Source organism: Pan troglodytes, chromosome 11 (assembly GCF_028858775.2).
Source record: "Pan troglodytes isolate AG18354 chromosome 11, NHGRI_mPanTro3-v2.0_pri, whole genome shotgun sequence".
Lineage (NCBI taxonomy): Eukaryota > Metazoa > Chordata > Mammalia > Primates > Hominidae > Pan > Pan troglodytes.
Window position 1 is genome coordinate 33,486,080 of NC_072409.2, and position 288,358 is coordinate 33,774,437.

General features: G+C 40.8%; 4 protein-coding genes, 1 long non-coding RNA gene and 1 pseudogene across 8 annotated transcripts; 2 read left to right on the plus strand and 4 right to left on the minus strand.

Annotated features, from left to right (window-relative positions):
* Positions 1-21,416: 21,416 nt before the first annotated feature.
* On the plus strand, positions 21,417-168,720 carry ABCA1 (ATP binding cassette subfamily A member 1). Of its 3 annotated transcripts, none has more exons than XM_001138040.6 (50): positions 21,417-21,637; positions 45,814-45,971; positions 60,340-60,433; positions 64,980-65,121; positions 66,391-66,509; positions 87,588-87,709; positions 90,690-90,866; positions 104,061-104,153; positions 109,096-109,336; positions 112,058-112,197; positions 112,530-112,646; positions 116,866-117,063; positions 117,810-118,015; positions 118,530-118,706; positions 120,471-120,693; positions 122,440-122,661; positions 123,722-123,926; positions 125,030-125,143; positions 126,947-127,118; positions 128,108-128,239; positions 129,545-129,687; positions 129,891-130,028; positions 130,731-130,951; positions 132,214-132,286; positions 133,277-133,479; positions 135,152-135,200; positions 135,396-135,509; positions 136,905-137,053; positions 138,705-138,829; positions 140,059-140,157; positions 143,175-143,364; positions 144,893-144,987; positions 146,298-146,330; positions 147,453-147,558; positions 149,033-149,107; positions 149,629-149,798; positions 151,031-151,208; positions 153,204-153,319; positions 153,431-153,575; positions 155,120-155,243; positions 156,328-156,457; positions 156,722-156,842; positions 157,630-157,692; positions 158,607-158,713; positions 161,072-161,213; positions 161,584-161,718; positions 162,676-162,779; positions 163,351-163,443; positions 164,102-164,345; positions 165,286-168,720. In XM_001138040.6, exons 2-50 carry the CDS (start codon positions 45,906-45,908, stop codon positions 165,424-165,426), a joined length of 6,786 nt encoding a protein of 2,261 aa, XP_001138040.1. In that variant the 5' UTR covers positions 21,417-21,637; positions 45,814-45,905; the 3' UTR covers positions 165,427-168,720. The 3 variants fall into 3 exon arrangements, 2 of the variants coding, with proteins under 2 accessions (XP_001138040.1, XP_016816846.1); XM_016961357.4 differs by lacking the exon at positions 132,214-132,286 and adding an exon at positions 132,314-132,392; XR_010148603.1 differs by lacking the exons at positions 132,214-132,286; positions 162,676-162,779 and adding an exon at positions 132,314-132,392 and having other exon boundaries at positions 165,286-167,495.
* Positions 168,721-171,978: 3,258 nt separating this feature from the next.
* NIPSNAP3B (nipsnap homolog 3B) lies at positions 171,979-186,027 on the minus strand. Of its 2 annotated transcripts, XR_682355.4 has the most exons (7): positions 185,451-186,001; positions 183,220-183,430; positions 180,733-180,891; positions 178,753-178,902; positions 176,840-176,926; positions 176,572-176,751; positions 171,979-172,615 (listed from the first exon to the last, which is right to left on the minus strand). XR_682355.4 is itself a non-coding variant. In XM_003312214.5 (6 exons), exons 1-6 carry the CDS (start codon positions 185,508-185,510, stop codon positions 176,675-176,677), a joined length of 744 nt encoding a protein of 247 aa, XP_003312262.2. In that variant the 5' UTR covers positions 185,511-186,027; the 3' UTR covers positions 175,771-176,674. The 2 variants fall into 2 exon arrangements, 1 of the variants encoding a protein (XP_003312262.2); XM_003312214.5 differs by lacking the exon at positions 171,979-172,615 and having other exon boundaries at positions 175,771-176,751; positions 185,451-186,027.
* On the plus strand, positions 185,470-198,606 carry LOC134807643 (uncharacterized). The gene is made up of 4 exons (XR_010148604.1): positions 185,470-185,755; positions 193,993-194,080; positions 195,658-195,756; positions 198,520-198,606. It is a non-coding gene; the product is annotated as an uncharacterized LOC134807643 (long non-coding RNA).
* NIPSNAP3A (nipsnap homolog 3A) lies at positions 189,633-206,482 on the minus strand. Its single transcript, XM_001138149.8, has 6 exons — positions 201,884-206,482; positions 198,583-198,793; positions 196,685-196,843; positions 195,047-195,196; positions 190,580-190,666; positions 189,633-190,489 (listed from the first exon to the last, which is right to left on the minus strand). Exons 1-6 carry the CDS (start codon positions 201,941-201,943, stop codon positions 190,413-190,415), a joined length of 744 nt encoding a protein of 247 aa, XP_001138149.2. The 5' UTR covers positions 201,944-206,482; the 3' UTR covers positions 189,633-190,412.
* Positions 206,483-227,144: 20,662 nt separating this feature from the next.
* On the minus strand, positions 227,145-228,107 carry LOC100608464 (olfactory receptor 13D1-like; annotated as a pseudogene).
* Positions 228,108-254,805: 26,698 nt separating this feature from the next.
* On the minus strand, positions 254,806-255,922 carry OR13D1 (olfactory receptor family 13 subfamily D member 1). Its single transcript, XM_520161.7, has one exon. The coding sequence runs from the start codon at positions 255,841-255,843 to the stop codon at positions 254,806-254,808; it is 1,038 nt and encodes a 345-aa protein (XP_520161.2). The 5' UTR covers positions 255,844-255,922.
* Positions 255,923-288,358: the final 32,436 nt, after the last annotated feature.

Genomic DNA, 288,358 nt, shown 5'->3' on the forward strand with positions numbered 1-288,358 from the left:
CTGAACAACGTGGTGAGACCTCGTCTCTACAAAAAATAAACAAAATTATCCATGCGTGGTGGTACATACCTATAGTCCTAGCTACTCAGGAGACTGAGGTGAGGGGATTGCTTGAACTCAAGAGGATGAAGCTGCAGTGAGCTATAATTGTACCACTGCATTTCGGCCTAGGTGACCCCGCCTCAAAGAATAATAATAAAAGCTGGGCACGGTGGCTCACGCCTGTAATCCCAGCACTTTGGGAGGCCAAGGTGGGCGGATCACTTGAGGTCAGGAGTTTGAGACCAGCCTGGCTGACATGGTGAGACCCCGTTGCTACTAAATACAAAAAATTAGCCGGTCATGGTGGTGTGCGCCTGTAATCCCAGCTACTCAGGAAGCTGAGGTGGGAGAATTGCTTGAACCTGGGAGGCAGAGGTTGCAGTGAGCCAAGATAGCGCCACTGCACTCCAGCCTGAGCAAAAAACAATAATAAATAAATAAGTTTGAAAATTTTAAATGTTTATAAAGTTAAAAAGTTACAGTGAGCTAAGATTTAGTATTAAAGAATTTTTTAATAAACATGTAGTGTAACTGTACAGTGTTAATAAACTCTACAGTAGTGTACAGTGACATCCTAGGCCTTCACATTCACTCATCACTTACTGACTCACCCAGAGCAACTTCCAGTCCTGAAAGCTCCATTCATGGTAAGTTTCCTATACAGGCGTGCCATTTAAAAAATCTTTTAGGCCAGGCGCGGCGGCTCACGCCTGTAATCCCAGCACTTTGGGAGGCTGAGGCAGGCGAATCATGAGCTCAGGAGATCGAGACCATCCTGGCTAACACGGTGAAACCCCGTCTCTACTAAAAATACAAAAGATTAGCTGGGTGTGATGGTGGGCGCCTGTAGTCCCAGCTACTCGGGAGGCTGAGGCAGGAGAATGGCATGAACCCAGGAGGTGGAGCTTGCAGTGAGCTGAGATCACACCACTGCACTCCAGCCTGGGCCACAGAGCGAGACTCCATCTCAAAAAAAAAAAAAAATCTTTTATACTATATTCTTATTGTACCTTTTCTATGTTTAGATACACAAATACCACTGTATTACAATTGCCTACTGTATTCAGTACAGTAACATGCTACATGGTTACGTAGCCTGGGAACAATAGGCTATATTGTTCCTAGGTATAGGGATGTGGTATCCTATACCATCTAGGTTTGTGTAAGTTTATTTTATGATGTTTGCATGACGACAGAGTCACCTAAGGACTCATTTCTTAGAATACGTTTGTAGTTAAGCAATGCATGACTCTATTGACTCATGAATCCTTACCACAGACCTATGGGGCAGTACTATTGTTACCCTCATTTTATAAATGATAAAACTGAGGTACAGAGACAGTAAATAACTTGACCAGGGTCATTCAGCTACTCAAGAGTCAAGGCTGGGATTTAAAACCAGATCACACGGTTTCAGAGTGTTCACATTTACCTACTATACTGTCTCAAGAGCAAGGATGTTTTGGTTCACTTGACAAATGAAGATAGGGACCTCTTTCATTATAAGCCTATTTCAGGCTAAAATAGAAGGGAAGGGGACACAGTGAATCCAGGCCTTCTGGCATGGCTCCTTAGCCCTTTCTGAGCTGGCCTGGGACAGCCTTCCTACCTCACTGATGCCACTTCCTACTGAGCGACTTTCCTGGGCTCCAGACCCAGTAAGCGACTTTGCCTGCACCCACCTTATTTTGCTCTACTCCCTGTGCTTTTATGCCTTTACCCATCTGCCCTGGAAAGCTCTTCTAACCTTTGAATGGGTAAAGGCATAAATGTATGCTGGAGAAATCCTCAGCTCAGGGCCAGGCACGCTGGCTCATGCCTGTAATCCCAGCACTTTGGGAGGCCGAGGTGGGTAGATCACCTGAGGTCGGGAGTTGGAGACCAGCCTGACCAACATGGAGAAACCCCTGTCTCTACTAAAAATACAAAATTAGCTGGGCGTGGTGGCACATGCCTGTAATCCCACAGCTACTCGGGAGACTGAGGCAGGAGAATTGCTTGAACCTGGGAGGCGGAGGTTGCAGTGAGCCAAGATTGCGCCACTGCACTCCAGCCTGGGCGAGAGAGCTAGACTCTGTCTCAAAAAAAACAAAAAAAAAAAAAGAAAAAAAAGAAATCCTCGGTTGAGTTGTCAACTCCTCTTTGAAACTTTCTCAGACCTTTCAGGCTGAGTCGTCGCTCATTTGTGCTTCCTCAGTTCTTGGCTTCTACCTTCTTCATAGCTTGTTTCATGTAATGTTAATTCTTACTTGCTTTCTCCCTCTTCTAAGCTGAGAGCTACTTCAAAGCATGGGTAGGACCTAGCACGGTGTATGGGACATGGGTGGTACCCCGTAAATGTTTACTGAAAAAAAATGCCTAAAGCAATTGTTAACATCATCAGATAGATAATTATGGGCATTCAGAGATTCTGTCTTCAAGCTTATATAAAGAACTTATTTTTGCCTCTAATTATCCTGATAATTTTCTCATTACTTTCACTTATTGTGGCTTGTGGATCAATTGTTGACATTTTATAAACATTTCACTATTTGACAATGATGATACTAAAATATGAATTAAGCAACCATTCTAAAGATAGTGATGATGATAACATATACGCTGGTAACATCTTTATTTTCAGACCCTATCATGGAATCCTCTCTTTCCATTCTGCTAGGTAGGCAAGTATGCAGGTAGAACTTGTGAGAGGATATGGTTTTTGTTTCCATCTTGAATATGACAGGAACTTGGAATTTTTGACATAAATGACGAACATCCGGAATTCTTAAACAATCTTTAAAAATGGAATGCCTTAAAAGCTGGGCGCGGTGGCTCACGCTTATAATCCCAGCACTTTGGGAGGCCGAGGCAAGTGGATCACTTGAGGTCAGGAGTTCAAGACCAGCCTGGCCAACATGGTGAAACCCCATCTCTACTACAAATACAAATATTAGCCGAGCGTAGTGGCAGGCGCCTGTAATCCCAGCTACTTGGGAGCCTGAGGCAGGAGAATTGCTTGAACCCGGGAGGCCTTGGAGATTGCAGTGAGCTGAGACTGCGCCATTGCACTCCAGCCTGGGCAACAAGAGTGAAACTCCATCTCCGAAAAAAAAAAAAAAAAAGGAATGCCTTTGGGAATAATTTATTTATAATTTATGTATAACATAGAGACAAACCATTAGTTGATTTTACTAAAGAGTTACAACTAATTGGCCTGGCGTAGTGGCTCACACCTGTAATCCCAGCACTTTAGGAGGCGGAGGTGGGCGGATCACGAGGTCAGGAGATCAAGACCATCCTGGCTAACACGGTGAAACTCTGTCTCTACTAAAAAAAAAAAAAAATACAAAAAATTAGCCGGGCGTGGTGGCAGGCCCCTGTAGTCCCAGCTACTCAGGAGGCTGAGGCAGGAGAATGGCGTGAACTAAGCAGAGGCTTCCCTAAAAGTGATCTTCAGGATAAAGGCAGAGGAAGAGGCTCCATGACTGGGATTGGTGTTGAGGAGAGCCAGAGAAGCAAGCTACAGAAAAGAGAAAAAATTAATATGCAAGAGAGTAAACAGCACAAAGGAAAAGAAGCCAGTGTGCAAACACTACACGTGAGAAAGGTGTCTGTAAGGATGTTCTACAAAGCAAATGCTTGGATATTAATTCATTGCAGCAGGAGATGGTAAGCCTCATGATAAAGAAGGAGAAAAAATCAAGTCGAGGGCTCTGAGGTACTGACCCAGGTATACTTGACTATGCCAGCAACTGTTTAGGGGGAGATTTGAGCTATACTTGTAGCAAAGGCAAAATCTGTAATTAGTTGTAACTTTTTTTTTTGAGATGGTGTCTCGCTCTGTCCCCCAGGCTGGAGTGCAGTGGTGTGATCTTGGCTCACTGCAAGCTCCGCCTCCTGGGTTCAAGTGATTCTCCAGCCTCAGCCTCCCAAGTAATTGGGACTACAGGCATGCACCACCATGCGCAGCTAATTTTTGTACTTTTATTACAGACCATGTTTTCCATGTTCACCAAGCTGGTCTCAAGCTCCTGACCTCAAGTGATCCGTCCGCCTCGGCCTCCCAAAGCGCTGAGATTATAGGCCTGAACCACCACGCCTGGCCTAAAGAGATCTAATTCTTAGCAAAGTTTCACCCGGGAGTCTCTCCTCACCCCCACCCCATCCTTCCCACAAAGAATTAGAACAATGTCCCTACTACCCCTGCTGTATCTCTGACTTTTTACTTTAAATCTCAGCAGAATATTTTACTAAATGTTTTGATGTGGTTATATAAAATCATCCCTGCTGACAAGGAAACACTTTTTGAAAAAAGTTTTCATTATCAAACAGTAAGTACAGCTGACTGCCGTGACCTTTAACCCATTTCTGAGTCTCCCCTCATTGGACTTGGGTGGAGGGGACTGGTACCAATAAAGTCAAATGCTTAATAATTTATGTAAGTGCTTGAAGAAATTTGAAGTTAAATATTTCTAACATCTTGAAATGGAGAAAGAATCTGTAAACAGCAAAGTCAGATGCCCTAAAGGAAAAGATTTACAGATTAAAATAAGATTGCAATCTGGTAAAAATATTTGCAACACATGTAACAGTCAGAAAGTTGAAACACTTGGTTTAACAAGAGCTTTTAACAAATAAATAAGGAAAGAATAAACATTGGATTTTAAACACCGATAAACATGAAAAGATGTTTAATCTTTATTTTTATTTAATCCATATTATTTTTCAGTTTAATCAAAGAAAATATAAATCAAAACAATAATACATTATATATATATATATATATATATAGTGGGCGTAAGTTAAAGACTGATAAGACTGTTGAAAAGGGATGAAAAACTAGGCTTACTCATACCAATATATGTCTATTAGGATGGCTAAAGTAAAAAATACTGAAAATATCAAGTGCTCAAAAGGATATGGAGCAATTGGAACCCTCAGACATTGCTGATGAGAAAACAAAATGGTACAGCCACCCTGGAGAACAGTTTAGCTGTTTCTTGTAAAGTTAAACATGCGCTTACCATATGACTCAGCAATCTCACTCCTGGGTATTTATGCTAGGAAAAGGAAAATTTATACTTGCACACAAAAAACTTGTAAGTGAATCTTTATAGCAGCTCTATTCATAACTGCCAAAAACTGAGAGAAAATGTCCTTTAATGTGTGAATGGATAAACCAACTGTGCAACATCCATGTAATGAAATACTACTTAGCAATAATAATAATAATATTAAAAACCCCAGAACCATTGATGCATGCAACAAATATGGATAAATCTCAAAAGCATTATGCTGAGTAAAAGAAGTCAGTCTGAAGGATTTCATACTCTAGGATTCCATTTATATAACATTATTGAAACGACAAAATTATGGGGACAGAGAATAGATCAGTGGTTGCCAGGGATTTAGGTGTGTGGAGAGGGTGTGGCTATAAAGAGCATGCAAGGGAATTTTTTTGGGAGATGAAATGGATCTGTATCCTAATTATGGTCATGGTAACACAAATCTATACATGTGTTTAGATTCATAGAACTGTATACCAAAAGAAAAAAAGTCATTTTTACTCTCTTAAAATGAAAAAAGAAAAAGCCTGGGCATTCTAACACCTTGTTCGTGAGAATACACATTGATACCAAGTTTTATGGTGGGTAATTTTGCTATGTGTATAAATACGGAAAGTTTGTCTGTTCTATTATTCAGCAATCCCAGTTTTGCAAAACTATGCTAAAGAATCTTTGGGGGCCGGGCACGGTGGTTCACGCCTGTGATCTCAGCACTTTGGGAGGCTGAGGTGGACGATCACCTGAGGTCAGGAGTTTGAGAACAGCCTGGCCAACATTGGGCAACCCTGTCTCTACTGAAAATACAAAAATTAGCCGGGCATGGTGGCGCATGCCTGTAGTCCGAGCTACTCGGGAGGCTGAGGCAGGAGAATCACTTGAACCTGGGAGGCAGAGGTTGTAGTGAACTGAGATCGTGCCACCGCACTCCAGCCTGGGCAACAGAGTGAGAATCCGTCTCAAAAAAAAAAAAAAAAAACAAAACTTTGTGTACGTGTGCAAAGAGAATACAAAGATGATCATGGCTGCATTTTTTAAATGACTATAAAAAAGAGGTACAACCAGCCAGGTAAAGTGGTGTGCACCTGTAGTCCCAGCTACTCGGGAGGGTGAGGTGAGAGGAACACTTGAGTCCAGGAATTTCAGGCCAGCCTGGGCAACATAGTGAGACCCCTGTCCCAAAAACAAAACAAAACACCAAAATGTCTATCTGTAGGAATTTGTTTTCAAGTTGTGATACATAGGTACAGTGAAATATTATACATTCATTTAAAATGATGATAAAATCTGTATTTGTTTACATGAAAAACTGTCCACTATAATGTAGTGAAAATAATAGATTACAAACAATATATATGGAATAAACTTGTTTAGAAACAATTTCTAGAATAAGGTACAATGGACAGAATCATCTCTGGGAAGTGGGTTTATAATGATTCTCATTTTCTTCTTTGTATCTTTTTCATAGTCTTTCTACTTTTGTTATGTCTGGACATTTGATTATGAGCATGTATTACTGATCTATTTTAAAAATTGATTTTAATTTTTACAAAAACTCATGTAAAGCTTGAAGGTTCGCATTTTAGACCATGTTAAAATTTTCCTGGATCAAAACAGATTTATTCAAATATTTTGTACCCCGTCCTCCAAAATTGCCTGCCAAAATACACTACAAAAGAGAGCATTTAGCTGCATATTTTTTGGACTGCTGAGATCAACAATATTATTTCCATGGCTTAAATTTTTACCCTCCAGTATGTGTGGGTTACAAACACTCTTCCACATTTTTGAGGCATTGCTTTTGATATTTTAAATGTAAATTCAGCTGTTCGCGGTGGCTAACGCCTGTAATCCCAGCACTTTGGGACGCTGAGGAAAGGATCACTTGAGGTCAGGAGTTTGAGACCAGCTTAGCTAACGTGGTGAAACCCCGTCTCTTTTAAAACTACAAAAATTAACCGGGCATGGTGGCAGGCACCTGTAATCCCAGCTACTCAGGAGGCTGAGGCAGGAGAATCACTTGAACTCGGGAGACAGAGGTTGCAGTGAGCCGAGATCATGCCACTGCCCTCCAGCCTGGCCACAGAGCGACACTCCATCTCAAAAAAAAAAAAAAAAAAAAGGGCCAGGCGCAGTGGCTCACACCTGTAATCCCAGCACTTTGGGAGGCCAAGGTGGGTGGATCAACTGAGGTTGGGAGTTCACGACCAGCCTGACCAACATGCAGAAACCCCATCTCTACTAAAAACACAAAATTAGCCGGGTGTGGTGGTACATGCCTGTAATCCCAGCTACTCGGGAGGCTGAGGCAGGAGAATTGCTTGAACCCAGGATGTGAAGGTTGTGTTGAGCTGAGATCCCGCCATTGCACTCCAGCCTGGGCAACGAGCAAAACTCTGTCTCAAAAAAACCAAAAAAATTCCCCCAAAAAACCAAAAAAAAAAAACAGCAACAACAAAAAAATCAAATAATATACCTTGTTTAGCATAAAGCATAATTATAGGCATATGGTGATTGGGAGGATGAAATGGAAAGGTTATTTATTACTGACTTTAGAAATTATGTCCTGATAGATTGATGGTTGATTTAAATATAACTTCTTGTCAAGCATCTGTTTTTCGAATCAAATTACTATGACTCTGCAGTTTCCTTGAAATCTCATAGTATCACAACTCTGTTTGCCTTTGCATGGTTTTAAGAAAATGAGGAGTGTGAAACTTCAAACTTCGTTTTCACTGTATTACATTTTTGAATGACACACTGGTCATTTCCTAGAAATATAAGGTGACAAATATTTCACAGAAACATAAGGTGCTATTATCTCATTCAATCTTAGGTCACTCAAAATTCTTTCTCTCCCACACATTGAAGATTCATTTGGGAATGCTTTTCCCAAATGCTTATTGTGCACCCCCAGTGAAGGGGTGGTAAGTGTTTTTCATTTTGCTTCCTTTGTTTATCTACAGGGTTCCATTCAATAAACAAAGGGACTTGGGTCAAACTTCAGGCTCTTATGGGTTTGGATGTAATCTTTGGTCTCATTTTTAGTTACCAACAGAGAGTGTTGCTTCTGACCTCTTTGACTCTTCCCTGCTGAATTTACTATGCCTTTGATACTTGTGAAGGGTGAGATTTTCGAGGAGTACTGTTGTTTTTGTTAGAGGTTGTAATGTCTTTCTTTGCTTTGTGATTCAAGTTGTGTTCAGTTACAATCATAAGCATGTGCCTAAAAAAATCAGACGCAAACTAGCAAAAGTAGAAACTCAGGGTGACAATCTTTAAGAAAAGATGCAATTCTTGGGGCTGGGTGCGGTGGCTTATGCCTATAATCCCAGCATGTTGGGAGGCCAAGGTGGGCAGATTGCCCGAGGTCAGGAGTTCGAGACCAGCCTGGCCAATGTGGTGAAACCCTGTATTTTAGTAAAATACAAAAATTAGCCGGGCGTGCTGGTGGGTGCCTGTAATCCCAGCTACTCAGGAGGCTGAGGCAGGAGAATTGCTGGAACCTGGGAGGTGGAGGTTGCAGTGAGCCTAGATTGCGCCATTGCACTCCAGCCTGGGTGACAAGAGCGAAACTCTGTCTCAAAAAAAAAAAAAAAAAAAAAAGATGCAACTCTTATTACTGTCACAGAAATGAAAATTTAGTTACATAGTATTGTAAAAGGACTATCAGCTAGGTTTAACCTTACCAAGATTTAGGTAATTCACTCCCTGCTACACTCATATTCTCAGCCACTTCCCTCATCACATTTTCAGGGTGCAGTATATAACAGCGTCAACTCGTGTAATTCCCCCTACTCCCCATGAACTTCTAGGCCAAGGGGCCACACGGGGTGGGGCATATAGTATAAAGGAGTAAGGCAGACTGTTGGAGAAAAACAGGGATTAGGCCAGGTGCAGTGGCTCACGTGTGTAATCCCAGCACTTTAGGAGGCTGAGGCGGGCGGATCACGAGGTCAGGAGTTTGAGACCAGGCTGACCAACATGGTGAAACCCTGTCTGTATTAAAAATACAAAAATTAGCTGGGCACGGTGGCTGGTGCCTGTAATCCCAGCTACTCAGGAGGCTGAGGCAGGAGAATTGCTTGAACCTAGGAGGCGGAGGTTGCAGTGAGCCAAGATCACACCACTGCACTCCAGCCTGTGTCAAAAACAAAAACAAAAACAAAAACAAAACAAAACAAAAAACAAGGATTAGTGAGGACTTTGCAAAGTGCAAACAGCATGCTCCATCTAAAGAGAGCTTTTCAGTACTAGCTGATTGTTGTTGTGTGGAAATACGTCTTGTATGGTGAGATCTTCCACCTTTTCAACAGAAATGAGAAACACAAACATTTCTGTGTGACACTTCCAAACTTGTTGGCTATTTCTGTTTTTCTTTTTTTCTTTCTTTCTTTCTTTTTTTTTTTTTGAGGCAGAGTTTTGCTCTCGTTGCCCAGGCTGGAGTGCAATGACGTGATCTCGGCTCGCCGCAACCTCTGCCTCCTGGATTCAAGCGATTCTCCTGCCTCAGCCTCCCAAGTAGCTGAGACATGCGCCGCCATGCCTGACTCATTTTGTAGTTTTAGTAGAGATGGGGTTTCTCCATGTTGGTCAGGCTGGTCTCGAACTCCCGACCTCAGGTGATCCATCTGCCTAGGCCTCTCAAAGTGCAGGGATTATGGGTGTGAGCCACCGTGCCCAGCCCTAGTTGGTTATTTCAAACAAAATACTAATACTCTTCAGCCCAAACCATGTGTCAGAGAGCTGGGTGTGGCCAGGGGGCCCCTGGTGTGCAACCAGTCTTCAGTGATGCTACTGTATGCTAGTGACAGCACAACTGACCACTGAAAATATGGTGCACGATGGTGAACAGATTGGATTTCCCATATCTCTAGAACCCCAGGGCTTTGAGGCAATTCTGATAGATGGAGGGGGAGCGAGAGAGAGAAAGAGGAGGGAGAGGTATCACATGAAAGAGATACTGGACTTTCTGCTAATAAATGGGTGGGTATTTGGGTGAGTAGATAGGAAATTAAAAAGAAATATGAGAGATGGGCGTGGTGGCTTGTGCCTGTAATCCCAGTGACTTGGGAGGCTGAGGTGGGAGTATTGTTTGAGACCAGGAGTTTGAGATCAGTCTGGGCAGCATAGTGAGATCCCGTCTCTAAACATAAAATTTTAAAAAATCAGCTAAGCGTGGTGGTGCATACCTGTAATCCCAGCTGCTTAGGAGGCTGAGGCAGGAGGATCCCTTGAGCCCAGGAGTTAGAGGCTGCAGTGAGCTATGATTGTGCCATTTTACACTAGCCTGGGTGAGAAAGCAAGACTCCCACATCTGAGACAGAGAGAGAGGAGAGAGGCAGAACATATTTGAACTCCAGGCTGGTGAATAATTCATACTGATTAATTTAATTGAAAATATTTATTTAAAATTTGCAGATCGGAGTTTTGGAAAGGTTACATTTATTAAATTATTGTTGGACTATGAGGAACACATTGTTGCTTGGAATAATATTTAATGATGATGATGATGATGATAATAAATGACAATAATAAACAACTATCATTTATTGAGCACATACCATATACCAGGCCCAGTACCAAGCAGTTCACATATATTATACATCTAATACCCAGAGCAACTCTATAAGGCAGCTCTATGTGTTGCTTCCATTTGAAAGATGAATAAACTGAGGTACAGAGATGTGAAGTAACATGCTGATGGACACCCAGATATGATCTGCAGATAAGAAGGATAAGTCAGAAGATCAGATAAGCAGAAAGGTTTAAACACACAGGACTTTCATTTAGTAGTAAACTCTTATGATTGGTCTAAAATTCTATTTTCTTTTACAGTTTACCTACTCATCAAATCTGTCTTAACTATTTTTATCTCTCCAAATTCTCTTCTGTTCTTTGTTACTATGTACACATGCTTTTAAAATATGTTAGGATTTGCTGTTTCCATGTGTTAATTTCTCGTTTGCCTTTCTTCATTTATAAACTCTTTCCTCCTACTAATTATTGACAAACTCTATTTTTCTTTTTTTTTGAAAAACTCTATTTTTCATATCATTTTTCTAAATTTAAAAATAGCATATAAGCCTGGGCGCGGTGGCTCACACCTGTAATCCCAGCACTTTGGGAGGCTGAGGCAGGTGGATCATCTGAGGTTGGGAGTTTGAGACCAGCCTGGCCAACATGGTGAAACCCTGTCTCAACTAAAATTACAAAAAAACAAAAGTTAGCCGGGCATGGTGGTGGGCACCTGTAGTCCCAGCTACTCAGGAGATTGAGGCAGGAGAATCGCTTGAACCCCGGAGGTGGAGGTTGCAGTGAGCCGAGATGGGGCCACTGCATTCCAGCCTGGGCAACAGAGTGAGACCCTGTCTCAAAAAATAAAGTATATATATATATATATATATATATATATATATATATATAAAATATATATATTTACGTGTGTGTGTGTGTATACATATATATAGCATGTGTTTATTTTATAAATTTTGTAAAATACAGACATATATGAAAAAATTACCTATAATCTTACCATCCACAGGTGATTGCTGTTAGCACCTATCTGGGATTTTTTTTTTCTTTTTTTTTTTTTTCTTTTTGCAGTCTTTTCTAGGCACATATATTCAATGAAAAAGGTTATCAATATAGTAACAGTTATTTTTTACTGAATGTTAACCATACATATAAATATAGCTTTGCTTTTTTTTTCATTTCACATTTACCATGAGCAGTTTCCTATATCACAACTCTTTGAAAACATTATTTTCACCTTTCATGGCTATATAACATTCTATCATCTGAATTTATCAATGTGTATTTTAGAATTGTTATCAGATGATTAAGTATTTTTAAAATGTTCACTCATCAATAAAATAGTGACAACATTCTTGAACATAAGTTTTTTTTACCATACTATCGGATATTTCCTTAGTATAAATTCCTCCAAGTAAAATTAGTGGGCCAAAGGCTTTTTTGTTTTGAGGCGGAGTTTCGCTCTCGTTGCCCAGGCTGGAGTGCAATGGCGTGATCTCGGTTCACCACAACCTCCTCCTCCCAGGTTCAAGCAATTCTCCTGCCTCAGCCTCCTGAGTAGCTGGGATTACAGGCATGCACTACCATGCCTGGCTAATTTTGTAGTTTTAGTAGAGACAGGGTTTCTCCATGTTGGTCAGGCTGGTCTCAAACTCCTGACCTCAGGTGATCTGCCTGCCTCGGCCTCCCAAAGTGCTGGGATTACAGGCATGAGCCACGGGTCCTGGACCAAAGCCTCTTGATACATGTTGCTAAACTATCAGAATGTTGGGCCTCTTTGCACCCTACTAACACCCTCAGTTTTTATGAGTATGATTACATTATTTTCCCTCTTTTCCCCAACCTCCTATTCTATTTTCCTTAGATACCTTAAGACTGCACCCCCAACTTAGCTTTCTGTTCTCATTCAGGCAGTGTGTCCAGGGCTTCCAATCCCAGTGGTGAGTAGGCAGATGTGGGGGCTTCCTGTTGAACTCTGTTAGGTGATTGAGCCACTCAAGGGGAAACCAGCTTTGGGGTCAGCTCTGTGGCAAGCCCAAGACTCTATGAATGGAGCTCATTCCTCACTAATTTACACACCAGGACAAGTAGCCAGCTAAGAAATTGCTCTAATTTCACTGGACGTCAGTCACCAGAAGAATGGAGATACAGAAGGAAAATAAAAGGCCTGCTCCCACAGTGGGGTCATAGCACATCTCCACATTTAACCTTTGACAAGGCAAAAGTATTTCTTCTGTCCAGACAATTCCAGAAGTCATAAGGAATACTGGGCAAGGACGGGTCAAAACAACACAGACTATTGAGGGCAACAAAGGAAAAACCATGCACTCCTGAAGAAATCGTTCCCAAAATGCTGAAAGAGAAAGAGGATTGTCTCTCTAGAAGTCTAATAGAAAACAGTATCTGGAACATTTCCTAGGATTTTTTTTTTTTTTTTAATGACTTACTCTCTTGTTAATATGTCAGAGAAAAGAAAAGCTCCTGGCTAAGAAATAAAACAGTCCCTCATCCCAGAAATCACAGCCAGGAATATGGATTCTTAAGTGTCAAAAAAGTACTCTGAATAAGGAAAGAAACGCAGATGCACTACTTCTATTATAATAAGCGCTTGATTTCTTTTAATCCCCTGAGTCCAATTATTTTCTTGGCAAATTTAAGGGTACTGACTGCTTCTGTGAATCTATTGTTACACTTGATAATGGATCTGAGTTGGGGGTAATATTTGCCTATCAATTTGGATACTTAAAAATCTCTCTCTCTTTCTTCATATACCCTCTATCTCACAACTTTCCATTTAATGAGGGAAGTGAATTTCTTCTTTTTTCTGCCCCTCTTTCCTACTGCTTCTAGAATAAAAGCATAACAGGACGACAGGAGTGGAGATAAGAGGAAGGGTTTCCAAGCAATGGGAAAGTATGATGAGAGTCGTAAGCTGGTAGAATGGGGGTGAGTAAGGGGTGGGGTGTGGATGGATGGAAGAGGATGGAGGAGGAAGCAGGTCATATGATCAGGCTTCAAAGACCTTCCAATATCTTGTTTTCAGAGCCTTTGTAGGTCTTCTTACAGAACTTTGAGGGTATTTTTCCTTTGTGAGCAAAGGAGAACCATAGTCAATTTTGAGGGATGGGCCGGGCGCGGTGGCTCACGCCTGTAATCCCAGCACTGTGGCAGGCAGAGGCAGGTGGATCATTTGAGGTCAGGAGTTCGAGACCAGCCTGGCCAAAATGGTGAAACCCCGTCTCTACTGAAAAAACAAAAAGTTAGTTGGATGTGGTGGCATGTGCCTATATCTCCAGCTACTCGGGCAGCTGAGGCAGCAGACTTGCTGGAACCGGGGAGGCAGATGTTGCAATGAGTCGAGATTGTGCCACTGCACTCCAGTCTGGGAGACAGAGTGAGACTCCATCTCAAAAAAAAGAAATTTTTTTTTTTGGAGGGAGAAAATATATGATTAGATTGTTTTTGTGTTGGTTTGCTTGTTTGTTTTTTTCCCCAAGCAAAAAATCACTTTACTGCAATAGGGAAGACAAATAGGAAGGGGAAGAAACTAGAGACAGGAACAGCAGTTTGGAGGTTCTGCAATACAGAAGCCCAGATGTTTGGCTTGGACTTAGACACTGGGAATGAAAAATAAATGATGAATTAAAAAAATAAAATATTTGGGAGGTATACTTGACCTGACCTTGGTGCTTTTTCAAATGAGAAGAGAAAGACAGAGACAGATGAAAAAGTTAAGCAAGGATGACTATGATTTCCCATAGTGAATGTCTGGATGATGATGTCATTAAATGAAAATTTTTAAAAAGGCAGATGGTAGAAGGAGATTTGAAGGAAAGACAAGAAATTTGTTTGTTTTGGATTTACTTGTAGAATGACCTGCAAAATTTTGTCCTAATAAATGTTAACAAGTGGCTTTCCATACAAAAACCAAACCAAACAAAACCCCGATGTAAACCAAAAATAAAATTCTGAGGCCCCCCTCCACCATCTGAATGAACTTCCCCCTCTGCAAGGGCACTCTTAAAATTTAACATGAAAGACTGGTTCAGGTCATGACGGGAAGTGGGGGTCGGACAGGCCTCATTATGCCTCTCTGGCATTAACATCAACACAGACCTTAAGTCTGTTAAGAAGCATTTACAATCTATTCTCTCTGAAGCCTGCTACCTGAAGGCTTCCTCTGCACACTGAGAACTTTGGTCTCCACAGTCCTTTATCTTAAGCCAGACATTTCCTTTCTATTGATCCCAGGTCTTTAGATAAACTCAACCAATTGTCAACCAGAAAAATTTTAAATCTATCTATAACCTGGAAGCCCCCACTTCAAGTTGCCCTGCCTTTTTGAACTGAACCAATGTATTTCTTAAACTTATTTGATTGAAGTCTCATATCTCCCTAAAAACCAAGCTGCACCCCCAACCAGCTTGGGCGCATGTTCTTAGGATCTCCTGAGGGCTGTCTCCTGAGGGCCAAGATCACTCATATTTGGCTCACCATAAATCTCTAAATATTTTACAGAGTTTTACTCTTTTCATCGACACTGATTTATATTGGATTTCCAATGGTGTAATATTCATGCCGTTGGCCGATTTCAAGCTAGCTGGTAGAGATATGCAAACAAACAAACAAACAAAAAAGAGATATGCAAAAACAACTCTTGTGAGCTTGTGTGCTGGCTCCAACACACCATGCTGCTGGATATTCTACCAGACAGCATAGGGCGCACGGTGGGTGAGCCTGGCAAGGAGACAAGAGCTGGCGGTACAGGGCTTAAATGAAGCCAAGGGCGTGAATAATATTGATTAGGAGAGCAAGTAGAAATGAAAAGAGAAAACCAGTATTAGGAGATCTATAAAGAAACAATAGTCAGAAAAAGAGTGGTTAAAGAGGCAGAAGAATCAGAAGAGAACCAGATTCATGAAATAAAAGAGAGGAATCAGTTTCAGGAAGGAAAGTGTGGTCAGTAGTGTCAAATACCAGAGACTGAATAGCCTAAGGATTTAAAAGAGGTCAACAGCACTACCAATTAAGCGGTTTTTCTGAGCTTAAGATATTTTTCTTTATTTTTCTATGTTAAAAATATTTTATAAAGAAAAAGAAAAAAAGAGATCACATTTGCCCCCCCAACCCGTCCCTGGCCTCTCTCTCTCTAAGGAAGTCGTTAATGAATTTGGGCAGAATAGATTCAGAGCTGTGAGAGTGAAAATTTGACTGCAGTGGGTGAGGTGTTAATAAAAGGGAGGGGGTAGACATGAAATCTTTCCAGCAGTTTGGCTCTTAAGGGGATAGCTTGAAGGAAAGAGGGTTGGAAGGGTGGTTTTTAAAAAGAATTATCACTCACTAATCAACTAGAAATCCAGTGGAATATGCAGTATTTGTCTGTAATCCAGCAGGCTAACTTCTTTTTTTTTTTTTTTTTTTTTTGAGACGGAGTCTCGCTCTGTCACCCAGGCAGGAGTGCAGTGGCATGATCTTGGCTTACCGCAACCTCTGCCTCCCAGTTCAAGCAATTCTCTTGCCTCAGCCTCCCAAGTAGCTGGAACTACAGGCATGCACCACCATGCATGGCTAAATTTTTTTTGAATTTTTAGTAGAGATGAGTTTCACCATGTTGGTCAGGCTGGTCTCAAATTCCTGACCTCAAGTGATCACCCGCCTCGACCTCCCAAAGTGCTGGGATTACAGGCCGGAGCCACAGTGCCCAGCCAAGGCTAACCTCTTGATCCCAATGACAAACAGAACAAACATCTTACTCAAGTCCAGAAGCAATAATAATTTTGAATCTTGCTTGCATGTCAACAGGAGCCACATTAATACAGAAGAGGATCACATTGGTCCAATTAAATTGAATTGATTGAGAGCCTCTGCAATACATGGTCTACTGCACAAATAATGATGGTTCCTGGTACATTTTTATTTGACCATTGATTGCTCGATTTGTTTCTGTGTCTAACTGTGTATTGGAATTAAGCTGACTCAATTTGAACTGCAGGTCCTTTTATCCCTCTTATTTTTTATTTATTTATTTATTTTATTTTAAGGCATTTCTCACTCTCCAGAAAATCTCTAAGATTTCAGCTATTAGGTATTTGTCTTTTTTTTTTTTTTTTTTTTTTTTTTTTTTGAGACTGAGTCTTGCTGGGTCGCCCAGGCTGGAATGCAGTGTCACAATCTCGGCTCATCACAACCTCCACCTCCCTGATTCAAGTGATTCTCCTGCCTCAGACTCCCGAGTAGCTGTGACTATAGGTGCAAACCACCACGCCCAGCTAATTTTTGTATTTTTAGTAGAGACGGGTTTTCACTATGTTGGCCAAGCTGGTCTCAAACTCCTAACCTCAAGTGATCTGCCCGCGTTGGCCTCCCAAAGTGCTGGGATTATAGGCAGGAGCCACCGTGCCCCACCAGGTCTTCTTAATCATAACAAATTCATCTTAAAACATCATTTTAGAATATATTATTTTTTATTCTTCATTGACTTCCTGCATTACTCTATTTTTTCAGAGTTTCTAGCAACCAGTATCATTGGTATTTTAAACAATGTGTACATGTACATTTATGCAGATGAGTTAACATATATCAAAGCAACCCCCAAACAATGCCATTTAGGTAATCTCCAATTTAAAAGCCTCAATAGAATGATAAGATTGAGCTTTTCTGTAGTTCCATGACCTCCAGCAGAGTCTGCAAGGCCACAGCTGCCTGAAGGTTGATTCTGTAATTAGAAGATGCCAGGGTCATCTCAGAATAGAACCTCAAGCCACCCAGGCTACATTTACAGAATCAGCCTCTCCAGAAAAACAGCAACAAAGGAGGGCCTTCCTCTGTATTTGGAAGGAGTCACCTAGAGGAGGGACTTGGGGTTTTGGTGTTGGTGTGGGGGGCAGGGATGGGATGGGGAGGGGGAAGCTTATTGAAATATACTAAAAGACAAACCAATCTAAGGGCTGGAGGGAAGATAATTCACACTTGTAAGCTTCTTTTTCAAGGGGCATCTCTTAGGCTCTAGCTTTTGAGATTCAGTATATATATTTTTTTGAGTCTTGCTCTGCTGGAGTGCAGTGGTGTGATCTGGGCTCACTGCAAGTTCTGCCTCTCAGGTTCACACCATTCTTCTGCCTCAGCCTCCCGAGCAGCTGGGACTACAGGCGCCTGCCACCATGCCCAGCTAATTTTTTGTATTTTTAGTAGAGACGGGGTTTCACCCTGTTAGCCAGGATGGTCTCGATCTCCTGATCTCATGATCCGCCCGCCTCGGCCTCCCAAAATGCTGGGATTACAGGCGTGAGCCACCGCGCCCGGCCCAGTATTTTTGTTTTATGAAGATATTACATTTGTAAAGTATGAGCTTGGTGTCAGCAAACTTATATCCCTGTGTACAAACTGGCCGAATCACTTAGCCACTTTGGGCCAAATCACTTAGCTCTTCTAACAGTAAGAAATCAACAAGAAAAATAAACATTTCAAACATTACAATGTGTTCATGTATTCACTGTGGGGGATGACCAGATTCTCGAAACCACAGGTTGTTCTTAGTGAAACAAGTTTGGGTTGGGGCCATAGACTTGTGTATTTAGAATCAATGGCTGTTCTCTCTCTGGGACTTTGATTTTTTTCTTGGGCTCATCCCCTTTTTGTAGTATCTTATCTTTGTCTTATTTGTATAGGACTTAACTGTTCCCATTCCCTTATTAGAGCAATCTAAGTGATTACCTTCATACCTTTTGGAATTATATGCTTCAAAATTCCAAAAAGAATGATTTTGGGCTGGGCACAGTGGCTCACACCTATAATTCCAGCACTTTGAGAGGCTGAGGCGGATCGCCTGAGGTCAGGAGTTTGAGACCAACCTGGCCAACATAGTGAAACCCCGTCTCTACTAAAAAATATAAAAAATTAGCCGGGCATGGTGGCAGGTGCCTGTAATCTCAGCTACTCGGGAGGTGGAGGTTGCAATGAGCCCAGATCGCACCATTGCACTCCAGCCTAGGCAACAAGAGCGAAACTCCATCTCAATTAAAAAAAAAAAGAATGATTTTGGTGGTCGACTTCAAATAGGTAGGAGAAGAAGGAGAGAGGAGATAGAGGGTCAGGGAGATCTAATTACTCTCTAAAATCATGCTAGGAAAGATAACACCTTTTAATAACACTCTCTGCTTTTATAACATCATTCTGCCAAGGAGCTCAAAGGTTTCAACAAAGTTCACTTTCAGAAAACCCCTTTGAGGAAGCCAGAATATACATCTTCTCTCCATTTTAAAGATGAAGAAACAGGCCGGGCACAATGGCTAATGCCTGTAATCCCAGCACTTTGGGAGGCTGAGGCCAGAGGATCGCTTGAGCTCCAGAGTTTGAGACCAGCCTGGATAACATGGCAAAACCCTGTCTCTACAAAAGAAATACAAAAATTAGATGGGTGTGGTGGCATGCACCTGTGGTCCCAGCTACTTGGGAGGCTAAGGTGGGAGGATCGCTTGAGCCCAGGGAGTCAAGTCTACACTGAGCCATGATTGGATCACTGCACTCCAGCCTGGGTAGACAGAGCAAGACCCTGTCTCAAAAAAAAGAAATGAAAGAGAAAGAAAGAAAGAGGAGAGGAGAGGAGATGAGGGGAGGGGAGGAGGGAGGGGGGGAGGAAGGAAGGAAGGAAGGAAAAAAGAAGAAAAAAGAAAAAAACAAGATGAAACAGAGGCAGAAAGACTTTACTTAAATTGCTCATCATATGGTTGTCAAGTTTGACCCCAAAGCCCAATTTATTGACCAAGGTTATTCTTTGACTGAGGCAAGGGGGTCCCCTCTCCTGGGCCTTGGGCTTTAGAAAGCTCATCTCTGGCCTTTCTGAGATCCATCCCTTTCTTTTTATTTTTCTTGACATGGAGTCTTGCTCTGTCACTCAGGCTGGAGTGCAGTGGCATGATCTCGACTCACTGTAACCTCTGCCTCCCGGGTTCAAGCTATTCTCCTGCCTCAGCCTCCTGGGATAACAGGCGCCCGCCACCACGTCTGGCTAATTTTTGTATTTTTAGTAAAGACTGGGTTTCATCATGTTGGCCAGGTTGGTTTCGAACTCCTGACCTGAGGTGAGCTGCCCACCTTGGCCTCCCAAAGTGCTGGGATTATAGGCATGAGCCACTGTGCCTGGCTCAGATCCATCCCTTTCTAAGGGCAAATAGTCCATGGTGCAAAGGGGCCATGCCACCCAGAGTTATGAGTACCTGGGACTCCAGAATTCCTTGCCTGGTGGCCTCCACATGCACTTCCAGGGCCTGCTTGGGCCTCTTCTATGGGTCTGTCCTGAGTGTTGATAGAACCACTGATGTGAGTACCTGGGCTTGAGCCGTGGCCTGGAGATCCTGTTGACTGTAGCATGGAGGGGGCTTGTGCAGCTGAATGTCTGCATGCAGGTGGTGGGAGTTCTGGAATATGATGGAGCTGGAGGTGGGAAGAGAAGTAGGCTTGGGGCAGCTCTCTCATGCCACCTCATTCTGGCCAAAACTCAGGTTAAACTGTGAAGAGTCTAAATGTGAATCTGCCCTTCAAGGTGGCTACAAAGGTATCTTTGTCAAAGTAGGAGACCTTGTGGCCTCCACGTGCACTTCCAGGGCCTGCTTGGGCCTCTTCTACGGGTCTGTCCTGAGTCTTCTATGAATCTGCCCTTCAGGGCAGATTCATATTTAGACTCTTCACAGTTTGACCTGAGTTTTGGCCAGAATGAGGTGACATTTAGTTTGTTGGCTTGATGGATGACTTAAATATTTAGACATATGGTGTGTAGGCCTGCATTCCTACTCTTGCCTTTTTTTTTTTTTTGCCCCTCCAGTGTTTTGGGTAGTTTTGCTCCCCTACAGCCAAAGGCAAACAGAGAAGTTGGAGGTCTGGAGTGGCTACATAATTTTACACGACTGCAATTCTCTGGCTGCACTTCACAAATGTATACAAACTAAATACAAGTCCTGTGTTTTTATCACAGGGAGGCTGATCAATATAATGAAATTAAAAGGGGGCTGGTCCATATTGTTCTGTGTTTTTGTTTGTTTGTTTCTTTTTTGGTTTTTGTGGCCTCCTTCCTCTCGATTTATGAAGAGAAGCAGTAAGATGTTCCTCTCGGGTCCTCTGAGGGACCTGGGGAGCTCAGGCTGGGAATCTCCAAGGCAGTAGGTCGCCTATCAAAAATCAAAGTCCAGGTTTGTGGGGGGAAAACAAAAGCAGCCCATTACCCAGAGGACTGTCCGCCTTCCCCTCACCCCAGCCTAGGCCTTTGAAAGGAAACAAAAGACAAGACAAAATGATTGGCGTCCTGAGGGAGATTCAGCCTCGAGCTCTCTCTCCCCCAATCCCTCCCTCCGGCTGAGGAAACTAACAAAGGAAAAAAAAATTGCGGAAAGCACGATTTAGAGGAAGCAAATTCCACTGGTGCCCTTGGCTGCCGGGAACGTGGACTAGAGAGTCTGCGGCGCAGCCCCGAGCTCAGCGCTTCCCGTGCGTCTTAGGCCGGCGGGCCCGGGCGGGGGAAGGGGACGCAGACCGCGGACCGTAAGACACCTGCTGTACCCTCCACCCCCACCCCACCCCACCCACCTCCCCCCAACCCCCTAGATGTGTCGTGGGCGGCTGAACGTCGCCCGTTTAAGGGGCGGGCCCCGGCTCCACGTGCTTTCTGCTGAGTGACTGAACTACATAAACAGAGGCCGGGAAGGGGGCGGGGAGGAGGGAGAGCACAGGCTTTGACCGATAGTAACCTCTGCGCTCGGTGCAGCCGAATCTATAAAAGGAACTAGTCTCGGCAAAAACCCCGTAATTGCGAGCGAGAGTGAGTGGGGCCGGGACCCGCAGAGCCGAGCCGACCCTTCTCTCCCGGGCTGCGGCAGGGCAGGGCGGGGAGCTCCGCGCACCAACAGAGCCGGTTCTCAGGACGCTTTGCTCCTTGTTTTTTCCCCGGTTCTGTTTTCTCCCCTTCTCCGGAAGCCTTGTCAAGGGGTAGGAGAAAGAGACGCAAACACAAAAGTGGAAAACAGGTAAGAGGCTCTCCAGTGACTTACTTGGGCGTTATTGTTTTGTTTCGAGGCCAAGGAGGCTTCGGGAAGCGCTCGGTTTCGGGGACTTTGATCCGGAGCCCCACATCCCCACCACTTGCAACTCAGATGGGACCGGAGGCGGTGTTAAATGGGGAGACGATGTCCTAGTACGAGCTCTGGTGACCCCAGGGCTCTGCGCTGCTGCGCTTGGGGCTTGCCCGGCGGTGGAGACCGGGGAGCATCTCTGGGCGTGGAGACCCGGGCGCAGTACCCCGGACTCAGAGGGGTCGGGGGTTCGCGGGCGTGCTGAGGGCGCTGCTGCCGGGTGGGGAGAGCTGCAGGTCCGGCACCGAGCGCTGCTTTGTTCGGAGGGCCCTGAGCTGGCTAGAAACCCTTCTGGTTGCAGGTCGGCCAGTACCTACGGAGACAAATGCCAGCACTGAGTCTTCACTCGGTTCTTAAGAAGCTGGTCTGTTCTGACCTGGGAATTGGCTATATGCTCCCCGGGACTGGAGCGGCACAGTCCCGGACTGTGAATCCGGGAACTCGAGTTGGAGGTGTCCCAAACGGTCCGTGGTGCTATTGCTCACTAGAGGCCTTGGGTCTTTGTTTGACCTGAGGGGTAGGGAGGTCCTGCCTACAGTCTCCGTGCGCTCAGCTGAGCTGGTGTCCCTGGCGCAGAGCGCGGACGAGTTTTGTTTCCTTTCCTTTTTTTTTTTTTTCTTTCCTTTAAGTCTCGCTCTGTCGCCCAGGCTGGAGTGCAATGGAACGATCTCCGCTCACTGCAACCTCCGCCTCCCGGGTTCAAGCGATTCTCCTGCCTCAGCCTCCTGAGTAGCTGGGATTACAGGCGCGTCACCACACCCAGCTAATTTTTGTATTTTTAGTAGAGACGGGGTTTCAACTTGTTGGCCAGGCTGGTCTCGAACCCTCGACCTCAGGTGATCCACCGGCCTCGGCCTCCCAAAGTGCTGGGATTACAGGCGTGAGCCACCGCGCGCGGCCGAGTTTTGTTTCTTTTAAAAACAAGACTTAGGAGAGCCTGCGGAGACCCGGAGGTGGGGTGCCCAATCCTGCCTCTCCCACGTTCCCTGCAGCCCCATCTTCCAGACCGTTGCCGCTGGTCTCTCGGGGCAGCTTCTGCCTGGGCGCAGATGGGGAAGCTGGGCCGAGGTGGTGCCGTGGAATGACCGGGAGTAACCCCGGCGGACGGCGCAGAACTCGGAGCTCCGCCGCGGGGCTGGGCTGGGCTCTGCCGTGAGGGTGGGGTTGCTGGGCGCGGGGGCTGCGGTGGCCCCCGGAGACTGGCCCGCAGCGCCTCCTGGCCGGAGGACCTAGGAATCGGCCGGCTCTACTAGGTGTCTTTGCTCGCGGTTCCGACTGTGAATCCGGTGAAGACCGGTGGTTGCAGACGGGGAGGAACTATGAGGTTGAGGCGAAAGCCCGTTTTTTTTTTTTTTTTTTTTTTTGTTAGCGTGTTTGCCAACTCCCGGGCCATTGGTAAAGCAGGAAGGTTCTTGGGGCGGCGGACGGTGCCAGGGTTATGTGTAGGTGCCTCTTTAGGTATATCTTTTATCAAAAAGAAACAAAGAAATAAGATTAAAAATAAACAAAGAAAAAAGTTGTCTGGCACTGGCAGTAATTGGCCTGCCTTTGCAGCACTGATACCATTAGCTTTTAAAATCCGACTTTTCATTGACATTTCAAGAAGAGAATGGGTAGTATATACACATTCATCTCATAGTGGACAAATTTCATATTTAAAAAAACCTTCTGGGTACTGAAATCAGGAAGTCACTTGCCCTCCATGGCCGAATCCCTGCTTCCCACGAAGAGAACCTCACAAAAATTTCCCCCAAGTTAAAGAGTGGAATTTTCTTGATGTTTTTTTCTTTCTTTTTTTTTAACGGCCGTAGGTAGTTTAGAACCCAGACTTAAATTATGATCTTCTTTTCAAACAGAACTTAAAGTCCTTAAGTTTTCATCTCCCCTTTTATTTCAACCTATTCTTCTCATACCTACCACAAAAATAATGGAGGCTTTCTGTTGAGAAACTTTCCGTTTCTGTTGAGAGTATCATTCTCTTGAGAAACTTTCTCCTAAATCAGAGAAAGTATGGAAGCATGGAAAGTATTCCTGAGTAGAACCTCTACAGATATTACAATATTTTTCAAATACAAAGTTTCCATTGTCAGCCTGTTTCCCAAGTGCTTCCACAAACCATTAAATAATTCCACAAACCATTAAAATAATTAATGCTAGGGAATTTTAGGAAAACATTGGTTTACAATCAGAAGGACCGGGGAAGAGGGTCTTCAGCCTTCACGATGACTACAAGCCATTTAAGGGACTAGAATTGCTACTGTTGTCAGAGCAATTTAGGAGTCTGTATTTGAGCACCCGCATAGTGTTCCAGAATGACATATCTGACTGTAACCTGGACACCTGTGATATGTTGTCTCCCCTGCAGATGAGCATTTGAAATCTCAACCCTCGTATTTCTACGAGTGCAGGCCTATAATGGACCCTGGACACATTTTTTTTTTTTTTTTTTTTTTTGAGATGCAGTCTCGCTCTGTTTCCCAGGCTGGAGTGCAGTGGCACGATATCGGCTCACTGCAACCTCCACCTCCTGGGTTCAAGAGATTCTCCTGCCTCAGCCTCCTGAGTAGCTGGGACTATAGGCGCATGCCACCATGCCTGGCTAATTTTTGCATTTTTAATAGAGACAGAGTTTCACCATGTTGGCCAGGATCGTCTCGATTTCCCGACCTCTTGATCCACCCGCCTCGGCCTCCCAAAGTGCTGGGATTACAGGCGTGAGGCACCGCGCCCGACCCCTGGACACATTTTGACTTAGAACATATTTTCGGTTTGTGTGAGACAGTGCATTAGTGCAGGATTGGAAAAGAGTGATCAGGAATTGATTGTTTTCAAGGGTTGGTTCCTTCTGCTCAAGGAAGTCCCATTGTAAACATAAAAAAATGAATGAAACTGAAGAAGTTCAGTGACTTAGCTTTTTATTATCTTCTGTAGTACTTACCTTTTTGGAGAGGAGTTGGTTGGGATATTTTTCCATTAAAAATTTTTTTTTTAAAGGGATCTTCTCTCCCATAAGCCGGGATACTTAAGCTATATATGTAGTGGCTACAAATTAAGGTCTTCACTGTTTTCATTTTTAGCTCCTAGAATAAGTGAACATTACCTTAGATAGACTCTTCTAATTATGAAGATATCTAGATGTCTAGAAAATATCAAAATGCATGTGGTTTTTGCATTTCTAAAATACTTTTAAAACCAAATACTTTTTTTTTTTTTTTTTTTCTGAGATGGAGTCTTGCTCTTTTGCCTAGGCTGGAGCGCAGTGGAGTGATCTTGGCTCACTGCAACTTCCGCCTCTCAGGTTCAGGTGATTCTCCTGCCTCAACCTCCTGAGTAGCTGGGATTACAGGTGCGTGCCACCACACCCGGCTAGTTTTTGTGTTTTTAGTAGGGACAGGGTTTCACCATGTTGGCCAGGCTGGTCTCAAGCTCCTGACCTCAAGTGATCTGCCAGCCTCACTTGTGCTGGGATTACAGGCATGAGCCACCACACCCAGCCTCAAATACATTTTTTTAAGTATCCAGATATTAAATAAATAATACCATTATAGTAGTTGTTATGGTCATTTACTCTAGCATCAAATTTTAAAAGATCATTCTGAACACTTGTTTTGTTTATGCTGAGAGAAGGCCTACTCCAAACAATGCAACCATCTTCGTATCTGCATGTGGATACAACCATGAATGGCCAAAGTTATTGCAATGTTGAATAGACACTTATATAGCACTGTGTGGCAAGTACTGTTGGAAATGTTTTTCACGTGTTTATTCGTTGTATTTATTTTGAGATAGGGTCTTGCTCTGTTGCACAGGGTGGAGTGCAGCTGCACAGACAAGGCTCACTGCAACCTCAGCCTCCTGCACTCACGTGATCCTCATACATCAGCCTCTTAAGGAGCTGGGGCCACAGGCACGCACCACTGCTCCTGGCTAAATTTTTACAAATTTTTGTAAAGACAAGGTCTCACTATGTTGCCCAGACTGGTCTTGAACTCCTGGGCTCAAGTGATCCTCCCACATCAGCCTCCCAAAGTGCTGGGATTACAGGCATAAGCCACTGTGCAGGTCATCAAATGCTAATCGAATTTTCACAACAAAACCATTTATTGTCCCTAGTTTACAAGATTAAGTAAATGAGAAGCTAATTTTTCTCTGGCTATATACCTTGCAAGAGGCAGAGCTAAGACTTGAACCCAGCCAGAGTTCTTTAACTCCAGCACTAACATTTCAGCTGCTGCAACCAGGGAGCTTTTCAAGGATGATCACCACATTCTCTACATTCATCTGCTATAATCCTTATCAGAATCTACAGCCTGTATCATATTTTCCTTGTTGCTGTGAGTGGGTCAGCCAAATTCTCTTTAACTTGAAACCTTGGTTGCGTAGGGATTGCAACATCCTGGAAAGAATAGAATAAAATTTACTCAACTCAATTTTTTACTTGGTTCATAATGAAAACTGTACTATTGCTTCAGTCAGATGTTTGCGAATAGCTGTGTGATCTCAAAATGTTTTCCCGTGTGATCTATAGAAAATGGAATGATAGAGTATTAGGCTGTAAGGGCATAAGAAACAAAGGAAAAAGAGAAGTGAACTGTTAGTTTAGTTGTAAAACCTAACTTTGGTGAATTGTAAAAATTTGTTATAATACAATATGATTCTTGCTTGTCCTGTCCTTGATGAAGTTGTGGACCTTTTGAAATAAGCTATTTCTCTGTTACTGCTGTTACTGTTTAGAAATCAAATTTAGTTTTTTCTTAAGATATACGTATTTTTGGAAGATAAACACAGTTTCAAAGTCTGCCTTGTTGGCTGGGTGCACTGGCTTATTCTTGTATTCCCAGCACTTTGGGAGGCCAAAGCAGGAGGATCACTTGAGGTCAGGAGTTCAAGACCAGCCTGGCAAACATGATGAAACCCCGTCTCTACTAACAATACAAAAATTAGCTGGGTGTGGTGGTGGGTGCTTGTAATCCCAGCTACTGGGATTGGGAGGCTGAAGTAGAAGAATTGCTTGAACCTGGGAGGCGGAGGTTGCACTGAGTCGAGATCGTGCCACTTTACTCCAACCTGGGTGACAGAGTGAGACTCCGTCTTGAAAAAAAATGTCTGCCTTGTAAAAGTGAAATAGGATGAGAAAGTGCCTTTTTTATTAATTGGTATAGTGAATTAGAAATAAACTCTTTGAAGACACCTCTTGGTAAAAATAGTTACATTTACTGTTGATTTATGGTATGTTGGATATGTTTTTAAGTTTTCCGTGTAATAACTCAGTTCATTCTCATGAGAACCATGTGAAATAGGTGCTTTTATTGTCTTTATAGATGGGAAACTGAGGTATAGGCAGGCTAGGTAGATGATTATGGAGTTCGTAAGTAGTGGAGCTGAAGTCGCATCCCAGACAGTTTGGCTTCCGTGAGTTTACCAATCTCATGGTAAAGACTTTGTCAGACTATCAAAGTTTTGACAAATGAAATATTAGCAAAAGGCCAAAAGGGATTCTCTATTTTCATTTGAGTATCTTCACCTGAAAATAGTTGCCTGGATAAGTAGCCTGCATAGAAAGGTACATTTTAGAAATACTTGAGGCCAGAGAATGAAAAGCTTACATAAAATTGATTTCCGGTGGGGCCTTCAGTTACTCTCCATTCTACGAAGACCACAGATAGCATTCAGGCAAAGAGCATTTATTCCAACAATGGAGGAGCATTGGATTTGGTTCCTAAAACAAAATAAAGTTTGAAATCCTGTCTTTCCCACGTTGAAAACAAAGTTGGTACAAAACCCTTTAGCTTTTGCAAACCTCCTTTAAGACCCGATTTAAATGCTTCCCTCCTCATGAAGCTCTTCTGGATCCACTCCTTCCCATCACTGAGTTGAAAGTAAGATCCCCTTCTCTTTACTTCCATTAGACTTGGATTACAGCACTCTTTGTATCATGTATTTAATTCTGTTTTGAAATTACAGTTAACATTTATTTGTCTTCCTCTTGAGTGTATGCTTCTCTAGAGGAAGGTCTTTGATTCATTCTCCCCTGGCCTTAATTCATCCCACTTAATATGGAAAAAATTTAATAAATGCTGACTTGAATAAGTCCAACAAGTAGAATGGGAAGCTCATGTTTGCTTCCTGTCTACTAAAAGACTACTTAAGATAACAGGATAATCACAGAAAAGCATTAGAAATACAGTTATATGAGAAACAACTGTAGTTAAGGCTTGGTTTATGTTAGACTGAGAAATTTTAGTGCATACTTAAGTTATTTAGGCCAGGTTACTTTTTGTAGAACAAACATTTCTGTTTCGCTCAGTTTCATTTCCGTTTCTGAGGCAGCTGTGATTTAAGAAAATGCTCTAGTCTGTGGCATTCCATATTCAAGTACTTTGAGTTGTATATTAATTTATTTTTGTTAATAAGAGTGAGATGACTCACTAAGTAATTTAGAGATTTAAACACTTTTTAAAAAAACAGAGTAACTTCATATGCATTGGATCTATTCTTCTATGAAGTCTTTTCTTGGGGGGTGTTTGTTTAAAATTCCCCGGTGTTTTCTCTGCCAAATCCAACTTCCAAGAAGCATTTGGAAGTCAAAGCATTTTATCTGGCCAGTCTTAAAGTCCAGATATTTTGTGATAGCTGGTATTTAGTTTATGATATTTCCCAGGAAGAACTTTTTAGTAGTTGAACCATTTATGAAAGACTTCCTTGAAGCTACCTTAGAGAGTTGATTTAGTTCTTCCTAAATAAGTAAATAGAATATTAGTATTAGGACATCTTGGAGTGTAGATGCAAATATTGGTGAAAAAGAACATGGATATCAGAGTCAAATTAATGTAGATTGGAATTCTGGTTATTACTAATGGATATCTGACATTAGGCAAGTTGCTGGTCACTCTTTGCCTCAGTTTCATCAGCTGTAAAATAGGTATTTGTGTTTGTGTATTATGTGAACCATATAATATAATGCTTGGCCTATAGTGACATTTATTCATACGAGTGTTTTCAGTGATTTTAAAAGCTTGCTTTAGGCCGGGCGCGATGGCTTATGCCTATAATTCCAGCACTTTGGGAGGCCAAGGTGGGCGGATCATGAGGTCAGGAGTTGGAGACCAGCCTGACCAGCATGGTGAAACCCCGTCTCTACTAAAAATACAAAAATTAGCTGGGCGTGGTGGTGCAAGCCTGTAATCCCAGCTACTCAGGAGGCTTAGGCAGAAGAATCGCTTGAACCTGGAAGGCAGAGATTGCAGTGAGCCGAGATGGTGCCACTGCACAGAGCGAGACTCCATCTCAAAAAAAAAAAAAAAAAAAAAAATCTTGCTTTATAGTTTACTTCCACATCAAATTGTCTTTTTCCCATGTTACTTGCATTGATATCCCAGACATGAAAAAAAAAGATGATAACAATGACAGTTATTAAATTAGGTTCCACTCTTATTCTAGATCACCAATTCATATTACTATTCAGACTTGGAACATTAAATTTTAGTTAAACTTTTTTTCAAATATGCATATAATTGTCAGTGGTTACTATATTTTGGGGAAGAGATTGTTGACTTCTTTGAAGAAAGATACGGATTTTCTCTTCAGAAAAAATACACATAGGCTCATATAATCCAAATTTTATGCGTAATTACAGGGTGTTCATGAATGCCCACAAATCCATTAAGAAGCCATGTGACCTTGGACAAGTCATTTTACTTTTCTGTTTTTTAGGTTGTTGGTCTGTAAAATGATACTACTTGACTTTTAAAGAGCCCTTCAAGCTCTTATGTCCTCTAACCCCAGGTCTGTATTCAGAAGAAGGGGTGATCCTTTAATTAGAGCCATCTAGAGATCTGAGGAACATGCTGAGCATTAGTGTAACATACCATGTGGATTTTGAGAGGTAAAGAAAAAATAACCAGGGAATGCCTCAGAGCATTCCTGATCAGATCGATGACAGAAGAAAGGAATGAGAGGGAGGAGAGGAAGCTGTTGAAATTTCCTATTTACCTGCTTTGAGTGAATGAAGATTTGAATCATAGAACCAGAAGGGGTTCTCATCTGAAATGCAAAGGAAGGAGGAGTTGGTTTAATTCAGTAAGTTTCAGTTGAGTAAACATGATTTAGTGAGACACTGTTCTTGCTTCTGACTCACCATTTGGAAAATCTCTCTAAAATAAAATCGGACTCTCCATCTCGGACATCATTTTGGGTGTAGGTTTTGCTTTTTTTTTGAGATGGAGTCCCGTTCTGTTGCCCAGGCTGGAGTGCAGTGGCGCAATCTCGGCTCACTGCAACTTCCGCCTCCCAGATTCAAGCAGTTCTCCTGCCTCAACCTCCTGAGTAGCTGGGACTACAGGCGTGTGCCACCATGCCCGGCTAATTTTTATATTTTTTTAATAGAGACAGGGTTTCACTATGGTGGCTAGGCTGGTCTTGAACTCCTGACCTTGTGATCCGCCCACCTTGGCCTCCCAGAGTGCTGGGATTACAGATGTGAGCCACAGTGCCCGGCCTAAGTTTTGCTTCTTATAGTGGACTCCTGTTAAGCCAATAGGTGATGAAAGGAAACCATAACCAACTCTTCAGGCTCATTCATCCTTCAAGAATAGCATGCTAGTACCCATCCTAGGAGGAGAATTGGACTATACCTCATGAGGATAGTTTGAAGTATCTCAGAAGACCCTCACTGGGGGTAGGTGGGTAAGACACAAAGCTTTCTAAAGCACTGTACCAAATTTGTTGTTTGAGAGATCATAACAAATTAGAAGTGGAAAGAAGAAGGAGTAAAAGGAAGAAGAGGTTTCTGGCCAGGAGCAGGGAGGGGGAAGGAGCTGCTAGGAAGATGTTTGGTTGTCATATCCCTGTTCACCCTTGCTTTGCAAAATTCTTGTAGGATGCCAGGTTGGGAGTAATTGTTTTTCACAAGAGTCAAACCACGCTTGTTTTCTTGAAGAAGCAAGTCTTTGGAGGGTGGTGGCTTGAAATCTGTTGGATCTGGTATTTCGGTGATACACTTTGACATAAAGGCAACACTGATGCAAGCAGCAGCTTTCCTTGGAAAGGCAGGGAGAAAGTGAAGGCCCAGACTGATGAGCTTACACTGACCTGCAGACCCTTCTCCATTCCCAGGCATGTTTGGTGGCAGAGTTTACCTTAGTTGGGGTTAGGCTGTTGTCTGGTACTGTGAGAGAGAAGGAAGAAGAAGATACAATATTAACAACAACAATACATATTTATATTTCAAAATTAAATGCACTAATACACCTACAGTGCTATTAAACAGAAATTTATTTGTTCAGCAAATGTTTGTTAAACACCATGTACTGTGGAAAGTACTAGGTGCTGGACAGAGGTCAAAAGACTTTTAAGAATCTGCCACCATTAATGATCTCTTTTTGCTTGGCATTCAAGGCTCTTGGAAATAAGACTGTGACCCACTTTGATAGTTTTGTCCTGGATTATAAGACACATGCTCGAAGGAACTATAGCTGGTTTTCTTACCACACTGATTAACATATAGTATGGTTTGGTACCTGTTAAATGAGTCTCTCTCTACAGGTTTTCATCTTCTACTTTAAGAACCCCTTCCTGGCATTGTTTGGCTCCTCATTGTTCTGGAATCTCGTGTCCATCTCATGTATTTGCCTTGGTTCACACTTGATCTTCTACTCATATTCCTCACCTACTGAAATTTTACCCATCAACCAGACCGTGGGTGATGGAACACAGCATGGGCTAGTTCTTCTTATATATGATCTCATTTAATTTTCACTGGAACTCTGAGATAGGTAGCATTTCAGCCCACTCAAGTTGACTCACATTTTTGTAATCATCAATATATTTTAAAATAACTTTATATTTGACCTGTAATTGGAAAACCAATATGAGTTATCATAAATGAAAGGTAATTTTAAAAATAATTACGATGAAGACAAATTATTTTTCTCACAGTCTATGTATAAGATAAACTATTGGTTCCCAAAGGCCCCAGCTGACAATGAGACTTCTCTTACTTTGCTGAAAAGGGAATTAGCAAGCATTAAAGAGGTGTCAAAAAGAAGACTAAACAAAAGCTTACTCCTTTTTTTTTTGAGACGAGTCTTGCTCTGTTGCCCAGGCTGGAGTGCAGTGGCACCACCTCGGCTCACTGCAACCTTTTCCTCCTGGGTTCAAGCGATTCTCCTGCCTCAGCCTCCCTAGTAGCTGGGATTACAGGTGCATGCCACCACACCCGGCTAAATTTTGTATTTTTAGTAGAGATGGGGTTTCGTCATGTTGGCCAGGCTGGTCTCCAACTCCTGACCTCAGGTGATCCACCCACCTTGGCCTCCCAAAGTGCTAGAATCACAAGCGTGAGCCGCCGCACCCGGCCGCTTACTCCTTAATGTACTAAGAATGTTATATAGGCTGAAGAAGTGCTGAAAAGAACCATATTTTCTCATGATGTGGTTCAATGTTTAATACTGTGCTTGTTCATCTCCTAAAATCCTCTGAATATCACTTAAATTCATGCTGTGTAACTCTCCCACATTTGGGGAAATACTGAGCTTGCCTATTATTATATTAGCCCCATATTTCAGATGATGCACCTGAGCTGAGGAGAAGTTAAATAATTTGTTCATGGTTCCATATTTGGCTAATGGCAGAGCCAGGGATTCAAACTCTTGTCTCTCTGACTCCCAAGTTTGTGCTTTTCCCACTTGGCTGAATTTCTCATGCTACCTCCTCCATAACACCTTTCCTAGAACTTTTAAGGAATGCTTCCCCTGTTCTCTCATAGCATTTTAATGTAAGTTGCCAAAGTGTCCCAGTTTGCACCCCTACCAGCAATGTGGGAGAAAATAGCAACATATTTTTGATGTTGGGGTCTAGTGTTACGGTTTCTTCTGCTCTTTGGGATGTATATTCCATGGCTACTGAATACCCAAGTCCCAAACAGTTTTCTTAGACTCAGAAGGTCATCCACTTCAGCTTCTTCATCAAAAAGACATATTTTCTGGCTGGGCGCGGTGGCTCACACCTGTAATCACAGCACTTTGGGAGGTGGAGGCAGGAGAATTGCTTGAACCCAGGAGGCTGAAGTTGCAGTGAGCCCAGATCGTGCCACTGCCCTCCAGCCTGGGTGACAGAGCGAAACTCTGTGTCAAGAAAAAAAAAAAAGGACTTGTTTTCTGTTCCATTACCCACAGTGGTAGAATGGCTTGCTAAATTTATTCTCCAGCTGCCATTAACTGCAAATTAAAATCTTATTCTCTTGCCTCTTTAATCCAGGCTTCTTCATACTATACCAGAATTTAGGATAACTATTACAGTGCCCTTTATAGGAGAGAAAGAAGAAATTGTGTCTATAGACGTCTGTTCCTTTCAGTTTAAAATGGACACTGAAATGTTAAATATTGGACTGGCCTCATTTATTTCTCCTGTCTGTTGGTCCAATTTGAATCCTAAGGCGTTTTTCAACTGGAATTTTTTGTTTCTCTCAAATAAAAATTGTTCTTTGTAAGTTTGAATCAGAACAAAATCCTGAATGTTGAGGGTGTCCTAAAGGCTGTTTCTTTATGCAAAAGCGTGAAACCCGATGTTGATGTTGGCTGCTTAAAATTAACTGTGAATCAAGGCAGGGTTTTTGTTTTTATTTTTTTTTACTTTAATGATTGTGTTAATTATAGTGAAAACCTTGAGTTCACGAGAAAGAAAGCCTTTGGTCAAGTATTGTTTATTAAGTTGTCAGTCTTGTTGCAGGATTTGCAAATTTAGTGGAATTAGTGCCATTTTTCAGTTTACAATTCCAGTCACATTTCACATGATCAGAGCATGGCTTTCTTCTCTGTGGAGCAAATAGAGGGCTGTCTGACACTTGGTTCCAGTGGCTTCCATTAAGCAGAGTGGATATGTCCCTGGAGTCTGCAGAGAAGGGCATGGCACTCTGACCCCAGATGGCACTCCGTTTTGGGACATTGTCCAATTCTAGTTCATAGCATATGTGACCAACACCAGCTCTCACCTGATGTAAACACTTAGCGCGTTGTTGCTTGGGGGATTGGATTGTGTGAATTTTTCAAAACTACAGTTGACAGAAGGAGGCTACCAAAAATGAAACCCAATAATTCCATTTTTGGGAATTATTCCCACTTTTGTTCCATTTTTCCCACTTTGTTCTTTGGCACACAGAATGTTTGATTTGTGAAAATCTTAATAACAGTAGTTTTTTCTATAAGGAACTCTCAGAATCTTGATAATATTGGAATAATACAGATCCTTTTGTAGGATCCTCTCAGACCTCATATAATAGAGTTCATGTAGTCAATATTTAAAGAAAAACACCCTTAAGTTTTTGTTTTTCAGAATCACAAGTAAGTGGATTTAAACTTGTGATCTTATTCCCCTTTCTTCTCTTAATTTAGTGAGGCAGCCAGCGAGAGGGTTTGTTTTGGTTATTCTAAAGAAGGAGTTTGCTTGTAAGTTTTGGAGGGCAAGACTTAGACTCTGTGTCTCTGTGCTTGCCCTGGAACTTTGATTAAATTGTCACTAACCGAGTTAGCTGGCCCTTGCCGGGCTGCAGAAATAGAAGTGTCTTGCACACATGACATATGACTGTCTCAAGAGCTGGCTGGTGAAAGGACGTTCTGGAGAAGGCTGCTGATACTGTATGAACTAGAACTGGACAAGAGCCTGGAGGTTGGATAACTCAGTTTGGTGCAAGTAAAGGGAATAAAAGTGTTAAGGTGGCAAAATTGTATCCAGGTGTTTATAGGCTTCCTGAGTTCCTGACTTGAGCCTATCTATGGGTTTAGAGTTCAAGGCTCTTTACCAGTGCTGACAATCTTATACTCTAGGTTGAACCTCCGGGGAAGGTGCCCTTGCTTGATGGCATGTTTACCGGGGGTTCTAGAGCCTCAATTACAGATTCTCTCTAGCTCACATGAAGTTAATGAAAATGAATGTGCTTCCCTACAAATTAGAGAGGCTTTGAGGAAAAATCAGATTAAATGCGCTCCTGCTTGAACTTATGTTTCTTAGAACACAGCTGGAAATTTTGTCACACAAACCTTTACTTTCAGTGACATTTCTTGACTGGTTTGTTACTGTAGTGAATCCGCTTTAACTATCTTTTCTTATCCCTGAGGTTTTACTTCCATTCTACATATGTTTGTGGAGTGCTGCGTCATTGTGGGTTCAGTGTAGTGGAGAGTAGGAAGATGGTGAGACACAGTAGCTTGTTGCACATCGCTTAATTTATCAGGGATCACTGATAAGTTAGTACACTAGAGAAGATTGTAGGTAGAGCTGAAAAGATGGAGGAATTATAAGGTTCAGATTTCTCTCTCTCTTTTCTTTTTTTTTTTAAGATGGAGTTTCACTCTTGTTACCCAGGCTGGAGTTCAATGGCATGATCTTGGCTCACTGCAACCTCTGCCTCCCGGGTTCAAGTGAGACTTGATGGTCTCACTTGATGGTTTCCTGGCTCCGCCTCCTGAGTAGCTGAGATTATAGGCACCCACTAGCATGCCCAGCTACTTTTTTGTATTTTTAGTGGAGATGGGGTTTTATGATGTTGACCAGGCTGGTCTCGAACTCCTGACCTCAGGTGATCACCTGCCTCAGCCTCCCAAAGTGCAGGGATTACAGGCATGAGCCACTGCGTCTGGCCAAGGCTCGGATTTCTAATAGAGATTTCTAATGGACATAGAGGCTGGAGGAAATGGGATGGCCAGGAAAACTGAGTCAGGTGCCAAAAACTTGTAGGGGGCCGGGTGCGGTGGCTCACGCCTGTAATCCCAGCACTTTGGGAGGCTGAGGCGGGTGGATCACGAGGTCAGGAGATTGAGACCATCCTGGCTAACACGGTGAAACCCCGTCTCTGCTAAAAATACAAAAAATTAGCCGGGCGTGTTGGCAGGCGTCTGTCTGTAGTCCCAGCTACTCAGGAGGCTGAGGCAGGAGAATGGCGTGAACCCGGGAGGCGGAGCTTGCAGTGAGCCGAGATCGCGCCACTGCACTCCAGCCTGGGCGACAGAGCCAGACTCCATCTAAATAAATAAATAGATAAATAAATAAAAAAATAAAATAAAATAAAAACTTGTAGGGAGGTGGCAGTGTGCTATGGAGAATAGGTGCAGCCTCTGTGAGAATGTAGAGAAAATAGTATAAGTGAGTGGTGAGGACCCCCAAGAGGGGGTTTTATAGTAAAACAATGGTCAGAAGTGGCAACAGGATACCGTATAATGCTCTCACCTCTACCAATGCACTGGGTACTGGAGAGCGCTCCAGTTTGCTCTGGAAAGGCCCTTTCTGTGGACAAAGAATACAGAAAAGAGATTCCTTTAATAAACCACCCACTCTATGTCCCACCCTTGATGAATACGTCACTGTGAAATTGCCAGAATTAATCATGGTAATAGCTACTGTACACTTACTTTGTTCCAGGAACTGGATAAATGTTTTACATACATTATCAGTTCTATTTTTTGGAGAAGATACAGGGGCTCAGAGTCCCTAGGGTTCCAGAGCTGGTGAGTAGCAGAGTCAGGATTCAAACCCAGCTTTCTCTGACTCTAAAATCTCCTTTCTTCCTGCTGAAACAATGAACTCAAGACAACAAAGGAGTTAAGGATTTGGGGAGTTTTCTGCATGGTAGAATAGACCCAAAGGAAAAGAAAGAAAGACAGTGACTAAGATTTGGGTTTGTCTGCCCCACCAAATGCTTTGAGCGCTTTCATAAATATAAATCCTTTAGGTTGGGAGAAGGTTGAACATCTGAAGACACTGATTCTTCAGAGATGTAATCCAAACAAAGTGATCTTTGGTGATACGGTCACTAAACCATTTATCCCAAAATTCTCTTGGAAAACCGTCCTATAACAGCAGGGAACATTATCCAGCCAAGTTTTTCTGCAAATAAAGGATTGCTGATAGAGGCTTGCCTGCTTGTGTTTCTGTAGCTCAGGGTGTTTATGAATTCACTAATCCCTTCCCTTCAGATCCCTTTTATTCTGGTGTTATGATTGTGGCTGAAAAAAATTGATTTTTTTTCTGTGACATAGAATGTTGAAAGGTTGATTTCTTTTCTAGAGGAAAGATTCTTTTTTTCTATGTGCTACATACCCCCGACCAGGGAAAAGGCAAATAGTGGTATTGTTTGCTGAAGTCTTCCTTTGAAGGTTGCTTGGTGTTTGCTTAGTGGAAATCAGCAGGGGAAGAGAGGCTATCTCTAACATTTTGTTAGAGTTTCTTCGTAGTTCTACAGTGATGAAACAAGGACTTGGGGTACAGGACAGATCTGCTTTCAGAAATCCTGGCTCTTGGCTCTTGTGAGGTTTAGAAGCCCTGAGACCATTTAGCTGGTGGCAACGGGAATGTTGAGGGTGATAAATAGGATCTTTGGTTGTCCAAGTATCAGTGACATGATATAGATGGAGTTAAACCTTTAGGATCTCCTTATTTATTTGTTTGTTTATTTTTGAGACAGGGTCTTGCACTGTAGCCCAGGTTGGAGTATGGTGGCGTGATCATAACTCACTGCAGCCTCAAACTCCTGGGCTCAAGCGATCCTGCTGCCTCAGCCTCCCAAGGTGTTAGGATTACAGGCATGAGCCACCACACCTGGTCAGGATCTCCTGTAAAATTATATTGTTGACAACATGAAGAATTATGCTTCTCAAAAGCTAGTTATAGATTTGTACAATATTCATAGATTTCTTGTTTCAGTTTTTACAAATTCATAGCCCTTATTTTGAAAATTAGCTATTAGCAATAATTTTGTCTAGGAAATTGGATGTGTATTCAAGTGAAAGAAGGAAGTACAGTTACCTATTATCTTATTGTAACTAACAATCAAGTAAGTATGATGCATTTGGTACTTTAAAAACTGCACCCAAGTTACAGATTATTGGAATTAATAAAATTCACTGGATCTATATATTTTTAAACGGACAGTGTGATAGCAGAACCTCTTATAGAATGATAGAATTCCTCTGGAATGATTGGATAACTTCATTTCATCCTTGACTTTTACCTTGGAGGATTTCTTACCCCTTTTGGCTTCTCAAATTTGACTATTAAAATGTTGCCTTTAAAAATAGGAACACAGTTTCAGGGGGGAGTACCAGCCCATGACCCTTCTGCAAGGCCCCCTAACTCAAGGTAGTTTCCCTGGAACTGTGGTTTATGGAATGTTTCAGGAGTGTGAGGAGGTATAATTTAAGGCTGTCCTAGCAAGGATACCCTTAAGGATAGAGGGCCCAGTAGCATCTGGAGGCCAGAAAAGTTAAACTGAGGCAGTCAGATTAGCTTCAGGCTCAATTAAGCTGATGGGTCAGCCTGGGAGAAATTGCAGGATGACTCTCAATATCCCCTCCCACCCCCATAGCAGCCACGATCTGTCTGTCTTTAATCATGGGTGCAGTGAACCTGTTCTTTCCAGGTGTCTTGGCCTTCAGTAACCTTGTTAGGCTTGTCCCTGAACGTAGCTACCGATCCAAAGACACATGATCAGAGAGGCGATTAGAGAACAGACCTTTTCCAAAGCAAGCATGTTCTGTTGGGCTTAGAAGTTTCATGTCCTAATATTATAGGACCCTGTGCATCTCTCTGGAGATGAGGCACATGAGTCATATCTGTGATTCTTGCTTTTGCGTCAACATCTCATGAATAGGCAATCAGAGCTTTGGCACCAATGTATTTTCAGTTCATATCTGATGTAGTTAAATCCACCTCCTGCTTTGTAGTTTACTGGCAAGCTGTTTTTGATATAAGACATCTAGAACACTGTAAATATATAACATTTTTATTTGTCTATTATACTTCAATTACGAAAAAGACATCTAGAAGCAACCTCATCAAGAGAGATACTGAGGCCGGGCATGGTAGCTCACACTTGCAATCCCATTACTTTGGGAGGCTGAGGCAGGTAGATCACTTGAGGTCAGGAGTTTGAAACCAGCCGGGCCAACATGTTGAAACCCTGTCTCTATTAAAAATACAAAAAAGTTAGCTGGGCTTGGTGGTGGGCACCTGTAATCCCAGCTACTCCGGAGGCTGAGGCAGGAGAATCACTTGAACCTGGGAGGCAGAGGTTGCAGTGAGCTGAGATCACACCACTGCACTCCAACCTGGGCACCAGAGTGAGATTACATCTAAAAAATAAAATAAAATAATAAAAAAGAGAGATATTGATAGCTGTTGTTGGAAATTTCAACTTCCATCTCACTTCTGGTAACTTTTTGGAAGTTTGTTGAACAAAGTGGAATACACGCACATACACACACACACATACTCTCTTGTTTGTTTAAGGTTTAATGAAATAGCTGTCATATAATCACTGTTTTTGAAAGAGGAGAATTAGTTGCTATCTGTACATTTTGGGTATGTGAACTATTTGGATAGAACTCTGAGAAATGTATTCAGAACAACAAACAAAATCATAGGAGAAATAGCTAAGTGGGAAGGGGCATATAAGAGTTGTTGAAAAAGTTATTTCTTGAGAAACCAGCTCTAATGCTAGGCAAGTCACTTGCTTTGGGGGAGGCCTCAGCTTCTCTGTCTATAAGATTGCAGCAGGGGTGTAGTGGGAATGAGTCTTCAACATTCCAGGAGATTTTATCTACTAATACGACAGTCAAATGGAGCATGACTTTGTGGAAGCCTCTCCTCTTCCACCCGGAGGGGCCAATTTCTCTGTCCCAGTGAGATGTGACACTTGTATGATCCCTGCTTGGAGACTTCCCTCTTCTGGAACCTGCCCTGGCTCAGGCATGAGGGCTGACTGTCACCCTTAGATAGGAGCCCAGCACTAAAGCTCATGTGTTGGCAGTGTTCTTGCGGGAAGGAAAAAGACCAGCCAGCCCATTTGTTACTGCACAAGCAAACAGCTTCTGGTAGCTGTACAGATACATGCACTTTCTTTCCTCACTGTGTTTCCATAGACAGATTTAGTGCTGTAGAAGAGTAGAGGGCAGTCACGGGAAGGAGTTCCTGTTTTTCTTTTGGCTATGCCAAATGGGGAAAAATCCTCCTATCTTGTCTTTTTAGTGTCATCCTCTCTCCCCCTTTCTTCTTCTTTATAATTCTCATCTCTCATCTCTCCTGGAAATGTGCATGTCAAGTTCAAAAGGGCACAATGTTTTGGTGAGGAAGAGGTGGGAGAACACGTGCCAGGTGCTAACTAGGGTCATCGTTTCCCCCTTCACAGCCAGCTTCCTGTGAACGTGTATGTGTGTGTGTGTGTGTGTGTGTGTGTGTGTGTGTGTGTATTTCTTTTGCCAGCATCACTGAATCTGTCTGCTGTCTGGTATTCCAGGTTTTGGTTTAGGGAAAAGTAAAAGTAATTTTATAATCCCAGCTGTCATTTAAGCCACCCCTTTGTGGGTAGCATACGGTCCACTCTCTCAGTTCATTGTCCTAAAGATGCTTCATCAGAAAGGAATAACTTCCACCCCGTTACTCTCTGTCCCCTTACTCTGCTTTATTTTTCTTCGTCAATCCTACCACCACCACCCAGTGTTTGAACAACCCACTATTATTTGTCTGTTTCCCATCCCTGGCAGAATAGGAGCCCCATGAATGAAGGAACTTTGCTTCTGTTGTTCACCACTGAATCTCTAAGGTCTGGAACACACCTGGCATGTGATAGGCACTCGATAAATATTTGTTGTGGCTCATGGGGGCCTTGCAGAGTTAAGGCTGCAGTTGTTTGTGGAATTTATAAGTGGTAATGAATATTTATCTACTATTCCTCTTCCAAGGCGATCACACAATAATCAGGCTTTACACTATCCAGTTCTTAGGTCTTCCAAGTTATGACTTGTGAGGTATGTTAATTATGATAATAGAAGGCAGTTTATTTGGTTCAGATTTATTGATGTGTAATTTACCACAGTAAGACTTCCCCTTTACAAAAGTATGATGAGTTTTGACAAATGGATACACATGTGTATCTACCACTGCCATGCTCCTTTTCAGTCTGTCGTCCCCTCCACCCATGACCACTGGTCACCACTGCAGTGATTTCTGTCCCCTTCATTTCACCTTTTCCAGAATGTCATATAAATGGAATCATGCAGTATGTAGTTTTTTGTGTCTGGCTTATTTTTCTTAGCATTAGGCTTTTGGGATTCATCCAGGTTGTCGCATGTAACAGTAGCTTGTTCCTTTTTATGGCTGAGTAAGTGTCCCAGTTTTATTTATATATTTATTTATGAGGAGGTGTCTCACTCTGTCACTCAGGCTGGAGTGCGGTAGCGCGATCTCGGCTCACTGCAACCTCCGCCTCCCAGGTTCAAGCAATTCTCCTGCCTCCCGAGTAGCTGGGATTACAGGCACCCACCGCCACGCCCAACTAATTTTTATATTTTTAGTAGAGATGGGGTTTCACCATGTTGGCCAGGCTGATCTCAAACTCTTGACCTCAGGTGATCCGCCCGCCTCTGGCTCCCAAAGTGCTAGGATTACAGGCATGAGCCACTGTGCCCGGCCCCAGTTTTATTTATTCACCGGTTGATGGTCTTTTTGACAACTAATTGTTTCCAGTTTTTGGCTATTCTGTATAAGGCTTCTATAAATATTCACAAATACCTAGGATGGGATGACTGGGTCATATAACAGTACTGTATAACCTTAGCAGAAACTGTCAAACTATTTTCCAAAGTGGCTCTTCCATTTTACAATTCCACAGTGTATTGAGTCCCAGTGTCTCCATACACATGCTAGCACTTTTAATATTTAATTTAGTGGGTATGTAATGATATCTCATTGTCATTTTAATTTGCATTTCTCTGCAGCTAATGATGAGTGTTTCTGCTTATTTGGGAAGGTTTTAATTTAGCAGTCTGTTGTATTCTGTAGATATTAATAACTTCAAAATATCAGTGGCATTTGCAGTTAAAATTTCCTTAAAAAATTGGCCAAAGGTTTCCAGCAGTCACTTCTGCCATGCCCAAACTGTATGAAACAAGGCTGAGGTGTGGAGATTGTCACATTTTGGCAAGGAGTGATCCACTTGGGTGACTGAGACCCAGAGAGAGTACGCCTCGGGCTTGAGGGTGAGGACGGGCGGGAAGTCGACTGCATGGCCCTGCTGGCCTTGGGAGGCTGCCCAGTCCTTAGCTAAAGCTGGCGGTTATGGGAAACAGACTTAGATTCTATTACGTTTTTCAGGATGTCCCAGGAGTCACCTGGGAAGCTCAGCAGTCCTTTGTGACTTTCAAGCATATGGTAGAAGCTGCTGAACACAGAGCTCCCTCTCTGGGGATAATTTGCCCGAATCATTTAATCAGGCTTGAGAAATGAGTTACCACAGGTCCGGGAGTGCTGCCACCCTTGAATTCTGACACCCTATTTCTCCTATCCGTCTCTTAATTAATTAAGCAGACATCCCCAAGTGCTTACGACAAGCCAGGACCCTTTTGCATACTAAGGAAAACAGGGATGAAGGAAACAGAAATGGTCTCTGCTCTGACTCAGAAGGTAGAAATCCTCTTTCCCAGCCAAGTCTTCCTAGGGAGCACGTAGGAAGGGCTCTGAACCCACGTGCCAGTTGCGGGGGAGGATATCAGGAAAGGACATGGAAGAAGTGGAGACCTAAGTTTGAGACCTAGGCATTAGCCAGGCTAGCAGTGCTTGAAAAAGTGTCTTAGGACAAGAGAACTCACCAGTGAAGTCCCAGTGGTAGGAGAGCGTGCAGCATATTCTGAGCCTGTATACACATCTCCAGGGCATTGCTTAGCAGGTGGGGAGTGGCAAGAGAGTAGGCTGGAGTCACAGAAGGGAGGCCAGGTAGACCTTGGTGAGCACTGGACTCTATGTTCAGGTGCTGAGGAGCTGGCAAAAGGTTTTAAGTGGGGGAGAGGCATGTTCAGATATTTGGTCTAGCTGAGTAACTTTGGGTGCTCTGTGACAAATGGTTGGGAGACCAGTGAGGTGGCAGTTGCGGTCATCTAGGAGCAGGATCAGAGTGGCCTATTGACCGGGATGACTGTGAAGTGGGATCCTTTCCAGCCAGTAACTGGAAATGTGTATGAGGGCAGAAGTGAGTGTACTGCGTTTGAAACATTGAGAAATCTAGTACATAGTACTGTCTCTTTTATATCTTTTTTTTTTTTTTTGATTTTGGTTTGTTTGTTCACTAACTTGGAAAACTGATGTGGAAATGTCCCTTTGGCTTCAGTTACCTGAGCAGAAGGGGCCGGGCATTGCCAAATGCCAATTCTCCTCTTAGGACAGAATTGCTCCCAGTATTGATCATTGTGTTCTGAGTTGGGGGAGCAAATTGTGCAGGAGGCCAGGTCAGTGCCAAGGTGGGCGGGAGGAATTGGAGCAGGAAGCTTGCCTAAGTGTGCCCAGCAAAACCACGGTAGAACTTTCTACTGTGGCTCTATGCTACTCTTAGCAACCTTCTCCGTGTGCTTCCTGGAGAGTCCCTGGAGTCAGAACCTTTTTTTTGAGACCCAGACACTTTACTTCCAAGAAAATGCTGTCCAAGAAAACTCATCCTTCCCTTCTTCTCCTGAACGTTGTGTAGAGGTGTGTCTTCTCTTCCTTTGAGCTTTTCCACTCAGGGTTTAGGGGAGGTGATATTCTATATTTGGGTTTGGCTCTGGGTACTGCAACACTAGGCTATTAAGATTTCATCCTTACTGCTTTGCCCCTCCTATCTTTCCAGAAACCCACAATGGATTTGCTAGAAATAATGGAACGTCCTGTTTGGACAGGATATAACCATTTCTCAGCTAGAGGATATTGTTGGAATGAAGAAAGATAAATGGGGAGAAGGGAACTCACATTGCTTTGGCACTTAAATTAAGCCATGTACTGTGTTGGGAAATTATTTATATTATCTCGTTGAATCCACAGTAGAACACAGTTGAACACCACACAAGGTAAGTATTGTCATCCTTATTTTACCATGAGGAAATTGATGCTTAGAGAGCATAAAGCCTTGGCCAGGGGCACATAGTTGGGAAGCCGGGGCTAATTCATGCCTGGGCTCTTTCTGATAGTTTTCCTTTTTTAATTGTCCCCTCCTCAGTGTTACCTTGGGGATCTCAAGAGATTCATGTAGCTTCTAAATCAACGAAGTGATTCCTGGAGAGCAGCTTCTGTATGAGAAAAATCTAGCTAATTATTTATTTCAGTGTCTCTGGAATGCAAGCTCTGTCCTGAGCCACTTAGAAAACAATTTGGGATGACAAGCATGTGTCTCACAATGCTGCTCTGGTTGCCAGTGCTGTGCTGCCAGTTGTCATCTTTGAACAAACTGATGCAGTGCTGGTTTAACTCTTCCTCTTTTTGGAGTAAGAAACTTTGGAGGCCTGTGTCCTTCTAGAAGTTTGCTGAGCAAATGGTAAGGAAAAGAAATAGGTCCTAAGGCTTGACTATTTCAGAGAATTTCTTGATTTATTGGACTGTCAATGAATGAATTGGAATACATAGTGGTAGGCCGTCTTTTCTTCTCAGACACTGCAATTTCCTCCAATCTCTTGACTTTTCTAGAAGTTTTAATCCAAGTCCTTGTTGGGTGGTAGATAAAAGGGTATTGTTCTACTAGAGACTGACCTTGGCATGGAGATCTCATTTGGACTCACAGATTTCTAGTCTAGCGCTTGGTTTTGTATCCATACCTTGCTACTGCATTCTTAGTTCCTTCTGCTCCTTGTTCCTCATGCCCAGTGTCCCACCCTACCCTTGCCCCTACTCCTCTAGAGGCCACAGTGATTCATTGAGCCATTTCATAAGCACAGCTAGGAGAGTTCATGGCTACCAAGTGCCAGCAGGGCCGAATTTTCACCTGTGTGTCCTCCCTTCTTCCATTTTTCATCTTCTGCCCCCTCCCCAGCTTTAACTTTAGTATAACTACTTGGGACTATTCCAGCATTAAATAAGGGTAACTGCTGGATGGGTGGTTGGGATACACAGAATGTAGTATCCCTTGTTCACGAGAAGACCTTCTTGCCCTAGCATGGCAAACAGTCCTCCAAGGAGGCACCTGTGACACCCAACGGAGTAGGGGGGCGGTGTGTTCAGGTGCAGGTGGAACAAGGCCAGAAGTGTGCATATGTGCTGACCGTGGGAGCTTGTTTGTCGGTTTCACAGTTGATGCCCTGAGCCTGCCATAGCAGACTTGTTTCTCCATGGGATGCTGTTTTCTTTCCAGAGACACAGCGCTAGGGTTGTCCTCATTACCTGAGAGCCAGGTGTCGGTGGCATTTTCTTGGTGTTTACTCACACTCATCTAAGGCACGTTGTGGTTTTCCAGATTAGGAAACTGCTTTATTGATGGTGCTTTTTTTTTTTTTTTGAGACAGAGTCTCGCTCTGTCGCCATGCTGGAGTGTAGTGGCACAATCTTGGCTCACTGCATCTCCGCCTGCCGGGTTCAGCGATTCTCCTGCCTCAGCCTCCCAAGTAGCTGGGACTACAGGTGCCTGCCACCATGCCCAGCTAATTTTTGTATTTTTAGTAGAGACGGGGTTTCACCGTATTGGCTAGGATGGTCTCGATCTCTTGACCTCGTGATCCACCTGCCTCGGCCTCCCAAAGTGCTGGGATTATAGGCTTGAGCCACCACGCCTGGCCGATGGTGCTTTTTATCATTTGAAGGACTCAGTTGGGTAACCCACTGAAAATTAGTCTGTAAGGAAGTTCAGGGAATAGTATAAGTCACTCCAGGCTTGAGGCAAAATTTACAAATGCTGCTGACTTTGTATGTAAGGGGAGGCATTTTCTTAGAGAAGAGAGGTAGGTCTCTGGGATTCCAGTATGCCATTTCCATCCTCAGTGTTTTTGGCCACCTGAGAGAGGTCTATTTTCAGAAATGCATTCTTCATTCCCAGATGATAACATCCATAGAACTAAAATGATTAGGACCATAACACCTAGCTCCTAGCCTGCTGTCGGAACACCTCCCGAGTGCCTCTTTGTGGGTGAACCCAGAGGCTGGGAGCTGGTGACTCATGATCCATTGAGAAGCAGTCATAATGCAGAGCTGTGTGTTGGAGGTCTCAGCTGAGAGGGCTGGATTAGCAGTCCTCATTGGTGTCTGGCTTTGCAGCAATAACTGACGGCTGTTTCCCCTCCTGCTTTATCTTTCAGTTAATGACCAGCCACGGCGTCCCTGCTGTGAGCTCTGGCCGCTGCCTTCCAGGGCTCCCAAGCCACACGCTGTGGGTGCTGGCTGAGGGAACATGGCTTGTTGGCCTCAGCTGAGGTTGCTGCTGTGGAAGAACCTCACTTTCAGAAGAAGACAAACAGTAAGCTTGGGTTTTTCAGCAGCGGGGGGTTCTCTCATTTTTTCTTTGTGGTTTTGAGTTGGGGATTGGAGGAGGGAGGGAGAGAAGGAAGCTGTGTTGGTTTTCACACAGGGATTGATGGAATCTGGCTCTTATGGACACAGGACTGTGTGGTCCGGATATGGCGTGTGGCTTATCATAGAGGGCAGATTTGCAGCCAGGTAGAAATAGTAGCTTTGGTTTGTGCTACTGCCCAGGCATGAGTTCTGATCCCTAGGACCTGGCTCCGAATTGCCCCTGAACACCCCACTTTTTCCTTTTGCTGCAGCCCTGGGAGCCACCTGGCTCTCCAAAAGCCCCTAATGGGCCCCTGTATTTCTGGAAGCTGTGGGTGAAGTGAGTTAATGGCCCCACTCTTAGAGATCAATACTGGGTATCTTGGTGTCAATCTGGATTCTTTCCTTCAGGCCTGGAGGAATATAATAACTGAGACTTGTTTTATTTCTGCGGAGGGTTCTAAGCCATTCACTTCCCAGATGGGCCAATAATGCTTTGAGTAATCTGGAGATCATCTTTAATGCGCAGGTGAATGGAACTCTTCCACAGAGGGATGTGAGGGCTGTAGAGCAGAGTGAACTCCCTGAAACTCAGACGTCAGCTCTTTGTCTCTCTATCTCTGAACACCCTTCCTTAGAGATCCCATCTCTAGGATGCATTTCTCTGTAGTTAGTTTCTAAGTCTCTTGTTCCTGTTCTGCCTTTATTTTTTTTTCCTGGATTCTAAGCCAGTATCCCCACTTGGCTGTCTTAATGTAGCTTAACATGTCTGTAATCAAAATGATCATCTTTCTGAGATTCAAAGGGCTATAATTTGGAGAGAATTTCATTCAGTTTTCCTCAAACTAGAATAATACTTGCACTGTCTGTAAAAGAACAAAAGTGTCAAAGCACCCTTTTGTTCACTAAATTTCCTTTTTTATTATAGTGTTACTTAAATATTAGGAAGTAAAAGTAGGTATAAACTTCTTATAGGCTGTTATTATACAACTATATGACCCATACATATTTACAAATTAAGTGCAGCCAAAATTGCAAAATCAATACCATTCAAATTAATACCTTAAATGTGGTGAGGCAGCTGTTGTTCAACTGAAACCAAATTATAAGTTGCATGGCAGTAAATGCTGTCATGCTGATCGTTTTGAGTTTGGCCAGTCTATATTATCATGTGCTAATGATTGAATTCTCCACCCATTTTTCTACTTGTATGACCTTAATTTGATGGCACCTGTTCCATCCTCATGAGTTTGCTACAATTATACTGGTGCCAACACAATCATAAACACAAATATAAACTTGGGCTTTGAAATCTTGTGCCAGAACTTGGCTTTAAAGTAAGCATTTAAAAAATCCATATGTGTTTATTAGACTTTGTTTAGATGACTGTTGAAATGAAAACAAAGTGTTTAAAATCCTCTTAGAGAACTTAAATATAATCCCTCAGCAATATGTATACAGATCTTCCTTTGAGAAAAACTGATTGTGTTCAGCCTCTCATGTTACAAATGGGGAACCTGAATTCTGAGGTCTCTAGTGAGAGAACAGGGACTAGAATCTGTGGATCCTATCTGTTTTAATAATAATTGTAAAGTATAATAGATAATATTATATTAATAAAATAAAAGCAAACACTTAGAATGAGCTTCCATGTGTGAGGCACTAACTGATTAGGCATTATTAACTAGATTTATTCCTTTTAAGGCCCCACGATGTACTGTTATTTCCACATGTTGTAGCTGGGGAACGTGCTACTCAGAGAGGTTAAGTAACTTATCTGAGGTCCACACCACTAACAAGGAGCACAGGTAGGGTTCAAATCCAGATAATCTGACTTTGGAGCTGGCACTCTAACTCAATGTGCCAAATCGCTTTTCAGTGGTGTCATTATTTTGCCTGTTCTCCATCTGAGAATATTGAAGTTTCTGACTCCTTCCTTGCCTTTCTCCCTGCCTCCCGTGGTTATCCCCAGGTCTTGGTGTTCCAGTCCTCTATGTCCGTCCTTACTCTTATTCCTTTGCTACAGTGTGATCCAGGGCTCCTGCCCCTTCTTATCCTGGTAGAGGGGGCCCACTTGCTGGGAAATTGTCTCTGCCATGGTTTATCCATGTTGTGTGTCCATTAGTGAGTAGTGGGAAGAATCATATCATGTTGGCAATGAAAGGGGGGCTATGGCTCTGGGGTAGTCTAGTCTGAACCTCTTATTTTACGGATGAGAAAGCTGAGGTACAAAGCAGGGAAGGGATTTCTCGAGGTCACCCAGCCAGCAACTGAGCTGCAACCAGAAGCTGAGATCCCCAGGACTAGGGCCGAGCCTCATTCTGTCCCATCACAGTGACTTTTCTTCCCTCCTCCAAATTATTTTTATTTTTTATTTTTTTGCAGCTGCTTAGCAGCTTGAAGTTAGAAGAAAGGGCAGGGAAAAGGTTTTCCGTGCTTAGCCAGGGAAGGAATCCTGCAACAGGATGTGGGGGGTTGGGTCATTCAAATTGGGCCAGACTCCACTGGTCTTGTTGCTTCTTGCTTGGTATTGCAGATGGGTTTAAAAGTGTTAGGATTAGAGAGATAGGCAGGTTTAGCCAAAGGCAGTTTGTAGCCTTGTGGCAGAGTTCTTGTTAAAGAAGGAAGTGGGATGCAACACCCTGACACAAAGGGGCTTAAGTTGTTATACCACTGCCTGCTAACCTGTTTTCCTTAACTCTCTTCCTGATTTCTAAAGGAAGTATATTTTGCTGAATCAGAAAGAAAAGTGATTTATTTCAGGTTGCTGATGCTTAGATTGTTAGAGTTGGAAAGATCTGGCTTGCATCTTGTACAACTGACAGAACTGGGGCTCGGGGGCACAGGTGCCCAGAGTTGGTCAGTCAAGAAAGTAGCACCAGAACCAGTCTCCTGGTGGCCCTACAGTTGCAGACCCTTTTTTGCTTTGCTCTCTGTGTATACTAAAGCTTCTATGTCTCTGAATCTCAAGTTCTGACTGGTAGCTACTTTCCAATCCACCTGGCTTAGATTTCTAGATTATATTGTTTAGACGTCAGAACCTCTTAAGGGTTTTGGGGCCACTTGTTAGCTCACATAGTGAGAACCAGCCCTGCCCATTAGGTAGGGGAAGAAGTTAGCAGTCCATGATAGCTGTTGCCTGCAGTGTATGGACGTTCATTGCGCAGTTCCTGTCTCTTGAGATCCTGGAGTGTACACGCTTGGCCTCAGAGCCCAGCACAGAGCCTGGCCCTTGGGACATGCTTAGTAAGTATTTACTGAATGAGTGGGAAATGTCTTAAGGCCCATTAGTTTGCAGGTCTTGAGGAGGCTCCCTTGCACTAGGAAGGATAGAAAGCATACATAAAGCCTGTGTGCTGCCGCCAGGAAGACTAGAAACGCTATGTTCAGCCTGGAGCTGAATGGTATACCCCAGAGCAACCCTGTTGAAAGGCAGTGCTTGCCTTTTCATTCTGTGTCCTGGTTTGCTAGTAACTCCTGGGTCCCCTGCCTCTCCTGTGCCCCCATTGTGCAGACTGAGGGGGGACCATCCGCCAGGGTTAGTTTTCCGCTGTTTCTGTTAGGCAAAGAATAAATTGAATTGAGTTGTGAAAGTTGGGTGCAAAGCTCAGTTTGGGTCCAAAGTAACAGTTAACTTGTGTGGGTGGCAGGTATTCAGTACAAACAGGGCTGGGGACAGGAAGGGGAAGAGAACTTCAGAGCTTTCACGATCCTCATCTGGTTTTAGGCTGATCCAGAGGCCAAGGTCCCCATGGAACAAACTGGACAAAGTGAGGGTGGCCATATGGCCTCTTTTCTTTTGCCTTTATTATTAATTTTCTCAAATAGATCTGACTAGTCATGTGGCTGGGAAAATAGTTAATTGTGATTTTTTTTTTTTTTTTTAAACTGAGTCTCACTCTATTGCCCAGGCTGGAGTGCAGTGGTATGATCTCAGCTCGCCGCAACCTCTGCCTCCCGGATTCAAGTAATTGTCATGCCTCAGCCTCCCGGGTAGCTGGGATTATGGGCACACAGCACCACGCCTGGCTAATTTTTGTATTTTTAGTAGAGACATGGTTTTAGCATGTTGGCCAGGCTGGTCTTGAACTCCTGACCTCAAGTGATCACCCACCTCAGCCTCCCAATCTGCTGGGATTACAGGCATGAGCCACTGCACCCAGCCAGAGTACCGCTATTTGGGCATTCTTTAATGAAAAAGAATGAACTATCCAAAAATTAAAACTCCTCATTTATGAGCTTTTAGAGAATTTTACAGAGTAGATGGAAACTCTCTGCATCCTTTCCCCACTTCTAGTTTCACCTGACACATTTCTTCCCTGTCCTTACTCCTGGGCCGGCAGCAGTGGTCATGATTCCAATCCCAGCTTGGCCATCATCTGCCTCAGTGGCCTAGGAAAACTCCTTTCTCCAGAGCTTTAGTTTTCTCTTCTACGGAATGAAGAAAGTTAAAACAAATAGACATTTATTGTTTCATTTGGATAAATATCTATTAAGCATCTATTACTTGTGGGATGGTTAGCTGGGTATATAGTGGTGAAGCAGCTGGGCATGAGTACTGCTTTCGTAGAGCTTACAGTTCAGTGAGGCCAGGAGATGTGAAACATATCATCACACAAATAAAAATATAACTATCAACTGTGTTGAGGATTATGAAGGAAAAAATCCGGCAAACTATGGTTCTGGTGTTAGATACTAGCAGGCGTGGGTAGGGATTTCATTTAGATTGACAGGTCGTGACATTAAAGCTGAGAGCCCTGAAGTTCAAGCAATGGTTAGCCAGGCAAAGATCAGAGGCCTAGAGATAGGGATATCCATTCCAGGCAGAGAGACTGGGGGTGCCTGTCCCCTAGGTCAGGGAACAGAACAAAGCCAGTGGCACTGGTGGAGTGAATAAGACTGGCGGGGGATGAGTTGGTAGTAGACATGACCAGATCATTCAGGGCCAATTCTCCTGGGGAAGGAGAATTTAATTTAATATTTATTTATTTATTTATTTTTCGAGACGGAGTCTAGCTCTGCCGCCCAGGCTGGAGTGCAGTGGAGCAATCTCAGCTCACTGCAACCTTTGCCTCCTGGTTTCAAGCGATTCTCCTGCCTCAGCCTCCTAGTAGCTGGGATTACAGACGCCCACCACCATGCCCAGCTAATTTTTGTATTTTTATAGAGATGGGGTTTCACCATATTGGCCAGGCTGGTCTGAAACTCCTGACCTTGTGATCCGCCTACCTCGGCTTCCCAAAGTGCTGGGATTACAGGCGTGACCCACAGTGCCCCCTGAGAATTTAATTTTATTTTATGTGCAAGAGGATTCCCTGAGGTAGTCAGGCCACATTGTCTGGTGACTCTTGGGATAGAGGGAACTTGAATGACAATGGCCCAAGAAAGCAATTGTAATCATTACATATACATGGACCATTTTATGCTGTTTTCTTCTTTCATTTAACATTATTTAGTGTGCGTGTTCACATATTTCTAAATCATCTTCTGATTTAGAATAATGATTTCTGATGTGTAGGCTGTGTTTTATAGTTTTGAAAGTAATACTTTGATATCCATTACTTTCTTGATTCTCACAGCAATTCTGAGGTGTATGCGTTGCAATTTCTGTTTCACAGATGAAGAGAGTATTGTTAATAAGTTAATGGCCGGGCATGGTGGCTCGCACCTGTAATTCCAGCACTTTGGGAGACCGAGGTGGGCGGATCACTTGAGGCCAGGAATTTGAGACCAGCCTGGTCAATGTGGTGACACCCATCTCTACTAAAAATACAAAAATTAGCCAGGCGTGGTAGCACTTGCCTGTAATCCCAGCTATTTGGGAGGGTGAGGCAGGAGAATTCGCTTGAACCTGGCAGGTGGAAGTTGCAGTGAGCCAAGATTGCACCACCGTACTGCCTGGGTGACAGAGCGAGACTCTGTCTCAAAAAAAAAAAAGTTGCTAAGAGGAGGGCTGGGATCTTTTGGCTTCAAATCTACTGTGGGATGATGCCTTTGACATTCCTGATAGCTGTGCAGTAATCCATTAACACAGTTTTTATAAGTTCAAACCCTGTTGCCAACATTTAGATTCTTCCAAGTGTGCTGTTACAAATAAATTACTATAAAGATTCTATACATTTAATCTTTTATTATTTTTGTATTATTTCTGTAGGCCAAAATCTGAGGAACAGGATTACTAGGTTGAAGGGAAATGGCCCTTGAAGTGTCTGATCAGATGTCTTTCCAGAGGATCCAACCAATTTATATAGCCACCATCAATGCATAAGACTTTGTAGTTCAGGGAAGGCAGGCCTGGTTTTAAAAATCATTTCCCCTCTCTAGCATTTTTCTGATGTGATCCTTAAGATTTCACTTTAGTTTTCCCAGGTCTCATTGGCATGTATGCTGTTAGGGATGGGTCTAAAATTAATTTTTCTTCACATTCATATCATGTCATCCCAGTGATTATTTAATAAATAATCACTATTGATTAAATAGTGATTCCTTTTCTAGTTATTTTTGGGACATTTATTAAAACCTGGATGTGGTGGCTCATGCCTGTATTCCCAGCACTTTGGGAGGCTGAGGTGGGGGGATTGCTTGAGACTAGGAGTTCAAGACCAGCCTGGGCAGCATAGCAAGACTCCATCTCTATAAAAATAAGGAAATTAGTCAGGCATGGTGGTACTTGCCTGGAGTCCCAGCTACTTGGAAGGCTGAGGTAGGAGAATTGCTTGAGTCCGGGTGGTCAAGGCTGCAGTGAGCTATGACCATACTACTGTACTCCAGCCTGGGCAACAGAGTGAAACTCTGTCTGGAAAAAAAAAAAAAAAAAAAAAAAAAAAAAAAGATGCGTAGGGAGCAATTTTGGAGTTATTCATTTGGTCATTTGATATGTAGTTTTAGTTTTGGTGCTGATAGAGCCCAGAATGTACCCTCAATTTGATGAACATTCTGATATATGGGGGAGCTCATTGTCCCCCACTTACCTTTTTGCCTCTCAGAATATCTTTTGATATTTTTATCTGTTTTTTTCCCATTGAATGTTATTACCTTATCAAGCTCAAAAAAGTACCCTATCGCTATTTTAAGTTCAGTTGTGTTAAATCTATAAATTAGCTTGGGAAATTTGGATATTAAATGAACTCATCAAGAAGCAGAGTTTAGCTCTCCTTAATTCTCATCTTCCTTTATTTATCCTACTACAGTTCTGTGGTTTTCTTTTATATAAGAAGCACATATTTGGCTAAGTTAATGCCTAGGTTTTTTGTTTATGTGTCCATTCTCACTGTGAATAGTATTCTCTTTTCCCCACATTATATTAATTTAACTGGTTTTCAGAGGCTAATAGCAATGCTATTATTTAGGAGAATTTACCTTGGTTCTGATTAACTTACCCATACTTGCAAATCATTTGCAGCTTTTTAGTCAACTTTGTGAGTTCTCTTAGATTTATGACCATGCCGGAAACAGAAAGGATATTTTCATCTTTTCCTTTCTGATGTTTATTCTTCTTGTTTCCTTTTTCATCCCCCATTATATTCTCAAGAATCTCTCAATACTAAGAAATAGCGACTTCATTTTTCAGCGCGGAGTGCATTATTTTGGCTACCATGATTCAGAAGCCTCTTGCCTAAGGCCCAATTTTATTCTGCTAGTTTTCTCTGTTCTTTGTACATGGCCCTTGCGCTGCCCTAACCTTGAATTAATGTGGCTAAATTCTCAAGAATTTAAGAGCACCGTGACTGTGTCCTCAGGCTAGGGAGGGAAATGGGTTCACAGAGTGACTGGATTGTGGTCTATGAACTTCGGCAGCCAGCAGCAAAAGTCAGGCATGAATATTCAAGTGGACAGTGAACATCTGTAGTGTGGGAGATGTTGGCATAACTCTGGATGATGATTCAAGAGTGGTTTGATGCATATTGAATAACATGATGATAAGTACTAGACTCTGTGCTAAGCCTTCTATGTGAAATACATTTAATTCTCATAATAACTCTAGAGCAGTGGTTCTCAACCGGGGCCAGTTATCCCCCTACCCCACCCCACCCTCACCCTTCCACCAGGGACATAACATCTGGAGATATTTTTGGTTGTCACAATCCTGGGAATGTATGTGCTGATATTTAGAGGTTGAGGTCAGGGATGCTGCTAAACTTCGTAGAATTCATAAGAGAGTCTCTCACAACAACTATCTGGCCCCAAATGTCAGTAGGGTCACTATCAAGAAAATCTGCTCTAGCAGTGCCTGCTCATATTATCCCCATGTTGAAATAACAAGATGGGAAGTGCAAAGTGGTGCTTTGGTACTCTTGGAGCAGCTTTGACTTTGGTGAGAAATGCCTTTTAAAAACAATGTTTCTTCCCATCTTCCCACCCCATGGGGAGGTGTGGGGTTGGGTGGGTAGGCACCAAAGCAAGATTTAGAAGAGTTTTCTGTAGGAATTTATAATGGTAAAGGATCAACTTCATTTCCAAGCTATTTATGAGGGTTTATGTTTAGGAAAAGTGCTAAGCTTAGAGAAGGAGGAGAAATCTGATTTTATTAATGAGTGTAGCCATAATGGCGTATCCTGGCAGAAGTCAAGTTTGGTTTCTAGAGGGAGGCTATTATGAAAAGAAATACCTGGAACATTCCCCTGGGTTTGGAAGGTGAGTTCTAGGTTCAATGATGGGAAGAATTTTAGAGGTCCAAGATAAAAGGGCAAAGATTAAATTTTGTCTCTCATGAGTTCTCTGGCTCAGGTGGTGTGAACTTTGCAGACAGTCTCTTTAATTCACTCATACATGCTAGTGTCCCAGCTCAGCAAGGGCTTTGAGAGAGCAGGTGTCTGTATGCTCTGGTAAGTGAAGGCAAAGTGCATCAGGAGGTTGGGGTCCATAACGGCGAAGAGGAGGAGCCCTTCAGTCAGAGTGGCTTTGAATCTTGGCTCTGCCATTTGCCAATCTTGGACCATTGGGCAGTGTATTAACTCTTTGAATCTCAGCTTCCTCTTCTGTAAAATGTGTATAACAAGAGTACTAGTTGGATTGTTTGATGATTAAATGAGTTAATGTATATAAGGCACTCACAACCCTGGTGCATAGTAAGACCTTTCATTATTATTATCATCATCAATTTTTTTTAACCTCTTTTCCTGATCTGCTTACACTCACCAGCTTCAGCTGCTCCAAATGGCTTATAAGATTTTTTGTTTGCCCTTTGCTGTCAGTTGCCATGGGGAAGATCCATTCATTTTTTTCAGTCAACCAACATATTTTGAGCATCTGCTGCCCTACAGGATCCTAGATATGGGGGCTGCAGAGATGTCCAGGAACATAAGCCTTGATTCATTGGGTCAGATCAGTGCTCAGCAGGGCTGGCAAGTGCTAGGTTTCTTTTAAGTGGCATATCTTAAAAGGTATATGTCCTAAACATAGCTTTGCGATGGCAGCATGATGGGTACAAAAGCACACACTTAAGTGTCAGTAGATCTGGGTTCAAACATTGGTGCAGTTTCTTATGGCTCGTAACTTGTTCAAACCTCAGTTTCTTCACTTCTAAAACGGTAATGATACAACCTACCTCACAGGGTTATTATGAATTAAATACTGGAGATGAGATACACAAAACGTCCTGAGTACACTGTAGCTGCCCAATATTGGCTGTAAGTATTATAAATCTACAAGCTGTGAATTAATCTTACCTCTGTGGATCCTGTTGATATTTCTAGACCATGCCACCTAGTGGGGCCATTTCCTACCTGAGTCACCCGTGGTGTCAAATAGAATGTCATGTGGCCTCCTGAGTTGGGTAGAATTGGCTGCTCATCTCAGCCCCGCTACTGACTATCTCTGTGATTTACCCTTCCTCCAGCCTTAGCCTTGCTACATATAAAATCAAGACAATAATGTTTCCTATCTCACAGGGTTGTCCTGAGGATTAAATTAAGTAATTAATATAAAATGTGCCTTGCACATATTGGGCCCTAAATAAACAGTAGCTACTATTTATCCTTAAAGTACAAATGGTAGTTTCAGAGCTTCAAGGCTGATGGCTATTTATCTTACTCATACTCTTTGTTTAGCTTCATTTTTTCCCCCTAATTTCATTAGTATTTTCTTTTCTTTTTTTTTTTCTTTCTTTTTTTTTTTTTTTTTGAGGTGAAGTCTCACTCTGTTGCCCAGGCTGGAGTGCAATGGAGTGATCTTGGCTCACTCCAACTTCTGTCTCCTGGGTTCACGCCATTCTCCTGCCTCAGCCTCCCGAGTAGCTGGGATTACAGGCTCCCACCACCATGCCCAGCTATTTTTTTGTATTTTTAGTAGAGATGGGGTTTCACCCTTTTGACCAGGCTGGTCTTGAACTCCTGACCTCATGATCAACCCACCTCAGCCTCCCAAAGTGCTGGGACTACAGGTGTGAGCCACCATGCCCGGCCTCATAAGTATTTTCTAAATTTATTTACAGTCATGCCATTTAAAAAAAAAGTTGTATTCCTGTCTTTGTTAATATTTATAAGTGATTTTATTCAGCTACAAGCTTGGAATGGCATATAATTTTGTATTCTGCTTTTTTCACTTAATATTACATGGCTAATGACTTCTGTGTTTCATAAACATTATTCTGATGATGGCATGATATATTGTTGAGTACATGTACCATAATTGAATCGTTTCCCTATTGCTATGCAATGAAGTTGTTTCCAATATTTTGCAATTATAATGTTTCAATGAATGAATAACTTTATGCATATAGCTTTTTGATATCTTAAGTTCAGTTTCCTAGGATGAATTTCCAGGAATAGTAATTGGGCAAATGGGATAAACATGACTCTTGAATACGTATTGTTACATTGCTTTCCCAAAGGGCTCAACTGATTTATATTTCCGTGTTCATTATCTTCTAAACCAGCTCATTTACTCACCAAACATTTTTAAAGCCATTATCATGTGGTAGGCTTAGTAAGAAGAAAGTGACCCTAAGGGAGAAGCTTATATATAAATAGGGTCCCTGGTGTACCAAGTGCTGATACAGACACAAAGTACCTGGGGAAATTGAGATGAGGGAGTCCTGGCTCAGCTGGGAGAAAAGTTTATTTTCATAGAGTCATGGTTTTGTTCTTTGGCAGAAAGAAAATTGCTTTCTTCCCCACTCCCACCCCCAGCTTTATTGAGGTATAATTGACAAATAAAAATTGTATATCTTTAAGATATGCAATGTGATATATATGTATATCTCAACTTAAAAAATAAGCTACAGAATAAAAAGGTGTTTGCTATTAAAAAAAAAGAAAAGGCTGAATGTCATTCCCAAGCTTGGAGATTTGAGTATGTTGCCTCTTTGGGATTATTTACAGAAATATTAGCAAGACCAGCCCCATCTTTGGTCTTGAGTACTCCACTGTCAGCATGCTTTCTTCCAGAGAGGGATCCATTTGCCTTTATTTTTCATTCTGTTGTGCCGTCTATGCAAACTATACTTGATAGTTTTATGGTAACAGTGTTTTTTTGTTCCATGAGATAATTTATACATGCTCATTGTGGAAAATTTAGAAAGACAGGAAAGTATTAAAAACATCACTTTTTTTTTTTTTTTTTAAGAGACAGAGTCTTGCTCTGTCGCCCAGGCCGGAGTGCAGTGGCACGATCTCAGCTCACAGCAACCTCCACTTCCCAGGTTTAAGTGATTCTCCTGCCTCAGCCTCCCAAGTAGCTGGGAGTACAGGCATGCACCACCACGCCCGGCTAATTTTGTATTTTTAGTAGAGATGGGGTTTCACCATGTTGGCCAGGCTGGTCTCAAACTCCTGACCTCAGGTGATCCGCCTGCCTTGGCCTCGCAAAGTTCTGGGATTATAGGCAGGAGCCACTGCACCAGCCACACCTACGTTCTTATCATCCTAGTACATCCACTGTCATTATCTTGCTGTATTTCCTTCTGCCCAGTCTCATTCTGATCATGCAGTGGCGTGATCATGCAGTGATCTCGGCTCACTGCAACCTAGGCCTTCTGGGTTCGAGTGATTCTCCTGCCTTAGCCTCCTGGGTTCAAGTGATTCTCTTGCCTTGGCCTCCCAAGTAGCTGGGATTACAGGCATACACCCCCACGCCCATCTAATTTTTGTATTTTTAGTAGACACAGTGTTTCACTAAAATTTTGTATTTTTAGTAGAGATGGGGTTTCACCATGTTGGCCAGGCTGGTCTCCAACTCCTGACCTCAGGTGATCCGCCTGCCTTGGCCTCACCAAGTGATTACAGGCATGAGCCACCACGTCCATCGCCAAAAAGATTTTTTAAAAGAGTTTAATGTAGAACCATATCAAAGGTCTTTGGAAATAAAAACTTTTAAAAAAATATCAGAAATAAAACAACAAATAAATAAATAAATAAAAACACCCAAAACAATCTGAAGCACGAGCACCTAGCAGAAAGGTTCAATTATGATCTATTCATAGAGTAGAATATCAAGTAGACATTACAGGACATGTTTTAAGATTATATTTTATGTCATGGGAAATGCTCTCCCAGTATGATGTTAAATGAAAAAACAGAATACAAAAGTACATATGCTGCATAGTCTCAATATTATAGAGAAAAAATATTATTTATGTATGCATGAAAAAAGACAAAAGATGTTAACAGAGATCCATTGTTACTTCAGTTTACTAGGGATTGTCTCTGGGAGGTAGGATTAAGGTGATTTATATTTACCTTTTTAAACTTTTCTGTATTTTTTTATTTTCAAATTTTCCATAAAAATATAAGGACTTGAAGATCAAGAAAAAATTTCTGCTTTGGCTCAGTGCAGTGGCTCACGCCTGTAATCCCAGCAGTTTGGGAGCCCTAGGGGAGAGGATCACTTGAACCCAAGAGTTTGACGTTGCAGTGAGCTATAATCTCTGGATCGTACCCTAGCCTGGACGATGGAGCAAGACCCTATCTCAAAAAAAAAAAATCTTTGCTTTTTTTTTTTTTTTTTTTTTGAGACGGAGTCTCTCTCTGTTGCCCCAGCTGGAGTACAGTGGCACAATCTCAGCTCACCGCAACCTCCACCTCCTGGGTTCAAGCGATTCTCTTGCCTCAGCCTCCCAAGTACCTGGGATTCCATGCACCCACCACTATGCCCAGCTACTTTTTTGTGTTTTTAGTAGAGACAGGGTTTCACCATGTTGGCCAGGCTGGTCTCGAATTCCTGACCTCAGCTGATCCACCTGCCTCGGCCTCCCAAAGTGCTGGGATTACAGGCATGAGCCACTGTGCCCAGCCCAATCTTTTGCTTTTTTTAAAAAAAGAAGACAAAAAGGGATTTTATACCAGTATTCTCTTGGCTGTGTGACTCTGAAGCCACAGTTATAAGTTATAATTACTCTTAAACACAAGGCCCTGTGACTCTTTTGGGCTCTTTGGTGTTTATCTTGATTACAACGTTGGAATATAGAAATGAAAGGAATGGGAGAGGTGATAGACTTCAGGCAGTGTAACTAGTTGTCTGAACACTACTGGCTCAATTATATTGTGTCTAGTGATTTCCATCTTGTCTTCTGCTAATTTATCGCCTGGTAACTCACTGAGGCAGGGTTTTCCTTTGGAGAAACCTCATTGTTTTAACCAGTGTATCATGCTTGTTTAGAAGTTCAATGATCTTTTTAACTCATCGGAGAAGATGGTGACCAGACCTGGACAGATGGGGAAGGACTTTGCACTCTCTCTTTACAGTCCCGAGTGCACACAGGTCAATATGGAACTATGTGTGAATTTTCATTGTCTTTGAGAGCCCTCTTCTCTGCCCCATAGGGAGCAGCTTTGTGTGCAATTAGAGGAGCAAGGGTTGTGTGTATTTAGCACGGCAGGTTGGCCTGGTCCTCTCCTCTCAACATAGTCACCACATACCTGGCACTGTGCTAAGGCTGGGAATGCAGACAGATGGGTGCCTGCTTTCAGAGTGCTCAATGTGCTGAGGAAGCCAGCAACAGAAACAGATGATTTCAGGAGCTCCAGGAAAATGCTACAGGAGGAGTGTGCCTGGGTTACTGGAGTAGCACAGGAGGAGGGCTTCTAGCTCAGGCTGAGATTTTAGTAAAGGAAATTATGCCACGATGAATCCTGAAGAATGAGTAGAAGTGAACCAGATAAAGCAGGATAGGAAGCATCTTCCCTTACCTAAGGGAAGACACAGAGGTATATGGAATGGTATGTTAAAAGGTTGGGACTCCAAACAGTTCTGTTAAAGCTTAGAGAGTGGTGGGAGAGACTGGAGAAGTTGATTAATTAGTAAATGAAGTTGTCTGTGGATTTCCCAGATCCCAGTGGCATTGGACATCCATGTTATTTTTAAATTTACAGTGTTCTATCTTATTTCCCACTCAGTGTCAGCTGCTGCTGGAAGTGGCCTGGCCTCTATTTATCTTCCTGATCCTGATCTCTGTTCGGCTGAGCTACCCACCCTATGAACAACATGAATGTAAGTAACTGTGGGTGTTGCCTGAGACTCACCAATGGCAGGGAAAATCCAGGCAATTAACGTGGGCTAAATTGGACTTTTCCAAAGATGCTGTCTTTGGGAAACATCACACATGCTTTGGATCAGAAAACCTAGGCTTCTAATTTGTTGATAAGGCATGAACTCAGGAGACTGTTTTCAGTCCTAGTGAATGGTGATAATTGTAATTATAACAGTAGACAACATCTCTTTTACACATTTTAAATTATGAAAATAGAATAACTTTACTGATAATTTTAGAAAGTGGTGATTAAAAGCACATTTAAGATAATGCCTTAACACCTAGTCTTTTCCATATGCATGATGTCTTAATCACACATTGCAAATCATGGAACACAGAATTTTAAGCAGCATTTGTGTAGAACTTCTCAGTTTTACTAATATTATTTTATTTTATTCTCATAACAACCTTGAATAGAACTCAGATCATCTGACTGTCAATCATGTATTTTGATAACAGCCTTTACAGTGAGCATAGAAAATACAGTAGTGGCTAACAACACAAGCTCCAGATGTCAGGTTATCTGGGTGTGAATTCTGGTGTCAGCATTCACTAAGCATATGACCTTGGACAAGTGATTTAAGTTTCTTTTAAACAGAGAATAGTAATACCTACCTCATATTATTATTGTCAGTGTATCATCTTACAATCACAGTCTTTCTCTTAGGGCTGGGCTCAGTGGGTGGATTGACACTGCAGAAATGGCCAAATCTAAAGGATCAACATTTACGTAGCTGGGAAATGTAGCTGGGACTTCAGTTTCACTGCCCTGGTGATTTTTCCTACCACTAAGCAGCTCAGTCCATACCCCTACGAGACCCACAAGCTTATGAGATACTGTTCTTCCAGGAAAGCAGTGGGGCCAGGGCCACCTTTTAATTGTGTTTCTTGGCCTGGTCCCATCTTTCTCACAATACATAGCAACAGTTATTTACTTGCTGATTTTCTAATGCACATCACACATAGTCATATTAAACACACACACACACACACACACACACACACACACACACCCCTCAAGAAACATTTTCTGAGACGTGATTTCCTGATTTCATCAAAAAAGAAAAGAGCGGGCCAGGCACAGTGGGAAGTCAAGGTGGGTGGATCACTGGAGGTCAGGAGTTGGAAACCAGCCTGGCCAACACGGTGGAACCTCGTCTCTACTAAAAATACAAAAATTAGCCAGGCGTGGTGGCGCACACCTGTAATCCCAGCTACTGGGGAGGCTGAGGCAGGAGAATTGCTTCAACCTGCGAGGCTGAGGTTGCAGTGAGCCAAGATTGCACCATTGCACTCCAGCCTGGGCAACAGAGTGAGACTCTGTCTCAAAAAAAAAAAAAAAAAAAAAGCATAAACTGAAATTTATACGCAATTTATATGCCTGTGAGATAATTGTGTTTTCTCTTTTGGAACCCCAAAGAGATTTTTTTGATTGATGAGCAAATACATTTTAGATTTTATTTAAGCATTATGCCAAGCACCACTGAAGTATAAGTTTCAAGGGCAAACTCAGTTTTTTCATCTACTAGACGAATGATTTTCTGGAATGATTACAAGCAGGCAAGATGGTGTAGTGGAAATAGCAAATGTCTTCGGCATCAGACAAGTTGGGGTTTGTTTGTATCCTGCCTCTGCCCTTCACCGAGGTTGTGATCTTGGGCAGATTGTTGAGTTTTAACCTAGATTCCTCTGAATCCAGATCATAAATTTTCAGAAAAGTTCTGAAATTCTTGTATATACAGATGGTAAATGAGACTTTTCCTTACATCTATGCACTTCTTTGTTTGTTTGTTTGTTTTGAAATGGTCTTGCTCTGTTGCCAAGACTGGAGTGCAGTAGTGCAATCTCTGCTCACTACAATGTCTGCCTCCCAGGTTCAAGTGAGCCTCCTGCCTCAGCCTCCCAAATAGCTGAGACTACAGGCATGTGCCACCACGTCCGGCTAATTTTTGTATTTTTAGTAGAGACAGGGTTTCGCCATGTTGACCACACTGGTCTCGAACTCATGGCCTCAGGTGATTCGCCCGCCTCAGCCTCCCAAAGTGCTGGGATTACAGGCATGAGCCACCATGCCCGGCCATATCCATGCACTTCTTGCAACCTTACCTTCTTTTCTCATCACCCTCCAGGGACCTAGTTGGAAGAGCAGAGTTAAAAGTTAAGGTGAATCTTGGAGAGGTGTCTTGTCCCTAGGAACAAAGGACTGGTGTGAAATTCTCTGTAAATCTTCCCCAGTTCAAACCAGAGTTATCAACGTCTTAAAAACTTCCCTGGGTCCTGAGAGCCCATTATATTATTTACTTGTCTTCCTGTACACCCACTGCCTAGTCCTGATCCTACTTTTGTTTGCAAATAGGATGGGGCACAACGTACAAGGAAGGGCCTTTGCCGCCCCTGCTAAGGGATAACCTGAAATACCTTCACCATCACTGCCCTGTGCTGCTTTTCACCTATGCCAGTCTGTCTGCAGTGCCAGTGTCTCCTGGCATTGAAAGGGGAGAATCTTTTGGTCCTTTGAGTATTTGGTTGGGTTACATAAATCTCCCTGAATGAAGAGCAGCTGACTTAGGCAAGGGGCCTTGTTTGGTTTTCCTTGAACTATTAACAGGAAGATAGGGAGATTAACTGTGTAAATGTTCAATAGGCCAGAGTCCCTGCAGAGGGTGGCCACAGTGATCAGATCTTATCACATCCTTGCTTTGGATGTTGCCTCTCTGGTTGGAGTATGGATAGAAAAGAAAGAAAGACCCTATATTGAAATGCAAAGTGCAGCAAGTCCTGACTTTGGATTAACTTCTCAGCCCATTTGCCTGAAAATAAAAAGATGAATAAAACAAGGTTCCCACTTTGGAGGGAGGTGGTAGCTGTGAGATGGAAGGAGTGTTCCTGCTGGGCAATAGCAGAGTAAGTGCTGTGGTAGATTCACTCCCACAGTGCCTGGAAAATCCTCATAGGCTCATTTGTTGAGTCTCTGTCCTACACCAGGCACTCTGCAAAAATGCTTTGCCTGCAAGGTCTCATGCGATGCTCACCACAGCTCTGTGAAGTTAATTGTACTTTTATCACCATTTTATAGATGAGAAAACTGAGGGTGTGGGGTCAGTGACTTGAATAAAGTCACTGCTTAGCAAGCTGCAGGGACTGGATGTGAATTCCAATTGGTTTGACCCCAAAGCCTGTGAAGCTACTTGTTCTTCACCACCTAGAGCTGTGGTTCTTGATAACTGTGAACCCTTTTGGGGTCACAAATAGCCCTGAGAATATGATAGAAGCTGGAGCTCTGGCCTTTCTGTCCATACCTGAACAGGTCCTTGGGTTAAGAGCCCCTCGTCCAGGGCCTATTAATCTTGATCCTCATAAGCAGCATCCATGTATTACGGCCGCAAACCAAACTGTGCCAGACCGAATGCTAGGACTAAGCCCAAATATGTCCCATCATCCTTTTGGTAAGAAGCTCATTGTAAGAAAGAAAGAGGAGAGCAAGAGGATGTCCTAGTACATGGGGCCTCATTGTTTTAATTAGTGACAAAACAACAATAATAACAACAAAACCCCCGAAGCTTCACAGATGACATCAGACCCCAAGCCTGTGTGTTTTTCAGGTGCCCTTGAGGAGCTTTATAGCTGGCAGAGGAGGTGAAACTGACAAATGTTTGGCAGATTGAGGAGAGTACCAGAGGGGTTTGAGATGAGCTAAATTCCAATCTAACCGCAGGTGTGAGGAACAGGCTTGGATTGGGACCATGGAGATGGGGGTTCTACTCCCAGTCACGCTGGCTGACTTCACGAGTGTTCTTTGTCAGTCACTTTATCTTATTTTATTGATTTTTATTTTTTTGAGATGGAGTTTCGCTCTTGTCGCCCAGGCTGGAGTGAAATGGCGTGATCTTGGCTCACTGCAACCTCCCCCTCCTGAGTTCAAGCGATTCTCCTGCCTCAGCCTCCAGAGTACCTGGGATTACAGGCGCCTGCCACCAAGCCCATCGAATTTTTGTATGCTTAGTAGAGACAGGGTTTCACCATGTTGGCCAGGGTGGTCTTGAACTCCTGACCTCAGGTGATCCGCCCACCTTGGCCTCCCAAAGTGCTGGGATTACAGGCGCGAGCCACCGTGCCTGGCCCACTTCGTCTTACCATAGTTACCTCTTTAGAGTATGAAAAAATAGGCTTAGGGCATCCCCAAGTCTCCTCTATGTCTGAGAGCTGAGGCTGGCTGTCAAAGAGGAACTAAGGACGCCAGGGACTTTCTGTTTAGGACCCCTCTCATCACTTCTCCAATGCTGGTATCATGAACCCCATTCTACAGATGATGTCCGCTAGATTAAGAATGGCATGTGAGGCCAAGTTTCCACCTGAGAGTCAGATTTATTCAGAAGAGACAGGTCTCTGGGATGTGGGGAATGGGACGGACAGACTTGGCATGAAGCATTGTATAAATGGAGCCTCAAAATCGCTTCAGAGAATTAATGTTTCTCCCTGTGTTTTTCTACTCCTCGATTTCAACAGGCCATTTTCCAAATAAAGCCATGCCCTCTGCAGGAACACTTCCTTGGGTTCAGGGGATTATCTGTAATGCCAACAACCCCTGTTTCCGTTACCCGACTCCTGGGGAGGCTCCCGGAGTTGTTGGAAACTTTAACAAATCCATGTAAGTATCAGATCAGGTTTTCTTTCCAAACTTGTCAGTTAATCCTTTTCCTTCCTTTCTTGTCCTCTGGAGAATTTTGAATGGCTGGATTTAAGTGAAGTTGTTTTTGTAAATGCTTGTGTGATAGAGTCTGCAGAATGAGGGAAGGGAGAATTTCGGAGAATTTGGGGTATTTGGGGTATCCATCACCTCAAGTATTTATCATTTCTGTATGTCGTGAACATTTCAAGTCCTGTCTGCTAGCTATTTTGGAATATACTATATGTTGTTAATGATATCATTCAGCAGACGTGCATCTGAATGGGCTGGCTCTAGGAGCTAGAGGGTAGGGGCTGGCACAAAGATGCATGCTGGAAGGGTCCTTGCCCATAAGAAGCTGACAGCCAAGGCTAGGGGAGTTCTGTCTTCTCTGCATCAGATCACCTCTCTCACCTCTGTCACTGCCCCATCAGACTACAATGTCTGCAGGTCTTTCTCCCCTGAGTGTGAGCTCCCTGAGCAAAGCAGGATGCTGGCCCTTCCCTTTGTATTCCTGGCTCCTGGCTTCAGTGCCTGGACATAAGTATGGGCATCATAAGTGTCTCCCAAATGAGACATTGAGGATTCTTCAAATGCACAGGACCGTGATGTGAGTTAGGACGGACTAAGGACTATGGGATGTGGCTCAGGACAATCCTGAGGAAGCTGCAGCTGCGGCACGCAGGGCCACACTGTCATGTTCATGGACCCTAGACTGGCTTTGTAGCCTCCATGGGCCCCTTCCATACACAAATATTAAAAATTATATTTCATGACTGCATTGGTATAAAGATGAATACAATCCAGACCAGATTCATGATTATTCATACATTTTTAGTGTATTAACTTTTAATTCTGCTTTTAAAATAAATTAAAACATTCTAATATGCCCTTAAGAGTATCCCAGGCCCAGGCCACTGAGCCTACTGTGCCTCATGGATAAGTTGGCCCTGGGGGCATGTGTGTGCATGCATGTGTGTGCACATGCATGATGAGCCGGGCCTTGAAGGGTGGTAAGATTTGGGTGTGTAGACCAATGGAGAAAGGCATTTGGGGCAGTGATGATGGGTGGGGGAGGGAACATGGTGATGAATGGAGCTGGGTGTGGGGAGCCATGGCAGTGGGTTAGGGCCAGCCTGTGGAGGACCTGGGAGCCAGGCTGAGTTGTATGTACTTGGCAGTCACTTCTGTAAAGCAGCAGAGGCAGTTGGCCTAACTAGAGCCTTTCGCCTTTTCTTGCACCCTTTACAGTGTGTCTCGCCTGTTCTCAGATGCTCGGAGGCTTCTTTTATACAGCCAGAAAGACACCAGCATGAAGGACATGCGCAAAGTTCTGAGAACATTACAGCAGATCAAGAAGTCCAGCTCAAGTAAGTAAAAACCTTCTCTGCATCCGTTTATAATTGGAAATTGACCTGCACCAGGGAAAGAGAGTAGCCCAGGTGTCTGGGGCTTGTTCCCATTAGATCTTCCCCAAGGGGTTTTTCTCCTTGGTGGCTGGCCTGTGGGGCCCCTCTCCAGGAGGCATTGGTGAAGAAACTAGGGGAGCTGGTTGCCACAGACAGTGATGTACTAATCTTCTCTGGGAAGACAGAAGAAAAGTCCCCAGAGAAGAATATTACAGACTTGGCCTTAGGGACAGCTAGGGGTGCAGATTGCTGCCAACTGCGTTTTTTCTGGAGTTGGCCATATGGTTGCAGTGAATGGATTTATAGACAGAGTATTTCTGTGCATATAAGAGCAATTACAGTTGTAAGTTGATATGGATAAGTGAAAGTTAAGCACTTCTTTCTAAAAAGAGAATGCAATTCATTTTCCCCTAATCATTTCAATTAGTCTGATGGGCACTTGAACTTGTTGTCTTTAAAAAGTGAAATCTTTACCTCTGATCTGGTAAGTATCCAGGCAATTTCTTGTGTGCCACCCAGGAGGTATATGGGGAGTGGGCATTTGCTGACTGAGGCATTGGCTGCCATAGCATCAGAGCAGCCTTCCAGGCAGTGGCCTGGCAAGGGGACAGAGGCTGGTGGGAGCAGCTGGCTGAGTGCAGCCAGTAATGGCATGTGCATGGTCTGTAGAGAATGTAGAAGCAATAATGAAGCCGATAAAAGCTGGTCTGCATTTTATTATTATCATGCGCCGGTGGTTCTAAACAATGTCAGTGATAAATTACTCCTCCCCATCATGGACCAATGGCTGCCACTGCTCCAGGGAAGTGCTTTTTATTCCGTTTGGCGTTTAGGGAGGGATGGAGTTGGCTGGCCTTTGCTGAAAGGCCTACCAGTTTGTTTTCTATTTGGCAAAAGAAGAAATGATAAAGTTCTAGAGTTTAAACCAGACTCAGATTTGAGGTTTTTTTTTTTTTTTTTTAAGGCTACAGAACTGTGCTTTCCTTGGGCAGTAAAAGAGGCAATGGGCAATGTGGGACCTGATGACAAAGGGAAGCAAAGCTGTCTTAGGGGTGGCATGGAGGAGGTGCTGCTTCACAGCAGAGAGAGGTATGGCTGTGCTTGGAGTGTCCACTTAGACAACTCCTGGCTGTGCAGCCAGGCCATCGAGATGCTGTTTCCTTGACCTGCAGGTCCTGGTCCTGCACATGGATGTTTCTTCTGGTGCAGGAGACAGAAAGGCAGCAACAACCCCTGATCAAAGCCTCAGTCCTTCCTTATTTACTGGAGAGCCCCTGCTGATTGACCAGAGGCACAGCTGGGGATATTTCCTTTACCTCTGTAGCAAGAGACAGCGTGGTGCAGAGGAAAGTGCTAGCATACATTACCCTGTGGCTGCATGACTTTGTGAATAGGTTAGTTAGCACCCTTTCAGCCACCTCTTCTTACCTGTTAATGAGATAAAACATGTAATTGCTTAAAAACAGTATTTGGCACATAGGAAGCACTTAGTGAATATGAATTATGATTTTTTTGGAGTGGTGACATCTCAACCAAGCCATTTAACCCCTCAGCCTTAATTTCCTCAACTATAAAATAGCAGCTAACTTGAAATGTAAACCATAAAACCTAATGTAGTATCTGGCACGTAGTAGATTCCCAATAAATGAGAGCCAGTATTCTTTCTAAGACAGTGATGCATTTCTGAGCACCTGGCCTTGTTCTTCTGCCTTGCAATTTATGCAGCAGTTGAAATAGACTGGCTGATGGGGGTAAGTTGTCAAGCAGACTTTCTGATCTTAGTGGAGGAGACTGCCTTAAAACACCACTAATTTCCTTTTTCTTTTCTTTTTTTTTAAGACAGAGCCTCGCTCTGTCACCAGGCTGGAGTGCAGTGGCGCAATCTTGGCTCACTGCAGCCTCTGCCTCCTGGGTTCAAGCGATTCTCCTGCCTCAGCCTCCTGAGTAGCTGGGACTATAGGCATGCGCCACCATGCCCAACTAATTTTTGTATTTTTAGTAGAGATGAGATTTCACCGTGTTGGCCAGGATGGTCTCGATCTCCTAACCTCGTGATCTGCCCGCCTAGGCCTCCCAAAGTGCTGGGATTACAGGCATGAGCCACCATGCCTGGCCTTCTTTGAGAAACTGGAGACATGAGTTAAGTGGTGAAGAAGCCAAATCTGTGTCTAAAAACCCTACAGTTGTGTGCACAGCCCTGAGGAGAGAAGGTCCCTTAGATTTTGAGTGTATTATTATGTCGGTGCTTGTTTTACATCTCTCTGTTCACGCAGTATGTCCCCTTTTCTGCCTTGCAGCTGTTTCTTAAATTCTTTCTTTCTTTGCTTGTCTTGCAGCACAAAACAGGCTTCAGTATAGGGGGAAATGCACAGAAACACTGCCTTTTCCTACAGGAAATCAGTAACTTTTTACTGATTTTGTTTTTATTTACTTATTTTATTTATTTGTTTAAATTTATTTTTGTTTTTAGTTTTTTTTTTTAGAGACAGGGTCTCTTTCTGTTACCCAGGCTAGAGTGCAGTGGTGCACTTAGAGCTCACTGAGCTCACTGCAGCCTCGAATTCCTGGGCTCAAGTGATCCTCCTGCCTTAGCCTCCCAAAGGGCTGGGATTACAGGCATGAGCCACTGCACCTGGCCAACTTTTTGCTGATTGCCGATAGCACTCTGTCAATTTCGGAGAGAAGCTGAGACTGGCATATGTCAGTATGGATCCCCACTTAGAGACCTGTGTTTATCAGCACTGACACCCCATCACAGCATGATGAGCTTGGCCCTCCTGTGCTGTCTCTCCCAGGCCTGGGAGGATCCTTGAAGCTGATCTGGTTTGGAGCTTTGTCCTCATTCACCTCCTTTACCACACACCCACCTTCCCAGGGCGGGGACCTACCGCTCACTAAGTAGCTCATTCTGGGTGTTGACAGCTCTAATTGTTAGAAAATATTCACCACCCTGTTATGCTTTCTAGAGAACAAGTCTAATTCTATTTTCCTTGAAATAGTCGAAGACAGCTCTCATGTTTTTCTTTCCCTGTTTTCCCAAAGTCCATGATTTTTTAGGCGAAATGGCCTCCTTTCCTCTTATGGAATGTTTTTCCTCCCCATTTCTGCCTCTCCTCTGGTTGTGTTTCAGTATGTCTGTGTGCTTCTTGAAGTTTACTGGAAATTATGAAAGTATTCTGGCACAGAGGAGGAAGGGATTTTTGCCTCCCTCGTTCTGAGTGCTACATTTCCGTTAATGCAGTCTGAGATTGCATTAGGCATTTTGGCATTCACGTCACCTTGTTGACTCATATTCCATGTGCACTCAAACAAAATTGTGATTATTTTAAATAGGCAGAATTGCAAGTTACGTGTTCTCCATTTCTTTGTTGTATTGTTGGCTTTTTGAACTAAAGGGAAAAATGTCTTTTTTTCTGTTTTACGTGTTTAGATTCCCTATGCCATCCTATCCTCCCAAAACCATTTTAGATTCTGGTTTTGCCATGTATTATATCTGCTACTCCTTTCTCGTCATCTAGAGGTGTGATAAACAACTCTCTTTGGCCTCATTCAAGTCATCGATAACTGTGGGACAAAGACTTGAAGCTTGGATCAGTCCAGTGGAGACTAACCACCCCTGTAGACCCTTTTTTCCTCAACTATAAAATAGCAGCTAACTTGAAATTTAAACTATAAAACCTAATGTAGTATCTGGCACATAGTAGATTCCCAATAAATGAGAGCCAGTATTCGTCTAAGACAGTGATGCATTTCTGAGCACCTGGCCTTGTTCTTCTGCCTTGCAATTTATGCAGCAGTTGAAATAGACTGGCTGATGGGGGTAAGTTGTCAAGCAGACTTTCTGATCTTAGTGGAGGAGACTGCCTTAAAACACCACTAATTTCCTTTTTCTTTTCTTTTCTTTTTTTTTTTTTTTTTTTTTTTTAAGACAGAGCCTCGCTCTGTCACCAGGCTGGAGTGCAGTGGCGCAATCTTGGCTCACTGCAGCCTCTGCCTCCTGGGTTCAAGTGATTCTTGATTCTGTAGACACTACCACTCAGGCCTATATTGTAATCAGTGCTGGGCCACTGGGCTCCTGCTTCTGTGATCCAGTTGGGAAGTTTATCTTGTTCTTCCCTTCAGCTTGCATCTGCTAAATTCGCTGGACTATCCACAGGTGATTTGTAGATATGGGGATCTCTACTCAGATACTCTCATGATTTCCTTGGCTAGAGCATCATTTTATTTCCACTTATTGGAAGAGACCTTAGAGACCAGTTAGTTCATTTATAGATAAATTAGTTGATTCAGTCATTCAACCCTTATATATTGAGCGTCTCCTATATGCGAATCACTGTTCTAAGTGCCGAGACACAGAGGTGTCCAAAACAAATATGGCCCCTCTCCATATGGAATTTCTATTCTAGAGAAGAATCTGACCCAGAAGGGGGAAGTGACTGTCCCAAGTCTACACAACCACAGAAGGGATATTCTGGGAATAAATCACGGCTAAACCCCCCTGCTGCTCCAGGCAGTTCTCCTTCTACAGTGCTCTATTGTGCTGTTTTAATAATCTTTCAACTGGGAAGATCTCCCATTTCAGGAATTAAGCCGTGAACAAATCTTTTAATTATCCTTGAAATCATCCTAATAAGAAATCCAAGGAGGAAGTCTTACAGGGTGCCTCACCCACTCTTCTCGTCACTGGAACTTTTTAGACATTTTATTATTTTCTTCCTAAACCAGAGTACAGGCACAGAAGTTGAGTGGTGGCTAAATTAATCAATGTTTGCAAGGCAGTGTGAGAAGCATTCATTTATCTTAAATACCTATGGTGACTGCAACTCAGATGTAAAAATTGGATAAATCCTCAGAAACCCTAGGGAAAGTGACATGTCTGTATTTTGTCTCTGTGAGGTGCAGACTGGCAGAGATAAGTGTTTCTCTGGGTGAGTTTTTTGTGGTATCTGGGATGATTCTAGGCAGTACGTGGATGTTACATTTTAATTTTAACCCACATCAAATTGCAATTTCATGGAAATTATTGCTTAGGAGGATGTTCAACAGGAAAAATATAATTAAAGTTAATTCAAAAGAAACATTTTCTGTGAATATGGTAAAACTTGTGAGAGTAGTTTGTAAATGATTGAAGACTGGAAAACATTGGTATAAGAGTGAGTGTGGGGTTTTGTATTAAGATTCATTTTGGGAAGAAATCCATGCTGCATCCCTCATGAAGTGTGAACTTTGGGCATGTGTTGATTCTTTCTGGCCCAGAATTTACCTGAAGATTAGCTGCCCTGAGGGTCACTGAGCATTAAATTAGATGATATCTGTGGATGACTGATAGTGAAGCTCATAGCCCACAGTTGACACATAATAAATTCGAGTTGCTTTGCTTCCCCTTCTGTTCCTGGCTGACTGTTTGGCCTTTGCCACTTGTTCGGCCTCTCTGGGCCTTAAGTTTCTTTGCCTTGAAATTGGAACTTTCTTTGGTGAAACAACCAGAAAATGCTTCAGCCCAGAAACTTGGTCAGTACTTGGATGGGGGATCACCTGGGACTACCCAAGGATGTGGGCTGTCCGCTAGACTATAGCCGCTTGAGGGCAAGGTGGGCGCCTTGCTCATGGTTCCATCCTAAGCCCCAGCACAGTAGTGGGTGCATGGTGAGCCCTTAGTGAATCTTTGTGGAATGAAGGTGGGAGAAAATAAAATACCTGTACTTCACAGGGTATTGTGAGGGTCAAGTAAAAGTGCTTTAAAAAATTGTTTTATATAGTTTATTCCCTTGTGTTAACCCAGGTCAACAGAGCCTACGAATAATAATGATGACAGAAGTTCTTCAAAAAGTCTTGGCCTTCTTTCTTTCACAAAATTGCCTCCCAGAGCTTTCTGGAAGGGCAGCCATGAACCCAGAGGCCTGAAGTAGATTTACTGGGAAGCTAAAAATATTTACTTTATTTTTCATAGCTCCTTTCAAGGTCCTCTCTGGGGGTCTTAGCAATATGTTTACACAGTGGTATGTTTTTGTAAGGTTTGCAAAAGTAAGATTTTTAAAAAATACTATTTTGTTTTAAAAAGAGAGCCCCCTACCAACTTGTGTCAGCCTCAGGCCCCCACCTGCATCTGCTCCTGCCAGGGCATGGTGGGGCAAGAAGCACTGCTCCCCTTCCAAAGCTTCCTTCCTTGCCCTGGAGTCATCCTCACTCCCCACTCCAAGCCACCTGCCATCGCTGTGCCCCCTCTCTGGTGAATCTGGCATTCTTAGGTGGGCTGAGAAGCAGACTGGCCCAAGCTAAGGCCTTTCTGATGGGGTTGTTGCTGCTGAGAATCATGACTGGGTGGGAGAAGGAGGTGACCCTTTGCTGTCTTATTTTTACTGTGTATTTCCTTTTCAGCTACTTAAAATGTATTGCTTAGTGATACCTAATGGGTTCATTAGCCTGCTTCCTACTGAACATTTCCGCTCAGGCATCCACTTGGTCCCAAGGCCTGCTCCTCTCCTATATTCTGAAATCTGGACTACAGACTCTCATTCAACTCCAGGTTGCACTGTGGACACAGTCCCCTCTTGAGCAGGTACCTCCTTGCAGTGGTTGGGACGTCCTACTTGGCTCATAGTTGGGAAGTGCATATGCTGGAGCTGAAGCCTCTTGCCTTCCCGGGATAGGGCGTCCTCACATCCCCTCTGAGAAGTTCCCCAGCTTCCCTCTGTTCCCCGTTTCCACACTTAGCGAGGCTCTTGTCCACTGCTACATCCCGCATAGCCAATCCCTCAGCCTTGCCATTGCTTATGCTGGTCTGGAAACAATTCCTAGACTTGTGGGGCATCTGGGGAAGTTCTCCATCTTTTTTTAGCTGGCATGACCCAAGTGGTGTGGGCAGGGCTGTGGATTCTGTGGTGTGGCTGGAAGCCAGGTAGCCTCTCTCTACTGTACATGGAACTCAGCAACTTCTGAGTCAAGCAAGATCTTAGCTCTGCAGGTGTCTTGCCCTGTCCAAAGTTATGGCCACACCAGTACCTTTTAACTCTAGAAGCCCACTAAGTGTTTTGTGGGACCGCAAAGATCATTTTCTAGACCTGCTGAATATGCCTAGAACGGGTAGGGATGGCTTTCACGCTGTTCCTAGGGCTGACAAGTCACACGTTTCTGGGAGTACATACACACCGCGGTCCATGTGAATGGCACTGTCCATGAGAACTGTGATGATTTGAGTTGAATAGTGCACAGCCTACATGGTTCTCTGCCATGGCCTGGAGTTCCTTATCTTGCCTTCTCCAGTGAGGACTAGGGCTGCAACTGGCCTACTTTGGCTCCTGACTTGGGGGATTCTGAAATACCTTTTTTTTTTTAAGGATGTGGAGCTCTCTGAAGCTTATAAGGATTTTGCCAGGAAAAGATAAGAAATATCTTTGGGCATTTTGTCACTGGGCTGGAGATGAACCCTTTGGAGGACATATCACCTTGTTGAGGTCAAGGGGCGGAAAGGGACAGGACTGGCAGAGAGATCCGGGGCAGCAGCCTGCCATCCTGACTGAGTATGGAGTTTCTCTCTCCCTTCAGCTGCACTTTTGTGTGGAGTCAGTGGCTCAGCTGCCACTTCCCTTATGTTCATGGCATGAATCTGGCTTGTTAGGCCTTTCTTTTTTTTTTTTTTTTTTTGAGATCGAGTCTCACTCTGTTGCCCAGGATGGAGTGCATGGAGTGCAGTGGTGTGATCTCGGCTCACTGCAACCACCACCTCCTGGATTCAAGCGATTGTCCTGCCTCAGCCTCCTGAGAAGCTGGGATTACAGGCGCGTGCCACAACACCCTGCTAATTTTTTTATTTTTATTTATTTATTTTTTTTCAAGGCAGAAGAATTTTTCTTAGTACAGAACAAAATGGAATCTCCTATGTCTACTTCTTTCTACACAGACACAGCAACAATCTGATTTCTCTATCTTTTCCCCACATTTCCCCCTTTTCTATTCGACAAAACTGCCATCGTCATCATGGCCCATTCTCAATGAGCTGCTGGGTACACCTCCCAGACGGGGCGGCGGCCGGGTCCTCACTTCCCAGAAGGGGCGGCCGGGCAGAGGCGCCCCCCACCTCCCAGACGGGGCGGCTGGCCGGGTGGGGGCTGCCCCCCACCTCCCTCCTGGACGGGGCGGCTGGCCGGGCGGGGGCTGCCCACCACCTCCCTCCCGGATGGGGCGGCTGGCCGCCCTGCTAATTTTTGTATTTTCAGTAGAGATGGGGTTTTACCATGTTGGTCAGGCTGGTCTCGAACTCCTGACCTCGTGATCCACCTGCCTCAGCCTCCCAAAGTGTTGAGATTACAGGCATGAGCCACTGCGCCCGGCCCTGTTTTTTTTTTGTTTTTGTTTTTGTTTTTTTTTTGAGACGGAGTCTTACTCTGTTGCCCAGGCTGGAGTGAGTGGAGTGGCACGATCTTGGCTCACTGCAACCTCTGCTTCCTGGGTTCAAGCAATTCTTCCTGCCTCAGCCTCCCGAATAGCTGGGATTACAGGCACTTACCACCATGCCTGGCTAATTTTTGTATTTTTTAGTAGAGACGGGGTTTTGCCATGTTGGCCAATTGAACTCCTGACCATCTTTGAACTCCTGACCGTGTTTGCCATGTTGAACTCTTGACTTCAGGTGCGTTGGCCTCCCAAAGTACTGGGATTACAGGTGTGAGCCACCATGCCCAGCCTGTTTGGCCTTTCTGATATGGCTCTGACTAATCTTTTTGGAAATTAGTCCCCAGGGTTATACTGGATTTTACTTAGGGAAAAGGGTCATGCCTCTCTGGCTGTCAGATTTACTGATAGTACTAAGGACTCAGTGGGGTGGACCTTTGATTCTGGTTTGATTTTTGAAAATCAAAGACGTGAGCTCCAGGGAGCAGGGCGGCTTTGGTGACATGGTAAGATAGTTGGCTGTGGCAGGGAGTTGAGGGAAGTGGGTAGAAAATTAACATCTTGTAAATATTCCTTGGGAAATATACCTTCGTGTTAAGAGAACAGACTTGGCAGCCAGATGGCCTAGGTTCAAATCTTGGCTTGATGCTTATCAGCTGTGTAACCTTGGATAATTCCATACATCTCTGTGCCTCAGTTTCCTCAAATGGAATAACAATAGTACCTCCCTCAGGACTATTGTGGCAAATTAATGGACGAATAAGGGGAAGCACTTAGTACAGTGCCTGGCCCAGCATAGGTACCAGGCTTGTTCTTAAGCTCACTGCATTTTTACAATCATCATAAAATGTAGGGTATACACACATGAAGGAGCTGAAGTTCAGAGAGGCCAAGTAACTTGCCTAAGAAAGCACAGCTGGCAAGGGGCAGTAATAGGACCAGAATTCCAGTTTCTCATGCTCTGTTGTTGTTATATCCTAAAGAGAGCAGCTCTGGATAGCCAGAAGCTTCCCTAAAGTCACAGGACATGGGGCATGGGCTGGCTGGGATGAGAAAGGAGACAAGAGGGCTTCTGAAAGAAATGCCAGATTCACTCCACTTCCTGGCTTCAGGCACCGATGGAATGTTTCCCAAGGCCCATCTAGAAAGAACATCCTGTGACTCACAGCCACTTCTCATTTTCTGTCTGAACCCCCTCACCCATTCAGGCAGCCGCTAAAGTTGAGGTTATAGCCTCAGACTATATTTTCTGTCCTTGTGGAACCCCAGTGTGTCATCTTATTGGGAGATCTGGTGATACATGTGTCAACATTATATCATCAAAATGGAAATTCTTTGAAATCTTTAGGTGATTGCAATTCACGTTCTGTATGTATGCACTTGTCAAAAGTTTTGATTTGAGGCCTTAGAATTTTATATTTGGAAACCTTTCCACTACCATGAGTTTTCCCAGACCTGTCAAAGCCAGGCTGCATCTCAGAAACCAGGTCTTTGATTTCCATCCAGGGCAAGGGCCTGGGCCCAGCTGGGCTGTAAGCAGGTGGGAATAGAGAGCAACGCTCCACTGCAATGTTGAAATATTACTTGAACTAAATCAAATCAAAGGTCAGCTTTACTCAGACAAGAATAGAAAACACAATTGCGTTCGATTACAGAATAGCGTGTATCCCCACAAATAACAGACTGCCTTTAAAAAGTTTTGAATTGTTAACATCAAGAACAGTGTTGCGTGTCTCCTGCTTTTCCAGCATAAGGTTTATTTATTCTGTGGGTGGCAAAGAGCAATTTGGGAGTCCGGTTTGTTTCTCATTGAAAGCTTTCCCATTTCTGGTCCTCTTGTCACTGTTGCATTGAGGCACCAAAAGGCAATCTCAGTGCGACACTATTCAACAGACTAAGTTGCACCGGATAATGATACCATTTTACATTTTTCATATATTATTACATTGAAGGCTTCAAACAGCACTAGCAGGGGCAAATTGGTATTATTATCTCCATTTCATTGATGAGGAAACCGAGGCTCAAAAGGGTAATGTCTGTTGCCCAAGATTAACGAGTAAAGTTGTACGTTGAATCAGGTTCTGACTCCCAGGCTTAGCATTTTCTCCCCACACTATGCTGCCATGTTGCTTATTCCAACATTAGGAAGCATAGGTGCCATCCCCAGCTTTTGAGGCCAATATCATGATGAAGCATTTTTAAAACATCTCATTAAATTGCTGATATAGTGGAAAGAACCAAAGCTTTGCAGTCAAAGCTGTTTGGGTTCAAATTTACCACTTGTTTGTTCTATGACCCTGAGCAAGATATTCTCCAGATCTGTTTCCTCATTTGAAAAATGGGAATAATAATACCTTTCTTTATAGGCTGTTCTTAAAGATTCTGGAAAATAATGCTAATAGTGTGCCTAATGCTTGGTAAATATGAGTCACTTTTCTGTGCCCACAAAGCACTACTATGTCCCTTAATAAATTTTGTTAATTTTAAAAGTTAGAAAAAAATTAAACTATTTATACATTGTGTATGTTAATTCTTCCCTAGACCAGCCTTAGGAAGAATCTCATCCCTAACTTGTAAACTCATCTTTTTCCATTCTTTTTGTGCCTGGACTTCTCAGGGCCCTGCAGGCTGATTCTAGTCCCATGTTGTGTGGTGTTTGAAGTGTCTGGTCCCTTTTTTCAGTGAGAGACCAGCTCATCCTTGGGAACTGAATGCCTCAAACTCTCTTTTCTTTTTCTCTCTTCCCCTTCTGTTTGATGTAGTCTTTCCTGTTTCTGGACTCTGTTTCTTCATACTTCCTATCTCTTACCTTCTTTTCACTCCTTTTGTCTTCCAGCTGTCCTCTCTCATTTTTCTGCCTCTCTGGTCTTCAGGTAGAGTTTTCATCTCAGCTATCTTCTTGCTTTTTCTGATGTTGGTTCTTTGTTTCTTCTTCTCATTCTGTTCAGGTCCAAAATTCATTTGGGTCAATGTTATGTCTTAGTGTTATCTTCCATTTCCTTCTGAGCTTCAAAGCCAGGCTGACTGTGCCCTTCCACGCCCTGGCCAGTGTGACCAGGACATCCTTTCCCTCTGGGGCTGCACTGGCTCTTTGGGGGACTTGTTACCATTCAGGGTCTTCAACCCTCATTCTAGGGACTTCCAGTAACTTCTCCCACCTTCCCTCTTCTCAGTAAGACATGGGTATTGTCTTATTCTGTTTGTGCTGCTAGAAGAAAATTCTCGAGACTGAGTAGTTTATACACAATAGAAATTTACTTCTCACAGTTCTGGAGGCTGGGAAATCCAAAATCAAGGTGTTGGCAGGTTTGGTGTCTGGTGAGGGCTGCTCTCTGCTTCTAAGATGGTGCCTTGTTGCTGCATCCTTAGGAGGGGACAAACGCCATTTCCTCAACTAGGAGAAGGGACTGAAGCCTCTCCCTCAAGCCCTTTTATAGGGGTCCTCATTGTCAGGCCTCTAAGCCCAAGCCAAGCCATCGCATCCCCTGTGACTTGCACAGATACGCCCAGATGGCCTGAAGTAACTGAAGAATCACAAAAGAAGTGAAAAGGCCCTGCCTCGCCTTAACTGATGACCTTCCACCATTATGATTTGTTCCTGCCCCACCTTAACTGAGTGATTAACCCTGTGAATTTCCTTCTCCTGGCTCAGAAGCTCCCCCACTGAGCACCTTGTGACTCCCTGCCCCTGCCCACCAGAGAACAACCCCCTTTGACTGTAATTTTCCATTACCTTCCCAAATCCTATAAAACGGCCCCACCCCTATCTCCCTTCGCTGACTCTCTTTTCGGACTCAGCCCACCTGCAGCCAGGTGAAAAAAGCAGCTTTATTGCTCACACAAAGCCTGTTTGGTGGTCTCTTCACACAGACGCACATGAAATTCATGGTATCTGTGAGGGGCCCTAATGCTATTGGTGAGGGCACTGCTCACATAACTTAATCACCCCTTAAAGGCCCTGCCTCTTAATACTGTCACATTGGTGATGAAGTTTCAATGTATGAACTTTGAGGGGGGACACGTTCAAATCATAACAGGTGTGCTATTGCCTTACTAGCAAAGTAATCTGGGGGAAGATGAGTAATGTCTCGTTCCACCCCTGATTCCAGTGCTGACTGATTCTGGAGTGGCAGAGAGGGTTGGAGGCTCACCCCTCTGCTCACCCGACCCTCTGGCCATCTCCTCTTAGAATGCAAGGGCAGGGATTTTGTTACACAGCGCCTCTTTTGTTATAGGCTAGCTCCTGCCTTCAAGGAGCACTGAGAAAAATATTATCCCTTTGAACCACAACACTAGTATTTTGGGTACTGTAGCCATTCAGAAGTTTGTTGAACTAATACAAGTTTATATTATTTGTAAAATACTAGAAGGAATGTGTGGTTCCTAAAGTTATGGTATTCCCATTGGTTGAAAGAGAAGACTCTGGCTTGCTTCCTAATGCCTTGGAAGGTTCAGGGAGCATAAGCCTAAATATCCTGGTTTCTCTTGGGAATTCTTCACAGATTGTCATCTATGACTTTATCCACATTTATTTTGAACATGTTTAATTTTCAGCTTGTATTTTCTCAAGGAGTATGTGTGAGTCAGCATTCAGAGTACTTAACACACTTAGTGTCATTAGTGATAACCCACACGTGTAGGAAGCTAGACCTCCATTTACAGAAAAATGGAGGCTCAGAGAGCCTAACTGACTTTCCCAAGGCCACATAACTGGAAAATTCTGGAACTGAGTTTTTTCAGGTATGTCTTGGTATCCCTCGGTGAGCCTTGTCTGTAGAGAAGGAAGTGTCTCCTGGGTTGGAAAGCCCAGGCCGGGATGAACAGCATGGGTGTCCTTAGGCTGTGTGCACCACACACCCCTGGCCTACTCTCCCCTGCTCTAAGGAGTCACCTGAAGGAGCAGCTGCATCACCCTGCCTCACCCCTTCTCCTCAGCACCCAACAACCAGGTCTTCCCAGAGAGTGCTCAGCCATTGGTGAAGCAGGCATCATCTATTCTTCAAGAAGACAGCAGAGCATCAGGAAAACAAAACACCAAAAAAATACCATAAAGACACTGGAGTGTATTTGTTACCAGCCCTTGTATAACAGAGAAGTGTTTCAAGGTCTTATCTGTAAGGCTGGACAAGCTCAGGCTGATTAAAACCACGAGTTAGAATTTGTCTCCCCCTCCCAGGCCCTGCTCAGTTGACAGCTCCTAGCAGGCTGGGAGGCCCCACCCCACCCCCACCCCAGGGGTCCATTGAAGAAGACCATCTGGGCCTGAGATGCTGATGTGATTTTCCCTACTTCTCCTTTTTTTTCATTTGCCTCCTCCACCCACTTCTAAAGCAGCTGATTGCTCTGGTTCCTTTTCATGTTGAGCAAAAGAGAACACAGATCTTGAAACCTGAGCTGGGGACTGGAGGACACTGACCGAGAGTAACCCCGTCTGGCTCAGCTCAGCTCAGCAAAGGGCTTTCCTCCTCCGCCTTCCTGAGCTGCTCTCCCTCCTCTCCTTCCCTCCTTCTTTCCCAGCCTCCCCTAAGCTCCTCCACCCCTCTCTTCCCTCTCCTCCCTCCTCCCACCTTCCTTGTCCTCTATGCTCAGAGAACTGAAGGAACACTGAATGGCCGGGAAAGCAGGACCTCGCCCCCACCCCACGTCACACCCCTCCGCCTGCACGTGCAAGTGTGTTCCTCAGCTTGGTCCCAGAGGTCCCAGCTGGTTCCCCGGCTTGGTCCCAGAGGCCTAGATGTGTGGCAAGAAGCTGAGGGTTCTGCCTCGTTTCTTCCAGCCCACAAACACACATGTCACCTGTTTTTTGTTCTTTTTCCTTTCCTTTGCCCCACTTTACAGAAGCTCTTGGCTAATTGGTAGGTCACTGTTTGCTCCTCCAGGCAAAACCAAGGAGGCTGAGCTCAGCAGGTCAAGTATTTTGGTCTGTATTGAAGAGACTGTGGTGGGAGAGCCCTCTTGACCTTCTGCTGGATAGTGACTTTCTCTTCTGCTGGCAGCAGTAGCCCAGCTCCGCATCCTGTGACAGAGGTCATACCTTCCAGTTACCCGAGCGAACACTTGGAGCAAGTCAGCTTTTTCCCCTGAAAGAGCACGTTCACGTTCTTGATCTTTGGTTTGCACAACAACCTGTGAATGTTATTAGCCCCATTTTTTTTGTTTGTTTGTTTTTTGAGACAGAGTGTCGCTCTTGTTGCCCAGGCTGGATTGCAATGGCGTGATCTTGGCTCACTGCAACCTCTGCCTCCAAGCAATTCTCCTGCCTCAGCTTCCTGAGTAGCTGGGATTACAGGCATGCGCCACCACACCCGGCTAATTTTGTATTTTTAGTAGAGACGGGGTTTCTTCATGTTGGTCAGGCTGGTCTCGAACTCCCGACCTCAGTTGATCCACCCGTCTTGGCCTCCCAAAGTGCTGTATTAGCCCCATTTTATATCCAAGGAAACTGAGGCTTAGGGAGATTTAAATAGGGGGGAAAGTAAGCTTCATGATTACACAGTCAGGAAATGGCAGAGCTGACTCTTGAATTCAGACCCTGTGATGCTGTATCCAGTGCTGATTTTGTTTTGCCCTGTGTTCCTTTCAGTGTCAGGTAGGAAGACCTCAGAGATCATCTTCTCCAACCCACACATTTTACTGATTATAAAATCCAGGTCCGCATTAACTCATTGGCCAAAGTGAAGTGGCTAAATGACTCTCCTGTTCAGGAAGTATTCCCTGTCTTGTGTGGAATGATTGGTCTTTCGTCTAGGTCATCTTCCACCTATATCCGTCCTTGCAGTGACTGGTGGATACGATCATTCCTGGTGATTCCCTGTAAAATACTAGATTTATTTATTCTTTCATAAAGCTATGAGTAGACAAATCAGTCAGCTTCAACCTTTCCTTTACCTTATAGATAGTATCAGCAGAAAGAACTCAATAATTCTGTCTTAGGAACTCAGCCAGGCTAATATGTATTATAATACACACATACATATGCACACACATACACACATGTGCATACCTTAGATCACAAATTCAACATCTCAACTTAGCCGCCAAAGCCACTTCTGTGTCTTGTCTATTCTGAATATGCTTTAAGGTTAAATTAGCCATGAATCTGTTCAGATCAGTCATTCCTGAAAATGATGATGATATTAGCCATCCTTTACCGGGCACCTTACTCAGTGCCCAGCATTATACTAGGTCTGCAGGTACATTTTCTCATATAACACCTAGCTCAGTCCAATGAGGTGGATGCCATTGTCATCTCCATTTTATCATTTAATCAACTCAGCCTTCCTCTCTCCTGTTCCCCACTCTGCTTCTAGCTGCCACTCACCTGACTCTCCTCTTGATCTGGGCTGACGTGGCTGAGTGGGTTTAGGAGAACTCTTGTGTCCTCTTTACTTTGTTTGTTTCAAGTTCATGTCCTGCTTCATCTTTTCCCTAACTCACTGCAAGGTGAATTTTCTTCTCTGCAATCGGCAATTCCCCAGATCACATCAGGTCATTAATTTATTCACTCATTTGTATTCATTCATTCATTAGTTCATCCATCCATCTATTCATTCGTTCATCCAATTTACTGAGTGCCTCCTCTGTGCCAGGCACTGCTGGCTTTGGAATTAAAAACCCTGGCCCTCAAGGCATTTCTATTCTTCTGGGAGCAGGATATTTACATGGGTGACTGCAGCTTGATCTGTGTGGTACTAGTGGGAAACATAGGATGTTGGGCACAAAAGAGTAAAAGAGTCACAAAACGCCAGGCGTGGTGGCTCATGCCTCTAATCCTAGCACTTTGGGAGGCCAAGGCGAGTGGATCACCTGAGGTCAGGAGTTCAAGACCAGCCTGGCCAACATGATGAAACCCCAACTCTACTGAAAATACAAAAAGGAAAAATAGCTGGGCGTGATGGCGGGTGCCTGTAATCCCAACTACTGGGGAGGCTGAGGCAGGAGAATTGCTTGAACCTGGGGCTTTGGAAGTTGCAGTGAGCCAAGAGCGGGCCACTTCACTCCAGCCTGGGTGAAAGGGTGAAACTCTGTATTTAAAAAAAAAAAAAAAAAGTCACAAAAAAGGGCTGGCCACCTAACCCAGCTTGAGGATGGGAAGGCCAGGGCAGGCTTCCTGGAGGAGGTGACTCATGGGCCATGTCATGAGGATGGGGTAAGAGGAGAAGGTATGTTTCAGACATCTGGCTTTCTTGATATTCTTGGCTTTCCACCCATTTTCCTGCCAGCAACATAGGGGAGAAGACTGAGACCAGCAGATACAAAGCCACTGTACTCTGTCCTCACCCCCTCCTTTTTTCTCCGCTTCCTACTACCCAGATCTGAGGTTTTGAGAAATCTCTTCTCTAATTATCTGCTTGTTCATTCATTTGTTGAAAATCTACTATGTGCATAGCATTATGACCACAAAATGTCCTGGTCGTTGTCATCATGAGAGGTCTTACCCCTTCCTCTCCAGCCACTTCTAGGGATTTTTGACTCTGTCCTTTTCCAGAACTTGGCTCCAGTCTGGTTGCTCGCCATGAAGCACTTACAGATAAACCTCATCTTGGGCCAGTGCTTCCATTTACTGTCTCCTTTTGGCTTTCTTATCCTTCCTTCTGCCTTCTTGAATTGATTTGCCTCTTTATCTCCCCTTTCAGCCTTGAAAGTTCCTCGAAGGCAGGGACTGTGTCCCCATCTTTTCTATAAATGGCATTGTTGTACAGTGGTAAAGTTGAGTGAAAAAATCTTTTTGGTAATCACAAATTATTACCATATATTGAGCACCTACCATGATGAGTATCTCTGATCTTCATATCTTTGAAATGTGGATACTATTACCTTCACTTAATTGGTAAGAAAATTTGTGCTCAGGGAGGTAAAGTCACTTTCTCGCAGTCACACAGCTATTTCACAGGAGAGTGCAGTATCAAATTTAGGTTTTTCTGGTCCCAAACCCTGATGTTTCCCCCACATCATTGTTTCTCAGACTTGGCTGCAATCACCTGAAAAATTTTATTAAATTCTTTTTTTTTTTTTTTTTTGGAGACAGAGTCTCGCTCTGTCACCCAGGCTGGAGTGCAATGGTGCCATCTCTGCTCAGTGCAACCACTGCCTCCCAGGTTCAAGTGATCCTCCTGCTTCAGCCTCCCAAGTAGCTGGGATTACAGGCACCCACCACCACACTCAGCTAATTTTGATATGTTTAGTAGAGACGGGGTTTCACCAGGCTGATCTCAAACTCCTGACCTCAAGTGATCTGCCCACCTCACCCAGCCAGGTTTTATTAAATTCTGAGGCCTGGGTCTTACCCTAGCAGTTCTCATTAGTTGCTCCATGGTGTGGCCTGGGCTTTGGGATTTTTGTGAAGCCCCCAGCTGAGTCTAACCGGCAGTCATGTTTGAGAACCAGTATACTACACCATGTTGCCTTCCTGTTTTCACACAGGTTGGTGCTAGTGTGTGAGTCTAAGCCTACATGGGTGGATATCCACGTGATCAGGCTGCAAGTTCTTTGTAGCGGAGGATCTTTGGCCCTCCCTGCTGCTTCCCAACCCAGCGAACCTACCACACCATGCACGTGCACAGCCAAGGGTTGTTGACTGTTTAATCAGCCTCTGGGTTCTTATGTCTCATCCGGGGGATTCACTGATAGGAGGTTGGAGCTTGATCACATCCAGATGTTCTCATCTTCAGAGCCTGTTAACATAACAGAAGTCTTATAAACATGCTGAGCACACTTACTGGTCTGGAGAGTGTTGCAGGATGACCTGGGCCCATTGCAGGGGTGGCCTGGGTCGCCCTCCCACACTAATGCCACCATGCTTGGGAAGGAGGGAGCTGTTTTGAAGTTCCCTGGTGCAATATGATGTATTGCTCTGGCTCTGCTCGGGAGGAATCTATGGCCCACCTAGTCAGTGAGGGTTAGCTAATACGTGTATTCCGTTTCTGTTGAGGTTTCACAGAGGCCTTTTTTGACCCTTCATTTTATAGGTAATGCAGTGGAGGCACAACAACTACATGAAATGACTCGACAAATAAATGGCTTTAGAACCCAGGTTTCTGACTCCCAGGGTGGTGCTTTTTCCATGGTTGTACAGTGATTAATGTCTACCTTTTCACACCAGTCCTCAACTGAAGCCACCAGCTTACACCTTCCTTCCTGTTTCTCCCAAGAACAGAAAGTGACCCCGGATGTCGCTTTCTGTTCCTGGGAAGGCAGTTCCAGTGGTTAGAAGTCCTGTTCACTCTTGGGGTGTGGCCTGGGGATGGTCCTGACATCCCTGGGCTCTTCCTGGACCTGACCAGCTAAAAGGAAATCTCCTATGATGGTACTCAGATACTTTTGGAACCTTGTCAGCCCTAATCCCATGTCCTAGTGTTTAGTATTCAGCTACCCTTCACTGGGCAGTAATTCTGTGCCAGGCCTGATCTGGGCATTGGTGGTACTAAGAACACATATTCCCTATCCTATAGGCATAGTCTGGTGGAGACAACATGCAAGTAAAACAATGTTCCTTAAACTGTGGTTCCACACCTCCCTCCCCCAACATTAAAAGTGCAAGGGATGCTTATTCAAATGTAGATTTGTAGGCTCTGCACTCTAGACCCACTATTTCAGAATCTCTGGGGACTGGGCCCAAGAAACTGCATTTTAGCATGCTCCCTAAATGAAGCTTAGGTGCTCTGAGGTTTGACAACTGCAGTAGAGAGCCTGATGCTAACAGTGTAGAGTCCTATGTGATGGGAAGCATCAGGTAGGTAGCAGTTTGCAGGAGCACTGATTCTGAGGGACACTAACTGGGCCTAAGAACAGCTACTGGCTGTCATGAGGAATAAGTAGGAGCTAGCCATAGAGGGGTAGCAGTGAATCATTTCTCTAGCGATGTAAATCTTGCTCAATTTATTCTGTCTATATAACTCAATATTACTGAAGTTTGCCTAAAGCAGAATACACCTGGATCATACAGCATTTATGAGAGACTGGCTGGGCTGTCAGGCCCTCCTGTTACTTTATCTCTGCATGTGACCCTCTTAGCTCCGCGGATTAACTCCTGTCCTCATTAAGCCTCACACTGTAGCCCCATTTTCAGATCAAACCTGTTTCTCTTCTGGTAAATGATTTCAGTTTGCAAAGTTTGCCCTCTAGAGGTTGCTTAGTGCCTGGCCATGTGGGCTCAGTTCATGTGGTCCTGATGAGCTGGTTTTATCTTTATTACAAAGAAGTTAGGCTGTTAGGAGAGTGGGTTGGAAGGAGAAGAGGTAGACAGCCAAATGAAATGAGTCAGGGAAAACTATACTGTTTCAGAGTCATAGGGCTCCTACCAAGCATCTGGTCAGAAACCTCTCATTTTGGAGATCAAGAAATTGAGGTTCAGAAAGATGACATGAGGTATGCAGTGACGCCACCAGACACAGCCTCCAACTCTAGAAACTAAAATTCTGGATTCTTAGTGCTGCTTTTTCTGTTTTGTTGCACTGGATTGAAGCCTTTTCTAACTGTACCCAGAGGGCCTATTATTTAGGGAGATTCTGTATGAAATCCTTTAGCAATCAAATCATTTAATAGGGCTGATGGTTTAAATATATGTTAATGTGTTTTCCTAAAGCCTGGCAGACCTGGGTTTTAGAGCTTTGTATCACATGTTTTATGTTTGGAATGAAAATGAGACCATGTCTGTGAAGGCACTTTGATATGCATAATGCACTCTGCCAGTGTTTGTCAAAACATGGTCCCCAGGTCAGCAGCATCAGCATCACCTGTAAGTGATTCTCCAGTCGCATCCCAGGGCCGCTGTATCAGAAACTCGTGGTGGGGGGGGCCAGCAGTCTGCATTTTAACAAGCTCTCCAGGTGATTCTGATGCATACTTAAGTTTGAGAACCATTGCTTGTTTTGCATTAAATAGGAGATTAGTCTCTGCAGCTTGTGGGAATAAAGCTTTAAATCTCTCCAATTTTAGCTCTGTGAGACAGCAGTGGGGAGACAGGAATGAACGGACTAGTGTCACAAAGCTCAGGTGGGATGGGTGAGATCATTTCAAAGGTTTGACTTCTTGCTTGAAAAGCAAAGAAAGGCCTGGCAGGGTGGCTCACGCCTGTAACGTCAGCACTTTGGGAGGCCAAGGCAGGTTGGATCACAAGGTCAGGAGTTTGAGACCAGCCTGCCCATCATGGTGAAACCCTGTCTGTACTAAAGATTAAAAAAAAAAAAAAATTAGCCAGGCATGGTGGTGCATACCTGTAATCCCAGCTACTCGGGAGGCTGAGGCAGGAGAATCTCTTGAACCCGGGAGGCGGGGGTTGCAGTGAGCTGAGATTGCACCATTGCACTCCAACCTAGGTGACAGGGTGAGACTCCGTCTCAAAATAAAAAAAAAAAAAAGGAAAGGCTGTGTGTGTGTGTGTGTGTGTGTGTGTGTGTAACAGCACCATCACACTGTTTGAGTTGAGGAGCACATGCTGAGTGTGGCTCAACATGTTACCAGAAAGCAATATTTTCATGCCTCTCCTGATATGGCGATGCTCCCCTATCTCATTCCTGTGTGTGTTTAGCCAGGCAACTGTTGATCATCAATATTATGATAACGTTTCTCCACTGTCCCATTGTGCCCACTTTTTTTTTTTTTTTGGAGTTACTTACTAAATAAAAATAAAACACTATTTCTCAATAGACTTGAAGCTTCAAGATTTCCTAGTGGACAATGAAACCTTCTCTGGGTTCCTGTATCACAACCTCTCTCTCCCAAAGTCTACTGTGGACAAGATGCTGAGGGCTGATGTCATTCTCCACAAGGTAAGCTGACGCCTCCAGCTTCCTCAGTAGGGCTGATGGCAATTACGTTGTGCAGCTACTGGAAAGAAATGAATAAACCCTTGTCCTTGTAATGGTGGTGAAGGGGAGGGAGGTAGTTTGAATACAACTTCACTTAATTTTACTTCCCTATTCAGGCAGGAATTGCCAAACCATCCAGGAGTGGAATATGCAACCTGGCGTCATGGGCCAGCTGGTTAAAATAAAATTGATTTCTGGCTTATCACTTGGCATTTGTGATGATTTCCTCCTACAAGGGATACATTTTAAGTTGAGTTAAACTTAAAAAATATTCACAGTTCTGAGGCAATAACCGTGGTTCAGGGTTATTGATCTGGAGGAGCTCTGTCTAAAAAATTGAGGACAGGAGACTTTAGACAAGGGTGTATTTGGAGACTTTTAAGGATTTTATAAAATCAGGGCTGGACGCAGTGGCACTGAGTTGAGAACTGTTGCTTGCTTTGCATTAAATAGGAGATCAGTCCCTGCAGCTTGTGGGAATAAGGCTTTAAATCTCTCCAATTTTAGCTCTGTGAGATGGCACTGGGGAGACAGAAATGAACGGACTAGTGTCACAAAGCTCAGGTGGGATGGACGAGATCACTTCAAAGGTCTATAATCCCACGTCTATAATCCCAGCACTTTGGGAGGCCAAGGTGGGAAGATCACTTGAGGTCAGGAGTTCGAGACCAGCCTGGCCAACATGGCAAAACCTGTCTCTACTAAAAATATGAAAATTAGCTCAGCATGGTGGCATGCTCCTGTAGTCCCAGCTACTCGTGAGGCTGAGATGGGAGAATCGTTTGAACCTGGGAGGCGGAGTTTGCAGCGAGCCAATATCGCGCCACTGCACTCCAGCCTGGCTGACAGAGTGAGACTCCATCTCAAAAAAAAAAAAAAAAAAAAAAAGAATTTTATAAAATCAGGAAATAATATTAGTGTTTATGTTGAATTTTAACTTTAGAATCATAGAAAACTTCCTCTGGCATCATTATTAGACAGCTCTTGTGCAGTGGGTAGCACCAGACCCAGCTTGCATGGTTATTGATTTTTCAGAGACACTTTTTGAGCTTATTCTCTGGCAGAAAGGGGAACTGCTTCCTCCCCTATCTCATGTCTGCATACTAGCTTGTCTTTACAAGAAGCAGAAGTAGTGGAAATGTTTATTCTTGAAAATAAGCTTTTTGCTTCACATGATCTAGAATTTTTAAAATTAGAAAAATGTGCTTACTGCTTGCCCTTCTGAAACTAGGAAAACATGCCTTGTGTTTACCAATTGTGTGGTTAGGAGATGGGCCAAAGGCATCAGGCTTTTGAAAGTAGTTGCATTTAGCATAATTTCCATTGCCCCCTGCCAATTTCATATCTGTCACATCTAATCAGTTTAAAATAAGGGGCATCCTAAGCATGGAGATGGTCCTTGGATGGTCCTTGGAGTTTCTGTATTGTCAGTATTCTTTTTTTTGAGCATACAAGACATTTATTGAAAAATTCTTGGGATCAATACTTGTGTAAGGAAAGGAAAGGGAACAAAGCATGATTGGGCAGAGGCAGAAGATGACATCAACAAAGGCCCTCCGTTGTCAGTATTCTTTTTTTTTTTTTTTTTTTTTGAGTTGGAGTCTTGCTCTGTCACCCAGGCTGGAGTGTAGTGGCATGATCTCAGCTCACTACAACCTCTCCCTCCCAGGTTCAAGTGATTCTCTGCTTCAGCCTCCTGAGTAGCTGGGATTACAGGCATGCACCACCACACCTGGCTAATTGTTGTATTTTTAGTAGAGACGGGGTTTTACCATGTTGGTTGGCCAGACTGGTCTTGAACTCCTGACCTCAGGTGATCCGTCTGCCTCGGCCTCCCAAAGTGTTGGAATTACAGACATGACCCACTGCACCCGGCCTGTTGTCAGTATTCTTAAACATAGACACTAACTGTAGGCTGACAGCCTAGCAGCAAGGACCAGTTAAAGAAACGAGTAGAACTGAAGTGTGCTTGAGTATCTCTGGCAGTCAGCAAAAACTTAATGGGAATCGTGGTAGGCCAAATGTTCTGCAGTATTTCAAAAGCTGCATGGGTTTTGAGAGGCTTTTGGTCCATCACTCACCTTAGGTTGTTCTACAAGCACATCAGCCTGCCCCAATTTAAACAGGACAGTTAGTAATGGTGTAATAGTCTGCATTGTTCATTCCTTCAACAAATACTGGCTATAATGTTTCAGCACTGTAGATGCAAAGTGAGCACGATAAACAGGCTCTTCTTTCAAAGCTTGTGGTCCACTGGACCACGTATGAAGTAGAATAGTTTAGGCCCAGAGAGGCAATTAAGTAAAATATGACCAAGAAGAGGCCCTCTAGTGGGTTTGGTATAAAGAAAAGATAAGAATGATTTAGAATTGGCCTATCAATGAGATAAGAGGCCTGGCTTTCTGGCACTCTGCTAGGGCAAGTAAAATGGAGAATTCCAAATTCTGAAATTGTTAGAACATAGTTCTGTGTCTTAGTTAAATATCTACACTTACAGATAAATAGCATAAATGCTTTCTCCCCATATTTCAGCCCAGTCCTACTTAAAGACAACATAAATTGCAAAATAGTGAGGATGTTGTTCCTCTAATAAAAGTGGTTCCAGGAATTCAGACTCCGGATTCCTGTTTGCCAAATCATGTGTCCCACTCTTAAGAAAATGAGTTGGACTCTGGATTTTTCTTTGGAAGAGGGACAAGAGTGTGGGAGATACTGAGTTAATGCAACTTGCAGGTTTTAAGTGTCCTGTCATTGTGCCTTGTGCTTTGATACGTTCTGAGGTTCAGTAAAGAGACCTGATGCATTGGACTGTTGCAATGGAACCTGTTTTAAGATCTTCAAAGCTGTATTGATATGAAGTTCTCCAAAAGACTTCAAGGACCCAGCTTCCAATCTTCATAATCCTCTTGTGCTTGTCTCTCTTTGCATGAAATGCTTCCAGGTATTTTTGCAAGGCTACCAGTTACATTTGACAAGTCTGTGCAATGGATCAAAATCAGAAGAGATGATTCACCTTGGTGACCAAGAAGTTTCTGAGCTTTGTGGCCTACCAAGGGAGAAACTGGCTGCAGCAGAGCGAGTACTTCGTTCCAACATGGACGTCCTGAAGCCAATCCTGGTGAGTAGACTTGCTCACTGGAGAAACTTCAAGCACTAATGCTTTCGGAATGGGAGGTTTTTCCTTGGACAGCATGACTTTGTTTTGTAGAAAAGTACGGCTGGCTGGGAGTTTGTGGTATAATTTAGTTCAGTGGTATTCTAAGTGTTCTTAGTGTTCTTTCAGACTTTTGGGCCATCTCCCAAAGGGTGAATGGGAAGAATAAGCTGGGTGCGGCTGAGTTTAAGCCAAAAGTTTTTTGTGCTTGTTTCAATCAGAGAAGACCTGCTTTTTCATGTTTTTACTATTATAATACTAAGCAAGAGCTCATTTGAAAACAGAGTTCTTCATATTTAAAAAAAAAAAAAGTCCTGAAACCATTGATGGGAAGATGGATATCTGTTTATGTTTAAAAACCCATCATAAAGATTACATTGTGGGCTGTCACAGTTGGAAGGCCCTGGAATTAGATGAGACCACACTAATTAGCTTATTTAGTAATAACATTGCAAAGAAAAATTCCGACAAAGTTTTTTCAGCCTAGGAATCAATAGTTCAGAGAAGCACTCTATGAGAATACCCATTCATTCTTAACCAAAAAATACTGGTGAGCCTGAGCAGTTTGGTCATCAGAGTGTTTTATATAGTTCCAGAACAAATATGTCTCTAGGTGTTCTGAGAGCTCTGGTGAAATTCCTCTCCCTACCCCAGACATCATCATTTAATATCCAGGATTCTGGTTTTCTACTCACCAGATAGATTCTCTTAAAACCAGGGAAAGATTCCTGGAGGAAGGATGTACCTGGAAAGAGATGTTCCTTATTATAATAAAATGAAATTGTAATACTCTTGGATTTTGTGCAGCACGAATTCTTTATAGAGAGTTGGTCCTCCCAGAGAATTAAGAATACTCAGTTTCTGGACCCTGTTCCCAGATCGTACCCTAGAATGTGACCTTAGAAACACAATTCAGGATTCATACCTTTGATTGACCATCAAAAAGTTTTTATATCGGCCAGGTGTGGTGGCTCACGCCTGTAATCCCACCACTTTCGGATGCCACGGCGGGCAGATCACGTGAGGTCAGCAGTTTGAGACCAGCCTGGCCAACATGGTGAAACCCTGTCTCTACAAAAATACAAAAAATAGCCGGGCGTGATGGTGGGCACCTGTAATTCCAGCTACTCGGGAGGCTGAGGCAGGAGAATCGCTTGAGCCTAGGAGGTGGAGGTTGCAGTGAGCTGAGATCTGTCTCACTCTGTTGCCCAGGCTGGAGTGCAGTGGTGTGATCTCGACTCACTGCAACCTCCGCCTCCCAGGCTTAAGTGATTCTCATGCCTCAGCCTCCGAGTAGCTGGGCCTACAGGCACCTGCCACCACGCCCAGCTATTTCTTGTAGTTTTAGTAGACATAGGGTTTCACTATGTTGCCCAGCTGGTCTCGAACTCCTGAGCTCAAGTGATCTGCCCACCTCGGCCTTCCAAAGTGTTGGGATTAAAGGCGTGAGTCACCGTGCCTGGTCCCATGTTATAATTTTAAGGTAAGGTATATTTCTCTACGGGGATCTTTGCAACCCTAAGTAACTGGCCTAAAAAGTTAGAGAAGCTGACTTGTGCAGACATTTGCAGCCTGTTGGTCTTTTTTGTGCTGTGAATCATAGAGGGTGAAAGGTTATTATGAATGGTACAAAACTTTGTTACAAAACCATTTTCTTGGACTGTTTTGGGCTGCTTCACTGCATGACAAATGCTCACCCTTTCAGTTGGAATGATTGAAATTTTGGAAAAGATGGGTGTTTTTAGAAGACATTGTAATTTGTTCCGGTGCTGTGCCCATTCATTCCATTTCACTTCTGTTTACTCATTAAACACCTATTGTGTACACAACCTGGTAAAATCCCTCCACTCACACAATGCCTGAATTATACTCATAGTAGAATGACTGTTTAGCCCTCATCATCTGATAATTAACAGCTCAGGTTTCAACCTGACAGTATCTCTCTGGGAGGATTAGCAGCGTGACAGAGTGCAGGGAAATGCACCTTCAGAACCATCAGCTACACTGTGTCCCATCCTGCTGTGTTGTGGTTGTGCCTTGTGCATGCGTTGGTTTATGACCAGGTATTGATTAAGGTGGCTACTACCAGGTGCTTTCTGCATATCTCGGGTTTGTGGAGCACTCAGGTTCTGCTTCTGCCCCTCTGCTGTTACCAAGAGACCTCTCTTCAAAATGGGGCTCTTGAGTTAGAATAGAATGAGTGATCAGGATCGTTTTGTGTAAAGATGATTTCTGAGGAAGGCTTTAGGATGAAATGACTTCCAAACATTTTGAAATGTGACTCTTACTTATTGAATTAAGCAGGGCCTTAATTGGAATGCTGGGACTGATACTTGATTTGCATTAAGCAGCCTTTTTCTATTGCTGCTTGGTTGAAATTTCAACATTTGTGATGGTAGATGGATGTGACATGTGATGACATTGCACATGGGCAGTTAACTGTGCCAAGAAGTGCAGCAGTAGCAGCAACCGGAGATGCAAAGCCCAACATGATGGGGAGAGAAACTCTTCTTTCAATATGTGCTTCTGTACCAAAAGTGGAATTTCACGAGAGACATATTTTGAAACATTTCTCCTTTTGTGTGCGCGTGAGTGTTTCCCTGTTTCCAGCCAAGGGTATTGTGAGTTTCTCCTGGGCCTCCTTCAGAATCTGGGTGCTCTGGAAAGCAGTGTTTTGGCAACATGGGGAAAGTATGGCAGTGTGGGAGGGTCAGCTGGGTCTGGGTTTGAATATTGCATTTGAATATTTTACCAGCATTGATGTCGGATAAATTATTTAGTCCCTGTAAGCCTCAGTTTTCTCTTCTTCTATATACACGTAATATATTTGACTCTTTGTTGTGATTATTGGTTACACATATGAAGAACCTGGTGTGGGCCTGGCACACAATAGGTGCTCAATAAATAGAAGTTGATAATTTAATTGACATGAGTAGTAGAAATTATGTCCTTGAAAACAGTTGCGTCAAGATAGAAGTTTTCAGCCAGGCACAGTGGCTCACATCTGTTGTAATCCCAGCATATTGTGGGGGCTGAGGCGGATGAATCCCTTGAGGCCAGGAGTTCAAGACCAGCCTGGCCAACGTGGTGAAACCCCCTCTCTACTAAAAATACACATATTTGCCAGGCAGGCGTGGTGGCGCACACCTGTAATCCCAGCTGAAGAGGCTGAGGCATAAGAATCGCTTGAACCCAGGAGGTGGAGGTTGCAGTGAGCTGAGATTGCTCCACTGCATTCCAGCCGGGGTGACAGAGTGAGACTCTGTCTCAGAAAAAAAAAAAAAGATAGAAGTTTTCTTCTGTAGATCAGTGTTAGAACTCATACCAAGCGAAGTGGTCCTGGTGAGTATTTCAGTGAAAAACTGCATTCTTGCTCAGATATTGTCAAGACTTTTCACCCAAAGATTCTTATTTATGCCTCAGTCCGTACCTTGTGTGAAAATTAATACTGGATGTCAGAACGCTGTTGTGTTTTTAAAGTTCCCTGGGGTTAAGAGCAGTTTCCATTAGGTGTTCTCTGCTTTTTACTTAAAAATCTTACTCATGCATTGAGCAATATTTATTCAGTTCTTATTATGTGTCAGGTATTTTCTAGGAGCTGGACTCAACTCAAAAGATATCCTTTTGATGAGAACAAAGGTGGGTGGATATATGAAATATTATCTGTGGGATAAATGCACTTAGTCATGAGGGAGACTTGTTATGGAGTGCGCTCATTGTATTTGTACTGTTGAGTTAACAACTTCTAGGAGGAGCTCAGGGCCACCTGGCAGGGGCTTCTTTTGTCTTGCTGCTCAGCAAGGTGTATTTTGCTGTAGAGTGTGCTGGGCAGGTGAACTTTTCTTCACTTTCTCTTGGGTCCTTCCTAAAGCAGCATGTACCTTTCCCAGAGCGAGGAGAGGGCCACCTTCCTGTCTCACAGAAACCTCCAATCTGTTTTGGACTGCAGGAAGGAGCCATAGTAGTGGACCAGCAAATTTTGGCCAGAGAGATTGATTTGCTTCTGATTGTACTTTTTTTTTTTATTGCTACTATAACAAGTCACCAAATACTTAGCAGTTTATAACCACATACATTTATTATTTCATAAGGCCAGAAGCCAGGATACAGTAGAGCTCACCTAGGTCTACTTCTTAGAGGCTCACAGGGCTGATATCAAGGTGTTTGTGGGGCTGTGTTTTTTTGGGGGGGCTCTGAAGATGAATCTGTTTTGGAGCTCATCCAGGATATCAGATGAATTCAGTCCCGTGCAGTTGTAGGACTGAAGTCCATTTCCTTGCTGGCTGTCAGCAGGGGCTGGTTTTTGCTCCTAAAGATTGCTATCGTTCCTTCTTATGCTTTTCATGTGACCCCTCTCCCACAAGTGGCTTGAGTATCTCTCACACTTTAAACCTCTGACGCCTCCTGTCACATCTGTCTCCAGTCAGAGAAAGTTCTTTACTTTTAAGGGCTCAGGTGTTTAGTTTGGGCCCATTCACATAATCCAGGATAATCTCCTTATTTTGAGGTTCATAACTTTAATTACATCTACACAGTGCATTTGCTATGAAATGTGCATATTCACAGACTCCAGGATTAGGGTGTGGACATCTTTGCAGGGGATATTCAGTCTGCTATAGCTTTCTTGATTGGAAGGAATAGTTTATCATATATTTGAAGTGTTCCCTCAGTGCCTTTGGCTTTTGTTGACCCCTCTGCAGCTCTCTGCTTTTTCTTGCCCATATTTGGAAAGTGACTCTAAAGCATAATAAGCATCACCTATTAGGGTTTTTAATGTACAAACCAAACAGAGGTGACTTTGGGAGCAGAACATCTCTGAACAAGGTATGAGACATTCATCGAAAAAAATCCATCAAGTGTTTATTGTATGTCTGCTTTATACCAGCACTGTTCTAGGCACTGAAGTTCGACCACTAACAAGGCAGTTGTGATGCACTTGGAGCTTTCATTCTGATGGGCACTGAGATCCAGGCTGAAGGCTGAGTCTGGGAATTTGAGGAATTCTTTGTAGGTCCTGGGTCTACAGAGTGAGAGCTGTCCTTGTTCCAGTTTCACCGATGACCTCTCGACCAGCTCCCTCACAGCTGTCTTTGCCAACACGGACACTGTGGGCTGTAGTGGGAGGAATGTGGGGTTGAATGAGCTAGGCTTGGGCTCTGTCCTTGACTCACCATTGCCTCAGTGATGTGAAAATGGTGTCTGATCCTTAAGGTTGGAAGTCCAGGCATGCAGATTTATCTCCATCTCAATAACGTGGGAAAAAAAAGAAGTGGTTTTTGTGGAACCAGTGGTTCCACTGTCCACGTGTCTTCCAGTGTGCCTAGCACATTCCCACCAAGTGGATCTTGGTTCATGAGGGAAAGAAGGGAAAGTGAGGGTGCCCTGAGGCTCCCAGAAGACAAGTAATGTCACAGCTGAGCTGTGTACAGATCGAAGAAGCAGATGGATAAGGAGTGAACAAAGTCATCCTTGTCTTGAGGGGTCTTTATTTAGCTTCTTCTTGACTCTTAGACAAGGACCCAGAATACAGATGGGGCTTGTTGTTACCTTCAGCCTCACGGCTTTTTAGGGCTAGATACTTCAGCTTGTTACATGTAGTCCTTAAAGCGTCTGTGTGGGTTTTTGCAGGAGAGAACACTTGCTCGTGTTCTCCTGTCTGGAACCCGGACATTGTTGGAAAGTATCAGATTTTGTTTGGCTTTGTGTGATTTGACTGCCCACCTGTTTACTTGCTTTCTCCCAGCAAGCAGCCGCAATCCCCATGAGTTGGTAATGGGCGGAAGGACACACTGTGTAGATTTACTCTTCAGACTCTATGTTCACCTCATTCTTATGGGAAAAGAAGAGCACTAGCTGGTAGATATAGCAGTGTGTTAATATGACTGCTCAACTCCATTTATACAGACATTTTCACCTTAGTTATACTATTTCTTCATTGAATATTGTTGCCAGATCTAAGATACAGGTTTAATTTTTTCCTCTGAATTATGTGGTAGTAGATGTATTTAACTATGTTTAGAAACAGCAAAAAATGAAGCATTTGAATGCGTTAAACACATCTAATTTGAAAGTTAATATTTAGGTTGTTGAATTATTTTTTAAAAGATTAGAATATTCCTTAGAAATGTAGTCTTATAATTTCGTATTTCAATAAAAAATATTAAAATGTTTCCCAGAGGAAATCTTTACTGTCATTGAAATCACCAGAAAGAGATAGCAATTACTCCTGGGTGGTGATAGTCTTTGATTTGTGGTTTACTTGTTTTCAGTTTGAACTAAAACATACTAATCCCAGCCTGAGTTGGATTTTGCATATGGTCAAAGTGAAGTAGAGATTTATGTCTACTTTAGAAAGATATTTAAAGGACATTTGAAATGTTTCAATGAACACATTGTAACATGCATTCCCAGGAGGAAAACAAAATTGTGTATTGTGTTGAAAATACTATTCCAATATATGTATACCCACGTCTCATTTTGTCATAGAATTCCTGAAAAATTTAGATGTAGATGAGATTTTTATAAGTTGAAAATATTTTCAGTTGCATTTTAATTGCACAGATGTGTTTTCTACTTCTATTTGGCTGTGACTCCTAATGCATTGTAATATTATCTTCCAGTGTTCGTTTCGTGTAGTGATAATGGATTAACAAATGCATTCATTCATTTAGTAGACATTTACTGAGCCCTAATCAGTGCCATGCTCTGGGCCAGGGAGGTAGTCGTGTGCAAGGTCCAGCCCTCTCTGTTTCAGTCCTGGTTGGGGAATGGGTGGGACAGACCAGGAAAGGAGCAGCTGCTGTATAGAGCAGGAGACGCTCTGCTGGGTGTGATACAGGCCCTGATGGGGCCTCCTACTGCAGTCTTTCCAGTCAGGAAAGAAGCATCCTCTAAGTGGGGACCTAAAGAATGGATGTCAGCCAGGTAAAGAACAGGGAGTAGAATGTTCCAGGTAGAGGACATAGTATATGCATTGGTCCAGAGAGGAGAGGGAAGAGAAGGTGGCATTTAGGGGAACTGTACCTGATTGAGATAGTTCAGCATGGAGCAGATATAGCTGTGGGGAGTTTGATGGGAGAAGGAATGATGAGACGTGATGCCTGCAGAGGTGGGCAAAGGTCGGCTGAGGCAGGTCTTTCTTCACGAGCCATGTGAGGATATAGGGCCTTATCCTCAGAGTCAAGGGAGCCATTAAAGGCTCCACAGGCTGAGTGACTTGCTGAGGTGAATACGAAACAGAGCATTTCTGTGAATGTGAATGGCCTTTGGAGCAGAACTCACATTAGTCCATCTCTTATCTGCTCATGTACTTCTCTCCCTTCTTTTTCATTTTTCTTCTAGAAACACTTACTGGGTGTCTAATTGTTAAGTGCCCAGAACTGTGCTACATACTGAATTGAAATAAGACACCATCTCAAAGATTAAAGCCAAATTGACTTTGCCAGCTTATAGCCTTTAAAAAATTTTTCAGTCCATCTCGACTTAACTCATAAGTTCATGAGGATGGAAAGAATATAATGAAGCCATCTCTTAGACCCAGAAAGAATGGGGCACAACAGCCTTTGTCTTTCTGGGGCTAATGTCACAGAATGTCATGCTTTTAGGAAACGTTGTATGTTGTGATGAACACATTTTGCAGAAGTGGGTGGGAGCTTTTGAATAATAACAGTAAGCATTTGTGCATTCTTCCTGTAATGACATTACAGTTATGATCTAACTGTAATGAGTTATGATCTGAAAATATTGAGTCATACATGAATTCCTGTTATCTTAACTCAGAAAATATAGTCCCTCACTAAAGGTTTTATTTTCCTTCTTTTTCCCATTTCCTTTACTTCGTATAAGAAAGTCACTTGTCTCCTGGGTGCAATGGAGACCTATATGAGTTCATAGCCAAGAGAATGTTTTTGGTTAGAAAAATAATAGTAGGAATTCCAAGCTGTGAATTTTTTACTGAAGCTCTTTGGAAATAGGATTTGGCAAGTTTTGTCTGCCTTCGTCAAGTAAGCATGAGCAGGAGAGCACAGTTAATAGCAGGTGCAGACACATGATTCTCAGACCGTATTTTGTGTTCTAGTTTCAAGGCATGAATTCTTTCCTGGGGTTAATTTTATTCAAGGAAGTTATCTGTCTGTTAGATCTGATATGTGCTCAGGCCAACATAGATTCTTTACCCTTCCTTTCTTCCTGCTCAACTGTCCTTCCTCTTTTATCTTTTCATTGAATTAAAAAGAAAATTATGAAATAGTTTCAACATGAGAAAAGGTACAGAGAATAACATAAAGAACACTCCTGGCTGGGTGTGGTGGCTCACGCCTGCAATCCCAGCACTTTGGGAGTCTGAGGCAGCCAGATCACTGGAGGTCAGGAGTTGGAGACCAGCTTGGCCAACATGGTGAAACACTGCCTCTACTGAAAATACAAGAATTAGCCAGGCATGGTGGCGTGCACTTGTAATCCCAGCTACGTGAGAGACTGAGGCAGGAGAATTGCTTGAACCCAGGAGGGGGAGGTTTCAGTGAGCTGAGATCACACCACTGCACTCTAGCCTGGGTGACAGAGTGAGACTCCGTCTTCAAACAAACAAACAAACAAACAAACAAAAAGAACACTCCTGTACCATCATCCATCATTTTGCCATGCTGACTCCAGGTTCTATTTAAGAAATAAAACATTACAGGTACAGCTGATGCCACCTCTGTTTCCCTAGCTCATTCTTCAGAGATAACTCTTGTCTTGCAGTTGGATGTTTTAATCCTCTATATCATGTATACTTACATTCTATGTATAACAATATTTGGTACTGGCCTAAATGTGTTCACATTGTATAAGTGTGCATATTGGCCTGCCACTTCATTTGGAATTATGTTCTTGAGATTTATCAATGTTGATACATGTGGAATCTGGTTAATTTTTGCCATAGTATTCTATTTTTATACTAAACTTTTAAAAATCCATGCTTCTAGTCTTTGGCTTATTTTTTCAGGTTATGGTATGTTTTGGATGCACAGAAAAGTAAAATTAAGTCATGAGCAAAATATCTGGATAATCCAAGCTTTAAACTTGATGTAGAATTTGAATCATGTGTGTTTTGTTAACCCTGTGATGTCAATCCATGCCTGATTGCGTAACTCCAACCAATATTCCTTTGAAAACGGAAATTTGTTTATATTGACTACAGATTGCCAATATTATTAGTAAATGCTGAGCACTTAATCTCGAATAAAGAACTAGTTTAAAAATGATTCTAACAATGGCATTGACTGTTCTACCTTATTACTCACGGGTGGGTTCAGCCAATGTTTCTGTTAGAGACCAAAACCAAAAACAGTCAAATTAAACAAGCAATCAAACCCAACATACAGACTACTGATAAGAAGGTCATATCATAAGATATGGCATTGAATTTGTGTCTGCTAATGTAAAAATCTGATGCCCACAGCAAACTTAATAAGGACCTATGTTTACATCCATGCTCAACTACATTCCTGGGTTAAACAGTCATGCTTTAGGCCCTGCTGTGTGCCTGGAGTTTTGCTGAAGTGTGGGGCTTTTGAGAGAAGGAGAATAAGCTTGCTCCAGAGTTAAGAAATTTAAACTAAAAGTCCTAAAGATGTTGGAAAAACTATTGCCCTTGAAGATGTAAATTCATTAAGTTGGAGAAGACATATTATACAAACAACAGACCCATTCACTGATTTGTACCCTTCAGGAGACAGATGACTGGTAATGGTGACAATGGGTGAATGTTGGGTTTGGGGTTTTTAGAAACATCTGCACTTGGTGACTACTGTATCTAATTGGTGTGACAAACCTGGCACCCCATGTGTTTGGCACCATCTTGGGTCCTACTCAGGGCCAGGTGAACCGAGTGGCCTCTTCACTGCTTCAGAGTCTGAAGCAGATTGTAGTATGTGGACCAGACACAGAATATACCACCAAGCACGTTGGCGCAAAGCATACTGGGAAGGGAGGCTTTGTGAACATGGTGCTGGTTCTCAAACCTCGGTGCTCAAAAGAGTCTCCTGAGGATTCCTGGATCACATTCTTAAACTTCTCATTCAGTAGGTGTTAGCTGGTTGAGAATCTGCATTTTTTTTTTTTTTTTTTTTTTCTGAGACCGAGTCTCACTCTGATGCCCAGGCTGGAGTGTATTGGCACCATCTTGGCTCACTGCAACCTCTGCCTCCCAGGTTCAAGCAATTTTCCTGCCTCAGCCTCTCTAGTAGCTGGGATTACAAGCACATGCCACCATGCCTGGCTAATTTTTGTACTTTTAGTAGAGAGGGGGTTTCGCCGTGTTGGCCAGGCTCGTCTTGAACTCCTGACCTCAGGTGATCCACCCACTTTGGCTTCCCAAAGTGTTGGGATTACAGGTGTGAGCCACCATGCCCAGCCTGAATCTGCATATTTAACAAGCACCACAGGTGATTCTGATACAGTAGCTCCCGAGACCTCACGGTGTTAGTGAATCCCAGTCATTTACAATTCTGCCATGATTTTGGTCATATTCAAGTGCAGCTGGTAGCATTTTTAGTTAAGATATTTTTTAAATTAAGTCACTTCTTTTGGATAATTAAATTTAATTACAAGGGAAGCTATACCACTGCTGTAAAAACATCACCTGCTTTAAAGAGAAGGTACATAATGAATATACATTAAGATAAAGATGTATATGTGTGTGTGTGCACATATAAGTATACACATACCTACCATAGGGAATGAGTTTTCCTTCAGGTTTTTCAACTGAAATGTCAACTTTGAGGCCAGTTAATATGTGTAAGATATATGTGTGTATGTATGTCTATACATATAGACGTATACATAAATACATACATGGATGCATATAGTATATCTATACACAACCTATTATGCATATCATGTATATTTCATCCACTTAGTATTATCTTTATTTTGCAGTTTGGCAAATGCTTAGTAAAAGAAAAGGGTTAGAAGGGGAGAAAGGCATTTTATCCCAAGCCTTCAGGAATTAGGATGAGGATGTCTTCACCTTGTGGTGGGGAGTAATTATACAATTAGAGACAGCACATTGGAGTGTGGCTGATATGCTGTGTGATGATAGCTCTAGCTCTCTGCCTAGCAGAGGAAGGACATTTCAATAGAAGAAAAAGTTCAAGACCTTGCCGAGAAACAGAGAAAGGATGTTTGTCTTTTTAAGAAGTTGAAAACCCTGTTTGCAGACAAAAGCCCTCCAGTTTTGGCAGTAAACTTTCATGCAAGGGAAGAAAAAGGCAGGGGATGACATTGTTGACAATTGTGAGGACTTACCATGTGCCAGGCACTGTGCGAGGGGCTTTGTACATATCCTCTAGTTTTAGTGCTTATAAAAACTCTGTGATACGTGCACAGCATTTTAAACTTTGCTGCATAGTCGAGAAAATGGAAGGATGGGGAATTTGAGTCATTTGCCCAGGGTTCTATAGCTACCCCAGGTTCCCATGACTGGAGAATTGGGGCACAGGGTGGCGGGGGCGAGTGAGTGACAAGAATCCTAACAATCTTATTTCCATTCAGTCCTTATAAAAGAAGTGGATTAACTATCACGTTTTTAAGTTTTTCTTAAATTTAGGTTATGTGGATCTGGCGTTTCTTGTTTTGTCCTGGGTTTGTTTTGTTTTTGCTATGCTGTCTTGAACATCTGTCATCTTGTAGGCCTAACGGTAAACACAAAAACACTTTACCTCCTATAGCTTTCAATTAAGATCTCTCAGTTTGTGTTTGTAATAGTTTTCCAGTCAAGTTCTCCGTAGGTTCGGCTTCTAGTGTGTTAACCTTTAGTTATAAAGTGAACCCAAAGAGAGAAAGTAGAAACAAAACACCTCACCTGTTTTTGCTCATGAATTACTCTCTATGGAAGGAACAATCATGAACACCTCTGCGTATCACAGAGGCCTACCTGAGTCTGGCGTTTAAGGGAGACCGCGTAGGTCCCTTTGAGGACTGTGAATGTGGGAGTCCTGGGACTCTGGTGAAGAACCCGTTCCAGAAGAGATGAATCAGCTGGACAAGTTCTTTCATAGAACCTTTAGGCAGGTTTTCTCAGAAATGCACATTGAGGATTATGCTTGGATATTGTGATGATCAGAATGATACTCAATCCCTTCTGCATTTGGAATTCACTTTGAAAGAAAACATCCCAGGCGGCTATTTCTCAGAGATAGTGAGTCCCAGCCACTTCTAGACATTTTCTTGTGTAGTCTACATTATAATTTCACAGCAGTCTCTGATATGACAAATGTCAAAATAGCCCAACCTTCTCTAAACTTCAGAGATGTCTGATATGATATTGAATAAAACAATGCTCATAGAAACATCAAGAAAGGTGGATTTTCCCTGGGTACTTTTTTCCTGCTTGACAAATAACAATGAAGAAACTGATCTCATGTCTTTTTCTCTTTGGAAGCCTGAACACTCAGAACCCAACTTGAGGCTCCTCAGCTATAGCAATTCTGACTTCATAGTCTGTAAATTATTGTTCTTTTTTTTCTTTAGCTTATGCTTTCTGCCCTAATTTATCTTTCCCCTGTTCTAATGAATTATTGTCCTATATCTGCTGTGCAGTTAGGTGACATGTAACAGCAATTAAATATATGAATTGGTACATATAAAGATTTGACTAAAACTCGATGTAAAAATAAGTGTTCTACATTCAATTTCCAGTGTTAGAAACAGTGCTGACTTGAACAGAGTGACAGAATTCCATCTTTCCCTGTTTTTGACAGCTTTAAACTTTATATTTTCTTCCTTTCTTGTGAGCCATCATTAACTTGTTTCTCAAAGCCATTCCCGTATTACCCATCTTGCAGATGCAGACAGATTTGGGAATTTGCGGTCAGAGTTGTATTGGACACATCCCCCCAGCCCACATGAGATCCTTTTAATCTATTGCATATTAACTAGTTTTAAGTACAATTTTCCTACTTCATTTAAAACCATTAATCAAAGAATGAGTTTGAAAATGAACAAAATGCAAACTTACAGTTAGAAATAATTGTAGCGTCTTTAGTTTTGGTTAGGAGTCGGTTTCTTGTTTGTTAAACTCAAGATTGTGAACAGTTTCAATTCACTTGTTTATTTCCAATAGAGATTTCAGGTTTACATTTGAATTCAGAAACAAAGTTTTCTTTCTCATTACAGAGAACACTAAACTCTACATCTCCCCTCCCGAGCAAGGAGCTGGCTGAAGCCACAAAAACATTGCTGCATAGTCTTGGGACTCTGGCCCAGGAGGTAAGTTGTGTCTTTCCAGTACCAGAAAGCGGATCATCCACTGTATCAGTATTTTCATTCCTGAGTCTGGCAAGAGGTCCTTTTGATTTGAATATCACATGGGATGTAATATCAATTTTCAAAGTATAAGTGATGTAAACAATAATGTTTTGATTTCCTTATTTTAGAAATGAAGAAACCTAAAACTCATAGATGTCTCGGAGCTAATTGGTTAGTGGCTAACAGCTGGATATCTAGTTTAGAACCTTCTCCATTTTTTCTTTTTGCCCCTAGGTAATCATACATTTGTAAAGAGGAGAATTATCTCTGCCACTGCCCATGCACTGCTTTTGTCTGACCAGCAATTTCTCCATATTGCTTCTTCAGTAGCAAGGCCAATCATTTTACCAACACACATGCTTGCTAACTAACAGGAATAACGTGGTACCCCTAATTCAGCCCTTTCCCTTGAAAGCATCTGGCTTCTGAGGTTCAACTATGGGAATATGGTCTCTTAATGAACATTAAGTTGAGTTTGCCTTTAGGTCCACATGTTGACAAATATATCAGAGTAATCTCTGTCGTAGGATCAGAGGGCCTGTAGGCACTTGCAAAAGCAGTTAGCTCTGACTCCCAGCCAGTGCACACTCCACCTTTCTGACTCCCAGCCTTGTCTCAAATTAGGCTTGGAAGCGAGGAACTGTCTGGTGTCCCCCTGCATAGGAAGCTAAGCCAGGGGGCAGTGCTCACAAACAATACAGACTTTAACGTGTAGGATATTGGAAAATAATAATTTGTGGGGAAATTGTCTCAGACTTGGTCCACCCTTATTTTTAGCTGCTTCTCTAATCCATTTTTCTTTTTTTGGTGCTTGTATCTAACCTACCCATTTTTTGGTGCTTGCATCATTTTTTCAAATATCAAAAACAAACTTTATGTTTTCTAACAATGAAAGTATTGCATGTTCATTGTGGAAAATGCAGAACACTTGGAAAATACAAAAATGCTGAGATCAAACACTATTGATACGTTAGTGTATTTCTTCCTGTCCTGTTCTACTTTCTTTCTTTGAATTCTGCTCACGTGTTTCTGACTGATGAGGTCTGACTTTTGGGTTCCCTTTCCAGAGGAGAAGCCTTCTTTCAGCTTGCCATTTGTTACCCTGGTTATGAAGGCTGGTGACCTTTTTTACTAGGTAGGGAAGCTGGACCAACTGGGGTTCTTCCAGCGGGAGAATGAGAAAGAGAAACTGTTTTGCAAGTCCGTAGCTATTTCTCTAGGGCCCTGTTAGCTGACATTGACATGCCTTGCATTGCTCTGCAGATCCCCTCCCAGCCCTCTGTCCTTTGTTCATTTCTGGCCTTAGAGAAAGCAAAGCAGGGTCTGTAACAGGGGAGGCTGCCTCTAAACTCAGGGTTTGGTTACAGCTGTTTTCACTTACATCACTGGCCCTGGTTTTTTTTTTCTGGCATTAAAAAAAAAATTGGAAGCAGGTGATATTCCCATTGCTGATGTGGTGGAAACTCTCCAAGTGAACAATATACGTTTTTCTTGGCAGCTGTTTCTTGTGCCCTGCTTGCTCCTGGTCCAGGACAAGCAAGGACCATCTGCCTCTTTCAATAGAACACCTCCAGGTCCCTTTGATCAAAAGTTACTCATTGTCTAACTTGCTATTTCTGTGAGATAAATGGGAGAAGATCAATAAATGCACTTGTTTGTCCAGTCAGTGTGTGGAAAGTTGATAATTTTGACCAAAGCACAACCCTTGAAAGGAAAAGAAAAAGGGAGTGAATGTCTTCTGAGAAACTGCCTTGGTTCAGACAGTGTCACCCATTTCCCTGTATGCTCCACATGACAAACCTGAGTGGGTCTCATCATGTCCATTTTGCAGATGGCACCAAGGCTCAGAAAGGTTAGGCAACTTTTCCAGTCACCCAATGAGTTAATTGACAAAACTGGGATTCAAACCCAGAACTGTTGGATTCCAAAGCCTGTGTTGTTGCCTGCTTCGTGAAAAACTCCAGTAGCGACTGGAATAGAAAGGAGAACCTTCCAAGAAAGAAAATATGCACTAGCAGAACCTGGAAATTGGGAGGAAATGAGGACTTGAGGAATAAGATGAATGAAAGCTGACATGAGTTTCACATCTGGGTGATGGGAAGGGAGGACAGGGAGGCAGCATCTCAGATGTCCACCCAGCACCGACCAGCTGCCTGGCATTGCTAGGTGTTGAGGACTCAGCAGTGAACACGCTAACTTCTCTGCTTTCTTGGGGCACATATAGGGTGAGAGACAGAAACAAACAGGTCAGTGTACAATGCCACAGGAGGGATATATGCAGTGAAGAAAAAGCAGGGTAAGGGGCATAGAGCATGAGAAGATGCTTTTTTTAAAGGGGGTGATTAGGAAAGCTCTCTCTAAGGTGACAGTTGGACCTGAAGGAGATGATAGCATGTCTGTGGTGAGGGAAGGAAACTCCGAACAGGAAGAATGGCAGATACAAAGACATTGATGCTAGAGCATGCCTAAGGAATGTGTTTAAGGACCAGGGAAAGTGAGCAAGTGGTGGGGGGAGGAGAGGAGCTCAGAGCAGGAGGAGGTGAGTGCCATACAGGCCTGGCAAGACTTTGGATTCCTGCTGGGTGAGATGAGAATCCAGCGGAGGGCTTGAGGGAGGGGACATGATGTGATCTAGAGTTTAGACTGTTTACACTCTGGTTGTTGGGTTGAGAAGAGACTGGGATGGGGGAAAGGGAGGACAAAGGACATTGTGCTGGATTGAGAAAGGAGTAAGTCAGTTTCATTCATTCACTCAACCGATGATGTTCAAATACCACCATCATCCGTGGGCTAAAGGATGAAGAGCCATCCCTCCCTGAGAGTCAGGAAGCACTTCCCAGATAAAGTTTGGAGTGTGAGCTGAGGTGTAGGAGAAAGAGTAAGAGTTTACCCCTGAAACGGGTGCTGGGAAGAGTCAATAGTTTGGAATAACTCAATAATTTATGGTGCTTCTTTAGAAAGATTTGCTGGCTTTATGTGGGAAGAAATTTGTTTTTTTGATTGGGGAGTGGTGGGTTGGTGGTGAGGCTGCCTGTGGAAAGAGAAGTGAGTGTTTTGACTCACTATTATTTAAAAATCTCTAGGGCTGTTCTAATAAGCAACAAAAGGCAAAATGGCCTGGTTCTCTGTCCCCTTTCTGTCTGTATGCCTCGTACAGGTTATGAAAAGAAAAAGTTGGGAAAAGCTGTCCACCTCACCTAATTGTGTTCTTGTGGAGTGTGCTAGATGCCCCCTCTCTGGAGAAAAAAAATCCTTGTGGCCTCTGACCCACCTCTGGAGAGCCTAGTTCCCTTCTGGAGGCAGAAGGCAAAGCTTAGGACCTAGAGAGTGCTGGACCACGCCACTCACAGGAACCAGCAGGCTGTGAGGTTGAAAGCTAGGCATATGGAGCTTTCCAGGCTGGGTGCAGGGCCTCGTGGCCCTTCCCCTCCCCTCTGTGCTCTATAGCTCAGTCTTCCCAGGCGGTGTGAACACGCAGTGACATTTCCAGGAATACAGGGATTTATTAATGATTTATTGTGAAATGTTTGGAAATACAAAGTACTCTATAAATATTTCATAATAGCATTGGGGCCGAGAACTCCACAAAGTGCCGGAATACATTTGCATGTAAGACAGAGCGCTGCCTGGGTCATTGATGCCTGTTGAGTGGCAGTCACAGACACTGCCTGGGGTTTCTGACTCACGCTGTTGGGACTGTTCTGTGCAGGGCACCCTCTTGTGTGGCATAGGATTTGTGCCTCACCACACACTGTTGTAGCTTTGTTGTCTTGATGATGAGTAGAGGGCAGTGTCCAGACCATGGTATAAGCATCTAGTGCCCCCCCAGGGTTACCAAAACCAAGCCAAGTTGTGTCTCAGCGAGCTCCGTGAAGCATGGAGAAGTTGAGTACTCAGAGACGTGACGTGACTTTTCAAAGGCTGTAAGCTGACAAGGGACATAACTAGGGTTCAGACTTGAGTTTTTCTTTTTCTTTTTCTTTTTTTTTTAAGACTGAGTCTTGCTTTTGTCGCCCAGGCTGGATTGCAGTGGTGCTTGGCTCACTGCAACCTCTGCCTCCCGGGTTCAAGCAATTCTCCTGCCTCAGCCTCCCCAGTAGCTGGGATTACAGGCACCTGCCACCATGCCTGGCCAACATTTTTGTATTTTTTTAGTAGAGATGGGGTTTCACCATGTTGGCCAGGCTGGTCTTGAACTCCTGACCTCAGGTGATCCACCCGCCTCAACCTCCCAAAGTACTGGGATTACAGGCGTGAGCCACTGCACCGGCCCAGACTCGAGTTTTTCATCTTAATGCTTTTTCATTGCCTGACACTTTACTGAGACCAAGATAGGGAACTTCACATACAGTACCTTTTCTCCCAAGGCAGAAGAGGGCTGTTCAATTTCTACACTAGAGTTCGGGGAGTTTTAGAAATGAGTCAGTTATCGAGGATGAGAGCAGTTCCTGATAGGCTCAACCACAATGAGATGTAGCTGTTCAGAGAAAGCATTCTTATCTATAAACTGGAAGATAATCCCGGTGAAACAAAGCCCAGCCCCAGGGGCTTCACTAACTCCAGGCTGTGCTTCTCAAACTTTAGTGAGCATAGGAATCACCTGGGCATCTTGTGAAGCTGTAGATTTGAATTCTGCAGGTCGGCAGAGGGGTCTCAGAATCTGCATTTCCAACAATGTCTCCAGTAATGCTGATGCTGCTCGTCCCTGGACACAGATTGGGTAGCCAGGTTCTGGCAAGCTCATCCCAAGGCTTTGAGATGACATCAGACAAAATATGTTCTGGGACATGGCTTTTGAGAGGTCAAGAAAATAAGATGTTTCTTTCTCTTCTCATCCCCAACCCTTGCACTGCCCTTTTCTCCCTTCCCCTACCCTCCTTTCTGTCCCCATCCCTGACGCCAGCTGTTCAGCATGAGAAGCTGGAGTGACATGCGACAGGAGGTGATGTTTCTGACCAATGTGAACAGCTCCAGCTCCTCCACCCAAATCTACCAGGCTGTGTCTCGTATTGTCTGCGGGCATCCCGAGGGAGGGGGGCTGAAGATCAAGTCTCTCAACTGGTATGAGGACAACAACTACAAAGCCCTCTTTGGAGGCAATGGCACTGAGGAAGATGCTGAAACCTTCTATGACAACTCTACAAGTGAGTGTCCGTGCAGACCCCAGCCCTGTCCCCAACCCCATCCCTCCCTTAGTTCTGGTCTTGGCCTGTGTCATCTCCTCCCTCTGTAGCAGCGTTAGATGTCTACATGCCCATTTGCCCACCAGACTGAGCTCTTCCTAGAGGAGAGAGGCTTCTCTTGAATAGCTACCTGTCCCCAGTTCTCTGAGTGCAGCCTGGCACATCTCAGGTGCACAGTAGTGTTTATCAATGGAATGAGTGATTGACAGCCAACCTCCTGGTTTTCTGGGGGATGTGGAAAGGTGGCTTCCAGGGTGATCAAGAATGAGATAATGGCAGAAGGACAAATCCTGCAAGATCTCACTTATATATGGAATATATATAAGGTAAAAAGTGTCAGTTTCACATGATGAATAAGTTCCTGGGATCTTGATGTACATCGTGATGACTATAGTTAGTAACACTGTATGGTATACTTGAAATTTGCTAAGAGAGTAGATCTGAAGTGTTCACACTACACAAAAAAGGCAACTATGAGGTGATGGATTTATTAACAGCTTGATTGTGGTGATCCTTTTACAAAGTATACGTATATTAAAACATCACATTGTATACCTTAAATATATACAATTTTTATTTGTCAGTTGTAACTCAAAAAAGCTAGAAAAGCATTTTTAAAAAGGATGATGTACTGGTCTTAATATTACCATTGAGATAAGCTTTATAATAACATAAAAAGAAATAACAGTAATGATAATAGCAACAACAACAACAACAAAAAACTAACATTTAAGTAGAATTTCTTGTGCACTGTGCATTTGTTTAAGTTATCTCATTTTACCCTCATGATAACCCTGCAGGGAAGATTCTTTAACCCCACATTTCATAGGCTCAGAGAGGTTAAGTGCCTTGGTCAGAGCCACATCAGAGTTAATCCACAAGAGCCAGGATTCAAGCCCACATCTGCCTGGATCTGTGCTCTCTAAGATAGCTGTTAGTGGTGGCGTGTGTGTTCTCACACTCAGACATTTGATCTGCACTTTGTTTCCCGTTCTTAGCTACAAGGCAGTGTTAAAGAACCCTGTGTCTCCATATCCACTCCCCACACTTAAGCACTTTTGTGGGACCGTGTGCCATATGCCTCGTGGCAGCAGGGATCCAATGTCACAGTTTTAGGCAGTGGCATCCTTTTCCTTGAAAACTTGATGCGGGGGAACCTTTCTCCATTTCCAACCACAGGTGTGTCTTTCAGACACTGAGTGAGGCAGGTTTTGTACTTTATTGTAACACAAGAACCTTTTCTTCTCTGGAGTAAAGCACTCCAGACATTCGCAAGTTGCTTTACAAGCCTGAAAAGGATGGTATTGTAGGCAACTTTAATTAAATCCCATCTCCTCCTCTCCCCCAGCTTGCAAGTTGACCCAAGGAAGCCTTCATTTCCATGACAGACTTAATTGTGAGGGCATCCTCATTAAAAAAAAAAATTCTATTATCTTTCCAGCATATAGAAGATACTTGGTATCTAAAAATCCCTGAAAAACTTAGAATGAATTTTTAAAAATCAGGGATCCTGCTGGATAACCAAACCCATTTGTCTGTTACAACTTCTGTATTTGGGTTTTTGTTAAGTGTACATATACTAGTTTGTGTTAATTAAAGAGAATTTTTTTTTTTTTTTTTTTTTTGAGAGGGAGTCTCGCTCCGTTGCCCAGGCTGGAGTGCAGTGGTGCGATCTCGGCTCACTGCAAGCTCCGCCTCCTGGGTTCACGCCATTCTCCTGCCTCAGCCTCCTGAGTAGCTGGAACTGCAGGTGCCCGCCACCATGCCCAGCTAATTTTTTTTTTTTTTTTTTTTTGTATTTTGAGTAGAGATGGGGTTTCACTGTGTTAACCAGGATGGTCTCGATCTCCTGACCTCGTGGTCCGCCTGCCTCGGCCTCCCAAAGTGCTGGGATTACAGGCGTGAACCACTGCACCCTGCTGAGAATTTTTTTTTTTTTTTTTTGGGAGACGGAGTTTCGCTCTTGTTCCCCGGGCTAGAGTGCAGTGACACAATCTCGGCTCACTGCAACCTCTGCCTCCTGGGTTCAAGCGATTCTCCTGCCTCAGCCTCATGCGTCACCACGCCCAGCTAATTTTGTATTTTTAGTAGGGACAGGGTTTCTCCATGTTGGTCAGGCTGGTCTTGAACTCCCAACCTCAGGTGGTTCGCCCGCCTTGGCTTCCCAAAGTGCTGGGATTGCAGGCGTGAGCCACTGCGCCTGGCCCCAAATTTTGGTTTTTGCTTGAAAACTGAGGTCTGAATTCAGCCTTCTGGTTGCCCCTCAAGAGTCAGTTTAAATGTTGGTCATGTTAGTTGTCAGTGAAAACAATGGTGAGGCTGGCATGAGAGTGTGAATCTGGATGGGAGGGCTTGTGCTTCACGAAAACATTTTTCCAGATCAGCTCAGTTGTGAGTTATCCGTCATTGACATTATAATAAGCTCTGATTATTTATCAAGCATCATTCTTTATAGATATCTCAGTTTAATCTGAGATAATCTTCTCCACATCTCTCCACATAGATGTTATGAATTTTACTTTTACAGAGGAGCCAACTGAGGCTCAGATAAGTTACTTATTATATGAGTAGTAGTGGTAGAGCTGGGGTTTGAACTAAGAACTCTCTGGCTCCAAAGCCCTTGTAAGTTTCTATCAGTATATGACCATGCGTATGAACATTTGTCTCTCCTATTCTTTGTAGCTCCTTACTGTAATGATTTGATGAAGAATTTGGAGTCTAGTCCTCTTTCCCGCATTATCTGGAAAGCTCTGAAGCCGCTGCTCGTTGGGAAGATCCTGTATACACCTGACACTCCAGCCACAAGGCAGGTCATGGCTGAGGTAAGCTGCCCCCAGCCCAAGACTCCCTCCCCAGAATCTCCCCAGAACTGGGGGCAAAAAACTCAAGGTAGCTTCAGAAGTGTGTGCTAAGTATACTCACGGCTCTTCTGGAATTCCCAGAGTGAAAACCTCAAGTCTGATGCAGACCAGAGCTGGGCCAGCTCCCCAGTCGTGGGTATAGAATCATAGTTACAAGCAGGCATTTCTTGGGGATGGGGAGGACTGGCGCAGGGCTGCTGTGATGGGGTATCTTTTCAGGGAGGAGCCAAAGCGCTCATTGTCTCTGCTTCTCCTCCTTTTTCTGCGGTCCCTGGCTCCCCATCTGACTCCAGGTGAACAAGACCTTCCAGGAACTGGCTGTGTTCCATGATCTGGAAGGCATGTGGGAGGAACTCAGCCCCAAGATCTGGACCTTCATGGAGAACAGCCAAGAAATGGACCTTGTCCGGGTGAGTGTCCCTCCCATTATTACCATGTGCCTGCTTGATACTGGAGAGGTGAGTTTCTGGTCACTTTCCCAGGTGTGAGTGAGGTGAGAATTCTTTCAGTTTATCTAGCTGGGGGAATGTAGTGAGCATAGCTAAAGTCACAGGGCACCACCTCTCCAGAAGTACAGGCCATGGTGCAGAGATAACGCTGTGCATATCAGCATCCATGCCACTCATGGTCAAATAGCAGTTTTCTGCAAAACTTAGTGAGGGCTAGTGTTTGGAAGTAGAGTTGAGTAATTGCAGTACCCTATTTTCATTTTTGGCTGCAGCCTCTCAGCCAGCCACAGCATCTCCCTGTGTTTTGGTAGGTTTTGGAAAGAAGTGTGGGAGCAAAAGCATCATGTTACATGTAGACTGGCCTGAGATACTCATTCTCAGGGCACTGTGTGAATGATGAGCTGCTGTTACTGTGTGGAGGGGAAATGTACTTAGTGCTTCAGAGCCACTTGAAAGGGGTAAGTGCTCTAGAGACAATTGGATTCAAATGTGGAGCAGGCTGAGCAAGAACAGAATGTCTCCTCTGCCTGAGCCTGAGTGCTGTTAATCACATCTTCCTGCCTTGGGCTGAGTTAGAGAATCATTAGACTATTTCCTGTTTCCATGGTGAGGGAGGCCTCTTCCTTTTGTCTCTGCTCCCCTTAAGAAGCAGGTGAGGATTTTCCCAGGTTTCTTGTTTTGAACCTTATTGACTTTAAGGGCAGATGGGTTTTAGAGACTGTACCTACCTAGGGGGAACACTTCCGAAGTTTAGGACTATTCCCTGATCTGCTGGGAGGCACGTTACTGAGGAAGTCCCTTTAAAAACAAAGGACTTTATACTGAGAAAAGCATAAACAGTGATTTGTATGGATTCACACTGACTAATATAGCTCATGCCATTAAAGTGGGGTCTCTTCTCTAAAGGAGGGTTATATGATCTAGCCCGGTAGACCTAAGTGTGGTTTCAGGCCTTTTCTTCCTGGTCCTCTCCTTGGAATCCATATTTCTACTAGTTGGACTTTTTCTGTTTGTCTGGCTCTCAGAGGATTATAGGAGGCCCTGTGAAGTGACTCAGTGAATTTTGATTTGTGGGCAAATAGATGCTTCCCTAGTCTGAAATTGACTTTGCCTTAGGTGCTCCAATTCTTCATAAGCTCCCAGTTCTTAAAGGACAAGATCCTTGTAAACATGGCAATGGCATTCATTAGGAATCTAGCTGGGAAAATCCAGTGTGTGTGCTTGGAAATGAGGGATCTGGGGCTGGAGAGAAAGGCATGGGCATGCCTTGGAGGGACTTTTGTGTCAAGCTGAGGACCTTTACTTTAAGCTCTAGGGGACCAGGCAAGGGGAGATGTAGATACGTTACTCTGATGGGGTGGATCCTGAAGAAGGACGAGGCAAGAATGAAGGCGGAGACCAGGGAGGAGGCTCTCCAAGTGGCCAAGGCATAAAGCAAGAAATGAGGCCTGGTGACTGCTTAGTGGTGGAGCAGTGAAAGAGAGGGAGGCATCAAAGCGAATCTTGATTTCTAGCTGGGTGGGTGGTAGCGATGTCCAGTAGGCCAGTGGCTACTGAGGTCTGCAGTGGAGGAGGGTGGTTGGGCTGGAGATAGATGATGAGGGAGTCATCAGCCTGTGGGTGGAAGAAAAGGGAACCTCTTCCAGCTGTTTTCTTTGCTTCTTCCCTCTCTCTCTCTCTTTTTTTTTTTTTTTTTTTTTTTTTTGACAGAATCTTACTCTGTCACCCGGGCTGAAATGCAGTGGCATGATCTTGGCTCACCACAGCCTCTGCCTCCTGGGTTCAAGCAATTCTCCTGTCTCAGCCTCCAGAGTAGCTGGGATTACAGGCACGTATCACTGTGCCTGGCTAATTTTTGTATTTTCAGTGGAGATGGGATTTCACCATGTTGGCCTGGCTGGAATGAACTCCTGACCTCAAGTGATCCACCTGCCTCAGCCTCCCAAAGTGTTGGGATTACAGGCATGAGCCACCGTGCCCGGCCTTTCTTCCCTCTCTTAAAGAGTGTTTATTTAATTCCACAAACATGAGCTTGTCACCCCCTGTAGCCTGGCATCTCCTACACGAGGTGATGGCTGAGGCTTCTGCTTCTGCTGGGGTAGCTCTGATCTTTCTGCTTTCTCTGGCACTGTCTGCCCGTGTTGCCTCACCCCACAGGTCCCAGGGCACCTCTCTCGGGCAAGTCTTGGAACCCTCTGACACTGATTTGCTCTCTTTTCTGAGCTGCTTTTAGCCACCCATCCTCGGGACATGTTTTCTCTCTGCCTCCACCCCTGCGGGCAGTCTTAGGTCTCCTGCCCCTCACGAGCACCCCAGAGAGGCCACGTGCTCAGTGATCTCAGCGGGCACATCTTTCTAGTCTTGCTGTTCTTTTTGGCCATGTTGTTCAGAAGCCATACTGGGCACGGCCGACTTCACCCTAAAGGCTGCGTCTCTTCACTCTGCTTTTGTTTGTTCCAAATAAAGTGGCTTCAGAATTGCTAACCCTGGCCTCTGTGAACTTGTGAGGTACAATTTTGTGTCTGTTATGTTAAGAAAAATACATACATACCTTCCTGGTGATGGTATAAATTGCTATTCTCTATTGGAAAGCAATTTGGAATGAAAATTTAAAGAACCATTTTAAAATGTGCTATCCTGCATACTTCCATTCCACCCACCCCCAGGGATGTAGCCTACTGAAATAATTTTATAGAAGTCACCATATGAGAGAAAATGTTATTGCTATATTGTTATTGTGAGAAATTGGAAATAGACTAAATGTTCAGCACTATAGGAATAATTAATGAAATTACATATACTCTATAAAATCCTTATGCTCCCATTGAAATAATAAATACAAAGGCGCCAGGGGGGAAAAGCTTATAATGTTAGTGAAAGTAAGACCGATTTTTTTGTAAAGCAGCAGTTTTCAGACCCTTGGAGACTCCAATTCGGTAGAACCAGGGCTTCATCTTCTCTGTCGAAGCTGTGACAGGAGTTGCAAATGCCTCTCCTTTTTGCTGAGTTTGCAGCTGCTGTTTTTCTGGCAGCACATCTGTGCAGGCCTCTGCCTCGGCCCCTCTGGATCTGCTGATTGAGCAGCGGGTTGATCTGTCCTTCTCTTTCGTGTTGACCCATGTGAGGAACCAACTGGCAAGGGAACAAGAAATGGAAATAGGCCTCCTTTGCATCATGACCTGTACATCCTGCAATTGGAAAAGATTGTACTTTAGTTGGTTTAACCAGCAGCATTATTTTTCTAAACTAAGCAGTAAGAAGGAATTAGGTTTTATGTGGGATCAACAGACTGGGTCTCAAAAGAGGAAGGTGATAGAACACAGTGGGGAGGGGGAGGTGCACTAGAAACAGAGGGCCTATGCTTTCATTCTGGCTTTGCTACTTAATAGCTGTGTGAGTGACCCAATCTTAGAGACTTAACCTCTCTGAACTTCCATTTTCTCATATATAAAGTGGGAAATATTAAAGGATACTCACTGGGCTGGTGGCTTGTGCCTGTAATCCCAGCACTTGGGGAGGTTGAGGTGGGAGGATCACTTGAGCCCAGGTGTTCAAGACCAGCCCAGGCAACATGGCAAGACTCTGTCTCTATGAAAAAATTAAAAATTTGCCAGGTGTGGTGGTGTGCACCTGTAGTCTTAGCTACTTGGTAGGCTGAGATGGGAGGATCACTTGGGATTGGGAGGTCAAGGCTGCGGTGAGCTGTGATTCCATCGCTGCACTCCAGCCCGGGCGGCAGAGCGAGACACTGAATCCAAACGACAACAACAACAAAAGGCAAAAAAATAAAAGTGCCCTCTTTATGGAGTTGTGTAAGGTGAAGCATATACACTATTCAACATAGTAACTATATAAAGGAAGTATTGTTGTTACTGTAGTTAATACTGTTAAGTGAGATGTTTCGTATAGTGGAAAGCATATGGACTCTGAATTCAGACTGGTCTGACTTTGAGTCTCAGCTCCACATCTAGTAATACTATGACCAAACCCTGGTTAAAATCATGTTTTTTTTTCTTCAGCCTCAGTCTTCTCACATATAAAATAGGGACACTGTCATTTACCTCAGTTTTCTGTGAGGATAAAACAACGACAGTGTATATGCAAGTATTTTGTAAATTTTGTAGTGCTCCTCAAGATTTAGTTGGTGTTTACTACTTGTACTTTCTCACTGGAATGGCAGATGCTGTTGGACAGCAGGGACAATGACCACTTTTGGGAACAGCAGTTGGATGGCTTAGATTGGACAGCCCAAGACATCGTGGCGTTTTTGGCCAAGCACCCAGAGGATGTCCAGTCCAGTAATGGTTCTGTGTACACCTGGAGAGAAGCTTTCAACGAGACTAACCAGGCAATCCGGACCATATCTCGCTTCATGGAGGTGAATCTGTTGCTGGGATCATTTAGAAAAGACTTAACGGCTTCTTTCTCTGAGACGTTACAATAAGGTCCAGGCAGGAGGCAAGTTTAGAAATAATGTATAGTCTCATTTACAAAACTATCCCTCAAGCCTAACACAGGATTTGGTAACAAAAGGCACTTAATAAATGTTAGTTGAGTGGTTGAATGAGTAAATAAACTCTAGCTTTAGTAAATTAACTCTAGCTTATTCTATATAGGCTCAAAAGAATATTTCTACCCATTTTCTTTTAGGTTTTCCTATCTCAGTGACTAATGGTAGCAAAGCATTCCCTTAAAAAGGCATTATTTGTGAAACTTATCTAAAATCTAATTCGGGTCCAATTAAATTTTTGAAATTTTATATTAAAAATTATATTAGTAGGGATGGGTAAGAGGTGTTTTGGTCTGGTTGGTTGGTTAGTTGCTATGACTCAGAATTGCTAAGAAAACAGAAAAGTAAGATAAGATCATTGTTTTAACCTCTTTTCCTCCACAAAATCAATAAATAACATATCCCTAAATTACTCTTAGAATTTCTCTTAAATTGCAGTGAAAAACCAAACTCCTCCATTCTTGGTTGAAGGTTGGAAAACTACATTAGAGAGGATTAGAGAGAGAGGATGAGCAATTGTGTAGTCAGCCCTTGCCTCCTAGTGTAGGATTTGTCTCAGCCACTGCTTGTTGTCCTGGCTGCCAACGTTCTCATGAAGGCTGTTGTTCTATCAGTGTGTCAACCTGAACAAGCTAGAACCCATAGCAACAGAAGTCTGGCTCATCAACAAGTCCATGGAGCTGCTGGATGAGAGGAAGTTCTGGGCTGGTATTGTGTTCACTGGAATTACTCCAGGCAGCATTGAGCTGCCCCATCATGTCAAGTACAAGATCCGAATGGACATTGACAATGTGGAGAGGACAAATAAAATCAAGGATGGGTAAGTGGAATCCCATCACACCAGCCTGGTCTTGGGGAGGTCCAGAGCACCTATTATATTAGGACAAGAGGTACTTTATTTTAACTAAAAATTTGGTAGAAATTTCAACAACAACAAAAAAACTCAACTTGGTGTCATGATTTTGGTGAAATTGGTACATGCCTTGCTGGAAGGTTTTTCATAGGTCATAAAATAACAGTATCTTTTGATTTAGCATTTCTACTCAAGGGAATTAATTCCAGGAATTTTGGTGGCAGGCACCTGTAATCCCAGCTACTCGGGAGGCTGAGGCAGGAGAATTGCTTGAACCCAGGAGGCGGAGGTTGCAGTGAGCTAAGATCACATCATTGCACTCCCGCCTGGGCAATAAGAGTGAAACTCCATCTCAAAAAAAAAAAAAAGATACAAAAATAGAAAAAGGGGCTTGGTAAGGGTAGTAGGGTTTGGGGCAATTTTTTTTTTTTTTATTGTATGGTTCTAAAGGAATGGTTGATTACCTGTGGTTTGGTTTTAGGTACTGGGACCCTGGTCCTCGAGCTGACCCCTTTGAGGACATGCGGTACGTCTGGGGGGGCTTCGCCTACTTGCAGGATGTGGTGGAGCAGGCAATCATCAGGGTGCTGACGGGCACCGAGAAGAAAACTGGTGTCTATATGCAACAGATGCCCTATCCCTGTTACGTTGATGACATGTAAGTTACCTGCAAGCCACTGTATTTAACCAGTTTATACTGTGCCAGATGGGGGTGTGTATATGTGTGTGCATGTGCATGCATGTGTGAATGATCTGGAAATAAGATGCCAGATGTAAGTTGTCAACAGTTGCAGCCACATGACAGACATAGATATATGTGCACACACTAGTAAACCTCTTTCCTTCTCATCCATGGTTGCCACTTTTATCTTTTTATTTTTATTTTTTTTTTGAGATGGAGTCTCACTCTGTCGCCCAGGCTGGAGTGCAGTGGCTCAATCTCGGCTCACTGCAACCTTCGCCTCCCGGGTTCAAGCTATTCTCCTGCCTCAGCCTCCCCAGTAGCTGGGACTACAGGCTCATGCTGCCACGCCCGGCTGATTTTTTGTATTTTAGTAGAGACGAGGTTTCACCATGTTACCCAGGCTAGACTTCAACTCCTGAGCTCAGGCAATCCACCCTCCTTGGCCTCCCAAAGTGCTGGGATTACAGGTGTGAGCCACTGCACCCAGCCCACCACTTTAATTTTTTACACTCTACCCTTTTGGTCAAAATTTGCTCAATCTGCAAGCTTAAAATGTGTCATGACAAACACATGCAAGCACATACTCACACATAGATGCAGAAACAGCGTCTAAACTTATAAAAGCACAGTTTATGTAAATGTGTGCACTTCTTCTCCCTAGGTGGTAAACCACATTTCAAAACAACCCAAATAAAACTGAACAAAGCTTCTTCCTCTTAGACTTTTTAGAAAATCTTTCAATGCTGAGTCACTAAGCTGCCAAGTTCTCATTGTGGGAACTATGCCTTTGGATGTAATGATTTCTTCTAAGAGAATAGGCGGAGGTGTAGTTATTGCAGACATCTGAAATATGTAATGTTTCTTCCAGATTCTGGAAATTCTCTTATTCTCTGTGGTTGGTGGTGGTGGTGGGGTGTGTGTGTGTGTGTGTATAGGGATCAGGATGCGGGAGGAGCTGGGTTCTGCTTGTATTGGTTCTCTGTTTTGCATTGAATAGTGTGTTTCCTCGTATGGCTATCTATAGCTTTTCAAGGTCACCAGAAATTATCCTGTTTTCCACCTTCTAAACAATTAGCTGGAATTTTTCAAAGGAAGACTTTTACAAAGACCCCTAAGCTAAGGTTTACTCTAGAAAGGATGTCTTAAGACAGGGCACAGAAGTTAAGAGGCATTAAGAGCTGGTGCCTGTTGTCATGTAGTGAGTATGTGCCTACATGGTAAAGCTTTGACGTGAACCTCAAGTTCAGGGTCCAAAATCTGTGTGCCTTTTACTTTGCACATCTGCATTTTCTGTTCTAGCTTGGAATCTGAAACATTGACAAGAGCTGCCTGAAATGTATGTCTATGGTGTGATTAGAGTTACGATAAGCAAGTCAATAGTGAGATGACCTTGGAGATGTTGAACTTTTGTGAGAGAATGAATTGTTTTTTTGTTTTGGTTTTTAGTACTTTAATATAATCTACCTTTAGTTTAAGTATCGCTCACAGTTACCTAGTTACTGAAGCAAGCCCCCAAAGAAATTTGGCTTGGCAACACTTTGTTAGCCTCGTTTTTCTCTCTACATTGCATTGCTCGTGAAGCATTGGATCATACGTACATTTCAGAGTCTAGAGGGCCTGTCCTTCTGTGGCCCAGATGTGGTGCTCCCTCTAGCATGCGGGCTCAGAGGCCTTGGCCCATCACCCTGGCTCACGTGTGTCTTTCTTTCTCCCCTTGTCCTTCCTTGGGGCCTCCAGCTTTCTGCGGGTGATGAGCCGGTCAATGCCCCTCTTCATGACGCTGGCCTGGATTTACTCAGTGGCTGTGATCATCAAGGGCATCGTGTATGAGAAGGAGGCACGGCTGAAAGAGACCATGCGGATCATGGGCCTGGACAACAGCATCCTCTGGTTTAGCTGGTTCATTAGTAGCCTCATTCCTCTTCTTGTGAGCGCTGGCCTGCTGGTGGTCATCCTGAAGGTAAGGCAGCCTCACTCGCTCTTCCCTGCCAGGAAACTCTGAAATAGCTCAACATGGGCTAAGGGAGGAGAAGAAGAAAAAAAATCCAAGCCTCTGGTAGAGAAGGGGTCATACCTGTCATTTCCTGCAATTTCATCCATTTATAGTTGGGGAAAGTGAGGCCCAGAGAGGGGCAGTGACTTGCCGAAAGTCAACCCAGCCAGGTAGCAGCTAAGCAGGATGAGAGTGCAGGGTTCATGCTTTCCAGATAACCACATGCTCAACTGTGCCATGCTGTCTCATTGGTAGTGGTTCATGGCAGCATCTGAAAGCTATTTATTTTCTTAGATATATTGGGTGGCGATTCTTCCTAAGTTTCTAAGAACAATAATCAGAAGGATATATATTGTTGCAGGTTAGACTGTCTGGAAGCAGAGGCTGAAATAGAGTTTGGTGTATGGGTATTTATGAGGGCTCAATACCTATGGAAGAGATATGGAAGATGCAGGATTGGGCAGAGGGAGGAGTTGAACTGTGATATAGGGCCAACCCCGTGGGGCACTCTAGAGAATATGCAGCTTGTTGGAGTTGTTCTTCATCGAGCTGAAACATCCAGCCCTTTGTGCTCCCCCAAGGCCTCCCTCCTGACACCACCTTCCCCAGCCCTCTCAATCAATCACTGGATGTGGGCTGCCCTGGGAAGGTCGTGCCCCAGGGCCTACATGGCTCTCTGCTGCTGTGACAAACCCAGAGTTGCTGATGCCTGAGGCCGTCTACTGACAGCTGGGCAACAAGGCTTCCCTGAATGGGGACTCTGGGCAGTGCAGTTTTGTGTCTGAACCATACATTAATATATTTATATCCGAATTTTCTTTCTCTGCAAGCATTTCATATAAAGACGCATCAGGTAAAAATAAATGTTTTTGAAGCAAAAGGAGTACAAAGAGATAAGAACTAACTAATTTAATACTAGTTACCATCTGTTACAAATAGTTCCTACTGATTGCCAAGGACTGTTTAAACACATCACATGGGCTTCTTCTTCTATCCTCACTAACCCTTTTAACAGACAAGGAAATGAGGCTCAGGAAGGTCAAGGACTTTATTGAGGTTCCACAGTAGGATACAGTTCTTGCTAAAAGCAACCCCTCCCTCATGCTCTGTTATCTAACTGCAAGGGGAAGGTCAGTGGCAGAGGTAGTGGTCCCATGGTTGGTGCATAAGAGCTGCTCTGAGACAACTGCATGCTGGTGGGTCCTGCAGACATGTACCCATCAGCCGGACATAGGCTCAAAATATCCACAAGAGTTTGGATGATTGTGGGAATGCAGAATCCATGGTGATCGAGAGGGAAAGTCAAGTTGCCTGGCCATTTTCCTTGGCTTTTAGACAGAAAAGTTACGTGGGACATTATCTCCCACAGCTCTTCTGTGGCGCCACCAGTCATAGTCCTTATATAAGGAGAAACCAGTTAAAATTACCTATTGAAGAAACAAAGAGCAAACTCGCCCACTGAAATGCGTAGAAAGCCCTGGACTCTGTTGTATTCATAACTCTGCCATTATTTTTCTGTGTAGTTTTGGGTAAATCACTTATCTTCTTTAGGATGGTAATGATCAGTTGCCTCATCAGAAAGATGAACAGCATTACACCTCTGCATTGTCTCTAACATGAGTAGGAATAAACCCTGTCTTTTTTCTGTAGATCATACAAGTGAGTGCTTGGGATTGTTGAGGCAGCACATTTGATGTGTCTCTTCCTTCCCAGTTAGGAAACCTGCTGCCCTACAGTGATCCCAGCGTGGTGTTTGTCTTCCTGTCCGTGTTTGCTGTGGTGACAATCCTGCAGTGCTTCCTGATTAGCACACTCTTCTCCAGAGCCAACCTGGCAGCAGCCTGTGGGGGCATCATCTACTTCACGCTGTACCTACCCTACGTCCTGTGTGTGGCATGGCAGGACTACGTGGGCTTCACACTCAAGATCTTCGCTGTGAGTACCTCTGACCTTTCTTCAGTGGCTGTAGACATTTGACCTTCCTTTGGAGTCCCTGAATAAAAGCAGCAAGTTGAGAACAGAAGATGATAGTCTCTTTCCAATGGGACATGAACCTTAGCTCTAGATTCTAAGCTCTTTAAGGGTAAGGGCAAGATTGCGTTTTATTAAATTGTTTACCTTTAGTCTTCTCAGTGAATCCTGGTTGAATTGAATTGAATGGAATTTTTCCGAGAGCCAGACTGCATCTTGAACTGGGCTGGGGATAAATGGCATTGAGGAATGGCTTCAGGCAACAGATGCCATCTCTGCCCTTTATCTCCCAGCTCTGTTGGCCATGTTAAGCTCATGACAAAGCCAAGGCCACACATAGAACTGAAAACTCTTGAGGTCAGAGATGACCTCTCTTGTCTTCCTTGTGTCCAGTATGGTGTTTTGCTTGAGTAATATTTTCTGAACTAAGCACAACTGAGGAGCAGGTGCCTCATCCCACAAATTCCTGACTTGGACACTTCCTTCCCTCGTACAGAGCAGGGGGATATCTTGGAGAGTGTGTGAGCCCCTACAAGTACAAGTTGTCAGATGTCCCCAGGTCACTTATCAGGAAAGCTAAGAGTGACTCATAGGATGCTCCTGATGCCTCAGTCTGGGCTCCATAGGCATCAGCAGCCCCAGACAGGCACCTCTGATCCTGAGCCATCCTTGGCTGAGCAGGGAGCCTCAGAGGACTGTGGGTATGCGCATGTGTGTGGGGGAACAGGATTGCTGAGCCTTGGGGCATCTTTGGAAACATAAAGTTGTAAAAGTTTTATACTTCACTGTATATGCATTTCTGAAATGTTTGTGTATAATGAGTGGTTACAAATGGAATCATTTTATATGTTACTTGGTAGCCCACCACTCCCCTAAAGGGACTGTATAGGTAAATACTACTTCTGCACCTTATGATTGATCCATTTTGCAAATTCAAATTTCTCCAGGTGTAATTTACACTAGAAGAGATAGAAAAATGAGACTGACCAGGAAATGGATAGGTGACTTTGCCTGTTTCTCACAGAGCCTGCTGTCTCCTGTGGCTTTTGGGTTTGGCTGTGAGTACTTTGCCCTTTTTGAGGAGCAGGGCATTGGAGTGCAGTGGGACAACCTGTTTGAGAGTCCTGTGGAGGAAGATGGCTTCAATCTCACCACTTCGGTCTCCATGATGCTGTTTGACACCTTCCTCTATGGGGTGATGACCTGGTACATTGAGGCTGTCTTTCCAGGTACACTGCTTTGGGCATCTGTTTGGAAAATATGACTTCTAGCTGATGTCCTTTCTTTGTGCTAGAATCTCTGCAGTGCATGGGCTTCCCTGGGAAGTGGTTTGGGCTATAGATCTATAGTAAACAGATAGTCCAAGGACAGGCAGCTGATGCTGAAAGTACAATTGTCACTACTTGTACAGCACTTGTTTCTTGAAAACTGTGTGCCAGGCAGCATGCAAAATGTTTTATACACATTGCTTCATTTAATTCTCACAAGGCTACTCTGAAGTAGTTACTATAATAACCAGCAATTTTCAAATGAGAGAACTGTGACTCAAAGATGTTAAGTAACCAGCTGTGGTCACACAACTGTTAAATGTTGGTACATGGAGGTGAATCCGCTTCGGTTACACTGGATCAATAAGCCCAGGCGAATCCTCCCAGTGCTCACCCAATTCTGTATTTCTATGTCCTCAGAGGGGGTACAACTAGGAGAGGTTCTGTTTCCTGAGTACAGGTTGTTAATAATTAAATATACTAGCTCTAAGGCCTGCCTATGATTAATTAGCATTCAATAAAAATTCATGTTGAATTTTTCTTTAATACTTCTTTCTTAATATAATACATCTTCTTGACCAAGTCCAAGAGGAACCTGCGTTGGACAGTTTTCATGTGAGATCATATTCTGAGAGAGCAAGATTTAACCCTTTTTGGTTCACCTTCTGATCCTCCCCTAAGGAGGTACACATGAAATATTTATTACTCCTGCCTGAACTTCTTTCATTGATTATGCAGTTTTGCAGCATGCAGATTCTGGATTTAAATTCTGAGTCTTAACTTACTGGCTGAGGGACCTTGGATAGTCTCCTTATCCCTCAGTTTCCTCATCTCTAAAATGGGGATGGCACCTGCCCCGTGGGTTGTTGGAAGGACTTACAGAGGTGCAGAATGTACGTTGTACATAGCAGGTTTCAGCAAATGTTAGCTCCCTCTTTCCCCACATCCATTCAAATCTGTTCCTTCCCCAAAGGATGTGTCAAGGAGGAAATGGACCTGGCTGGGAAACCCTCAGAATACTGGGATGATGCTGAGCTTGGCTCATACCTGTGCTTTGCTTTCAGGCCAGTACGGAATTCCCAGGCCCTGGTATTTTCCTTGCACCAAGTCCTACTGGTTTGGTGAGGAAAGTGATGAGAAGAGCCACCCTGGTTCCAGCCAAAAGAGAATGTCAGAAAGTAAGTGCTGTTGACCTCCTGCTCTTTCTTTAACCTAGTGCTGCTGCCTCTGCTAACTGTTGGGGGCAAGCGATGTCTCCTGCCTTTCTAAAAGACTGTGAAACCACTCCAGGGGCAGAGAAATCACATGCAGTGTCCTTTTCCAAATCCTCCCATGCCATTTATGTCCAATGCTATTGACCTATTGGGAGTTCACGGTCTCGATCCCTGAGGGACATTTTCTTTGTTGTATTGGCTTCTAGAAAAGTATCTTTTACTTGCCCCCTCCCAAACACACATTTCATGGTCTCCTAACAAGCCAGAAGAAAGAGGTGAAGACAAGCGTGATTGTGGAACCATAGCCTCGCTGCCTGCCTGTGACATGGTGACCTGTGTATCAGCCTGTGTGGGCTGAGACCAAGTGGCTACCACAGAGCTCAGCCTATGCTTCATAATGTAAACATTACCCAGATCCCTAATCCTCTCTTGGCTCTTAACTGCAGACAGAGATGTCCACAGCTCATCAAAGGCTCTGCCTTCTGGGTTCTTTGTACTTAGAGTGGCTTCCTAAATATTTAATAGGTCCCTTTTCTGCCAGTCTCTTCTGTGCCCATCCCCTGATTGCCCTTGGTAAAAGTATGATGCTCCTTAGTGTAGCACGCCTGCCTGCTGTTCCTAATCATCTTCTCCTACCTCCTGTCTACACCTAGCTCCTGTTTCAGTCACATAGAAATGCTCACAGTTGCTGGAATATGTCATGTTCTTCCACACCTCCATGCCTTTGTAGGTACTGTTTGCTCTCACAGGAGAACCTTCTCTCTAACTTGCCTATCTTCTCAACTCCTCCTTTCTCACCAAGATCTAGTTCAGGATCCCCTCCCCTGAGCATCCCTCCTTGGTTCTCAGGTAGTCAGTCACTCTCTGCCCTGAACTTCCATGGCACGTGAAAGAAAATCTTTTTATTTTAAAACAATTACAGACTCACAAGAAGTAATACAAATTACATGAGGGGGTTGCCTTAAACCCTTCATCCAGTTTCCCCAATGGTAGCACCATATGTAACTGTAGAATAATATCAAAACCATGAAATTGACATAGGTACAATTCACAAACCTTCTTCAGATTTCACTGGCTTTATGTGCGCTCATTTGTGTGTGTGTGTGTGTATTTAGTTCTATGCAGTTTTATCATGTGTGAATTCATGTAATTACTAGCTCAATCAAGCTGCAGAAATATCTCATTGTCACAAAGCTCCTTCATGCTACCCCTTAATGGCCACAGCCACCTCCCTTCTTCCTCAGTTCCTGATAGCTGTCAACCACTAATGCGTTCCTCATTTTTACAGTTTTATTATTTCCAGAATGTTGCATAAATGGAACCATACATTGGGTATCCTTTTGATACTGGCTTTTTTTTTTTTTTTTTTCAGTCAGCAGAATTCCCTTAGATCTATCCAAGTTGTGTGTGTCAACAGTTCATTCCTCTTCACTGCTGAGTAGTGTTCCCTGGGAGGGGTGTATCACAGTTCCATGGCATTTTTAGATGTATTTTTTAAACAGCTTTCAGCATCCTCTATTTTAATTGTTCATCAAGTCCTTTTTCCCAATAGACTCTGAATGCTCCTTTATCATTGTATTCCCATCACCAACATCAGTACCCAAATAGGCCTTAAATAAACATTTATAGCCTCCTGCCTGCCTGAGACAACCAGGGTGGACATGGAGAGAAGGCGGTTCTGAAAGTACAAGCGCAGTGCCCTGTGTCCTTACACTCCACTCCTTAGTGCTTTCTGTGGGTTCATTTCTGTCTTCTCTCCTGTCACAGTCTGCATGGAGGAGGAACCCACCCACCTGAAGCTGGGCGTGTCCATTCAGAACCTGGTAAAAGTCTACCGAGATGGGATGAAGGTGGCTGTCGATGGCCTGGCACTGAATTTTTATGAGGGCCAGATCACCTCCTTCCTGGGCCACAATGGAGCGGGGAAGACGACCACCATGTAAGAAGAGGGTGTGGTTCCCACAGAATCAGCCACAGCAGGGTTCTGCAGTAGAGTTAGAAATTTATACCTTAGGAAACCATGCTGGTCCCTGGGACAAGGGCAGGAGCACAAGAGGAGTTGCCGAATGTGAACATGTTATCTAATCATGAGTGTCTTTCCACGTGCTAGTTTGCTAGATGTTATTTCTTCAGCCTAAAACAAGCTGGGGCCTCAGATGACCTTTCCCATGTAGTTCACAGAATTCTGCAGTGGTCTTGGAACCTGCAGCCACGAAAAGATAGATTACATATGTTGGAGGGAGTTGGTAATTCCCAGAAACTCTGTCTCTAAGCAGATGTGAGAAGCACATGTGAGACGCAATCAAGCTGGGCAGCTGGCTTGATTGCCTTCCCTGGGACCTCAAGGACCTTACAGTGGGTAGTATCAGGAGGGGTCAGGGGCTGTAAAGCACCAGCGTTAGCCTCAGTGGCTTCCAGCATGATTCCTCAACCATTCTAACCATTCCAAAGGGTATATCTTTGGGGGGTGACATTCTTTTCCTGTTTTCTTTTTAATCTTTTTTTAAAACATAGAATTAATATATTATGAGCTTTTCAGAAGATTTTGAAAAGGCAGTCAGAAATCCTACTACCTAACACAAAAATTGTTTTTATCTTTGAATAATATGTTCTTGTTTGTCCATTTTCCATGCATGCGATGTTAGGCATGCAAAATACATTTTTTAAAGAATACTTTCATTGCAAATTGGAAGCTTCATTTAAAAAATGCTCATACTAAAATTGGCATTTCTAACCCATAGGCCCACTTGTAGTTATTTACTGAAGCAAAAGGACAGCTTTGCTTTGTGTGGGTCTGGTAGGGTTCATTAGAAAGGAATGGGGGCGGTGGGAGGGTTGGTGTTCTGTTCTCTCTGCAGACTGAATGGAGCATCTAGAGTTAAGGGTAGGTCAACCCTGACTCCTGTACTTCTAAATTTTTGTCCTCAGGTCAATCCTGACCGGGTTGTTCCCCCCGACCTCGGGCACCGCCTACATCCTGGGAAAAGACATTCGCTCTGAGATGAGCACCATCCGGCAGAACCTGGGGGTCTGTCCCCAGCATAACGTGCTGTTTGACGTGTGAGTACCAGCAGCACGTTAAGAATAGGCCTTTTCTGGATGTGTGTGTGTCATGCCATCATGGGAGGAGTGGGACTTAAGCATTTTACTTTGCTGTGTTTTTGTTTTTTCTTTTTTTCTTTTTTATTTTTTTGAGATGGAGTCTCGCTCTGTAGCCAGGCTGGACTGTAGTGGTGCGATCTTGGCTCACTGCAACCTTGGCCTCCCAGGTTCAAGCGATTCTCCTGCCCCAGCCTCCCGAGTAGCTGGGACTCTAGGCACACACCACCATGCCCAGCTAATTTTTGTGTTTTTAGTAGAGACGGGGTTTCACCATGTTGGCCAGGATGGTCTCAATGTCTTGACCTCGTGATCCACCCACCTCGGTCTCCCAAAGTGCTGGGAACACAGGCATGAGCCACTGTGTCTGGCCACATTTTACTTTCTTTGAATGTGGCAGGCTCACCTCCGTGAACACCTTGAGACCTAGTTGTTCGTTGATTTTAGGAGAAGGGGGAGGTGAATGGTTGAGCTGTAGAGGTGACATCAGCCCAGCCAGTGGATGGGGGCTTGGGAAACATTGCTTTCCATTATTGTCATGCTGGAGGGCCCTTTAGCCCATCCTCTCCCACGCCAGACTCCTTATTGAGGCCTGGAGCAGACTTCCCAGACCTGGTAGTGCTTCAGGGCCCTGGTATGATGGACCTATATTTGCTGCTTAAGACATTTGCTCCCACTCAGGTTGTCCCATCAGCCATAAGGCCCCCAGGGAGCCCGTGTGATGGAGCAGAGAGAGACCTGAGCTCTGCAATCTTGGGCAAGGCTTTTCCCTTATGTTTCTTCTTATCTAAAGTGAACAGCTGGGGCTCATGTGCTCCCTCCTCATCTAAAGTGAACACATGGGGCTCATGTGCAGGGTCCTCCCCACTTTCAGAGCCTGAGGTCACCTGAGGTTCAGGAAGGCTGCTCCAGGTGAGTGCCGAGCTGACTTCTTGGTGGACGTGCTGTGGGGACAGCCCATTAAAGACCACATCTTGGGGCCCTGAGATTGAAAGTTGTAACTGCCTGGTGCATGGTGGCCAGGCCTGCTGGAAACAGGTTGGAAGCGATCTGTCACCTTTCACTTTGATTTCCTGAGCAGCTCATGTGGTTGCTCACTGTTGTTCTACCTTGAATCTTGAAGATTATTTTTCAGAAATTGATAAAGTTATTTTAAAAAGCACGGGGAGAGAAAAATATGCCCATTCTCATCTGTTCTGGGCCAGGGGACACTGTATTCTGGGGTATCCAGTAGGGCCCAGAGCTGACCTGCCTCCCTGTCCCCAGGCTGACTGTCGAAGAACACATCTGGTTCTATGCCCGCTTGAAAGGGCTCTCTGAGAAGCACGTGAAGGCGGAGATGGAGCAGATGGCCCTGGATGTTGGTTTGCCATCAAGCAAGCTGAAAAGCAAAACAAGCCAGCTGTCAGGTGCGGCCCAGAGCTACCTTCCCTATCCCTCTCCCCTCCTCCTCCGGCTACACACACGCAGAGGAAAATCAGCACTGCCCCAGGGTCCCAGGCTGGGTGAGGTTGGTAACAGAAACTTGTCCCTGGCTGTGCCCCTAGGTCCTCTGCCTTCACTCACTGTCTGGGGCTGGTCCTGGAGTTTGTCTCGCTCTGTTTTTTTGTAGGTGGAATGCAGAGAAAGCTATCTGTGGCCTTGGCCTTTGTCGGGGGATCTAAGGTTGTCATTCTGGATGAACCCACAGCTGGTGTGGACCCTTACTCCCGCAGGGGAATATGGGAGCTGCTGCTGAAATACCGACAAGGTGCCTGATGTGTATTTATTCTGAGTAAATGGACTGAGAGAGAGCGGGGGGCTTTTTAGAAGTATGGCTGTATCTCATGGCTAGGCTTCTGTGAAGCCGTGGGATACTCTTCTGTTATCACAGAAGAGATAAAGGGCATTGAGACTGAGATTCCTGAGAGGAGATGCTGTGTCTTTATTCATCTTTTTGTCCCCAACATGGTGCACTAAATTTATGGTTAGTTGAAAGGGTGGATGCTTAAATGAATGGAAGCGGAGAGGGGCAGGAAGACGATTGGGCTCTCTGGTTAGAGATCTGATGTGGTACAGTATGAGGAGCACAGGCAGGCTTGGAGCCAACTCTGGCTGGCCCTGAGACATTGGGAAAGTCACAACTTGCCTCACCTTCTTTGCCGATAATAATAGTGGTGCTTACCTCATAGAGGATTAAATTAAATGAGAATGCACACAAACCACCTAGCACAATGCCTGGCATATAGCAAGTTCCCAAATAAAATGCTACTGTTCTTACCTCTGTGAGGATGCGGTACCTATATATACAAAGCTTTGCCATTCTAGGGGTCATAGCCATACAGGGTGAAAGGTGGCTTCCAGGTCTCTTCCAGTGCTTACCCCTGCTAATATCTCTCTAGTCCCTGCCACTGTGACAAATCAGAACTGAGAGGCCTCACCTGTCCCACATCCTTGTGTTTGTGCCTGGCAGGCCGCACCATTATTCTCTCTACACACCACATGGATGAAGCGGACATCCTGGGGGACAGGATTGCCATCATCTCCCATGGGAAGCTGTGCTGTGTGGGCTCCTCCCTGTTTCTGAAGAACCAGCTGGGAACAGGCTACTACCTGACCCTGGTCAAGAAAGATGTGGAATCCTCCCTCAGTTCCTGCAGAAACAGTAGTAGCACTGTGTCATACCTGAAAAAGGTGAGCTGCAGTCTTGGTGCTGGGCTGGTGTTGGGTCTGGGCAGCCAGGACTTGCTGGCTGTGAATGATTTCTCCACGTCCACCCCTTTTGCCATGTTGAAGCCACCATCTCCCTGCTCTGTTGCCCCTTTGAAATCATATCATACTTCAGGCATGGAAAGCTAAGGGGCCCTCTGCTCCCATTGTGCTAGTTCTGTTGAATCCCGTTTTCCTTTTCCTATGAGGCACAGAGAGTGATGGAGAAGGTCCTTAGAGGACATTATTATGTCAAAGAAAAGAGACTTGTCAAGAGGTAAGAGCCTTGGCTACAAATGACCTGGTGTTCCTGCACATTACTTTTCAATCTCATTGACCTTAACTTTTAAACTATAAAACAATCAATATTTATTAGGCACTGATTTCATGCCAGAGAGACTCTGGGCATAAAAGAAAGTAATGATAATAGTTAATTTTATATAGCGTTGTTACCATTTACAACCTTTTTTTTTTTTTTTTTTAACCTCTATCATCTCAATTAAAGTGCAGAGAGACCCTGGGAAGAAGGTAACTATATTTATTATCCCAGATGAGGGAAGTGAGGCTTGTAGGGAATTGGTAGCTGATTCAAGGTCACCCAGCAGGTAAATAACAGTGGTGGGACCAGACCCAATTACCAGGTATGTTTTCCTCTGTACCGCAGTACATGCCTGAGATTTATTTGTGTGTTGAAGCCAGTGGTACCTAATGTATTTACATCCCAACCTGAAACTCCTATCCACTTATTTACCTTTTAATGAGCCTCTTGACTCAAGTGCAGTCTGAGGACCAGCAGCATCAGGATCACTTGGGAACTTGTTAGAAATTCAGCAACCTGGGCCCAGCTCAGACGTACCAAATCAGAATCTGTGCATTTTAACAAGGTCCTTGAGTGGTTGAACACACATTAAAGCATGAGAAGCATTGAATTAGACATGTAGCCAGGTAAAGGCCTTGCCTGAGATGGTTGGCAAAGGCCTCATTGCAGCATTCATTGGCAGGCCACAGTTCTTTTGGCAGCTCTGCTTCCTGACCTTTCACCCTCAGGAAGCGAGGCTGTTCACACGGCACACACATGCCAGACAGGGTCCTCTGAAGCCACGGCTGCCAGTGCATGTGTCCCAGGGAAAGCTTTTTCCTTTAGTTCTCACACAACAGAGCTTCTTGGAAGCCCTCCCAGGCGAAGGTGCTGGTGGCTCTGCCTTGCTCCGTCCCTGACCCGTTCTCACCTCCTTCTTTGCCATCAGGAGGACAGTGTTTCTCAGAGCAGTTCTGATGCTGGCCTGGGCAGCGACCATGAGAGTGACACGCTGACCATCGGTAAGGACTCTGGGGTTTCTTATTCAGGTGGTGCCTGAGCTTCCCCCAGCTGGGCAGAGTGGAGGCAGAGGAGGAGAGGTGCAGAGGCTGGTGGCGCTGACTCAAGGTTTGCTGCTGGGCTGGGGCTGGGTGGCTGTGGGGGCGGAAGCAGCTTGGTGGCGGGTTGGCCTAATGCTTGCTGGGGTGCCTGGGGCTCGGTTTGGGAGCTAGCAGGGCAGTGTCCCAGAGAGCTGAGATGATTGGGGTTTGGGGAATCCCTTAGGGGAGTGGACGCTGAATACCAGGGATGAGGAGCTGAGGGCCAAGCCAGTAGGGTGGGATTTGAGCCTAGTACATAGGAAGAGTGAGAGCCCAGGAGATCAGGAACAGCCTTCCAGATTTTTCTTGGGTAGCGTGTGTAGGAGGCCAGTGTCACCAGTAGCATATGTGGAACAGAAGTCTTGACCCTTGCTATCTCTGCCTAGTCCTAATGGCTGGCTTTTCCCAGGAAGACTTCTGCTTCCATGGACTGTTAGATTAACCCTCTATTTAGGTAAATGAGGGAGCCTACTTTATAAGCATAGGAAAGGGTGAAGAATCTCTTAAGATTCCTTTACTCAGGTTTTCTATTGAAGAATCCCAGAGCTTAGGCAATAGACACCAGACTTTGAGCCTCAGTTATCCATTCACCCATCCACCCACCCACCCATCCTTCCATCCTCCCATCCTCCCATTCACCCATTCACCCATCCACCCATCCAGCCGTCCACCCATTCTACACTGAGTACCTACAATGTGCCTGGCTTTGGTGATACAAAGGTGAATAAGACATAGTCCTTTCCTTTGCCCCCAACCCTCAGACCAGAGATGAACATGTGGAATGACCTAAACACCTGGAACAGGTGTGGTGTATGAGCGGCAGGCCTCTGATGAGAGGGTGGGGGATGGCCAGCCCTCACTCCGAAGCCCCTCTGAGTTGATTGAGCCATCTTTGCATTCTGGTCCCTGCAGATGTCTCTGCTATCTCCAACCTCATCAGGAAGCATGTGTCTGAAGCCCGGCTGGTGGAAGACATAGGGCATGAGCTGACCTATGTGCTGCCATATGAAGCTGCTAAGGAGGGGGCCTTTGTGGAACTCTTTCATGAGATTGATGACCGGCTCTCAGACCTGGGCATTTCTAGTTATGGCATCTCAGAGACGACCCTGGAAGAAGTAAGTTAAGTGGCTGACTGTCGGAATATATAGCAAGGCCGAACGTCCTAAGGCCAGACCGGTAGCCTGCATTGGGAGCAGGATTATCATGGAGTTAGTCATTGAGTTTTTAGGTCATCGACATCTGATTAATGTTGGCCCCAGTGAGCCATTTAAGATGGTAGTGGGAGATAGCAGGAAAGAAGTATTTTCCTCTGTACCACAGTACATGCCTGAGATTTGTGTGTTGAAACCAGTGGTACCTAACACATTTACATCCCAACCTTAAACTCCTATCCACTTATTTACCCTTTAATGAACCTCTTTACTCAAGTACAGTGTGAGGACCAGCGGCATCAGGATCACTTGGGAACTTGTTAGAAATTCAGCAACTTGGGCCCAGCTCAGACCTACTGAATCAGAATCAGGAGCAATTCCCTGGTGTGACTGTGTCACAGCCAGGTATCAAGTGGATTCTCATACATAGGAAATGACCAGCGTTTATGGATGGATAGTCTACTTGTGCCAGGTGCTGAGATTTGTTTTTTGTTTTTTGATTTTTTTTTAATCACTGTGACCTCATTTAATTCTCAAAAAAAGATGAAAAAATGAACACTCAGGAATGCTGACATGAGATTCAGAATCAGGGGTTTGGGGCTTCAAAGTCCATCCTCTCTTTATCCATGTAATGCCTCCCCTTAGAGATACAACATCACAGACCTTGAAGGCTGAAGGGGATATAAAAGCTGTCTGGCCCAGTGGTCTCCAAGCTTGACAGTGCAGCAGAATCACCTGGGGATATTACTAAAAATAAACATACTAAGGTTTGGCTTCAGGGCCTGTGAATCAGAATTTCTGGAGGTGAGGCCTTGAAGTCTGTACTTCTATTGCATACTTTGGACACAGTGGTCTATAGACTAGAGTTTGGAAATTATTGCGCTCATTCAGATTCTCTTCTGATGTTTGAATTGCTGCCATCATATTTCTAGTGCTCTATTTCCTCCTGCTCATTCTGTCTTGGATAACTTATCATAGTACTAGCCTACTCAAAGATTTAGAGCCACAGTCCTGAAAGAAGCCACTTGACTCATTCCCTGTAGGTTCAGAATAAATTTCTTCTGCTGCAGTGTCCTACTGTCATAGCTTTTTTTAATTTTTTTTTTATTTTTGATGGGACTGGAGTTTTGCTCTTATTGCCCAAGCTGGAGTGCAGTGGTGCGATTTTGGCTCACTGCAACCTCCACCTCCCGGGTTCAAGCGATTCTCCTGCCTCAGCCTCCCAAGTAGCTGAGATTACAAGCATGTGCTACCACGCCCAGCTAATTTTGTATTTTTAGTAGAGATGGGTTTTATCCATGTTGGTCAGGCTGGTCTCGAGCTCCAGACCTCAGGTGATCTGCCCGCCTCGGCCTCCCAAAGTGCTGGGATTGTAGGCCTGAGCCACCGCGCTCAGCCATAACTTTAATTTGAAAATGATTGTCTAGATTGATAGCTCTCACCACTGAGGAAATGTTCTCTGGCAAAAACGGCTTCTCTCCCAGGTAACTCTGAGAAAGTGTTATTAAGAAATGTGGCTTCTACTTTCTCTGTCTTCAGGGGCTAACATGCCACTCAGTAATATAATAATCGTGGCAGTGGTGACTACTCTCGTAACGTTGGTGCTTATAATGTTCTCATCTCTCTCATTTTCCAGATATTCCTCAAGGTGGCCGAAGAGAGTGGGGTGGATGCTGAGACCTCAGGTAACTGCCTTGAGGGAGAATGGCACACTTAAGATAGTGCCTCCTGCTGGCTTTCTCAGTGCACAAGTATTGTTCCTTTCCCTTTGAATTGTTCTATTGCATTCTCATTTGTAGAGTGTAGGTTTGTTGCAGATGGGGAAGGTTTGTTTTGTTGTAAATAAAATAAAGTATGGGATTCTTTCCTTGTGCCTTCAGATGGTACCTTGCCAGCAAGACGAAACAGGCGGGCCTTCGGGGACAAGCAGAGCTGTCTTCGCCCGTTCACTGAAGATGATGCTGCTGATCCAAATGATTCTGACGTAGACCCAGGTCTGTTAGGGCAAGATCAAACAGTGTCCTACTGTTTGAATGTGAAATTCTCTCTCATGCTGTCACCTGTTTTCTTTGGATGGCCTTTAGCCAAGGTGATAGATCCCTACAGAGTCCAAAGAGAAGTGAGGAAATGGTAAAAGCCACTTGTTCTTTGCAGCATCGTGCATGTGATCAAACCTGAAAGAGCCTATCCATATCACTTCCTTTAAAGACATAAAGATGGTGCCTCAATCCTCTGAACCCATGTATTTATTATCTTTTCTGCGGGGTCCTAGTTTCTTGTATACATTAGGTGTTCAATTGTTGAACAAATATTCATTCGAGTAGATGAGTGATTTTGAAAGAGTCAGAAAGGGGAATTTGCTGTTAGAGTTAATTGTACCCTAAGACTTAGATATTTGAGGCTGGGCATGGTGGCTCATGCCAGTAATCCCAGCGCTTTGAGAGGCTGAGGTGGGTAAATCACCTGAGGTCAGGAGTTTGAGACCAGTCTGACCAACAAGGTGAAACCCCGTCTCTACTAAATACAAAAAATTAGCCGAGTGTGGTGGCACATGCCTGTCATCCCAGCTACTAGGGAGGCTGAGGCAGGAGAATCGCTTGAACCCAGGAGGCAGAGGTTGCAGTCAGCCACGGTTGCGCCATTGCACTCCAGACTGGGCAACAAGAGTGAAAACTCCATCTCAAAAAAGAAAAAAAAAGAATTAGATATTTTGGATGAGTGTGTCTTTGTGTGTTTAACTGAGATGGAGAGGAGAGCTAAGACATCAAACAAATATTGTTAAGATGTAAAAGCACATCAGTTAGGTATCATTAGTTTAGGACAAGGATTTCTAGAAAATTTTTAGGAACAGAAAACTTTCCAGTTCTCTCACCCCTGCTCAAAGAGTGTATGGCTCTTACATTATATATAACTGCCTGACTTCATACAGTATCAGTACTTAGATCATTTGAAATGTGTCCACGTTTTACCAAAATATAATAGGGTGAGAAGCTGAGATGCTAATTGCCATTGTGTATTCTCAAATGTGTCAAGCTACGTACATGGCCTGTTTCATAGAGTAGTCTATAAGAAATTGATGACTTGATTCATCCGAATGGCTGGCTGTAACACCTGGTTACGCATGAACACCTCTTTTCAGTTGTCTCAAGACACCTTTCTTTTCTGTACTTATCAGACAAGGACTGAAAGGCAGAGACTGCTACTGTTAGACATTTTGAGTCAAGCTTTTCCTTGGACATAGCTTTGTCATGAAAGCCCTTTACTTCTGAGAAACTTCTAGCTTCAGACACATGCCTCCAAGGTAGTTGTTGAAGACACCAGAAGAAGGAGCATGGCAATGCCGAAAACACCTAAGATAATAGGTGACCTTCAGTGTTGGCTTCTTGCAGAATCCAGAGAGACAGACTTGCTCAGTGGGATGGATGGCAAAGGGTCCTACCAGGTGAAAGGCTGGAAACTTACACAGCAACAGTTTGTGGCCCTTTTGTGGAAGAGACTGCTAATTGCCAGACGGAGTCGGAAAGGATTTTTTGCTCAGGTGAGACGTGCTGTTTTCGCCAGAGACTCTGGCTTCATGGGTGGGCTGCAGGCTCTGTGACCAGTGAAGGCAGGGATAGCATCCTGGTCAAGATATGGATGCCGGAGCCAGACTTATCTGTATTTCAATCCCAGTTCTATTCCTTGCCAGTTGTGCATCCGCTGGCAAGTTACTTCTCTATGCCTCAATCTCCTCATCTGTAAAATGGGGATAATAATATTACCTGCAATACAGGGTTGTTACGAAAATAAAAATGAATAGGTGCTTAGAATGGGGCCTGACATTAGTAAGTGCTTAGTTTTGTGTGTGTATATGTTATTTTTATTTTGGAGGAGAACATAAAAAGGACAAAGTGTAGAAAAACTGGTTGGGTGTATTCAGCTGTCATAACATGAGAGTTGTTATGCCCAGATGCACTTGACATGTGAATTTATTAGAAACATGATTTTTCTCGGAGTTGATGTTTAACTCAAACTGATAGAAAATATAGGTCAGAATATAGTTGGCCAACAGAGAAGACTTGTTACACTATTGTCTGCATGTCAGTGTTTGCCTGCTAACTTGCTTAGTTAGAAGGGTTAAATTTTTTCACTCTATAAAATCAAGAAATGTAGAGAAAAGGTCTGCAGAGAGTCTTTCATTTGATGATGTGGATATTGTTAAGAGCGGGAGTTTGGAGCATACAGAGCTCAAGTTGAATCCTGACTTTGCTACTTATTGGCTCTATGACCTCGGGCAAGCTGCTTAGTCTCTCTGATCCTCAGTTACCTTTGTTTGTTGATGATGACCATCGATAACACAACCATGAATAATGACAACATAGAGATAGTTCTCATTATAGTAGTTGTTATACAGAATTATTCACTCAATGTTAATTTTCTGCATTGAAATCCCAGAACATTAGAATTGGGGGCATTATTTGAATCTTTAAGGTTATAAGGGATACATTTCTCAGCAATAAATGGAAGGAGTTTTGGGTTAACTTATAAAGTATACCCAAGTCATTTTTTTTTTCAGAGAAGATATGGTAGAAAGTCTTAGGAGGTTGAAGAAGGAATTGGATATTTATTCTTTCTGAGACTATCATGGGAGATAATGACTATGGTTGTCCATGATTGGAGCCGTTGCTGTAGAGTTGGTTTTATTATAGTGTAGGATTTGAATGGGCCATGTGTTCTCAGACCTCAGATTAAAATGAGAAAACTGAGGCCAGTGGGGAGCGTGACTTCACATGGGTACACTTGTGCTAGAGACAGAACCAGGATTCAGGACTTCTGGCTCCTGCTCCTGGGTGCATGGCCCAATGTAGTCTTTCTCAGTCTTCAGGAGGAGGAAGGGCAGGACCCAGTGTTCTGAGTCACCCTGAATGTGAGCACTATTTACTTCGTGAACTTCTTGGCTTAGTGCCTCTGCCAGGTGGCCATAACCTCTGGCCTTGTGTTGCCAGAGAAAAGGTTTAGTTTTCAGGCTCCATTGCTTCCCAGCTGCCAAGAATGCCTTGGTGCAGCACAGTCATAGGCCCTGCATTCCTCATTGCCGTGCTGGTTGGTCGGGGAGGTGGGCTGGACTCGTAGGGATTTGCCCCTTGGCCTTGTTTCTAACACTTGCCATTTCCTGCTGTCCCCCTGCCCCCTCCACTGCCTGGGTAAAGATTGTCTTGCCAGCTGTGTTTGTCTGCATTGCCCTTGTGTTCAGCCTGATCGTGCCACCCTTTGGCAAGTACCCCAGCCTGGAACTTCAGCCCTGGATGTACAACGAACAGTACACATTTGTCAGGTATGTTTGTCTTCTACGTCCCAGGAGGGGGTAAGATTCGAGCAGACCAAAGATGTTTACGAGGGCCAAGGGAATGGACTTCAGAATTACACGGTGGAATGAATTTTACTGCTGCAGCTCAGGTCCCTGTATAAGCTAATACTGCATGCGTAGAACAGCAGCGAACTAACCCTGAATAATAGGCCAGTCTTCTGTTGAGCCTTTCAGCCTCTCTCCTCTTTATCCTACTGTTGTCAGGAACAGCCACATGTGTTTTAGGTAAAATAATCCACCCTTGCAAAAATCCATGATTAAGTTATAAAATATTTGGATTTGTGGAGCTGTGTTTTAATTCTGTAATTGAGTCACAGGGCACACTGTCAAAGCATAGAACCTCCAGAGACTTGTTTTCTGCAAAGTATAATTCATGTAATTATTATCTATTCTGTTATATTTGGGATGTTAGGTAGTGTTTGTTCTTTAAATAAAAATATCCCCCACTCTGTAACAATACATTAAATCAAAGAAAAGGACAAAGGATTTTTCTGGGTCTTGTTAGCAGGAGCTTTCTTCAGTCCTGAAAGATTTGTAGACCTGTAGATGGGGGAACTGTGTCAGTGATACAAAAGGGAAGCATTTAAAAAAAAAAGTATGTGTATATATATATATATATGTAATGTGAATTGGCCTCTTTTTCTCTAAGCCCACATTTTCTTCTTACATAGTTCAGGTTTACTTTATTTTTTCCTTTCCGGCTGCTGACCCTGTATTGCCCGTAGTTGTGGAACCTAGCATGTGTTTGTGACCTGTGCCTGTTATTTTTGTGCTTTCTAGTTGTGCATGCAAACAGTACAAAGTTTTCTTGCCCTTTCTTGGAAAATCCTGCTTGTCTGTGCCAAAGGGATAATTGTGAAAGCACTTTTGAAATACTTAATGAGTTGATTTTCTTCAAGTTAAAAAAAATATATAAATGTATATGTGTATGTACATGTGTGTACACATACACACCTTTATACATACAGCCCATTTAAAACAAGCTCCACTTTGGAGTGCTCTACGTCACCCTGATGCCGAATACGGGGCTAGAGTCTGAGATCCTTCTGGGTGGTTTCTGTGTTTTGTTCATTTCTGTTTTAAGAGCCTGTCACAGAGAAATGCTTCCTAAAATGTTTAATTTATAAAAACATTTTTATCTCTTGATTACTGGTTTTAATGAATTACTAAGCTGGCTGCCTCTCATGTACCCACAGCAATGATGCTCCTGAGGACACAGGAACCCTGGAACTCTTAAACGCCCTCACGAAAGACCCTGGCTTCGGGACCCGCTGTATGGAAGGAAACCCAATCCCGTGAGTGCCACTTTAGCCATAAGGAGGCTTCTTGTGCTTGTTGCCTGGTCTGATTTCTAATATGCTGCATTTATCAACTGCATGCCACATTGTGACCGCCAGCATTTGCCCTTTGAATTATTATTATGTTTTAATTACAAAAAGCCAAGGTAGTAACCGAACTAAATTACCTAGGAACAAACGTTTGGAGAGTCTTCTAACACCGTGCAAAGCACATCATTACAGACATTTGTTTACTGATTTAGAACCTTAATATTTAATTTAAATAGCACTTTGCACTTACTGATGAAATGCTTTTCCTTTCTTTCTCTCCCAGCCCCTGTACTTAAGTGCTTCAATAGACTCTCATTATATACGATTTTCAGGTTTTGTTTATCAACTTCTTCGCTTTTATAATCTGAAAAGATGGCATATGAATTTTTATAAAAAGGGACACTTTCTTCTCAAATTGTATATTTTTATTGTACTTTCCTTCAAAACCCCCTTTTAAAAAGTAAGCAGTGGATAAATAAATTCAGTGAAGCATCCATATGACTCTTCAGTGAGTGTAGGGGAAGGGAGGTCACCAGATCACTGTGAGTGAAGATGGTGGAGAGGTGAGGATCTTATGAGGCCGTGCTCAAGGCTGGTAGAGGTGGGTTAGTGTTTCCAGGTTTAGGCAGAATCTCAGCTGAGGTCATGAAACAACAGTGATCTCTGAAAAATTATGGCAAGGTGGGAAGGTGCTGGAGAATTGGAGAGAGGGGCAAACTTGACTTTCAAGTTTCAATGGGAAGATGGGTGACTCTGCACACCACAGAACAGTGAGCATGATAACCTGTTTATACAAGGTTCTAGAGCAGATTTCTAAATGGATAGCTACTGTGTGCTTGTTTGTTCTTAATTAGTATTGGATAGTTACTAAATACTTGTTCGTACTTAATACATAATGGGTGGTAAATCCTAGCAGCCAATATTGGTTCCCAAATAACCAGATGACAAGGATAGAGGAGGACACAGACACGGCCTATCTGGATTTCATGGTGCCTTTGATTTTCCACATGAAGGTTGTGTAGGGAAGACAGAAGCATGAGATGAGATGATAATATAGTTATCTGGATTCATCACTGGCCAGCTGAACCATATGAACTCATGGATTGATGCTAGCTTAGGAAGGCTCTGTAGGAGCCAGAACTGGGCTGAGAGCCAGCCCGTAGAGACAAAAGAGGCCCGGCCCTGACATCAGAGGGTTCACACATGATGTCTGAGCCCCACCTACTGTCTGCCGGAGGTGGTTGGAAGGAAGAGCCTTTATCCTTACAACTCTTACTGAAATTCAGATTTTTAGGTTTTGCAAAAAAATGGTGGACCTGAAGGAAATTTGACAGGAGCATGTCTCAGCTGTATTTAAATTTGTCTCAGCCAATCCCCTTTTGAATGTTCAGAGTGTAAGCTTCAGGAGGGCAGCGTGTCTTAGTGTGACTTTTCTGGTCAGTTCAGGTGCTTTAAGGAGACAATTAGAGATCAATCTGGAAAACTGTTCATTTGAATTTTTAATACATAAGAAAACAATAAGAAATAGTTAAAAATATATATTTATATAATATATGTGTGTGTGTGTGTGTATATATATATTTTTTTGTTGTTGTTGTTTTTGAGATGGAGTCTTGCTCTGTTGCCCAGGCTGGAATGCAGTGGCTCAGTCTTGGCTCACTGCCACCTCTGCCTCCCAGGTTCAAGTGATTCTCCTGCCTCAGCTTCCTGAGTAGCTGGGATTACAAGCATGTGCCACCACACCGGCTAATTTTTCTAATTTTAGTAGAGATGGAGTTTCACCATGTTGGACAGGATGGTCTTGAACTCCTGACTTAGTGATCCACTCGCCTTCACCTCCCAAAGTTCTGGGATTACAGGCATGAGCCATCGTGCCTGGCAATTATATTTAATATTTAATAATAAGGAAATAATTGCTGTAGCTTTACTTTAAATTGTGGAATTCTGAAACTGGAAGGGAACTGGAAATGACTTCTTGAATCAAGTCATTTTAAACTTTCATTTTGCCAGTGGAAAAAATAAGCCCCCAAAAGAGCGGGGGACCTGCTGATGTCCCACAGTAATTCAGAGCTGGAGACGACATTGAAGGCTTTGTGTCTTATCTCCAGGGAAAATTTGTAGACAGCGTAGCTCTTTATGTGACGAGCATTCTCACCCCAGTCATCCCCCAATTCTCTACTCATTTGAGAACATAAATTGGATCTTGCCAGTCTCTACTCATTTTTCAGCACATCGAGCATAAGATCCAGACTCTTTCCCAGGCCTCTCTCATCTGGCTCCTCTCCTCCTCCTCTATCATTACTCTTCTTCGTAGCTTATCCTACTCCAGCCATGCTGTCTTCCTATTATTCCTAAAAAATAGAAATGCATTTCTTCCTAGGGCCTTTGTACCTGCACTTGCCATCGCTTTTGCTCAGAATGTTCTTTTTGCCAAGCTTTTGCCCAGCTTGTTCTCCATCATTGTTATGTTTTGGCTGAAATGTCTTCTCTTAGTAGGTTCATTCTCCCCAGTCACTGTCTTTTTATTTTGCTTTATTTTGGGCCATCTAAGGTTATCTTATTAGCGTATTTGTTGTTCGTCTCCTCCATGGGCATACACCTCCATGAAGGCAGGTATTTTCACCTTAGGCCCTCGAATATACTGGACAGCATCTGGCACGTAGTAGATGCTCAACGAATGTTTGTTGTGTGAGCAAATGGTTGGTTGATTGGATTGAACTGAGTTCAGTATGTAAATATTTAGGGCCTCTTCGCATTCTATTTTACTTATGTATAAAATGATACATAATGATGATATAAATGATGTCACAGTGTACAAGGCTGTTGTGGGATCAAGCGATCAAATGAGATCATGCTTGTCTTTTCCAAATGGTGAGGGAACAGATGCATGTTTGTGGTTGTTACGGAATGATCCTGTGCTCCTGAGGCAACAGAAAGGCCAAGCCATCTCGGGTAATCCTACTCTTGCTGTCTTCCCTTTGCAGAGACACGCCCTGCCAGGCAGGGGAGGAAGAGTGGACCACTGCCCCAGTTCCCCAGACCATCATGGACCTCTTCCAGAATGGGAACTGGACAATGCAGAACCCTTCACCTGCATGCCAGTGTAGCAGCGACAAAATCAAGAAGATGCTGCCTGTGTGTCCCCCAGGGGCAGGGGGGCTGCCTCCTCCACAAGTGAGTCACTTTCAGGGTGTGATTGGGCAGATGGGGTGCAGGATGGGCTAGTAGCTTCTGCTTGGAAGCAGGAATGAGTGAGATATCATGTTGGGAGGGTCTGTTTCAGTCTTTTTTGTTTTTTGTTTTTTTTTTCTGAGGTGGAGTTTGCTCTGTCGCCGAGGCTGGAGTGCCGTGGCATGATCTTGTCTCACTGCAACCTCCACCTCCCAGGTTCAAGCGATTCTCTTGCCTCAGCCTCCTGAGTAGCTGGGATTACAGGCACGCACCACCATGTCTGGCTAATTTTTGTGTTTTTAGTAGAGATAGGGTTTCGCCATGTTGGCTAGGCTGGTCTGGAATTCCTGACCTCAGGTGACCCACCCGCCTCGGCCTCCCAAAGTGCTGGGATTACAGGCGTGAGCCACTACGCCCAGCCCTGTTTCAGTCTTTAACTCGCTTCGTGTCATAAGAAAAAGCATGTGAGTTTTGAGGGGAGAAGGTTTGGACCACACTGTGCCCATGCCTGTCCCACAGCAGTAAAGTCACAGGACAGACTGTGACAGGCCTGGCTTCCAATCTTGGCTCTGCAACAAATGAGCTGGTAGCCTTTGACAGGCCTGGGCCTGTTTCTTCACCTCTGAATTAGGGAGGCTGGACCAGAAAACTCCTGTGGATCTTGTCAACTCTGGTATTCTTAGAGACTCTGTTTGGGAAGGAGTCCTGAGCCATTTTTTTTTTTTTTTTTTCTGGAGAATTTCAGGAAGAGGAGCGCTTATGATAGCTCTCTGCTGCTTTTATCAGCAACCAAATTGCAGGATGAGGACAAGCAATTCTAAATGAGTACAAGAACTAAAAGAAGGCTTGGTTACCATTCTTGAAAATAATAGCTAGTCCAGGTGCGGGGTGGCTCACACTTGTAATCTCAGTATTTTGGGATGCCGAGGTGGACTGATCACCTAAGGTCAGGAGTTCGAAACCAGCTTGGCCAATGTGGCGAAACCCTGTCTCTACTAAAAATTCAAAAATTAGCCAGGCATGGTGGCACATGCCTGTAATCCCAGTTACTTGGGAGGCTGAGGCAGGAGAATTGCTTGAACCTGGGAGGTGGTGGTCGCAGGGAGCCAAAATTGCACCACTGTACTCCAGCCTGAGCAACACAGCAAAACTCCATATCAAAAAATAAAATGAATAAAATAACAGCTAATCTAGTCATCACTATAACTCCAGTGAACAGAACATTTATTAGGCATAGTGAATGATGGTGCTTCCTAAAAATCTCTTGACTACAAAGAATCTGATTTCAATGTTTATTGTTTAGATGTTCAGAATAAATTCTTGGGAAAGACCTTGGCTTGGTGTAAGTGAATTACCAGTGCCGAGGGCAGGGTGAACCAAGTCTCAGTGCTGGTTGACTGAGGGCAGTGTCTGGGACCTGTAGTCAGGTTTCCGGTCACACTGTGGACATGGTCACTGTTGTCCTTGATTTGTTTTCTGTTTCAATTCTTGTCTATAAAGACCCGTATGCTTGGTTTTCATGTGATGACAGAGAAAACAAAACACTGCAGATATCCTTCAGGACCTGACGGGAAGAAACATTTCGGATTATCTGGTGAAGACATATGTGCAGATCATAGCCAAAAGGTGACTTTTTACTAAACTTGGCCCCTGCCTTATTATTACTAATTAGAGGAATTAAAGACGTACAAATAACAGACTGAAACAGTGGGGGAAATGCCAGATTATGGCCTGATTCTGTCTATTGGAAGTTTAGGATATTATCCCAAACTAGAAAAGATGACGAGAGGGACTGTGAACATTCAGTTGTCAGCTTCAAGGCTGAGGCAGCCTGGTCTAGAATGAAAATAGAAATGGATTCAACGTCAAATTTTGCCACTTAGTAGCAACTTGACCAGGTAACTGGTTATCCTTTTAAAGCCTTAGTTTATCTAAATTGTGATATTAATGTTGCTCTTATAAGTTTGTCATGAGGACTAAATTAAATGGTGTACATAGAGTGCCTTGGGTACTCTCTGATGGGGGACTCCATGATAATTTGTGGTCTCGTGGAGGGAGCTCTGGGAAGGTTTAGGAGCCTGCCTTGGCTGTGCAGCCTTGGGAGAGCCTTCTAGCTTCCCAGGACATGGCAGCCTAGTGTTGAATGCTTGGCTCAGCAAATGTTTGTTCTGGTTTCCTTCCCATCAACTTGGTCAGTTGGGGTCTTTCACTTAGGAGTGTCTCAGTGACTTTAAATGGCACGGGCCTGCTGGAGTGATAGTGACCATGAGTTTCTAAGAAAGAAGCATAATTTCTCCATATGTCACCCACAATTGAAATATTATTGTTAATTGAAAAAGCTTCTAGGCCGGGCACGGTGGCTCATGCCTATAATCCCAGCACTTTAGGAGGCCAAGGCGGGTGGATCACTTGAGGTCAGGAGTTTGAGACCAGCCTGGCCAACATGGGGAAACCCTGTCTCTACTAAAAATACAAAATAAGCTGGGCGTGGTGGTGTGTGCCTGTAATCCCAGCTACTTGGGAGGCTGAGGCAGGAGAATTGCTTGAATCTGGGAGGCGGAGGTTGCAGTGAGCTGAGTTCATGCCATTGCATTCCAGCCTGGGCAACAAGAGCGAAACCATCTCCCAAAAGAAAAAAAAAAAGAAAGAAAAAGCTTCTAGTTTGGTTACATCTTGGTCTATAAGGTGGTTTGTAAATTGGTTTAACCCAAGGCCTGGTTCTCATATAAGTAATAGAGTATTTATGATGGAGGGAAGGCTGGAAGAGGCCTGAACACAGGCTTCTTTTCTCTAGCACAACCCTACAAGGCCAGCTGATTCTAGGGTTATTTCTGTCCCTTCCTCATATCCTCAGGTGGATATTTACTCCTTTTGCATCATTAGGAATAGGCTCAGTGCTTTCTTTGAACTGATTTTTTGTTTCTTTGTCTCTGCAGCTTAAAGAACAAGATCTGGGTGAATGAGTTTAGGTAAGTTGCTGTCTTTCTGGCACGTTTAGCTCAGGGGGAGGATGGTGTTGTAGGTGTCTTGGATTGAAGAAAGCCTTGGGGATTGTGTCACTCACACACTTGTGGGTGCCATCTCACTGTGAGGAGGACAGAAGCCCTGTGAACATGTGGAGCACACAGGGGCACAGACAGATTTAGATTAGGCCTGCTTTATAGAGTTTCTGCCTAGAGCATCGTGGCTCAGTGCCCAGCAGCCCCTCCAGAGGCCTCTGAAATATTTGATGTACTGATTTCCTTGAGGAGAATCAGAAATCTCCTGCAGGTGTCTAGGGATTTCAAGTAAGTAGTGTTGTGAGGGGAATACCTACTTGTACTTTCCCCCCAAACCAGATTCCCAAGGCTTCTTAAGGACTCAAGGACAATTTCTAGGCATTTAGCAAGGGACTAAAAAGGTCTTAGAGGAAATAAGAAGCGCCAAAACCATCTCTTTGCACTGTATTTCAACCCATTTGTCGGTCTGGGTTTTGAAGGAACAGGTGGGACTGGGGACAGAAGAATTCTTGAAGCCAGTTTGTCCATCATGGAAAATGAGATAGGTGATGTGGCTACCTCAGGGGGCCTGAAGGCTCCTTATTACTGATTTCTACCTTTTCTCTCTGCCTTTTCCCCAAGGGCCAGGACCCCTGGATCTCTGGGCAGAGCAGACGCAGGCCCCTATAATAGCCCTCATGCTAGAAAGGAGCCGGAGCCTGTGTATAAGGCCAGCGCAGCCTACTCTGGACAGTGCAGGGTTCCCACTCTCCCAACTCCCCATCTGCTTGCCTCCAGACCCACATTCACACCCGAGCCACTGGGTTGGAGGAGCATCTGTGAGATGAAACACCATTCTTTCCTCGATGTCTCAGCTATCTAACTGTGTGTGTAATCAGGCCAGGTCCTCCCTGCTGGGCAGAAACCATGGGAGTTAAGAGATTGCCAACATTTATTAGAGGAAGCTGACGTGTAACTTCTCTGAGGCAAAATTTAGCCCTCCTTTGAACAGGAATTTGACTCAGTGAACCTTGTACACACTCGCACTGAGTCTGCTGCTGATGATACTGTGCACCCCACTGTCTGGGTTTTAATGTCAGGCTGTTCTTTTAGGTATGGCGGCTTTTCCCTGGGTGTCAGTAATACTCAAGCACTTCCTCCGAGTCAAGAAGTTAATGATGCCATCAAACAAATGAAGAAACACCTAAAGCTGGCCAAGGTACAATATCTATCGTAAGATGTATCAGAAAAATGGGCATGTAGCTGCTGGGATATAGGAATAGTTGGCAGGTTAAACGGATCACCTGGCAGCTCATTGTTCTGAATATGTTGGCATACAGAGCCGTCTTTGGCATTTAGCGATTTGAGCCAGACAAAACTGAATTACTTAGCTGTACGTTTAAAAGTGTAGGTCAAAAACAAATCCAGAGGCCAGGAGCTTTGGCTCATGCCTGTAATCCTAGCACTTTGGGAGGCCGAAGCGGGTGGATCACTTGAGGTCAGGAGTTCGAGACCAGCCTGGCCTACATGACAAAACCCCGTATCTACTAAAAATACAAAAAAATTAGCTGGGCTTGGTGGCACACACCTGTAATCCCAGCTACTTGGGAGGCTGAGGCAGGAGAATTGCTTGAACCCTATAGGAAGAGGTTGTAGTGAGCCAAGATCGCACCGTTGCACTCCAGCCTGGGCAACAAGAGCAAAACTCCATCTCAAAAAACAAATTAAATCCAGAGATTTAAAAGCTCTCAGAGGCTGGGCGCGGTGGCTTACACCTGTTATCCCAGCACTTTGGGAGGCCGAGGCGGGCAAAGCACAAGGTCAGGAGTTTGAGACCAGCCTGGCCAACATGGTGAAACCCTGTCTCTGCTAAAAACATAGAAAAATTAGCCGGGCATGGTGGCGTGCGCCTGTAATCCCAGCTACTCGGGAGGCTGAGGTGAGAGAATTGCTTGAACCCGGGAGGCGGAGGTTGCAGTGAGCCCAGATTGCACCACTGCACTCCAGCCTGGGCGACAGAGCAAGACTCCATCTCAAAAAAAGCTCTCAGAACAACCAGGTTTACAAATTTGGCCAGTTGGTAAATAAACTGGGTTTCAAACATACTTTGCTGAAACAATCACTGACTAAATAGGAAATGAATCTTTTTTTTTTTTTTTTTAAGCTGGCAAGCTGGTCTGTAGGACCTGATAAGTACTCACTTCATTTCTCTGTCTCTCAGGTTTCCCATTTTTAGGTGAGAATTAAGGGGCTCTGATAAAACAGACCCTAGGATTGTGGACAGCAGTGATAGTCCTAGAGTCTACAAGTCTGCTTTTGAGTGATGGGCCCATGTATCTGGCACATCTGCAGGCAGAGCATGGTTCTGGCTCTTCAGATGATGCCGGTGGAGCACTTTGAGGAGTCGTCACCCCACCGTGATAACCAGACATTAAAATCTTGGGGCTTTGCATCCCAGGATTTCTCTGTGATTCCTTCTAGACTTGTGGCATCATGGCAGCATCACTGCTGTAGATTTCTAGTCACTTGGTTCTCAGGAGCCGTTTATTTAATGGCTTCACATTTAATTTCAGTGAACAAGGTAGTGGCATTGCTCTTCACAGGGCCGTCCTGTTGTCCACAGGTTCCAGATTGACTGTTGCCCCTTATCTATGTGAACAGTCACAACTGAGGCAGGTTTCTGTTGTTTACAGGACAGTTCTGCAGATCGATTTCTCAACAGCTTGGGAAGATTTATGACAGGACTGGACACCAAAAATAATGTCAAGGTAAACCGCTGTCTTTGTTCTAGTAGCTTTTTGATGAACAATAATCCTTATGTTTCCTGGAGTACTTTCAACTCATGGTAAAGTTGGCAGGGGCATTCACAACAGAAAAGAGCAAACTATTAACTTTACCAGTGAGGCAGTACGGTGTAGTGTAGTGATTCAGAGAATTTGCTTTGCCACCAGACATACCAGGTAACCTTGACTAAGTTACTTAACCTGTCTAAGCCTCAGTTCCCTCATCTGTGAAATGGAGACAGTAATCATAGCTATTTCCAAACTGTTGTGAGAATTCAATGAGTTAAAGGTATAAGGTCCTCACCACAGCGCCTGCCCACATAGTCAGTGATCACTATGTCCTGAACACTGTAATTACTTCGCCATATTCTCTGATCATAGTGTTTTGCCTTGGTATGTGACTAGAATTTCTTTCTGAGGTTTATGGGCATGGTTGGTGTGTATGCACCTGCCTGCAGGAGCCCGGTTTGGGGGCGTTACCTTGTACCTGGTATGTTTTCTTTCAGGTGTGGTTCAATAACAAGGGCTGGCATGCAATCAGCTCTTTCCTGAATGTCATCAACAATGCCATTCTCCGGGCTAACCTGCAAAAGGGAGAGAACCCTAGCCATTATGGAATTACTGCTTTCAATCATCCCCTGAATCTCACCAAGCAGCAGCTCTCAGAGGTGGCTCTGTAAGTGTGGCTGGGTCTGTATAGATGGAGTGGGGCAAGGGAGAGGGTCATGGAGAAGGGGAGAAAAATGTGAATCTCATTGTAGGGGAACAGCTGCAGAGACCGTTATATTATGAGAAATCTGGGTTGATCCAGGCTCTGGGCAGAAGTGATAAGTTTATGAATTGGCTGGTTGGGCTTCTTGAACTGCAGAAGAGAAAATGACACTGATATGTAAAAATCGTAACATTTAGTGAATTCATATAAAGTGAGTTCAAAAATTGTTAATTAAATTATAATTTAATTATAAGTGTTTAATCAGTTTGATTTGTTTAAAAACCACTGTTTTAAATTTGGTGGAATATGTTTTTATTAGCTTGTATCTTTAATTCCTAAATTAAGCTGTGTGTGTGTGTGTGTGTGTGTGTGTGTGTGTGTGTGTGTGTGTGTGTGTGTGAAGTTTAAAGCCAGGATGAGCTAGTTTAAAGTATGCAGCCTTTGGAGTCATACAGATCTGGGTTTGAATCTGGTCTCTAAACTTTATAGATGTATGATATTAAATGAGGCAGTTCATGTAAATTGCCAAGCCCAGCACTCAGCACAGAGTTGATATTTCACGCACATTAGATACCTTTCCTGTATGTGGAGCATGGCAGTTCCTGTTTCTGCTTTACTCCTACAGGATACTAATACAGGACACTAGGATCTTCATACCAAGACCGCATGTAATGGGCTTATAAGACCATTCTTCTTATAAGAATCTGACAGAATTTTTGTATGTGTTAGATCAATAGGCTGCATACTGTTATTTTCAAGTTGATTTACAGCCAGAAATATTAATTTATTTGAGTAGTTACAGAGTAATATTTCTGCTCTCATTTAGTTTTCAAGCCCCACTAGTCCTTTGTGTGTGAAAATTTACAACTTACTGCTCTTACAAGGTCATGAACAGTGGACCAAAGTGAATGCCATTAACCACTCTGACTTCCTTCATTAGTTTTATTGTGACAGTGGACTCTTTTGACCTCAGTAATATCAGTTTGGCATTTACATTGTCATATTTTTAGACTTAAAAATGATCATCTTAACCCTGAATAAAATGTGTCTGGTGAACAGATGTTTTTCCTTGGGCTGTGCCTCAGATATCTCTGTGTGTGTGTATGTGTGTGTTTGTCTGTGTGTCCATGTCCTCACTGATTGAGCCCTAACTGCATCAAAGACCCCTCAGATTTTCACACGCTTTTTCTCTCCAGGATGACCACATCAGTGGATGTCCTTGTGTCCATCTGTGTCATCTTTGCAATGTCCTTCGTCCCAGCCAGCTTTGTCGTATTCCTGATCCAGGAGCGGGTCAGCAAAGCAAAACACCTGCAGTTCATCAGTGGAGTGAAGCCTGTCATCTACTGGCTCTCTAATTTTGTCTGGGATATGGTAAGGACACAGGCCTGCTGTATCTTTCTGATGTCTGTCAGGGCCATGGATTGATATGGATAAGAAAGAAAGAGCTCTGGCTATCATCAGGAAATGTTCCAGCTACTCTAAAGATGTATGAAAAAGAAATAGCCAGAGGCAGGTGGTCACTTTCATGACACCAAACACAGCATTGGTTACCAGAGTTCATGTCACACCAGAGGGAAAATTCTGTACACAATGATGAAAATTAATACCACTCCCACTTAAGTTCCTATGTGACAACTTTCCCAAGAATCAGAGAGATACAAGTCAAACTCCAAGTCAATGCCTCTAACTTCTCTGATGGGTTTTAACCTCCAGAGTCAGAATGTTCTTTGCCTTACTAGGAAAGCCATCTGTCATTTGAAAACTCTGTACATTTTATCAGCAGCTTATCCATCCATTGCAAATATGTTTTTGTGCCAGCCACAATATATTGCTTCTATTTGGACCAATATGGGGGATTTGAAGGAATTCTGAAGTTCTAATTATATTTCAACTCTACTTTACAATATCTCCCTGAAATATATCTCCCTGTAACTTCTATTAATTATAAGCTACACAGAGCAAATCTAATTCTTCTCCCACCGAACAAGTCCCTGAATATTTAAAAATAACTCTCATACTCTCATTTAACCTGAGTATTACCCAGATAAGATGATATATGAGAATACACCTTGTAACCTCCGAAGCACTGTACAAATGTGAGCAATGATGGTGGAGATGATGATGAGATCTTTGCTGTTTATACCAAGCCCCTTAGACTGTGTCACTCTTCTGATCCGGTTGTCCTTGTATGGCCATGCTGTATATTGTGAATGTCCGTTTTCAAAAGCAAAGCCAAGAATTAACCTTGTGTTCAGGCTGTGGTCTGAATGGTTATGGGTCCAGAGGGAGTTGATCTTTAGCTCACACTTCTATTACTGCAGCACAGAGATTTTGCATTTTGGAAGGAGCACCGTCTTACTGGCAACTTAGTGGTAAACCAAAACCTCCATTTCACACAAATGATTGTGAAATTCAGGTCTCCTTCATTCTATACAAATTCATTTGATTTTTTTGAAACTAAACTTTATATTTATCCATATTAAATTACATGGGTTTTATTTTTGTTTTATCTTGATTCAGTAATTACTCCTTTCAATAAACACAGACTGAGTGCTGTGTGTCTGACTTATGCCAGGCATAGGTGATTCAGAGATGAAAGGTCAAGTCCCTGAACCCATCTCTTGTCTTCCTGGGTATTATCTGTCCCTCCCTGCTTTAGAGCTCCTGAAATTTGCTAGAAGCATGTCTTCATCTAAGTTGTTGATAAACACATCAAGTAGGATTGGACTGAGGCAGAGCCCTGTAGTCTGAAGCTGCAGTTCTTCTAGCGGCTGACAAGCCCCACTATCACTTCCCTGCTGGTGCTTTGCTCTGCCAGCTGTGAATTCTCATAATTGTCCTATCGTCAAGTCTTTATTTCTGCATTTTACTGCTTGATACACTGTCAGGACAGACTTTAAAATTATTCTCAGTGCGATGAAACAATTCTGACATTCATGTTATGAGCAGTTACCTCATAAATAGATTACATGTGAGATTGAACTTGGGCAGACTATAATATAGCATTAATGATGAAACAGACACAGTCATCTTCGGGAAGAAGAATAGAGGCTTATTTGCTGCCTGTGAAATTAAAATTACTCTGACTGGGAATCCATCGTTCAGTAAGTTTACTGAGTGTGACACCTTGGCTTGACTGTTGGAAAGACAGAAAGGGCATGTAGTTTATAAAATCAGCCAAGGGGAAAATGCTTGTCAAAATGTATTGTCGGGTATTTTGATTAATAGTTTATGTGGCTTCATTAATTCAGAGTTACTCTGCAATATGTTTATCTGCCCTTTCTTGTCTGATAATGGTGAAAACTTGTGTGATGCATTGTATATTTGATTTAGGGGTGAACTGGATGTCTTTGTTTTCACTTTTAGTGCAATTACGTTGTCCCTGCCACACTGGTCATTATCATCTTCATCTGCTTCCAGCAGAAGTCCTATGTGTCCTCCACCAATCTGCCTGTGCTAGCCCTTCTACTTTTGCTGTATGGGTAAGTCACCTCTGAGTGAGGGAGCTGCACAGTGGATAAGGCATTTGGTGCCCAGTGTCAGAAGGAGGGCAGGGACTCTCAGTAGACACTTATCTTTTTGTGTCTCAACAGGTGGTCAATCACACCTCTCATGTACCCAGCCTCCTTTGTGTTCAAGATCCCCAGCACAGCCTATGTCGTGCTCACCAGCGTGAACCTCTTCATTGGCATTAATGGCAGCGTGGCCACCTTTGTGCTGGAGCTGTTCACCGACAATGTGAGTCATGCAGAGAGAACACTCCTGCTGGGATGAGCATCTCTGGGAGCCAGAGGACAGTGTTTAATTGTGATCTTATTCCACTTGTCGGTGGTATTGACACTGCTGACTGCCTTGTCCTGTCTTCAGAGTCTGTCCTCCCTGAGAAGGCAAAGCACCTTTCTTTCTTGCTGTGCCTTACATTTTGCTGGTCAAGCCTTTCAGTTTCTTTTGACAGTTTTTTTTTACTTCTTTCTTTTTTCAATGTTGCTCTTACCAAGAGTAGCTCCTCTGCCTTCCACTTTACACATGAGAGCTGGGCGACGCCATTCAGTCCTAAGGCTTTTACCATCACCTCTCTTGGTGTTTTTATTGTCATCTCTAAGATCTATGCCTTTAGCCTTGATCATAACCTTGAACTCTAATCTCAAATTCTCACTTGCCTAGTGGATTGCTCCATTTAGATAGTATATAGATACCCCAACCTGGACATGTCCTAGTTTTCTTTCCCCTTGGAACTCAATGCTTTTCTTGCCATCCCTGTCACACTCAGTGGCACTACCATCCACTCGGTTGCCCAAGCTGGCTCTTAGAGTTATCCTAGATGCTTGCTTTGCTGTTGCAGATTTCCCACATTCAGCTGGTTATGTTGTCAGTTCTTCCAGGTATGGACCTCTAAAATAAGGCTTCCTCTCCATTCCGGTTGTCATTGCCTTTGTCCAAACACAGCACACAAGGCCTTTTACAGTTGCACAACTCTTCCTGTCCATACCCACCACACCCTTTCCCAGCTGTAAGCTTCAGATGAGTTGCCTCCAACCACCATGCTCCTGTAGGCCTGGCTTGAAATGCTCTTCTTCCGTCACAGGGTCTGGTAGTATATCCCTTGCCCTTCAAGATTTAGCTAAAATGTGAAGCTTTCCTTACCTGCTGGGGGGTGTTCTCTCTTTTCTCTGTGCTCTCAGAGTCCTCAGTCCATGCCTCCAGTACAACGCACATCCACTTACGTGGTAATTTCCTGTTTACATACTTTTCCTACTCGGAGTGGAGTCTGTTTCTTACTAATGTTGCCTCTCCCATGCCCTAGCACAGTGCATCCAGCGTATAGCCCCTTATTCAGTTGGTAGATATTTGGCCACTGTTGCCTTGTGGGATCATAAGTTCTGATGTATTTGAGAAGAATTTCTAAAATTCTGACAAAATCCTGAAACTCAAATATTGACCCAGACATGAGCAATTTGCTTTTCAAATATGCTAAGGGATTTTTAATGGATTTGCTTTAATTAAATCTAGCCTGTTTCTAAGCTTCATTCATTATTTCTCCATACTCAGAGCATTTCTCCAGATTTTCTAAAGAATAGAATTTTATTGCTACATATCATCAGCTATGCCTGCCGCTATTTAATTGGTATCTGAATTAAAAGGTCCGGTTTGTCCCTAGAGAATCAAATTTTTTCTTCACTCCCGTATTTCAGAATTTGATACATTTTTAGGATAAACCATGAATGACATCCGTTTCTTCTCCCTCGCCCTCCCTTCCCTCCCATTTTTTTTTTTTTTTTTAGAAGCTGAATAATATCAATGATATCCTGAAGTCTGTGTTCTTGATCTTCCCACATTTTTGCCTGGGACGAGGGCTCATCGACATGGTGAAAAACCAGGCAATGGCTGATGCTCTGGAAAGGTTTGGTGAGTGAAGCAGTGGCTGTAGGATGCTTTAATGGAGATGGCACTCTGCATAGGCCTTGGTACCCTGAACTTTGTTTTGGAAAGAAGCAGGTGACTAAGCACAGGATGTTCCCCCACCCCCATGCCCAGTGACAGGGCTCATGCCAACACAGCTGGTTGTGGCATGGGTTTTGTGACACAACCATTTGTCTGTGTCTCTGATAGCATTGAGAAAAGTGAAAGGGCAGTTTTGAAGGTAAGGAAAATAGTGGCATTTGCTTGGATCCACTGGCTCATGCCACTGTCTGGGTTGGTTAGAAGCACTGGAAAAGTCAAACCATAACTTTGAGAATTAGAAGGTCAGGGAATCAGAAGGAAAGATGCAAACTTTGGCTCTTTTAGGCGAATCATGTGCCTGCAGATGAGGTCATTTATTATCTTTTACACAGTCTATAAAATTATAATGTATTACATCTTTTTCTACCTTTAGAATGGTTAAAAATATTTCTCCTGTAGCCATATGATTATTATTCATCCATTAGATAATATAGTCAAATGGGCCATGTTATTTACTGTTCATAGAAGAGGGGCTTTTTGCAACTTGGGGTACAAAGGAGATATGTAAGGAATTTAAGGAATGGTTACATGGAACTAGATTTAATTGAATCTAGTGGTTTAATTGATTCACTAGGATATATGCTACTGAAAGGGGAATCTGCTTAAAGTGCTTTCTGATATTTATTATTACTAAAACTTAGAATTTATTAAAAATACTGACTGAAAATTACTTGGGTCGTTTGCCTTTTTAAAAGGATTTTTGGCATGTCTCATTAAAAAAAGAAATACTAGATATCTTCAGTGAAGTTACAAATCGAATACACATTGGCTCTGAAATTCTGATCGATACTGGGTCATAAAAAGTTTTCCCAAATCAGACTTGGAAAGTGATCACTCCCTTGTTACTCTTTTTTCCTTGTCATGGGTGATAGCCATTTGTGTTTATTGGAAGATCGGTGAATTTTAAGGAACATAGGCCCAAATTTGAGGAAGGGCCATGGTTTTTGATCCCTCCATTCTGACCGGATCTCTGCATTGTGTCTACTAGGGGAGAATCGCTTTGTGTCACCATTATCTTGGGACTTGGTGGGACGAAACCTCTTCGCCATGGCCGTGGAAGGGGTGGTGTTCTTCCTCATTACTGTTCTGATCCAGTACAGATTCTTCATCAGGCCCAGGTGAGCTTTTTCTTAGAACCCGTGGAGCACCTGGTTGAGGGTCACAGAGGAGGTGCACAGGGAAACACTCACCAATGGGGGTTGCATTGAACTGAACTCAAAATATGTGATAAAACTGATTTTCCTGATGTGGGCATCCCGCAGCCCCCTCCCTGCCCATCCTGGAGACTGTGGCAAGTAGGTTTTATAATACTACATTAGAGACTGAATCTTTGTCCTGAAAAATAGTTTGAAAGGTTCATTTTTCTTGTTTTTTCCCCCAAGACCTGTAAATGCAAAGCTACCTCCTCTGAATGATGAAGATGAAGATGTGAGGCGGGAAAGACAGAGAATTCTTGATGGTGGAGGCCAGAATGATATCTTAGAAATCAAGGAGTTGACGAAGGTGAGAGAGTACAGGTTACAATAGCTCATCTTCAGTTTTTTTCAGCTTTATGTGCTGTAACCCAGCAGTTTGCTGACTTGCTTAATAAAAGGGCATGTGTTCCCAAAATGTACATCTATACCAAGGTTCTGTCAATTTTATTTTAAAAACACCATGGAGACTTCTTAAAGAATTCTTACTGAGAATTCTTTTGTGATATGAATTCCCATTCTCGAATACATTGGTTTTATATGCTTACATTTATGTGTTAGTTATTAAAACATACTAATATTGTATATCTAGTCAAAACTGAGGTAGAGAGAATAAATGGTTGATTTTGAGTTTGAGTTTCATAGTCCAAAAAGCTGATATATTGCCAGTGTTCAAGAGGGTCTATATCAGCCCTCTAGATGCCAGCATCTCCAAATTTTACTTTTTTGGAATCTGTACAGTATTTGCAATATTTTTATTACAAATTTCTACTCTGTGGAATTTAATTTTTAAAATACCTGCAATACATATATATGTTGAATAGATGAAAAATTATGTAGATAATAATGAATGATACGGTTCTAAAAAGACAGGTTAAAAAGTAAGTTCACTTTTATTTTGAGCTTCAGAATCATTCAGAAGCCAGTCGCCACAAACGCAGACCAAGGCTCTTGGCACATCAAATATGCCTATGGCTTAGGGTTATTGACAAGTCTTATGTTGCAGTGTATGTGGTTTATAGTCCTGCCTTCCACAGTTGCTTGGGAGAGCTGTGAGTCACTGAGGCTTATGAATGTTTACATTTTGTTTGTTGCAGATATATAGAAGGAAGCGGAAGCCTGCTGTTGACAGGATTTGCGTGGGCATTCCTCCTGGTGAGGTAAAGACACTTGGTCTATATTGCGTCTGTCCCTATTAGTTCAGACTATCTCTACCCAATCAAGCAACGATGCTCGTTAAGAGGTAAAAGTGGATTTTAAAGGCTTCTGTATTTATGCCAGGATGGAGCAATTAGTCATCGAGAAGAAAGGGACCTTGTATGTCAAGAGAATGATTTTAGAGAATCCAATACAATTTAAGAAAAAGCATGGGGCCGGGCGCAGTGATTCACTCCTGTAATCCCAGCACTTTGGGAGGCCGAGGTGGGCGGATCACGAGGTCAGGAGATTGAGACCATCCTGGCCAACATGGTGAAACCCCATCTCTACTGTAAATACAAAAATCAGCTGGGCATAGTAGTGCATTCCTGTAGTCCCAGCTACTCGGGAGGCTGAGGCAGGAGAATTGCTTGAACCTAGGAGGGGGAGGTTGCAGTGAGCCCAGATTGTGCTGCTGCACTCCAGCCTGGTGACAGAGTGAGACTCATCTCAACAACAAAAACAGAAAAAGCACGCACATCTAAAACATGCTTTTGTGATCCATTTGGGATGGTCATGACATTCAAATAGTTTTTTAAAAATAGATTTTCTCCTTTCTGGTTTCCGTTTGTGTTCTTTTATGCCCTTTTGCCAGAGTAGGTGGTGCAATTTGGCTAGCTGGCTTTCATTACTGTTTTTCACACATTAACTTTGGCCTCAACCTGACAACTCAAATAATATTTATAAATACAGCCACACTTAAAATGGTCCCATTATGAAATACATATTTAAATATCTATACGATGTGTTAAAACCAAGAAAATATTTGATTATTCTCTGACATTTAAGAATTGAAGGTTTGAGGTGGTTACGTGTTAGGGGCATATATATTCATGTTTTTAGAGTTTGCTTATACAACTTAATCTTTCCTTTTCAGTGCTTTGGGCTCCTGGGAGTTAATGGGGCTGGAAAATCATCAACTTTCAAGATGTTAACAGGAGATACCACTGTTACCAGAGGAGATGCTTTCCTTAACAAAAATAGGTGAGAAAAGAAGTGGCCTGTATTTTGCTGCAAAGACTTTATTTTTAATTTATTTAAAGAAATAGGTTGTTATTTTTTATTACAGTGGTATTTTTAGAGTTCATAAGAACGTTGAAATATAGTAAAGGGTAAAGAAGCACATAAAATCATCCATGATTTCAATATCTAGAGATAATCACAATTTACATTTCCTTTCCGTCTCATTCTCTTCTTTTAACAGCTTTATTCAGGTATAATTTACATACAATACAATTTGCTTGTTTTTTAAGAGTATAATTCAGTGATTTTTGGTAAATTGAGAGTTTTGCAACCATCACCACAATCCAGTTTTAGAACTTTTCCATCACCCCACATCTGTCTTATATACACATATAAATGTGCCATACAATTGAGATCATACTGTATGTAGAATTTAAAATTAGTTTTTATTGTTAATGAGTGTATTATGAATATTTCCCAATGGGTTACATTTCCTAAGATGTGGAATTTTACATTGCTACATAAAATTCCCCTATGTACATGTACCTATAATTTATTTAATAAATTCCTTATAAATGTTGGACACATATTAGTTTCCATTTTTCACTATGTAAATATGTCCCTGTATACATCTTTTATTATTTCCTCAGGAACAATTCCTACAAAGTAAATTGCCCTCTCTAAAGAGCATATAAATTGACTGAGCCACCATTAGGCCATTTTCTGAGACTGCACAGGTCACAAAGCAATCTGATCTTTGGGAATACAGCTACATTTTATAGGCTTCTTAGATAATGTTACTCTAAGTACTTTAAATATGTGGGGCTTCTCTGGGCTTTTTTTTTTTTTTGAGACGGAGTTTCACTCTTACTGCCCAGGCTGGAGAGCAATGGCGTGACCTTGGCTCACTGCAACCTCCGCCTCCCAGGTTCAAGCGATTCTCCTGCCTCAGCCTCCTGAGTAGCTGAGATTACAGGTGCCCGCCACAATGCCTGCCTAATTTTTTTGTATTTTCAGTAGAGACGGGGTTTCACCATGTTGGCCAGACTGGTCTCGAGCTCCTGACCTCAGGTGATCCACCTGCCTCAGCCTCCCAAAGTTCTGGGATTACAGGCGCGAGCCACTGCGCCCGGCTTCTCTGGACTTATTATGTGGAGACAAAGTACAAGGCAGTGGCTTTCAGAGTTTTTTGACCATGACCCTTGTGGGAAATACATTTTATATCTCAACCTAGTATGTACACACAGACATGTAGACACATGTATAACCTAAAGTTTCATAAAGCAGTACCTACTGTTACTAATTGTAGTGCACTCTGCTATTTCTTATTCTACCTTATACTGCGTCATTTAAAAAGTGCTGGTCATGACCCACTAAATTTATTTCCCAACCCACTAATGAACAATGACTCACAATTTGAACACACTGGACAGGGGGATAGCCAATAAAATTGAAAAGAGCAAGGAAATTAATGTATTCATGATCTCCTCTCCTGTCTCTTACATTTTTGCAGTAGCAATGTAAAGGAATCCTAAGAGAACAGACATTCTGGGAATAGCAGGCCTAGCGCTGCACAACTGCTTTCCTAGGCTTGCTACTAGTACCAAGCTCCTGACACATATAGCAGTGGCAGTAATAACCAGCCCATAGTAAGGTTTGTCACAGGAACTGGTTGTAAGAACTGATTTGGTTGGTATAGCTGTGAGGGCCTGGCATGGTGTCCATGTGTGCCTCAATCCTAATTCTGAAAAAGGCTGACCCTGGGGGTGCTAATTAGATACACAGAGAGGAATGAATGCTGCCAGAAGGCCAAGTTCATGGCAATGCCGCTGTGGCTGAGGTGCAGTCATCAGTCTGGAATGTGAACACTGAACTTCTCTCACATCTGATTCTTCACTTGACTGGCTTCATAGAACCCCAAAACCACCCCACCACCACGTAAATTGTGTCTCTAGGTTCTGTGTTGCTCACACTAAAAATTTCTGGGCCTTCTCATTTGGTGCATGTGAATGGTGCATATGAGTGAAGTCTAGGATGGGGCCTTAGCGTTAAAGCCCTGGGGTAGTGTGACTGCGATTGTTGGTAAAGAATGTGCAGTGGTTGGCATGACCTCAGAAATTCTGAAATGGGACTGCAGCTGCAGACTGAAGTGTTCAGAGAACCAGGGAGGTGCAAGGACTGGGGAGGGTAGAGGCAGGAACCCTGCCTGCCAGGAAGAGCTAGCATCCTGGGGGCAGAAAGGCTGTGCTTTCAAGTAGCAGCAGATGTATTGGTATCTTTGTAATGGAGAAGCACACTTTACAGGAACATTAGGCCAGATTGTCTGACCAGAGTATCTCTACCTGCTTAAAATCTAAGTAGTTTTCTTGTCCTTTGCAGTATCTTATCAAACATCCATGAAGTACATCAGAACATGGGCTACTGCCCTCAGTTTGATGCCATCACAGAGCTGTTGACTGGGAGAGAACACGTGGAGTTCTTTGCCCTTTTGAGAGGAGTCCCAGAGAAAGAAGTTGGCAAGGTACTGTGGGCACCTGAAAGCCAGCCTGTCTCTTTTGGCATCCTGACAATATATACCTTATGGCTTTTCCACACGCATTGACTTCAGGCTGTTTTTCCTCATGAATGCAGCAGCACAAAATGCTGGTTCTTTGTATCTGCTTTCAGGGTGGAAACTGTAACGGTGGTGGGGCAGGGCTGGGTGGGCAGAGAGGGAGTGCTGCTCCCACCACACGAGTCCCTTCTCCCTGCTTTGGCTCCTCACCAGTTGTCAGGTTATGATTATAGAATCTAGTCCTACTCAGTGAAAGAACTTTCATACATGTATGTGTAGGACAGCATGATAAAATTCCCAAGCCAGACCAAAGTCAAGGTGCTTTTTATCACTGTAGGTTGGTGAGTGGGCGATTCGGAAACTGGGCCTCGTGAAGTATGGAGAAAAATATGCTGGTAACTATAGTGGAGGCAACAAACGCAAGCTCTCTACAGCCATGGCTTTGATCGGCGGGCCTCCTGTGGTGTTTCTGGTGAGTATAACTGTGGATGGAAAACTATTGTTCTGGCCTGAGTGGAAAACATGACTGTTCAAAAGTCCTATATGTCCAGGGCTGTTGTATGATTGGCTTGTCTTCCCCCAGGGACAGCAGAGCAACCTTGGAAAAGCAGAGGGAAGCTTCTCCCTTGGCACACACTGGGGTGGCTGTACCATGCCTGCAGATGCTCCCAAATAGAGGCACTCCAAGCACTTTGTTTCTTAGTGTGATTGAGGCTGGATATGTGATTTGATCTTTCTCTGGAACATTCTTTCTAATCATCTTTGTGTTCATTCCCTGAAAATGAAGAGTGTGGACATAGCTTTAAGACATAGCTTTAAAATCCCCAAGGTAGCAACTAGGTCATAGTTCCTTACACACGGATAGATGAAAAACAGATCAGACTGGGCAGTGGCCCTTGACCCTTTTTCTTCTGTAGATAAGAGCATTGATGTTATTACGGGAAGAAGCCTTTGAGGCTTTTATGTATTCCACCTCGGTCTGGAATTTGTTTCTGTAAGGCTAACAATTGCAATATACTAGGGTAATCTGAGTGAGCTGGAATTTAAATAAAAAAGGAATTTCACCCCAATCTTATACTGACTTCAATAGAGATTTCAGACAAAAAGTTGTTTTAGTATATACTTATCAGTCATGAAAAGATAATTACAACTAAATGGCCTTTTTCCTTCCCTATTTATTTGGAGAAATTTAATTATATAAAAAAGTACTCAGAATATTTGAGTTTCCTGCATCAATAAGACATTTATAATAATGACCTTGTTTACAAATGAATTTGAAAGTTACTCTAAGTCTTTGATTCATCAAGAAATAACTAGAATGGCAAGTTAAAATTTAAGCTGTTGCAAAGATGCTTCTGCATTTAAAAACAAATTTATCTTTGATTTTTTTCCCCCCCAGCAAATAAGACTTATTTTATTCTAATTACAGGATGAACCCACCACAGGCATGGATCCCAAAGCCCGGCGGTTCTTGTGGAATTGTGCCCTAAGTGTTGTCAAGGAGGGGAGATCAGTAGTGCTTACATCTCATAGGTCCGTAGTAAAGTCTTGGGTTCCTCACTGTGGGATGTTTTAACTTTCCAAGTAGAATATGCGATCATTTTGTAAAAATTAGAAAATACAGAAAAGCAAAGAGTAAAACAATTATTACCTGAAATTATATGACTTGGAGACAACTACTGTCTTCACTGGGCTGTTTATGTTTGCAGAATTTTCCTATGCAAATCTGTGTGTGTGTGTGTGTGTGTGTTTATGCATATTCTTACAAAAATGCAAGCCCAGCATAAATACTGCTCTTTTTCACTTAATATATTGTAAACATTATTCCAAGTCAGTGCATTTAGGTGTCATTTCTTATAGCTGGATAGTATTCCATTAGGATATACTCTTATTTAACTATTCCCCCTTTTGTAGACATTTGGATTATTTCCAACTTGTTCACAATTGTAAACACTACTACACTGAACAGCATCATCCCTATATCCACATGTACTTGTAACAGAATACAATTCCCTAGGAAGCTGGAATGCTGGAAGTCATGGTGATGTTCTTATGGTTACAGAGAATCTCTCTAAAACTAAAACCTCTTTCTGTTTTACCGCAGTATGGAAGAATGTGAAGCTCTTTGCACTAGGATGGCAATCATGGTCAATGGAAGGTTCAGGTGCCTTGGCAGTGTCCAGCATCTAAAAAATAGGTAATAAAGATAATTTCTTTGGGATAGTGCCTAGTGAGAAGGCTTGATATTTATTCTTTTGTGAGTATATAAATGGTGGCTCTAAAATAAAGGGAAATAAAACTGAGCAAAACAGTATAGTGGAAAGAATGAGGGCTTTGAAGTCCGAACTGCATTCAAATTCTGTCTTTACCATTTACTGGTTCTGTGACTCTTGGGCAAGTTACTTAACTACTGTAAGAGTCAGTTTCCCTGGAAGATCTACCTCCTAGCTTTGTGCTATAGATGAAATGAAAAAAATTTACATATGCCAGTACTGGTGAGAGCGCAAGCTTTGGAGTCAAACACAAATGGGTTTGCATCCTGGCCCTACCAATTATGAGCTCTGAGCCATGGGCAAGTGACTAACTCCCTGGGCCTCAGTTTCTCTGTAACATGTGTCAGACTTCATGGGTCCAGGTGAGGATTAAAGGAGATCATGTATTTACAGCACATGGCATGGTGCTTCACATAAAATAAGTATTTAGTAAATGATAACTGGTTCCTTCTCTCAGAAACTTATTTCTGGGCCTGCCAGGGGCCGCCCTTTTTCATGGCACAAGTTGGGTTCCCAGGGTTCAGTATTCTTTTAAATAGTTTTCTGGACATCCTCCATTTGGGTATTTTTTCCTGCTTTCAGGTTTGGAGATGGTTATACAATAGTTGTACGAATAGCAGGGTCCAACCCGGACCTGAAGCCTGTCCAGGATTTCTTTGGACTTGCATTTCCTGGAAGTGTTCTAAAAGAGAAACACCGGAACATGCTACAATACCAGCTTCCATCTTCATTATCTTCTCTGGCCAGGATATTCAGCATCCTCTCCCAGAGCAAAAAGCGACTCCACATAGAAGACTACTCTGTTTCTCAGACAACACTTGACCAAGTAAGCTTTGAGTGTCAAAACAGATTTACTTCTCAGGGTGTGGATTCCTGCCCCCACACTCCCGCCCATAGGTCCAAGAGCAGTTTGTATCTTGAATTGGTGCTTGAATTCCTGATCTACTATTCCTAGCTACGCTTTTTACTAAACCTCTCTGAACCTGAAAAGGGAGATGATGCCTATGTACTCTATAGGATTATTGTGAGAATTTACTGTAATAATAACCATAAAAACTACCATTTAGTGAGCACCTACCATGGGCCAGGCATTTTACTTGGTGCCTAATCCTATTTAAATTAGATAAAAAAGTACCAAATAGGTCCTGACACTTAATAAGTACTCAGTAAATATTTTCTTCCCTCTTCCCTTTAATCAAGACTGTATGTGCCGAAGTAAATGGATGACTGAGCAGTTGGTGATGTAGGGGTGGGGGGCGATATAGAAAGTCAATTTTTGGCTGGGCGTGGTGGCTCATGCCTGTAATCCCAGCACTTTGGGAGGCTGAGGAGCGGGCAGATCATGAGGTCAGGAGATCCAGATAATCCTGGCCAACAGGGTGAAACCCCGTCTCTACTAAAAATACAAAAATTAGCTGGGCATGGTGGTGCGCACTTATAGTCCCAGCTACTTGCGAGGCTGAGGCAGGAGAATTGCTTGAACCCAGGAGGTGGAGGTTGCAGTGAGCCAAGGTCTCGCCACTGCACTCCAGCCTGGGGACAGAGCAAGACCCCATTTCAAGGGGGGAAAAAAAGTCTATTTTTAAGTTGTTATTGCTTTTTTCAAGTATTCTTCCCTCCTTCACACACAGTTTTCTAGTTAATCCATTTATGCAATTCTGTATGCTCCTACTTGACCTAATTTCAACATCTGGAAAAACAGAACTAGAATAAAGAATGAGCAAGTTGAGTGGTATTTATAAAGGTCCATCTTAATCTTTTAACAGGTATTTGTGAACTTTGCCAAGGACCAAAGTGATGATGACCACTTAAAGGACCTCTCATTACACAAAAACCAGACAGTAGTGGACGTTGCAGTTCTCACATCTTTTCTACAGGATGAGAAAGTGAAAGAAAGCTATGTATGAAGAATCCTGTTCATACGGGGTGGCTGAAAGTAAAGAGGAACTAGACTTTCCTTTGCACCATGTGAAGTGTTGTGGAGAAAAGAGCCAGAAGTTGATGTGGGAAGAAGTAAACTGGATACTGTACTGATACTATTCAATGCAATGCAATTCAATGCAATGAAAACAAAATTCCATTACAGGGGCAGTGCCTTTGTAGCCTATGTCTTGTATGGCTCTCAAGTGAAAGACTTGAATTTAGTTTTTTACCTATACCTATGTGAAACTCTATTATGGAACCCAATGGACATATGGGTTTGAACTCACACTTTTTTTTTGTTGTTGTTGTTCCTGTGTATTCTCACTGGGGTTGCAACAATAATTCATCAAGTAATCATGGCCAGCGATTATTGATCAAAATCAAAAGGTATGCACATCCTCATTCACTAAGCCATGCCATGCCAGGAGACTGGTTTCCCGGTGACACATCCATTGCTGGCAATGAGTGTGCCAGAGTTATTAGTGCCAAGTTTTTCAGAAAGTTTGAAGCACCATGGTGTGTCATGCTCACTTTTGTGAAAGCTGCTCTTCTCAGAGTCTATCAACATTGAATATCAGTTGACAGAATGGTGCCATGTGTGGCTAACATCCTGCTTTGATTCCCTCTGATAAGCTGTTCTGGTGGCAGTAACATGCAACAAAAATGTGGGTGTCTCTAGGCACAGGAAACTTGGTTCCATTGTTATATTGTCCTGTGCTTCGAGCCATGGGTCTACAGGGTCATCCTTATGAGACTCTTAAATATACTTAGATCCTGGTAAGAGGCAAAGAATCAACAGCCAAACTGCTGGGGCTGCAAGCTGCTGAAGCCAGGGCATGGGATTAAAGAGATTGTGCGTTCAAACCTAGGGAAGCCTGTGCCCATTTGTCCTGACTGTCTGCTAACATGGTACACTGCATCTCAAGATGTTTATCTGACACAAGTGTATTATTTCTGGCTTTTTAAATTAATCTAGAAAATGAAAAGATGGAGTTGTATTTTGACAAAAATCTTTGTACTTTTTAATGTTACTTGGAATTTTAAGTTCTATCAGTGACTTCTGAATCCTTAGAATGGCCTCTTTGTAGAACCCTGTGGTATAGAGGAGTATGGCCACTGCCCCACTATTTTTATTTTCTTATGTAAGTTTGCATATCAGTCATGACTAGTGCCTAGAAAGCAACGTGATGGTCAAGATCTCATGACATTATATTTGAGTTTCTTTCAGATCATTTAGGATACTCTTAATCTCAATTCATCAAATATTTTTTGAGTGTATGCTGTAGCTGAAAGAATATGTACGTATGTATAAGAGTAGAAAGAAATTAAGTCTCAGTACACTTCCTGTGCCATGTTATTCAGCTCACTGGTTTACAAACATAGGTTGTCTTGTGGTTGTAGGAGCCCACTGTAACAATATTGGGCAGCTTGTTTTTTTTTTTTTTTTAATTGCAACAATGCAAAAGCCAAGAAAGTATAAGGGTCACAAGTCTAAACAATGAATTCTTCAACAGGGAAAACAGCTAGCTTGAAAACTTGCTGAAAAACACAACTTGTGTTTATGGCATTTAGTACCTTCAAATAATTGGCTTTGCAGATATTGGATACCCCATTAAATCTGACAGTCTCAAATTTTTCATCTCTTCAATCACTAGTCAAGAAAAATATAAAAACAACAAATGCTTCCATATGGAGCATTTTTCAGAGTTTTCTAACCCAGTCTTATTTTTCTAGTCAGTAAACATTTTTAAAAACAGTGTTTCACTAATACTTACTGTTAACTGTCTTGAGAGAAAAGAAAAATATGAGAGAACTATTGTTTGGTGAAGTTCAAGTGATCTTTCAATATCATTACTAACTTCTTCCACTTTTTCCAAAATTTGAATATTAACGCTAAAGGTGTAAGACTTCAGATTTCAAATTAATCTTCCTATATTTTTAAAATTTACAGAATATTATATAACCCACTGCTGAAAAAGAAAAAAATGATTGTTTTAGAAGTTAAAGTCAATATTGATTTTAAATATAAGTAATGAAGGCATATTTCCAATAACTAGTGATATGGCATCGTTGCATTTTACAGTATCTTCAAAAATATAGAATTTATAGAATAATTTCTCCTCATTTAATATTTTTCAAAACCAAAGTTATGGTTTCCTCATTTTACTAAAATCATATTCTAATTCTTCATTATAGTAAATCTATGAGCAACTCCTTACTTCGGTTCCTCTGACTTCAAGGCCATATTTTACAAAATCAAAAGGCACTGTGAACTATTTTGAAGAAAACACAACATTTTAATACAGATTGAAAGGACCTCTTCTGAAGCTAGAAACAATCTATAGTTATACATCTTCATTAATACTGTGTTACCTTTTAAAATAGTAATCTTTTACATTTTCCTGTGTAAACCTAATTTTGGTAGAAATTTTTACCAACTCTATACTCAATCAAGCAAAATTTCTGTATATTCCCTGTGGAATGTACCTATGTGAGTTTCAGAAATTCTCAAAATACGTGTTCAAAAATTTCTGCTTTTGCATCTTTGGGACACCTCAGAAAACTTATTAACAACTGTGAATATGAGAAATACAGAAGAAAATAATAAGCCCTCTATACAAAAATGCCCAGCACAATTCATTGTTAAAAAACAACCAAACCTCACACTACTGTATTTCATTATCTGTACTGAAAGCAAATGCTTTGTGACTATTAAATGTTGCACATCATTCATTCACTGTATAGTAATCATTGACTAAAGCCATTTGTCTGTGTTTTCTTCTTGTGGTTGTATATATCAGGTAAAATATTTTCCAAAGAGCCATGTGTCATGTAATACTGAACCACTTTGATATTGAGACATTAATTTGTACCCTTGTTATTATCTACTAGTAATAATGTAATACTGTAGAAATATTGCTCTAATTCTTTTCAAAATTGTTGCATCCCCCTTAGAATGTTTCTATTTCCATAAGGATTTAGGTATGCTATTATCCCTTCTTATACCCTAAGATGAAGCTGTTTTTGTGCTCTTTGTTCATCATTGGCCCTCATTCCAAGCACTTTACGCTGTCTGTAATGGGATCTATTTTTGCACTGGAATATCTGAGAATTGCAAAACTAGACAAAAGTTTCACAAGAGATTTCTAAGTTAAATCATTTTCATTAAAAGGAAAAAAGAAAAAAAATTTTGTATGTCAATAACTTTATATGAAGTATTAAAATGCATATTTCTATGTTGTAATATAATGAGTCACAAAATAAAGCTGTGACAGTTCTGTTGGTCTACAGAAATTTACTTTTGTGCATTTGTGGCACCACCTACTGTTGAAGGGTTATAAAGCCATTAGAAAAGTAGAGAGGAAGTGATTTCGATCAAAAGGAAAAACTTTAGAAAAGATTCAAATGTTCCCTGAATCATAAAAGAGAACTGAGGGGACTACTAGAAAATAAAAGGTTGTTTTGTATTTTCATGTTGGTTAAGATACTGAGTAACTGGTATTAAGTGTTAGAGGTTTTTAGATAAATATTCTGCTTAATGATTATGAAGCTGCACTGAGATTTCTGAAAATGCTCTGTAGCTGAGCTTATTTAATAAATGTTCACTTGGTATAGGGGAAGCTACAAAGGCAGCCTTCAGTGCCCTTTTGTTTATTCAACCAAAAATACAGGGACACAATGTAGCAGTTATACTGGGAAGGTGCTGGGGGTGGTGGCAATGGTGAGCAGGAAGGCGAAGTAGATGTGGAAACAGAAATGATACTAATATCGGTGATTCCTTCCTTTTTTCCTGTAATAAGTGCTGTGCAGACAACATATGAGCAGTGCTGATAAATGTAAATGTATTTTTCATAGCTCATTAAGAATCAGTTTCAGAAAGAGATGTCTGCTTATTTTGCTACTTGAAGAATCCCTGTCAAACAGTCCTTTTGAGGAGATACAAGAGGCTGTCTCTATTTGTGACCTCAGGAATGGCTGTGACAAAGTGTCGTGAGCAGTCCTTTTCCTGTGGCACAGATCTGAACTTTGTGTGCAGAAAAATCTTGGCTTCAAGTGAGCCAAGATGCCCCCTGAGCATCAGCATCACAACTTCATTCTCCTATCTTGAAGTTCATGTTATAGTGACTTTAATGAAATCATAGAACACTGTTTCTTCGTGAACAATGACGAGGGAGAGGAAAAAACTTTATTGAAAAATAAAAAGGCAGGTAATTTAGATGAAAGTATGTTACCCATGAGGTTTTGTTTTTGCTTTTGGTTTTTGTTTTTGAGAAACAGAATCTCGCTCTGTCGTCCAGGCTGGAGTGCAGCGGCATGATCTTGGCTCACTGCAACCTCTGCCTCCCGGGTTCAAGCGATTCTCCTCAGCTTCCCAAGTAGCTGGTACTACAGGCATGCGCCACCACAACCAGCTAATTTTTGTATTTTTAGTAGAGATGGGGTTTCACTATATGTTGGCCAGTCTGGTCTCAAACTCCTGACCTCAGATGATCCTTCTGCCTTGGGCTCCCAAAGTGCTGGGATTACAGGCATGAGCCACCTTGCCTGGCCCTACCCATGAGTCTTGACTAGACTAAAACATTCTTCTATCTGTAGAAAAGCCCAAAAGAACTTTTCCAGATTCAAAAAACTTGACACTTTGTAATGGTAATGTCTACATTAAGTAAAAAGAAAAAAAAAACCACTTAGCTTCAGTTTTCAAGTGTTTACTGTGTTGTCATGCACTTCATTTAATTCTCAACACCTGCCCTATGAGGTAAAAAGTACCATTTTACATATGAGTAAATTACAGCTCAGTGGATAAGAAACTCGTCCAAAGGTACAGGTTCAGTCAAGTGGCAGAGGGTTCTTTTTGTTGAAGTTAGGTATCAGTTAAAATTGACCTTGTAAAATCACATCAGCATCAATATACATTAATTTAACAAATATTTATTGAACTTTACTGTATGCCAGATACTTCTCTAGGTACTAGGGGGTACAATGTAGAAGAAAATAGAATTCCTGCTCTAATGAATTTATATTTCAGTGGTGAAAGATGATGTGTGGACAAACACATCTAATGTATTTTGACAGCAATGGGTGCTAAGAAGAAAATAAGACATGGTAATTGGATAACAATGGAGAGAAGTCAGAGATGGCCTTTTCTGAGGAGTGACATGCTCAGAATCGAATAAAAAGAGCAGGAGCAGCCTTTCAAGGTGGGTGCGAAGGATATTCCCGGAAGAAAGAATAAGTGTTGCAAAAGCCCCAGTGGGAAAAAGCTTGGCAAGCTGAGGTGGTAAAAGAGCTATCTGTACTAATGTCTCTTGTACTGAGTTAGCAAGGACAAGAGTGGCAGGGGGTGGAACTGGAGAGATAGCAGCGACCACATCTCACAGGATCTCGCCAGCCTTTTTAAGGTATTTGGATTTTATTGTTAGTGCAACAAGGAGCCACTGGAGAGTTTTAAACAGTAGTGGTGTGACCTACTGTTTCAGAAAGAGCACTGGCTACTATGGGAAGAAAGGACAGTAGCAAGACTAATAGATAATGGTGGATTGAACTAAGATGGTAGCAACAGATAGGGAGCTATGGTAATGTTCAGTATCCACTTTGGAGATAGATCCAGCAGGACTTGCTGACAGACTGCATGTAAGGGCTGAGGGAAAGAGAGCTAGCAAGGTGACTTCTAGTTTGTGACCTGAACTAGGTAGATGGTTGTGTTAAAAATGCAGTGGGTATTTCAGTCTGAAGCTCAGGGCAATGATGGAAAATAAGATAAATGTGTGCAAGTTGGCCGGGCGTGGTGGTGCACGCCTATAATCACAGCACTTTGGGAGGCCGAGACGGGTGGATCACTTGAGGTCAGGCGTTTGCGACCAGCCTAACATGGTGAAACCCCGTCTCTAATAAATACAAAAAAATTAGCTGGGCATGGTGGTGCATGCCTGTAATCCAAGCTACTTGGGAGGCTGAGACAAGAGAATCGCTTGCACCTGGGAGGCGGAGGTTTCAGTGAGCTGAGATCGCACCATTGCACTCCAGCCTGGGCAACAAGAGCGAAACTCCATCTAAAAAAGAAAATGTGCAAGTTATTGGTACGTATATATTTAAGCCTTGGGACTGAATGAGATTACCTAGAGAGAATGAAGATAGGGAACATTCTTGAGCCTGAGATCCTATAACATTTAGAAGAGAAGCTAGTCAGGGAAATTGAGAGGGACTGGCCAGTGAGAAAGAGTAAAATCTGAAGAGTATAATGCCATATGTTGAAGCTCAGAGAATTATTGTTTCAGGAAGGCAGAAGTTGTCAATTATATCCAACATTGCTGAGAAGATGAGTAAGGAATGTAAATGAGTAAAGGCAGGAACGGCTATTGAATTTGATAAGACAGAGGTCCTTGGTGACCTTCATAAGAGTCACTTCAGCATGACAAGGATGCAGACCTAACTGGAATAGATTTTCAGGGAAGACTGAGAGGCAAGGAAGGGGAGACTGCAAATATACGCAAATCTATATTTTTGCTTTGAAAGGAAGCAGAAAACAGGACAACAGCTGGTTTACAGAACTTTTATTTGGATTCTTTCCTTGTCTGTTAATAATATAGGCTGCACCTGGGCATCATCGTGCCCTTCCTTTTTGATTTTGCTGTTTTGCTTTTAATCCTACAGGCATTTCTTCTGGCAGGAGCCGTGTACACACTCTGGGTGGTTCATGACCACTACGGACTTGCCCTTTCAAGGCAGAAGCCTGTGGTTCAAAAACTTCCATTCCTTCCAATCGACTATTATAAAACTCATTTTGTTTAGTGCCCATACTCCTTTACCTTAGGATCCTGGGCCAACTGTCACTGAAGAAAACAAACCATTTCCTCCTCCTGGGGGAATGTGCTTCTTTCAAGAAGGTGCTTAGAGAATAGACATTCTAGGTGACAGCAGTTATGAAAGAGGTGTCTCTAATGAACCTAACACTTCTTCCAACATACTCCAGGTTCACCCTCCTTTGAAGACAGAAAGTACTACAACTTCAGTTGCCACCCTAGTCAGGTTCATAGGATTTACTCAGTAGGTTAAGAGATGGTGCTGAGAATGAAGTCCAGAGTTTGAGTCTACAAGTGGCATTTGCTTATCCTTTGGGACTTCTGTGGCAGGGTGTGGAACCAAATCAGATTGGTTGCATATCTGTTTCTCTTCCTGAAAATACAATTCAAATACCTTCATAGTCTGTGACAGCAACTTATAACCAACAGGCAATGGTATTATTTTTATTTATTGATGGCACTCCCCCATAGCCAGAACTTCTACTGAGTCATTCATCGTGTATTCCAGGAATACTTTCCAAATGGAGTAGTGAGGCACTTCCAATAACAGTTATGTAATCTGTTAACAGTGGCTCAAAATGACATGTGAAGGAATGATGTACTTCTTTTTTCAAACTCACAGATCTCATATGTTAATTCAGTCAACAAGTACTTAGGGCTTATCACATGCCAGGCACAGGTAATATGACAATAATGAAAACAAAAACCCTTGCTGTCATAGAATTCGGTTTCTAGTGGGAAGAGACATACATTAACAAATCATATATAAGTAAAACATTAATTATGGTGATAACAGAAAAAGAAAGCAGGGGAGAGGGATAGTGTCTTAGTTCAGGTTGCTGTAACAAGAGTACCACAGACAGGGTGGCTTAAACAACAAACATTTCTTTCTCACAGATCTAGTGGCTGGGAAGTCTAAGACCAGGGTGCCAGCATGAAGAAGTTCTGGTGAAGGCTTACATTCTGGTTTCCTCACAGTGAGGACTCTTCACGCCCTTATAAATGCACTAATTCTATTACCCACGTGACCTCATCTAAAACTAACTCCCAAAGGCCAAACCTCCTATGCTGAGATTAAGGCTTCAACATAGGAATTTTGGGGGGACAAAAACATTCAGTCTCTAGCGGATAGGGGCCACTGTGGGAGGGATTACAATCTTAAATAGGGTTGTCAGGGAAGGCTTCATGAGGGCAAAGACCCGAGGAGGCATGGAAATGATCCACGCAGATGCATGTCTGGGGAAGAGCATTCCAGGCAGAGGCAGTGGGAATGGACCCTCAGGTAAGAGCATGTTTAGCAAGTTCAGAGAAAAGCCTCTTAGGTCAGGTCTGGAGCGAGAGTGGAAAATGTAACAGGACAGATCATGTAAAGACTTGTAGACCACAGTTAGAGGCTTGGACAATAACTCTGAGGAAGATATGAAGGTATTGGGAGGGGGTGTTGAGCAGAGGAGTGATATGATCTGGTTTATATTTTAGATTATTCTGACTGCTATGTTGAAAATAGGGTTGAGAGCAGAGGGGAAGGGCAGCACACCAGTTAAGACCACTTCCCAAAAATCCAGATGATGATGGGCTTGAACCAGGAGAGTTGCTATAGGGATGTGAAGCAATGAAATTCTAGATATTTGGGATCTGCTGACAGGTACATAATGGTGTATGAGAGAAAAGGCAGTGTGAGAATGACTCTGAAGTCTGTGGCCTGAGCAAAACAGAAACCTGGAGTTGCCATTAGCTGAGATAAAGTTTCTGGGTAAAGATCAAGAGCTCAGTTTTGGACAAGAGGGGTGTGAGATTTCTAATAGACATTCAGGTGGAGGTGTGGGGAACACACCTGGATGTGATGAGCCTGGAATTCAAATTCACATGTGTGAATTTGAAAAAAGATTCAGAAAAGAGGTGTGGACTGGAGGAGCTATCCACACACAGATAGCATTTGAAGCCACAAGACTGGGGGTGATGACGCAGGGAGTAAGTATAAATAGAAAAGAGAAGTGGTCCAAGGACTCAGTCCTTACATCAGAGGTCAAAGAGACAAGATGGAGACTAGGAGATATGAAGGCTTGTGCAGTGAGTGTTTCAGAGAAACGAAGAAACTGTTTCCAGAAGAAAGGAGAGGTCAACTGCTAACAAGTCAAGTAAAATGAGAACTGGGAAATGAGTTGACAAGAGCAATTTGGCTGGCGTGATCAGAGAATGTTTAAGAGATAATGTGAGGGGAGAAAATGGAGGCAGGCAGTATGAACTACTCTTTTGAGTCATATTGTAAAGGAAAAAAATGGGGTGATTTTACTTTTTTTTTTTAAAGATAGGAAAAAAAAAGTATATTTCTATGCTGAGGAGAAGAATCCAGTTGAAGGGGAATACTGTGGCTTCAGGAGACAAGACAGGAAAACTGCCTAAGCCACATCCTTCAGCAAGTGAGTGTTCAAGTGGAGGGTTTGTCTTTGCTTGGGGCACGGGCGGTTCATCCACAGTGAAAGGAGAGAAGGCAGGGCATGTGGGGTTGGCTGTAGAAAGCGGGCAGATGGGGTGGGAACTTATGAAGACTCTTCTGATTGTTATTTTCTCCGTGAAGTAAAAGGAAAGGTCATTGGCTAAGAATGAAGATGGACGAGCAGGTGCTGGGAGTCATCGAAGAGAATGAAAGAATGAATAAAATAGAGAAAAATACAATGCTATTATATAAACCTATACATTTAAATTACTTTCCTCTTCAAATTAGACCCCCTGGAAGGCAAATCTCTGTCATGTTAAGTTTTAGAAAAAGTCATAATCTACTTGGAGCTAAGTATGAAGAATAAGGTATATGATTTAAACCATGTAATTCTATTTTTGCTTAAACTGGGGAAGCCTTTAAGATAACTTAGAGTGTACCCATTAAAAAAGATAAAAATGTCAGCTTCCCCTTCCCTTTAAATATAGCATGGCTCAAAGGTAATTGATGTTCATAACCCTAAGGTACTATAACATTCTGAAGCAAAATATTAAATGTCTTCTGTAGTATTTTAGTTAACTTTTAATTTTATTGGTAATTTATGTGTGGTTAACCACATACTTGTGCCTCCACTATTTCACATAAATGTAAGATGTCTTAGGCCTCTTTGAACTCTGCATGGAAAAGAATGCTGAGGAGGCATGTCTGTTTAAGCTGCCACTGCCTGCCTCTCATAAATAATATCTCACATTGCATAATAGCCCAGATAAACTGCAGATCGCTTAGAGCCTGATAAATGAGAGGAAACTGTACAGTTTGTTTTCCAAATTTCCCTTGGACAGCTAATTCAAAATTTACTATTTTATAGCTATAAGATTTTAAAAATATAAAATAATATAGCTGTAAATACAGATTATCAGAATTTCTGTATTTCTGTAAAAATGTAAATATAATATAGCTGTAAATATACACTATCGGGAGTACCAAATCTAGTTTTAGTAGGTAGAGGCATCAAGTAAAATGGAAATGAAAGATGTTTCAAGGAAAACTCCAGGACATCTGTGGCGGTACTAAAGAAACCTTCCTTCTCAGGTTCCCAGCATGCTATTTTATTGATGTAACAACATTTTCAATAAAGTTGGTAAATTATCACTATATTACTGTCTTATAGTAACATAGTAAGAGCTTTAGAGATCATATAAGTATAAAATGTGAATTTAAAAAAACAATGAATACGCAGGATTTTTATTAGGGCAAGCATTTTCATAACCATAAATATTTCTTTAAAACAAATAAATGTCCCAAGATCTCTGTTAGTGATCCAAACTAAGTAGAAATTAGTAAAATTAATTATAAATGAACAATTTCAGCATATAAACCAACAAGTCTTTTCTAGATTTTTAACACTGTGACCCAATTGCATTATTTTCCAAGTTAGAATGACTAATAATCAATGTAAAAGCAATAATTAATACAGATGACATTCTACTTTTCCACAGTAAAGAAATAAACAATCTAATATTTTTATAAATCCCATTTTATATCACAAAATAACCTTAACTAAGCAAATTTTTTAAAAATCTCAGGAACTATAGACATGATGAAAAGATAGATATTTTATATAAATAATTCAAAAATACTGTCAGGCAAGGAAATGTAAAAACCTTATTTGAGTAAAATAAAATGCTATAAAGCAATGAGTTATCAAAATACAGAAGAGGTATTCTAAAACAAACGAAAAACCAAGATGATGAAATAGTGACATCTACTTCTAATGTGTAACAGATACTGAAATGCCAAGGTGAAAGTGAACTGAATTATTTCTTAAAGCAGTGGAGAATATGTAACTTTCAAAAATGCAAGAAGCATAGCAAATTAACTAATTAACTTACCACCTCCTTCAAATAAAAGCGAGAACCTCTTGGGAGAATTTAAGCACCATTAGCAGACACATCTTAGAGCAGTTAATGAAATGTTTTGTATTTCAGTAGAAAACTATTTCAATGGTGAAAATGATGCAGGAATCAGAAGCATATTCTGCTGAGACACTAGGTAGCTGACACTTTCCCGAACTGGAAAAACATTTCATAAGAAGGCATACAGTTATTGGTTGAATCACATTTGTTCTAAAAATAATTCGTGCTTAGTGAAACAGCTTACCAGCCGCCACAACTCTGGGATCCTCATGGGACTTATGTCTCCCAGCTGCACGACTATCTGCACTCTCATTCCACCAAAGAACATGAACTGCAGAAATAAACCACAAATAGTTTCTGAAATATATGGCAATAGCAAATAAGAAATATTGAAAAAGTGAATCAGAAATGTTGTCTTATTCTTTAAATCAAAATCAAAAGATAAAACTAAATATGTTAGTTGTAAGATTTCAGAATGATCAGAAATTTGGGAGATAAATTTATAAGTTAAACTGGAAACATAAGGCTGAAGAGAGAATGCAAAGAAACACAGCTTAAGGCACAATTAAGACTAGACCTGAGTTTAATGACTTCCTACTATGTTTTATTTTTTTAAAAAAGCAGATTATAAAAAATAGTTTACTGTAGAAAATTTAGGTGATACAAAGAAAACATAAAAATTAGTATAATCTTAACTGCCTAGATAAACCTTTATCAACATGTGTGTTTCCTTTAAAAAAAATTAGTAAACCAAATTAGGGTCTTAGTGTATATTATACTTAGTAACAGATTTTTTAAAATGCTGCAACAATGTGAGAATTTTCTATGTCAATGATATTAATTTTGAATGACAAAGACACCAAAAACAATCATGATAAAAACAAAAATTGACAAATGGTATCTAATTACACTTAAGAGCTTCTGCACAGCAAAAAAAAAAAAAACAAAAAAAAAAACTGTCAACAGAGTAAACAGACAACCTACAGAATGGGAGAAAATTTTTGCAAACTACGCATCTGACAAAGGCCTAATATCCAGCCTCTATAAGGGACTTAAACAAGTTTATAAGAGAAAAACAAAGAATCCCATTAAAAAGTAGGTAAAGGGCATGAATAGTCACTTTTCTAAAGAAGACATATATGAGACCAACAAACTTATGAGAAAATGCTCAATATCACTGATCATTAGAGAATGCAAATATAAACCACAATTAGATACCATCTCACACCAGTCAGAATGCCTGTTACTAAAAAGTCAAAAAATAACAGATGCTGGTGAGGTTGTGAAAAAAAGGGAACACTTACACCCTGTTGGTGGGAGTGTAAATTGGTTCAACCATTATGGAAAGCAGTATGGTGATTCCTCAAAGAGCTAAAAGCAGAACTGCCATTCGACCCAACAATCCCATTACTGGATATATACCCAGAGAAATATAAATCATTCTACCATAAAGACATGTGCACGTGAATGTTCACTGCAGCACTATTCACAATAGCAAAGACTTGGAATATTTTCATGAAAACCTATATGCCCATCAACAACAGATTGGATAAAGAAAATGTGGTACATACACACCATGGAATACCATGCAGCCATAAAAAAGAACCAGATTATATCTTTTGTGGGAACATGGATGTAGCTAGAGGCTATTATCCTCAGCAAACCAACAGAGGAAAAGAAAACCAGATACCACATGTTCTCACTTATAAATGGGAGCTAAATGATGGGAATTTATGAACACAAAGAAGGAAACAACAGACACTGGGGTCTACTTGCGAATGGAAGATGGGAGGAGGGAGAGGATTAGAAAAGATAACAATTGGGTACTGGGCTTAATACCTGAGTGATTAAATAATCTGTACAACAAACCCCCATGACATGGGTATACCTAAGTAACAAATCTTCACATGTACCCCGTGAACCTAAAATAAAAGTTAAAAAACAAACAGCAGTTCAGCATTTGAACAAGGCTCCATAAAGTATTAACATTCTAAAAAAATAAGATGTAAAATAAGATGCTTATAGATTTTTTCAATCCTATAAACAACAAACTCTAAAAATTTGGAGATAAAAATTAAAACAGGTACCAAAATGAAAAAGAGAGATGAACTGATCTAATATACATGGAAACTTCATAGAACAAATGGACAACTGTACCTCTGTTGAGTTCTCCATATTCTGTGTGGAAAACACCAACTACTTTTGTGTAGCCTAAATTGACATGGGCATTAATTGCTCTTTCAAATGCATCACCCCACAGAGCTGGCCCACCAGGTTTCATCTGAAAAACAGCTAGTTCATAGACTCCTAGAATAGGGAGAAAAATAATTATTTCACAGAAGACATTCAAACAATTTCTAACCAGGTTTTCTTGATTTCATTAGAAGGCTAACCAATGAAGTCAGAGGATAATCCATGTATACATACATATGCAATCACATTTATTGATTCTCTGCATTATTTTTCTTTGCTTTTATGTTTAGAAAATCTTTGTCCATGTTTAAGGGTCAGTTGTTAAAATTAATCATAAAGAAAATAAAGAAAAAGGACTGGAAGCTATATATAAACTACACTCTGAAATATTTTTAATCTATAAAATTTGTCAGAAAAACAGATACTGAGAATGTATAATGAAGCAGAATTTTCAAGCTGCCTGTCTACACTTTTTAAAAAAGAAATGAATAAGAGAAGTACTTTCTGATATCCTACATTTCCTTCTCCTTTTCAATTTTGAGAGGAAATAACTTTTTCCTTTGTATAATTTTCCCCCGTAGGATTCTATTTCTAGTTGACCCGAAGTCATGTCTGAGCCTTTAAGGAAAAAAAGAAAACCCTCAAGGAGATGGTTTTATTCTTCCTAAATATCCAGGTAAATGCTTAAAAACCATTCTACCTTCTGGCCAGAAGTATAAGATGGGTGGAGAGAAAGAAACTAGAGGACAAGGTAGATTGGACAAGAAAAAGGAAAGAAATACAAAGTTACTAAAGAATTATGAACAACATAGAGGAAGGGAACTATTAATAAGACTTGACACTGAGAAGCCAACTGTTTTACTTAGTGCTGAAAGCTAAGGGGAGTTTTAAGTACATTAGAATCCAAACAAGACTTTTCAAATCTCTTATAATCTAAAATAAAATACAAAGTTGAGTTTATGGGAGACATAAAATGAAATTTAAATTAGTTTATGCTTTTTGAATCTGACCTCTGTTTAAAATTAGATAGAGGTAATTATTTCCTTTAGTGAGCAAGAAGTGAAATCAGGAAGAAGACAAATCTTTTCAAACTGAGAAACAAGAAAGAGGAAGACACGAAAGTTAAACTACAATAATGTAGCTACCAGTGTAAGTTAATTCATTCCCCCAAAACAGTCAGTTTACAAGCAAAGATGTACTTACTGATTTAAGATTTGCTGACTTTGTGGAAAAAATACTTTTATATTTAAAAGTTTATACATTTTAAAACTGTGACAAAATTTCATAAACTACGACTCATCTACCTACACCTGTTTTCCTAGCTCCCAAGCCCCACTTTTTCACCTGTATTGACCATGTCAACTTTTGTTAGGCATCCGTTAGATTCCAATATGGAAAAATACTTCATTTTTTGTTTTAAGGATAAGCAGTGTTTAAGGATAAGCTCAATGTTTTAAGGATAAGCAAAGAGCTCTAGAACTCTAATTCTCTCTCTTTTTTTTTTTTTTTTTTGAGACGGAGTCTCGCTCTGTCGCCCAGGCTGGAGTGCAGTGGCGAGATCTCGGCTCACTGGAAGCTCCGCCTTCCGGGTTCACGCCATTCCCCTGCCTCAGCCTCCCGAGTAGCTGGGACTACAGGCATGCACCACCACACCCAGCTAATTTTTGTATTTTTGGTAGAGATGGGGCTTCACTACGTTGACCAGGCGGATCTTGAATTCTTGACCTCAAGTGATTCGCCCGCCTCGGCCTCCCAAAGTGCTGAGATTATAGGCGTGAGCCACCGCGCCCAGTCTCTAATTCATTTTTATCTCCAGACTCATCATATATTATTATATAAAACAAAGAATTATATATTTTTTTCCTATAGAACTTTACTCTTTATAGCTTTAGGTCTTTAGTATTTTACTCATTAAAACTCATAGTCTAAGAGGGAAGAACTCACCTTCTTTTGGAGGCTTTTCTAATTTGGACCATGGTATCAGGTAAGTAATTTCCGTCTCTTGTTTATCAATGCGAGCCAAATTTGGAATGATAGATTGTTCTTGCCATTCCTTACAGTTGGCTAGGGCTTTCCGAACTTCAGCTCGATGAGCAAAATTATCTATGGGAGGAAAATAATTAAGAAAATGTTTTTTTATTTAAAATCGCCCATATTTTTACTTGAATTTTACTCAGTTCAGCAAACGTGCAAGGCCATATGGGAACCCCATGTTATTATGTCGCTGGAGATGCCAACATAAATATATGTGACAACTGCTCTCAAGTTACTCATGGACTAAAAGGGGAGTTGAAATGTAAAAAACTAACTTAATTGACATAGAATGGGCTTTATAGGCTCTAAGACTTTCTTAGGAAGTTGTGTGAATTAGGTTCGTTATTCAATCTTTCTGTGCCTCAGTTTCTTATTCTGTGAAGAAAATAGTATAACATCTACCTCCAGGGTTGTTGTGAGGATTAAATGAATTAGTACATGAAAAGAGCTTAGAATGGTGTTTGGCACCTTAGTTAGTACTCAGTATATGTTAACGATTCTTATCAATGGAAGCATTTGATTTATAGAGAAAGACTATTTTTCCTTGGTGGTGGGTGATTAGGTCAAGGTACACTTTGAATCAAATTTAACATAAATGAAATTAAGATGCACTTTTTAAGTCTCTTTTTTGAACAACAGCTCCCAATGAAATAGTGCTGATTCTTTTATTTCTTGTCAGTAATTCTTTTTCTCTACAACTTATTTCTCTTCTTTCTAAGTTACCCAAACAGGTATATACATTTACCAAGATATGGGCCTAGTATAGTCAGCCCTCCCTCTCCACAGGTTCTGCATCTGTGGATTCAACCAACTGCAGATTAAAAATATTTTTAAAAAATACAAGTGAAATAATATAGTATAACAACTATTTACATAGTATCTATATTGTATTGGGGATTAAAAATAATCTAGAGATGCTTTAAAGTATATGGAAGGATGTGTGTGGGTTTGATGGAAACAGTATGCTGTTTCATATAACGGACTTGAGCTGAATCTGGTATCTACAGGGGGTCCTGGTACCAACCTCCTGCAACCTCCTGCAAATACAGAGGGACAACTATAGTATATTTACTTTTAGGGCCTCCTAAGACTAATAGTAAATGAATTATATGATTTATGCTGAGGATAAGGAATAACACCTATCTTACAAGTGAATTGTAAAGACTTTACGAGCAGTTTAATGGGACACAATTAAACTTGTGGCTCACCTAACGCACATAAGTGGATTATATATGTGGTTTATCTAAAGCATATAAATGAATTATAAACACTTTATTAGCAGTTTTTTCAATGGGACATGTTTCAACTTGTGGTTTATCTAAAGCATAAATTATGTTTTAATAGGGTCTGTTTTATTATAACAGGGAAAAACTAAAGAATTACGTCAAGCATAGAATGAACACTTTTCATATTAAATTACTTTATGACTATTAACTTTGGACACTGATCACTAAACAGTAAATGAAATTATTAAAAGTTCTTTAGGTATCCTCAAGTCCTGATGTGGACTGTTAAGAACAGACATGGAAGTAACAAACATTCTGGGGATTCTTGTTACTTGTTCTCCTTCCTCTACTAAACCAGGGGTAGGTCAGCTTCAATATGGGAAGGACTGTCTCTCATTCCTTTTCCTTACCTCCCTAGGGGAGTATGAAAGTGAATTCCTTGAAACTCTGGGGTACAGAAATGAAAAAAGAAGTGGTCTCTAAACATAACAGAATTATTAAATCTCAGAGTTGGGTGAGGCTTAAAAGTTAACTATCATCCTTTAAAAACCTCCATTTTCATAAAGCTCCCAAATGGGTGAATTATTTCTGCAAAAATGCTGATATCCAGCCCTAGCTGTAACAATAATAAGAAAAAAAAATTCTCTTATCCTAATGACACTCCTTTACCCAAGAACTGCAATTAGGAGTCTCATAAATTTACAAAGCATTCTCCCTTATTTAGCCAGTATTCCATCTTCGTCAATACCATATACATTAGTTACACATTTAAAACATTTTTATTAAATATACATGTCTTTTGGCAGGCCCAACTGTGATCTTAACCCACTTGAACATTTACAATTACTGCTTTATATTTTTCATGAGCTATCTTTATAGCAAACGATTCTAACATTTTTCTGAGGATTAAAGTCTAATTCACAATTTTATGGTTTGATATATGAGACTGCATGTTTTCTCATTTATGATAACATAAGAGTTCAAGCAAGGGGTGGTTAAAGGTGTACCACTGGGAAGAAGATCTGCCAAATTTTTTTTTTTGGTATTGCTTTTAAAAAGTCTTACTTAACCTGTATGTATCTGTGGTAATATAGATCCAAGAACTAAGTCTTATGTTACATTTAACAGAATGAAAATCTATACTGAATACTAAAACTGGATGACTCTTTACCATACTTCCAAATATGAAACACTTTATTCATTCTGCCTCCAAATTCTACACTCCAGAATCCAACCAATTCAGAGTAAGAGGTCCGAAGATGAATGTTTTTCTTAAGATTTTCCATGAACGCATTCATATTTGAAGGTTTAAGGTAATAAGTACGAAATTCATAGAACGTTCCATCGTATTGTCTAGGGCCCGTAGCAAAAGATGAACACACCTGAAGGAGGTAAGACAAATGTAAATATCTTGGGAAGGCACAATTACAGATTTGGTTACAACCAAATCTGAGTCTGGTACAAGGAACACACATAGACTCATTATCCATTGTTTACTTTTGTTGTCAATTCTCCATATATACTTGTTTACATAGAGATGTCAATAAAGATAACTACTCTTAATTCTGATGAATATGTAGCAACTGTTTCCTAGCAGGCGTCTACCTCTAGCCATTTTTTCATGAGAATTTGCTCATAAGAAGGCTGTGGGATCATAATGATACTCCTTTACCGAAGAACTACATTTAAGACTTAGTCTCTTTAATTTACAAAGGGTTTTCCCCTGTTTAGCCAATATTCCATCTTACTCAATACCATATGTATTAGTTCCACACACTGAAAAAAATTTATTAAGTACACATGCCTTTTGGCAGGCCCAAAAATACGTTTACTAACAAAAAACTCTTGTTTTTAAAAGGTTCCTAAAAAAACAGGAAGGGCTATTCAGGTCAAAGTATTTCCTGAATCCACTGATGAAGACTACCGGTCAAAAACAGGACTGGAATGTAACTAATATAAAAGGAAGCTATAACTTATCCAATTGCATTGTACTACGGGTGTATACTGCATAAAGGCTGAAAAGGAAAAAAACTCAACAAATGAGAATTGTCTCCATCATTGTTTCTAATTACAGATGCAATATCAAGAAGTATGTACATTTAGTGCACTCAATTATACCAAGTTTATGGAACTATCCTTTAAGAACCACCCTTTGTAATAGTCATACACCCAACAGGTACATTTTCTGTCCTAATCTGGCCCTCTGAGCCTGAGTGAGCTTAATGTTCAGTAGCAAATGCCCTGTCAGAAATTATCCAGTCTGTGTGTATGTACATGCAAATATTTATGTAAACACATGTGTATACACAGACCACTCCCGTGGCATTCTAGTTTACAAATCCATTCATTTAGGCATGGTTAGCAAGTGACAATTTCCTGAGGCTCACTACCCAGAATAATCTATCGCAACAGTTTCAGTAGGCATCTTTCACTGACATATTTTTGGTTACAACATGCAAATGTCTATGTAGTTTGTGTGCATAACGTCTTAATTATAATTGTCTATCTTGAGTTCATTCATCTCCAGTATGAGTTATGCCCTTATTGCCCAAGTGTCTTAGTTTCCTTAGAAAACCCTTCTTCATACCAAAAAATATCTGCAACTATCCTTTCTTTTGATGGCCATTCTTTTTGGGTCAATTTAATCAAATTCTGAAAATAAAAAACTGCTTAGTATCTACAGTTTAAAAATATTATTATTTCAGAAAATGGGCCAATGAGGTATTTGTAATAACTGCTTTTAAAGTTGATTTTCGGAGATTTGTATCTGGAGATGTTATCCTAAAAAAACGCAACAGCTGGCGCCACGGGGGTGTCCCGGGAGTTGTGGCATTTAGGCTAGAAACAGCTGGCATCAGGCTGGGCACAGTGGCTCATGCCTGTAATCCAGCACTTTGGGAGGCCAAGGTGGGCGGATCACGAGGTCAGGAGTTCGAGACCAGCCTGACCAACATGGTGAAACCCCCGACTCTACTAAATAGTAAACACAAAAAAAATTAGCCGGGCGTGGTGGCTGGCGCCTGTAATTCCAGCTACTCTGGAGGATGAGGCAGGAGAATCGCTTGAACCCGGGAGGCGGAGGTTGCACTGAGCCGAGACTGCGCCATTGCACTCCAGCCTGGGCGACAGAGCGAGACTCCGTCTCAAAAACAAAAACAAAAATCACAAAAACACTGGCATCCAGTTAGAAAACCCCTCTGACAGCGACTGCCAGCGAGACGACCCCGGCCTGTAGCCTCCTCCTTGCGCGCCAGACGGCTCCAGAGATCGCGTCAGAACTTCGGCGGCGGCGCGGGGCCCCAGGTCTGGGAGCGCCTGAGCGTGGCTCGCACGCTTCAGAAACACCCCCCGCCCCTCCCCTCCCCTCCGGCCAGGGCTCGGGCGCGCCCCCGCGGCCAGTACCTGAGGCGCGAGCGTCCGTGAGGCAAGCGCCTTGCTCAGGCCGCTTCTGAGAACGAGCATGGCGCGGCTTCGGCACTGAGAAAAGCAGCCAGCCGAGTCCTTTGTGAGACTTCTCTGAAGTCTTCCCGAGTGGAAAAAAGCGGCTCCTGGACCACTGGCGAACTCAGGCAGGGGCGGGACTCGGCGGGGTCAGCCCCACCCCGGCGCGGGAGGCGCGACAGGTCCCGCAGTTGGCGTCTTTCTCTTCGGCGCTGAGCCTCGGTCCCCCTTGGTTTCCTGAAACGTTCTTGCCCCAGACGTTAGAGGTGACAGAATTAGCTGAAGGCTGGGATCGTTCCTGCCCCACCTTTCTGGGCCCTGACCTCATTCGCTCCGATGCGCAGTTGTGTAGATTCGTAAACGTGCGGCGGTTGTGCTTGTGTTGCCCCTGGAGAAGGAAGGGGAGGTGTTCAGCGTGTGCATGTGCAGTGCTTTGCATTTAAAGTCGAGATGTTGACAGGGTTAACTTGTTTGTTTGAGACGTAGTCTCGCTCTGTCGCCCAGGCTGGAGTGCACTGGCGCGATGTCGCCTCACTGCAAGCTCCGCCTCCCGGGTTCACGCCATTCTCCTGCTTCAGCCTCCCCAGTAGCTGGGACTACAGGCGCCCGCCACCACGCCCGGCTAATTTTTGTATTTTTTAGTAGAGACGGAGTTTCACCATATTGGCCAGGCTGGGACAGGGTTAACTTTTACAGGTTGTGATAGACGTGTATTTGTAGACCAGTGAGCCTTCGCTTTTCTGCATTATCTGTCCCCATTGCCACCCCACTGTGATCTTGGAAGGCTCCTAATAAAGATTTAATTTTCCATGAGCTCAGTGGAGTAGCAGCACCGACCCTGATAGGAAAAAGTCGAAGTTAAACATAGATAGTTTGAAACTAGATCGTTCTGTAAGCCTTAAGAGCAAAACAGCCGACCTCTGGTCTAGTCCTCCCAGTCCCGGAGTACTGGTCCCCAGACTAACCACCTTCAACATTTTAAGCTGTTCTTCTAATACCTGTTTCCGTATGTTTTTTATTTTTTTGAGACAGAGTCTTGCTCTGTCGCTCAGGCTAGGGTGCAGTGGCATGATCTTGGCTCACTGCAACCTCCGCCTCCCGGGTTCAAGAGATTCTCCTGCCTCAGCCTCCTGAGTAGCTGGAATTACAGGCGCATGCCACCACACCTGGCTAATTTTTCTATTTTTAGTAGAGACGGCGTTTCACCATGTTGGGCAGGCTGGTCTTGAACTCCCGACCTCAGGTGATCCTCTCGGCTCAGCCTCCCTAAGTGCTGGGATTACAGGCATGAGCCACTGCGCCTGGCCCGTATTTTTAAATAATGGTCATTTTCTGCTATTTCTTGCATTTTCAGTTATGGAGAGTATGTGTTGACTTCCTTCTGTGGCAGATGAGGATTTAGGTCTCACAGAAGCCACTCCCCCGGGGGCTTATCATTTGTGTTGAGAACATTCAATATCCTCCTAGCAATTTGAAACTATATATTATTAACTATAGTTATCCTGAAGTGGTATAGAGCACTAGAACTTATTCCTCCTATCTAGCTATAATTTTAACAAATCTCTCCCATCCTTGTCTTCCTCCTAATCTTTCCCATCCTCTAGAATCCTGTTATACTTTTTATTTCTGAAATCAACTTTTTTTTAAAGCTTATACATCAGTGAGAACATGTGGTGTGCAACTTTCTCTTGCTGGCATATTTCACTTAACATAATATCCACCAGTTCCAGCCATGTTGCTGTGAAGGACAGGATTTCATTCCTTTTTACTGCTGAATAGTATTCCATTGTGTATATATAACATACTTTCTTTATCCATTAATCTTGCTGGACACCTAGGCTGATTCTGTATCTTGGCTATTGTGAACAGTGCTGCAATAAACATGGGGGAGGGAAGATGTCTTTTTGATATGCTGATTTCTTTTCCTTTGGATAAATGCTCAGTAGTGGGTTATTTGTAGTTTCTTGAGGAAACTCCATAGTGTTCTCCATAGTAGTTCTAAGAGTTTACATTCCCAACAGTGTATAAGATTTTCCTTTTCTCTGCATCCTCATCAGCTTTGTTTTTTGACTTTTTGATAATAGCCAGCCTAACTGGGGTGAGATAATACCTCACTTCCCTGATGATGAGTGATGTTGAACATTTTTCATATATTTGTGAGCTATTTGTATGTCTCCTTTGGAGAAATGTCTGTTCAGATCATTCTTAAATTGATTTGTTTGGTTTTTATTGCTGGTGAGATGTTTGAGTTTCTTGTATATTCTGGATATGAATCCCTGTCAGATGAATAGTTTGCAATTATTTTTTCCCATTCTGTAGGTTGTTTTTTCACTCTGTTGATTTTTTCATTTGCTGTGCAGAAGCTTTTTAGTTTGACATAATCTATTTTTGCTTTTGTTGTCTGTGCTTTTGAAATCTTATTCATAAAACTTTTTCCCAGACAATGTCCGGAAGCATTTCCCTTATATTTTCTTCTAGTACTTTTATAGTTTCAGGTCTTACACTTAGCTCTTTGACCCATTGAACTGAATTTTTGTATAGAGTGAGAGGTGGGGGTCTGGTTTCACTCTTCTGCATATTGATACCCAGTTTTCCTGGCACTATTTATTGAAGAGACTGTCTTTTCCCCAGTGTATGTTCTTGGCACCTTTGTCAAAAACCAGTTGGCTGTAGATGTATGGATTAATTTCTGGGTTATATATTCTGTTCCATTGGTCTGTTTCTGTTTCTATCCCAGTACCATGTTGTTTTGGTTACTATAGCTTGTAGTGTATTTTGAAGGCTGGTAGTGTGATGCCTCTAGCTTTGTTCTTTTTGCTTAGGACTGCTAAAAGCAAATTCTTGATAAAGAAATAGACCTATTCTTTATACGATATTAAATAACAATATCTAATGGTAGGTGTAAGAGGTATCATAATTTTGAAGTAGTGATGAAGGTAAAATAAATTTTCTGTATTTGCAACAACTATAAATAGAATTTAACAGTATCTGTGATTTTTACTGACTAAAAAGTTGCAGGTCCTGCTAATAATATTGTGGTTTGTTGCCTACCTTCACAAAGGAAATGCTTAGAAGTTGGTGCCAATAAAGATGGAACTTTTACCTATCCAAGTTATCAGACTCTGAATTCTATCCATAGACTCCTTCAGGATTTGTGTACTAGAGGTTACAAACCACTACTCTAGAGTATATAACTAGGAATGGAATTGCTGGGTCATAAGTTATGTACATATTCATCTTTACTAAATCGTGCCAAACTGTTCTATAAATGTATATTCTTAATAGCAGTGTATGAGGTTTTCCTGACCAATTTCTTATTATTGCCCATCTGATCTGATGAGTGTGAAGATGCATTTTTACACCTCTCATAACAAATAAGTATTAGTTGAAGGATGGTGGGAATTACAAGAAGTGGGCAAAGGGAACAATCTACTTGATGATGTTCTTGCATGTTTTTTTTTTTTTTTTTTTTAAAGGTCAGGCTCATGCAAAAGCAGGAGAGGTGTATCCAACGCTGGCCCAACTGGGTAGGAGGACAGCAGTTGTACATGTAAACTCTAGATGCTTAAATTTCCTGAGTGAAAACTTTCCAAATAAACGCTGAGATGGAAGACTCTTAGACAAAACTCAGAGCCAATGCCTTTAACTTCCGTGATAGGTTTTTACCTCCAGTGTTGGGTCTTCTTTGCCTTAGTAGGAAACTCATCTGTCCTTTGAATCCCTGGGAGCTAGATAAATGAGGGGTTACTATACTTTCTGCTTTTCCAATTTCCCTCAGATGGCTAATTCATAATTTACTATCTTTGCTGTATGTAATAGCAGTGTAAAACAGAAATATAAAATAACATAGAAATGTAAAAATAACATAGCTGTAAATATAGATTTCATAGTCTTGGAAGTACCAAATCTACTTTAATAGGAAGCACTCAATTAAAAATTAAAGTTGTTTGTAGGAAAACACTACCACATCTGTGACAGTACTAAAGAAACTCTGATTCTGGGGTTAGTGGGATACAATTTTCTCGAGGTAACTTAATATTTACAGTAAAGACGGTAAATTGGTATTGTCTCATTACCTTATAGCAATACAGCAATAGCTTCAGAGAAGATAAATATATAAAACTCAACAAAAAGAACCAGAAGGTATATGTAGGCTTTTATTAGGGCAAGCATTTCCATATCCATACAGATTTCATTAAAACAAATGGATGTCTCAAGTATCTTTGTTAAACAGGATCCGAAATGAAGTAAATAGTAGTTAAAATTAATTATAAATAAAGACATTTCAGCACATAAACCAACAAGTCTTTTCTAGATTTTTAATACCAGGACCTAACAGCATCATTTTCCAAGTAAGTGACAAATAACTAATGTGAAAACCATATTTAATATAGATGTCATAAATGACAATGTGGTTTTCCATAGTAAAGAAATACGTTAATTTTCATAAATCCTATTTGGTATTACAAAATAAATTTTACTGGTCAAAAAACAACCAAAAAAAAAACAGGAAAACAGACATGATGGAAAGGTTGATAAAATATATTAATAACTTAAAAATGCTGTCACAAGCATGGAAATGCTACCATTATCATTTGAATACAACAAAATGCTATAAAGCAAAGAGTTGTCAGAATACAGTAGAAGAGCTATTCTGAAACAAATGAAGAGTCAAGATCTTAAAACAGTGACAAGTATTTTTAATGTATGACAGACACTGAAATACCATGCAGAAAGTAAACAGAACTATTTTTTGAAGTGGTACTTACAAAGCACAGATGTAGCCTTCATAATGCAAGAAACATAGCAAATTAACTTACCACCTCCTTCAAATAAAAGTGAGAACCTCTTGGGAGAATTTAAGCACCATTAGCAGACAGATCTTATAGCAGTTAATGAAATGTTTTGTATTTCAGTAGAAAACTATTTCAGTGGTGAAAACGATGTAGGAATCAGAAGCATATTCTGCTGAGATACTAGGTAGTTGACACTTTCCCGAACTGGAAAAACATTTCATAGAAAGGCATATAGAGTTACTGACTGAAACACATTTGTTCTAAAAATAATTCATGCCTAGTCAAACAGCTTACCAGCTGCCACAACTCTGGGATCCTCATGGGACTTATGTCTCCCAGCTGCACGACTATCTGCACTCTCATTCCACCAAAGAACATGAACTGCAGAAATAAACCACAAGTAGTTTCTAAAAAATATGGCCTTAACAAATAAGAAATAACAGAAAAATGAATCAAACCCATCCTATTCTTTTTTTTTTGAAACAAGAGTTTCACTCTTGTCACCTAGGCTGGAGTGCAGTGGCACGATCTCGGCTCACTGCAACATCTGCCTCCTGGGTTCAAGCGATTCTCCTGCCTCAGCCTCCTGAGTAGCTGGAATTACAGGAGCCCACCACCACGTCCGGCTAATTTTTTTTTTTTTTGTATTTTTAGTAGAGATGGGGTTTTGCCATGTTGGGCAGGCTGGTCTCGAACTCCTGACCTCAGGTGATCCGCCCACCTTAGCCTCCCAAAGTGCTGAGATTACAGGTGTGAGCCACCACGCTTGGCCAAAACCATCCTATTCTTTAAATTGAAATAGTGATATCAAAAAGGTAAAACTAAATATGTTACTGATAAGATTTCAGAGGGGTCAGAGACTTGCTAGAGAAATTGATAAATTAATCAAATTGGTTTTATAGATGAAGAAATACAAGGCCGGAAAACGGAAGTACTGAAGTAAAACAGCTAGAGGCACAATCAAGACAAGACCCAAATTTTATGATTTCCTACTATATTTTCCTTTAATTTTTAAAAAAGCAAAATTATGAGCAAATTGTGTTTACTATTAAAATTTTACATTATACAAAGAAGAAAATTAAAAGTGGTATAATGTTAACAGTATAGAGAAAACCTCTATGGAAATTTATTGTATTTCCTTTAGAAAATATGAGTAAAACCAAATCACGGTCTTAATGTATATTATAATAACAGATTTAGCTTAGTAACAAGTTTTTAAAAATCAACAGTATTTTCTATGGCAGTATTAATTTTTAATGGTTATATAAATTCCTCCTTACAGATACAGCAACTTATTATGCCAACCCCTTATTGTTGACTATTTAGATTATTTCCAATATTTCAGTATTCTATAAAATACTGGAATAAATGTTGTACAAAATTGCTTATGAAGTTTTTATAATTGTAATATATACATGTTAGATGTATAGGAAAATGCAGATTAAAAACAAACTGTAATTTTATTTTTGGTGTATCTCTTTTATATTTGGTGTATCTCTTTCTGTATTTGTGTATATATGTATTTTTATTTTTTAATTTTAATTTTATTTTTATTTTTGTAGAGACAGGTTCCCACTTTGTTGCCCAGGCTGGTCTCGAACTCCTGGCCTCAAGCAATCCTACTGCCTTGGCATCCCAAAGTGTTGGGATTACAGGCGTGAACCACCACGCCTGGCCTGTATTTTTATATATAGCTGTATATTTATACAAATAAACATATATAAGCATATTTGCTTATGCTTACGTAAATACACGATATGATGTACATGTATATCGATTTCTGTATTACGTATGTATTACATAAAGAAGGTCATACTACATTTCCAATGTTTCTTTAATGTAAACAATATTAACATAAACTTCATTTGAGCACAACTATGTGTTTATAATAATACTTTCGATGACAACTACTGACATTTATTGAATGATAACTATGTGTCAGGCCTAGTTTTAAGCATTTTAATGTATTAACTCATTTAATCCTCATAATAATCTAGGTCCTCATAATAATCTATCATTTTATAGATGAAAAAACTAAGGTATGGTGAGGTTTACTTACCCAAAGTCAAAAAGTAAGTAGTGTACCTGGGATTCAAACCCAGGCAGTCTGAATCTGATTATTTCCTTAATATAAAGTAGAATTTAAGTTGACAGAACCAAAGAGCATGTCTTATATATATGTACTTACATATAGTGTATATAGTATACACTGTCCTCCAGGAATGATGTACTGATTACCAATTCTCCTAACACTGAGAATGAATTTAAGATTAAAAAGTGTATGAACACACATTTTCTGTAGTTTTAAAAAAAATAAAACTTATATATGTGCAGGATAGAAAATTAAGGTAGAGGCTAGGTGTAGTGGCTCATGCCTCTTATCCCACCACTTTGGGAGGCCGAGGCGGGCGGATCACCTGTGGTCAGGAGTTTGAGACCAGCCTGGTGAAATCCTGTCTCTACTAAAAATACAAAAATTAGCTGGGCATGGTGGCACACAGCTGTAATCCCAGCTACTTGGGAGGCTGAGGCAGGAGAACCGCCTGAACCAAGGAGGCGGAGGTTGCAGGGAGCTGAGATCGTACCTGCACTCCACAGAGTGAGGCTTCATCTCAAAAATAAAATAAAATAAAATAAAGAATATTAACATAGAGACTTAACCATTTATCTCACTGAAATATGACTACTATGTATGTTATATACTTTCAAATTTCTTTTCTGTATAATTTAGCACACCTATACACATACACACCCAGGCATATTTTCTAGAAGTAATACTGGCAAAAACAATAAAAATAAGGCTTTTATTTTTATTGTCAAATTTTGGGGGAAGATTAAGCTAATATGAACCCTACACAGTATCTGAGTACTTATTTTTTCCTGACCTAATACTATATCCATGTAAGTATACCTTTTATAAGGTAAAGAAATGGCATCTTATTATTGTTTTAATATGCATTTTCTTTAATATATATTTAGTAGCCATGTGCATGTCTACTTTTGCATAAATTTTTATTTTTATTTCTGCTTTTGAATTTCATTTATGGTGATTTTCAGGCATCCAGATAGTTTGAGCCTTTGTATAATAAAATCATAAGTTGATTTTTTTTTCTTCATAGTTTCTTCTTTTGCTTTTGGCTTACAAATATAGTCCCAATCCACATTATTAAATAAATTCATCTACATTTTGTTTTACCAATTTTATGAATTAAATTTTTTTTCATTAAAATATACAATCCAGCTTGACTTTATTTTCGCATATGGTGTGAGATAGGCATCTAATAATTTTCATAACAGTTTCTCCTCCATGTATTTTCCAACCTGAACATACATCTGTTTTTATATATTCTATTTTCTTATGATAGATTATTGCAAGAAGTTGAATTTCTGCATAAAGATGGGTATATTAGGTTTGAGATGTCCATTGGACATAAAGAGATAATAGAAAGGCAACAGGATATTATGATGAGTCTTTCAAATATTTGTTAGCTATTCTTAGACATTTATCCTTTCTTCGTTACTTTTTTTTTTTTAAGAGACAGGGTCTCACTATGTTGTTCAGGGGTTGGAGTGCAGTGGTGCAATCATAGCTCACTGTAGCCTTGAACTCCTGGCTCAAGCAATCCTCCCACCTCAGCCTCCCAAGTAGCTAGGACTACAGGTGTTTGCCACCATGCCCAACTAATTCTTAAAATTTTTTTTTGTAGAGACAAGCTGTGTTGCCCAGGCTAGTCGTGAACTCCTGGGCTTAAGCAATCCACCAGCCTCAGCCTCCCAAAAGCGCTGGAATTACAGGTATGAGCTACCTCATCAGCTCTTTTATCCTTTCAGATAAACTTTACAAATGTTTTTCTGAATTTGCCACAAAAAATCTTGAAATTCTGATTGAAATGTTTTTCAACATTACAAGTTAAATACCCCAAGTATGTGTTTTATTAAATAAATTTATATCCATATATAAATTTACCTCAATATATATACATATTTACTGTATCTCTCTATATAGATATATATAAAACTGTGGTGGAAAATGGGTAAATTTTTATGAGGGGGGTTTTAATATTTATACAAAACATATATTACTTTTTTGCTTAGAGATAATCTCCCTACCCCAAGTAATATTATTTTTAAAAAATCAATAAAAGTACATTCAGAGGAAAAAGAAATGATGAAAGTAACAGACTATTTCTTGAGGTTCCTTCATTTTTTTTTTTTTTTTTGAGATGGAGTTTTGCTCTTGTTACCCAGGCTGGAGTGCGATGGCACGATTTTGGCTCATTGCAACCTCCGCTTCCTGGATTCAAGTGATTCTCCTGCCTCAGCCTCCGGAATAGCTGGGATTACAGGCCCCCACCACCATGCCTGGCTAATTTGTTCTATTTTTACTAGAGACGGGGTTTCACCATGTTTGCCAGGCTGGTCTCAAACTCCTGACCTCAGGTGATCCACCCCCTCAGCCTCCAAAAGTGCTGGGATTACAGGCCTGAGCTACCGTGCCCAGCCGAGTTTCCTTCAGTTTAAAAAATTTAATCATTTTGATGTATCAGGGAAAACAGCTATTCAGCATTTGAAGGTTTCATAAGTTAACATTCTAAATAAATAAGATGTAAAACAGATTTTCTCAATTTTAAAAATTACAAAAAACTAAACATTTGGCAATAAATAATAAAACATACTCTATAATGAGAAAGAACCTGACCCAAGGAACTTAGGTCACAATATATATTTCAATTTCATATAAGAAGAAATGGACAATTGTACCTCTGTTGAGTGCTCCGTACTCTGTGTGGAACACTCCAACTAGTTTTGTGTAGCCTAGATTGACATGAGCATGAACTGCCCTTTTAAATGCATCACCCCACAGAGCTGGCCCACCAGGTTTCATCTGAAAAGTGGCCAGTTCATAGACTCCTGGAATAGGGAGAAAAAGAATTTTTCAGAAAACATTCAAGCAATATCCAATCACGTTTCTCAGTGAATAGTCTTTCACTATCTACACACACAGATTTGGAGGATCAGACATGCATACATATTATGTAGACATGTTTATTATATTTGCACTCTCTTTGCTTTTATGCGTAGAAAGTCCTTGCCCATGTTTAAGAGTGAGTTGTTATGCTTAATCATACAGATGACAAAGAAAAAGAACTGGAAGCTATTATAACTATCATCTGAAATATTTTTAATCTATAACATTTGTTAAAAAACTGTTGAGAATGTATAATGATATAGAATTTTGAGCTGCAAAAGTCTATGCTTTTAGAAAATAAAAGAATAAAAGAAGAATTTTCCAATCTATATTTTCATTCTTTCCAATTTCCACTATGTTTTTCTTCATATAATTTCTCCCTATAAGTTTCCATTTTTAACAGGAACAGCAAAGCAAAGAGTGGACCTGAAGTGATATCTTTGAATTTTGGAGGAAAAAAAACAAACCTAAAGAGATGGTTTTATTTTTCCTAAATATCCAGGTAAATACTTGAATAGTATTGTACACTTTGGACAGAAGTATAGGGCTGGTGGAGAGAAAGAAACTCTGGGACAAGTAGGAAAAGCATGTAAAAATTTCCAAGCAATGATGTACACAGAGGAGGAGAACCAAGATTTGACACTGTCAGAGAAGTGAACTATTTTATTTAGATAGTGCTGAGAGCTGAGGGGACACCTAAGTAGGTAAAGATCCAAGGAAGCCTTTGTAAATTTTTTGTAACCTAAATACACTACAAAGTTGGGAATAATGGGGGAAGTAAAATAACATTTAAATGAGTTTATGCTTTTCTAATCTGACCTTTATTTAAAACTGGATTGAGGTAATAGTTTCTTTAAGTCAGCAAGAAGTGAAATCAGCAAGAAGACAAATCTTAAGCAATTACTTTCAAACTGAGAAACAAGAAAGAAGACACAAAAGTTAGATTAAAGTAATATAGCTTGGCAGTTTCACTTAATCTGTTTCCCCCAAATATTCAGTTTTATAAGCAAAGCTGTATTTAATGATTTAAGATTAGTTATAATTTATGGAAATACTTTTACATTTTAAAGATCATATTATTTTAAAATTATGGCAAAACTTCATATGCTATCCCTTACCTATCAACACGTTCTCTGCTCCCAATGCACAAATTCTCAACCTCTACTGACCATGTCAGCTTTCTCTATAACACAGTTAAGCTTTACAAATCTGCAAGGTCTCAATTTGAAAAATATCTCATTATTTTATGCTCATTTTTTTAAAGGATGGGGTAAGAGCTCCCATTTATTTTTACCACAACAATCACTGTATGTTTCTATATAAAACAGAGAATTAATTTTATTTTTTTCCAAAGGAACTTCAGTTTTGATCACTTAAGTTCTTTAGTATTTTATTCATCAAAACTCAGTGACTAAGAAGGAAGGACTTACCTTCTTTTGGAGGTTTTTCTAATTTGCACCATGGTACCAGATAAGTAATCTCACTCTCTTGTTTATCAATGAGAGCCAAATTTGGAATGAGGAATTGTTCTTGCCATTCCTTATCTTTGGCCAAGGCTTTCCGAACTTCAGTTCGATGAGCAAAATTATCTGTGGGAAGAAAAGAATTAACAAAAATAAAAAATTCAATTTTAAATCACCTGTACTTTTCTGGGTTTCATTCACATCAGCAATGGTCATTGATGCCATATAAGAACCTTGTGTTAGGCCTTTGGAGACACCAACGTAAACAGATGTGACCATCTGCCCTGCAGTTCCTCAAGGACAAAAAGGGCAGTAGAAATGCAAACTAACTGTAATGTCACATAATAGGCTTTATAGGCTCAACCATATAGTAGGCAGTTTTGTGAATTAGGTAAGTTATTGAATCTTTCTGTGCCTCACTTTCTGTGAAATTGAGATAATAAGACATCTACCTCCAGGGTTGTATGAGGATTAAATTAACACATGAAAAGAGTTTAGAATATAGTGGTTGGCACTAGTTAATACTCAGTATATGTGAACTATTCTTACTTGATTGAGGCATTTAACTTATAGTGCTAGTTTAGAGAAAGACTGTTTTTCTTTGGTGGTGGTGGGTAGTCAAGTTCAGATACACCCTGAATCAAATTTAACATGAGTGAAGTTAAAACATCTTGAATCAAATTTAACTTGAGTGAAGTTAAACCGTACTTTTTAAGCCTCTTCTCCTTTGAACAAACAGATTTCAAAGAAATAATGCTGATTCTCTTATTGTCATCCATTCTTTCTCCCCAGCACTTATTTCTCTTCTATTTAAGTTACCCAAACAGTTATATACATTTGCCAACATATGGGCCTAGTACTATAATTACCATCAGGACCTCATAAGACTAATGGCAAGAGAGGTTCATATGGTTTACATTGGGATAAGGAAGAATACCTATCTTACAACTTAAGTGAGGTATATCAGAACTTAGTTTTTTTAATGGGCTGTGATACAACGTGTACCACATCTAAAGCATAAACTGTATTTTAATGGGGCTTTTTCTATTAACAGGGAAAAACCCTAAACCAAACACTAAATGAAATTATTAAAAATTCTTTAGGTATCATCAAGTCCTGATGTAGACACTGGAGTAACAAGCATTTTGGGCATTCTTGTAACTTATTCTCCTTCCTCTACTAAACCAGGCGTAGGTTAGTTTCAACACGGGAAGAACTCTCTTTCATTCCTTTTCTTTTACCTCCCTAGAGTAGTATGACAGTGAATTCCTCAAAACTCTGGGGGTACAGATATGAAACAAATGTGGTCTCTAAACATAACAGAATTATTAAATCTCAGAGTTCAGTGAGGATTGAAAGTTAACCATCATCCCCTATAAACCTCCATATTGTAAAGTCCCTTAAATGGTTGAATTATTTCTGCTAAAATACTGATATCCAGCCCCCTAGCTTCAAAAAGAGAAAAGATACTTCTCCTTTCCTTTTGTGATCTTAATCCACTTGGACTTTTACAATTGCTGCTTTAAATTTTTCATGAACTATCTTTACAGCAAACCATTTTAATATTTTTCTGAGGTTTAAAGTCTAGTTCACAATTTTATGGCTTGATATATGAGATGCCATGTCTTCCAATTTATAATGTAATATAATGTAATGTTTAAGCAAGGGGTTAGAGGTGTACCACTGGGAAGAATAAGAACTGAATTTATTTTTTTGGTATTGCTTTTCAAAAGTCTTAGTTAACCTGTATGTATCTATAATAATATACATCCAAGAACTAAGTTTTATGTTACATTTAACAGAATGAAAACCTATACTGAAAAATGAAAATCTATACTGAAAGCCAAAATTGGATGACTCTTTACCATACTTCCAAATATGAAACACTGTATTCATTCTGCCTCCAAATTCTACACTCCAGTATCCAACCAATTCAGAGTGAGCTGTTCGAAGATGAGCGTTTTTCTCAAAATTTTCCAGGAACTCATTCATCTTTGAGGGCTTAAGGTAATAAGAACGAAATTCATAGAATATTCCATCGTATTGTCTGGGTCCCGTAGCAAAAGATGAGCACATCTGAAGAAGATAAGACAAATGTAAATATCTTGAGAAGACAGGATTCATTATATTGTGTTAAAACCTAATCTGAATCTGGTACAAGGGACACTCATAGACTCATTACTCATGTTTGTACTTCTGTTGTCAATTCTCAATATGTTACTGATGGAGGGTGTCCAGGTTCTTGGTGTTTGAACAAAGAACTGGACAAAATGCACAAAGCAAGGAAAGAATGAAGTAACAAAAGCAGAGATCTATTGAAAATGAAAGCACACTCCACAGGGTAGGAGTGGGCCTGAGCAAGTGGCTCAAGGGCCCTGGTTACAGAATTTTCTAGGGTTTCAGTACCCTCTAGAGGTGTCCCATTGGCTATTTGGTGTAAGCCGTATATAAATGAAGAGGATGAAGTAAAGTTGCAAAGTCATTTACTCTGTGTACACCCTATGTAAACGAAGAGGGTATTTCTTGTCATAGCTAAGGGTTTGATTTAGTTCTAGGAAGTCCTTAGGTTCCCTGCCTCGAGACCCTATTCTCCTGCTTCACATATACATTTGTTTACATAGAGGTGTCAATAAAGACAACTACTCTTAAATATGCTGAGTGTGTAGTTACTGTTTCCTAGTGGGGGTTCACTGTCACCTTTAGCCACTTTTTCAGAAATTGCTCATAAGAAGGCGCTGAGATCTTAATGATACTTCTTTATCCAAGAACTACAATTAGGATTCTAACAAATTTACGAAAGTTTTCCTATTAGCCAATATTGCATCTTTAGTCAAGAGCATACGTGTTACAGTTATGCACATCAAAGAACTTTATTAACTACGCACGTAACTTTTGGCAGGCATAATGAAAAAAATGTTTACTAGAAGAAAACTCTTTTAGGTTCTTGAAAAAAATGGAAATTACAATTCAGGTCAAAGTATTTCCTAAATTCAATGAAGTAAACCACTGACCAAAATTAGGACTGGAATGTAACTAATGCAATAAAAAGCTCTGACCTATCCAATTGCATTGTAATACAATGGTAGAACATGAATGCTGAGAAAAGAAAATTCAGAGTCAAAATTTTCTGATTATTAGTTTCTAATTACAGATGCAATGTGAACAACATTTAATGAATCCACTTATACCACATTGATGAAAATATCACTTAAGAACCATTAATTCCTTTTGTAATAGTCATACACGCACTGTAAATTTCTAATTTGTGTTCTGGTTGAACTTTCTGTAAGAAATACCTCGCCTAAGATTATCCTCTATGTAGGTATCTATGTGTATATATGTATACACATACACACACACACATATATATATGCACTCATGGTATACACACAGGCACTCCTGGTATTCTTATAAATCCATCTTACTTAAGTTTGATTAGCATGTGCCATTTCCTTAAGTTGATTACACCAGAATAATCCACGAAGACAGTTTTGATACCTACAAAGCTATGGACAAATTAGGGCTTATACTGACTAGCCAGTATGTCTGTCTGAAAGCAGTAGGCTTTTGCTCCGACATATTTTTGTTTACAAAATATAAAATTATGTAACTGTGTATGATAAGGCTTAATGATAATTATCTAGAGTTAATTCTATTCGTGTGTGACTTATATTCTTATTGCTCAAATGACTAAGCCTACCAACAAAAACAGCTGCAGCTGCCCCTGCCTTTTGTGGACACTCTTTTTGTGCTTTTAAACCAAACTCTAGTAACAATGTTGGTCAAGAAGCAAGTTCCTAGTATCCACAATTTCAAAATTATTATAATAAAATATATCAGGAGATAGGCCAATGGGGCATTTGTGACAAATGGATTTCAGGTTGATTCGAGGAATTTGTATTTGGAGGATAAAATAGTTGATCAAAGGTACACATTTTTACAATTTTGGGCAGTATTAATATACAGCAGGGAACCTACAGTGAGAGAGGGAGAGAGATGTGGACAGGTGGTGCCAGAGAAGGAAGACCGCAGGGGAGCCGGGTATGGTGGGGGAGCCGGATGGGAGTTAAGAATTTTGTTGCAGGGATGACTTTTAGCTGCTAGGGCAGAAATCATGAGTCGTCCATCCTCCCTTATCTCCAAGTTAGGGATCATTCCCACCAGCAACGACCTCCACTTCACTTAAAAGAGAACAACTGATGGACATTTCTAAAAACTTAAAAGTTTGGAATCATGCCATAAGGACGTCATTCCTGGCCCTGCCCCACTGGAGAATTATTAGGGTAAAAACTGCATTGTTAACCCGGGGTGAATGGACATGAGCTGCTCTTCTTTAGTGCTCCTCAGTCTGTCTCTAGGACAGGTTAATCCCCTTCCTATCCTGCCCCTTCAGAAAGGAGTAAAGTCCTAAACATGAAAAGGAAAAGAAATTTCTAGGTTGAAGCCACAGAATAGGCCACTCCCGAAAGTTAGGGCAGAATCACAAGCTCCATTTTGTCCATTTCTCATCTAAGGTTAAAAGAGTCTGTCTGTCATCGTCCGGTTTGATAGGAGGCTCCGGTCCCGCCTGGTTGGGGGAGCGACCGCACGAAGCGCGGGTGGCGGGCAGGGTCCAGCCCCACCGGGACCCTGGGCCTCCTCTTCAAGGGTCTCCGCGAAATGCTCGGAAGTTGTGTGCTTCATTTAAAAGGGGGAGGCCGGTTCCGTGGCAAATGGCTGGTTGGCAATTCCCTCCTTCAACCTGATGTCTAGAGAGGGCGGTGGCTTGGAAAGCTACGACTCCACCCGCGGCTCCACAGCGCCAGGTGACAACATGGGAGCGCTCGCTAGGCCGCAGCCGCGACGTAGCTGGGCAGCAAAGACGAAACAGCCGGCGCCATGGGAGTGTCCCGGTGGGTGTGGCATCCAGGCTAGAAAAGCCTTCTGACCACCACTGCCCGCGAGACGACCCCGGCTGGGGGTATTCCCTTAGCAGCGGCCTCCTCCTCACGCGCGTTCCGGGTACCCCCGTCTTGGGGTTCCGGGGCTCACGCTAGAACCTCACCGGGGCCCCACGTCTGGGCGCGCGTGGCGGAGAGCGCATGCGCATTGCTCGCACGTACCCGGAACACTCCCCGCCCCTCCCCTCCCGTCGGGTGACGGCTTGGGTACCCCCGTGGCCGGTACCTGAGGCGCCAGCGTCCGTGAGGCCAGCGCCCGAGTCAGGGCGCTTCTGAGGACGAGCATGGCGCGGCTTCGGCGCTGAGAAAAGCAGCCAGCCGTGTCCTTTCTGAGACTCCTCTGAAGGTTTCCCGAGTGGAAAGGAGCGGCTCCTGGATCATTGGCAGACGCAGGCTGGGGCGGGGCTCGGCGGGGTCAGCTCCACCCCGGCGCGGGTGGCGCGGCGGGTCCCGTAGCTTGGTGTCTTTCTCTGCTGTGCTGAGCGTTGGTCCCCCTTGGTTTCCTGAAACGTTCTTACCCCAAACGTTAGAGGTGACGTTAGGATTAACTGAAGGCTCGGATCGTTCCTGCTCCAACTTTCTGGGCCCTCACTCACCTCATTCGCTCCAGTGCTCAGTTGTGTAGATTGGTAAATGTGCAGGGGTTGTGGGTGTGTTGTCCATGGGGAAAGAAGGAGAGGTGTTGAGTGCGTGCATGTGCAGTGCTTTGTATTTAAAATCGTGGAGGTTTTTTCCTGAGTTAAGTTTTAGATGTTGTGATAGACGTGTATTTGAGCCTGACCTCTCTGCAATGAATGTGTTCTCCATCTTAGAAGGCTCCTAATTAAGATTTAGATTAAATTTTCCACGAGCTCAGAGAAATGGCAGCATCGAGCCTGAAATGAAAAATCAAAGTTAAACATACCCTGATCTAGTCCTCCCAGTCCGGGAGTGTTGGTTCCCAGAGTAACCACCTTCAACATTTCAAGCTGTTTCATTTAATGCTTGTTTCTGTATTTTTAAGTAAGTAGTGTTTTCTGCTGTTTATTGCATTTTCAGTTATGGATAGTATGTGTTGACATCCTTCTGTGGCAGATGAGGATTTATGTCTCATAGATGCCACTGCCCCCAAATTCACTTGTCTTCCTGTATCTAATAATGCTTATGTTAATTTACAGTAATTAATTACACTATTAATTTACAGTAATCTAAATGTTTACATTATTCTTGCTAATAATTACATTATTGTATACATTAATGTAATATTGCTTACATCATGAGGACTAGGGAGGGATTACAGGGCCATGACCTGTGGTTGTATTGGTTGTGCCTTGTGGAAGAGCTTTGGAATTGTCTGTTCACAGGAAGGGAGGCTTTTTAAAATTAGTTATTTCGGAAGGGTTGCCTCAGTTTTTCTACAAGAGAGACATCTATTTGTAACCATGCAAGACTAAAAAAATCATTTGTATCAGGACTGGATCTATATGAGTAAATTATTTTCTTAGACCTTTTTTTTTAAACCCTGTAATTGCCAACCCATTTACTTATTCAACAGATATTTACTAAATTCCTTCCATGTTCCAGGCACTTTTCCAGAAACTGGGGTACAGAATTGAGCAAAATTCAAAGTCCCGTCCTCTTGGAACATCCAGGTTGGAGGAAACAGATAAAAAAAGGAAGAGTAAATATATCAGGGATTGTCAAATAATATAATGAAAAAGTAAGATACAAAGAATAAAGGTGCTAGTGGAATTCTAAAAGTGCTCAGGATTCTAGCTATTGACTTGGATATTTAGGATTTAGGTTTCTTCATACCACTCTCTCAAAATACACTTTCCTTCCTGCGTTTATTGATGTTTACATTAAAAATATATTTTGGAGTGAGAAACACATGTTAAAAGCACTGTACGCACAGGTGGATCTCTTCAAATAGTGGGCTTCACTGTGAGGTGATCTGACCTGGGTATTTCACTGAAGGCTATATCCCCTCCCCCAAACTGTTACCTGCAAGTTATTTATCTGTGTAGTCAGTGTTAGGGAAGGGAAACTTCCAGTATCCTATCTGTGTGAGAAAAGCCTTGCTGCCAGTTTCCTGAGGCTGAGGAGGGAAGAAGGCCAGAACACTCAGCATTTGGTAGTATCTTTCAATAATATATTAATTAGGGTAGACTAAATAGCTCTTGTAAATCAACACTCAAAAAAGTGTATTATTACTCAAACACTATAGGAGTTTATTTTTTATAAGAATACAAAGTGGGTTTTTCTAGTTGGCAGGTAGCTCTTCTATACTTAGTGAATTAGGGAGCCAGGCTTCTACCCTGTGGCTTTGCCATTCCCTAGTCTCATCATTAACTGCATCCATCCAGCAGAAAGATACAGGGAACTTCCAAGAGGAATTTCCAAGAGGAAAATACAGATAGGGGCAAAATTCATGGCTACAGTTGAGAGATGGCTAAACATTGTTAAGTGCTTCTAAGTAGCTAAAATATTCTCCTATTCTCTTTCTCACAGGTTTCAAATATCCTCAAATACTGTGAGTTAAGCTTTATCTCCGTTTTGTAAGTGAGAAAGGTGAAGTCTGAAAAGAGAATTTTCTCAGTTTCATTGCTACAAAGTGGCACAGACTTTGAAGCCCAATTGTAAAACCAGTTCAGTTTACCATTTATTTTTAAAAGATATGTGATTATTAAGGTAATTTTAGATTTGCAGTGGAAAGTAGCTTTTAGACAGAACTTAAAATGTAATATTGTTCTGTGGCTATTTTAAAAAGCATATCCCTAAACTGCCTGGAAAATGTATAGGATAAATATTTTGAAAATTATTGTTGCATATCCTGAAATTCTGACAAATAGTCCAAAGGATAGATAGTTCAAAGCTAGAAAAATCCTATCAAAAAACTAGATTATTAAAATAGGCTCGTATGATATAGAGTAACTGGGTAGTTATTTTGGATTGGATAGACAGAGATGACCTATCTAAGAAGGTAATATCAAACATTTATCATAGGTATGAAAGTGTACATGAGATGTCTGTACACTTTAAAGAAGAATAATAAAGTGAATGTCTGTGCTCTTGCCACAAGGCTTAAGAAAAAGGGTATTGCCAGCAACTCAAAAGCTCAATACATGTTCATTCCTGGTCACATTCTTCTTACAACCCTCTCCTCCAATTCCCTCAAGTAACCATGATCCCAAATTTTGTGCTATTACATTGATTTTTCTGAAATAATTCAACTACATTTGTATATAACTCTAAAGAGTATATTGCTTTGGTTTGCCTGTTTTAGATTGTTTATTAACTAATTTTACTATTTTGTTACATAATTGTTAGCTATAACTTTAGGCTTTTGCAAATCAACCACATTAATGCAGTTGTAATAATTAATTCACATCCCTTTTGTATGCTATTCTATTACATGAAAATACTTTGTTTTTTTTTGTCCATCTGACTATTATAAACAAAGCTGTTTGAATTTATTTGTAGATGTCTCCTGGTTCCGCCAGAAGAATTTCTCTAGGGCAGGTATTACTAACCTTTTTTTGTGTCTTAAAATCCTTTCAAAATCTTGTGAGCCTGTGGATCCCAAATGTTTTTAAATGTATAACAAATACATAGGGTTGCAAAGAAAACAAATACAGTGAAAAAAGTGAACTAGAATAATCAAAATACAAAATCAAATATGAAAAAAATGAACTAGAATAATGAAATATTAAAAAAACTTTTTAAAAAGAAGTAGAGATGCTTCTTTATTAGGGCACTAAAAAACATCTAATAGTGGGTGTAAAAGATGTAATTTTGAAGTAGTGATAGTTGTGGAAGAAATTTTTATGTATTTACAACAACTATGAATGGAATTTGACATTATCTATAATGTTTATTGGTTACAAAGTCACAGGTCCTGCTAATATTGTGGTTTGTTGCCTACCTTCATAAAGGAAATGGTTAATTTTAGTTAGAAGTTGGTGCCAATAAAGATGGAATTGTTATTCATCCAACTTATCAGACCCTCTGAATTCTATGCATAGATTCACTCAGGATCTGTGTACTGGAAATTACAAACCACTACTCTGGATTACATACCCAGGAGTGGAATTGCTGGGTCATAAGTTATGTACATATTCATCTTTACTAAATAGTGCCAGACTGTTTAATAGCAATGTATGAGGTTTTCCTGACCAATTTTTTATTATTGCCCATCTGGTCTGACGAATGTGAAGATGCATTTTTATACCTTTCATAACAAATAGGTATCCGTTGAAATGTGGTGGGAATTGTATGAGGTGAGCAAAGGAAACTTGATGGTGTTCCCGCTTGGTTTTTTTCGAAGGTCAGACTCATGCAGAAGCAAGCAGGTAGACCCAATTCTGGCCCAACTGAATAGGCCAGGTAATGCCAATGCTGGCCCAACTGAATAGGAGGGCAGTAGCTCTACATGTAAATTCTAGATGCTTATATTCTGGTACTACATCCCTGGGTACTTTCTTGTTTTGGTGCTTTATTATTCTGCAGCCACTAGATGGTGGCATAGACTCACTTTTCCTTCATTAGGTGTTAGTGTGTGCATATGTCTATTTCTGTTATTTTTGAGTTCCTGTAATGTAAGTTATAGGTATTTATAGAGTAGACTTAACTTACAGTTTTTTTGTGTGTGATACTGGATTATGTATAGAAGAAAAACTTCTGTAAAGGCAGGTTACTAGTAATAATAAGGCAGGTTACTAGTAATAAGGCGGGTTAATAATTTAAAAAAATCAATTTTTATTCAGTTTTCTTTAAAAAGAGACCTACTGATATCATCAAATATTTGTTAAGCACATGTTGTATGTTGAACATTGAATTAAATGCCTTAACGAAGAAAAAAGAAAAAACCACCACTGCATGCTTCTTTCTGAGGTGGTCAGCATGTCTTGATATTTCTGTATTAGTCTCTTTTCAGCTAGAGTTCTTGGAGTAAAGCAGTAAAGACTTGTGAATAGCTAAATATTTAAGTATACTAGAAATTTATTTAATTTTTTTCTATTAATGAAGTATTTTTATTTCTAAAACACATGAACATGTTTATATATCCATTACCTCTTTTTAGATATAAAAATTGACTTTTACGTTTTCCATTGGAAAATGAATTTTAGTGCCAATGACATTTTAAATCCTGATATCAGTGAATATAATTATTTCCTAAAATAGGCTTTGCAAATCTTTCGCTCTGAATAATCCCTGTGCCTCACAACTGGAGTCGGGGAGAAATTTTATTAGACAAATATTTCTGAACCTTTTGCTATTTGTTTCAGATTTTTCTTATTAAATATGGCTCGTTTTTTTTTACTAGGTGTTTAAGTCGAGATATCTTCTAGCTTTAAGCACTTACACACTTTGTTAGTACATATTTTTTTCATTATGTTCCTCTTCCAAATGAACACTCATTATTCGATGCTCTCCAGTGTTTCCTTTACCTCCACAAGTTGTCCCAGGTACCTACTAGCTGGGTAATTGATTAACTTTCTAATCTGAGTTAGATTTACTTGACTCTCATTGATTGTTTTTATAGCATCTTTAAGTTTGTTGTATTTTATTTATTCTCAATGTTGTATTGAGAGCTAGAACTTTAATGCAAGGGGCAAGTAGGCTGTGTCCAACCAAAAGGGGCCTATTGCCTCTTTTGGTCTTTATTAGGTGTTTCAGGATACTGCCTAGGATTTTCGACACATTCTTTCTGAACTAAGTTCAAATGCCTCACTATCGCTTTTGAAGGTTAACAGAAATAGTTTATGGGAAATTAGAACTTCTCAGATTAATATTCCCTCTGAAAAACATTCTAAGTTGTCTTTTCATGATAGCTTAATAGTGCTATTAGAAGTTGCCTTCATATCCAAAATTATTTTCTTCTCATATAAAGATACTGAGTATTAAAAAAATACATTTCCCGCCGGGCGCGGTGGCTCACGCCTTTAATCCCAGCACCTTGGGAGGCCGAGACAGGCGGATCACGAGGTTAGGAGATCGAGACCATCCTGGCTAACACTGTGAAACCCCGTCTCTACTAAAAATACAAAAAATTAGCGGGCGTGGTGGTGGGCACCTGTAGTCCCAGCTACTCCGGAGGCTGAGGCAGGAGAATGGCGTGCACCCGGGAGGCGGAGCTTGCAATGAGCCGAGATGAGGCCACTGTACTCCAGCCTGGGCGACAGAGTGAGACTCCGTCTCAAAAAAAAAAAAAAAAAGTTTCCCAATTTTCATACTCCCTTGGAGTCATCTGAAGCTTCCACTTAGCACAAAATAAAAACTGGGAAGAAAGTTAATAAAAGTCATAACTTTAGAGGGTACTTCAGTATAAGTCCTGTTTCATATTATTTTTTATTAAAAATCAGTTGGTCTTGCCAGGTGCTGTGGCTCACGCCTGTAATCCCAGCACTTTGGGAGGCAGACTGGCAGATCACTTGAGGTCAGGAGTTCATGACTAGCCTGGCCAACATGGTGAAACCTTGTTTCTCCACTAAAAATACAAAAATTAGCCAGGTGTGGTGGCAGGCACCTGTAATCCCAGCTACTTGGGAGGCTGAAGCAGGAGAAGTGCTTGAACCCAGGAGGTGGAGGTTGCAGTGGCCCAAGTATGCACCACTGCACTCCAGCCTGGGTGAGAGTTTCAAAAACAAACAAAAACATTTGGTCCTTTGCCTCTTTGTTGTTTTTTGTTTGTTTTCTCTTTTTTGTTTTTGGAATGAAGCATATTTGTTAATCTATATTACTAAAGTCTCCTTTATAATTACCTGTTTATTGAGAACTGAGCCCTCTTTGGTTAGTTCTCATACCTACTTGGCTGCCCTTTCATTTTTTAAAGGTTTTAAGAAATATTTACTTAATCTCAAATCACTTGTTCGGTTCTCATCCCTTTTTTTCTCAGAGAATGTCAGTGATGCCTATTTACCAACAAGGGGTCATCAGATTTTATTATTTCTGATATTTCTTACATGCTGTTACGTAGTATACCTTTTACTTAAGTCCTTTCTTACTTTCATTTCACTTTGTAAAGCTGATATTTACATTTTAGACTAAAACACACAGCAAAGAGGAAGCTTAAAGAAGTTAGGTGGTTTGCCAAAGGTAACAAAATAAGCCATTTAGAGCTGGTTGGCTCATTTTAATTGCTCTCTTACAATCCAATATTTGAGCATATTGTAACTTTGTTCCTCTTTCTCTTTTGTTACTTAAATATTCCCACGTTTATAAATAATGCTTCAATGAGTAATTTTGTAGATACGTCCTTAGGCACATCCCTGTAAGTGGAATTAATGAGTCAACTTTACAATTTTTGGCTCACCATAGCCATTTATGCTCCCAGGCAGTGAATCGTATTTCCTCTTCCTGCACATTCTTGCAATTCTTGTAAGACTTTAATATTTGCATATCTTATGGATGAAAAATGTTTCATTGATTTCATTTATATTGCTCTGATTTCTTGTGAATTGAGAATCTTTTCATAATTTTATAGGCCATGTTGTTTTTCTTTTGTTGAGGTCCCTGTTTATATTCTTGGCCCAATTTTTTATTTTGTTGTTCATCTTTTTCATATTGATTTGAATGTTGCAATCCTGTCCCCTCAGCCTCGCAAGGTGTGGCTGGGATTAGAGGTGCACAACCATGCCTGGCTTGGTCTGAATGCTTTTATATATATATATATATATATTCCGGCTGGGCGTGGTGGCTCATGCCTGTAATCCCATCACCCAAAAGTGATGGGAGGCCGAGACAGGTGGATCATGAGGTCAGGAGGTCAAGACCAGCCTGGCCAAGATGCTGAAACCCTGTCTCTACTAAAAATACAAAAAAATTAGCTGGGCATGGTGGCACATGCCTGTAATCCCAGCTACTTGGGAGGCTGAGGCAGGAGAATCGCTTGAACCCTGGGCGGCAGAGGTTGCAGTGAGCAGAGATTGTGCCACTGCACTCCAGCCTGGGCGACAGAGCAAGACTCCATCTCAAAACAAACAAACAAACAAAAACTTCCAGACTAATCTTTTTTTTGGATGTATGTTTTACTGATATGTTCTCCCATTTGTAGCTATTATTTAAACTTTCTAAGAGTATTTTGCCATATAGGTGTTTCTAAATTTAAATTATTGGTCTCATGTTTTTGTGCTTTTCCCCCTATTTAAGGTGTACTTTCTTTTTCCTTGTGCATGATGATATTCTTGTATATTTTCCTGTAGATATTTTTACAGTTTTGCTTTTGCCCTTTAGGTATTTAATCTCTCTCAAATTTATTTTAGTCACAGTATGAGATGTAGATTTAATTTGATCTTTTTTTTCAATATTAGTAGTCCATTACCAAAGAACAGTTTATTAAATAGTTCATTTGTTCCCTACCGATTTGTAATGCCATTATAAATCAAAGACCATTCACTTGGGATATAAACTTCCACAGATGCCTAGGCTATTTCTGGATCCTTCTAATCTGTTCCATTGATTAATTTGTCTTTACCTGTATCAGTACTAAGCAATTTGAATTACTGTAGCTTTATTATCCATCTTGACATTTTGTATAGTAAATATACATTTCTTATTATAACATTGTCTTGGCTATTCTTTGTCTTTGCTATTCAGTATGAATTTTTGGATAAGTTTGAGAAACTAAAAAAAAATCTCAGTATCATTTTGATGGAAATTATATTAGATTTACAGAGAAATTCTGAATAAATTCATATATTTATTCTTGAATTTCCTAACATGAACAAAATTTGTGTCCCCAGTTTTTGGGAGGTTTTTCTGTGTGCTTTAACGACGATTTATATTTTTCCTCAAAAATTCCTTATGCAGTTTTTATTCATTGGCATTTTATAGTTTTTGTGATGTCATGAGATGCACTTCAAAGTATATTCTCTAACCAGTTGTGTTTCCTGCAGAAAATACTATTGAGTTGATCTTGTGGTTGGCAGCCTTGCTAAAGCCTTTTAGTAGTTTACATTTTAAGATTTTCTAATGGATTTTTTTCTGACTTCCTACAGAGATAATCTTATTTTTAGGCAATAATGACAATTTTGTTTCTCCCTTTTCAATCTTTACGACTCCTTTTCCTTCCTTTATCCCTCCTGCCCTTCCTTCTTTCCTTCCTTTCTTCCCATTTTTCTCTTTTTCTTTCTCCCCTCTTCCCTCTTTCCCTTCCCGATTTTTATTTCTCCCACTGCCCCCTTCTCTCTTTATTGTGGTACATAGGACCTCTGTGCAATGTTGACTATAAGAGGTGAAAACAGGCCTGGCACAGTGGCTCAGACTTCTTAATTCCAGCCCTTTGAGAGGCCAGAGGGGGATGACCACTTGAGGCCAGGAGTTGAAGACAAGCCTGGGCAACACAGAGAGAACCCTGTCTCAAAAACAAACAAACAAACAAACAAAAAATTAGCATGTACTTCATAGCTACTCAAGAGACTAAGGTGGGAGGATCACTTGAGCCCAGGAGGTCAAGGTTACAATGAGGCAGGATCACTCCACCGTAGTCCAGCCTTGGTGACAGAGCAAGACCGTTTCTCTGCGGGGGATAAAAAAGTGAAAGCCAGCATTCTTATCTTGTTTGTAAACTTAAAGGGGATTTGTCAATTGTAAGTTTTGATAAATACCCCTTATATCAGTTTTAAAAGTTTGCTTGTTTGTAGTTTGCTAAGTTATTTATTTTAAATTATGAGTGCCTATTAAATTTTATCAAAAGATCTTTTGCATTTAATGAAATGATAATTTTTAAAATCTGTTAATTGAAATTATAGTGAATTACATTAAAATATTTTCAATGTTATGACTTCCTTGCATCGTTTGAGTAAACCTTACCCGGAAGTTAGGTATTATTATTTTCTACATTGCTAGATTCTGTTTGCTAGTATTTTATATTTTCCTGTCTATGTTTATAAGTGAGATTGGCTCTTAAGTTTTCCTTTCTCATATTTTCCCTGTTCAGTTTTTGTTTCAGGGCTGTACATACAGGCTTACAAAAAGAGTTGGGGGAGCCTCCCATTCCCTTTTTAAATATTTTATGAACCAATTTATATATCAGGGGTTACCTGTTCTTGGAAAATGTGTTAGAATTATCCAGGGAAATTATTTGGGCCTGGTAAATAAAAAAAAATATATATATATGATATATATATATATATAAAATATATTTTATTATGGTAAAATACAGATAACATACAATTTACCATCTTAACCATTTTTAAGTGTACAGTTCAGTGGTATTAAATATATTCATAATGTTGTGCAAGCATCACCACCATCCATCTCCAGAACTCTTTCTTTCTTTTTTTTTTTTTTTTTTTGAGCTGTCACCCAGGCTGGAGTGCAGTGGCACCATCTTGGCTCACTGCTACCTCTACTTCCTGAGTTCAAGCTACTCTCTTGCTTCAGCCTTCTGAGTAGCTGGGATTACAGGCACCCGTCATCATGCCTGGCTAATTTTTGTATTTTTACAGAGACGAGGTTTCACCGTCTTGGCCAGGCTGGTCTTAAACTCCTGACCTCAGGTGATCCACCTGCCTTGGCCTCCCAAAGTGCTGGGATTATAGGTGTGAGCCACCACATCCAGCCTTCATAACTCTTTTCATCTTGTAAAACTGAAACTCCGTGCCCATTAAATAATAATTCCCCATTCTCCCATTCCCCCAGCCACTGGCAACTACCCTTCTACTTTCTGTATCTATGATTTTGATGACTCTAACTACCTCATATTAGTGGAATCATACAGTATTTATCTTTTTGTGACTGGCTTATTCAATATGATGTCCTCAGTGCTTTACCATGTTATAGCATGTGTTAGAATTTGCTTCCTTTTTAAGGCTGAATAATATTTTATTTATGTATATACCACATTTTGCATATCCATTCATTCATCAATGGACACTGAGTTGCTTCCATGTTTTAACTATTGCTTGTTGGCCATTTGTGTTTCTTCTTTTGAGAATTGTCTATTCATGTCCTTTGCCCACTTTTTGATGGAATTATTTGTTTTTCTTGCTGATTTGTTTAAGTTCTTTGTAGATTCTGGATAGTCCTTTGTTGGATGCATAGTTCATGAATATTTTCTCCCATTCTGTGGGTTGTCTGTTTACTCTGCTGATTATTTCTTTTGCTGTGCAGAAGCTTTTTAGTTTAATTAGGCCCCATCTATTTATTTTTGTTTTTGTTGCATTTGCTTTTGGGTTCTTGGTCATGAGCTCTTTCCCTAATCCAGTGTCTAGAAGAGTTTTACCAATGTTAACTTCTAGAATTTCTGTGGTTTCAGGTCTTAGATTTAAGTCTTTGATCCAACTTGAGTTGATTTTTATATAAGGTGAGAGATGAGGATCCCGTTGTATTCTTCTACGTGTGGCTTGCTGATTATCCCAGCGCCATTTGTTGAATAGGGTGTCCTTTCCCCACTTTATGTTTTTGTTTGCTTTGTTAAATATCAGTTAGTTTTAAATAATTGGCTTTATTTCTGGGTTGTCTATTTAATGTTCCATTGGCCTACATGCCTATTTTTATACGAGTACCATGCTGTTTTGGTAACTATAGCCTTGTATAATAGTATAGTTTGAAATTGGGTAATGTGATGCCTCCAGATTTGTTCTTTTTGTTTACTCTTGCTTCGGCTATGCAGGGTCTTTTATGGTTCCATATGAATTTTAAGATGGTTTTTTCCAGATCTGTGAAGAATGATAGTGGTACTTTGATGGGAATTGCATTGAATCTGTAGATTGCTTTTGGCAGTATGGTCATTTTCACAATATTGATTCTTCCCATCCATGAGCATGGGTTGTGTTTCAGTTTGTTCGTGTTGTTGATGATTTCTTTTAGCAGTGTTTTGTAGTTTTCCTTGTAGAGATCTTTCACCTCCTTGGTTAGGTATATTTCTAAGTATTTTCTTTCTTTCTTTCTTTTTTTTTGTAACTGTTGTAAAAGGTATGGAGTTCTTGATTTGTTTCTCAGCTTGGTTGCTGTTGGTGTATAGCATGCTACTGATTTGTGTACATTTATTTTGTATCCTGAAACTTTACTGAATTCATTTATCAGATCTGTGAGCTTTTTGGATGAGTCTTTAGAGTTTTTCTAGATATACGATCACATTAGTGAACAGCAGCAGTTTGACTTCCTCTTTACTGATTTGGATTCCTTTCTGATTTCTCTTGTCTGATTGCTCTGGCTAGGACTTCCAGTACTGTGTTAGGCCATTTCCTTTTTTTCTGAGTCAGATTCTTAGTGTATTAATTTTTAATCTCTCTTATTTTCTAATGTATGTGTTTAACTGTATTATTTGTTTATCTCACAATTTTTTATGGTAATTGTTATCATCAAGTTATACATATTTTGAAATGTCTATCATGATCTTTTTTACTTGTGAATTATTTAAAAGTATGTCTTTAATTTCCACATTTAAAAGACATTTTTGGGCTCACGCCTGTAATCCCAGCACTTTGGGAGGCCAAGGCAGGCGGATCACAAGGTCAGGAGATCGAGATCCTGGCCAACATGGTGAAACCCCGTCTCTACTAAAAATACAGAAGTTAGCTGGGTGTGGTGGTGCATGCCTGTAGTCCCAGCTACTCGGGAGGCTGAGGCAGGAGAATTGCTTGATCCTGGGAGGTGGAAGTTGCAGTGAGCCAAGATCGCACCACTGCCCTCCAGCCTGGCGACAGAGCAAGACTCTGTCTCAAAAAAAAAAAAAAAAAAGATATTTTTCAAGTTTCTCTTTTCAATATGAATTTCTAATATGTTGTATTTTGGACACAGGTTGTGATTTGAATGATACTGATTCTTTGGTATTCAATGAGACTTGTTTTCTTTCCCAATGCATCCTTAGTTTTATAAACATTTCATTGGATTTTAACAGTTTCTACTATTTGTGCACAAAGTTACACACACACATACAGATTGTTGCAATTTTTAAGATGGATGTTTAACTTAATGCGATCTCTACTTAATATATTTGTAATCCTCCTGAATAGTAGAAGGACTTCAAAATGTTTATCTCTGATTTCTAACCCCTCTCATCATATTCCATGTTATTTGTATCTTAGATTTCATTTTTATTTTGTTTTTAAGTCCCCTAATTGCCCTTTTTTACAAAGTCAGTGACAGTTTGGATTTACCCATGTTATTTATCAATGTCCTTATTTTCTATGAAAAGTGATTTCCATTCCATTCGTTTTATTAAGGGACAGTTTCTTTCTTTCGAGAGTTTTCTGGGTGTTAAAAAAAATCATTTTTTTCCAAAAATGTCTTTATATTGCCTTCTCTCTTGGAAGATAGTTTTATACACAATTCTAGTTTTCATTGCTTTTGCTTAAACAATCTAAGATAGTATTCCATCGATTTTTGCCTTCTGTTTTAATTGATGGCATTTTTTACTCTATGAAAAGCATTTTAGAAAATAAACACTATGCTGTATGATATTAAAATATAATAAGATTATTCATTATGAAGAGCAGACTATGCTTCATTTATTAAAAACTGTAATAAATAGTCTGTGTAGGAAGCATTATGACATTCTTAGACCAACTTCCATATTTCCTTTTAGATACTCATTTTACCATTATATTTTGCTTATTTATAAATATGCTTATATACTTATATATTAATTTTAAAAAGTGATATACTTTATTGTAAACATTTAAAAGTATTTAAAAATATTTATTGAAAACCACTTTTTATAAGTTCTAGATTTTGAAATTTAAGTGTGCCTGCCAAATAAGACTGCAAAATCTAGACTGAATGACAGACATAAAAGAACAAAAAGGAAGGTATCTTCTGTAGTATCTGTATAGAGAAGTTTATTCTGACAATTATCATTTTTCTTTTCATATTATAAAAATAAAAAGGAGGCTGGGCATGGTGGCTCACGCCTGTAATCCCTGCACTTTGGGAGGCCGAGATGGGCGGATCACCTGAGGTCGGGAGTTCCAGACCAGCCTGCCAACAGTGGAGAAACCCCATCCCTACTAAAAATACAAAATTAGCCCGGCGTTGTGGCGGATGCCTGTAATCCCAGCTACTCAGGAGGCTAAGGCAGGAGAATCACTTGAACCTGGGAGGCTGAGGTTGCTGTGCGCTGAGATTGTGCCATCGCACTCCATCCTGGGAAACGAGTGAAACTCTGTCTCCAAAATAAATAAATAAGAATAAAGTAAATTCTGTCTTTCATAATTCAGTATCTTAGAGAAGAGATTTAAAGCAAATACTAATGTCATAATATACACACATATTGAAACATAATGCAGTTTTGCATACACTATATATGTCTGCTCAATCATTCTTAGGACTTTTAATAATTTCACTGTTATGGTAAGATAACTAGTTTCAAAATGTGGTAAAATTTTCCAGCCTAACTCAAAGCTAAGAAATATAGAGTTTGTCTTGTGCCTTTTATATAAAATTGTTTTACTTCTCTTTTTCCACTGTTTTTTTAAGTTAGCTTCTTTTCCAGAATTTCAGTTTACCATATAAGAAAGTTAAAGACTTTAAACACAGAGATATCTAAATCTGCATGTTTTTCTCAAGACATATTTTCCTTCTGAACCAAGATAAATATGATTCATAGTCTTTGCCATTTAATTGTCTTGATTAATTGTTTTCAATAATTTCTCTTGTTTGTTACTCAGTGACTGAATTATGCATTTTTGCTATTTAAAAAATGCTTTGCAATTTAAAGCTTTTGATCAGAAGTGTAAAACTTATTCTCAGTAGTCCTTTCATCACTAATACTAGAGGTGCTCACTATATTGAGTAAAGTCTCACTTCCCATTTTAAAATAATCTTACACATTATGACATGCATATTAACATTTGTATTCTGTAACTACCTGAATCATTATTATAATACAAATACTGTTTACTTACATTGTCCTTAACCAGTATTGCCTCACATGTTAAATCATTTTGTGTCCCACATCTGGTGTGAGAATATGAGTAGCATAGGAAACAGTTCAGCCAATTTAGAGATTACTTGAATTGAACTTCAGCTTTTTAATTTTTATTAAGGTTCCGGATTAGAAAAGGCCCTGGGAAATGTGAATGATTGTGTAATTGTGTATAAATTCATTTTTAATTTTTAATTTTTGTTAGTACACTGTAGGTTTATATATTAATGGGGTCATAAGATGTTTTGATACAGACATGCAATGTATAATAACCACATCATGGAAGATGGGGTATCGATCCCCTCATTTAGCCTTTGTTATTATATATCAATCTTGTAGCAATGTTATAAGATTTATAAGAGATTATCATGTGGATATATAGAAATGGCATTACCAAAAAATTCATTGTTTTCATTGCATTGAAAAGGTGAAATTGCAGAATAAATGTTGTAGGAGAAAATACATTTCTTTTTGCTAAGGTTTGTGCAATCTGATATGCCTGAGGAATCAGTAATCCCCTCAGATAGCCAAGAATATATGAAGGAATATCACAAACAGCACATTATGCCAAAAATTGCTGTTTTCTTTTTTTCTTACTACATTACAACCTGATTCTAGTCAATCTTCTGATGTATTTCATTTCTCCTTTCCTTCTCCTCCCTTTTACCCATCTCCCAGGAATAGCAATGGAAACCCTGAAAAGCATTCAGTATAGGAAATTAAGTTTCACAGGGACCATTAAAATTTATTTTTGATTTCTCTCTTGTAAGAGTTGTAAATAACCTATTAAAAAGTTTTGCCCTTTTAAACTAGAACTTTTTCCTAAGTCTGTTTAAGATAATTTATAATACAATTTTCCATCCAATTTCTACCCTTGCCTCATACACTCATACAACATTCATTCAAGAGCTGTATTCTTGACAGGTTTTATACAGTTTTTTCAACACTGTATTATGAAAAATTTCAAACATAAAGCAAAACTGAAAGAATTTTACATTGAACATCATATAGCAACCAACTAGATTTTACCACTAACATTTTACTAGATTTGTTTATTTCCTTCCTTCCTTCTCCTTCTCCTTCTTTTCTTCTTCTTCCCCTTCCCCTTCCCCTTCCGTTTCGCTCTTGTCGCCCAGGCTGGAGTGCAATGGGGCGATCTCAGCTCACTGTAACTTGCACCTCCTGAGTTCAAGCGATTCTCCTGCCTCAGCCTCCCAAGTAGCTAGGATTGATTACAGGCGTGCACCACCATGCCCAGCTAATTTTGTGTTTTTAGTAGAGATGGAGTTTCACCATGTTGGCCAGGCTGGTCTCTAACTCCTGACCTCAGGTGATCCGCCCGCCTCAGCCTCCCAAAGTGCTCGGATTACAGGTGTGAGCCACCGCGCCCAGCCTCATATCTATGTTTCTATTCATCTCTCTATCCTCCCATTAAATCCATGTCATTTGTGGATGCTTTTAAAGTACATTGCAGATACCGTACACTTTTCTCTAAGTACTTTAGCATGTGTATCATTAACTAGAGTTTAATATTTGTTTATGGTTTTTTCTTTTAATTTAAAATTTATATACATTAAATTCATAATCCTAATTATTCAGTTTTGACAAACACATCCCTTTGTCACTCAACTTGCTACTGTGATATAGAACGTTAACATGACCTCAGAAAAGTTCCCTCATTCCCCATTCCCGTTGATACCTGCTGTAACTCTTCCTCCACATGGGCAGCCACTGTTCTAATTTTTAAAGCACCATTAATTCGTTTTTGCCTGTTTTATAACTTCAGTATACACTCTTCTAAAAACACTTTGGCTGCTGTGCAGAGAAGGAATTGTAGGAAGATGAAAGAGGAGTCAGAGATGTGATTTGGGAAGCCATTGCAGTAGCCTACGTGAGATGAGGATGGCTTGGATCAGGGCGGTAGCAGTGGAAGGGGTCAGACTTAGAGTAAATTTTGAATATAGAGCTGATAGAATTCACTAGGGGGCTGGATGTGAGTGTATGTTGATGCCACTACCTGAGATGGGGAACACTTGAAGAGAAGTAGTTTGGGGATAAGAAAATCAAGGTTTCTATTTTGGACATGTTATATTTCTTAGTTTTTGGTTTTTTTTTTTTTGAGACGGAGTCTCGCTCTGTCGCCCAGGCCGGAGTGCCATGGCGCGATCTCGGCTCACTGCAAACTCCGCCTCCCAGGTTCACGCCATTCTCCTGCCTCAGCCTCCCGAGTAGCTGGGACTACAGGCGCCCGCCACCACGCCCGGCTAATTTTTTGTATTTTTAGTAGAGACCGGGTTTCACCATGTTAGCCAGGATGGTCTCGATCTCCTGACCTCCTGATCCGCCCTCCTCGGCCTCTCGAAGTGCTGGGATTACAGGCGTGAGCCACCGTGCCTGGCCTGGACATGTTATATTTCAAATGCCTAGAGTGTATCTCAGAGCTAGAGATACTTATACAGGAGTCACTGTTTTATAAGTTAATATTTTATTTTGGTCATTGTCAAATTATAAGCATAATAAAGTAGTTCACAGATTATATCTATTTATAACTAGGTTAGATGGACTTTGCTGATCTGTTACAGTCAAACCTCTGATGCCCAGAATAAACAAAACCATATATGCAACAAAGGAAATATTATTTTAAGCAGGATTATTGCTAGCTATATGTATTATATACAACATAGTCACATTGCTCATATTCTATGAAAAGAAAATTAATAAACAAATAGACTTTATACAATAAAGCAAAATGCAATGATCCAAAGAATCTATTCATTGAAGCCCACTGTTAACATTTGTGGTATTACAAGGACAGATAACTCACAGCCTGTGTCTGATGACCTTTGAATAAAATAACAGACATATTGTATATATAATTGAAGAGAATAAAAAACACATAATAAAAACATAATAAACACTTCAAAGCCTAAGTAGATTGTATAAGAATTTAACTTAGAGGAAGACAAGGTAGAGTCTTGCTAGGATGATTTTAGAAGGCTTTAAAGTCAGAGGAGACTTTTTTTGAGGAGAACCTTGAATTTTCATAGTAGGTTAAAGGGATGGCAATTTTAGGTGGAGAGAATGGTATTTGCAAAAATGCAGATGCAGCAGTCATAAGGATTATTCAGGCAATGGCAAATAAAATGGTTTAACTTCAGCATAAGAAAGACAATCACCCATTCACTCATTCAACACATATTTACAATAAATGCTTATTTTGTTCTGGGTACCAAGGACTGTTAAGTACATACTACTTTCATATCTTTCCCTCAGGGAATCCCTTCAGTCTGTTAGGCAAGATAGATATATATGGAGAAAGGTAAGGGGAATGTATATTTTTTGTTGCATGACATTTAGTTAAGCACCAAAGAAGGCATTTTGCATTTTTTTCCCCCTTATTCAATTCCCATAAGACCCCTTAAGCTAGGGACTAAATGCCACATTCTACGTCAAGGGAAATGGAGTCTCTGATAGGTTAAAATTTATTATCCTAGTAAACTACAGTGTTAGAGTTTGTACCCATTTCTTCCGTTTAAAAAACTATGCCACACTGAATAAATACAATATAACAAAACGTTTAATAAAGTCACATTATAAAATGTTATTTTTGCTTAGTCTTGCTTTGGCTGTGTGGGCTCTTTTTAGTTCTATGTGAATTTTAGAATTGTTTTTTATAACTGAAGAATGATGGTGGTATTTTGATGGAGATTGCATTGAATTTGTACATTGCTTTTGGCAGTATGGTCATTTTCACAATACTGATTTTATCCATCCATGAACATGGGATCTTGTTTCCATTTGTTTGTGTCATCTATGATTTCTTTCAGCAGTGTTTTGTAGTTTTCCTTGTAGAGGTCTTTCAACTCCTTTGTTAGGTATATTCCTAAGTATTTTATTTTTTTTGCAGCTATTGTAAAAGTGGTTGAGTTCTTGATTTGATTCTCTGCTTGGTTGCTGTTGGTGTACAGAAGAGCTACTGATTTGTGTACATTAATCTTGTATCCAGAAATTTTGCTGAATTCTTTTTATCAGTTCTAGGAGCTTTCTAGAGGAGTCCTTAGGGTTTTCAAGGTAAACAGTCATATCGTAAGCAAACAAGTGACAGTTTGACTTCCTCTTTGCCGATTTGGATGCCCTTTATTTCTTTCTCTTGTCTGATTGCTCTGGTTGGGACTTCCAGTACTATACTGAAGAGGAGTGGTGAGAGTGGGCATCCTTGTTTTGTTCCAGTTCTCAGAGGGAATGCTTTCAACTTTTCTGCATTCAGTATCACGTTGGCTGTGGGTTTGTCATAGGTAGCTTTTATTACATTGAGGTGTAACCCTTGTATGCTGATTTTGCTGAGAGTTTTAATCATAAAAGGATGCTGGATTTTGTCAAATGTTTTTTCTGCATCTATTGAGGCGATCATGTGATTTTTGTTTTTAATTTTGTTTATGTTGTGTATCACACTTATTGACTTGAGTGTTAAACCATTCCTGCATCCCTGGTATGAATCCCACTTGATCATGGTGGATTATCTTTTTGATATGTTGTTGGATTTGGTTAGCTAGTATTTTGTTAAGGATTTTAGCATCTATGTTCCTCAAGGATATTGATCTGTAGTTTTCTTTTTTGGTTATGTCCTTTCCTGGTTTTGGTATTAGGGTGATACTGGCTTCATAGAATGAATTAGGGAGGGTTCCTTCTTTCTCTATCTTGTGGAATAGTGTCAAAAGGATTGGTACTAATTCTTGTTTGAATGTCTGGTAGAATTCTGCTGTGAATCCGTCTGGTCCTGGACTTTTTTTTGTTGGTAATTTTTAAATTACCATTTCAATCTTGCTGCTTGTTATTGGTCTGTTCAGGGTATCTAATTCTTCCTGATTTAAGCTAGGAGGGTTGTATTTTTTCAGGAATTTATCCATTTCTTGTAGATTTTCTAGTTTATGTGAGTAAAGGTGTTCGTAGTAGGCTTGAATGATCTTTTGTATTTCAGTGGTGTCAGTTGTAATATCTCCTGTTTCGTTTCTCAGTGAGGTTATTTGGATTTTCTCTCTTCTTTTCTTGGGTAATCTTACCAATGGTTCATCAATTTTATTTATCTTTTCAAAGAACCAGCTTTTTGTTTCATTTATCTTTTGTATTTTGTTTTGTTTTGTTTCGATTTCATTTAGTTCTGCTCTGATCTTGGTTATTTCCTTTCTTCTGCTGGGTTTGGTTTTTGGTTTGTTCTAGTTTCTCTAGTTGCTCGAGGTGTGACCTTAGATTGTTTGTGCTCTTTCATACTTTCTGATGTAGGGGTTTAGGGCTATGAACTTTCCTCTTTGCACTGCCTTTGCTGTATCCCAGACGTTTTTATTTTATAGGTTGTGTCATTATTGTCATCAGTTGGAAGAATTTTTAAATTTCCATTTTGATTTTGTTTTTGACTCAGTGCTCATTCAGGAGCAGGCTATTTAATTTCCATGTATTTGCATGGTTTTGAAAGTTCCTTTTGGAGTTGATTTTCAGTTTTATTCCACTGTGGTCCAAGAGAGTGCTTGATATAATTTCAATTTTCTTAAATTTATTGAGGCTCGTTTTGTGGCCCATCATATGGTCTATTTTGGAGAAAGTTCCATGTGTTGTTGAATAGAATGTGTATTCTGAGCTTGTGGATGAAATGTTATACTGTATTATATATTAGATATACTATATAATATAATTATATTATATACTATATTTTATATAGTATATATAATATACTATATAATTATATTATAATATATAATATAGTATATATAATATATTATATAATTATATTATAATATATATTATATAGTTATAATATAATATATATTATATATTATATAATTATATTATATATATTATATTATATATAATATATTATATAATTATATTATATATAATATATTATATAATTATATTATATATATTATATTATATATAATATATTATATAATTATATTATATATTATATTATATATATTATATTATAATATATAATATATTATATAGTATATAATATATATTATATTATATATATTATATATATTATATATATATTATATGTTATATATATATTATATATAACATAATATATAATATATATTATATATAACATAATATATATATTATATTATATATAATATATATTATATTATATATAATATATTATATTATATATAATATATAATATATATAATATTATATATTATATTTATTATGTATTATAATATTTATTATATATAATATATTATATAATATATATAACATATATTATATAATATATTATATATTATATATAATTAAATTATAAATTTATATAATATTAATATATATTAATATTAATATTTATATATACTATAGTATATATATTATATATACTGTATGTATGTATAAATATTCTGTATACATCTGTTAAGTCCATTTGTTCCAAGGTATAGTTTAAATCCATTATTTGTTGATTTTCTGTCCTGATGACCTGTCCAGTGCTGTCAGTGGAGTATTGAAGTTCCCCCACTATTGTTGTGTTGCTGTCTATCTCATTTCTTAGGTCTATTAGTAATTGTTTTATAAATTTGGGATCTCCAGTGTTAGGTGCATATATATTTAGGATTGTCATATTTTCCTTTTGGACAAGGCCTTTTACCATTATGTACTGTTCCTCTTTGTCTCTTTTAACCACTGTTGTTTTAAAGTTTTGTTTTGTCTGAAGTAGCTCCGCTGCTCACTTTTGGTGTCCATTTGCATGAAATGCCTTTTTCCACCCCTTTAAGTTTATGTGAGTCCTTATGTGTTAGGTGAGTCTCCTGAAGGCAGCGGATAGTTGGTTGGTGAGTTCTTATCCATTCTGCAGTTTTGTGTCTTTTAAGTGAAGCATTTAGACCATTTACATTCAATGTTAGTATTGAAATGTGAGGTACCATTCCTTTCATCGTGCTATTTGTTGCCTGTGTACTTTGGCTTTGTTTTTTGTTTTTGCCTTTTTTTTTTGAGATGGAGTCTCGCTCTGTTGCCCAGGCTGTAGTGTAGTGGCACAATCTTGGCTCACTGCAATCTCTGCCTCCTGGGTTCACGCCATTCTCCTGCCTCAGCCTCCTGAGTAGCTGGGATTACAGGCGCCTGCCACCATGCCCGGCTAATTTTTTGTATTTTTAGTAGAGACGGAGTTTCACCGTGTTAGCCAGGATGGTCTTGATCTCCTGACCTTGTGATCCGCCCGCCTCAGCCTCCCAAAGTGCTGGGATTACAGGCATGAGCCACTGCGCCCCGCCTTTGTTTTTGCTTTTTAACTTGTATTTTCGTTTTATAGGTCCTGTGTGATTTATGCTTTAAAGAGGTTCTGTTTTGATGTATTTCCGGGATTTGTTTCAAGATTTAGAGCTCCTTTTAGCAGTTCTCGTAGCGGTGGTTTGGTAGTGGTGAATTCTCTAAGCATTTGTTTATCTGAAAATGGCTGTATCTTTCTTTCATGTATGATGCTTAGTTTTGGTGGATACAAAATTCTTGTCTGATAATTGTTTTATTTGAAGAGGCTGAAGACAGGTTCCCAATCTCTTCTAGTTTAAAAGATTTCTCCTGAGAAATCTGCTGTTAATCTGATAGATTTTCCCTTATGGGTTACTTGGTGCTTCTGTCTCACAGCTCTTAAGATTCTGTCCTTCGTCTTAACTTTGGATAACCTGATGACAATGTGCCTAGGTGAAGATCTCTTTGCAATGAATTTCCCAGGTGTTCTTTGTGCTTCTTGTATTTGGATGTCTAGGTCTCTTGCAGGGCTGGGGAAGTTTTCCTTGATTATTCCCCCAAATATGTTTTCCAGGCTTTTGGAATTCTCTTCTTCCTCAGGTACACCGATTATTCTTAGGTTTGGTTGTTTAACATAAACCCAGACTTCTTGGAGGCTTTGTTTATATTTTCGTATTCTTTTTTGTCTTTGTTGGATTGGGTTAATTTGAAGACCTTGTCTTTGAGGTCTAAATTTCTTTCCTCTACTTGTTCAGTTATATTGCTGAGACTTTCCAGAGCATTTTGCATGTCTAAAAGTGTGTCCAGAGTTTCCTAAATTTTTTATTTCTTTTAAGCTATCTATTTCCATGAATATTTATCTCTTCACTTCTTGTACCTTTTTTTTTGGATTTCCTTGCATTGGGCTTCGCCTTTCTCTGGTCGCTTCCTGAGTAGCTTCATAACTAACCTCCTGAATTCTTTTTCCGGTAAAGCAGGAATTTATTCTTGGTTTGGATCCATTGCTGGTGAATTAGTGTGATTTTTTGGGGGTGTTGAAGAAGCTTGTTTTGTCATATTACCAGGGCTGGTTTTCTGGTTCCTTCCCATTTGGGTAGGCTCTGTCAGAGAGAAGGTCTCGGGCTGAAGGCTGTTTTTCACATTCTTTTGTCCTACGGAGTGTTCCCTTGATGTAGTACTCTCCCCCTTTTTCAATGGATGTGGCTTCCTGTGAGCCGAACTGCATTGATTGTTGTCTCTCTTCTGGGTCTAGCCACCCCGCAAGTCTACCCAGCTCAGGGCTGGTACTGGGGGTTGTCCTCACAGAGTCCTGTGATGTGAACTGTCTATGGGTCTCTCAGCCGTGGATACCAGCGCCTGTTCTGGTGAAGGGGCAGAGGGTGCAATGGACTCCATGAGAGTCCTTAGCTTTGGTGGTTTAATGCTCTATTTTTGTGCTGGTTGGCCTCCTGCCAGGAGGTGGCATTTTCCAGAAAGCATCAGCTGTAGTAGTGTGGAGAGGGACGGTTGGTGGGCGGGGCCCTAGAACTCCTGAGATTATATGCTCTTTGTCTTCCACTACCAGGGTGGATAGGGAAGGACCATCAGGTGGGTGCAGGGCGAGGCGTATTTGAGCTCAGACTCTCCTTGGGTGGGTCTTGCTGCAGCTGCTGTGGGGGCTGGGGGTGATTTCCAGGTCACTGGGGTTGGGTACCTAGGAGGATTATGGCTGCCTCTGCTGAGTCATACAGGTTGTCAGGAAAGTGGGTAAGGCTGGCAGTCACAGGTGTCACCCAGCTCCCACTCAAACTGAAGGGCTAGTCTCACTCCCACCTTGCCCCAGCCACCCTCAACAGCCCCGAGTCTGTGTCCAGGCAGAGGGTGAGACAGGCTTGAAAGCTTGTCCGAGGCTATCTGCGTCCCAGCTGCAAGAGAAAAGGGCTTTAGTCCTTCCTCCGCCTGTGAAGTCTGCACACCTGATTTGCGCCCTCTGCGTTCTGACCAGGAGGCTTCTCGCCCCATTCAAATTGTTACAAAGGTCAGTTATAGAATTCCTTGTCCCTGTGGAATTTTACCCCTGCTTCTCTGTCTACTCTCCTGGTGGATCCCTGTGGTGCCAGGCAGGAATGGGCTGCTTGGGGACCCAGTGAACTCCTAGGGCCTTTCTGCTGCTTCCTCTACCTCTGTATTTTGCTCGGCTCTCTGAGGTCAGCTCCAGGTAAAGTCAGAAACTTCTCCTGCAAACAAACCTTCAGCTTCTCCAGTGGGGATGTGTGTTTGGGAGAGGAGGGTCTCCCTTTCCCATTTCTGCAGTTGGGGCACTCACAGTATTTGGGGTGTCTCCTGGGTCCTGCAGGAGCAGTCTGCTTCCTTCAGAGGGTCTGTGGGCCCTCTCAGGATTGCTGGTTTGTTCTTGCAGTTGATCTGGAGCTAAAATTCACAATGTAAGCTTCTGCACGCTGCTCTGTCTGGAGCTGCAATCTAGTCTTGCCTCCCGTCTGCCATGATGCCCCTCATGTTAAAATTAGCTTTTCATATAAAGATAATTTATTGACTCATGAACTAAAAAGAATGTGAAAATGACTTTAGACACAGCTGAATCGAGGAGTTAACAGCATCAGACACCCTCTCTCTCCTTCTGAACTCCCCTTTGCATCTCAGTTAGGCTCTCTGGTCATACTGCCAAAGATTGGCTCCAGGCTCACAATTCTCCAGTTAAGCAACCCTAGTGGAAAGAGTGCCTTTTTTCCCCCCCTACTGGGACAGCATTCTTGGGTTGAGTTTGATTAGCCTGACTTGGCTCAATTGCTACCCTGAATGAGCCACTGTAGCGAGATGAATTTGCTTTTTTATTTGCTAGGCTTTTGTTTAGCATCTACCACTATATCCAGAAGGTTGAGTTAGTCCCATGCAGACCACATGGACTCAGAGGAATAGACTGTTGTTATATATATATAAAAAAAAGATATTTTACCAGAAGAGGTGATGCTGTACAACAAAGCAACAGATGTTCTATTCAAAATGACGGATAAAGGAGACCGAGAAGACAGAAGAAAGATAAAGGAAGTAGATGAAGAAGGGAAGAGGAGGAAGGTCAAGAAAGAGGAGGACATGGAGAAGAGGGAGAGAAAAGTGAGTAAGAAAGAGAAAGAGATAAAGAGTAGAGAAGAGTGAGATTTATCTTGATGAAAAACCTTATCCCTATATGGGATCAGTGAGCATAGATACCTACAGCTTGAAACTCTGCACACAAGACATTATTCAGAAGGTGTACATGAGCATTCTGTGATGAGAAGAATGGGAATCCCAAAGTTGTCTTTACAAACATACACACTCTCTTGATACCAGATTCTGTGACTTTATCTGTGAATACAAAACACCTGATCTGATCCCTTGTTGAGAACATCACATGCCTCAAGGCCTTTCATATTTTCCATAGATGCACGTGTCTGCTGAGGATTTTCTTCACAGCTTCTTTTATCTCCTTATTCCTCAGGCTGTAGATGATGGGGTTCAACATTGGGGTGATCACTTCATAAGACAATCCAATGATTTCATCAGATGCTGTTGTGAACTTTGATTTGGGCTTCATGTGCATGAAAAGGGCTGAACCGTAGAATAAGATGACCACAGTCAAGTGCGCTGAACAGGTAGAAAAGGCTTTCTTTCTTCCCTCAGCACAATTAATTCTCAAGATGGAAGAGAGAATAAACATATAGGAGATAAAAATTAAGAGGAATCACCAATAAAACCATACTTGACACTGTCATTATAAACACATTTATGGAGATATCTGAGCATATGACTTTAAGAAGAGCCAGGACCTCTAAGATGATAAATGATATTCTTCCCACAGAAAGGCAACAGCATTGTCAGGACTGTCTGCACTAAGGAGTTCAGAGAGCCTATGATCCAGGACCATGCAGCCATTTGCACATACAGCACTCTGTTCATGATGATGGAGTACCTCAGTGGGTTGCAGATGGCCACATAGCAGTCATAGGCCATCACAGCCAGGAGGATACACTCAATGGAGCCCAAGCCAAGGGACACAACCATCTGCAGAGCACAGCCAATGAAGGAGATGGATTTTCTCTCAGACACAAATATAATAAGCATTGGAGGAATGGATGATGATGTGTAACAGATGCCCAAGAATGAGAGGTTTCCAAGAAAGAAATACATGGGGGTATGGAGGCGAGAATCCAAGATAGTGATGATAATGAGGAGGCTATTTCCCAGGAGGATTATCATGTACATGATGAGGCAGAGCAGGAACAGAAAAAGCTGGAGCTCTGGATATTGGGAAAGCCCCACCAGAAAGAATTCAGTCACGGCAGAATGATTTGTTGTCTCCATGTGTTCATGTCATCTGCAGAGTTTAGAAAAGAACATGAGACAGGAAAATTTGAATTTTTGATGTAGAGTTATCAAATAACTTTCATGTTCATCATTTTGTTTTATTCTTAGAACAGGCTCTGGAATCAGCAAGAGCAGGGCTATTAATTTTGCTAATGATAAAAAAGGCACTGAGATCAATATTTAATTTTTTTATTTTTTTTATTTTTTGAGATGGATTCTCGCTCTGTCACCCAGGCTGGAGTGCAGTGGCACAATCTTGACTCACTGCAACCTCTGCCTCCCATGTTCAAGTGATTGTCCTGCCTCAGCCTCCTGAGTAGCTGGGACTACTGACGCACACCACCACGCCCAGCTAATTTTTTGTATTTTTAGTAGAGACAGGTTTCACCACATTGGCCAGAATAGTCTCCATCTCTTGACCTCATGATCCGCCTGCCTTGGTTTCTCAAAGTGCTGGGATTACAGGCGGCAGCCACTGCGCCCGGCCCAATACTTTTTAGTATCACACAGTAGCAGAGGCTGTGCTGGGAAGTGCCAGTCCTCTAATTACATAATATTTAGAGACAAACTGCTTTCAAAGGTGGGTGCTTAAGAATCTCTATTGATGAATATTTTGAAATAAAGCTTTATTTTTATAAAGATGTATCTAATTTAAAGTATCATGGAGATTTGGAACCATGCCAGTTATCCTCACTATGACTTTCAAGTTACTTAACATTTTTGAGTCTAAGCTAGCTAAGCTACCAGTTTCAGCTAGGAAAATGGCAGGAAAGCTGTAACTCTTTGGTAGTTTATTGTGAGATTTAACTTAGATAACACCTATTAGGTGGCAGGTATAGTAGGTGGTTCCAACATGTCATCTAAAATTATATATTAAGAGATTATGATTGAATCAAAATAGCAGTAAGTATATATATGTTCATAGATATTATAAATCATAACTTTTAAGTCTACTTGGCTGGGTCAGAAGGAAAAAACTTTTTTTTTTAATTTTAGGGCAAGGGAATTGAAATTTGGGAGGATAATTGATGGAACATGAACAATTTTCTGATCCAAAGGGGACATCTAACCAGTTAAGAGTCTGGGAATCATTGGTGTTTAGTTCCCAGGAACTAAGGATCTTGGACTGCTATTACATACAGCTTTCTTTAGGGCCTAGAATTCACCCTTTAATATTAGTCACCAAGTATTACCTTTCTTCTTAACTTTTGTAATTTTCCAATTGGTCTAAATTCTCTATTCCTTTTTCTCTACCTTTTAGATGCATATTTTATGCTTTTGCAGGCAAGTTTATATCATTTACAAGTACTTATTAATATATACTTTTCTTTCGATTTTTGTATTTAATGCTTTGGACCCATCTCCAAATCTTCCATACTGTTTTAAATTTTGGCCAGGAAGCTTCCATGTGTGACAGAATTGACAATGGCTAATTTTTATTGAGCACTTTTTTTGTAAGCACATTTCAGTGCTGTAAGCTCATTGAATGTATTAATCAATCTTCAGTGCAACTCACTGACATAGATACCATATTTAACTCCCATTTTACGGAGACGAAACAAAGAAAAGTTTAAGTAACTTTTACAAGGTCACAGAGATAATATATCCCAAAGCCAAAATCCAATATTCAGTTGCCTGGCTCCAGAGTCAACCCTTTTACCCACTAGACCACACTACTTCTCAGAGATTCCTACACTGATTCTAAGCAAGAGACAATTACAGAAATATTTCTTGCTGTGTTAAACTTACATAGCAAGCATCACTTGCTTGTTTTATTTCTGATTACACATGATATGCTAGTAAACTCTGAAAGGTGGATCACAGCCTTTTATTTCTTGTAGCCTTTGGAATGTGTGTGTGTGTGTGTGTGTGTGTGTTTGTTTTTTTTGAGATGGAGTCTCGCTCTGTCATCCAGGCTGGAGTGCAGTGGCGTGATCTCGGCTCACTGCAAGCTCCGTCTCCCGGGTTCACGCCATTGTCCTGCCTCAGCCTCCCAAGTAGCTGGGATTACAGGTGCCTGCCACCACGCCCAGCTAATTTTTTTGTATTTTGGGTAGAGACGAGGTTTCACCGTGTTAGCCAGGATGGTCTCGATCTCCTGACCTCGTGATCCGCCCACCTCAGCCTCCCAAAGTGCTGGGATTACAGGCATGAGCCACCGCGCCCGGCTGGAATGTGGTCTTTTTGGTTGTCTACATGTAGCAGGCAATTTCACAATTATGAGAATTAGCATAATCAAGAACAATGATATGAGAATTCTTTTTTTTTTAAATTATACTTTAAGTTTTAGGGTACATGAGCACAATGTGCAGGTCTGTTACGTACGTATACATGTGCTGTGTTGGTGTACTGCACCCATTAACTCATCATTTAACATTAGGTATATCTCCTAATGCTATCCCTTCCCCTCCCCCCACCCCACAACAGGCCCTGGTGTGTGATGTTCCCCTTCCTGTGACCATGTGTTCTGATTGTTCAGTTCCCACCTATGAGTGAGAATATGCAGTGTTTGGTTTTTTGTCCTTGTGATAGTTTGCTGAGAATGATGGTTTCCAGCTTCATCCATGTCCCTACAAAGGACATGAACTCATCATTTTTTATGGCTGCATAGTATTCCATGGTGTATATGTGCCACATTTTCTTAATCCAGTCTATCATTGTTGGACATTTGGGTTGGTTCCAAGTCTTTGCTATTGTGAATAGTGCCGCAATAAATATGTGTACATGTGTCTTTATAGTAGCATGATTTATAATCCTTTGGGTATATACCCAGTAATGGGATGGCTGGGTCAAATGATATTCCTAGTTCTAGATCCCTGAGGAATCGCCACACTGACTTCCACAATGGTTGAACTAGTTTACAGTCCCACCAACAGTGTAAAAGTGTTCCTATTTCTCCACATCCTCTCCAGCACCTGTTGTTTCCTGACTTTTTAATGATTGCCATTCTAACTGGTGTGAGATGGTATCTCATTGTGGTTTTGATTTGCATTTCTCTGATGGCCAGTGATGATGAGCATTTTTTCATGTGTCTTTTGGCTGCATAAATGTCTTCTTTTGAAAAGTGTCTGTTCATATCCTTTGCCCACTTTTTGATGGGGTTGTTTGTTTTTTTCTTGTAAATTTGTTTGAGTTCTTTGTAGATTCTGGATATTAGCCCTTTGTCAGATGAGTAGGTTGCAAAAATTTTCTCCCATTCTATAGGTTGCCTGTTCACTCTGATGGTAGTTTCTTTTGCTGTGCAGAAGCTCTTTAGTTTTAGTAGATCCCATTTGTCAATTTTGGCTTTTGTTGCCATTGCTTTTGGTGTTTTAGACATGAAGTCCTTGCCCGTGCCTGTGTCCTGAATGGTAATGCCTAGGTTTTCTTCTATGGTTTTTATGGTTTTAGGTCTAACATTTAAGTCTTTAATTCATCTTGAATTAGTTTTTGTATAAGGCGTAAGGAAGGGATCCAGTTTCAGCTTTCTACATATGGCTAGCCAGTTTTCCCAGCACCATTTATTAAGTAGGGAATCCTTTCCCCATTGCTTGTTTTTCTCAGGTTTGTCAAAGATCAGATAGTTGTAGGTATGTGGCATTATTTCTGAGGGCTCTGTTCTGTTCCATTGGTCTATATCTCTGTTTTGGTACCAGTACCATGCGGTTTTGGTTACTGTAGCCTTGTAGTATAGTTTGAAGTCAGGTAGCGTGATGCCTCCAGCTTTGTTCTTTTGGCTTAGGATTGACTTGGTGATGTGGGCTCTTTTTTGGTTCCATATGAACTTTAAAGTAGTTTTTTCCAATTCTGTGAAGAAAGTCATTGGTAGCTTGATGGGGATGGCATTGAATCGATAAATTACCTTGGGCAGTATGGCCATTTTCACGATATTGATTCTTCCTACCCATGAGCATGGAATGTTCTTCCATTTCTTTGTATCCTCTTTTATTTCATTGAGCTGTGGTCTATAGTTCTCCTTGAAGAGGTCCTTCACATCCCTTGTAAGTTGGATTCCTAGGTATTTTATTCTCTTTGAAGCAATTGTGAATGGGAGTTCACTCATGATTTGGCTCTCTGTTTGTCTGTTATTGGTGTATAAGAATGCTTGTGATTTTTGCACATTGATTTTGTATCCTGAGACTTTGCTGAAGTTGCTTATCAGCTTAAGGAGATTTTGGGCTGAGACAATGGGGTTTTCTAAATATACAATCATGTCATCTGCAAACAGGGACAACTTGACTTCCTCTTTTCCTAATTGAATACCCTTTATTTCTTTCTCCTGCCTGATTGCCCTGGCTAGAACTTCCAACACTATGTTGAATAGGAGTGGTGAGAGAGGGCATCCCTCTCTTGTGCCAGTTTTCAAAGGGAATGCTTCCAGTTTTTGCCCATTCAGTATGATATTGGCTGTGTGTTTGTCATAGATAGCTCTTATTATTTTGAGATACGTCCCATCAATACCTAATTTATTGAGAGTTTTTAGCATGAAGGGCTGTTGAATTTTGTCAAAGGCCTTTTCTGCATCTATTGAGATAATCATGTGGTTTTTGTCGTTGGTTCTGTTTATATGCTGGATTACATTTATTGATTTGCATATGTTGAACTAGCCTTGCATCCCAGGGATGAAGCCCACTTGATCATGGTGGATAAGCTTTTTGATGTGCTGCTGGATTCGGTTTGCCAGTATTTTATTGAGGATTTTTGCATCGATGTTCATCAGGGATATTGATCTAAAATTCTCTTTTTTGGTTGTGTCTCTGTGAGGCTTTGGTATCAGGATGATGCTGGCCTCATAAAATGAGTTAGGGAGGATTCCCTCTTTTTCTATTGACTGGAATAGTTTCAGAAGGAATGGTATCAGCTCCTCCTTGTACCTCTGGTAGAATTCAGCTGTGAATCCCTCTGGTCCTGGACGTTTTTTTGGTTGATAAGCTATTAATTATTGCCTCAATTTCAGAGCCTGTTATTGATCTATTCAGGGATTCAACTTCTTCCTGGTTTAGTCTTGGGAGGGTGTATGTGTCAAGGAATTTATCCATTTCTTTTAGATTTTCTAGTTTATTTGCATAGAGGTGTTTATAGTATTCTCTGACGGTAGTTTGTATTTCTGTGGGATCGGTGGTGATATCCCCTTTATCATTTTTTATTGCGTCTATTTGATTCTTGTCTCTTTTCTTCTTTATTAGTCTTGCTGGCCATCTATCAATTTTGTTGATATTTTCAAAAAACCACTGAATTCATTGATTTTTTGAAGGGTTTTTTGTGTCTCTATCTCCTTCAGTTCTACTCTGATCTTAGTTATTTCTTGTCTTCTGCTAGCTTTTGAATGTGTTTGCTTTTGTTTCTCTAGTTCTTTTAATTGTGATGTTAGGGTGTTAATTTTCTATCTTTCCTGCTTTCTCTTGTGGGCATTTAGTGCTATAAATTTCCCTCTACACAGTGCTTTGAATGTGTCCCAGAGATTCTGGTATGTTGTGTCTTTGTTCTCATTGGTTTCAAAGAACATCTTTATTTCTGCCTTCATTTCGTTATGTACCCAGTAGTCATTCAGGAGCAGGTTGTTCAGTTTCCATGTAGTTGAGCGGTTTTGAGTGAGTTTGTTAATCCTGAGTTCTAGGTTGATTGCACTGTGGTCTGAGAGACCATTTGTTATAATTTCTGTTCTTTTACATTTGCTGAGGAGTGCTTTGCTTCCAATTATGTGGTCAATTTTGGAATAGGTGTGATGTGGTGCTGAAAAGAACGTATATTCTGTTGATTTGGGGTGGAGAGTTCTGTAGATGTCTGTTAGGTCCACTTGGTGCAGAGCTGAGTTCAATTCCTGGATATCCTTGTTAACTTTCTGTCTCGTTGATCTGTCTAATGTTGACAGTGGGGTGTTAAAGTCTCCCATAATTATTGTGTGGGAATCTAAATCTCTTTGTAGGTCTCTAAGGACTTGCTTTATGAATCTGGGTGCTCCTGTATTGGGTGCATATATATTTAGGATAGTTAGCTCTTCTTGTTTAATTGTTCCCTTTACCATTATGTAATGGCCTTCTTTGTGTCTTTTGATCTTTGTTGGTTTAAAGTCTGTTTTATCAGAGACTAGAATTGCAACCCCTGCCTTTTTTTGTTTTCCATTTGCTTGCTAGATCTTCCTCCATCCCTTTATTTTGAGCCTATGTGTGTCTCTGCACCTGAGATGGGTTTCCTGAATACAGCACACTGATGGGTCTTGACTCTTTATCCATTTTGCCAGTCTGTCTTCTTACTATCACATTTGCTTCTACCAGCCACACACCTGGAATCCTCTAGCCTTTGTTTTTACTCTGCAAATCAATATGCATTTCAGGATCTTTAATTGTCCTAATATGTGCTTTTTCTACCTTTTCCATCCCAACTCATGTTTTGCTAGTTCTGCCTACTTACAACTTTAGCCCCATGTCATTAAAAACTCAGCCATTCTGCAGTTGTTTCATATTTGTTCTGTTAGGTGCCCAAGAAAAGTATTGACTTACTATATAAAGGATACTTTATGTAGTATGTGTGTAACTTTGTTAGACTATCTCTGTCATAGCTAGAGTTCCCTCGGCGTTGGTGGTAAATGAAAACGTTTCTTGCTGATCATATCCTTGCCCCAAACCACACATTTTCTCTGGCCTTTCTGTATCCAAAGAGCTTGAAGACATGGATGAGGGGCTTATTTCTTGTCTGGTCATAGACAGCAGCATTCCTATCTTCCTATAAGGGAAAATACAGGAAAATTATTTCCTTTTCATTCCTTTTCCATATCATTTCTGTTCCTCTTAGAGAATATCATCTGAACAGTGATTTTAGTAAAGTTGAAAAAAGGTGATGGTACCACTATCTTAGTATATTAGAAAATATTTCCTTCTTCCACACATCCTTTCCTTTTTCTAGTCACATTGGCACATGGACTTATTTCCACAAAGAAATCAGTTAAGGCAGCAGTTTCAATTTGTTGGAAAATAGTTGTTATGAAGGGAGAGAAGGAGAAAAGAAGAAGGAGAAGGAAAAGGGGTCATTTTTACTGTTAAAGAAAGTGTGCTAGACTTAATACTTCTAGAGTGAGGTTGTTGAGGAGAAAGGGGTGAAGAAGAAATGACTGTCATTTTCTCTGTTCAAAAAGGGTCCCAGGTAAGGGAGCATATTTTTCCAGAATTAAGGGTGAATAAGAGAAGACAAAAAATAACTTCACAAAAAAACCATTAACCTATCACAAAAACCTATCTCAACTCCCTCAGTTCCCTTTTTTTTTTCCCCACTTCAGCCATTACTTCTCCCATGATAATGTTAAGGAAGGCGTTATTGAGTGGGTTTGCTTCTCAATAATATTCACCAGCTTCCCCACAAAAGACACATAAGCAGAGAAATACAGTCTTAGGAAAAACAGTATGTCTGCTATGCAACACAACTTCAAGAAAAGCCCTCTAGCCCATCATCCGACCACACTGTCATCCCTAGGCCCCTCTAATGTAGAAATTCCAAAGTTCCTACTGACACCCCTGATGCTCTGCAATGAGCATGCTGAGTTTCTTTTTCCGTCCCCCAAATAGTGCCTTTTTTCTCCATTCATTTGTACATGCTGTTTTCTTAAGCTGGAAGGACTTCTCTCAATTTAGATATTTTCTAGGAAAACTTTTTCACCTCTTTGAGTAGGATGCCCCTACGATGTGCTTTTAGCCCCCACAGCAACCTCCACTTACTCGTTTATTGAACACATACTATGCCATATATACTGTGTGATACCTGATAGGGATCCCACTGTGAGTACTACACTCCCAAAATGGACACTGGGTAAAGAATGCTTTTGATAATTATTTTATACTTATAAGAAACAAATAATTTATGTGCTATGTAACTTATTCTCATGTAAAAAAAGTTAATAGTACAGTTTGCAAATTATTTTATCAACCTAAGATAGCCTTTTACTGAAAACTCTCAATAAAACTACGATCAATCCAACTTATGAAACACATGTACAGAAATACAGAGTACATCCAAACTGTATAGTAAAATAATGTCATTTGTTTTTATTAATACATGGAATTCCAAGTTAGAAATCTATCAATATATGAAGCAAATAGGTAAGAAAAGTAAAATGCATTGTTACCTAACTAGATGCCAAAAAGCATTTGATAGAATACAACATTCACTCTTAGTAAAATGTCTCAGTAATCTAAGCTTAGGAATAATTCATTAAGATAATGAAGATTATTTCTCTTTAACAGTTGGTCAGTATAATTACAAATGGTGAGAAACTGGAGACATTTTCCTAAAAGTCATTCAAAAATGCATTATTATATAACATCTTCCCCTGAATGATCCAACAATAGAAAAAATATCATTGCATGTACTATCATATTTCAAGTTCAATCATGCTTTAACAGCTATAAGTTTTTCTTCTAGAATGCTGACTTTCTGGCTTGTGATGGGCATGGTATACGTGTGAGACTATTTAATCTGTCAGAGACTACCACCATTGCAAATTGTAGCCTTGGAGAAGAATAAGGACAAGGGACAATGCACATATATAATATTACAAAAAAGAAGTTTCTAATAATATAAATGATTGCAATTTTGTACTTATGTGTCTGAAGAAATGACACCAAAATGTTAACTGTGGTTTTCTCTGGAATGTGAGACTTAGGGCACTAATAATTTATCTTCTCCATATTTTCCGAACAATTTTAAATTAACCTATATTTTATTACTATATATCAGAAATAGTATTTTCACATTTTTCTTGGAAGGTAATTGTGGCAAGAATGTGTAGAATGGACAGTTTTCTCTAAAAACCAAGTAGGGAATAAAACAGACAATGGACAGGAAATTGGAGTGGGGCTTTATGTTCTATCATATTACATAGATTAATTCAATGCCATTTAGTGTTCTTATGTCCACCAATCGATCTAACACTTATATCCACCATCATCAGACATACTGATACAGCCTCAGTTATTGCAAAAAGATTTTAGAACCCACCATTTAGAATGTGATCAAGCTTAGCAGTGCTGATAGGAAGCACTGTAGAGCATCCGGCAGTATCACACAAGAAAAAAAAAAGATAGAGGCGATGCCTGGTGGGTGGGAGGGAGCCTAGGGAAACGTCAGGGGCTTCTGTTACCTCTGCTTTTTTCTTTGTTATAAAAATGTAGAATTTCAGTTTGTTGATTCTCCAGGTTTTATTCTTCTCTCCCCAAAGGCTCCATCATAGATCGGTTCTCAGTATTGGGCATCACCTATGGGAAGAAAGCAAACTTCATTTGAGAACTGTGGATTGTGAAGCATTCACCCTTCTTCTCCCATGTTTACTAGTAGGAGAGAGTAGTTGTAAAACATGAGCACTCACCCAGTTTGCCTGATTTTAACCCAAGGAACCTTTTGAAGCAGGATATGTTACACCCAGCAGGAAAGGTTTCTTCAGGAGGGAATTTCAGCACTAAATATTACATCTGTATCCTGCTTCATCCATATTTTTCCTACCGTTTATAAACACCTTTGCTCTTCACAATATGAGAAGAACAAGGAGATCCCCAATGCTTGTCCAAATAAATGACTCTCTAGGAGCCCTGAAAGGAGTTGATAATAAGCAATACTGGGTGAGTTAAAATTAAGTCTTCTTTTCCTTTCTTTACACAGCCTTAAGATTATTCTGTGTTTTTTCACTAACATTGCTAGGAATACAAACGAAGCTTTAAGTTCTTCTGTCGTAGGAGTCTCTATCTGAGTGGTGGGGATGCCTCTGGGATTTATTAACACATCAGGATATTATGTTCTAATCATTTCTAGGGCTGCACCATGGAAGCCCACTGTGATCCATTTCTCTTACGCCTTTGTTCTTCCTGCTAGTAAGGCATCTTTATGGAGAAGTACTATGTTTTAATGGAAAGTGCAGTCTTCTTGGAAGTGACAATGATGTACAATGAGGTAACGGTATGTACTTTGTAGGGTTGTTGTGAGGATTAACATAACATACCCGAAAGGTCTTGGCACAAAGGGAGTACAAATACGTAATGTTAGTTTAATCCAAACTCCTAAGGCTGCTATTCTTTGATTTTTCATGGTGAGAAAAACTAATTTAAAGTGATCTGCGTAAGTATCCAAGTATTTTCTTCATCCAGTAATACCTTATTTCCCTTCATTTTTTTTCACTGTTATATTCCAAACTTTTCAAATAAAATAATCATTCCTAATTCCTAGTTCACATATTCCATCTCCTTTCTGAAAATAAACTCTGCTCTAATTGTTCTCATTTAGGCATCAGTGTAGAAATCCTCAAATTTGCCATGTACAATAAATAACATGGCTTATTGCAACTTCAGTCTTCAAAACAACAAAGCCATTGTAGACATAAGCACAGATATTTCTCTTCAGCATTCTTTTTCTCTAGTGTGTCACTAACTTTTTCTGTCTATATACAGAAGTCACTGTGGCTGTTCGTCTTCAGATTTGTTTGAGTCATAGCGACTTTCTCTCTGTACTACAGTCTTGCTGTAGAAACCATAGGCAACTATCCCTCAGTTCCAGATGACTGTTAGTAGCGGTGAGGGGGCAGACTGAAAATAAAGCTTTCATCCCCAGTAGAAATTCATGTCATAAGTATGAATCAATAGTAAATCTGCATCGACCTAAGTACTCTCTAACCTCTGGGCCCTAAGTTTTTCCAGAGGACCCACCAGTAGCTCTAGTAGCCAATTTAAATCCTCCCTTGTTTTCATCTAAGAGACTGTGTAATCCCACCAGTGATTTAAAGTTGAATCACTAAGTCTCGATGAAGGTGGCAACTTTTAGATACATTAAGAATAATGTCTCAAAGACCTAAGGGTACCTTACTTATTAAACAGCAATTTTTCTTTAACTTTGAATTCATTTTTTCCTGATTATAGAAATAACACATATTCATTGTAGAAAATTTGGGACATTCAGAAGAGCCCAAAGGAGGAAATGAAAGTCACCCATAATTTCAGATATAACTATTGATATTTTGACTTTTTTTATGCATATACTACCTATAATAAAAACTTAGGCTGGGCGTGGTGACTCATGCCTGTAATCCCAGCACTTTGGGAGGCCAAGGCGGGTGGATCACGAGGTCAGGAGATCGAGACCATCCTGGCCAACATGGTGAAACTGTCTCTACTAAATACAAAAAATTAGCCGAGTGTGGTGGCACATGCCTGTGATCCCAGCTACTTGGGAGGCTGAGGCAGGAGAATCGCTTGAACCTGGGAGGGAGAGGTTGCAGTGAGCCAAGATCGTACGACTGCACTCCAGCCTGGCGACAGAGTGAGACTCCATCTCAAAAAACAAAACAAAACAAAACAAAAAAACTTTAAAAGCAGACTGCATATTCTTTTTTATAACCTGCTGTTAAAATTAACATTATGTTGTATGTGTTTTCTCATTTTATTAAGCAATTTTAATAAATGTTATAATATTTTAAAAAGGAAAATGGAGAGGGTAAAAACACATGTAACAAGTGGAAGTGAAACAGTTTTCTATTGCATTCGCAGACTATGAGAATTCTTTTATACTTTTATACTTTTCTTTGACTTTTTGAAGGTAAGACACTGTTGGAAGACTGGACTCAAAGATTCCATTTATTCTAATTCTCTATGAATAAAAGCCAATTCTCATTGTCAGAAATTCTCATAATGTCCTTCTTATAGAATGGAAAATGAGTGTGATGTACGTTTTTTTCTTAGTGGGATGAAGCAGACATAAAGGTGTAATAATCAAAGTTGTGGATGCACAACCTCAAGGGAATGGACACACTCCTGCCATGGCTTCTTAACCAGCTCCTCTAACTCCTTATCTTCTGTCCTCTTCTGGCCCCTGACCCTGCTGTGCCAACTCCAGATTCTAGTGTTTTAGTTCTATCCCACTTATGTTTTTCCAGCACTTGTGCAATTGTGTAGGCCTTAGTTAGGAGAACATTCACTTTCGTGAAAACATCGGCGCGTCTATAGTAAATATACTATGAAATAAGAGGATGGAACCTATAATTTGAAAAGAGTAACAATTGTGGTTGAATTATATGGAATATGTATCTTTCTGTTTCAGTTCTATTTACCTTTTCTTTTAATATTCAACTATGTGACAGACCTTTTGCTAAATTTTGATGCCAAATATGTTCACTCATTGTTGTGGGGATATACAACAATAAAAAATATAAAATAAAAATAAAATAAAATAAAAATAAAAATAAAAAATATACAACAAAAAATATAAGTTCTTGCCCTGTCATTTAGTGGGGAGTATATAAATAAGCAGAAGATAATCTAAAATGAAACTATTAGAAGGGTCAAAATAAAATAGATATGGGGATTTTAAAAGTTTCCTCCAAATGCAGTTTTTTTTTAGAGTAAAAGGGAATGCAATTAATAATTATGCTGGAAAAGGGCAAACCATGACTATTCAAGACCAAGTAGGGCATGTGTTCAAAAGAAAAAGTCCTGGCTCAAAGGAAGAAGTTGTTACCTTATCTGATCATGGGACTCAGTGAACTCTTAGGGAAGTAGGCCTTGAGTAAGTTTTGCTGTTAGCAAGGATTCCGTTTGATACAATTTAGAGAAAATGCAACCTTAATGTGTATTGTATGATGAAGTATTTATTATCTCACATAGTAAGAAGTCCATAGTTTGGTGGTTTCAAGGTTCAGAAAAGTCATCAAGGACACAAAGCTTTTGCTGTTTTTATTTTTTTCCTTTTTCCTGGCTATTATTGGTATGCTTGCAGCTCCGGAAATCAAATCCTTACACTTCAAGAGGCAGGAACATAGGTCATGTACCTGTTTATTGCTGTTTTTCAGGGCGAGAAACATTCCCAGAAGCCCCAGCTCATTCATTCTCATTCTCATTTTCCAGAACTAGGTCATATGCCTGCCTCTAAAATATCAGTTATAAAGGAGATGATGTTACCATGTTAGTCCAAAATGTCATGCTTCTCTGGTTCCACCATTCCTGAACGTGACGCTGCCTGATAGTTAAAAAAAAAATCCAGGTTTTTCAAGGCAGAAAGGAGATTACTGTTGTACAGGCAATTCTGGAAAGTCTTTTTATTCCTCTGTTTTTTAATTGCATAACTACTCATGATCTACTTTTACTTATACTGATTTTTTTTCTTATGCCATCTTTACTCTGTTGTTAAACTCTCCAATTTTTTAAAAATAGTAGATATTGCACTTTTTAGTTCTAGAATTTTCAGTTGGTCCTCTTTTATAGTTTGGTTTTTCTTTGTTAAGATTTCGTATTTGTTTATTCATATGAACATTTAAAAAGTTCTTGAGCATTGCTATAATATCTACTTGAAAATTCTTCTGTGCTCATTGCATCATCTCTATTATCTCATGGTCAATCTTTGTCAATTTATTGCTTTTTGCTTGAGTATATGTATAATTTCTCTAAAGACCAGTGATGATGAGCTTTTTTTCATATGTTTCTTGGCCACATAAATGTCTTCTTTTGAGAAGTGTCTGTTCATATCCTTCACCCACTTTTTGATGGGGTTGTTTTCTTCTCGTAAATTTGTTTAAGTTGTTTGTAGATTCTGGATATTAGCCCTTTGTCAGATGGATAGATAGCAAAAATTTTCTCCCATTCTGTAGGTTGCCTGTTCACTCTGATGATAGTTTCTTTTGCTGTGCAGAAGCTCTTTAGTTTAATTAGATCCCATTTGTCAATTTTGGCCTTTGTTGCCATTGCTTTCGGTGTTTTAGTCATGAAGCCTTTGCCCATGTCTATGTCCTGAATCGTATTGCATAGGTTTTCTTCTAGAGTTTTTATGGTTTTAGGTCTTACATTTAAATCTTTAGTTCATCTTGAGTTAATTTTCGTATAAGGTTTAAGGAAGGGGTCCAGTTTCAGTTTTCTGCATATGGCTAGCCAGTTTTCCCAGCACCATTTATTAAATAGGGAATCCTTTCCTCATTGCTTGTTTTTGTCAGGTTTGTCAAAGATCAGATGGTTGTAGATGTGTGGTGTTATTTCTGAGGCCTCTCTTCTGTTCCATTGGTCTATATATCTGTTTTGGTACCAGTACCATGCTGTTTTGGTTACTGTAGTCTTGTAATATAGTTTGAAGTCAGGTAGCATGATGACTCTAGCTTTGTGCATTTTGCTTAGGATTCTCTTGGCTATATGGGCTCTTTTTTGGTTCCATATGAAATTTGAAGTAGTTTTTTCTAATTCTGTGAAGAAAGTCAAAGGTAGCTTGATGGGGATGTAATTGAATCTATAAATTACTTTGGGCAGTATGGCCATTTTCACAATATTGATTGTTTCTGTCTATGAGCATGGAATGTTTTTCCATTTGCTTCTGTCTTCTCTTATTTCCTTGAGCAGTGGTTTGTAGTTCTCCTTGAAGAGGTCTTTCACATCCCTTGTAAGTTGTATTCCTAGGTATTTTATTCTCTTTGTAGTAATTGTTAATGGGAGTTCACTCATGATTTGGCTCTCTGTTTGTCTATTTTTGGTGTATAAGAATGCTTGTGATTTTTGCACATTGATTTTGTAGCCTGAGACTTTGCTGAAGTTGCTTATCAGCTTAAGGAGATTTTGGGCTGGGACGAGGGGGTTTTCTAAATAGACAATCATGTCGTCTGCAAACAGAGACAATTTGACTTCCTCTTTTCCTATTTGAATACCCTTTATTTCTTTCTCTTGGTTGATTGCCCAGGCCAGAACTTCCAATACTATGTTGAACAGGAGTGGTAAGAGAGGGCCTTGTCTTGTGCTGGTTTTCAAAGGGAATGCTTCCAGCTTTTGTTCATTCAGTATGATATTGGCTGTGGGTTTCTAATAAAGGGCTCTTATTATTTTGAGGTACATTCCATCAATACAAAGTTTATTGAGAGTTTTTAACATGAGGAGATGCTGAATTTTATCCAAGGCCTTTTCTGTATCTATCGAGATAATCATGTGGTTTTTGTCATTCGTTCTGTTTATGTGATGGATTATGTTTATTGATTTGCGTATGTGGAACCAGCCTTGCATCCCAGGGATGAAGCCGATTTGATCATTGTGGATAAGCTTTTTGATGTGCTGCTGGATTCGGTTTGCCAGTATTTTATTGAGGATTTTTGCACCAATGTTCATCAGGGATATTGGCCTGAAAGTTTCTTTTTTTGTTGTGTCTCTGCCAAGTATTGGCATCAGGATGATGCTGGCCTCATAAAATGAGTTAGGGAGGAGTCTATCTGTTTCTGTTGTTTGAAATAGTTTCAGAAGGAATGATACCAGCTTCTCTTTTTACCTCTGGTAGAATTCGGCGGTGAATCCCTCTGGTCCTGGACTTTTTTTGGTTGGTAGGCTATTAATTACTGCCTCAATTTCAGAACTTATCAGTCTATTCAGGGATATGACTTCTTCCTGGTTTAGTCTTGGGAGGGTGTATGTGTCCAGGAATTTATCCATTTTTTCTAGATTTTCTAGTTTATTTGTGTAGAGGTGTTTATAGTATTCTCTGATGGTAGTTTGTATTTCTGTGGGATCGGTGGTGATATCCCCTTTATCATTTTTTATTATGTCTATTTGATTCTCCTCTCTTTTCTTCTTTATTAGTCTGGCTAATGGTCTATCTTTTTTGTTAATCTTTTCAGAAAAGCAGCTCTGGTCCCATTGATTTTTTTGAAGGGTTTTTCGTGTCTCTGTCTCCTTCATTTCTGCTCTGATTTCTTGTCTTCTGCTAGCTTTTGAATTTGTTTGCTCTTGCTTCTTTAGTTCTTTTAATTGTGATGTTAGAGTGTTGATTTTGGATCCTTCCTGCTTTCTCCTGTGGGCATTTAGTGCTATAAATTTCCCTCTAAACACTGCTTTAGATCTGTCCCAGAGATTCTGGTATGTTGTGTCTTTGTTCTCATTGGTTTCAAAGAACTTACTTATATGTGCCTTAATTTCGTTATTTGCCCAGTAGTCATTCAGGAGCAATTTGTTCAGTTTCCACGCAGTTGTGCGGTTTTGAGTGAGTTTCTTAATCCTGAGTTCTAATTTGATTGCACTGTGGTCTGAGAGACTGTTTGTTATGATTTCTGTTCTTTTGCATTTGCTGAGGAGTTATTTACTTCCAATTATGTGGTCAATTTTAGAATAAGTGCAATGTGGCACTGAGAAGAATATATATTCTGTTGATTTGGGGTGGAGAGTTCTATGGATGTCTATTAGGTTTGCTTGGTCCTGAGCTGAGTTCAAGTCCTGAATATCCTTGTTAATTTTTTGTCTTGTTGATCTGTCTAATACTGACAGCGGGGTGTTAAAGTCTCCCACTATTATTGTGTGGGAGTCTAAGTCTCTTTATAAGTCTCTAAGAACTTGCTTTATGAATCTGGGTGCTCCTGTTTTGAGTGCATATATATTTAGGATAGTTACTCTTCTTGTTGCATTGATCCCTTTACCATTATGTAATGCACTTCTTTGTCTTTTTTGATATTTGTTAGTTTAAAGTCTGTTTTATGAGAGACTAGGACTGCAACCCCTGCTTTTTTTTTTTTTTTTTTTTTTTTTTTGCTTTCCATTTGCTTGGTAAATCTTCCTCCATCCCTTTATTTTGAGCCTATCTGTGTCTTTGCATGTGAGATGGGTCTCCTGAATACAGCACACTGATGGATCTTGACTCTTTATCCAATTTTGCCACTCTATGCCTTTTAATTGGGGGATTTAGCCCATTTACATTTAAGGTTAATATTGTTATATGTGAATTTGATCCTGTCATTATGATCCTAGCTGGTTATTTTGCCCATTAGTTGATGCAGCTTCTTCATGGTGTCGATGGTCTTTACAATTTGGTATGTTTTTGCAGTGGCTGATGCTGATTGTTCTTTCCATGTTTAGTGCTTCCTTCAGGAGCTCTTGTAAGGCAGGTCTGGTGGTGACAAAATCTCTTAGCATTTGGTTGTCTGTAAAGGATTTTATTTCTCCTTCGCTTATGAAGCTTAGTTTGGCTGGATATGAAATTCTGGGTTGAAAATTATTTTCTTTAAGAATGTTGAATATTGTCTCCCACTGTCTTCAGGCTTGTAGAATTTCTGCAGAGATATCCGCTGTTAGTCTGATGGGCTTCCCTTTGTGGGTAACCCAACCTTTCTCTCTGGCTGCCCTTAACATTTTTTCCTTCATTTCAACCTTGGTGAATCTGTTGATTATGCGTCTTGGGGTTGCTGTTCTCAAGAAATATCTTTGTGGTGTTCTTTGTATTTCCTGAATTTGAATGTTGGCCTGTCTTGCTGGGTTGGGGAAGTTCTCCTGGATGATATCGTGAAGGGTGTTTTCCAATTTGGTTCCATTCTCCCCATCACTTTCAGGTACACCAATCAAACACAGGTTTGGTCTTTTCACATAGTCCCATGTATCTTGGAGGCTTTGTTCATTCCTTTTCACTCTTTTTTCTCTCATGTTGTCTTCATGCTTTATTTTGTCAAGTTGATCTTCAATCTCTGATATCCTTTCTTCTGCTTGATTGATTTGGCCATTGGTACTTGTGTATGCTTCACAAAGTTCTCGTGCAGTGTTTTTCAGCTCTGTCATTTATATTCTCATCTAAACTGATTATTCTAGTTAGCAATTCCTCTAACTTTTTTCAGGGTTCTTAGCTTCCTTGCATTGGGTTAGAACTTGCTCCTTTAGCTCAGAGGAGTTTGTTATTACCCACCTTCTGAAGCTTACTTCTGTCAATTCATCAAACTCATTCTCTGTCTAGTTTTGTTCCCTTGCTTGTGAGGAGTTGTGATCCTTTGGAGGAGAAGAGGCCTTCTGGTTTTTGGAATTTTCAGCCTTTTTGGGTTGGTTTTTCTTCATCTTTGTGGATTTATCTACTTTTGGTCTTTGATGTTGGTGACCTTCAGATGGGGTTTCTGTGTAGATGTCCTTTTTGCTGATGTTGATGCTATTCCTTTCTGTTTGTTAGTTTTCCTTCTAACAGTGAGGTTCCTCTGCTCCAGGTCTGCTGGAGTTTGCTGGAGGTCCACTCCAGATTCTGTTTGCCTGGTTATCACCAGTGGAGGCTGCAGAACAGCAAAGATTGCTGCCTGTTCCTTCCTCTGGGAGCTTCTTCCCAGAGGGGCACCTGCCAGATGCCAGCCAGAGCTCTCCTGTATGAGGTGTCTCTTGACCCCTGCTAGGAGATGTCTCCCAGTCAGGAGGCACAGTGGTCAGGGACCCACTTGAGGAGGCAGTCTGTCCCTTAGCAGAGCTCGAGTACTGTGCGGGGAGATCCACTCTTCTCTTCAGAGCCCACAGGCAGGAAAGTTTAAGTCTGCTGAAGCTGTGCCCACAGCTGCCCCTTCCCCCAGGTGCTCTGTCCCAGGGAGACAAAAGTTTTATCTATAAGCCCCTGACTGGGTCTGCTGCCTTTCTTTCAGAGATGCCCTACCCAGAGAGGTGGAATCTAGAGAGGCAATCTGGCTACAGCGGCTTTGCCGAGCTGCAGTGGGCTCCACCCAGTTTGAATTGCTGGTGGCTTTGTTTACACTGTGAAGGGAAAACCATCTACTCAAGCCTCAGTAATGGCAGATGCCTCTCCCCCAGCCAAGCTTGAGCGTCCCGGGTCGACTTGATACTGCTGTACTGGCAGCAAGAATTTCAAGCCAGCGGATCTTAGCTTACTGGGCTCCATGGGGGTGGAATCCAGTGAGCTAGACTACTTGGCTCCCTGGCTTTAGACCCCTTTCTAGGAGAGTGAATGGTTCTGTCATGCTGGCGTTTCAGGCACCACTGGGTTATGAAAAAAAACTCCTGCAGCTAGCTCGGTGTCTGCCCAAATGGCTGCCTAGTTTTGTGCTTGAAACTCAGGCCCTTGGTTGGCGTAGGCACCCAAGGGAATCTCCTGGTCTGTGGCTTGTGAAGACCATGGGAAAAGCATATTATCTGGGCTGGAGGGCACTGTTGCTTAGGGCACAGTCCCTCACAGGTTCTCTTGGCTAGGGGAGGGAATTCCTTGACCCCTGGGTGAGGTGACGCCCTACCCTGCTTTGGCTAGCCCTCTGTAGCCTGCACCCACTGTCTAACCAGTCACAGTGAGATGAGCTGGCTACCTCAGTTGGAAATGCAGAAATCACCCGCCTTCTGCGTTGATCTTGCTGGGAGCTGCAGACCAGAGCTGTTCCTATTTGGCCATCTTGCCAGCCACCACCTATTTATTTATTTATTTACTTTTTGAGACAGAGTTTCACTCTTGTCACCCAGGCTGGAGTGCAATGGTGTGATCTCAGCTCACTGCAACCTCTGCCTCCCAGGTTCAAGTGATTCTCCTGCCTCAGCCTCCCGAGTAGCTGGGATTATAGGCACATACCACCACACCTGGCTAATTTTTGTATTTTTATTAGAGACAGGGTTTCACCATGTTGGCCAGGCTGGTCTCCAAACCCTGGCCTCAGGTAATCCTCCCACCTCGGCCTCCTAAAATGCTGGGATTACAGGCTTGAGTCACTGTGCCTGGCCATATACTATTATTTCTGTACAAAATGAAGATACTGATTATTTTGAGGATTAAATAAAATAATGTATGAAAGCATCCAAATAGAAATAAGAACAATGAAGATCAGACTCCTCTTAATGGTGAATAATCCCATTAAGTTTTAATATCATGTAATATGCATAGTATTTATTTTGTCAAATAGTTTAAAATAAAGAATAGCAGTGTCATCCATTAGAATAGGGACCCAAAGCCAAAGGAAACTTATTTTTAAATTGCTCAAGAAAGATAACTGAAATCCTACAATTCTATACCAGACTAGACCATCTTTCAAGAGAGAAAGGCAAATAAAGATACTTTTAGACCAAGAGATTTTTACCATACATAGAATGCCCCCCCAAAGAAACTGTACCCAGATGAAAGCCATGGCATGAAAAAAAATCATAGTATGCAAAGAAATGGGCAAATATATGGGTCAATCCAAATGGTCACTAATTTTACTTTAAAAGATAGCAATAAACTGGGGGACAATACAAGGTGAAAATGTAAACATCAGTAACATGGAAGACTATGTGGCAGTTAGAAATCAGATATAAACATCTTAAAGTTCTATAATATTCAGGAGGATTGCAGAGATATTAACTAGAGAATTTGGTAAGTTAAACAACTATCATAAAAATTTAAGGGAAATACAACAACAATAGAAATAGGATATAATAATCCTAAAGCAGTCAAGGGAATAAAAGGAAGCAAAGAAAATCTCATCAATTCAATAGAAGGCAGGAAACTTGTCAAAAAAGTTAAAAAGCATAGTATGTTATAAACGAACACCAAATGAGTATGAATAATCCAACATAAATATTCACATTAAATGTAAATACTTAAACACACTGGTTAAAACATTTTAATTATTGTACTGCAGCTATACCAAGGCAACCACATTTCTGATATTTTAATACCACTGATTATTTTTACCTATTTCAGAACTTGAGTATGTACTCTATTTTGAAGGCTTCTTCCATCTAGCATTGTTTTTGAAATCCATTCACATTGTTGCATGTATCAGTAATTTATTCCTTTTTTTTCACCATACTGAGTAGTATTTTGTTGTATGATTAGACCATAGTTTGTCAATCCATTTGCTTATTGATCGGCACTTGGGTTATCTCCAGTGATTGGCTATTATGAAAAAACTGCAATGGACATTCTTGTATAAGTCTCTTTCTGAAGACTTTTTCATTTCTATTGGGTACATACATAGGAGCATAATTGATGAATTATAGGTGTATGGTATATGCTTCATTTTATAAGAAATTGTTAGCCCCTTTCCCAACGTGGTTGTACCATTTACATTCTTACTGGGAATATAGAGAGTTACTTCCCATTCTTTTGAATATTTGGTGCTATCAATCTTTTTAATTTTCAGCATTCTGGATGATGTGAAACTCTTGTGGTTTACTTTGCATTTCCATAGCGACTACCGATGTTGAACATTCATGTGTTCATGAGCTTATTGGTTATTTGTGTATCTCCTTTGGTGAAGTGCCTGTTTAAATCTTTTACTAATCTGGTTCTATTCAAAACTGGTCTCAGTTAATTCTGTTATATTTTAGATTAGGACTCATTTTTCTGTTTTTGTTTTTTGTTTTTTTTTTGGACATAGAGTTATTTGGGATTTTATCTGGACATGCTGGATGTAATGTTGTGAAGACTGTAGCATCTGTTATTTAAACATGTTGATGTTTTTGTTTTAACAGGTAATTAAGTTGATTTTACTCAAATGAGACGTTCTGTCTTGAATCTTATTTCAGCTCTTTATTGTGGCTGGGCTTATTAAGTCTTCCCCATGCATGCAGGGCTTGGGGCAACCAGAATTAGGGCAGAGTGTATGTTGCCCAGTTCATGGCTTTTTCTCTCTAGCTTTCTCTTTTTCAGGTTTCCCTGCCATTTTAAAGTGGTTACACTTGCCACTGCAATTTTCTATCAGAGTTTTATCCTATGCAGCATTGACTACCCTTGGGCTAAAAGCCATAAATGTGAACAACTCTGCAGGGTGAGATGTTAGAGCCCTGGCAGTGGAAAGTGGTTGGTTCACAGGTGGTAAGAAGAATTTACCGACAACAGTATGGGTTTGAAAAGGAAAGTGTTATTAGAAGGAGAGAACTCTGCAGAAGAGTGCGACTCTTCTGAGTGCGTCTGAGTGCGACTCAGCAAGAGAGGACTGAGCACACTGCAGTGGATTTTTCTTTAGAGGTATGTATGGACCTTAAAGCAGGAGTTTAAGGACAATTTGGACCTTATTAGTCCTTTAGGTCATGATAAATGATTATATTTGTAGGCATTTTTGTGCCTTGATGTCAGCAAAGTTTGCACAATGAGTTTCGACATGCATGCATTCCTGAGATGTATAGAAATTCTAGTTATTTATTAATTTGGGGGAAAGAAGCCTGGTACCAGATGCCTGCTTTAGATAATAGGGAAGTCTAATTACTTCTAAATTCTTCAGATAAGGAGTTTTGCCTCTGGATGGTTTGCTTGATAGCCACCAGATGATCTTTGTTCTTCTCCAACTCAACTCATAATTTTCCTTTTTCTGAGTTTCAAATCCATCCTGAATCTGTCTGCTTTTTACATTGACTAATGTTTGTTTTATGTACTTTGTCCATATCCATATCCATTATACTGTTATATGCATTAGAGTTAGGAGCTTACACGGCCATACTGGAAGTGATCATCCTAAATTTCTTTGGAAAACCATTTATGGCATGCCAAGAAAAATTTCATGTATCAGAAACACTTATGAAGTCCAGTTTAATAAAGATCTACAGGTAATATAAAAGAAGCTTACCCTCCTCCCTCTGTCTTTTTTTAATACTGTAAATTTAGATTTTTATGCTTTTTAAACAGTGAGGCACACAAGTGATGCCATTCAGGTAGATTGTTAGATGGAGAAGGAGGATCCTCTTCCCATGACTGAGTTCCATACAACAGCCTCTAGAAATAAGTGATGAGAGGTATTAATAAAGCTAGCATTACTTTCTCTCTCAAGTTAGGATTTTACAAGGGTGCCCATTATTCTTAGCCTCAGTTTTAAAATAATACGATATACATTATTTTAAAAGTATTTTATGTAGTATTTATCATGTATTATTCAAAGTATTTTTATGCATTATGGGAATTACCTATGCTTCCATAAAAACTCTAGTTGAAAGAATCTAGTTTATGGGGAAAATAAAACTAGAGATAATACTATTCACTCTGAACATGACAACCTAAAATTACTACAGTTTTTTTTTTTTTTTGAGACGGAGCCTTGCTCTGTCACCCAGGCTGGAGTGCGATGGCATGATCTCGGCTCACTGCAACCTCCGCCTCCTGGGTTCAAGCGATTCTCCTGTCTCAGCCTCCGAAGTTTGTGGGATTACAGGCACGTGCCACCATGCCCCGCTAATTTTTGTATTTTTAGTAGAGACGGGGTTTCACCATGTTGGCCAAGCTGGTCTCAAACTCCTGACCTCGTGATCCGCCCATCTCAGCCTCCCAAAGTGCTGGGATTACAGGCATGAGCCATTGCACCCGGCCTCAGTTGTCTTTTTTTATAAGTATATTCTTTTTCAAATTTCTTCTAAAATGATCAGTCTGAAAAAAGTTTTTATTCTTGACAATAGTATATGCGTTTTCCCTTATAAAAGTAGCCCTCCTTATTGATACATTTAAAAATTTTCACTTAAATGTCTTCGTCTCTAGTACTGTTGATTTGTTTTTTAAGGTGTGATTATATTTCTCCCAATTAAGAATTATTTATAGTTTTGAGACATTTGAGCTTTTTCTTTTCTTTCCTTCCTTTCTCTCTCTTTCTTTCTTTTCTTCCCCCCTTCCCTTCCCTCCCCTCCCCTCCCCTCCCCTCCCCTCCCCTTTCCTTTCCTTTCCTTTCTTTCCTTCCTTCTTTCTTTCGACTCTGCTTTGTCGCCCAGGCTGGATTGCGGTGGCACGATCTTGGCTCACTGCAACCTCCGCCTCCCAGGTTCAAGCGATTCTCCTGCCTCAGCCTCCTGAGTAGCTGGGACTACAGGCTTGTGTCAACACGCCCGGCTAATTTTTTGTATTTTTAGTAGACACGAGGTTTCACCGTGTTAGCCAGGATGGTCTCAATTTCCTGACCTCGTGGTCTGCCCGCCTCGGCCTCCCAAAGTACTGGGATTACAGGTATCAGCCACTGTGCCCGGCCCAAAATTTGTGTTATGTTGAGTTTAACCTTTTTAACATTATGTGTAAGAGATATTTGGAATCAAAAATCAAATATTCTTTCAAGGATGTTACATTTGTAAATGTTTTTAGAGTCTGGTAATACTATCTTCTACTTTTTCAAGCAGTTACTACATTAATAATTGGTATTTCACTGAATTATTTCTATCAGAGGGTATGCCAAATGGAGTTTCCCAGCAAGTAGTATGTTAGTGTAAAATAGGAAACTTACTGCCTGGACCTTAATCAAGAAGGGACTCTTTACAGCAGTAGAATTATATTACTATCCTCTCTTCAACCAACAGGACAATAGAAAACATTGACTATGATAGAGTCTGCAAAAAAGATAACAAGCACTTAGATAAATTTTGAGACAGAAATTTATTCTGAAGTTTTAAAAAGAGAAGGGAAAAATGAAACAAAAGTAGTTCCATAGCAATGGACAACATGTATGCAGTAATTTGCAGTACACTCTGAAACAAACCTTCACAAAAATCAATTAATAAAGCATATATTAAAATTGTCTTTGTATTTTCAAATGCAATGACCAATGACTTTCTCCAGACAAATCAAATTCCTGCAAGATGTAGTGACTGATTTCAGCACAGACATTATGGAACGAGAAGCTCATGTCAACATATAAGAGAATCAACAGAACCTGGATTGAAAAGTGTGTGGAAAGAAGATAGTACTGGGAATATATAGAATATAGTCCTTTAACTACTGGTCTTAGGGTTCCTGCTAGTTATTTAGTCAGAAGGAAGCATACATTTATGTATGAATATACTCCAAAGTAAGTGCATAATATTGCTTTACAGAATGCTTTTTCACATCCAATGCCTATGTATTAGCTATTATTTGCCTCTCATTGATCTACACACTGGGAAAAGATAGCAATAGATAAGGAGAAGTACCTGCTTACAAGGAACTTTTCCTGTAGAAAATAGACAATAAATCCATAGAAAAGATAAATATATACAGCATTTTAAAGGAGTGAAATGCTATGGAAAAAAACATGTTACAACTTTTATAAGAAGAATATATTAGACATTTATGCAAAAACTTATTTGAAATGACAGAGGGAACCCTTGGAAGATCGAGGGGAGGAGTGTCCCAGATAGAAGGAATAATAAAGGCAAAGGCTTTGGCATATTTGAGAAACAAGAAGGTAGTGAAATGAGAGTGTAATGAGAGTCTAATGAATATCATTAGGTGGTAGGAAATGAAGTGGTAAAACTAGGTGGGGTTAAGATTATATGGGTCTGGTATACCATGGTAAGGAATTTAAAACATTTTAAAATCTCTCTCTCACTTTTTTGAGATGGGATCTCATTATGTTGCCCAGGCTGGTTTCGAACTCCTGGGCTCAAGCAGTCTTCCCACTTCAGCCTCCAAAGCAGCTTGGATTACAGGCATGCACCACCATACTAGGCTTTAAAAATTTTTATCCTGTAGATTAATAGATTAGTTATTTTTGTTTTTGTCAAATTCTGAGTTCCATATAATCTAGGAATTATATCTCTGTATAACTGAATTAAGTGAGCTCTGTCTAATCTATTACAGTTAGGATTCTGGTCCCCAGAGTGGCCAAAATCAGATATGCAATACCCCTAAGGGAATTCTGCCTTAATTTGGCTTATTACTACTTATATGTTTTTATATATAACACAGTAATCTACCATAATCCACCAAATGACAATGTTTATTAAACTAAAAAACATTATGTAGAAAAGCAAAATGCAGTTATTTCAAGTACCAATATATTGATTGAAGCACAGAGAAAAATGTTAAGAAGTCCATAAATCAATTTGATGAAAAATATGAGAACAAAAAATTAGAAACGTAAATGCTCCATAGAAATAATTGGGGAGATGACTGAAATGCCTGAAGTAATGCAGAATAGAGGTTAGATTATTGTAATTTAGTTATTAATGAGAAAGGGAACTCCTACAGGCTGGAGAACTTGGAACCTCTCAGATTACATACCTTGTTTTTATTATTATTGCCTTAAAATGTAAGAGGATGGAGAGGAAGATAGGACAAAGGAATATATTAGGATTTATTTTGTCGTATGTGGTAAAATCCAGGTCAAATTAGTTTTTCATAAAATGCTAATTTGACTCATAAATAAAATCTGCAACGGTGAATCTGGCTTTAGCTACAGCTGCGTTCAAGAGTTAAAGTGACACCATCAAGCACACTCTGTATCTCAGCTCTGCTTTCATTCTCATGCTGTCCTCACATATTGGCAATGGTTGCCAGTAGGAATTCTGAGTTAACATTCTACCAGTTTAGACAGCATTTCAAAAAAGAGTGTGTCTTTCTGACAAAGGCAGCATTCCTGGGATGGAGTCTAATTAGTATGGCTCGGGTCACGTCTTGCACTATACCAATCACTATCACTAGAGGAATTAGAAATCCTTTCTTTCTTCCTTTCTTTCTTTTTTTTTTTTTTTTTTTTTGCCAAGACCTCTTCCATGCTTATCTTTATTTTCAGAGGATCGGGTCAGCCCCACCATGTACAACATAGACTGAGAGTGGGGGACTTTGGTTCATTAAAAGAAAAATATACATCTTTCTATTAATATATATTATGCAGATCTGTCAATTGGGTGGCAATATTGTGCAGGGATGCTGCACAACAAAAACTATATATCCACTTCAAAGTGACTGAGAAAGGAGACAAGAGAAAAGAAAGGAAGAGAAAGAAAATATACGGAGGAGAGGAGAGAGAGTAGCAGAATAGAGAGAGAGGACAGAAAATCAGAGGAGTGGAGAGAGACACACACATGGCAGGAGAGAGAAGAAAGAGAGACAGAGAGACTGAGTGAGAGAGAGAGATTCATTTTAATGGACAGCATCAATATTTTTATAGGGCCAGTTTGCAGAACTGCTTACAGCTACAAACCCAGCAGACAAGGCACTATTAAGAAGGTTACATGAGCATGAAAATTCTACGTTGAAAAGAATGGGAATCTAATAGTTGGTTTTGCAAACACACAAGCTCTTGTGACAGTAGGGTTTGCAGTATCTAAATACAAAAGACAAGCTCTCTTGCTCCATTGAGGATATCGCATGCCCAAGGTTTTTCACATTTTCAATAAATGCAGATGTCTGCTCAGGACTTTCTTTACAGCCTCTTTGACCTCTTTATTCCTGAGGCTATAGATGATGGGATTTAACATTGGGGTTACCACTCCATAAGACAGCCCAATAATCTCATCAGATGTATTAGTGTTCTTTGACTTGGGTTTCATGTACATAAAAAGGGCTGAACCGTAGAATAAGATGACCACAATCAAGTGCGCTGAACAGGTAGAGAAGGCTTTCTTTCTTCCCTCAGCACAATTAATTCTCAGGATGGAAGAGAGAATAAACACATAGGAGATGAAAATTAACAGTAGAAGAATCACCAGTGAAACAATATTTGTCACTGTCATGATAAGCACATTGATGGTGATATCTGAACAAACAAGTTTTAGAAGGGCCAAGATTTCACAGGTAATATGATCAATGACATTATTCCCACAAAAAGGCAACATCATTGTCAGAACTGTTTGCAATAGGGAGGTCAGACAGCCTATGATCCAGGACCATGCAGGCATTTGCACATACAGCACTCCATTCATGATGATGGAGTACCTCAGTGGGTTGCAGATGGCCACATAGTGGTCATAGGCCATCACAGCCAGGAGGACACTCTCAGTGGAGCCCAAGCCAAGGGACACAACCATCTGCAGAGCACAGCCAATGAAGGAGATGGATTTTCTCTCAGACATAAATATAATAAGCATTGGAGGAATGGATGAGGATGTGTAACAGATGTCCAAGAATGAGAGGTTTCCAAGAAAGAAATACATGGGGGTATGGAGGCGAGAATCCAAGATGGTGATGATAATGAGGAGGCTATTTCCCAGGAGGATTATCATGTACATGATGAGGCAGAGCAGGAACAGAAAAAGCTGGAGCTCTTGATATTGGGAAAGCCCCACCAGAAAGAATTCAGTCATGGCAGAGTAATTTCTTGTCTCCATGTGTTCTAGGTCACCTGCCTGCTGGGTATAGAAAAGGACATGATTCAGGTAAATTGAAATGTTTGATACATCAAAATCTGTAAATCTGTACATCTACAGATTTTCAATACAAATTTGCTTCCGATATTGTGTTTGATTCTTAGAATACTCTCAGTAAGCAAAACAGTATGGATATTGTACTAGTTTTATTGATTATGAAAATTGAGACATTGAGAAACCCAATATATCTTAGGACTACACAGCAGCACATTCAAAGCTACCAATACTGCCAGAATTCTTCTGGGAAGTGTCAAATAAAGTTTAGGAACATGCTGCTTTCAAATGTAGAAAGAGATTTTGAACTTAAAGCTGTTTTTTTGATGAAGCTGGCCTCTATTTAAAAGATTTTATAGACTGCCAGTGACATATCATTTAACCTGGATGTAGCTTTGGTAAGTTGTTTATTTTTCTGAGTTGCAGATAGTTCATAGTAAGCTTGGAAAAAGCAATAATTATTTCTTAGAGTATAGTTAGAATTAGATAAAATATTAGGTGCCTAGAACCTAATGGTTCCAACATGGCATATGTGTGTGTGTGTGTGTGTGTGTGTGTATGCATATATGTAATATAATTATATTTACCTTATACAAGATATAATATTAAATGTATTTTTATACACATGCATTTTATGAATTATAGTATAATATTTAGATCTACCAATCTTAAAAGGGAAAAGTAGATTTAGCTTTTTAAAGGTAAAAGGTTTAAAGTTTGAAACCACACTTGACAGACTGTGAACATTTTTGTTCTCAGTGGGACATTTCACTGCACTTCTTTCAAAAACCTGTTAGGAGTCTGAGAATCATTGGAGGACTGTTCTAGAAGCTTCCAGAGATTAAGGAGTCTAGGTCCCAGCATGTACAGCTTTTTTTCCAGGCCCTGGGATTCTCTCTTCTTAAGTGTAGTATTACTGCCATTTTACAAAGTAGGAAACAGAGACAAAGAAAAGTTTAAGTAACTTTCTCAAGGTCATACAGATAGTAAATACTAAAGCCAGAATTCAATATCTAGCCATCTGGCTATAGAATCAGCCCTTTTACCCACCATACACTACTCTCTCTCATTGGTTACTACACAGATTCCACGCAAGAGAAGACTATTACAAAAATGTATCTTCTGTTGGGGTACAGTGAGACAGCAAACATCATTTACTTGTGATTCTGATCATATGTGATGTGATGGAGAACCCTGAAGGCTGGACCACTTACTTTTTCCTGTAGCTTTTGATTGTGGTCTGCTCAGCTTTCTTTTCTTTTCTCTCGCTGTTTTTTTTGTTTTTGTTTTTTTTTTAAGACGGAATCTTGCTCTGTTGCTTGGGCTGGAGTGCAGTGGCGTGATCTCAGCTCACTGCAACCTCCACCTCCCACGTTCAAGCGATTCTCCTGCCTCAGCCTCCCGAGTAGCTGAGATTACCGGCATGCTCCACTACACCTGGCTAATTTTTGTATTTTTAGTAGAGACGGGGTTCATATCATATTGGCCAGGCTGGTGTCGAACTCCTGGCCTCAAGTGATCCTCCCACCTTGGCCTCCCAAACTGCTAGGATTACAGGCATGAGCCACCCTGCCTGGTCTGCTCAGTTTTCTATGTGTAGAAGGCAATTTCACAGCTATGAAAAAAAGCATGATCAAGAATAATGATACAAAAGTCCTTTTCATCACCTTTGCCTTTTTCTTTTCTTTCTTTGTTTTTCTTTTGAGACAGAGTCTCACTCTGTTGCCCAGGTTGGAGTGCAGTGGTGTAATCTCGGCTCACTGCAACCTCCACTTCCCAGGTGCAAGTGGTTCTCCTGCTTCAGCCTCCCAAGTAGTTGGGATTACAGGCGCATACCACCACACCCAGCTAATTTTTGTATTTTTAGTAGAGATGGGATTTCACCATGTTGGCCAGGCTGGTCTTGAATCCCTGACCTCAGGTGATCCACCCTCCTCAGCCTCCCAAAGTGCTGGGATTACAGGTGTGAGCCACCATGCCCAGCCTACCTTTGCCTTTATCAGTAACATATCTAAAATACCACAGCCCCTGCCCTCACTCTGCAAATCTAAATGCAGCTTAGAGTCTTTTGAGAAACTACTCCCATTTATAACATTAGTGCCACATCTTTGAAAACTCAATGTGCTCCATTCGTTTCATATTCATTACATTGATATGTCCAAGTATTGTGTTAAGATGTCTTATATAAAGGGCTGTGTCTCATACATTGTTACACTATTACCACAAGAACTATATCTATGCTGGGCTCTCCTTGTGGAATGAGAATATTTCTTACTGATCTTATTCTGACCCTACAACCACACTTTTGCTTTGGCCTTTTCATATCCAGAGACTTTGAAGACAGGGTGAATGCTTACTCTTTGGGTAGTCATAGATGGCAAGCCCTCCTAGCTCCCTGTTGCATAATGATGAAAAATGTAGTATTATGGGGAGACCAGAAGAAACTCAGCATGGTCTTTGCAGACCATTTGGGGCATCAGTAGTGGCTCCAGGGAGTAGTGGAGTACTGGCTCCAGGGGGATGAAGGGAAAAAGTTTCTCCATTCCCTTTCCATATCCTTTGTCTTCCTCTTAGAGAGTACTACCTACACCATGATTTGGGAGGAGATTAAAAAAAATTAGATGATACCAATGTGTTGGTATGTTGGAAAATATTCCCTTTGTCTTGCACTTCTTTTTCCTGTCTCTGTCTACATTGGCATATGGATTTGTTCCCACAAAGCGGGCAGTTACGGTAGCCGTTTTAATTAGATAGAGCATAGCTGTTTTGAAGTAGAGGAAAGTGGAAGGAAAGAAGAGGTGGAGAAGAAACAAATTTGTGCTGGTATAGAAAGAACACTAAACGTACCACTTGCATCTTGGGCGATGGTGTTGTGCTAACCCCTATTAATCTCAATAGGGGCAGCACCAGGTGCAAAAGGCCAAGAGACCCAGAGTCAGCAAATGAGACATGGGGTTTATTAGGGAATGACATACAGGGAGAGAGTCCAGGGGTGGTGGGCTGGACAGAAAAACCACAACTACCTGTAAAATCATGCAGTTTTATATGGCATTTTCACTTAATCCTCTCCTTAACAACCTCCACCTGGCAACCTTCATCCAACCAAAAGCTTAGGGACCCAATTCCCTGCACGGCCCATGTTTGGGACAGGCTGTTTATCACAGAGAAAGAACAAGTCTCTGGGTTGGCCACTCCTAGATTCCCTAGATCAGAACACACATTCGGGTGCCTCTGTCATTACAGTGTCATTCTAAGGGTATGCTTTATGTGTTTACCCTATAGGTGGGGATGTCGAGGATACAAAGATGAAGGAAGAAGAATGGCTGTCTTTCTTTCTATTCAGAAAAGATCCCAGGTGAAGAAGTCCATGTTTCAGAATTTATTTTAAATTTTAATTTATTCTTTTCAGCTTATAAATGTTAGTGAAATATTTCAGGATTTAGATCAAAACAAGAGAAAGGGAAACAGTAACTTCGCCAAAGACACTGAATCAACCCATTACACAGGCCTATCCTAACCTATTAGGTATCTTTCTCCAATTTATACCATGTCTCCTCCCATGACTGTGTTAAGGAGGAATTATTAGGAGGACTTTGTTTCCCCATGATCGCCATCAGTCTCCTCACAAAAGACATCCTAATAGAGAAATACAACTTAAAGGAAAATATGTGCTTGCTCTGCAGCTTCAACGAAAGTCCTCTAGTTCATCCTCTAGTCACATTGTCACCTCTGGTTCTCTCTAACTCTGGAGCCACTACTGATGTCCCAAATGCTCTGCACTGACCATGATGAGTTTTGCTCAGTCTCCCCATAATACTGCATTTTCTTTCTTTTTTTTTTTTTGTTGTTCTTTTTTTTTTTTGAGACAGAGTCTCACTCTGTCACCCAAGCTGGAGTGATCTTGGCCCACTGCAACCTCTGCCTCCTGGGTTCAAGTGATTCTCCTGCCTCAGCCTCCCGAGTAGCTGAGATTATAGCCGCCTGCCTCCACACCCAGCTAATTTTTGTATTTTTAGTAGAGTTGGGGTTTCACCATGTTGGTCAGGCTGGTCTCGAACTCCTGACCTCAGGTGATCCGCCCGCCTCGGCCTCCCAAAGTGCTGGGATTACAGGTGTTGAGCCACTGAGCCCGGCTTGCATTTTCATCATTATGCATTTGTGTGTGGCGTCTTCTTAAACTGGAAGGATTGTTCTTATCTATTACCTTTTCTAGGAAAGCTTTCTCACCTGCTATTGTGAGGAGGGTGCCCTTTTTATATACTGTCATAAAACTGTGCTTATCTGTCTTACAGAATTCTACATTTATTCAACAGAAACTATGCCATGTATACTATGGTAGGTAATAGAGATCCTATTGTGAGATCTTGACTTTCAAAATCAAGACTGGATTTTGCACTGGATGCAGAATGCTTACAATAGTTATTTCACACTTTAAAGAAAACATTTCTGTGCTGTATAATATGTTTCAATGTGAAAAAGTTATAGAACATTTTGTAGAAACATTTTATCAAGCAAAAATAGCCTTGTTTTCCCAAACTTTCAAAGATAGACGAAAACTATAGATAATCTTATTTTTGAATGTATATGTATAACCATAATTAAAGTACATCCAAACTGTATATACTAAAGTGATACAATTTATTTCATGGATTAATAAAATTCCAAATTAATATTTGAAAATCTATCAACATACTAAACAAATAAGCAAAAAACCCAACACATGGTCTTCTAACAAGACGCTAAAGTGCATTTGGTAAAATATAACATTCACTCTTGGTCAGACCTCTGAGTAATCTAGATACAGGAAGATCGAGAATTAAGATGATAAAGGAGATTATTACTCTCAAATCATTGGGCAGCATAATTCAAAATGGTGAAACTGTAGCAGTGTTTTTTCTTAAAGTTTGCAAAGATAGTGTTAGCACTATTATCAACAATTTTTCACTAGAATGATCCAACCAAATGGAATAGCATATCCATGGGTTGGATCCATATGTCCTATTATGTTTCAAGTTTAATCATGGTTTAAAAGGTTGCTATGCTTTTTTTTTTTACCTCCAGGTGCTGGAATTGTGGTTTGTGGGGTTGGTAGGTTATAATATACACATAAGAATACATCCTCTCATATGTTAAACAACTATGAAAGTTGTAATCTTGGAGAATAGTAACTGAAAAGGAAAATCCCCATGATATAATGCTGTGTTAAAAAGAATGTCTCAGCCGAGCGCGGTGGCTCACGCCTGTAATCCCAGCACTTTGGGAGGTTGAGGCAGGCGGATCACGAGGTCGGGAGTTCGAGACCAGCCTGGCCAATATGGTGAAACCCCATCTCTACTAAAAATACAAAAATTAGCCAGGCGTAGTGGCACGTGCCTGTAGTCCCAGCTACTTGGGAGGGTGAAGCAGAAGAATCGCTTGAACCCGGAAGGTGGTGGTTGCAGTGAGCCAAGATCTTGCCACTGCACTATAGCCTGGGCGACAGAGCAAGACTCCATCTCAAAAAAAAAAAAGAAGACTGTCTCATAAGCATATAAATGATCACAGTTTTGTATATATGTGACTGAAAGAAGTTACATTGAAATCTTAACCAGTTTTTTTTTTTTCTGGAATGTGGTTCTTGGAGGGATTATTACTGTTCTTCATTTTGCCTCATTTTCTAACTTTTTGAAAAGAATGTATATTTTCTGATTATAAAAATACATGATATTTTAAATTTTCCTTTGAAGGAAACAGTGGTGAGAGTTTGAAGAATTTTGGTCCAATCTTCACTAATACCCAAGATCAAGTGAGAATAGTTATTGGAAAGAAAATTGGAGAAAGGCTTTCTGTTGATTTATGACATAAACTGACTTAATGCCATTGAATGTTCTGAATTCAAGAGATCAACTTGACAAATATATTCACTCTGAGAAGACACACTAACACAGTCCCAGTTCTTAGATTAGGATTCTAGAGCTCACCACTTAGAATGTGGCTAAGGTGGGCAGTGTAGGTAGGATGATAAGACATCCAACTGTATCACACAGTAAAAAGAGAAGGCAGAGGAGATACCCATGGTGGGAAGGGGTAGGGGAGTAATAGCAATGATTATTACCTCAGTTTCATTTCTGCCAAAAATGGGTAAAGTTCCAGTGCCCCGGCTCTCTGTTTTTTTGTACATCTCTTTCCAAAGGGTCGGTCTGGTCTTTAGACTGATGCTCAGCATTGGATATCACCTATAGATGAAAATCAAACTCTGCTTGAGAAATATGTTTCTGAAGTGCTCACCCTTCTCCCCATGTTTACCAATAAGAAAGAGTAGTATTTTGCTTGTAAAGCATATGTACTCACCCAGATTCCCTCATTTTAACCAAAGAAACTCTCAAAACAGACTGCGCCCTCAGAAGGAAATTGAATTCACTAAGTATTTATTGTATCCTATCTCCTACTCCAGCTAGATTATCCTGCTGTTTATATAATAACTTATTCTTCACAATAGCCAACATCCCTGGTACTAGAGCTCTAGTGCTTGTCCGAATAAATGAGCCCTTCTGAGCCCCAAAGGAGCTAATAATAAGCAGCAGTGCTCTAGTTAGAACAAGGCCTCTTCTCTCCCTCTCGCATAGGTTAGATAATTATCCTGGGTTTTTTCATCCACGTTTCTGTTTGGTTACCAAAAATATGTGTTTGTTGCTGGAAGTTTCAGTTAGCCATGGGCTCAGTGCTGGGATTGATTCACCCTGCTGTCTTCATGCCCTCGCTGTCTTTAGGGCTATGTCACAGTGCAGTGCCCTTGAATCTCTGTAAGCCTACTGTGCCCCAGTCCATGTACTCCATATTACCCTTTGGCTACTGATAAGGAGAAGTACTGCATCTTAGCTGGAAGACGTATACTTCATCCATTTACCTCTTTCTTTCTGAAAATACTTCTTCCCAGCTTTGCCCTAATGTTCCCATTTCAAACATCTGTATAGGGTCCTCATCTTCTCCACTTACAATAGATAGCATGACTTATTGGGATTTCAGTTTCTTCCAAAACAGTCTCCCTCTTTTTCATCAGTGTTTTGCTAACTTCTTGTGTCCACATACTGAAGTCACTGTAGCTGCTCCTTCTCAATCAGTTGACTTCTCAGCTCTCTCTCTTTGAGCTATAGCCATACTCTAGAACACAATCACAACTCTTAAAAGTGGCATGGGAGAGATAAACAATAAAGCTTTCAGCCATAATTTTATATCCAATAGTAAATTAATGTGTCACATAAGTACTTTCCTTCCTCTGAGCCCCAATATTTCCAGAGGACCAGTGGCTCTGGTAGCCAATTTAAATCCTCCTTGGTTTTCTTCTGAGAGACTGTAATCCCAGAAGTGATTTAAAGTTGAATCTTTAAATAAGGTGGAAGATCGTGACTTTTACATACATTAGGGCTAATATCTCAAAGATCTGATTATACCTAACTTATTATTATTATTTTTGAGACAGAGTCTCCCACTGTCGCCCAGGCTGGAGTGCAGTGGCGCAATCTCTACTCACTGCAACCTCCGCTTCCTGGGTTCAAGCGATTCTCCTGCCTCAGCCTCCTGAGTAGCTGGGATTACAGGTGTCCACCACCATGCCAGGCTAATTTTTTGTATTTTTAGTAGAGACAGGGTTTCACTATGTTGGCCAGGCTGGTCTTGAACTCTTGACCTCATGATCCGCTCACCTCGGCCTCCTAAAGTGCTGGGATTACAGACGTGAGCCACCGCACCTGGCCATACCTAACTTATTAAGCAGTAATTTTCTTTCTTTTTTGAATTGCTACTTCCCTGATTATACAAATAATATATACTCAGAATAGAAAATTTGAGAAATTCCAAAAAATCTAAAGGAGGAAAGAAAATCACTCATAATTACAGATATAAATATTAATATACTTCTATGCATATACTGTGTTTACATTCTTCAGAGTACACTGTATTTCTTGATTTTTTACCTGATTTTTATTATGCATACTACATTGTATATATTTTTCCATGTTAATTTTTCAGACATTTTTAACAAATTCATAATATTTTAAAATGGAAAACAGGAAAAAAAAACCCTACATATAACAAGTGGAAACGAAATAGTTTTCTGCTGGATTCTCAGCAACCTTTCACTTTTCTTTAGGTTTTTGAGGGTAATAACAATATTGGAGGACTAGGCTCAGAGATTATTTTCACTTTCTCTACCCTAAGAGTTAAGGCCCATTTCCACTGTCAGAAGTTCTCATAATGCCCTTTTGTAAAATGAAAAATGAGTGTAATGTACATTTTTTCTTAGTAAGGCAAAGCACACATAGGGTGTAATAACCAAAGCTGTGAACTCACAGCATCAAAGGACAGCACAGTGCTGCCGTGGTTTCCCAAGAGACTTCTCCAACTCCACTCATCCTCTGTCAACTTTCTGGATCCAGATACTGCTGTTTTACTTCCAGGTCTTTGTGTTTTTAAACTCAACCACACTTACATTTTTGTAAGCACCATTTTTGTAAGCACCTCTGCAATTGTGTAAGCCTCAACTTGAAGAACATTCACAATTCATTTAATATTTGGAGAACACACATATATAAGGCCCTTTGCTAAATTTTGATGCCAAATAAACTTGATGTCCACTCAATGTTGTAGGAATATACAAAGATGAAAAGACTCTACCTCTTGAGGCAGGCACTGGCAATATTTCAGAAAAGCATGTTGAAGTAAAAATATTTCTCAGGTTATTCTTGGAAAGTGGAATTTGACTCAATATTGATATATTCTTTTAGCAGACTGTAATTCAGCAGGACTCCATTTTCAAACTTGTCTTCCCTGAGGTGGGCAGCAATTGAAATCTTTGTTCAGGTCTTTTAGGCTTAACATCACTTACGTATAGTGTAGAGATCAGCCGGTCTTTGGGTATAGTAAACACAAAAATTTGAGGCTCTCATTGGTCTGTCTGCCTATTTTCTGTGGTTTTATCTTCCAGATTTTCAATCTCCTTGACCTTCATGAACTCTGTCCTGTTCCTTCAGGCCAGTAAGACTGATGTTTTTTCTACCTGGATTTTAGTTACCCTGTAAAATGACACTGACTAGGTCCTTCTCTTATCTTAAAACCAGCAAAAGGAAATCATCCATGCCATTTTTTCTGGCAAATATCGACTGCTCCAATCCAGTTTCTGGATGCTTTTGGCCACTTCAGGAAAATGTATGTATGTGTGTAAGTATATATTTGTGTGTTTGTTGTGGTAAGAGCATTTAACATGATAATATGAGATGTACTCTCAACAAATTTTTAAGCATGCAATAACAGCATCGTTAACTATGAGCACTATGTTGTACAACAGATATCTAGAAGATATTAATCTTTTATAATTGAAACTTTTATATTTGTTGAATAGTAACTCTTCATTTCTGTCTGCCCCCCACCTAGCCCCTGGAAACCATCATTCTCTTTTCTGCTTCTATGAATTTGGTTATTTTAGATAGTTGATATAAGTGTAATCCTACAGTGTTTGTCTTGCAGTGACTGGCTTACTTTACTTAGTATAGTGTTATCAAGGTTTGGCCATGTTACTGTATATGGCAGGATTTCCTTCTTCTTTTTTTTTTTTTGAGATGGAGTCACCCTCTTGTTGCCCAGGCTGGAGTGCAATGGCGTGATCTTGGCTCACTGCAACCTTCACCTCCCAGGTTCAAGTGATTCTCCCACCTCAGCCTCCAGAGTGGCTGGGGTTACAGGCGCCTGCCACCACGCCTGGCTAATTTTTGTGTTTTTAGTAGAGACGGGGTTTTGCCATGTTGGCCAGGTGGATTTCCTTCTTTTTAAAGGCTGAATAATATTCCATTATATCACATGTACACATGTTTTCTTTATCCGAACATCTGTTGCTGGATATTTAGGTTGTTTCCATATTTAGACTATTGTGAACAATGCTGAATGACACTGGCATGCAAATATCTTTTCAAGATCCTGATTTCAGGAAGTTTCTTTTTCCCTGTAAAGTAAAAAAACATTTTTACCTATATTATTACCTGTAATAGTCTAGGTGTTTATTGGGGATACAAAATTAACAGGATACTATTCTTGTTTTAGAGATATTGTCAGTCTAGTGAAGAAATGAATATATCTTTATATAAATGTCACCCTTCAAGAGTATGTAGGCCGGGTGCGGTGGCTCACACCTGTAATCCCAGCACTTTGGGAGGCTGAGGCAGGCGGATCATGAGGTCAGGAGTTTGAGACCAGCCTGGCCAACATGGTGAAGCCCCGTCTCTACTAAAGATACAAAAAATTAGCTGGGCGTGGTGTTGCGTGCCTGTAATTCCAGCTACTTGGGAGGCTGAGGCAAGAGAATTGCCTGAACCCAGAAGGCAGAGGTTGCAGTGAGCCGAGATCGCGCCACTGCACTCCAGCCTGGGGGACAGAAGGAGACTCTGCCTCAAAAAAAAAAAAAAGAGTATATATTCAGTTATTTCAATGAAAGCTCTATGAGTGCAAGGACTTAAAAAACATTCTATTGAGATACAATTGACATAACAAAAAGTTACACATATTTAACGTATGCAATTTAATGAGTTTGAAGATAAGCATACACCCAGGAAACCATTACCACAATCTATGCCATAAACAATCCATTGCCTAAAAAAATTTTCTATTGCACTCTTTATCTACTATTATTTTTATTGTTCTTTGTGAAAAGAACAGTTCTCCGAGGTGAGCAGCAACTGAAATTATCACCTCCAACAAGAAATTTAAAACATATTTTTCCTAGAGTGTACGGTTAGCTGCAGGAGAGTTGGTCCAAATGCTATTATTGGAAGATTCCATTTTATATTTTATTTATTATTTCCACATCTATGTTATAAGTGAAATAAGCCAAAAAGCTTTATCTGCTTGTACTGTTCTCATCTGAATATGAAATAAAAATAAATGGATCAGGCAGGTTTCTCAATTTTTTTTTTTTTTTTTTTTGCTAAATAACTTGAATAAGATGATGACTGTTCCTTGACAATTTAGTGAACTCATAAAACTGTCTGGCAGCAGGAACTACTAAGGTTCAATTGAGGTTGATAAAAATAAAGATGTAGTTTTTTTCCCATCCAAGTTACTAGGCCCCTTGAATTCTATGCATAGATGTCCTTTGGGATCAAGAGCCACTGCTCTAGAGAATATACCAAGGAGAGGTTTTCTGGGTCAGTCAGTATATACATTCATCTTTCTTGTAATTTTTGTTAATTTTAAAAGCTTTTTTGTTCATTTGTTTCCTTTGTTTGATTTTGGGTTATATATTCATCTTTGCTAAGTTTCCAAATTTGTACCCTAAATAGAAGTGTATGAGGCTTCACTTTGCATCATATGTTTGCCAATACTTAGTAGTGACAAACTTTTAAGTTATTACCAATCTAGTCTGGTCAATTTGGAGTAGTATCTTTTTAGGACTCATGAAACAATAGGTATTGTTTGAAGGGTGGTGAAAAAAATTATATGAGGTGGACATAGGAAGCACTCTGTCTGAGATATTTCTACTTGGTTGCGTCACGTGGTTAGGTTCATGCAAATCTTCAGAAGGAAGCAGGATGGGTGGAGCCAATGTGGGCCCAACAGTTAGTGAGGGCAGTAACTGCATATATACTGTATATGTTTGTAAGTTTTTGGTCCATCCTTACATAGGTACTTTCAGGACTCCTTTGTAAGCGCGGCTGAAGGAATCACAACTTCTATTATATTCTAAGGCCACTAGATGGTGGCATAGACTAGCTTTTTCTTCCTCATTTCTTTTGCCCCATACTTGTAAGTGGAATTGTGGGATCAACTTTACCTGATCTTATTTGCTCTTCAAAATATTAATTCATATGTTCACTGGCAATGAATTGAAATTGATTTCTCCATATTCTTGTCAATACTTATGATGCTATAATTTAGTGTCTGACTATTTAGAAAGTATGTAATGTCTCATATTGTCATTATAAATGCATGTTGAATTTTATGAAATTTTCTGCATTTAGTAAAATAGACATGCTTTTTTCTCCTTTAATTGATATTGTTATAAATTAAATTAACATATTTTCTAATGTTAACATTTTCTTGCATCCCTGATATATATTTTACTTGGACATTAGGTATTATTATTTTGTACATTGCTGGATTACGTTTGCTAATATTTTATTTAAGGTTTTTGTATCTATGTAGTAGAGTGGCATATTTTTTCCCTTTTTTAATTGTCCAGTTTTTGTTTCACATGCTTGCTTTGAAAGATTGGTTCCAGAAGATCTTCCTGTTTTTCTATTTTCTGCAACAAATTAGATAGAGATTTTTTATGCTCTTGAAAATTTATTAGAATTTTCTAGGGAAATTGTTTGGGCCTTGCAATTTTTTAAAAAACTGGTTCAAAATTCCTTGTCTTTGTGTTTTTTCCATTCTTTATTTTTTTTCTAGAGCTTGAATTGGATGCTAAGTGCATAAACTTTCAACTTTTTTATGTTTAAGCCTATAAATTTTCTTCGAAACAGTTAAACTGAATCAACTAATTTTGATGGCAATTTTGTTGTCCTAAAGTTTGTAAATGTTTTGTAATTTCCATTGTTATTTTTTACTAATCAATTATTTACTTAGAAATGTGTTTCAAAATTTCCAAATATAAAATATATTTTGAGTTTTTTAATTGATTTCTAATTGTATTTCATTGTGATAAGAAAATTTGGTTGAGTGCTATTAATTGTTCAATATGTATTAAGTCTTGCTTTCTGACCCAAGGAGTCAGTTTTATAAATATATATTCCCCAGTTGTTTGAATATAAAACTTGATAGATATTACATATTATATATTTTTTATCTTCTTCAGATGACTTTTAATCATTGTAGAATTTAAATTTTTTATTTTCACATTTTTAACCCATTAGAGAGAAGTATACATTAAAATCACTCACTTTTATTTTATTTTAAAAATACCATTAAATTTCTTTTTTAATTATTAATTTTTATGAATACAGTAAGTGTATATATTTATAGGGCGCATGAGATATTTTGATGCAAGCATACAACGTGTAGTAGTCACCCTAGGGCAAATGAGGTATCCATCACCTCAAGTATTTATCTTTTCTTTGTGTTGCAAACAATCCAATTATATCCTTTTAGTTATTTTAAAAGTACGATAAATTACTGTTGATTGTAGTCATCCTCTGGTTGTAGCATCCTCTGGTGCTATCAGATTCTAGATTTTATTTATTCTATCTAACTATATTTTTCTGCAGATCAACCATCCTTAGTTCTCCCTCACTTTATGCTTCCCAGCCTCTGGTAACCGTCGTTCTACTCTCTACTTCCTTGAGTTCCATTGTTTTAATTTTTAGCTCCCACAAATAAGTGAGAACATGTGGTTTGTCTTTGTGTGTCTAGCTTACTTCACTTAACATAATAACCTCCAATTCCATCCATGTTGTGCAAATGACAGGATCTCATTATTTTTTATGGCTCAATAGTACTCCATTGTGCGTATGTGCCACATTTTCTTTATCCATTTATCTTTAGTGGACATTTAGGTTGCTTCAAAATTTTGGCTATTTTGAATAGAGTTGCAATAAACATGGGAGTGCAGATATCTCTTCAATATACTGCTTTCCTTTCTTTTGGGTATATACCTAGCAGTGGGATTGCTAGATCACATGGTTAGCTCTATTTTTAGTTTTTTGAGGAACTTCCAAACTGTTCTTTAAAGTAGTTGTACTAATTTACATCCCCACCAATATCGTGTGAGGGTTCCTCTTTCTCCATATCCTCGCTAGCATTTGTTATTGCCTGTGTTTTAGATATAAGTCATTTTAACTGGGGTAAGGGGATATTGTAGTTTTGATTTGCATGTCTCTGATGATCAGTGATACTGAGCACCTTTTCATATACCCCTTTGCCATTTGTATGTCTTCTTTTGAGAAATGTCTAGTCAGATTTTTTGCTCAATTTTTAATTGGATTACTAGACTTTTTTTCTATAGAGTTGTTTGAGCTCCTTGTATATCTGGTTATTAATCCCTTGTCAGATGGGTAGTTTGCAAATATTTTCTCCCATTCTGTGGGTTGTCGCTTTGCGTTGTTGTTTCCTCTGCAGTGCAGAAGCTTTTAAACTTGATGTGATCTCATTTGTTTATATTTGCTTTTATGGTCTGTGGTTGTGGGGTATTACTCAAGAAATGTTTGCCAAATCCTATGTCCTGGGGAGTTTCCCCAATGTTTTCTTGTAGTAGTTTCATAGCCTGATGTCTTAGATTTAAGTATTTAATCCATTTTGATTTGATTTTTGTATATGATGAGAGATAGGGTTCTAGGTGCATTCTTCTGCATATGGCTATCCGGTTTTCCTAGCACCATTTATTGAAGAGAGTGTCCTTTCTCCACTGTTGTTCTTGGCACCTTTGTTGGAAATGAGTTCTCTTTAGATGTATGAATTTGTTTCTGGGTTCTCTAGAATGTTCCACTGGTCTGTGTGTCTGTTTTTATGCCAGCACCATGCTGTTTTGGTTACTACAGCTCTGTATTATGATTTGAAGTCAGGTAATGTGATTCCTCCAGTTTTGTTCTTTTTTCTTGGGATAGCTTTGACTCTTCTGGGTATTTTGTGGTTCCATATAAGTTTTAGGGTTATTTTTTCTATTTTTTGAAGAATGCCATTAGTATTTTGATAAGGATTGCATTGAATCTGTAGATTGCTTTGGGTAGTGTGAACATTTTAATAGTATTGATTCTTCCAATCCATGAACATGGCATATCTTTCCATTTTTTTGTGTGTCCTCTTTAACTTCTTTTATCAATATTTTATAGTTTTCATTGTAGATATCTTTCACTTCTTTGGTTAAGTTTATTCCTAGGTATTTTATTTTATATGTAGCTGTTGTAAATGGGATTACTATCTCGATTTCTTTTTCAGCTTGTTTGCTGCTGGCATATAGAAATGCTACTAATTTTTGTATGTTGATTTTCTATCCTGCAGCTTACTGAATTTGCTTCTCAGTTTTAATAGTTTTTTGCTGGAGTCTTTAGGTTTTTCCAAATATAAAATCATATCATCTCCAATGATAATTTGACTTTTCATTTCCAGTTTGAATGCCCTTTATTTCTTCCTGTTGTCTGATTGCTCTAGCTAGGATTTCCAGTACGATGTTAAATAACAGTGGTGAAAGTGGGCATTGTTTTCATGTTCCAGATATAATAGGAAAGGCTTTCAGTTTTTTTCCATTCGGTAAGATACCATCTGTGGGTCTGTTGTATATGGCTTTTGTTATATTGAGGTATGTTCCTTCTATAACGAGTTTTTGAGGGTTTGTATCATGAAGAGATGTTGAACTTTATAAAATGGTTTTTTAGCATCATTTGAAATTATCCTATGGTTTTTGCCCTTCATTTTGTTGATATGATGTATCACATTGATTAATTTGCATATGTTGAACCATCTTTGCATCCCTAGGATAAATCTGACGTGGTCATAATGAACTTTTTAATGTGTTGTTGAATTTGGTTTGCTAGGATTTTGTTGAGGATTTTTGCATCAATGTTCATCAGGGATATTGTCCTGTAGTTTTCTTTTTCTTTTTCTTTTTTTTTTTGATGTGTCTTTATCTGGTTCTGGAATCATGGTAACACTGGGCTTATAGAATCAGTTTGGAAGCTTTTTTTTGAATAGTTTGAGTAGGATTGGCATTAGTTCTTCTTTAAATGTTTGGTAAAATTCAGCAGTGAAGACATTGGGTCCTGGGATTTTCATTTCTGGGAAAGAAAAAATTTTTATTATTTTGGCTTCAGTCTCATTACTTGTTATAGGTCTGTTGAAGTTTTGGATTTCTTTATGGTTTAATCTTGGTAGGTTGTATATGTCTAGGAATTTATCAATTTCTTCTAGGTTTTTCAGTTTATTGGCATATCGTTGTTCACAGTAGCTTCTAGTGATCTGATGATCATTATGGGTTCATGAAGGAGGCATGTTATCAGAGATTCAGGGCTATATTTTCTACCCTCTTCCTTGCCTCTTTAGTGATATGAAGTTACAACCAGGTGCTATGATTGCTCAGCTGTTTTGGTTCTTATGAATGTGCTTTTTATTGTGTGGATAGTTGTGCAATTTGGTGTTCCTGCAGGGAAGACAATTGGTGGAGGCTTCTAGTTGGCCATATTGTCCTGCCTCCTCTCACTTTTATTTTATTTATTTTTTTGAGACAGAGTCTCACCCTGTCGCCCTGGCTGGAGTGCAGTGGCATGATCATGGCTTACTGCAGCCTTGATCAACGGAATCATTATTATAATTTAGCTACTATTAGTTTAGATAGCCTCTAATTAATAGTGTTGCATAATTTAATCATTGTTCTTTTAATCTCACATCTGTGTAAGAATATGAGTAACACAGAGAAAGAAAATTATTTCTTTCATCCAGGTTATAATTTAGTTTCTTTGGGTTGAGCTTCAGTCATTTAGTTTTTATTAAAGTTACATATTAAAATAGATCCTGAGAAATGCGAATACTAATGTAACTTAGTGGTTTTAAGAACAGTGATACTATACGATATATAGGCTGTTATCATGTAGATGCAGAGAAATAACATTATCAAAGGTATCTTCATGATATAATGGATATTGAATGTGAAATTAATTCCTGCAGAATAAATGCTGTAGGAATAACTAAGGTCCTTTTGCTAAGGTTTATACAGTCTGGCATGCCCTGGGGAATCTAGTTCCCTCCAAAGTAACTAAAAACAGACGAACTTTAACTGAAAACATATCATCTGAAAGAATTTCGTTAATGACTTTCTCCTTATTACTTAGAGTTTAAATTTGGTAAATCTTCTGATGCTTTTCTTTCCTTCCCATCCCCCAGGAATAGCAACTGAAATCCAGACAAGCGTTCAGTATAGAAAACTATGTTTCTAAGGGACCATTACATTTTATTTTGCTTTGCTCCCTTGTTGGAGTTGTAAGCAACCTATTAAAAAGTTTTTGTTTTTAAATAAAACTTTTTTCCTAAAGAAGGTTTAAATTTATAATGACACAGTTCTTTTTACCCACTTACTAGTCTTGCCTCCTTTAGAGTCTGTCTTGCATCATACATTCAACTTGACAAGTTTTCTGTCAATGTAAATGCATACATATGTATTTTAATATTGGAAAGATCTCTTTCAGGGAACCCTGCAAAGACTGCTTTAATAAAGTATAACCTCTTGGTGATGACGTGAAAAAAATTATTCTCCTTTTGTCATTTTGTTTATTTTATAACTTTAGATATTTGAACTTTCTAATCAGTGTCACACAAAATGCTACAATTAAAAATTAATTATTTGTTCTCTGCTTACACTCCTGTCAAAAAAATAAGAAAACTGTCAATGAATTGAAAAGCAGATAAGATCTGACAGAAAATTTCCTCTTCATGGCCTCTGGAGTTAAAGCGAATGGGGGATATTACTAATAGCATCAAAAAATTTCTCTCTTGAATCAGGTTCCTACAAGAGTATCCCTTCCTCTTAGCTGTTAAAATTGCAGGATATATGTTTTTAAACAGGTACTAAAGATTCTGAGGGTGACTACATATGCTTTACATAAGAAGTCTAGTTGAAAGAATTTGCAGATAGTATGGAGATAGCATATTAGAAAAAAACCTTAAATATATGGCACTCATTCCATTTGACCTCATTGACATGTCTCTTAATCCATAAGTTTATTCCAAATTTCAATCCAGATGTGTTCTCTCTCAAATTTTTCTGAAATTGTTTTAAAAAGTTTTTATTCATATACCTGTATATATGCTCATTTTCTCAAAAGAAGAAAACTTAAACTAGCTTCTTCCTCAATGACACATTTGTCTATTCTCATTTACATGTCTGTGGGAGTTACCCAATCACCTAATTGTGTTGGTATTTCAAAGTCTGAATATTATTTATTTATTTATTTATTTTTATAATTATAAGATATTTAAACTGTTTTTTGTTTGTTTGTTTGTCTGTTTTTTTGAGACAGAGTCTTGGTCTGTCACCCAGGCTGGAGTGCAGTGGTACGATCTCAGCTCACTGCAACCTCTGCCTCCCGGGTTCAAGCGATTCTCCTGCCTTAGCCTCCCGAGTAGCTGGGACTACAGGTGCACGCCACCATGCCTGGCTAATTTTTTGTATTTTTAGTAGAGATGGGGTTTTGCCGTGTTGGCCAGGCTGGTCTCGAACTCCTGACCTCAAGCAATCTGCTCACCTCTGCCTCTCAAAGTGCTGGGATTACAGGTGTGAGCCACTGCGCCTGGCCTAAAATATTTCTTATATAGAGTTTAACCTTTATAACAATTTTGTCAGAAATAGCTGTAGTCACAAGTCAAGAATTTTTACCAGTATGTCATATTTAAAGTGTCTTGCTTGAATCCCCTGGGAAAATCTTGCCACTAGACAGTATGGTAGGATGGTTTTAACTTCTTGTTTTGCAAGTGTGGTGTGTCATTTCATCGGTTATTACATTAGTAAATAAATGTGCACCTGAATTTTCGAAAGAATGTCAAATGATGTAACACAGAACATAGTATGTCAGTGTGAAGTTAGAAACTGATTTTCAGCTTGTACTCCAAATGAGATGTGACTCTTTACAGCAGTAAATATTATTACCCTCCCTATCACCAAAAACAGACAAACATTTTGTTTTCATTGTCCCCATTTAATAGATAAGCAAATGAATTTTAAGAGAAGTTCAGAGCTTGCCAGATTTCCAACCGCAAGACACAGAACAAAAAAACCTATGAATTATTGCAAGTACACTGACAGGAGTCCAAGCATTTAGATTTGGGGGATAAAAAGAGCTTTATTGCAGTGGGGAGAGAGAGAGCAAGAGTGAGAGAGCACTGAGTAATAAGTAGCCAGCATTTTGCAAGACATTCTAAACTTACCTTTAAAGTGAAATAAATCAGAGCCCTAAAACCAAGAGTAGCCAAGTCTAGCACATACAAAATGTAACAAGCAGCTTATATAAAAAGAAAAAGATCAGTGAAACCTGGAGGAAAGGTAAGTAGACTAAAAATGTATAATGAATACTCCTTTAATTACCAGCTTAGGGTTCCTATCAGTAATCAAATCAGAAAAAAAGCAGAAACTTATAGTGAATGCCAGAATGTGTGTGCATATATATACACACAAATATATTTTGCAATATATATATTCCAAAGTGTACAGGTTATAGTGCTGTCCTGCAATGTGTGTGCTCATTCTTCAACAAATATTTATAGAGTACATAATATTTGTTTAATATTACTTAACAATAACTAATAAGAAAAAGTTAGCTGAGCGTGGTGGCTCATACCTGAAATTTCAGCACTTTGGGAGGCTGAGGTGGGTAGATCACAAGGTCAAAAAATCGAGACCATCCTGACCAACATGGTGAAACCCTGTCTCTACTAAAAATACTGGGCATGGTGGCACGTGCCTGTAGTCCCAGCTACTTGGGAGGCTGAGGCAGGAGAATCACTTGAACCCAGGAGGCGGAGGTTGCAGTGAGCTGAGATCGTGCCACTGCACTCCAGCCTGGGTGACAGAGCAAGACTCCGTCTCAAAAAAAAAAAAAAGAAAAAAGAAAAAAAAGAAACAGTCCTCACCCTTGTGGAGCTTACATTCCTGTGGAGAGGTTAGACAATAAACTCGTAAAACAATGAATATATAATGCAATTTTGGGAAATGTGAGCGCTATGAAGGAAAACAAAGTATGATAAGTTCTTGACCAAAACTTGAGTTAAATGAGAGAGAAACCTGGGGGACCAGGAAAGACTGTGCCAGGTAGAGGCAACAGCAAAGGCAAAGGCTTGGGTATGTCTGGGAAACAGCAAGAAGACAACAGATGTGGACTCTGGTAAGCATGGGAAGGAGGTAGGAGATGGATGACACTGGGGAAATAGGTTGGGTCAGATTATGTAGACCCTTGTAGGCCATGGTAAGGAGTGGATTTTATTTGAAATATAATGGTAATATTAAGATGGTTTTTAGTAAATGCCTGACATCATATGTCTACATTTTTAAAATAACACGGCCGGGCGTGATGGCTCACATCTGTCATCCCAGCACTTTGGGAGGCTGAGGCTGGCGGATCATGAGGTCAGGAGTTCGAGACCAGCCTGGCCAACATAGTGAAACCCGGTCTCTACTAAAAATACAAAAACAATTAGCCGGGTGTGTTGGTGAGTGCCTGTAATCCTAGCTACTTGGGAGGCTGAGGCAAGGAGAATTGCTTGAACTTGGGAGGCCAAGGTTGCAGTGAGCCGAGTTTACGCCACTGCACTCTAGCCCGGGCAACACCGCGAGACTCTGTCTCAAAACAAAACAAAACAAAACAAACAAACAAACAAAAAAACCACCCTAGCTACTGGAGAATGACTTGTAGCAGAACAAGAATGAAAGCGAGGAGATGACTTTGAAAGCCATTTCAGTAGTGTAGATGTGATAACAATAGCTTGGACTAGAGTGGTAGCAACTGAAGTATTCAGGTTCAGTATAAATTTTGAGTCAAACTGACAGAATTTTCTGGTGCATTGGATTTGTATAAGTGGTTTTACATTTCCTGAGGTAGGGAAGATGAAACCAAATGAGGATAGAGAGAATCAACAGTTCTGTATTGAACTCATTATCTTGATACACTTATTAATTATCTAAGTGGAAATGTGTAGTAGGAAGTTGAATATATGAATCTGGATGTTAGGGAAGTCAGGAATGGAGATACATATGTAGGAATTACTGGTTTATAGATGAATATTTCTTCTTGTTAAATAATGACCTTAAGAAAGTAGCTCTGGGATTCTTATCTGTGTTTAATTCAATTAGAAAGACTCTGCCTGACCTATTATAGTCACGGTTGTTACACCCAGGTGAGACAAAACCAGGTAAACAACACTGAAACACATTTTTGTTTTAATTGACAGAGTCTCACTGTGTCACCCAGGCTGGAATGCAGTAGGCAATATTGGCTCACTGCAACCTCCGCCTCCTGGTTTCAAGCAATTCTTATGCCTCAGCCTCCCTAGTAGCTGGGACTACAGGCACACGCCACCACACCCAGCTAATTTTTGTGTGTGTGCTTTTTGTTTGTTTGTGACTGAGTTTCGCTCTGTCACCAGGCTGGAGTGCAGTAGTGTGATCTCAGCTCACTGCAACCTCTGACTCCCAGGTTCAAGTGATTCTTCTGCCTCAGCCTCCCAAGTAGCTGGGACTACAGGCACCCACCACCACGCCTGGCTAATTTTTTTATTTTTAGTAGAGACAGGGTTTCACCATGTTGGCCAGGATGGTCTCGATCTCCTGACCTTCTGATCCACCTGCCTCGGCCTCCCAAAGTGCTGGGACCACAGGTGTGAGCCACCGCACCTGGCCTTTTATGTGTTTTTAGTAGAGATGGGGTTTCACCATGTTGGCCAGGCTAGGCTCAAACTCCTGACATCAAGTGATCTGCCTGTGTTGGCCTCCCAAAGTGCTGGGATTACAGTTGTGAGCCACCACACCTGGCCTGAAACACTGTTGAAGAGAATGCTGTCTCAACTGGGCTTATTGCTAGTTGTGTGTATTCCCTGTAACATCATACAAGACACAACCTTCAAAAGAAAAATGCCTGTTTAAAAAAGTTGAATACACAAATTGCACTGGTCCAAATTATCAACGTGTTAATTGTGGAGATTACAAAGACCAGTAACTCTACTTCTAATGACCTTTCAATAAAGCAGGATATACAAACAACACACAAATAGAAAATAAATCTTCGTATTATAAATATTATGAAAGATTGCTAAACAAATGCAATTTAGTTAAAATGATAAGTAGGAGCTTCAAGGCAGAGGAGGCTTTTGAGGAGGGTCTTGGATTGTGATAGATTAGAGAGATTTTGATTTTAGATAAAGACAATGGCATGAACAAAGATGCAGAGGCAGCAGTGATTGGCAAGGCTTATTCCAGTAATGGTAACTAAGCTTGCTTAGCTTCAATGTGTGAAAGGCAATCATGCCTTCATTCATTCAACAAAGAACTATAATGAACATCTATTTCCTGAGAACTCCACTTTACGTCTTTAAATTTTATGTTCCTGGTGAACTACAGAGTTGGGATTTTTATCCATCTCTTCCTGATTTCTAAAATGTGTGCTTTCAACTACATCCCTCTGAATAAATAGTATACAATATATAATACAAATTATAAAAGAGGCTCAAAGAAGCATATAGAAACACTGAAGTAGGAGAAGTGATTTTTTCCTGGAGGGTTTAGTAAAGGCTTCACAGAAGAGGTGACATTTGAGTTTAGCGACAGTGTGACAGAAAAAACCCTTGATTTGGGAATATTAATGTTCAACTCTTCTCAAAATCCATCTATTAAAAGAGCAGGAGCTTCCAGTTATTGATCTTTATAATCTTCAAAAGAATTAAAAATGTGAGATACAATCAATATATATCCTAGCTCACTGACATGAGCCTCAATACTTAAAGTCTGTTTTTTCCTTTGTTTTAAAACTTACCATCCCCTGAACTCCTGGTCCAAGGAAGAGAGATCTTATTTTACCTGATAAAAGATATTGACATCAAAAGAATACTATCATATGAAATGAAAGCAAGAGAGAGGGAGGGAAAAAAAAAAAAAAAAGCAAAGCTGGAAAATGGAGAGATGCTCCAAAACAGCTGGGGGATATGATGCCAGTGGATAAAAGAAAAAGTAATTCTTATCAGTGTTACTGTGGTAGGAAATATTTGGATTCCTTCCATGGTTTTTAAGAAAGTTAAGTAGCGGTTGAAAATTATTTTGATTGCTTGACTGTTTCGTTTTTGAGAATGAGCCATGGAAATTTCAGCTTTGTAAGCATGTAATAATAACACTAATAATACTGTTAATCATGAAAGACATCTATTAAAGTCTTAGGCAATGCATTGGGTTCTGTATTTAGTGGGTTCTCTATCTAGTTATTTGTTGAAAATGCTCAATTTATAAGTGCTATAGCATGTTGAATGGTTTAATGGAACACATCTCAGATCATGGAAAACAGAGAAAGCACCCCCAAAGCTCCTCAGAGTTAATAGATATATACTATTTTAAGACTGCATATTGATTTTGTTTCAAATATCATGTATTATGTATACCTTTAACCAATATTATATTGCTTGAAGTTGCACCTTCTTCATTCTCCATGCTAAATATTCCATTATTCTACTTGTGATAAACATTTATATTTTTCTAGTGTTTGTATAAGGTATGAATAGTGCTTTTATTAACATACTTATATGCATCTTTGGTGTAAATTTGTATATAATCACTCTATTGAATATATAGTTTAGAAAGAATTCTGAGTTATAGGGTATGCAAATACTTAGCTTCATACACATCTCCAGTTCTATAAAGTATTGGTACCAATTTAAACTCCCACCAGCAGTATGTAAGAACTTAAGTTGCTTTACATCTTTGGAAACACTTGGTATTATCTCTGTTTTTCATTTTAGCTGTTGTGGTGGGAGTGGTAGCATATTATTTTATTTTTTATTTCCCTGAAGTTAAGCATTTTTCATACATTCATTGCATATTCAAATATCCTTATTTGATGAAATGTACATTCACTTTTTTTTGGTCCATTCTTCTACTAGGTTGTCTTTTTAAAATGGATTTTAAATGATTTTTCATATCTTATTTATATGAATCCTTTGTTAAAAATATTTATTTAAAAAATATTTTTCCTTTCTGTTTATGTTCTTAATGATGACATCTAATGAATAGAAGTTATTAATTTAAATATAATTAGACCAATTCACAATCTTTTCTTTGTGGTTATTCTTCTATATATTCTTCTAAAAGAATACTTCTACATATTATTCTAAAAGATGTATTGTTCCATTTTTCATATCTAAATCTGTAATCAATCTTGATTTGATTTTTGTGTATAAAGTAGGGGCCAAGATTAAATTTTTTCTTTTTGGATATTCAGTTGATCCCTTATTAGCTTCTTTAGTTGCACATTTTTATCTTAAAATATTATTAACAGATTAAGAAAATTGAGGCTTAAGTAATGGGCCCAAAATCATGCAGCTTTTATTTGACAGAGGCTTACCATGATCAGATTGATTTTTTGGAAAGATAACACAGACAAAATTGTGGAGAATAGACTGAGGTGCTAGCGATGGTGTTGAAAATGAAGGTAGAAAGGCCAACTGGGAGTACCTTGCAGTAATCAAATGGAGGCATAATGTGGAAATAGTACTAAGAATAGCTGGAGGGTAGTTAACAGATGTGAAAGATGTCTAGGAGTCCAACTTTATAAGTTTTGATAGTTTAGATTTGGTGGTGCCATTAATCAGTTAGGAATTGCAAGGGAAGTCAACAATATAACACTTGCATTCTGAGTGGTTAAAAATATGCCAGGTACTGGCCTTAATTCTGTAATCACAATGATTAACAAGAGCAAGATGGTGCTTATTCTTAAGGTGCTTGCTGTTTGGCCAGGCACAGATAATTAAACACGTGATTGCAATAATGTGTGATAAGTGCTGTATTAAGGGAGATATAGGATGTTATCAGGGCACACAGGAGGGTTGCCTAACTCAGACTAGGGATCAGGAATGACATCTTCAGGAGATTCTGGGAGAAGGATAATAGCAATTAAGCAAGAAAAGGAAGAGTTCCCTACCCTCTGCATATGCTATGCTATTCTTTGTCCCTCAAAAATTCTCCATTTGCTCTTTCTTTTCTAGACAGAGAAGAGGGGGGTGGTGGGGGAAGGTGGTATATTCTAAAAATTAAAAGAAGCTCCATTTTGGTTGAACATGGGATAAAGAACAGTTGGGAGAGGTGAAATTTTGTGAAATATGAGGCTAAAGAGTTATTTAGGATCTAGATCTCAGACAACTTTGCAGTTCAGTTTAGGCATTTTGGAAATCATCAAAAGAACAGGGGGTAACATTTCTTTTCATAATAGGAAAGTAGCAGGAAGATAATGTAGTGTAAGTTAACATGGTGAGTGAAAGACATGTGTTTTACTTACTGCATTTAGATAAGATGCTACCATAAAATGCCCAGGAGAGAAATCTGGGATGAGGCTTATAGATTTGGATTCACCAGTTTATTGATGATGCATTGAAACCATAGAGTGAATGAGATTGCCCTAGGAGATAATCTGGAATTTTAGGTGGTAGTTGTTTTGTGGGGAGACATTAGTATCAGGTCAAAGTGTTCATGTCTTAGTTGGAAAGCCAAGGTAAGTTTTTGAATTGTGGTGATGATGAACACCATGAATTAGGAAGATTAATTTGGAAAAGGTAGCAGACTCTATAGAATTAAAAAAGTTTAGATTCTGTGAAAGCAAATAGATTACTGTAATCTCCAAGTTGAAAAGAATCTGGATAGTAGCAGAAAACAAAAAATAAGGGATGGCTTTTAGAATAAAAAAAGATCTGGATTCAGATTCCATCTCAAACACCAATGTTCACATTGTTTACCATTACCTAGAAGAGTGTAGGCTCTTATATATTTGTTCAATGAATGAATGAAATGACCTTTGCTAATTATAAGTCTAAAATACAGACTGAAATTCTAATTTTAGTTCTAAAAATAAACTCAAGTGGTAATTGTTTCAAAGAATACAACTAAAAACAAAAAGTAGAAAATATACACACAAAAGAACAGATTTTGGATTCATATAAGCAGTTTTTGACAGTAATAACTAGATTCCCTCAGAAGAGATGAGCTTCCCATTATTAGAGGTGTGCAAGAAAGATAGATAACAGCCTGTTAGGGATGTTTTGGAGGATATTTACGCATCAGGTGGTGAATTAGATGTTTTTAGTTCTACGAGACTTGATTGTTGTGTTAATTTAGCTTTAAACATTATTTGGTAAGTTAGAAACTTCTCTATCTTAGAAAAAAATGGTATTGGCATCCAGTAAATGCATGTGAAATATAACAAATAATTGGAGTCAAAATTATTATTTTTGGAGACGATATGCTTTGGTTGATAATAGCAAGGCAGTACGCATTGATTGATAATATGTTCTGAAGGTTTGTCTAAAGAGATTTTCTTTTACCACCAAACATTTCACTGGATAGGTAAAGATGTTTCAAGGATCTTTTTCTTATGACATATCTGTTATTCCTGAAGCGGATAACAAATACATGTGAAAAGGTGCTGGATTCTAGTATTTCTAAATCACTGGCGTGATAGAGGATATGCACTTTTTTTCCCTATAGTTCTAAGAGTAGAAACTGCCATCCATTTAGAGGGTAGACTCACTCTTCTGGAAAGAGCCATACTTTTAAAGATAAATACTTTGAAGTTATGTACCTATATATTTTTATTGGGTTAACCCCAATGCTTGTAAAAGGAGGAAACGAAGAGGACTCAGCAACACGGTGGCTGGCCAGGAACTGAAGAGGGAAATGGCGTTGAGAGGCCCTTGTGAGGTAGCATGTCTAGTAGATATTAGCAGCAGTGATATTCAGTATTAAAATCTTTACGGCATCACTTTATCTTATTTTCAGGCCAAGTAGTGTGTTAAAAACGACAGTCCCTGGAATGTATGTAAATTTGTTTTTTTTTACACGGAGTTTCGTTCTTGTTGCCCAGGATGGAGTGCAATGGCGCGATCTCGGCTCACTGCAAACTCGTCTTCCGGGTTCAAGCGATTCTCCTGCCTCAGCCACCCGAGTAGCTAGGATTACAGGCGCCCACCACCACTCCCAGCTAATTTTTTGTATTTTTTGGTAGAGACGGGGTTTCACCATGTTGGCCAGGCTGCTCTTGAACTCCTGACCTCAGGTGATCCGCCCGCCTCGGCCTCCCAAATTGCTGGGATTGCAGGCGTGAGCCACTGTGCCTGACCTGTAAATGTTTTTAAAGGTACTTGTATATACTCTTTGTGCAGCAAAATGGACTGTAAAGAACTTATTAATAAATAAGATGAGAAAGTAATTATAAGATTTTCAGAGAAAAATGAGAGAGAAGCACGGAATATCAATCAGGCTGGAGAAAAAAATAACCAACAACTAGGAAAATATAAAAGTCCTAAGCAATATTTTGCAAGGAGTATAAACTATGTGCATTCATGAAAAATAAAGGCTAGATTATCACAATTGGGCTACTAAAGGAAGGGGTAACACCTGAATACAGAAGACTTTGAGACCACTTGTGGTACTCTGTTTGTTGAAAAAAACGTACCTTAAAGTTTATTTCCGCCGGGCGCGGTGGCTCACGCCTGTAATCCCAGCCCTTTGGGAGGCCGAGGCGGGCGGATCACGAGGTCAGGAGATGGAGACCATCCTGGCTAACACGGTGAAAACCCGTCTCTACTAAAAATACAAAAAAAAAATTAGCCCGGCGTGGCGGTGGGGGCCTGTAGTCCCAGCTACTCCGGAGGCTGAGGCAGGAGAATGGCGTGAACCTGGCAGGCGGAGCTTGCAGTGAGCCAAGATTGCGCCACTGCACTCCAGCCTGGGCGACAGAGCGAGACTCCATCTCAAAAAAAAAAAAAAAAAAAAAAAAAAGTTTATTTCATAATAGTTGTTTTTTATAGCTCCTGAGTGTCTTATTATTTTTTATGTTATTTTATTTTTCTCTTTAAAATATTTTATTACCAATTCAGGGGTACATGTGCAGGTTTATTTTGTGGGTATATTGTGTATTGTTGGGGTTTGGGGCTTCTAGTGAACCCATCACCCACATAGTGAACATAGTACCCAATAGGTAGTTTTTTAACCATCATCCCTTCCCATCCTTCCCCCTTTTGGAGTCCCCAGTGTCTGTTTTTCCCATCTTTATGTCCATGTATACCCATTGTTTAGCTCCCACTTAATAAGTGAGAACATGTGGTATTTGATTTTCTGCTTCTGAGTTATTTCACTTAGGACAGTGGTCTTCAGTTCCATCAATGTTTCTGTGAAGGACATGCTTTTATTCTTTTTTATGGCTTTCATTCTTTTCCATGGTGTATATGTGGCACATTTTCTGTATCCAATTGACTGTTAACAGACACTTGATTCCATGAATTTGCTATTGTAAATAGTGCAGTGATATACATATGAGTGCAAGTGTCTTTTTGATACAACTGGATTGCTGAGTTGAATGGTAGTTCCATTTTTAGTTCGTTGAAAAATCACCATCTGTTTTCCATAGGGGTTGAACTAATTTATGTTCCCTTTTCTCTGCACCCTCACCAACATCTCTTATATTTTGACCTTTTAATAATAGCCATTCTGACTGATGTGAGATGGTATCTTATTGTGGTTTTAATATGTATTTTTCTGATGATTAGTGATGTTGATTTTTTTTTCCTGTGTTTGTTGGCCACTTGTATAACTTCTTTTGCGAAATGTCTGTTCATGTCCTTTGCTCATGAAAAAATTTTTTTTCTTATTGATTTGCTTAAGTTCCTTATAGATTCTAGCTACTAGTCCTTTATCAAATGCATAGTTTGCAAATATCTCCCATTCTGTAGGTTTTCTGTTTACTCTGTTGATTGTTTCTTCGGCTGTGAAGAAGTTATTTAGTTTAATTATGCCCTATTTGTCTATTTATGTTTTTGTTGCATTTACTTTTGAGGTGCTAAACAAAAATTCTTTGCCTAGGCAAATGTCCAAGAGAGATTTTCCCCTAGGTTTTCTTCTAGAATTTTCACAGTTTTCAGTAGTACATTTAAATTTTTAATAGATCTGGAGTTAATTTTTGTATATGGTGAGAGGTAGGGATCCAGTTTTATTCTTCTGCATATGGCTAGCCAGTTTTCCCAGCACCATTTATTGAATAGGGTTTGCTTTCTCCCTTGTTTATTTTTATCAATGTTATTGAAGATCAATTGGTTGTGGGTGTATGACTTTATTTATGAGTTCTTTATTCTGTTCCATTGGTCTGTGTGTCTATTTTAGTATCAGTACCATACTATTTTGATTATTCTAGCCTTATAGTATAAAGTTGGATAATGTGATGCCTCCAGGTTTTCTTTTTTGCTTAGGATTGCTTTGGCTATTTGGGCTCTTTTTAGGTTCTACATGAGTTTTAGAATTGTTTTGTCTAATTCTGTGAAAAATGACATTGGTAATTTGATAGAAATTGCATTGAATCTGTATATTGCTTTGGGCAATACAGTTAATTAATGATATTGATTCTTCCTATCCATGAGCATGGGATATTTTCCCATGTGTTTGTGTCATCTACAGTTTCTTTCACCAGTGTTTTGTAGTTCTCCTTGTAGAGGTCTTTCACTCCTTGGTTAAATATATTACTAGGTATTTAATTTTTTGTGTGGCAATTATAAATAAAATTGAGTTTTGATTTTGTTCTCAGCTTGAGTGTTGTTAGTGTATAAAAAGGAAATCAATTTTTTGTGCATGGATTTTGTATCCTGAAACTTTGCTGAAATTGTTTTTCATGTCTAAGAGTTTTTGGGAGGAATCTTCAGGGTTTTCTAGGTACAGTGTCATTTCATCAGTGAACAGAGGTCATTTGACCTTCTTTCATATTTGGATATATTTTCTTTCTTTTTTTTTCTTTTACCTCTGGATACATTTTATTTCTTTCTCTTGCCTGATTTCTCTGGCTAGGACTTCCAGTACTACATTGAATAAGAATGGTGAGAGTGGGCATCCTTATTTTGTTCTAGTTCTTAGGCGCAGTCCTCACCAGAGAAATGATGTTGGCTGTGGGTTTGTCATATATGGCTCTTATTATTTTGAGGTATGTTCCTTTGATGCCTAGTTTGTTGAGGGTGTTTATCATGAAGCGCTGTTGAGTTTTATTGAATGCTTTTTCTGCATCTATTGAGATGATTATGTGGATTTTGTGTTTAATTCTGTTTAAATGGTGAATCACATTTATTGATTTGTGTAGGTTGCACCATCCTTGCATCTCTGAAATGAAACCCATTTGATGATGGTGAATTATCTTATTGATGTGCTGCTGGATTCAGTTTGCTAGTATTTTGTTGAGGATTTTTGCATCTATGTTCATCAGAGATATTGGCCTGTAATTTGTTGTTGTTGTTCTGTCCTTTGCACATTTTCATATCAGGATGATACTGGTTTCATGGAATGAGTCAGGGAGGTATCCTCAATTTTTTTGAAAAGTTTTAGTAAAATTGGAACCAGCTCATTTTTGTTCATCTGGTAGAATTTGGCTGTGAATCCATCTGGTGCTGGGCTATTTTTGGTTTGGTAGATTTTTTATTACTGATTCAGTTTCATAACTTCTTATTGGTCTGTTCAGGATTTTAATTTCTTCCTGGTTCAGTCTTGGGAGGTTGTATGTTTCCAGGAATGTATCCATTTCCTCTTAGTTTTCTAGTTTGTGCACAGGGAGATGTTCATAGTAGTTTCTGAGGATCTTTTGTTAATTCTGTGGTATTCAATGTAATGTCACCTTTCTCATTTTTGATTGCGCTTATTAGAATTTTGTCTCTTTTTTTCTTCGGTTAACTTAGCTAGTGGCCTATCAACTTTGTTTATCCTTTCAAAGAACGAAATTTTAATTTTGTTGATCTTTCGTATGGTACTCTTGGTCACAATTTCATTTAGCTCTGCTCTGATTTTAGTTATTGCTTTTCTTCGGCTAGCTTTAGGATTAGTTTGTTCTTGTTTATCTAGTTCTTTTAGGTGCAGAGTTAGGCTGTTAATTTGAAATATTTCTATCTGCTCGATGTAGGTTTATACCACTATAAACTTTCCTTTTAACTCTGCTTATGCTATATCCCAGAGATTTTGGTATGTGCTGTCTCTATTTTCATATGTTTAAAAAAATTTTTTGATTTCTGCCTTAATTTTGTTGTTTACCTGAAAGTAATTCAGAAGGAAGTTGCTCAGTTTCCATATACTTGTGCAGTTTTTTTTTTTTTTTTTTGAGGTGGAGTTTCGCTTTTTTTGCCCAGGCTAGAGTGTAATGATGCAAACTCGGCTCACTGGAACCTCCATCTCCCAGGTTCAGACGATTCTCCTGCCCCAGCAGGAGCTGGGATTACAGGCACATGCCATCATGCCTGGCTAATTTTGTATTTTTTTTAGTAGAGATGGGGTTTCACCATGTTGGCCAGGCTGGTCTTGAACTCCTGACCTCAGGTGATCCACCCACCTTGGCCTCCCAAAGTGCTGGGATTATAGGCACTAGCCACTGCGTGCTGCCATACTTGTGCAGTTTCCAGAGTTCCTTTTGATATTGACTTCTAATTTCATTCCACAATGGTCCAAGAAGATGCTTGATATGATTTTATTATTTCTAATAATTAATGCTTTATTATTTTTTAAATAATATATTTCTAGTTTCTAGGAAGAGCAAACTAGCAAAAGACTTGTTTATTGAATGATTGATTAATTAGATTAAAAAGTTATTAAGAAACAGGACTTACACTGAAACTTGTTTTTCAACTGAGTTAAGTTATGTTGTCCATTGTTGTCTTTCCCATTCCTCTGTATCTGGCTAGCTCAACAATATTTATTAATCTGTAGTTCTATGTTTTTCTAATCACAACCCTGATCTTTCCACTATGTGGCTTTGGGAATAACCCACCTGAATTCTAGTTAACCGATTCCAATTTTATGTCCTTGTTCTTTTCCTTATATCACGGACTAATTGGTATTTACTTGCTGCCTTTTACTATCCTTCCAATCTGGACAAAACCCACCTGTTAGGAAACAGACAGGATACAAGCAAGAAAGAGAATGATAATGAGGCTGTGACAGAGACTCTCTTGATTGACAGAGTAAATATACTGATCATGATGTAGCTGCATTATAGCTAATATTAACTATTTTGATAAACTTTAGTTTGAGGAGATAGATGAGGTTCTGTGCTCATTCATTAAAAATGTAAGAAAACATTACCACTGGGCACAGTGGCTCATGCCTATAATCTCAGCACTTCGGGAGGCTGAGGCAACATGGCAAAACCACGTCTCTACAAAAAATATAAAAAATTAGCTGGGCGTGGTGGCACATGTCTGTAGTCCCAGCTAGTTGGGAGGCTGAGGTGAGGGGATCAATAGAGCCTGGGAGGTGTAGGTTGCAGGGAGCTGAGATTGAGCCACTCTACTCCAGCCTCTGTGACAGAGCAAGACCCTGTCTCAAATACAACAAACAAGCAAATAAAAAAACCAGAAAAAAAACCAAAACAACATTACCCTTATCTAACTTCAAGGTTTTGAAACAAAATTTTCTAAGCATAACATGAAATAAAATTTTTATTCACAATTTAGATAAAATATAGTCATAGTTTAGTGAAGTAAGCTATTTTAGGGAAAAGAAGAGGCTTGTACCAGGTACTTAATTATTCATATATTATTAGTTTGTCTTTAGACAAAATGAAATTGACAGGTATAGCAGCTTCCTGAGGGACAAGAAGGCATTTGAATACCATATACCTAGGAGTTTGACAGGAAATTCAAGCAGCCTATGCCAGTCACTTAAAGGAAAAGCATGGATTGATATGTGAGTACAGCATAAGGCAGAGCAATATGAAGAAAGAATTCAGAGAGTGTTCTGCTTGGAGTATAGACAGGTGGCATTTGGGAAGCTGACCCAAGATAGTGAGACCCTAGACACTGGCTTGCCATTCTTATAATAGGCTATAGTATCTGGCAGGGAATTAGTGTAATTCATGAGATCTAAGGCCGAAGC

Bases quoted from the DNA above. Each gene is read 5' to 3' on its own strand.
- ABCA1 (XM_016961357.4), top strand. From the start codon at position 45,906: ATGGCTTGTTGGCCTCAGCTGAGGTTGCTGCTGTGGAAGAACCTCACT. The intron at 151,209-153,203 runs GTAAGGACACAG...TTTCACTTTTAG, and splicing joins CTAATTTTGTCTGGGATATG to TGCAATTACGTTGTCCCTGC. The intron at 155,244-156,327 runs GTGAGTGAAGCA...TGTGTCTACTAG, and splicing joins TGATGCTCTGGAAAGGTTTG to GGGAGAATCGCTTTGTGTCA.
- NIPSNAP3B (XM_003312214.5), bottom strand. From the start codon at position 185,510: ATGCTCGTTCTCAGAAGCGGCCTGAGCAAGGCGCTTGCCTCACGGACG. The intron at 178,903-180,732 runs GTGAGTTCTTCC...TCCCTATTCTAG, and splicing joins AGAAAAGCCTCCAAAAGAAG to GAGTCTATGAACTAGCTGTT. The intron at 176,752-176,839 runs GTAAGCTGTTTC...ATGTTTTTCCAG, and splicing joins TCCCAGAGTTGTGGCGGCTG to TTCGGGAAAGTGTCAGCTAC.
- NIPSNAP3A (XM_001138149.8), bottom strand. From the start codon at position 201,943: ATGCTCGTCCTCAGAAGCGCCCTGACTCGGGCGCTGGCCTCACGGACG. The intron at 195,197-196,684 runs GTAAGTCCTTCC...TCCCTATTCCAG, and splicing joins AGAAAAACCTCCAAAAGAAG to GAGTCTATGAACTGGCCACT. The intron at 190,667-195,046 runs GTACAATTGTCC...TTATTTCTGCAG, and splicing joins GTACGGAGCACTCAACAGAG to TTCATGTTCTTTGGTGGAAT.
- OR13D1 (XM_520161.7), bottom strand. From the start codon at position 255,843: ATGTACAGATTTACAGATTTTGATGTATCAAACATTTCAATTTACCTG.